At 42.2% G+C, this 263410-nt stretch overlaps 7 protein-coding genes across 16 annotated transcripts in view; 3 read left to right on the forward strand and 4 right to left on the reverse strand.

The window, feature by feature from the left end:
• The window catches only part of LOC105014079 (tight junction protein ZO-2), a 125460-nt gene extending 106012 nt beyond the window's left edge, over nt 1–19448 (reverse strand). Inside the window, exons 1-2 of one of the 2 annotated variants that reach the window (XM_034296708.1) lie at nt 19388–19448; nt 19076–19152 (exon numbers count right to left, since the gene is read on the reverse strand). The gene's annotated coding sequence lies outside the window, so the exon portion shown is untranslated. The remainder of the gene's footprint in view (nt 1–19075; nt 19153–19387) is intronic. The other variant, XM_020052583.3, reaches the window with a different exon arrangement.
• Nucleotides 19449–20838: 1390 nt separating this feature from the next.
• Nucleotides 20839–38512, reverse strand: fxn (frataxin). Of its 2 annotated transcripts, none has more exons than XM_020052586.3 (6): nt 38306–38512; nt 33826–33909; nt 33302–33399; nt 32952–33072; nt 24842–24939; nt 20839–22579 (listed from the first exon to the last, which is right to left on the reverse strand). In XM_020052586.3, exons 1-6 carry the CDS (start codon nt 38420–38422, stop codon nt 22441–22443), a joined length of 657 nt encoding a protein of 218 aa, XP_019908145.2. In that variant the 5' UTR covers nt 38423–38512; the 3' UTR covers nt 20839–22440. The 2 variants fall into 2 exon arrangements, with proteins under 2 accessions (XP_019908145.2, XP_010874383.2); XM_010876081.4 differs by having other exon boundaries at nt 33308–33399; nt 38306–38510.
• A 6192-nt stretch (nt 38513–44704) lies between these two features.
• On the reverse strand, nt 44705–91307 carry LOC105014085 (ornithine decarboxylase). 3 transcript variants are annotated; one of them, XM_034296598.1, is made up of 9 exons: nt 91183–91307; nt 49917–50067; nt 48640–48812; nt 48191–48407; nt 47796–47879; nt 46353–46515; nt 46024–46181; nt 45580–45794; nt 44705–45007 (listed from the first exon to the last, which is right to left on the reverse strand). In XM_034296598.1, the coding sequence occupies exons 2-9, from the start codon at nt 50031–50033 to the stop codon at nt 44959–44961; spliced, it is 1176 nt and encodes a 391-aa protein (XP_034152489.1). In that variant the 5' UTR covers nt 50034–50067; nt 91183–91307; the 3' UTR covers nt 44705–44958. The 3 variants fall into 3 exon arrangements, with proteins under 3 accessions (XP_034152489.1, XP_028980309.2, XP_034152490.1); XM_029124476.2 differs by lacking the exon at nt 91183–91307 and adding an exon at nt 61441–61703; XM_034296599.1 differs by lacking the exon at nt 91183–91307 and adding an exon at nt 55855–55936.
• On the reverse strand, nt 78596–81493 carry LOC114840664 (ornithine decarboxylase 1-like). Of its 3 annotated transcripts, none has more exons than XM_034296327.1 (5): nt 81329–81493; nt 81026–81188; nt 79568–79725; nt 79127–79239; nt 78596–78866 (listed from the first exon to the last, which is right to left on the reverse strand). In XM_034296327.1, the coding sequence occupies exons 1-5, from the start codon at nt 81392–81394 to the stop codon at nt 78818–78820; spliced, it is 549 nt and encodes a 182-aa protein (XP_034152218.1). In that variant the 5' UTR covers nt 81395–81493; the 3' UTR covers nt 78596–78817. The 3 variants fall into 3 exon arrangements, with proteins under 3 accessions (XP_034152218.1, XP_034152216.1, XP_034152217.1); XM_034296325.1 differs by having other exon boundaries at nt 79127–79341; XM_034296326.1 differs by lacking the exon at nt 78596–78866 and adding an exon at nt 78933–78995 and having other exon boundaries at nt 79127–79341.
• A 22988-nt stretch (nt 91308–114295) lies between the features above and the next one.
• Nucleotides 114296–167609, forward strand: LOC105007895 (metal transporter CNNM4). 3 transcript variants are annotated; one of them, XM_010866999.4, is made up of 8 exons: nt 114299–115732; nt 142486–142629; nt 142826–142966; nt 144935–145104; nt 158906–159002; nt 161077–161139; nt 162628–162812; nt 163047–167609. In XM_010866999.4, the coding sequence occupies exons 1-8, from the start codon at nt 114331–114333 to the stop codon at nt 163281–163283; spliced, it is 2439 nt and encodes an 812-aa protein (XP_010865301.1). In that variant the 5' UTR covers nt 114299–114330; the 3' UTR covers nt 163284–167609. The 3 variants fall into 3 exon arrangements, with proteins under 3 accessions (XP_019908413.1, XP_010865301.1, XP_010865302.1); XM_010867000.4 differs by lacking the exon at nt 161077–161139 and having other exon boundaries at nt 114300–115732; XM_020052854.3 differs by lacking the exons at nt 161077–161139; nt 162628–162812; nt 163047–167609 and adding an exon at nt 159923–161070 and having other exon boundaries at nt 114296–115732.
• A 38123-nt stretch (nt 167610–205732) lies between these two features.
• Nucleotides 205733–208932, forward strand: LOC105009489 (interleukin-1 beta). Of its 2 annotated transcripts, none has more exons than XM_010868912.4 (6): nt 205733–206193; nt 206355–206407; nt 206591–206789; nt 207059–207214; nt 207609–207745; nt 208399–208932. In XM_010868912.4, the coding sequence occupies exons 2-6, from the start codon at nt 206375–206377 to the stop codon at nt 208627–208629; spliced, it is 756 nt and encodes a 251-aa protein (XP_010867214.2). In that variant the 5' UTR covers nt 205733–206193; nt 206355–206374; the 3' UTR covers nt 208630–208932. The 2 variants fall into 2 exon arrangements, with proteins under 2 accessions (XP_010867214.2, XP_010867213.2); XM_010868911.4 differs by having other exon boundaries at nt 205985–206193; nt 208396–208924.
• A 43168-nt stretch (nt 208933–252100) lies between these two features.
• On the forward strand, nt 252101–258124 carry LOC106024591 (piggyBac transposable element-derived protein 4-like). The gene is made up of 2 exons (XM_013136595.4): nt 252101–252383; nt 253305–258124. The coding sequence occupies exons 1-2, from the start codon at nt 252154–252156 to the stop codon at nt 255028–255030; spliced, it is 1956 nt and encodes a 651-aa protein (XP_012992049.4). The 5' UTR covers nt 252101–252153; the 3' UTR covers nt 255031–258124.
• The last annotated feature ends 5286 nt before the right edge of the window (nt 258125–263410 follow it).

Genomic DNA, 263410 nt, shown 5'->3' on the forward strand with positions numbered 1-263410 from the left:
TGTGGAGAATCATCTGTTAGCCCACTTATTTAAATGTCTGCTAACATGTCAGAAATATAGTCATGTAAACATGCCCGCGGACACACACACACACACACACACACATTACACACACACGTACAGCAGCTTTTGGTGGGCGCAGATATGGCGAGTATGTGTGGGCATTCAAGGTAGTCCCACAGAGGGAGGTGGCGGTAAGTTAACCGGTCATGACCAGCACAAATCTCTTCACAGAGTTCAGGCTTCCCACTCTTATGGCGGATGTTACAGTATCTCTCTCCAAACGCCAGTGTGTTTCCGTAGCACATTATTTTATTTGGTGTAACAACCAAATTGACCAATAAAACAGTGGCAATCACAGGAATGATCAGAAACACCTGTGTGTCTTAAGACATCCCATATGGATATGTGACCTGCAGTGTTTGACACCCTGATGAGGAAAGCTTGCCTGTCAAAACAGCTGTAAAAAGAATTGACCAAATTGCACTATTTGTTTTCTGTGATTCAGAGATGACCAGGTAGTTGATTGCAGTTATCACAAAATTATTCCATTATTCCACATAGTCCAGAGGTCGACCAGAGAGAGACGTGTATGCGTTATTCAGAGTAGGTGTTTAAAATGACTGAGTTCAGATGCTGACAAGATGTAGCTGGCTTATGGATAGTCACGTTCTGTTCAGATTTTTGTGGTTAGGGTGATGGATTTAATCTTGAGGTGGATAAAGCAGAAAAAGTGAATAATGGGGATTTAGTGTAAAAGTTAGGGTTAGATTTAGTGTAAAAATTAGAATTAGGAATTAGAGATGTTAATGGTTATGATTAGATTTTTCTGGACCAGGTTAGCGTTACAGTTCATTTTGAGGTTCTGGATTGATAAAAATATGAGTACGTGTCACTGTCACATTTTGATGTCCCTATTTAGATCTCAGTTAGAAGTGCATGTTCGCATGTGGGTGAAGCAAATATATCACAATTCTGTATGGAAAATAAATTAAAGGGACTTTATTAAAACATGTTTCTAATTGAAGTGATACATATCCCTTTGGTTTTATTTACATCTTATTTACATCTTAATAATTAATTATGAAGTGTATGTTGTTTCTGAATAAAATGATCTATCAACACTAGTCCTCTAATTCCTCAATCTAAATAACCCATAACACAAAAAAGTTCTCATAAAATATGAACACAGAATTTCAATGGTTATCCAAGAAACATTCAACATCAATACAATGGAAAAATGCATTTGATTCTAGTGTAGACATTTCCCCCTCTCTTTCCCTCAACATACAGAGATACTAGATGTATCCTGCACACACACACACACACCCACACACACACCACTTACTCTGCCGGTTTCCAAAGTTTGCGTGGCGGGGGCATCAGCTCCCGTTTGTTGAGCGGGGCCACTCCGATGGCCGCCTGCATGATTGTGATGAATTTCTTGTACTTCATCTTCAACCCTAGTCCTATCACTACGGCAACACTGGAGCCTCTCCTACTGTCAGCTAATACAGCTTGGCTTCTGACAGCCTGGTAAGAGTTGACTATTCTCCGTCAGTCCTCTCAGTCGCTGTCCTCGCCTTTAACTTCTACTACAGAAGCAGAGCGGAGAATGGCCACAACAACCTTCTGATGGCACAAAAAGCCTGAATCATGTTGTGGAGATTTATTCGGGCATTATTGTTACATAATTTATAGAGAGAGAGTATTGGGATAACAGGAGCACTAAGCCCTGTGTGTTTAGCCGCTCTATTCCCGACCTGCTCAACGTAATCTAGCACTGCATAGAGGCATGCAGCCCCCCCCCCCCCACAACAAACAAACACACACACTCATGCACGCTTGCATTCAGACACTAAATGAATAGCATGGAGGTCAATAATGGTTTTGTCTTCACTTCACATGCAGCTTGCTAATGAAAGTAAAGCAGGCCTTAAGTTTGGCTTTTGATTCGTTTCCACAATAAGGCTGAAGCATTTAATCACATGGAAGGGTCAGGGGCCAGCACTGAGTTTTAGAAATTGAATCATTATTGGAAGGCAGTTTGCAGGTTTCTATTTTAAAAGGCCTTCTTTACCGTAATCGTACCGTGTACTATTAAACAGAACCGTTAATACAAGACTAAAAACCTATTATGACAAAATCCGGTATTGATTACTATGGTAAAAACATTTAAATGATGATAAATCTATTCACTCACACAACTCTCAAACACCTCACAGTGGCACAGATCTATAGTGATGCCATCAAAGAAAGAGATTAATGGAGGGTCTAGCTTGAACACACACATATACAGTTGTGAAAACATGTAAAGGTGTGTGTTGTCTGTGAGAAGAGCAGTCAAATATCACCATTACGTGGATCAGTTTCCCTCTATGTCACATCACAAAACCTACTGTACTGCCAATACAAGAGCAGAAAATACCATAAAGAAAATGTACACCCTTCAAGTCCATTTTAGGTAAATGCCCGCTCTACATTAACGCACTCCTTAACATCTGCTATTCCGATAGTAACATATATAAATCTGGTTACTCGTAAAGCCTATACTACCTTCAGGTTGACACTCATCTCAGTTTGTTGCCACCAAAGACACGAACACTCCATCAAAAATATACTACAAAAGCTGCCATCTGGTTGTTGGACCTGCTGAATTCCCCAAACCTACAGTATCTTTATACGAGTGTCGCCGCTTTAAATTAAATTGAAGATTTATTTGTTTATTATTACAAATAGTGTGTATTTGTAATTAGAATGTGCCCACACCCCACAAATCAACGTTGCACCAACGCCCCAAACAGAAGTAGCTGGTAGAATCCAGAAGATTCTGGAAGGGACCAGCTGGGCCAGCCCCGCCCCAACACACCTGTCTCCAATGGGGACGTCGTCTGGTGAGGTAATGGAGGACTCCCAGGAGGCTATTGCAAACGATGAACCAGAGAATGCTGAAACACGGAGGTGGAGGAAGATGGCCAGGAAGGGGCAGGGGTCATGAACCTCCTCCCAAACCCTCACCAGGTTGCTCCAGGGTTGACGCTGCCTTCCCTGGAAAGGGGTTTCTCCTTTGCTTTTGCTTCCTCCCTCCCCTCTTCCCCTGCACCCTCTGTGTCCGTTCCCTGGGTCTCTCCCCGTTACATGTTCTATGTACATTTCTGTGTACTATTTGGTCTTGTAATTGAATACCAATTTTGGGCAGGTCATTACAGAACAAGACAACTGGTTCTGAATTGACTTACCTGGTTAAATAACAGTTGAATTAATAATAATAATAATAATAATGCTGTCTGGGTCTGATGAAATCAGTAACCCACTTGTAGTCACTGAGAGGCTTACTGTTACACTCAAAACTACACTGGCTACAGTGAAATGCATACAGGGGCTCTCAAAAGTATTCCCCCCACATGGAATCATCCACATGTTTTTGTTTTACAACAAAAAATCATAATGGATTTAGCTGGAAGGATTTTGCCACTGACCAACACAAACAATTCACACAAAAAAAGATGAATCTGCGAAGACGACAATAACCACAAACAGAGCCAAACCCACACTAATAATAGAGAGGTCACAGCCCAGACCTCAGTCCAAATAAGAAATGTGGAAAGAGTTAAAAATTGCTTATCACTAAAGGTCCCAATCCAACTTGAAAAATATTTTTTGCAAGGATGTCCAGATGTGCAAAGCTGGTAAAGACTTATTCAACTAGATCAATGACTGTCCTTGCAGACAGAGGTGCCTTTGTCAAATATTGACTGAAGGGGTGAGTACTTACGCAGTCAATTATTTTATAAATAAACCTTGAACGATTTTATTTTATTTTTCACTTTGACATTACTGACATTTTGTGTTGATCAGCGGCAAAAACTCCAGATTAAATCCGTTTTGATTTCATGTTGTAACACAATAAAAGTACAAAAGTCCAAAGGGAGTGAATACCTTTGAGATCCACAGAATGTGTTTTTAAAGACAGACAAATAACCCTGAATAGGTTTCTTTGGACTGGCCTGGTCCCACTCCCCCCCCTCACATCAAATTAAAGATATTTTTTAAGTAAATTTTACAGTGGGGAGAACAAGTATCTGATACACTGCCAATTTTGCAGGTTTTCCTACAAACAAAGCATGTAGAAGTCTGTATTCTTATCATAGGTAATCTTCAACTGTGAGTGACGGAATCTAAAACAAAAATCCAGAGAATCACATTGTATGATTTTTAATTAATTAATTTGCATTTTATTGCATGACATAAGTATTTCATACATCAGAAAAGCAGAACTTAATATTTGGTACAGAAACCTTTGTTTGCAATTACAGAGATCATACGTTTCCTGTAGTTCTTGACCAGGTTTGCACACACTGCAGCAGGGATTTTGGCCCACTCCTCCATACAGACCTTCTCCAGATCTTCAGGTTTCGGGGCTGTCGCTGGGCAATACGGACTTTCAGCTCCCTCCAAAGATTTTCTATTGGGTTCAGGTCTGGAGACTGGCTGGGCCACTCCAGGACCTTGAGATGCTTCTTACGGAGCCATTCCTTAGTTGCCCTGGCTGTGTGTTTCGGGTCGTTGTCATGCTGGAAGACCCAGCGACGACCCATCTTCAATGCTCTTACTGAGGGAAGGAGGTTGTGGGCCAAGATTTCGCAATACATAGCCCCATCCATGCTTCACGATTGGGATGGTGTTCTTGGGGTTGTCCTCATCCTTCTTCTTCCTCCAAACACAGCGAGTGGAGTTTAGACCAAAAAGCTCTATTTTTGTCTCATCTGACCACATGACCTTCTCCCATTCCTCCTCTGGATCATCCAGATGCTCATTGGCAAACTTCAGATGGGCCTGGACATGCGCTGGCTTGAGCAGGGGTTTTAATTCATGATGGCGTAGTGTGTTACTTATGGTTTCCTTTGAGACTGTGGTCCCAGCTCTCTTCAGGTCATTGACCAGGTCCTGCTGTGTAGTTCTGGGCTGATCCCTCACCTTCCTCATGATCATTGATGCCCCACGAGGTGAGATCTTGCATGGAGCCCCAGACTGAGGGAGATTGACCGTCGTCTTGAACTTCTTTCATTTTCTAATAATTGCGCCAACAGTTGTTGCCTTCTCACCAAGCTGCTTGCCTGTTGTCCTGTAGCCCATCCCAGCCTTGTGCAGGTCTACAATTGTATTCCTGATGTCCTTACACAGCTCTCTGGTCTTGACCATTGTGGAGAGGTTGGAGCCTGTTTGTTTGAGTGTGTGGACAGGTGTCTTTTATACAGGTAACAAGTTCAAACAGGTGCAGTTAATGCAAGTAATGAGTGGAGAACATATATTTTTTTTAAATAAAGCATGACAAATTAACGGTTCTAACACAAACTTCCTAGAAGGAAGGACCCTAAGAAGAAACCTAGAGAAGAACTAGGCTTCCAGGTTTCCCCAGTCCACTTCTAGTTATACTGACAACTATCTGTATATCTATGTACTGCAAGAGCAATTACTCCAACAGTAACCATATATCACACTGTCCATATCGACCCTGCTCTAAATCACGTGCAGGAGTTGCAACTGTGAGAGGACGCCAATAGACTGATGAAGGCAAGGTCACTCCAGAGACCACGGACAGAGAAGTGTGTGTGTGTGTGTGTGTGTGTGTGTGTGTGTGTGTGTGTGTGGAGACGAAGGTCAGAGTGTGTTGGAACTCTTAACATGTTATGACAGCAGTGGCAAAATCCACATTTCCATTTTGGAGAAGGACAGGGAGAGAGGGTTGAGATATCATAGGGTCTTTGGTCGCCTTATAGTTGCGGTCATGTTTTTTGTATGAAATTTATTAAACTGTCTTCCTGGAAAGAGATAGCCTTCTTAAATAGCCATTCTGCATTAAATAAAGGTTGAATCAAATACAGTACTGCAATTATTGTTTTTTTAGAGGTGGCAGGTTACAATCAAGCAATGAAGCACAAAGAGGCGTGGTACATGGCCAACATGAAGCTGTTTCTGGATACAGCCCTAAGATGTGGTAACAGAATCAGTAGACATGATTATACCACCTGGTTGATATCATCATTTTATCCCCTGGAATAGGCAAGTAACTGGTTACATTTCAACTGAATAAAAAGTTCATACGTTAGCATCAATATGCATCAGTGTGAACAAAACAAAACATATATTTTAAAGCATTAATATAATTCAGAGAAAGGCAGAAGGAGCTTCCCTCAATGTCAAGGGGTTTATGTTAGTTAAACCTTAGTGTAAATTACCTTCCTGCACTATCTACGGACATGTATTATGCAGTTAGCTCGTAAGGAATTAGGACTTGTATTAGCATGCCGGGACACTTTCTGTCTCCCCGAGTACACGACTGGAATATTATATCTGAGTCCTAGACCCCTCTGCCCTTAACAGATATTTCAGTCAGAAGTACACTCCCAGAGTACAAAAGAAAAAAAACTTTATTATTCCCAAATGATAAAACTCTTTAACCACGGTATATACTGATGGAAATAGTCAAAGGGCAAGCTCATATCCTGAAACTGTTTGTTGTGGTATATGTTGTTCTCATATACCATGGTTATCAGGCAAAAAGCATCAGGATTCTAAGTGACACATTTTTAAGAGTCTATACCATTATGACATCCCATAACTTCTTACTTCCCTAACTCTGTTGGTCCCTAGTACATAAGAGCAACAAGGCATCTGGGGGTTGTGATGTATTGTTAATATCCCAAGGCTAAGAGCTGTGACAGAGAACAGCTCTTAGTAGTGGTACAGTTGTGCTCAAAAGTTTGCATACCCTTGGAGAATTGGTAATATACAGGTGCTGGTCATAAAATTAGAATATCATCAAAAAGTAAATTGTATCAGTAATTCCATTAAAAAAGTTAAACTTGTATATTATATTCATTTATTACACAGAGACTGATATTTCAAATGTTTAATTCATTTAATTGTGATGATTATAACTGACAACTAATGAAAATCCCAAATTCAGTATCTCTGAAAATGTGAATATTACTAAGGATTTTTAGAAATGTAGGCCAACTGAAAAGTATGAACATGAAAAGTATGAGTATGTACAGCACTCAATACTTAGTTGGGGCTCCTTTTGCCCGAATTACTGCAGCAATGCGGCATGGCATGGAGTCGATCAGTCTGTGGCACTGCTCAGGTGTTATGAGAACCCAGGTTGCTCTGATAGTGGCCTTCAGCTCTTCTGCATCTTCGGCATATCGTATCTTCCTCTTCACAATACCCCATAGATTTTCTATTGAGTTAAGGTCAGGCGAGTTTGCTGGCCAATTAAGAACAGGGATACCATGGTCCTTAAACCACGTACTGGTAGCTTTGGCACTGTGTGCAGGTGCCAAGTCCTGTTGGAAAATGAAATCTGCATCTCCATAAAGTTGGTCAGCAGCAGGAAGCATGAAGTGCTCTAAAACTTCCTGGTAGACGGCTGCGTTGACCTTGGACCTCAGAAAACACAGTGGACCAACACCAGCAGATGACATGGCACCCCAAACCATCACTGACTGTGGAAACTTTACACTGGACTTCAAGCAACGTTGATTCTGTCTCTCCTCTCTTCCTCCAGACTCTGGGACCTTGATTTCCAAAGGAAATGCAAAATTTACTTTCATCAGAGAACATAACTCAGCAGCAGTCCAGTCCTTTTTGTCTTTAGCCCAGGCTTGACACAAGGAATGCGACAGCTGAAACCCATGTCTTGCATATATTTGAGCGTGGTGGTTCTTGAGTCACTGACTCCAGCTGCAGTCCACGCTTTGTGAATCTCCCCCACATTTTTGAATGGGTTTTGTTTCACAATCCTCTCCAGGGTGCAGTTATCCCTATTGCTTGTATACTTTTTTCTACCACATCTTTTCCTTCCCTTCGCCTCTCGATTAATGTGCTTGGACACAGAGCTCTGTGAACAACCAGCCTCTTTAGCAATGACCTTTTGTGTCTTGCCCTCCTTGTGCAAGGTGTCAATGGTCGTCTTTTGGACAGCTGTCAAGTCAGCAGTCTTCCCCATGATTGTGTTGCCTGCAGAACTAGACTGAGAGACTATTTAAAGGCGTTTGCAGGTGTTTTGGGTTAATTAGCGGATTACAGTGTGGCACCAGGTGTCTTCAATATTGAACCTTTTCACAATATTCAAATTTTCTGAGGTACTGAATTTGGGGTTTTCATTAGTTGTCAGTTATAATCATCAAAATTAAAAGAAATAAACACTTGAAATATAACCGGTCTGTGTGGAATGAATGTAAAAATGAATGTAAAAGTTTCACTTTTTGAATGGAATTACTGAAATAAATCAACTTTTTGATGATATTCTAATTTTATGACCAGCACCTGTATGTACCATTTCTAAAGAAAATTTTAGTGAGCAGGCAAAACATGATTTTATGTCTTATGGGATTCACATTCAACTGTAGGTCATAACAGAACGGCACAATTATAAAACAAAACATGGCAACAAAGAAAAAAATGAACTGACCCCTGTTCAAAATTCGCATACCCTCAGTTCATAATACTGTGTATTGCCCCCTTTAGCATCAATGACAGCAGGCAGTCTTTTGTAATAGTTGTCTATGAGGCCCAGAATTCTTGCAGGTGGTATAGCTGCCCATTTGATAATCAGTGGTAAAGTATGGCGAGGCAAGGTAATGTTTTCATTCAAGCTCTTAAGGTCTATCTCCTCCCTTGTAATTTAAATTAATTTAACAAAACCGATGACACTGACTGATAGGGAACAAGCTGAATATTTGAAATATAACCTTTAAGGGTTGCTGCATAAAGAACGAAGTGGGTACATTTCAGCAACAACGAAGAGAGTTCAAGCGAGATGCTCAACTCCGCTATTTTGGTCCTGTAACTACCAAACAATGAAAGCTTGAAGCCAACATTTGCACATCAGCAGCCTCATTAGTACATCTAACTAATCTCAATGCTTGCACCGCAGCCCATGACAGCGCCCAGTTTCTGAGTCGATCTCAAACTGAACTCATTAATCTGTTTAACAACTTAACAAGTGCGTTTTAGTGCCACGTGATATACCGGACTGCCCTTTACAACCAATTACAGCCAAGCGCATCGAACCATTACAGCACTCTGCGTTTACATTCAGTGACAACTACGGCAACCAATTAAAAAGCTATTTTCAAAACCAGCTTCAGTCATTGCTGGTGACCATGTTGTGTATTACGGTAATGACTAGTGTAAAGGTTATGAAGGACGACAGGGCTCCAAGGGATTCATCTTGGGCTGCACTGCAACCAGACCAGCTGGGAGTCCCACAGGACGGTGCCAGTTGGCCTACGGACCAAGGTTTCATTAGAAGAACAAAACCAATAAAAACAATTACGAGTGTACGCAATACGGATGAGTCAATTTCTGACAATTAAGATAACAAAGAAGACAGAAAAAAAAAAGGTATTACAAAAGTACAGACGCCAGTAAAAACAGCCTCCAGCAAGAATGTTCTCTAACACACGTCCATTGTTTATCAAGCAACTGCATTCTTATAGTTTTAGATTTTTCTTCTAGTAACCTAGGTAATTGTCAGTCTGACGTCACTCCGTTCCGGGCACACACTGGGCCTTTATGTACATGCTGATGTAGCTCGTACGGAACCAGTAAACAGGGCCACTGGTCCTGATGAAAGTCATCTTATGGTCATCCTGGTAATATCAGGGGTAACCCGAAAAAGTGCTATAATTGATGGTCACTCCCTATATAACACAGCATGGTTCTATCTAACACCTAGTATAATGACCAAGGGCGGTTCAGGGCACACTTTGACCTGGGAGGAGCCTAGATAACCAATCTGATTAACTGTTCCATTCCTGGGAGGAGCCTAGATAACCAATCTGATTAACTGTTCCATTCCTGGGAGGAGCCTAGATAACCAATCTGATTAACTGTTCCATTCCTGGGAGGAGCCTAGATAACCAATCTGATTAATTGTTCCATTCAAGTCTGCAAACTTCAGGAGGACTGAGTGAAAAGAGAAGGTTCTTAGTATTTCCCTGATCAGAGAATAGCAGATTATGTGACTCACAGCTGAGGCTGCCTGTCATAGTCGTATCCTGTATGCATACTGCTACGGTCTATTAAACCTTTCAAATGGAAGCCTTTTCTTTATCAGAATTTCCCTATCAAAGATCGGAGTATGATTGCTATCCATCTGTATTCCCTGGTCTGATCTGGCTATATTGCAAACAAGCAGTACTTGTCTGTATGTGTGATTTTATGTTGTGTGTGTGTGAGTGTGTGTGTGTGTGTGTGTGTCCGTCCATCTGATTTATTTCTGCTATTGACCAAGAGGTCCAGGGTGATTGAACTGAAGGTCACGACACAAGGAGACTGTTCCCGAATGTCACAGAAAAATGCATCACATAGCGTTGGTCAAACCGCATGATCAGCGGGCTCAGATCCATCAAACAGGCCCAGACATGGCTTTAACATAAACACACACATCAGCACCATACACGCATAGCGGAGTAGACAAGATATGAAAATGTCAGTCAGAAAAGCAGCTACAGCCCCCTAGGAGTTTCATAGCACCTTAAACCACATCTGAGTTCAAGGCTACCTGGTTTTGTGACTCTGTCAGAAGAGCCAAGCTCCTGTTTACACTAAGGACTTCAGGTTCAATTCCTGCCAGGGTCACCCAAATGATTAGATTCCCCAAGTCCTCAATTGAATACTAGGTTGAATTTTGACTTGAGATTTAAACCCCCAAATTGGAGAGGTGTGGAGAGGATGCCTGGGGAGCATTACGGTAACTGTTTTGGTTAAGGAAAGAAGTACTAGGATTCTATCTCACCGTTCTTCAGATGTTCTGGTCAGATGTCATAACTACTAAGTAAACTGCCGCCAAAATGCATGCAATCATTACTGCAAATTGCTTTGATAATTATTTTTTTATCTGTTAAATAGCACATATACCCTATTGAATGTTTCACACAATTATGTACTAAAATGCAGAAGACATTTGTATTAAGCTACATTTGTAAAAGAAACAGAATCACGAGATATAAAAGGAACTGACACTTGCGCTGTTTTGAATTTGTATTATTAACTGCTTTCAAAGATAAATTGGTTTTCATAGCCTCTTCTGTTACCTTGTTACACTGATCGATAGTGTTTGAAGATGCCAATACAACTCTTAGAGAACCTACTTTAAATCGCCATTTGCAATTGCTCATCTTCCAGCCTGGATGATAAAATTTTCACAGTTAATCAGTCCATTTGTATCGAGGTCCTCTGTGCTGCTTCAGAGACCCATTAATACATTCAACTCAACCTACAGTATGTGTCTGTCTGTTTGTGTACACGTGTGCATCCATTCATTAGCCTTGCAGAGTCTCCGCTGCTCAAGTCGAACTTGTATTTGAGGTACTGTGTCACAGAGATGGATTGTGTGTGTGATTGGGTATCATCGTTAACATGAAACAGACACCCACAACCGCCCGCCCACACACACACGCAGACACACGCAGACACACGCAGACACACACTTTCCCAAGTAAAAATGCATGTATTTGTATATCTACATACCACTCCCACAGACATGTTGTACATGTATACTCTGTCTTGCACACAACACGTGAACATCCCACCCACCCAACAGCATTACAGAGAGCGGTATACTGCGGCAGACACCTGCATGCTGGCCTGCTCTGCCAGCTGACGGTCCTGTGTTGGCAGTCCTCCTGTCTTACTCTTGCCAGGCACGTGGAGGAGGACAGGCGGCCCCATTGCATAATGCAGGTGTATCTGACAGCCTGATTGATCTGTTGCACAATGGAGGCAACTTCTCCCTGTCAGAGCAAAATCACCTCTCTCTCTCTCGCTGTCTGTCACTTTTTTTTTTCTTTCACTACCTCCATTCCCCCCCTCTATTCTTCCCTTGTCTCTATCTGTCTCTTCCTCTCTAACGCCCACCCTCACTTTCAGTTTCTCACCTTCTCTCTTCACTACTTCTCGTCTCCCTGTCTGCCTCTCCAGCTTAGAAGTAATGTCTTACACCAGTCTACATCACTTAGATTGGGCTTATCTCGGTCTCCATGTCCTTCTCCCTGTCACGCTGGCAGAGATAACTCGGGACGAGGTGATGGCTCATTCGCGTCCTCTGTATGGTTGGGATAAAGAGACGCCATGTATCTCTCCCTTTTCTTCCTGGACTCCCTCAATCCATCCTTCTCTCACGTTTTCTTCCCTCTCTCTCCCGCTAGCTGTCCCTAAGTACATAACAGATGGGATCTCTCTCTCTCTCACTAGCTCCTCTTTCTCCCTGTTCTCCAGCAGGCTAATGTTTTACTCTACATTCATTTCCGCAGTAATATTAACTGTAATGCTGACTAGTGAATAATCAGTCTGTCTGCTTTGTGCAAGAGGCGGGCATTTGTAAAGTAAATGTATGAGCACCACGCGCATCTTCGAAGATAAAGCTCCACACATCAGCCCACACACACACACACAGGGGAAATGGCGCACACACCACGAACCCTGGACACACAGCCGGTCTCCAGGTCCCATGAATAACTGACCCTACCCTTGTTAATTTCGCTCTCTGCAAACGACAGTGAGCGCGTCTTGTGATGGGTCAGTTCCAGTGAGGCGGTGTAAACGCTGCCTCAGGGTTCACACACCTCCATCAACCAGCGTAAATTACTGCCTGGCCTTGAGACAGCACAGCTGTTTCAGTAGCCGGACCAGGACACACATACACATATGTGCACGTGCAGGAACACACACACACTGCTATGATATATATGATTTCCAAGGCGTCCATACCATCACCTCAGACCCCCAAGTCGTGTACAGACTTCAATAGACGGCTTTCCAGTTGACATCACGCAAAAGAAGGCAGAAACCAATGCAACCAGCCTGGAAATTATTATTATTATTATTATTGTAATAATACCTTTTAATATCAAGCAACTCTTCCAGAAAACGAATAAATGTTGAATAAAAAAATAATCCAGAAAAACTATATGAATGCTTCAAATACAGAATTCACTTTCTCACTCTTACTGAATCTGTGGAATCTGAATAAAAACAAAATATTAGCTCGCATTTTAAATAGTGGCCTTACTGGTTGGCTTTGTATATAGTATACTGTATTGATTTGTTTAAACTATCTTCCATAGTTCTTACATGTTCTCCAATAATTATAAAGTTAACACAGTCTTTTATGCCAGGACACACAGGAGGTAGTCAGTGGTCATAACCAACCATTACACATTCCATTATCCTCCAATAAGAAAGTTTTATCCTACAAAATACCCTTGTATGGTATGTTCCAACCTATGGTCTATGGGCCTATCCATAGAGCCTAGGACAGTCACATGGGCAACTCCAAGCAGGATGTGTGGACAGGATGTATGGATTGATGTGTGGACAGGATGTATGGATAGATGTGTGGACAGGATGTGTGGACAGGATGTGTGGACAGGATGTATGGATAGGATGTGTGGACAGGATGTGTGGACAGGATGTATGGATAGAATGTGTGGACAGGATGTGTGGACAGGATGTGTGGACAGGATGTGTGGACAGAATGTGTGGACAGAATGTGTGGACAGGATGTGTGGACAGGATGTGTGGACAGGATGTGTGGACAGGATGTGTGGACAGGATGTATGGATAGAATGTGTGGATAGGATGTGTGGACAGGATGTATGGACAGGATGTGAGGACAGGATGTGAGGACAGGATGTATGGATTGGATGTGTGGACAGGATGTGTGGACAGGATGTGTGGACAGGATGTGTGGACTGGATGTGTGGACAGGATGTGTGGATAGGATGTGTGGATAGGATGTATGGATAGGATGTGTGGACAGGATGTATGGACAGGATGTATGGATAGGATGTATGGATAGGATGTGTGGATAGGATGTGTGGGGCCCATCAGAAACTGGCATCACATCCTATCAATTGTCCTTTGTTTAGAGTTAGTCAGCACTTATATGTTGTGTTAAGTTTCTCATGCCCAAATTCTATCAGTGGAGAAGGATCACAATCCAACCTTCACCGCACATTCTGAGTATAATGGCAAGGATATTGAGTTTGAGAAAGCCTATTATATTTAGGTTAATATGTTGAATCATGCATTCCTTGCAACAACAGCACCATTTATTTTCTTAAAACGGAAACCCCTTTTTCTCCATTTATTCTTATGTACCATCAGATGACAGATGTGAAAACAACACGATAAATATCCTATCCTTGTCAATATGCTTACGGTTATATTACCTCATACTAGGTTGGGGGTCATCATTTGAACCCTAGGGACATCTGTGATGGGACACCAGGTCCTCCACAGAAGGTCCTTGAAAGCTGTGAACCTTATAGGTCATCTCTATAGGTCATCATTATCAGGCCAAATCAGAAAGATATATTTCTCTAGTATTTATTTCTGTGGTATTTTCAAACACACTGTCTAAAAAAAAATTGAATTATATGTAAAATAAAGCACGACATAACCAATAGAATAATGGTTGTGAGAACCGCCTTTGCCTTCTTCATAGAGCATAAAGCTACATGATGGACTCCATTATGCCTTATTACAAACCAACCCAGGCCTACTAGAATAATACTCCAGACATCTATTTTTAGAGGATTCCATAATGTACTGGGAGTGCAGTAGGCTTCACAAAGCTGCTTTACTTTAGTCCTGTCTCATAACTCAATCTCAGAATCCAAATGCAGAGTGGGATCTTGGGTTCGTAGGGAGGGTTAGCAGTTCCAGCTAGAATCCATAAATCCTCATTCGGGGCACAGTTGCCACGTAAATAGATCAATATATTAATCAGACAATTGATTATAACGATTACAGTGGTCAGCAGAAGTGGCTGAGGGAAGACAGAGGGTTGGGAGAAAGAAAATGAAAGAGAGAGAAAGAAAGGGAGACAGGTAGAAATACCGATAGACTGCCAAACAGGTAGACAGGTAGATAGACAGACAGGAGAAACATCCTACAGGCTAACCAGTGCTAACATGTCTTATTTGATCGTTGTGTTTCATTCTTTCACTTGTACCTTCTACCAAGTTTCGTTCCAGACCTGTTTTACATGTTTGTCCACTCTCTGCATTTGTTTCACCTCTAACTGATGGTGATCTAACTGAGGGGGCTTTTAACTTTCAAAACCAAGGGCAACATGTTTACCAAATAAGAAGTGTAATGTACATGTATCTAGAGTGATCAGCATTCCTTATTGTAGAAGCTTTGATTTTGCTTGGATTACTTAAAATTGGAAAACCACAGTGCAATAATATTCCAGTACAGAACGCCTTGATAAATTATACAATGAATTCACTAAGCAATTTACTGAAGACGAGTGTTAATTACTGAGTAATTCAGATAATTTTCCATATCTGCATAACGAGTCAAAACATCTGGAAACAGTAGAAGAGTGTAAATTGTGGTACAGATCAGAAGGACTGTTACCCTGTCTGATGAAAGCACATAGAGAATACTGTCTGTCCAGCTAGCGACATAAATGACTTAACGTAACGGTAAATGGTGACTGCTTTTCTTCTTAAATGTTCTGGTGCAGCTCAGTGGGCAGAGAACGGCACTTACCACAGGGACCAGCTCGGAAATCTATGCAATCACCACTCTAAGTCGCTCTAGATAAGGGCGTCAGCTAAATGTCTAAAGTGCAAATACAGTATATTAAATTTGCAGCTTCACTATTTAATTATTGAAGTAGGGAACATCTGACCACAGACATCAAATGACAAATACCTAATGAATAATAGGCTAGCCTTGCATTTTATTCTTGGTATTTGTGTTTTTTACTAGTTTACTCTATTCCTCTAGGAGGAAAAAATGGTACGTTTTCCTCGTCAACTGGTGAAGAATTCAATCTAGGGAGATGACAGCAAGGGTTAGCAATGGCACTGGGCTTGAGAGAATTGAGACAAATTGCTTCATTCGCCTGGAATTGAATGGATTAATTTCTCATCGCTGACAGTGACTCTGGTGCATTCTTGTCTTCAAAGGCCTGAGTAAATGTTGATTTTCTCTCTTTCCCTTTCTCTATTATCCATTTAGATGCTATCTGAGAGAGAGATAAAGGGGGAGAAAGCTAGGGGGAAAAGATGGAGAAAGATGAAGGGGTTGGATAGAGAGAGAGGGGGAGAAAGACAGAGAGACGAAAGTATTGTACCGTACTGAAATGCTGTAGCACACCACTGCTTTGGCAATATCCAAAATTGTATTTGATGTCAATTAAGCAATCCGAATTTGAATTTTAGAGCAGTGTCACTCTCTCAGGGTTTGCTTGTTAACTGTATCACACTGCCGAATCAATAGGTTCGCAGTAATCCTGGCCTTGGTCTTACACCTTCACACCAACACATACACACAAACCCATTACAACCCACACCAACACAACGCTCCAAACTGCAGCCAAAACAATCCATAAATAGACGCCAATCACTGTTCCGCAAAACAAGCCATATCTAAATCGCTCCCTGCAGCAAGCTGTTCATCATCATCATCATCATCACTGGCAGGCCAAGGGAAGGGTGCGCCTGCTACAGTGCGCCTGCTACAGTGCGCCTGCTACAGTGCGCCTGCTACAGTGCGCATGCTACAGTGCGCCTGCTACAGTGCGCCTGCTACAGTGCGCCTGCTACAGTGCCAATGGTAGGTTAGGAAGAGGATCAGATGGATGGAAGGAAGAATGGACACAGGGACCGTACTGCAGATTTGCTACTGTAGGGATAGACTGACAGAAGAAGAGATGGAGGAATAGTGGTGGTTTTGCTGCCAAATAAAAAAGTATGAGGTTTGGAGGGATGCCACATTGGACACCAGTTAAGGTTAACTTTGTTTCTCCTCAGGAAAAAAAAGACAGATTTTTAACCTCGCCGTCGTAGAGATTTAATCTGGCAAAAGAAGTTGCCATCTTAGAGATTTGATGAGGCAACTTTTTGGTTACTGATCAGATACATTAACCACTATGCAATCTGTGTAAGGGGGGATGGATATTGGACGAAAGTAGAAGGATGTGTATTCCCCAGACACAAACGGGCTAGCAAGGACACATTAGGGAGGACTCTGGATAAGGGGAAAAAAACATGGGAAAGTGCCACTGAGCCAAACGGGGCTTAAGAGATTATTGATGGTTTAGACTGGGATCAACTTTTCACTGAGGACTGATTTACTAGAGTTTAATGGCAGCTGAGCCTACTGTACAGCTGTGACCAGGCCAAACAAAAACATGATGTCATATAGCCTAATAGGATATGTCTGATAGAGAAAAACCAACAATCTGGAACATAACTTGGATTGTTGCTTCAGTAAACACCTCTCACCTTTCATCCCACGAGATTGAGGGGCTACACTGTTAGCTGGTCGTAATCGCTCACATTCCTGGGAACTGTCATCAACCACAATATCAGCTGGGAGGGCAACAGCACGGTGATCACCAAGAAGGCACACCGGCCCACACACCACTTGCCAGTCCACCTGGACACAGCTTCAAGCAGGAATCGAGTCCATCGTCACCTACTCCAACGCTGTCTGGTCAGTGTCTGCCAGCTGCAGGAGTAAACCGCAACACACTGTACTGTTGACAGAAAGGGTCATCGGCTGCCAACAGCCCTCCACCGAGTACTACGGGACTCCAGGGCCGGGACGCTTGTAGGGAAGATCATTGCTGACCTCTCCCGCCTCGGTCAGCCACTGTTTCAAACATTCTCCTCCGGAGTGGGGAGGGCAGGGAGTCGCCACTGGTAATTCAGCCAACAAAACGCCTGAACAGTTGCCTTCCCCGTGCCGTGGCTCCTCAGCATCTGTCCCAGAAAGACTAACAAGACCATGCTTACCATGATCAAACCACCTCCATACTGTAAACAAAATGGAAGCACTATACTGCACTCAAACTCGGTTAATCTGCCTGCATTTAGATACTGTGTACTGGGATTTCATGAATACATAAAGGAGCACTGCTGAATCCTCAAACGTTTACAAGACTAAATTCAAACAATAAAATGACTTCCTCCCCTTTCCTTACCAAACAAGACCACAATAGTATTAGCTAGTCTTGGGTGGTTTAGGGTTGGGGGGATACTGCCCATAGTGTCCAAAGAGAGTTTGAGGAGACTACATGAGACTTACTGGTCTGAAAAAGTTTAAATACAATATGACCCCTTTTAAGTAATGAAGTACAAGGGGGGTGTAGTATATGGCCAATATACCACAGCTAACTGTTGTTCTTAATGATGACGCATAACAGACTGCCTGGACATTATACCAGAAACCCCTGCCGGGCCTTGCTATTACAAACTGGTTAACAATGCAATTAAAGTACTAAAAATGTATGTCATGCCATACCTGTGGAATACGTAAGCAATAAGGCTCGATGGGGTGTGGTATATGGCCACAGCTATGGTCATACAGGCTCACATACCAAGGCTATCAGCCAATCAGCATTCAAACCACCAGGTTTATAAAATACCTTATAAATCAGGTGGTATGAATTCTGAATGCTGACACCAAATAACTGTGTCCAGGCATCCTGTGTTGTCTTGTGGTACTGTACAATATATAGGCCATTTACCACTCCAGCTCATGCCTTATTGCTTACATATAGCACATTCAACCAATCAACATTCAGGATTCACACCACAGACATATAATACATTTAGTAAATATTACTCAACTTAATATATCAAATTGTTTTATATATGCTTTTAGATATGCTTATCCTATCCTATTCAACATATATTTTTGGAGATGAAATGCTGTGCCCCTATACATTGTGTACCACTAGAAACACATTACACCAAGCACAATTCTGAGTATCTGTAAATGTCATACATACAATTACAGAGCAAATACACGTCTGACAATGGTGGAAAATATGTCCAAATTTACTATTATAACTATGATATTCCGAAGAAAGAACCGCAAAGGCATATAAGCAGCCTGACCTTTAAACAACACTGCACAGAAAAACATCTACTTTGAGATTTATATAGAACACTGAAACAGTTACGTAAAACATAATATAATACTGTACAAATATAGTAAAGCATTTTTGTAAATTTTGAATTTGAAAGTTTGTATTTACCTTATCGACGTCTCTCTAGTAAAAACAATCCTGAGTGGCAGCGAGTTTACGAACTAAACAACAGTAACCAGGATATCCTGTATGTGAGAATAGGTATCCAGTCAACATTCATAAAGGCGTGTCTCGAGCGAACAGGTGAGCGCCGCCCTACTATCCTTCGAATCTGAACTTTGTTAGCTGCAAGCATGGAACCTGCAGGCCTATACTCGATGCCGTCTATTTCTAAATCTTTTGAAAATTTTGAACTTTTTTTCCAAATACGAAAGTGATAACATTCTGAACCACGGGCCTGGGTTAGGTTACGTAACCTACCTTCTTTACCGTGGCGTATCCATTCCAGGAGTGCATTTGTTGTGCAACGTTCCGTTGTCCGCGGTGACGAAGGCCTACTCTCATGTCAGATCCAAACGCTGTCAAACTACAGCTGCTGATTAAGCTGATTTTGTGGGTTGTTGTATAAAGGCGCCGGGGTGATATCTGTGTTTTTCAGACTGATGGAGGAAACATTTGCGGCAAGCAGCTGACAAAAAGTGTTCAATCCAGAGCCACATGGTTCCCATGGAAACTTCCCTCAGTTTCTAGCAGCTATTTATGGGAGTGTGATGTCTACGACACGTTGGTTGTTTCAGGAGAAGAAATTAACATAGCAGGGCCATCTCTGCATCTGGAAATCTAAGCAAATCTGAGTGCTACAGCTGTCTGTTAAAAAATATGGTCAACTGTAGTCTTTCCATTGAGGTCGCATGACCGGCTTGCATGGACACTCTTTATAGGCCCACCTATAGGTAGTGAGAAAAATGTGTTATAATTTTTTTGTCACTGAATAAGAATAGGATCTTATTCTGTATGACATACCTTACAAAGTGGTGATAAAATAGTGATTTTCCATCAGCAAAATACAGATCACAATTTTCACTTTGACATCGAGAACTTTTTGTGTAGATCAGTGCCAGAAACTGCTCATTAAATCTAATGATTTTATGTTGTAACAAAATAAAATGTGTATAAGTCCAAGGGGGTGAATACTTCTAAGTGCCACTGCATATGAGCAAAATGTGTAAAACTAAACTTTCACTGACTTTGCAGAACATTGTCCAGATCAACTCACTTTGTTATACAAAAACAAATGTGTGAAAAGTCCCGGAAGGGGTGAATACTTGCGCAATCCCCTGAAGTCACTTCAAACACTAGGCATGACCTATTCTGTGTCAGTGAACTGTACAAAGTCTCTGTCTATATCATAGATGCTGAGTGAAGGTCATCCAGAGATGGCGGCTTAATCCAATAGCAGTATAACTACGTTAGAACCACGTGTCAACAACAGTCACGGATGAGGCTGCAACCCTCCGATGTGGGCCAAATGGCAGCCTATTTCCCATGTGGTGTAGTGCAATGCTTGAGCAGGGACCCAAGTGCTCTGGTAATACAATAGAGCACTACATAGGAAAAAGAGTTCCGTTAGGGACATACTGAATATAATGCACCAGATGGAGTCTAAGCCAGGCCCAGGTAATGTCTTTATCTAACCACCATGACATAGACATGGAAAAAACACTGATGTTTAGCTTCAAAGATTTTCTCCACGAAAAACCCATAAATGTTGGTATGACAGCTATTATGTTTTGTGATGTCACCAGCGGACCCTCCTGGGAATCTAAAATAAAGCTTATTGACCTCAGTTTTAGACAGTAAGTAGCTCAGAATATACTGCCGTTTTCCTATTTATTTGTAAATATTTAGAGGGAGAAAAAAAAAGTCAGGAATGCATTCAAATACTTTATTTACAGGTATCCATTAATAAAATTGGATGGCAGATTAGGATAAATGCATTTAAACCATACAAATTGAATCTGGCTGTGGATACCGACAATTCCAGGGAGAATTTAACTATCCAAACAATGGAGAATGGAAACTGGCAGTAATAACACACTGGCTTGATATAAAACATTGACTCAGCTCCCAATAGATTTATTCCATCTGAATGGTTTTCCTGACAGTATCTGTCCCACCAGAACAATGTTCTGTTCTAAATAAAGCTCTAACCAACAGACAGTGCAGCGCAGTGCCCATTTCTGTCCTTTTTCCAAAAGTGTATGAGAACAGAGCAGAGCACCATCCCTACAGATTCAGAATTAAAGTACAGAAAAGGACCTTTTGCTCCATACCATCTGTCCAGAACAGTAATCTCTATTTACTCTTCAAACTGAGCAGGCTGTAGCCTACAAGCATCGCATTAAAGAGAGACTAACCACTCAGAGACCTGATTTATTCTACAGGCTCGACTAGACAGTTTGGCTCGACCCTGTAATGTGAATCATTTTGGAAAGAATGGTACAAAGAGATACCCATGACTTGTCTTTTTTCTATAGAACTAGAATGACTGCCCTTCAGACAACAGCAATATGAATGGGTCATGGATGGATACATCTAAAGACAACCTGATACACCGTTTTAAAAAATGAAAATCACAATAGGATCTCTGATAAACACAATTAAAAGGGAAAAGTCTGATTATTTGTCACAGACCATTGACTTAAATGGGAATTCCAGTTCCAGTATTTCTATGGTTTTACCTGTGTTTGGCTCAACTGTTAAAACACAGTAATACAGTTGATCAGTATTCAAATGTAAGTAATCAAAAACAGAGTGTTGTGATGTTTAAATAGGAGGGTGTGACAGGATCTCTGTCTATAGCATAAGGTGTGTAGCATGTTTTACTGGCTTGTTTAATAGAAATACACCACCTGCTCATTTATTATGGTGTTGACCTCAAAAGGTCCCAATAGGTCCGGAATCACAGCTTATAACAGCTCAATCAGACACATTCGGTCATAATAACACAGCACTTGTTCAGACTGCAACAGAGACAAAATATAAAGCCTTAATGATAGAATGTAAGTTCCAAAACAAATGTGACCTATAACGAAAGAAGCAATCTAATCCAACTTTGGGCAGCATTCACTTTCGGGCGATGACACATACTCAATATTATAATGGACAAAAATAAACAATGCTACATCCATATATACACATGCCCTTATCCAATCTTTACAAAAATAAACATTACACTACATTTTGTTCCATCTCTGGGCTGAATCCTAACATGAGCCCATTGCAACCCAAGTCAGACTTCTTGCACAGATCTCCCATTGACATCAATGTATTTATGCAAACAAGATAAGCGCGAATCACAAGTTAAGACTCAGCCTTATGTGACTGACTACATTGTTGGGGATAGAGTCATAAGTAGAACACCTGTCCACTGGATAATCTGAAAAGGCACCCTATTCCTTATGTAGTGCACTTCTTTTGGCTACATGGTATAGGTGTTGCGTACTACATAGGGAACAGGAAGCTGTCCCACATCAGGAGTGTACTAGTGTGGTCAGGTCCAGGTTCATGTTGTATATGGCAGAGAACTCTTTGGAGAGGAGCTCATGGAGGCACATGCCATCATGGGAGTAGACCCACCGCTGTCCTGTCCAATCATAACGCTTTGGGCCACTGGAATAAGTCACAGGAACCAGAAGTAGATTAATACATTTATAAACAGATGCTAATTAACAATATAATATATGTATATATAGATAACTGTGTCAATGCCATTAGTAAAAAATTTTTTTTATTTCTTTCCTTGTAAACACATTACAGTGGGGAGAACAAGTATTTGATACACTGCCGATTTTGCCGATTTTCCTACTTACAAAGCTTGTAGAAGTCAGTAATTTTTATCATAGGTACACTTCAACTGTGAAAGACAGAATCTAAAACAAAAATCCAGAAAATCACATTGTATGATTTTATTAATAATTAATTTGCATTTTATTTCATGACATAAGTATTTGATCACCTACCAACCAGTAAGAATTCCAGCCCTCACAGACCTGTTAGTTTTTCTTTAAGAAGCCCTCCTGTTTTCCACTCATACCCTGAATTAACTGTACCTGTTTGAACTCGTTACCTGTGTAAAAGACACCTGCCCAAACACTTAATCAAACAGACTCCAATCTCTCCACAATGGCCAAGACCAGAGCGCTGTGTAAGGACATCAGGGATAAAATTGTAGACCTGCACAAGGCTGGAATAGGCTACAGGACAATAGGCAAACAGCTTGGTGAGAAGGCAACACTGTTGGCGCAATTATTAGAAAATGGAAGAAGTTCAAGATGACGTCAATCTTCCTCGGTCTGGGGCTCCATGCAAGATCTCATCTAGTGGGGCATCAATGATCATGAAGAAGGTGAGGGATCAGCCCAGAACTACACGGCAGGACCTGCTCAATGACCTGAAGACAGCTGGGACCACAGTCTCAAAGAAAACCATTAGTAACACACTACGCCGTCATGGATTAAAATCCTGCAGCGCATGCAAGGCCCCCCTGCTCAAGCGAGGGCATGTCCAGGCACATCTGAAGCATGACAATGACCATCTGGATCATCCAGAGGAGGAATGGGAGAAGGTCATGTGGTCTGATGAGACAAAAATAGAGCTTTTCGTTCTAAACTCCACTCGCCGTGTTTGGAGGAAGAAGAAGGATGAATACAACCCCAAGAACATCATCCCAAACGTGAAGCATGGAGGTGGAAACATCATTCTTTGGGGATGCTTTTCTGCAAAGGGGCCAGGACGACTGTAACCTATTGAGGGGAGGATGAATGGGGCCATGTATCGCGAGATCTTAGCCAACAACCTCCTTCCCTCAGTAAGAGCACTGAAAATGGGTCGTGGATGGGTATTCCAGCCTGACAACGACCCGAAACACAGCCAGGGCAACTAAGGAGTGGCTCCGTAAGAAGCATCTCAAGGTTCTGGAGTGGCCTAGCCAGTCTCCAGACCTGAACCCAATAGAAAATCTTTGGAGGGAGATAAAAGTCCGTATTGCCCAGCGACAGCCCAGAAACCTGAAGGATCTGGAGAAGGTCTGTATGGAGGAGTGGGCCAAAATCCCTGCTGCAGTGTGTGCAAACCTGGTCAAGAACTACAGGAAACGTATGATCTCTGTAATTGCAAACAAAGGTTTCTGTACCAAATATTGGTAAGTTCTGCTTTTCTGATGTATCAAATACTTATGTCATGCAATAAAATGCAGATTAATTAATTAAAAATCATACAATGTGATTTTCTGGATTTTTGTTTTAGATTCCATCACTCACAGTTGAAGAGTACCTATGATAACAATTACAGACTTCTACATGCTTTGTAAGTGGGAAAACCTGCAAAATCGGCAGTGTATCAAATACTTGTTCTCCCCACTGTATATGCTTCATGCTCGACAGTACCCCAAATTATTGCCCATTTGTAACACTGAAATATATCAGATCTTTATATAAAATGTAATAAGATGAAGAGCACCCAAGTAAACACAAAATTCAAAATGAAATCATCATCTTATTAATCATCTTCTTAATAATAAGTTATCAAACACAAACTTGACTTTTTTTTCCTTCATAGAATAAAATTGTTTTGAACACTGAATTTTGGGTTTACATTGGTTCTCTACAACTTATATTACATTTTGAATAAAGATCTGAAACCATTCAGTCTGACAACTATGCAATAATAGAGGATATCAGGAAGGGGGCAAATACTTTTTTCCCTGTGGACCCAGGAATAGCACTTTAAGTAACAGCAAATGGGGATCTAGCTAAAGTAATGAACATATTGTCCCTATACATAACACACTGATGAAGTGAATCCATGATCACCTAACGGAGTCAAATTGCTAACTGAATTGAATATGAATAAACCATTGAGTATGAGACAGACCTGGTAGGAGATGACAGCCAGATCTGTTTGTTGGGCGTCTGTTTGTTAATGACGTATGTCCCATGGTCTCCGCTAACCTTCACGGTCAAGACACCACTCTGGAAGCGAGAGAGAGGAAAGAAACGGTAACAATTCAAATAATTTGCTTGGGAGACATGCTGTAACTCAGACAAAACTCAGCTTCAGTTTCAGCTTAGAAGGATGTCCTGACATACTCCTTTAGAATTATTGACTAACGAACAGACCACGATGGAAAATCATCAAGGTCTTACAGCGGTAAAGCATTCCCCAACTATCGGAATACCACTGTCATGCTCACCTGTTGGTATGGATGTTCTCTCTGTCAAATGTTTTGCCTGATATAACAGGACCCATGTTATCGGAAAAGTTCAACTTTTCCTAGCTATTTGTCGATAGGAGACTGTCTAGACGCCTAAAACAACCATCCATGTACTTCCATGTGTTTTATAGCAAAATTAACATAACTTCTTAACAACATGGGTCTCCCTGCGCCCAGGCGATTCGCACAGGGTAACATTTTAGCTAATGGTAAGGGAGATTGATATTGATAAACATTTCTTTAGCTTCATTGTCTTTAATGAAGCTCAATACATTTTATGAACAGCGTTATTTTAAATATCCTTGCTTAAGTGGGGGAAAGAAATTTGAGATGAATAAATACATTTTTGAATGGACAAATGTTCTTCATATTATTAGTAATATTTAAATATTCTAATTTCAAGTGCATTCATTTTGATAAGACTGTTGAATTTTAAAAACAACTTTTTTATCTTTTAAACAATGGTTGTACAATGTAATTACAAAACTGAATTTAAATCATAACTGACATGCTACAAAGCTGGTTTCATGAGAACCACCTAACTCCAGGACAACAGTTATCAACCAGACAGAGACAAAAGTCTGTACATTGTTCTAGAAAATGTCTTCTTCGCTTTCCTTTATTCTCTTCTCACCTTGGACAAATGGTTAAATGGTGCAAAACAGCCGTTTCAGTCAACTAAAAACAAGTTTTCTGCATGTTGTTTACGCCGTGAAAATGAATGCGTATAGTTTTTCTAAAAGCGAAATGAGTTGAAACTACATAGCAGTCCTGTTTGTTATTCTGGCCAGCATACACTGCCGGTCCGTGTGTGTGTAGCTAGCAGAGACATCCTGCAAATATATGACGGATCTGACACACGGTAAGCTGGCATACTGCCAGGCGCTCCATATCCAGAAATAATCAAAGGATTTCCTGCAACTGCTCTCACATGCACACCATCAGACCCAGTGATTAAATGAGCTTTTATTTATTTAATTAATGTCAGTGCCGTTTGATGGGATTTGTACGGCTCTCCCTGCGCAGTCCACTCTTTACCTCTCCCTCATCTCTCGTCTCCCTCTCGTCTTCTCTCCTCCAGTCTCTCACTCTGCTATTCTCTCTTCTCTCCTCTGCTCTTCCTCTTATAAAAGTTGTTCTTCCTCTCCTCTACTCATCTGGTGCTTTCCTTACCCACAATCCTCTCTCATTTCCCCTCCTGTCCCCAGGCCAGGGACGACCTCTAGGCAGAAGCGCACCGCTGTGGCCTCGTTAAGAGCCACTAATGAATACATCCCTTTCGCTTGTTAAGGAGATTAAACCGAGTGGTGTGTGTGAGTGCGCGCCTGAGGGTGCCACCGTGACATTCATCATATTTCTATGGGTGAAGCACATTCCATAATGGAGCCTGACTGATTCCGGCTGATTCCAGAATGGGCTGTTCAGGATTCGATTCAGTGACAGGGCAGGAATACTGTCAGCTCCTGGCCATCCAAGCCTTCCTCTGTCAAGGGGAGTTTTTAGAGCATTTGAATGACATTCTATTAAAAAACACAACAATCTGTTTGATTGAATTACAGCACACTACACCCAAAACTGGTAAGAGCTGGGCCAAGTACAGCATTAGTGCATGGCGCACTCGACATAGTAGTTGAGATTCCTAAATCTGACACATTAGTATTCCTTTGCTACTAGGTAGTCTTCATTTAATCCTGGAAGATGCCAAAACCATGGGAATGTGTGGGTGTGGATTGTTTTGCTCATGGTCCATTATGCTTCTCTGGGCAGTTGAAACGAGGGGCAGCTGCCAATTCAGGAACAACGGCCAATCAGTCAACAGCTCTGTCTAGCCAGTGATTTAAAAACATAAAACATTATTAAATACCTCCTCCCAGACAACAGAGCAAAGAGATGTGTTTGTGTGGGTGTGTGACTTAAAACACTGCTATAAACACTGATAAAAAGTTGAAAAGGAAGGTTTTGAGTGAGGAATAGAAGGGTTAAAATAAAAAAACACTGCAAATTGAACGCTTCTGTTCCTCACTCAAAACCTTCCTTTCCGACCTTTTTGGAAAGGAAAGAAAAAAGGTGCAGTGGTCTCTTAAATATTTCCGGAGCTGTAGATCTTTCTGGAGAATTTATCCCAGAGGAAATGAAACAGTGCCAACACACACACACAGTGCAACTGACAGACAGGCAGTCCAGTGTGTGACACTAATCCAGCCAGGGGAGATGGGGTAGAAGATGGGCCGTGAGTGTCAATGACCTGTCAGTCACACACACAAAACATTTCACTATGTGGGGACCATATACATTATCCCCAAAATCCCACCTTGATCCCAATTGTAACTTTTACCCTAAACCTAACAGTATTTTGCACATGGGCTGGCCAAATGTCTCCACAAGGTCACATTTTCTTTGTTTTAATATACTTGCAGGAATATTTGGCTTGGTAAAATACACACACACGATTTAGTTAAATATTGTTAAAATGCAGTATATGTCTTTCCAAACCAGGGAGAGACCAAGTGTGAGACATACAGAGAGAGAGTGAGGGGAAGAGAGAGACCTGCAGGAAGGCATGCAGACAAAGCGATGGGACAGAGACCTGGTGTAGAGGCATGCAGACAGAGCGATGGGACAGAGACCTGGTGTAGAGGCATGCAGACAGAGCGATGGGACAGAGACCTGGTGTAGAGGCATGCAGACAGAGCGATGGGACAGAGACAGGGGGTAGAGGCATGCAGACAGAGCGATGGGACAGAGACCTGGTGTAGAGGCATGCAGACAGAGCGATGGGACAGAGACCTGGTGTAGAGGCATGCAGACAGAGCGATGGGACAGAGACCTGGTGTGGAGGCATGCAGACAGAGCGATGGGACAGAGACCTGGTGTAAAGGCATGCAGACAGAGCGATGGGACAGAGACCTGGTGTAGAGGCATGCAGACAGAGCGATGGGACAGAGACCTGGTGTAGAGGCATGCAGACAGAGCGATGGGACAGAGACCTGGTGTAGAGGCATGCAGACAGAGCGATGGGACAGAGACCTGGTGTAGAGGCATGCAGACAGAGCGATGGGACAGAGACCTGGTGTAGAGGCATGCAGACAGAGCGATGGGACAGAGACAGGGGGTAGAGGCATGCAGACAGAGCGATGGGACAGAGACCTGGTGTAGAGGCATGCAGACAGAGCGATGGGACAGAGACCTGGTGTAGAGGCATGCAGACAGAGCGATGGGACAGAGACCTGGTGTAGAGGCATGCAGACAGAGCGATGGGACAGAGACAGGGGGTAGAGGCATGCAGACAGAGCGATGGGACAGAGACCTGGTGTAGAGGCATGCAGACAGAGCGATGGGACAGAGACAGGGGGTAGAGGCATGCAGACAGAGCGATGGGACAGAGACCTGGTGTAGAGGCATGCAGACAGAGCGATGGGACAGAGACAGGGGGTAGAGGCAGAGAGAAAGACCCAAAGTGAGGGAGATAGAGAGACACACAGACGTGGAGAAAGAGAGTGACGAGAGTGTGGGCGAGTGAGAGAGACTCTGGGATGGTATGTGTCAGTCAGTCAGCCATTTCACTATGTGGGGACCATATACATTATCCCCAAAATCCCACCTTGATCCCAATTGTAACTTTTACCCTAAACCTAACAGTATTTTGCACATGGGCTGGCCAAATGTCTCCACAAGGTCACATTTTCTTTGTTTTAATATACTTGCAGGAATATTTGGCTTGGTAAAATACACACACACGATTTAGTTAAATATTGTTAAAATGCAGTATATGTCTTTCCAAACCAGGGAGAGACCAAGTGTGAGACATACAGAGAGAGAGTGAGGGGAAGAGAGAGACCTGCAGGAAGGCATGCAGACAAAGCGATGGGACAGAGACCTGGTGTAGAGGCATGCAGACAGAGCGATGGGACAGAGACAGGGGGTAGAGGCATGCAGACAGAGCGATGGGACAGAGACAGGGGGTAGAGGCATGCATACAGAGCGATGGGACAGAGACAGGGGGTAGAGGCATGCAGACAGAGCGATGGGACAGAGACCTGGTGTGGAGGCATGCAGACAGAGCGATGGGACAGAGACCTGGTGTAGAGGCATGCAGACAGAGCGATGGGACAGAGACCTGGTGTAGAGGCATGCAGACAGAGCGATGGGACAGAGACCTGGTGTAGAGGCATGCAGACAGAGCGATGGGACAGAGACCTGGTGTAGAGGCATGCAGACAGAGCGATGGGACAGAGACAGGGGGTAGAGGCATGCAGACAGAGCGATGGGACAGAGACCTGGTGTAGAGGCATGCAGACAGAGCGATGGGACAGAGACCTGGTGTGGAGGCATGCAGACAGAGCGATGGGACAGAGACCTGGTGTAGAGGCATGCAGACAGAGCGATGGGACAGAGACCTGGTGTAGAGGCATGCAGACAGAGCGATGGGACAGAGACCTGGGGTAGAGGCATGCAGACAGAGCGATGGGACAGAGACAGGGGGTAGAGGCATGCAGACAGAGCGATGGGACAGAGACCTGGTGTAGAGGCATGCAGACAGAGCGATGGGACAGAGACAGGGGGTAGAGGCATGCAGACAGAGCGATGGGACAGAGACCTGGTGTAGAGGCATGCAGACAGAGCGATGGGACAGAGACAGGGGGTAGAGGCAGAGAGAAAGACCCAAAGTGAGGGAGATAGAGAGACACACAGACGTGGAGAAAGAGAGTGACGAGAGTGTGGGCGAGTGAGAGAGACTCTGGGATGGTATGTGTCAGTCAGTCAGCCATGACATCTTGTCCTGCTCCAAGACAGACTACTGGATCCTTGACCTTTCAGAAGCTGCATGTGACCCCTCACAGCGACAGACAGCTGACCGGGGGGAGTGTCAATAAAGATATGGTGTCACATCTGGAGTCCCCCATCCCCCGCTCCGTCTGTCAAACATAACACACTACCCCTGACGGCACAAACTTCACCATTGCGATTCTAACAAGCCTTCCGTAGGATATTCCATTTACCTTGTTAGCTAGCCTAAAAATGTTTTCCTTCATTTACTCAGTCAGTGAATAACAACAGTGGTTAAGAACAATTGCATTCTTGAAGATGAGATGGTGCACCTCAAGAGATATATTCCCCAAAAAATGTCAAATAAGTAAACAGGAAGAAATTTAAGAATATACAGCCAAGCTATGTCGATTAAGGTCATTTACAGACCATCGACAACGACAAAACCATTTGGGAGTGGACGGGCCTATGAAACAAATAAGAGGGATGCTAGGTCAGTGTCTGGAGAAAGGGAGGTAAATATGAACAATAACATCTGTCATGTTTTTTTAAATACTAAAATAACTGCCATCAAGAAATAATAATTTTATTTAAAAACATGCGTGCCACAATGATTGGCACCCTTGCATTTTGTTTGATGAGGTGGGAGAACACAGGGATTTGAGACCTTTTCTCATGCAGAAACTCTCCAGAGTCCATGGTCGTCACTTTCCTCATCAGCTCTCCTCAAGGGATTTCAATGGGGGGAAATGAGGTCTGTGATGAACATTCCAAAAGCCTGATTCTATGGTGAGTGAACCATGTGTGGAGTTGGAGGTACGCTTCGGATCATTGTCCAGCTGGAAGATTAAACAACAACCCAGTTTTAGCCTCCTGGCAGAGACAGACAGGTTTTGGCCTGAAATCTCCTGGTATGGAATCCATGTTACCTTGTATCCTAACAATATTTCCAGGGCCTTTGGAAATAATACAGCACCACACTACATCAGACCCACCCACAAACTTAACTGTGGAGACTTATTTTCTACATGACCATGGATCTTTCTACACCAAACCCATTTCGGATGTTTGTGGCCAAAAAGCTAAAGTTTAGTCTTATCAGACCATAAAACCTGAGTTCAAATGACATTTAGCCAACCCCAGTCACTAATATTTGTGATTTGGTGAGAGCGGACGCTTCCTAGAAATGGGTATACTGCCGAAGCTAACTCTAGGAATCAGAACATTATACAAAAACAGTTGCTCTGGGATACATCAGGTTGTGTTCAGGTTGCTTTATAAGGAAAATGAAAGAAGTGAGAATTTCCCTCTTCATTCGAAAACATCTTTAACTGTCGATCATTGTCACCATGTTGCACCGTTACTTATTTAAGCTTATGGAGTCGGGTTGGGAATTGCCTGGGATTTAAGCTTATGGAGTAAGGTTGGGAATTGCCTGGGACTTCAAAATACAAGAAAAATCACGATACTGTGTTGGCGATATGACAAGTATTTGGATTTTCACAATTTTATATTAAGAATTTGATGTTTTATGCATTGCTCATCATGTCTGTCACAGATGGACAAGAGAGAGCCATGGACAAGAGAGAGCCATTGTCATGGAAGTAAAAGTGCTGAAAACAAATAGAGCTGCCTACAGTTTCTTTAGCATACAAACTACATAGCATTGCATACTGCTCTGATCACCCCATGAGTTAGCATGAAAGGGGGCCCTCATGAATAGTGTAAGAGCTCTCCGTCACTCTCATCCAGCAAAAACCTACCTGACAAGCAACTGAACCACAATGGGATCTACCAAGTAACGCTGAGTTAATGGACACACTAAAAGGAATTACACAACACAGAGCGAGCACTTGATTACTATAGCCTAGAATTCAACTGTAAGTATGGAAATAAAAACAGTAAAATCTGTGTAATCCAGCCTAGCCTCTGGTCATCAAACTGACAGCAAAGCCATCATCCTGATGGTCATAAAATTCACCTGGAGGTCATCAGTCAGTAGGCCATTTGAATAGCATTATCATCTTGTTTTAAATAATAAATGGCTTTGGGTATGGGTGAAATGTTTTTTGAGGAGCTTCAAGCTACCAACAGCAAAGTCCTAATTGCATCTGCTGAACTGGGCGAGAAATCAATACTGCAATGGGTCCGAACGAACAACACCAGCGTTACACACAAGTGCGCTCACACACACAAAAAATGCTATACGTCTTCTCGGGTTTGTAGCATCTTGGCAGATGAACGATAGTGTATGTTTTCTAGACATTTCTCTTAATTTAATATTTTTCTTAATAACAAATTCCACCGTTTGAAGCAAGACTTCCACTAAAAGAAATACCTAATGAACACGCATGCACATCTATCACTAGTGCCAGAGACAGTGGGTGGATCAGTCACTTCCCCAGGCATCAATACTTCCTCTGAATGTCCAACACAGTTCTAACCCAGGTCAAGAGCCCAACTGACTATTACTATGAAACACATTTTAGCATTAGTACTTCGTGGCAACACATATGCACACGTGCATGCGCACACGCACGTATTGATTTGGTGTTTAGAGCCCTGGGCGTGACAGTGATTAGAGGACACACACTACAATCATTATTACCCCTTGTGACTTTTGACCTCAGAAAGTAATTGGCCATGCACATTACAGTGCCAGCACTAATGACTTAAGGATCCCCCATAGACACACAGGTTTTCTGTGTGCACAACCAATGTCAACATTACTTTCTAGATCAAATTATATGTAATGACAAGAAAAAACTGAATCTCAGCCTTAATAAAAATAAAATAAAACACCATGTGCAACATTGCCCCATCTCACAAAGATGAAATAATATATTGTATACTTGTGCTCTGGGAAAAAGCAACCTCCAAATATAGGAAAGTGTTATCATACAGATGGCATCATCAAACTTCCAATTGAATGATATGGGGGTCAATAGCTACCCCTAGTGGAGGAAATTAAGGTATGCACACCATATCCCGAGAAGTACTTACAGAGAAGAGGACATCAAACTCAGGACCTACAAAAGGTCCATCCATCAGGTCCTCAAAGTAGTCCGCCAAAGCATCCAACGTCTCGTCTGCCAGTTTCTCATAGGCTGCCTCGCTGATCTCACTGGGGAGGAAAAACGCACAGGGTTACAGTCAGAATGGGAAGAAAAAACAAGGCCTATTTGAACTGAGCTGGCATTTGACCGGTCTGAAAGAGATACTTGGGAGATAATGTCCCATACGGTTTTGTATAGTGACTTTACATACCATTAATGTTGCCAGAAATAGTTTCACAAGAGAGAATCATGCATTTGTTTCCCTTTAGGGAAATGTGTCTTGGCTTTCTGCAGTACCTGTATCTTATTGGAACAGCGTTTTCCTCTGCCTGTGTTGATGATGTAAAATGTAGGCCTCTCCTCTGTTCTCCTCGTCCAGGTCTAACACTAAGCCACTGGTAGATACACACATAGTGATGATATAGCGTTGCATTAAGTCGTAATAAATCATTGTACAACGATATCAAAAAGATTTATTCAAAGTGTTGTGATCACTCCTCAAAAACACCAGCATGATATAATTGAATAAAGTGGTGTGATATAGATTAAATAAATCTGTACAATATCATTGAAGGAAGTGGTGTGATAAATCATTAAGTCTTTATGACCGTTAGCCAAGGTGGTTACTAACACTTGTACTGTTTCTACACCAAATATCGCAACACACCAGCTTTAACTAACTAAACAAAGTGTTGATAAATTGTTGTACAACATTTGGGTTGGGTAAAACAAAACTCAACACAACCTGTGGTTCTCCAAGACCGGAGTAGATAACCCCGAGAAATATTATGAAAAAGGTTTGAAATTGACTGTCAAGCTACCTTTGATGAACACAGGAAGACTACAATGTTAGATGTATCCCTTGGTGAAGACAGGGTTCTCAGACAGCGGTAACTTATCTGGGGCTGAAAAAATGGGAGAAAGACAAGCTATAATGAATGCTAGTGCATTGTTAAAGGCTTACAAATCCAATCACATGGCCCAGATTTAAAATGAAAATAAAAAATATTTTTTGACATTTCAAACAGCAAATGGACAAACTTTTTGAAATCTACTTGGAGGGGCCGTGCAGTCCACTCTTTGCTCCACATTTTCCCCTAAAACACTCTTCAAATATCTAATCTGACTGGGCAGTAAATAAGTCTTATGGTTAAGAACAATGTTATTATTCTAATTTAAGAGCAGTAATAAATATTATTATCAGTGATAAATATTATAATAATAGATAAGATGTAATGGGCAAACGTTAATTTACAATATTAAATATCAAATAGACCTTACCATGTGCAATATCATGATTTGACAAAAGCAAAGTGACACCATGATTCAAAGGGGCACTGTGTAGATTCCCACCATAAGATTGAATTTAAACTATTAAAAATAATATATATAACTCCTCCCTCATTGAACAAGACCAGCATGATATTAGTCAGTGGAGGGTAGTTTAGGCTGAGATGGACAGTACTGTTAGTGTCTAAAGCGAGTACAATGAGATAAGTCAATGCTAACTGATAAACACACCGGACAGAAAGATTAAATGGGGAATATCTCAGGCACTCTGAACAATTTTGCAGAAAGCAATATTTGAAACATTAACTGTATATGGCTAATGGTCATTTCTGCTTGTGTTTATGATAGTAGTACAGCATTGACATAAGACCGAGTTTACATCTACATGGTCAGTCTGTGAAATATGAAGATTTGGCAGTAAAGCATCATAGTGAAGATTTGGGATGACATACCATACAATTTCTTCACAGATAGTCCGGTGGGTATACCAGCCTGTAGAAGGCACTGTCAATTATCCAGTACATTTCAATCCATTTATGTCACAACACATTATATTGTTTCATTTATTTGTTAGCAGTGGATTCCTGCTTTAAGGCCCACTTCATAAATGGTTGTTTGATATCGTCCAATTAATACTGTAAAAAAAATCCTGGATAACTTTCAGAAATCTACATTTTCATAACATAGACCCTTTAAAAGCGTTATAGAATTTAGGGGGAAAAGCCTGGGTCAAAAGCCATGTCAAAACCTACTTTTCTCAACCCTATTTTATGAAAAAGGGATTTCAGTCACAGTACAGAATTTCTGTTTTATGCTGCTTAAAGAGTCCGGAGCAATAGAGATGGGTGATACCACTGGTTTTCTTTTCGATACGATATCAAGTAATACCAAGGATAGTATCCTGATACCGATACTTTCAAGTCTTGTGTATATATTTGCAGGTTGTAATGAAAGGAAAGGACAGTCAAATATGCCTCTGTTGACCTGGAAATCCACATTTCTGAGAACAACAATGTCTGCACGTTGTAAAGTTGCCCTTCCTATGTCTTGACAGTCTTTATACAGGTCTGCAATTGTACCCTCCATCAAGCATCTTGCAGCTTGGGATTTTATTGTACCAATCAAGGGACTTTACAAATACCTTAAAACAGGGCTGCCCAACCCTGTTCCTGGAGATCTACTGTCCTGTAGGTTCTCTCCAACTCTAATTTAGCAAACCTGATTGTAATAATTAGCTGGATGAAAAGCTTAACCGGGTTAGTCATAAAATGGGGTGGAAGAGAAAACCTACAGGACAGTAGATCTCCAGGAACAGGGTCGGGCAGCTCTGCTTTAAAACCTCTGTTTTCCCCAATCGAGATTGGCTTGAGGTCCTTCACATTAATCTCTCCCAGGCTTCTTGTAATCTCTGCTACTCTTTGGGAGTCATCTATCGGAAAAAAATATCCTGACACAATTGGATAACAATTTTGTGATAAAATGATAGCTGGTGTAAGAATTGTATTCCCTATAGATCATTGAGATCTTTACTTTGACAAAATTTTGAGATATTTTCTATGCTTTCAAAATCCTGAGCAATGAGTTTTCCCTCAAAATTATCATTAATTGTTTAAAAATATATCCAACTTTGACATACAGTGAGGGAAAAGATTATTGGATCCCCTGTTGATTTTTGTACGTTTGCCACCTGACAAAGAAATGATCAGTCTATAATTTTAATGGTAGGTTTATTTGAACAGTGAGAGACAGAGTAACAACAAATCCAGAAAAATGCATGACAAACATTTTATAAATTGATTTGCATTTTAATGAGTGAAATAAGTATTCAACCCCTCTGCAAAACATTACTTAGTACTTGGTGGCAAAACCCTTGTTGTCAATCACAGAGGTCAGACGTTTCTTGTAGTTGGCCACCAGGTTTGCACACACCTCAGGAGGGATTTTGTCCCACTCCTCTTTGCAGATCTTCTCCAAATCATTAAGGTTTCGAGGCTGACGTTTGGCAACTCGAACCTTCAGCTCCCAGATTTTCTATGGAATTAAGGTCTGGAGACTGGCTAGGCCACTCCAGGACCTTAATGTGCATCTTCTTGAGCCACTCCTTTGTTGCCTTGGCCGTGTGTTTTGGGTCATTGTCATGCTGGAATACCCATCCACGACCCATTTTCAATGCACTGGCTGAGGGAAGGAGGTTCTCATCCAAGATTTAACGGTACATGGGCCCATCCATCATCCCGATCCGCTTGGCAGAAAAACACACCCAAAGCATAATGTTTCCACCTCCATGTTTGACGATGGGGATGGTGTTCTTGGGGTCATAGGCAGCATTCCTCCTCCTCCAAACACAGCGAGTTGAGTTGATGCCAAAGAGCTCGATTTTGATCTCATCTGATCACAACACTTTCACCCAGTTCCCCTCTGAATCATTCAGATGTTCATTGAGCTTTCTTGAGCAGGGGGACCTAGCGGGCCAGCAGGATTTCAGTCCTTCATGGCATAGTGTGTTACCAATTGTTTTCTTGGTGACTATGGTCCCAGCTGCCTTGAGATCATTGACAAGATCCTGTGTAGTTCTGGGCTGATTCCTCACCGTTCTCATGATCATTGCAACTCCACAAGGTGAGATCTTGCATGGAGCCCCAGACCAAGGGAGACTGACAGTTATTTTGTGTTTCTTCCATTTGCAAATAATCGCACCAACTGTTGTCAACCTTTTACCAAGCTATGCCATGGTCTTGCAGCCCATTCCAGCCTTATGTAGGTCTACTATCTTGTCCCTGATATCCTTGGACAGCTCTTTCGTCTTGGCCATGGTGGAGAGTTAAGAATCTGATTGATTGCTTCTGTGTACAGGTGTCTTTTATACAGGTAACAAACTGAGATTAGGAGCACTCCCTTTAAGAGTGTGCTCCTAATCTCAGCTCGTTACCTGTATAAAAGACCCCTGGGAGACAGAAATCTTTCTGATTGAGAGGGGATCAAATACTTATTTCACTCATTAAAATGTAAATCAATAAAAATAAAGTGTTTTTCTGGATTTTTTTGTTGTTATTCTGTCTCTCACTGTTCAAATAAACCTACCATTAAAATTATAGACTGTGTATATACATATGGCTTGTGTCAGACAACTCTGCCTCTCTATGTATTTGCCTGTTTTCTCTCCTCTGATCGCCTCCCAGTGTACTTCATCATGCTATTTTATGTGGTTGATTCTCGTGTGTTTTAACAAGTTTGTGGTATTGACAAAATATCATACAGACTTTTTACAAAGATCACATGTTGCTTCACGTTTGATTATTGGAGTGAAATAACCCCAAACAATGCTTCGTTTCCGTTCTACCATTAACACACTGGTAACCTCGTCAATTCCTAGTTCTTTAAATGTCACTGCTTCACAGCGTGCCTGTTTGTAGGTTATGTTAGGAGCGGAACGGGACAGAAGGACTAGTTCCTATAAACAACTTTTTTCCCACAGCGAAAACACATTAAGTTGATCAAATAAAATACTAATAATAACTGGTTAAATAAAGCACTTATATAGATATTTTTATGTGAAGATCGATTCTCAAAAATAAAAGTGAAAATCGAATCGATACTTTGGTTTCGATCCGCCCATCCCTACAGAGTATCAGTATTCTATCAGATTTACGGTGAAGATAAGATCTAAATTAATGAACAAATCTTGAGAAAACCTAAATAACACAAAGCATTGATAAGAGTAGCATGCATGACAAGTTTTTTTTTCTAGAAACGTTCGAAAATGAAAGTCATGACTCATGGTCCGAATAGGCCAGCAACATCTGCGTTTTTTAGAAAGCATGTTTACCACGCAATGGATAAGTCAGACGTGCGAATCAGACAGGTGTCCTCCACCATAAAAACACGTACATTTGCGACTGATCGACTTAAAACCCGGTACTTCACATGGGTCAATTTCTATGTCAATGCCCAGCAACTAGCTAGTAACCGTACAATCATTGATTAAAACTAACTTGGAAAAAAAGACATTACCTGATTAGACACACATCTGGTTCCGAGGACTCTTGGTATTGCTCTCTTCTGTGTGTTTAAAGTCTGGTCGCGTATTATCTGATAAATACATAGCTTTTGACGTGACAACCTTAACATGTTTGCCTTTCCTGTGCTACTGATCTGTTATTGACTCGATTGATAATGTCTGTTCGTAAATCATTCTGGAATCTTCTACTATCTATGCCTGTTTAACAGCAACCTCCTGGCTCATCATTGCCACCTGCCAGGTTGGAGCGGGATGGCATGCTGGGGTGGTGTGTTTTAAAAGTAAACAGACCTACGTCTACACCCTCTCACCAGTAGACAGTGCGCTGTATTTTTTCGTAGAAAAAAATGCTTTGTTATTAATGTTTTGAATGAAAGATCAAGCGGATAAACAATAAGGATATTTTAGAGCCTAGCTACAGTACCCTTCACTCTTTTCACATTATGTTGTGTTACAGCCTTATTCTTAAATTGATTAAAACGTTTTTTTCCCTCATCAACCTACACATAATAACACCTAACGACCACGCAATAACATTTGACAAAAAAACATTGCATGTTCATATGTATTCAGACCCTTTTACTCAGTACTTTGTTGAAGGCCCTTTGGAATCAATTACAGCCACAAAGTCTTATTGGGTATGATGCTACAAGCTTGGCATAACTACATTTCAGGACTTTCTCCCATTTATCACAATAGATGCTCTCAAACTCTGTCAGGTTGGATGGATAACATCACCGCACAGCCATTTTCAAGTCTCACCAGAGATGTTCAATTGGGTTCAAGTCCAGGCTCTGGCTATGCCACTCAAAGACATTCACAGACTTGCACTCCTGCATTGTCTTGGCTGAATGCTAACAGTCGTTGTCGTGTTGGAGGGTAAACCTTTGCTCCAATCTGAAGTTCTTTGTGCTCTGTAAAACGTTTTCATCAAAGATTTGTCTGTAATTTACTATGTTAATGTTTCCCTTGATTCTGGCTAGTCTCCCAGTCCATGCCGCAGGAAAAACATCCCCAGAGCATTACGCTGCCACCACCATGCTTCACTGTAGAGATGGTATTAGCTATGCCTGGATTCCTCTAGATGTGACTCTAGGCATTCAGGCTAAAGTGTTTAATTTGGGTTATAGCAGACCAAAGAATCTTGTTTCTCATGGTCTGAGAGTCCTTCAGGTGCTTTTTGGCAAACTCCAATTGGGCATCCAACAGGACTAATGCATTACCGCCACCTACTGTGTTGGAAGGTGGGCCAGCTTCAAGGAAGGTCTAAATCCTTCCTGCCAACCCTGTCTCCCCATGAATACTAACACTTTGGGGGTATTTCAGAGAAGCAGATTTAGTGAAAACTTAGAGTTAGTTGGCTCAGATTTGATGGAAAATCTGGGTATACTGTTTCAAAGAGCCAGTTAAGTGTTTCTCTGAGTCAGTTACTATGGCAAAATACTCCGTGAAGCTAACCTGCTTGATAGCATATTTTATTCAACTAACCCTGAGTTTTTCCTACTCTATAACTCAAACCTGCCATCTGAATGTGTCAGACAGGGCATGTCCTTTTCTCGAAGAGCCAGTTGATATTGAAGCACACATACTCCACAGATATCTACATCGGGAGATGGTAATCACACCATGCTTGGATGTTTTATCATTCTTTGATGATTTTCTGTTTGAGCGTTAACATTTTTCTGCACAATCTACATTTATCTCAGGACCGACTCCAGGATGAAATGACTGAGAAGGCATTTTATTTCAGAGGAGAGGCATATCTAATTAATATACAGTTGTGCTCATAAGTTTGCATACCCTGGCAGAAATTGTGAAATGTTGGCATCGATTTTGAAAATATGACTGATCATGCAAATAACTGTCTTTTATTTAAGAATAGTGATCATATGAAGCCATTTATTGAGACAATGAAACACAAAGACAGGGGAAGCAGAGGGAACATATATACTGGGGGGAATGATTAGAATGAGGACCAGATGCGCTAAAAGACAACAGGTGAAATGAATGAATGAGATGGGCGGTGGTGTTGGAAGACCAGAGACGTCGACCGCTGGAGCCTGCCTGCTGCAGAGGGAGGAGAGGCAGCAGAGGGCGCAGTCGTCACAGAAAATGGCAATTAAAGGTGAATTTCCCACACCTGTGGCTTTTTAAATTGCAATTAGTGTCTGTTTATAAATGGTCAGTGAGTTTCTTAGCTCTCACGTGGATGCAGTGAGCAGGCTAGATATTGAGCCATGGGGAGCAGAAAATAACTGTCAAAAGACCTGCGTAACAAGGTAATAGAACTTTGTAAAGATGGAAAAGGATATAAAAAGATATCCAAAGCCTTGCAAATGCCAGTCAGTACTGTTCAATCACTTATTAAGAAGTGGAAAATTCAGGGATCTCTTGATACCAAACCAAGGTCAGGTAGACCAAGGACGATTTCAGCCAAAACTGCCAGAAGAATTGTTCGGGATACAAAGACAAATCCACAGGTAACCTCTGAAAAAAGACAGGCTGCTCTGGATAAAGACGGTGTAGTTTCAAGGAGCACAATACGATGATACTTGAACAAAAATGAGCTGCATGTTCGAGTTGCCAGAAAGAAACCATTACTGCACCAATGCCACAAAAAAGCCTGGTTACAATATGCCCAACAACATATTGACACACCTCACAGCTTCTGGCACACTTTAATTAGGAGTGACGAGACCAAAATAGAGCTCTAAGGTCACAACCATAAGCGCTATGAGGGGTCAACAAGGCCTATATGAACAGAATACCATCCCCACTGTGAAGCATGGGGGTGGCTCACTGATGTTTTGAGGGTGTGTGAGCTCTAAAGGCATGGGGAATCTTGTGAAAATTGATGGCAAGATGAATGCTTCATGTTATCAGAAAATACATGCAGGCAATTTTCAAGCTGTGTGTGGTACCCTCTTAGACATTCCTGCACGACAATGACCCTAAGCCCAAGGCCAAGTTGACCCTCCAGTGGTTAAAGCAGAAAGGTGAAGATTCTGGATTGGCCATCACAGCCTATCATTGAGCAAATCTGGGGAGATCTCAAATGTGTGTGTACAAATAGTACATATATTACCAATTCTCCAAGGGTATGCAAACTTTTGAGCACAACTGCACCATTTGCAGCGTTTAAGGGGAAACAAAACAGAGGGCTACTATGGATCCGGGCCTGATTTATCTGAACAGTATTCTCAGGCCTCTTATCATTCCTATGACACATCATGGACATGCTCTCAGTTCGGAATACATTCTTTGTGTTGCAGTTTCCTGTATAACATCTGTGACGCTGAGCATATTTCCAAGGCAACCGTCTGTCGGGCTGTCAGAGATGTGACTCTTGCACTGAAACGTTTTGCTATACACTTTTGTAGTGTTCCCAAGTCACAGACCCACAAGACTCATCAAAGAAGAATTCCACAGAATTGCAGGTATCAGTCTAAGCAGTAATCAGTTTATTTGGTATGAAGCTTTGAGACTTGAAGCACTAAACAGTTCATATTTTAGGGTTTCCAGGAGTGATTGGCTGCATAGATGACACTCATAATAATATCACAGCTCCTTCAGTAAATGAAGGAGATTATGTGTGCCTGGGTCCTCTCTAGGTTTCTTCCTAAAATTCGACCTTCTTAGGGAGTTTTTCCTAGCCACTGAAATTCAACACTACTGTTGTTTGCTCCTTGGGGTTTAAGGCCGGGTGTCTCTGTAACTGCTGTTGTAAAAAGGGCTTTATAAATACATTTGATTGATTGATGTGAATAGGAAATCTTTCCACAGCATTAATGTACAGGTAGGCAAACAAATAATTGTACCGCTATAAGAAAATCAGTGTGCCAATTGATGTCTAAGACGAATGGGTGGGTGTCACTGAGCTAACACTGGGAAAAGGATGGATGTACATATATTATTAATTTGAATGTCTAATGTCTTATGTAGATCCTTGTGTCCTGGGGGGTGGTTGGGTCTGATGAGATTCCTCTAGAGATGCTTTCAGCAATAGGTCGCCCACTGTTTTGACTGAAGGCATCTCTAGAGCCTTTGTGTATTGATGGAGGACCCCCACCTGTTTTGACTGAGGGCATCTCTATAGCCTCTGTGTGGTGATGGAGGACAATGACCTGTTATGACTGAGAGCATCTCTACAGGCTCTGTTGGACCCCCACCTGTTTTGACTGAGGGCATCTCTATAGCCTCTGTGTGGTGATGGAGGACAATGACCTGTTTTGACTGAGGGCATCTCTATAGCCTCTGTGTGGTGATGGAGGACAATGACCTGTTTTGACTGAGGGCATCTCTATAGCCTCTGTGTGGTGATGGAGGACAATGACCTGTTTTGACTGAGGGCATCTCTACAGGCTCTGTTGGACCCCCACCTGTTTTGACTGAGGGCATCTCAACAGCCTCTTAATTTGCAATAAAATGCAAATTAATTACTTAAAAATCATAAGATGTTATTTTCTGGATTTTTGGAGTACCTATGATAAAAATTACAGACTTCTACATGCTTTGTAAGTGGGAAAACCTGCAAAATTGGCAGTGTATCAAATACTTGTTCTCCCCACTGTATGTACCATTTGTAAAGAAAACATGAGTGAGAAGGGAAAACACATGTCTTTTATTTCTTATGGAATTCACATTCAGTTGTACCTCATAACAGAAAGGCATAAAACAAAACATGGCAACAAAGAAAATAATTAAGTGACCCCTGTTCAAAAGTCTGTATACCCTTAGTTCTTCATACTGTGTATTGCCCTCTTTATCATCAAAGACAACATGTTGTCTTTTGTAATAGTGGTCTACGTTGCCCCCAATTCTTGCAGGTGGTATAGCTGCCCATTCGTCTGGGCAAAATGCCTCCAGGTCATGCAAAGTCTTTGGTCGTCTTGCATGAACCGCATGTTTGAGATCTCCCCAGAGTGGCTTGATGATATTAAGGTCGGATGGCCATTCCAGAACCTTCCCCTTTTTCTGCTGTAACCACTGGAGTGTCAACTTGGCCTTGTGCTTAGGGTCATTGTCGTGCTGGAAAGTCCAAGAGCATCTCATGCTCAGCTTTCGTGCAGAAGAATGCAAATTGTCTGCCAGTATTTTCTGATAACATGCTGTATTCATCTTGCTGTAAATTTTCACAAGATTCCCTGTGACTTTAGAGCTCACACACCCCCAAAACATCAATCAGTCACCACCATGCTTCTCAGTGGGGATGGTATTCTGTTCACAATAAGCCTTGTTGACCCCTCTCCAGACATAGAGCTTATGGTTGTGACCTTAAAGCACTATTTTGGTCTCGTCCCTCCAAATTACAGTGTGCCAGAAGCTGTGAGGCATGTCAAGGTATTGCCAGGCATATTATAACCAACCTTTTTTGTGGCATTGGCACAGTAAAGGCCATATCGTCGTATTATGCTCCTTGAAACAACCACACCATCTTTTTCCAGAGCAGCCTGTATTTCTCCGGAGGTCACCTGTGAGTTTTTCTTTGTATCCCGAACAATTGTTCTGTCAGTTTTGGCTGAAATCATTCTTGGTCTACCTGACCTTGGCTTGGTGTCAAAAGATCCCTGAAATTTCCACATCTTATTAAGTGATTGAACAGTTCTGACTGGCATTTGCAAGGCTTTTGATATCATTTTATATCCTTTTCCATATTTTTAAAATCAATGCCAAAATGTCAGTTTCTGCAAGGGTATGCAAACTTATGAGCACAATTGTATTATGAATCAAACTGTGTGTATGGGTATCTAATAGTATCACTCAATTGAAAATGGTCTGCCTAATTTCCATTTTCTTCCGTTTTTAGCTGTGTGGGTCAATTGGTGCAGAATTGTGTTTGCAAGGCCAGGCGTGTGCATTCAGTGCCCACACTTGGCCAGTATGAAGATATATGTATTTTTCAAACTGGCTGTTTGTGATGCTAATAGGCTAGCATCGCTTGAGGAATTCCTTGATCTCATTAATTTAGGTGGATCAGGTGCCTGCAAACAATAACTGAGCTTGTCAGACAAAAGGATTGGGAGGTCAAAAACGTGAATTCCTGGTAGGGGGAGCAGTTTTATGAAAGCAGAAAGGCATGGCATGGATCTCTAGATGGAAGGTGCTGCGATTTTCCAAATTTTCTAACATGTTTTGGTTGCGGAGAAACGTACCATAGATACAATAATGACAAAAGTAGGGAATGGAAATAAACAAAGTAAAAAGTTACAAGACACTATTAGGTTCAAACAAATGGAGGCTGGAGAAATGCAAGCACTCAAGAATTGAGAGAGCTATGGATGCAAGGACTAACCATTCACTGTCATAATTTGAGGCTGCATTTATTTTTTTCAATTACATTATAACAAATAGTTGAGTAAATAGTTCATATTAATATTCTGATGGTTATAAAAGTTGAACTGACCATACAAAGCATTTATATTTTTCAATATTCAAATGACATACAGTATATCATATTTTTGATCGTAGGGACAACGAAAGTATATTCCAGAAACATGACCTAAGAAATAAAACAATGAAAACACACACAAACAGGATTCACTTTATTGCCATCCAAAAGGGTCAGGTGGCATCACATCACAACATCCAGGTGACATCTGTCAACAGATTGTAGAGGATCTGTCCTTCTGCCTGACATATCTAGGGTTCAGCATGGCTTAATCAGGCTGTGAGTACATGACAGCTGAATCCAGTGCCTAGAGGAACATAAGGAATCAGTGTTACGCATGCAGGTCCCCTTTATTAGTTAGAAGTGAGCGGACCCCCCTCTGTATTTTTGTATTGGTTAGTAGTCAGCTAAGTGGTTCTTGAGGCAGGCAAGTTCAGTTTAGGGGTGTTCAGACTATATTATTTCATTTCTTGGGTCCAGCTCAGCCCCTTTTCCCTATACCCCCCTTTACCATGTGCTTACAATAAACGTTTTATGTTTGATGGTAGCTTTGGTTAGCTGTGTCGTTTGTTTCATTGTTCACATACACTATGCCACTTTCAATGAGTTATATGTTTCGGGTCTCTGTACCATCCACCCTAGACTGCAAGAGCCACAGGGTTCGTATTCAATGAGTCTTTTACTGTAATGGCACAATACACTCAAAATTGAGAGGCAAACAACAACAAAATACTATCAGTACTGGTTTTATTTATATATGTTAAATATATAAATGGAAATCAAAATGTGGAAATCAAAATGTAATTTAATTCAGAACTAAACCTAATCTGTTTGAATAACTGATCATGGGTTAGTCACACTGTAGACAATAACACTCACATTGTATCACGGCTCATAACATAGTAGATGGGTGTTTTTCTGAAGCCATTGAAGGTGGTAGAGATACAGTGTGTGTAGGCACCCATGTTGTCAATCAGGAGCCAGTCTCCCACCTGTAACTCAGGTAGGAAGGTATTCTTCACTACCACATCCACGCTGTCACATGTGGGTCCCCAGATCACACAGGGGTAAACTGGCTCATCAGGCTTGGGTTTCTGTACGGAAATGAAGGTGACATCATGCCACACTATATTTATAATCACTGCTGTTCATAGTGACTCTTTATTAGTACAGTCACTAAATAGCTAATTAATATAATGTGAAAAATATAACTTTTGGGATCCACAGAAATAAACCATTTAAACATTGCTGTTCTTTTCTGAAGTGCACCAACTGCTGAAAGCATCAAGAAATGATTACATCAATAGCTCAGATAATACTTACCCTGTGAGGATAAGGTGAGACAGTCGATTGAGCGGGGTCATGCAAAAGGAAACTGATGGAACCATAAACTCCATCATTCAAGTAGTACATCATGGTTCTGTTAGCAGTTCTACAATTTGTTCTATCACAGGTTCTACTAGTAACAGTCAGCTGATCGCCTGTGGAACAGACAGAATAATGGTACACCATCAAGAAGAAAACAAAAGTTAGTCCCATCCGATGTGTATTCCCCAAAATATGAGCTCTTAATCATGCCAAGCTTAGTTCCCTTTTCTAAAGTACAGATATTTCTGAAGGCAAGTTTGTTGGGTCCCCTGTCCTTTCTTTACCGTTGAATGGAGACAGCTCTTCCATGATCACTTTCTTGGCGATGACATTGGCGGCGAGAGTGACAGCTGATGTCACATAGTAGCGTCCGGGCTCTGCAATCACACTGACTCCACAAGAAGGAGGAAAGAACTCCTCCAGGGCTTTGTTTATATCAGCAGCTATCTGAGGAGGAGTGGATATTAGAGTTAACAACACTTTTAGTGACAGCAATATTCATCTAGCATATAGTACAGTTTCTTGTACACTCTGTTACTCTCAAACAATTAAAGGAACACATAGTCATCACAGTAGAACACCATGTGAATTAAACTTCAGGGAAATCAGTCTGTCCAGTAAGGAAGCATAAGCGATTGTGAATCAATGTCACCTGTTTGGGTGCAAATGAAAGCGACAACAGGTGCACTGGAAAGGCAACAGCAAGACAACCCCCAAAAAGGGAATGTTTTGCAGGTGGTGGCCACAGACAATTGTTCTCTCCTTATCCTTCCTGACTGATTCCAAACTGTCTGAAACAGACTCTATGAGGGAGGCATGAGGGCCCAGCTCTGTGCAGCTCGATTGGCATTCACCAGAGAACATCAGAATTGGCAGGTCCCCCATTGGCACTGTATACTTTTCACAGATGAGAGCAGGTTCACATAGAGCACATAGTGACAGATGTGAAAGAGTCTTGAGACGCTGTGGTGAACATCATGCAGCCTGCAACATCATCCAGCATGACCAGTATGGCGATGGGTCAGTGATGATCTGGGGAGTCATATCCTTGCAGGGTTACACAGACATCCACGTGCTAGCCAATTAATGAAAAAATGAATGAATGAAATCCTCAGACGCTGGTGCAGTGTATCCTGGGTTCCTCCTGGTGCAGGATAATGCCTCGCCTCATGTGGCCAGAATGTCTAGGCATTTATTGGATGATGAAGGCATTGATGCCAATGACAGGCCCTCATGTTCCCTAGACCTGAATCCAATTGAGAACCTCTGGGATGTTATGTATCGGTGCATCTGATGCCGACAAATAGTGCCGTAGATTGTCCAGGAGCTCACTGATGCCCTGATCCAGGTCTGGGAGGAGATCCCCCAGGACACCATCCACCGTCTCATCAGGTGCATGCCCAGATATTGTCGTGAGTGCAAACAGGCACATGGGGCCATACACACTACTGAGTCACATTATGAGTTCCTGTTATGAAATTCACGCACATTGGAACAGCCTGTGATTTCAATAGTTACTTTGATTTTCGGTGTGAGTTTGAATCCAGCCCTCAATTAGTTGGTGACTTTGGTATTCACTGACCGTTACATAATTTTGTTCTCAATGAATAACACTGTTAAGATTTTTATTTATATATTTTGTTCATCGAGACCTGATGTGTCATATAAGTGTTCCCTTAATTGTTTTGAGCAGTGTTTATTCTAAACAACATAAAATATAAGTAAACCTCCTCAAATGTGAGTTTAAAGTCATTTTGCCCAGGGAAGCCGCCACCAATATCCAGTAGAGTCATTTTGAAGCCCAACTCTTCCTGAAATCAAAATAATAAAAAATCATAAAGGACAGATTAATGTCCGTTTAAATATTCAAACACCAGTCATCAAGTTGTAACTGGTTCTTTACCATATATGAATTATAAAAATTCACTGCACATAATCAATATTTTGGATTGATGGGCCTGCAGAAATGGCGTTGTATGTTTTAATCTAAGCAGATGTCTAAAACATGAATTCATCTGAAGTGGGTCCTTAACGTGAATTAATTATTAATAAAGTTATAAATATTTGCTCATTTTTGTTTTATTGTTGGGTGTGGACTACAGAACTGGCATTCCCTACTCACCCCAATGTTAAAGACACAGTGGGCATCTGATATTGCCTGTCGGTAGGCCTTGGAGTCAGTACAACCACAACCCACATGGAAGCTGACCCCTATGACCTCTAGGTCCAGGTTCTGAGCTCTCTGGAGGAGATGTTGACAGCTCCCCAATTTGGCCCCAAATTTCCCACTGAGTCTCAAGAGAGCTTTGGAGTCATCCACACCAAGGCGAAGTACCAGCCTGGACAGAAGATGCAGGCATGGTTAAGCACGTACTAACTTATCAAATCACCTCCAAGTGATATTGAAGCCTATAAAATATGTTTTATATTGATTATTTGGTAGAATATTAAATAGGATTCTAGGTTCTGTAAATTGAAATATATTCAATATGTAGTGCATATGTTTGACATTTTATCCTTACATTTCTGAATTCGGATGAATCTGAAAAGCAAATCATTTGTGAGTCTTACTTGGCACTATCATGACAGCGGGAGATTTTGACGAGCTCCTCTTCGCTGTCAAAGGTCATGATTTGAACTCCATGGGCCTGAGCATACCTAATGTGGGACTCCTGCTTGCATGGATGTGCATAAATGATCTTATTGGGTGTCACTCCAAGAGACAGCACCTGCTCAATCTCCCCCTGCAATGACACCAAGTACAGGAATAATATGGGCAGGATAGATAAAAATATATTGAAGTCAATTTACATCTTTACACTCTAAATGCAAATTGTTCCTGGAGGATACATTGGAGTTTAATAACCTTTTGAAAAACCTATTGGGTTTAACTTCTAAGGGGTAATAACGAAAAACATTAATTTACCGATTTTTGAAAAATCTTTCTTATTAATTACTTAAGATCTTAGTTTATCTTTTGTACCAAACTAAACCCCAAATCTTATTTACTTCATAAAAAGGTTAATGTATACAAAGTCTACAGTCTCAAAACATGGTTTAAGGTAAAATAGCTAATGCCACACAGTAAAGCGGTGTCCTGGTAGTCAGGTGTTCAAACACTGGTCGCGGCAAATCAACAGTATCCTGGAATCATGGATGATACTAGGAACTGACGTGAGCTTTCATAATCATTGATTCAGATTTCTTAAATGTTTATTTCCTAAAAGTATTGTACCTAACCATTAAATGAAGCTGGAACTTATCAAGGAAACCTGATCACCTTCCTCGGTAACAGCCAGCCTTATTTAATTAAATATTACATGTAGTTTGAGAAGCACTTGAATGTTATATAGCATATTTTAATGGGCATTCGAAATAGCCTGTTTTGTTCTGTCATGCTTGAACATGTTTTAACGGGTAATTAAGAAATAACCTGTTTTGTTGTGCTTTGTCATGTGCACGTATGTAATTTTTAGTCAAACGTATTTATTGCGTTGATGATAATGTTTAAAACCGTAAGGCCTCAAGGGGGGTCTCAAGACAATGTAGGTAGGCCTTAACCAAGGCCCGCCACGTGGTACATGACTGTTGTGCTAGCACTAGTGGGTACGTCTGAAACCTAGTGATGAATTAGAATTTGGTACAATCATTTTCTAATCTGGTAAAATAGTCTCATGGTTGTCTTACAAAAGGTTAAAATAGTGTTTTCTTTCTCCTTATATATTGTCTCATTGCTGCTAGCTCAAACGTGGTTGTTGGCTGAGAAATGCTTTCACATCCAACACATGTGTGGAAAACATCCTGGATGAGCTAGCAGTGTGATAAAATCAGGGAGCCTTTTATTTTACCTGGCTGGCACAGTCAAAGCCAGCACCGACAGTTCCCAGCATCTTGATGATAGGTGGACTGTTGTTGCTCTTGACGGCATAGAAAGGACAGACAGATGTGTTTTTTAAGGACAGCATCCAAGTCTGTCACAAGGAAGGCATCTTTACTGTCCTGGCAAGAGAAGGGATGGGTGCACACATATAAACATAAAATCAGCATCAATTGATGGAAGTAATTTTCTCCTCCTGTAGTACATTGACATGTAAAGGTGCCTAATGCAGCCTTTTCCGTTTTAACTAACTGACAATAACCCTTACATATCATCAGTTAATAATAAGAAAATTGTTTCTGATAATATCCTTGCCTAGAAGGCCAGCATCCCATAGGCGCATATTCACTGTTGACATTGAAACTGGTATTTTGCAGGTTCTTTTTAAGAAAGCTGCTAGTTCAGGACCTGTGAGGTGTCTGTTTCTCAAAATAGACACTCAAATGTATTTGTGGTCTTGCTTAGTTGTGCACTGGGGCCTCCCACTCCTCTTCCTATTCTGGTTAGTGTCAGTTTACACTGTTCTGTGAAGGGAGCACAATTTAAATAACAGATCAAACCTAAATCAGTTTTTTGGATAGTAACATCAAGTGCATTTCTATTTATCTGTTCAATGGCATCATTCTAGAGATAGCTTCAATTTCTTGGGAAATTCTCACATGGAAAATCCTTAATTTCTCCGAAAAAAAATTGACTGAAGAAAAAGTTTCAGAAGAAAGTTCTTTGTTTCTGGCCATTTGGAGCCTGTAGTTGAACACTAGTCTAAATGCCAGTTTTAATGCTTCTTTAATCAGACATTTCCACCTTCAATAGTCATTTACAACATCATCAATGTCTCCACTGTTTTTGTGATCAATTTGATGTTATTTTAATGGACAAAAATTAGATTTTCATTGAAATTTTTAAGTGACCCCAAACTTTTGAATGTTACTATATTTGCGCTCCTTGAAATAAAAGGAACAAGAACATTGAATGCTTTTCTCCGTCATCATCAATCCAGCTTTCCTTGTCTTTCTAGCTAACTAGCAAAATGAGATATCAAATGTTACCTTCTCGTCCAGTAAAAACTTTGGCAACTCTGCTGAACTTTAGCTGTCAAATCTAATGAATGCCAAATCCAGATATACACATTATACTCTATGCTTTGTCTGGTGCTCATTATGCTTCTGTATATTTAAGTTTCGGGAGCGCTCAGTGTACATGAACCCAAACAAACCAACCCTGTCACAGCGAAGCTTCTAGAAAGTTTTACATGGGGTGGCAGAAGGGTGGCAAGTTGTATTTCAAGGGCAGCATATCATTCTGTTGTTGGTTATGTCCACTTATACAAATTCAGCTACTGAAAATGGACAGTGTAATGTCTTGCTAATAAATATCATGTTCTACACTTTTATGTTTATGTGTTCAAAGTTTGGTACGAGTATTTTAAGATCTATATGAGTGATCTATATTTTAAAATCTATATAAGTGTTGGGAGTTGAGGGAAAAGCTGCAGTATTTTACTTTACTTTAATATAAACTACACACTGTTTATATTGTTCTGCCAATTTCAGAAGTATAAATCAATGCATCCTGAAAATGAATAACTTATATTGTTTGAAATAATACACAAACACTAAATATAGGCCACTGAGGTTATAGAGTAGCAATTTAATATACTACCTTTTTTTTAAATACAACTGTTCATCACATATGACCACACATCACATGTTGTTGATGTTATGTAGATGTTCAGAGATGTCTAATTTAGAATTTTTGTAGATAAACCTTAACTTTCTCCACAGATTAAATGTAATTATCCATAGCAAGCTACATCAACATTGTTCAATGCCCCTTTGCTAGCTATCAGGACAAGCATTACATGGCAATGATGGCAAGCTACTTCATCAGCAATTTTGCTAGCTTGCGAACTATGCCAATAATATTGACGATTGCATTACATTAGCTATTAGACAAAATAACAGACATATCTAAACTATAATAAATGGCTGCTGCTAATGCATGATTACACTATTACATTTTGTATTGTATATTTAGTAAACATGTGCAGCAGTACCTTCTTTCATTACTGCTAGGCCAGTCTAATGCCATCCTGACTGCTCAGTTGCATAGAGTACCATGGACCGGTGTTTTCACAGGAAGGGAGGGGAGCAGAGCACTGTGACAGGAGCAGGCGGACATCGGGATTTATCAATTTTACAGGGGGACTCAAAGATAATGGAACGGGTTACCATAGAGACTAACAAAGAAAGTAGAAAAAATATAATACTACTCAATAAAATTTTAAATTAATATATTACAGCAGACACTCCTTACAACTGGGGTGGCGAGTTGGGTGGCAAGATATTTTTGTAGGGTGGCAGCTGCCACCGCTGTGGTTTCGCTAGCGGCCTGTCATTGCACTTTACCTCATACACCTTCAAGTACTACATGCCTACGAACGTCCTGAACATCTACTTTCGACTTGCAACCATGGCAGTGGGGACAGTGTCAGTCCTGACTGTGACGGCTGCTCCGGGTGGCATTACGTGCTCCCTCCCTCTCCGGTGCTCCACCTCGCCGGTGTACTAACCTCCCTCTCCAGTGCTCCACCTCGCCGATGTACTAACCTCCGGCTGGAGCAGATAGCAGCAGTGCACCCAACACACCCTCACACCTGTTTTGAGTTAGTTATCATGATGTCTATTTACAGTGCCTTGCGAAAGTATTCGGCCACCTTGAACTTTTCGACCTTTTGCCACATTTCAGGCCTCAAACATAACGATATAAAACTGTAATTTTATGTGAAGAATCAACAACAAGTGGGACACAATTATGAAGTGGAACGAAATTCATTGGATATTTCAAACCTTTTTAACAAATAAAAAACTGAAAAATTGGGCATGCAAAATTATTCAGCCCCTTTACTTTCAGTGCAGCAAACTCTCTCCAGAAATTCAGTGAGGATCTCTGAATGATCCAATGTTGACCTAAATGACTAATGATGATAAATAGAATCCACCTGTGTGTAATCAAGTCTCCGTATAAATGCACCTGCTCTGTGATAGTCTCAGAGGTCCGTTTAAAGCGCAGAGAGCATCATGAAGAAGAGGGAACACACCAGGCAGGTCCGAGATACTGTTGTCAAGAAGTTTGAAGCCGGATTTGGAAAAAGATTTCCCAAACCTTAAACATCCCAAGGAGCACTGTGCAAGCGATAATATTGAAATGGAAGGAGTATCAGACCACTGCAAATCTACGAAGACCTGGCCGTCCCTCTAAACTTTCAGCTCATACAAGGAGAAGACTGATCAGAGATGCAGCCAAGAGGCCCATGATCACTCTGGATGAACTGCACAGATCTACAGCTGAGGTGGGAGACTCTGTCCATAGGACAACAATCAGTCGTATACTGCACAAATCTGGCCTTAATGGAAGAGGGACAAGAAGAAAGCCATTTCTTAAAGATATCCATAAAAAGTGTCGTTTAAAGTTTGCCACAAGCCACCTGGGAGACACACCAAACATGTGGAAGAAGGTGCTCTGGTCAGATGACACCAAAATCAAACTTTTTGGCAACAATGCAAAACGTTATGTTTGGCGTAAAAGCAACACAGCTCATCACCCTGAACACACCATCCCCACTGTCAAACATGGTGGTGGCAGCATCACCATGTCAAACATGGTGGTGACACTCCCCCCACCATGTTTGACTATAGGCAAAACACACTTGTCTTTGTACTCCTCACCTGGTTGCCACCACAAACGATTGACACCAGCTGAACCAAATAAGTTTATCTGGGTCTCATCACACTAAAGGACATGGTTCCAGTAATCCATGTCCTTAGTCTGCTTGTCTTCAGCAAACTGTTTGCTGGCTTTCTTGTGCACCATCTTTAAAAGAGGCTTCCTTCTGGGACGTCAGCCATGCACACCAATTTGATGCAGTGTGTGGCGTGTGGTCTGAACACTGACAGGCTGACCCCCCACCCCTTCAACCTCTGCAGCAATAGTAGCAGCACTCATATGTCTATTTCCCAAAGACAACCTCTGGATATGATGCTGAGCACATGCACTCAACTTCTTTGGTCAACCATGGTGAGACCTGTCCTGAGTGGAATCTGTCCTGTTAAACCACTGTATGGTCTTGGCCTCCGTGCTGGAGCTCAGTGTCAGGGTCTCAGTGTCTTGGCAATCTTCTTAGAGCCTAGACCATCTTCATGTAGAGCAACAATTCTTTTTTTCAGATCCTCAGAGAGTTCTTTGCCACAAGGTACCGTGTTAAATTTGTAAGAGCGATAACACCAAATTTAACACACCTGCTCCCCATTCACACTTGAGACCTTGTAACACTAACGAGTCACATGACACCGGGGAGGGAAAATGGTCAATTGAGTGTACTCACTTTTGTTGCCAGCGGTTTAGACAATAATGGCTGTGTGTTGAATTATTTTGAGGGGACAGTAAATTTACACTGTTATGCAAGCTGTACACTCACTACTTTACATTGTAGCAAAGTCTAATTTCTTCAGTATTGTCACATGAAAAGATCGAATCAAATATTTGCAAAAATGTGAGGGGTGTACTCACTTTTGTTATATACAGTATATACAGAGAATCTGTGGCACTATTTTAAAATTGTTAAATAACATACTTGACAAAAGACTTAAAGCTGCTATTCAAGTGAAAAGTGGTGTGGAATCTGAGCATTAACAATTACAATGTGAATGTACACTCACCTAAAGGATTATTAGGAACACCTGTTCAATTTCTCATGAATGCAATTATCTAATCAACCAATCACATGGCAGTTGCTTCAATGTATTTAGGGGTGTGGTCCTGGTCAAGACAATCTCCTGAACTCCAAACTGAATGTCAGAATGGGAAGCAATTTTGAGTGTGGCATGTTTATTGGTGCCAGACGGGCCGGTCTGAGTATTTCACAATCTGGCACACTTTAGGCCCCTTAGTGCCAATTGGGCATCGTTTAAATGCCACAGCCTACCTGAGCATTGTTTCTGACCATGTCCATCCCTTTATGACCACCATGTACCCATCCTCTGATGGCTACTTCCAGCAGGATAATGCACCATGTCACAAAGCTCAAATAATTTCCAAATGGTTTCTTGAACATGACAATGAGTTCACTGTACTGAAATGGCCCCCACAGTCACCAGATCTCAACCCAATAGAGCATCTTTGGGATGTGGTGGAACGGGAGCTTCGTGCCCTGGATGTGCATCCCACAAATCTCCATCAACTGCAAGATGCTATCCTATCAATATGGGCCAATATTTCTAAAGAATGCTTTCAGCACCTTGTTGAATCAATGCCACGTGAAATTAAGGCAGTTCTGAAGGCGAAAGGGGGTCAAACACAGTATTAGTATGGTGTTCCTAATAATCCTTTAGGTGAGTGTATGTTTCATTGGAAGTACACCCTTCAATGTTTATATCTGCTTGTAACCAACATTACTGTGAGAAGAGATTGAGTGAAATGAGATTGAGGTTGTGTAAAGAAGACCAGGCGCGTATCCTAATGAACAAGGCTTTCTAATGCTGCAATAAATAATTAAATTACTCTCTCCCTTGACAAACGATAATTATTACAACCACTTAATGAAATGGCTGATTTCTAACAGTGGGTACCAAATATAAATTTGTGAGTGTGGAATACTTACGCTTAATTGTTTTTAATATTTTTATAATAAATATTTTTATTACCAATATTTCCCAACATAAAGAAATTTCCCTTACAAGAATTGATTTAGAGTGTCAGTGTTTTAAAATAAAATATCAAAGAGAATGACATTTCATTGTACCTTCTTTAATTCAGTAATGTTAGAGAATTGGTCAAAGGTTTTAATACATGTGTATGGCACTGTATAAAGATAATCAAAATCTTTAGTTTTGTCCTAACTGCATGCTCACCACCAAAGAAAATGTATTAATCCTCTGGTCAATGAAGTCACAGGTCGAGACTCCTTCACCCAAGATGTGAATGTCAGCTTCTACATAGGTAGACTGAGCCATGATCTGGACCAGTTAATGAAGGAAAACCTTAGTAAATAAATAGAAAAGCATTTTAAACAATGAGTAATTCTTCAAATACAGCTAAATTAATAAATAAAATGCCCTAAAACATTTGTTTCTATATTGAAAAACAGTATGAATGCTACCATTTTAACTACCATTTTAAAGGCCAAGTATAAAACATCATGGGTAAAAGTCTGTCTAAACCTGTCTGAATTCCTACAGTGCGCATTATGTCTGAGGCTGACAATTACCCGATATCTCTGTCAAGCAACATTAAGTAGAAAACTACAAACCCGTTTGGGAACTGACAAGACCAATTTGTTTTGAAAGTGAAATGTTTTCCAATTCTTGCTTGATTCAGGATTTCAGCTGCTCAACAGTTCGGGGTCTCCTTTGTAGTATTTTTTGTTTCACAAGGCGCCTGTCACAAGGCGCCTGTGACAGGTCTGGACTTCAGGCTGGCCAGTTTAGCCCCCGGACACTTTACTAAGGAGCCGTGCTGTTGTAATATGTACAGAATGTGGTTTGGCATTGTCTTGCTGAAAAAGAATGTTGTCTGGATGGGAGTGTCGTCGTTAGGCCTGGGCGTCCGGGGCTGTAGCCACGGATCTTTTATGAATAGCCCTGGATCTCAAATTGACCAAATAAAATAATTAATAAAAAAATCTATAATGATCTATTAATCCATCAATCAAATTTATTTAGAAAGCCCTTTTTACAACAGCAGTTGTCACAAAGTGCTTTACAGAGATACCCGGCCTTAAACCCCAAGGAGCAAACAACAGTAGTTTTGGATTTCAGTGGCTAGGAAAAACTCCCTAAGAAGGCCAAATTTTAGGAAGAAACCTAGAGAGGACCCAGACTCAGAGGGGTGACCAGTCCTCTTCTGGTTGTGCCGGGTGAGATATTAAGGGTCCAATTGGAATAATTTATAAATTTCTCTGCCCTGACAAGGTGGACAAGGACAGGAATCTATAATTCCAATCGTGCATTTTGATAATGTTTGTGTATAGGCCGCTAGCATGTGCTTCGAAATTTTCTTCTAGCGTGTACAGTGGGGAGAACAAGTATTTGATACACTGCTGATTTTGCAGGTTTTTTAGCAGTAATTTGTATCATAGGTACTCTTCAACTGTGAGTGACGGAATCTAAAACAAAAATCCAGAAAATCACATTGTATGGATTTTAAGTATTTAATTTGCATTTTATTGCATGACATAAGTATTTGATACATCAGAAAAACAGAAATTAATATGAGGTACAGAAACCTTTGTTTGCAATTACAGAGATCACATGCTTCCTGTAGTTTTTGACCAGGTTTGCACACACTGCAGCAGGGATTGTGGCCCACTCCATACAGACCTTCTCCAGATCCTTCAGGTTTCGGGGCTGTCGCTGGGCAATATGGACTTTCAGCTCCCTCCAAAGCCACGCTAAGCTACTCCAGGACCTTGAGATTCTTCTTACGGGGCCACTCCTTAGTTGCCCTGGCTGTGTGTTTTGGGTCGCTGGAAGACCCAACCATGACCCATCTTCAATGCTCTTACTGAGAGAAGGAGGTTGTTGGCCAAGATCTCGCGATACATGCTCCCCTCAATACGGTGCAGTCGTCCTGTCCCCTTTGCAGAAAAGAATCCCCAAAGATTGATGTTTACACCACCATGCTTCACAGTTGGGATGGTGTTCTTGGGGTTATTCATCCTTCTTCTACCTCCTCGTAACACAGCGAGTGGAGTTTAGACCAAAAAGCTCTATTTTTGTCTCATCAGACCACATGACCTTCTCCCATTCCTCCTCTGGATCATCCAGATGATCATTGGCAAACTTCAGAAGGGCCTGGAGATGCGTTGCTTGAGCGTGGGGACCTTGCGTGTACAGCAGGATTTTAATCCGTGACGGCTTAGTGTGTTACTTATGGTTTTCTTTGAGACTGTGGTCCAAGCTCTCTTCAGGTCATTGACCAGGTCCTGATCCCTCACCTTCCTCATGATCATTGATGCCCCACGAGGTGAGATCTTGCATGGAGCCCCAGACTGATGGAGATTGACCGTCATCTTGAACTTCTTCCATTTTCCAATAATTGTGCCAACAGTAGTTGCTTTCTCACCAAGCTGCTTGCCTATTGTGCTGTAGCCCATCCCAGCCTTGTGCAGATCTACAATTGTATCCCTGATGTCCTTACACAGCTCTCTGGTCTTGGCCATTGTGGAGAGGTTGGAGTCTGTTTGAATGAGTGTGTGGACAGGTGTATTTTCTACAGGTAACGAGTTCAAACAGGTGCAGTTAATACAGGTAATGAGTGGAGAACAGGAGGGCTTCTTAAAGAAAAACTAACAGGTCTGTGAGAGCCGGAATTCTTACTGATTGGTAGTTGATCAAATACTTACATCATGCAATAAAATGCAAATTAATTATTTAAAAATCATACAATGTGATTTTCTGGATATTTGTTTTAGTTTCCATCTCTCACAGTTGAAGTGTACCTATGATAAAAATGACAGACCTCTACATGCTTTGTAGGTAGGAAAACCTGCAAAATCGTCAGTGTAACAAATACTTGTTCTCCCCACTGTACCATGGAACACATTGAAGACAGCCATCATCAAGTGTAGAAAATATGGCACAACAGAGACATTACCAATAACTGGACGTCCCACCAAAATTGATGAAAAGATGAGAAGAAAATGGGTCAGGGATGCTTCCAAGAGGCCTACAGCAACATTAAAGGAACTGCAGGAATTTCTGGCAAGTACTGGCTGTGTGCTACGTGATAACAATTTCCTGTATTCTTCATATGAATGAACTATAGGGTAGGGTGGCAGGACAGAAGCCTTTTCTTACAAAGAAAAACATCCAAGCCCAGCTGAAGTTTGCAAAAACATACATCAAGTCTTCCAGAAGCACGTGGGAAAATGTGTTATGGTCTGATGAAACCAAGGTTGAACTTTTTGGCCATAATTCCAAAAGGTATGTTTGGTGCAAAAACAACACTGCACATGACCCAAAGAACACCATACCCACAGTGAAGCATAGTGGTGGCAGCATCATGCTTTGGGGCTGTTTTCATTTAGCTTGAACCGGGGCCTTAGTCAAGTTGGAGGGAATTATGAACAGTTCCATATACCAGGCAATTTTGGCACAAAACCTTCAGGCATCACTTAGATAGCTGAAGATGAAGAGGAAGTTCACCTTTCAGCATGACAACGACCCAAAGCACACATCCAAATCCACAAAAGCATGGCTACACCAGAAGAAGATAAACATTTTGGAATGGCCCAGTCAGAGCCCAGACCTAAATCCAATTGAACATTTATGGGTTGATCTGAAGAGGGCTGGGCACAGGAGATGTCCTCGCAACCTGACAGATTTGGAGCGCTTTTGCAAAAAAGAGCGGGCAAATATTGCCACATCAAGATGTGCCATGCTAATAGACTCCTACCCAAAAAGACTGAGTGCTGTAATAAAATCAAAAGGTGCTTCAAATAAGTATTAGCATAAGGGTGTGCACACTTATGCAACCAGGTTATTGTGATTTATTTTTATTAATTTTTTTTTTCTCAAAGATTTCAGTTTTTTATTTTTATTTTCATTGTTCATGCTATACGTCACATTAAAGGTGGAAACATTTCTGACATGATTAATCTTTGTCTCATTCTTTTAAATCACAAGAACTTGGCATTTTAACAGGGGTGTGTAGACTTTTTATATCCACTGTATATGCAGTGCTGCCTGAGGGTCTGAAGATCATGGCCATCCAATACTGGTTTTCCGCATTGTCCTTTCTATACAGAGATTTCTCTGGATTCTCTGAATATTTTAATGATTTTATGTACCATAGATTTTGAGATCCCCAAATTCTTTGCAATTTCATGTTAAGAAAATATATTCTTAAATTGTTGCAGTATTTGCCCATGCAGTCTTTCACAGAGTGGTAAACCCCTTCCATCTTTACTTCTGAAAGACTCATCCTCTCTGGGATGCTCTTTTTATACCCAATCATGTTACTGACCTGTTGACAATTAACCTCATTACACACATCTTTACAAAAAATGTTTTGCCCTTTCCCAGTTTTTTAAACAACAGTGATTTTTTATTTAGTCTAAACATTTGATATGTTGTCTTTGTACTATTTGCTATTAAATGTATGGTTTGAAAGATCTTTGCATTCTGTTTTTTTTTCTATTTTACACCGTGTCCCAACTTTTTTGGAAATGGGGTTGTAGAATGGCCACATAATGAGTGTATGCAAAATGAATGTACCCATACATGTTTCTCTGTCATTTTAGCCTAACCGCTCAAGCTTGTTTAATATTTTTTCAGTTGCCACCTCCTCCTTTAACTCAGTGTTTTTTAAAAGCATGTGGGTCATTGAAAGGTGAAAGGAGAGATCTTTCACAGATATCTAAAAAATATATCTTGAATTCCCCTTCTATCTGTGGAATATTTTGAAGTCTTATAGTTATTAAACACATAAGCCAATATTCTACAAAGACCCAGCACAAAAATGGACTATACTGTGGCAGGTAAAAAGACAAAATCCAATGTTTATCTTCAGGTCAAATTTTTAAACAATAACACAGTAAGGTGCCTCAGTAAACATTTTATGCTTGTTTTCCCAACCTGTCCATACATTATTATTGTTGGCTCACAATTGCTTTAGTGATTGTGGCATTCACGTCCTGATCACAGACAAATTAACTAGTCAACCAGTTTAGTCACGTGGCCCATGTAGGTTTCTGTGCATAAAGTCTATGGAACTACAGTATAGACAGTCAAATGACCAAAACTAAAACAACTTTTACTGTAAATTATGGATCTATTGTCAGAAGACATTTCTCTCCTTCAATGCATTTCAATGGGTTCAAGGACAAATTAGAGAGGCAGCAGCCCATAGATACATTTCTGAAATATGAAATTTTGTCTCTTAAATAAAGGCTCAAAAGTAATTTAGAAGGTGTGTTAATTTCATCATTGTTGTATAACCGTTTGTGTGAACATTGCAGTTACTTACTGAAGTTTAAGGAATCACACTCTAACAAAAAGTTGAGGATGGCCAATTTCAAGATATTGGAATTTGCACTTTTTCATATACTACTTACTTCTCTAAAACATCTAAGAATTTTTCCTAAAACTGCCATTCAAACATTATTTCTAATACACATTTCCCACATGTAATGTATAAAGTGTTTAAAATGAATTATAGAAGATAAATAGCTACAAATCAGACAACAATGGATTGGAGACATTTCTTTCCTTTTTATAGCTTTACACAGTAGTCCTGCAGCTACTTAAATCAATCTAATGTTGGTTTATTGAACAAACAACTAACACATTTGCATATTGATGCAATTAATTCAATTCCATCACTGTTCCATTCCCATCCCTAAATTATCTCCAGTTTTTTAAAAGGCAGCTTTCTTAAAATACTCATTTAAACTTATAAATATCCTTCCCATCAGAACATAAGTAAGGAGATCCTACCTTTCCTCTGCTCTGCCCACTGGTAAATGGTCACTAACTTTAAATGACGCAAAATAGGGTTGAATCTTCTTTGAGCAGAATCTGTATGTGAACAAGACAATCTTCCCGGAGTCAATTGCATGCATGAGATATCGAATCTGTTTTCGTTACTTGTTGTTTGGACATATCAGGATTGGGAAAATGCTTCTGGAAGGCGATGCATCAACTGTGGGTGGTGGTTGTTTGATAGCTTAGTTGATTGACCCATGCATCAGTGTAACTGACTGTGAGTAGATTATGAGAACAGTCTACGTAGCCTCCTGCTACGAACCTGAATCTAACAGCTTTTATAACCGGAATAATCTCTCTTTGTGTAGGACCTGACTGACAACATATTTCTAAGTTTTAGGTTGTTGTTTTAGGTTACCTACCTCCAGGCTATTCACTTACACGGAATTCCAACCTAAGAACTATGTTCTGAATCCTAATCAGAATCAGATTTATTTCAAATGTTTCAAGTACATTTTGTTTGTTCCAGAATTGTACTTAGTGAAATGGTAGTGATAGTGGTCCAAAGTCAGAATGTCTGCACTCAGATCATAGTTTTTGGACATTTCAATATCTGTTTTCTGTTCAGAAAATCCCTTTTTGTTGTCTTTCAAGCTGGATATTGGAAAATGAGCACAGTTAATAGAAATGCATAAAAATAAAATGTCTATAATTAGATCAAGTGCACCACAACAGGTGCAAGGGATAAGTAAATTATTAGAGAGCAACGTGGGAAGTTCCAGACTTCCATAAAGATTAGAAACTTGGTCTGGTTTGGCCTTAACCATTATTGATGTGTGGTAACATGTCATGTCAAGATTAGAAGACATATTCTTCCCCTCTCCCGTCCTGCTGCTGAAACCCTAATACATGCATTCATTAACACCCGTCTTGACCACTGAAACTCCCTACTCACCGGCATCAAATCTAAGTCCCTCCATAAGCTCCAAATGGTTCAAAACTCTGCAGCCAGACTATTCACACACACCAAGTCCAGGCTGCATATCAACCCTATCCTCTGTGAGTTACACTGGCTTCCTATCTCCCAACGCATCAACTACAAGATCCTCCTGTTGACATATAAAGCCCTAAACAATATCGCCCCTGCCTACCTCTCTAACCTTCTTCTTCCATATCAACCATCACCGTTCCAGTACTGCAGGACACCTCATAATCCCCAAGTCCAAGCTCAAAGGCTTTGGTGACCGGGCATTCTCAAGGGTTGCTCCTCGTCTCTGGAACTCTCTCCCCAAGCCCATCTGTGACTCTGAGACTATCCCCATCTTTCAGCAATGCCTCAAGACTCATCTGTTCAAAATCGCCTACCCATAGCCTTGCCAAATCCCACACTCTCAATTTTTGTTGTTTTCTCATAGTATTTATTTTGTTTCTGTTTGTTTTCTGTTCCATGTCAATTTTGTAAAGCGTCTTTGGGTCCCTGAAAAGCGCTATGTAAATATAATGTATTATTATTATTATTATATTCAAGACCACGTGAGGAAAGACTGTTGATGCCCCTGAATGGCTTTGTAAAATATGTTTCTAAGCCATTTCCAAGTAATTTTGAGTAATATCTGACAGATCACCAATAAATGGAGAAAATTCCAGACAACTGGCTATCTACATAGGAAAGGTTGTAGCACCAAATTGAGCCCAAATGTGAAAGGACAATTTGTCACAATTTATGTCCACATGCATGTGTCGGCTGTCAGAAATCAACTGCACAAAACTCTCCTAAATGGAGGTCAAGAAAAAAAAAGCCTCTGCTCTCAAAAAATTATATCAAGAAACAACTGAGGTTATCCAACAAAACCTGGGTAAAGACCAGAACTACTGGAACAATGTGCTTTGGACAGATGAGTCAAAGGTGGAGTTGTTTGTCAATGCCAGATGCCATATTTGGTGAAAAGAAAACACTGCCTTTAAACAAAAGTATGTCATCCCACCTATAAAGCATGGAGGCGGTGGCATTATGGTTTGGGCTGCTTTGCTGCCTCAGGGCCTGGCCAACTTGACATAATTGAGTCAATCATGTATTTTAAGTTGTGTACCAGAGAAGTCTTGTAAGGCCATCTGTGAAACAACTGAAGCAAAAACAAATATGGTACTAAGAAGAAATATTGGTTTATGGAATGGTTTAGTCAAAGCCCACATCTCAATTTTATTGAAATGCTGTGGGAGGACTTCAATTGCAATGTTGCCCTCTCAGACTTAATAATGAGAAATGTTTAGGGAAACACATTTTTTGCCCCCTTTCTGATTACCTCTCTTATTGCATATTTGTCACACTGAATGGTGTCTGATCTTCATAGAAAATGTAATACAAGATGAAGAGAAACCTTCTAGTAAACACAAAATTTAATGTTGAAATTATAGTTTTATTTATTTAAGGAAGACAGTTATCCAACACCAATTGGCCCTATGTATAAAATGTATTGCCCCCCTGAACTTAATAACTTATTGCACCACCTTTAGCAGCAACAACTGCAACAAACTGCTTCCTATAATTGGAGTTTACGCTTCTTTTCACATTGCTGTGGATGAATCCATTCACGAAACATTAGAGGTTTTTCAAGCATGAACTGCTCCCTTACGGTCCTGCCACAGCACCTACAATCAATCAATCAAATGTCTTTATAAAGCCCTTTTTACATCGGCAGTTGTCACAAAGTGCTTTTACAAAACACCCAGTGTCACGTAGTTAGATATGGAGACGGAGGCAAGTGCAGAAGTTCGAAGGTTTACCCCTTTTATTGAACCAAAAAATAACGAAGAACTTAAACTGCGTGCCGGGCACTACGATAAGTCCAATGGCGCAGGCGCACACAATGACCCACAAGGACAAGTAGGAAAGGGCTGAACTAAATACACTGAGAAAACGAGGAGAACAGAAACAGGTGGGGGCTAAAACACAGGTGAACTGAATATACCGTTGAACAGAAACAAGAACAGGAAAGACCATACAAGGACAAGACAAGGAAACACAGAAAACATGAAGTGGAATGGCCCCTTCAGGAAGGGACCATCACACCCAGCCTGAAACCCCAAGGAGCAAGCAACAACAATGTTGAAGCATGGTGGCTAGGGAAAACTTCCTAAGAGGGTCCAAAATTAAGGAAGAAACCTAGAGAGGAACCAGTCCTTTTCTGGCTGTGCCGGATAAACATTTTAAGAATACAAGTTGTTATAATAAAAACCGCAACCACCCTGAAATGAGGGCTGAATATTGCCAGCAGGGTTCACCCCCATTGCACAATGGGCACAATGGAGAGACAACAAGAAACCAGTGACTCCACCCCTGAATGACATTGGAGACAACCCAGTGGCAATGAGAGCACACCTGGCAAGACAGCAAGGGTGGACAGTATCAAGCCTTTCCGTTCACCTTCACAACCCTGGGCCAGAATACACTTAATCATAGACCATGCTGAAGAGATGAGTCTTTAGTAGACACTGGCAGAGTATGCATTTCTAACCTTAATTGGCAGATAATTCCACAGTAGTGGAGCTCTATGAGTTAAAGCCCTGCATCCAGCTGTTTGTTTAGAAATTCTAGGTGCAATTAGAAGGCCTGCATCTTGCGATTTTAGGTTACATGTAGGTATGTATGTATGGATCACTTCAACAAGGAAAGTAGGAGCATGTCCATGTATTGCTTTATAGGTTAACACCTTTTTAGTTAGTGATTGCCAAACATGAAACAGGTGAGGTCAAAATCATAGAATTGTTTAAGAAAAATGACAAGGGAGCAACATAAAATCAAACAATAAAGTAGATATAAAAAGTCTACACACCTCTGTAAAAATACTATGTTTTTGTGATGTAAAAGAATGAGACAACGATAAATCATATCAGAACTTTTTCCACTTTTAATGTGACCTATAATCTGAACAATTCAATTGAAAAACAAACTGAAATCTTCAAGGAGGAAAAATGACAAATAAAAACCTTAAAATAACCTGGTTGCATAAGTGTGCACACCCTCTTATAACAGGGGATGTGACTGTGAACAGAATTAACCAATCATATTCAAACTCATGTTAAATAGAAGTCATTACACACTGGCCATCATTTAAAGTGACTCTGATTAATCACAAATAAAGTTCAGCTGTTCTACTAGGATTTTCCTGACATTTTCTTAGTTGCATCTCAGAGCAAAAGCCATGGTCCGCAGAGAGCTTCCAAAACTCAAAGCTCATTGTTGAAATATATCAGTCAGGAGAAGGGTACAACATAATTTTTTGGCCATAAATCCAACAGGTATGTTTGGCGCAAAAACCACACTGCACATCACCCAAAGAACACCATACCCACAGTGAAGCATGGTGGTGGTAGCATCATGCTTTGGGGCTGTTTTTCTTCAGCTGGAACCGGGGCCTTAGTCAGGGTGGAGGGAATTAAGAGCAGTTCCATATACCAGGCAATTTTGGCACAAAACCTTCTGGTGTCCGTTAGAAAGCTGAAGATGAAGTTCACCTTTCAGCAAGACAACAACCCAAAGTACACATCCAAATCCACAAAAGCATGGCTACACCAGAAGAAGATTAATGTTTTGGATTGGCCCAGCCAGAGCCCAGACCTGAATCCAATTGAACATCTGTGGGTTGATCTGAAGAGGGTTGTGCACAGAAGATGTCCTCGCAATCTGACTGCTTTTGCCAAGATGAGTGGGCAAATATTGCCACATCAAGATGTGCCAAGCTAATAGGCTCCTACTCAAAAAGACTTAGTGCTGTAATAACACTGCCGATCTTGCAGGTTTTCCCACTTAAAAAGCATGTAGAAGTCTGTAATTTTTATCATAGGTACTCTTCAACTGAGTGACGGAATCCAAAACAAAAATCCAGAAAATCACATTCTATGATTTCTAAGTAATTAATTTGCTTTTTATTGCATGACATAAGTATTTGATACATCAGAAAAGCATAATTTAATATTTGGTACAGAAACCTTTGTTTGCAATTACAGAGATCACACGTTTCCTGTAGTTCTTGACCAGGTTTGCACTTAATGCAATTTAATTATTTAAAAATCATACAATGTGATTTTCTGGATTTAGTTTCTCTCACAGTTGAAGTGTACCTATGATAAAAATGACAGACCTCCACATGCTTTGTAAGTAGGAAAACCTGCAATGTTGGCAGTGTATCAAATACTTGTTCTCCCCACTGTATCTGTTTCAGGTAAGGGGCAGAGCGATGGATACTTTCGTTACCCAAGTTCTATGAGTGGAGCATCGCCCATAGGGGCTTCGCTCCTATTGGTTTACCCTCTCTGCCAATAGGCAGTCACTGAAAATTTAAATATGCAAATCGCACCTCTCGCACCAAAAGTAACCATCGTTCTATGTTGTGAAGCTTTGCCCATAGGGACTTCGCTCCTATTGGTTTAGGGCAAAGCGAGGCTTTGCCGGAAGACATGGCTTTTGCCGGAAGACATGGGTAAATAGAGCCTCCGCGGTCTGCAGAGCTGTCGGGAGACCGGGGAGGGGAAGGAACCGGCAGGCCTTTGAAAACCGGTCCACAACAACCAGGACCGTGGTATTGCCTAGTGAGGGGGGAAGATCGGTTAAAAAATCAATGGACAGGTGAGACCATGGTCGTTGTGGAACGGGCAAAGGATGTAACTTACCCGTCGGAAGGTGTCTAGGTGCCTTACACTGAGCGGACACCGAACAGGAGGACACGTACGCCCTCACATCCTTAGCCAGGCCAGGCCACCAGTACTTATCGGTAAGGCAGCGCACAGTACGGTCTATGCCCGGGTGACCCGTGGAAGGGGACGAGTGGGCCCAGTAGATGAGACGGTCACGAACATCCAGCGGGACATACTGACAATCCGCAGGACACTGAGGTGGCCCAGGATCGCTGCGCAACGCTCGCTGAACGTCCGCGTCCACGTCCCACACAACCGGCGCCACAATGCACGAGGCGGGCAGAATCGGTGTCATCTACCCGCCTTAAGAGTGAAAATTCTCTTAAGAGTGCGAAATGCCACGTCTGCCTCAGTCGTCCAGGTGATCCGGCTCTGCCCACCTTTCAACAAGGAAGTAATAGGAGCTGCCACCTTGCCAAAGCCCCGTATAAACCTACAGTAGAAATTGGGAAACCCAATAAACCGCTGCACAGCCTTAACCGTGGTGGGAACGGGCCAATTACGCACGGCTGACACACGATCGACCGCCATTTCCACCCCATCGGCGGAAATCCGAAACCCGAGGAAGGAGACAACTTGCTGGAAGAACGCGCACTTCTCTGCTTCAGCGTACAAGCCATGCTCCAACAGTCGCTTCAGCACCCTGCGAACGAGAGACACATGCTCAGCACACGTAGCAGAATACACGAGGATGTCGTCGATGTAAACCACCACTCCGCGCCCCAGCATGTCCCTAAACACATCGTTCACAAAGGACTGAAACACTGCCGGGGCATTCATCAACCCGTACGGCATCACCAGGTATTCGTAGTGACCCATGGTGGTGCTGAATTCCATTTTCCACTCATCTCTCTCTCGGATTCTGACCAAATTGTACGCGCTCCTGAGGTCCAGTTTCATGAAGAAGCGCACCCCATGCATTGACTCAATATATTGGGAAATCAGGCGGATAGGATACGAATACCGGACCGTCAGTTTGTTTAATGCCCTGTAGTCAATGCACGGATGCAAACCCCCATCCTTCTTGCTCACAAAAAAGAAACTTGAGGAGGCGGGCGAGGTGGAACGGCGGATCTGCCCCTGCCGCAGGGATTTGGCCACATAGGTCTCCATTGCTGCTGTTTCTGCCTGCGACAAGGGATACACATGACAATAAGGCGGCACAGCATCTCCCTTTAGGTTTATAGCACAATCGCAGTGTCCCTTCCTCCCACAAAAGGAACATTCCCTAGACCGCACCGTCTCCCTGCGATGCCTCCCACTTCCATGGGTTCAGGTCTGACGACGGGGTGTGCCGGAGGGGGCAGATCATTCCCGGTGCGTCCGGGGGTGGCTAGCAGGTTGTCCAGCCGCATCGCCATGTCGACAAGCTGGTCAAAGGTCAACATGGCGTCCCGGCATACCAGTTCCATTCGGACGTCAGGCTGTAAGTGGCACCGGAAATGATCAATAAGTGCCCTCTCGTTCCAACCCGACCCCGCCGCCAGGGTCCTGAACTCTAGGGCAAAGGCCTGCATGCTCCTCGTCTCCTGCCTGAGGTGCACGAGACGCTCGCCGACCTCCCTGCTGTCGGGCGGATGATCGAAAATGGCCCGAAAGAGGCAGATGAACGCCTCATAACGGGCCAACTCCAGCCCGTTAACGAACCAAACAGAGTTGGTCCAGTCCAACGCCTTGCCCCTCAGGAAGGAGACAAGGGCTGAGACCTTCTCCCTATCCCCCGGGTGAGGGCTGAGGGAGGCGAAATATAGCTCCAACTGCAGCAAAAACCCAGAGCACTGGGCTGCGTCTCCGTTGAATCCCTGGGGAAGGCTCTGTTGAATGGTCCTCCTCTGCGACGGTGGAGATGATGGCAGGGGCACTTCGGCCGGGTTGAGTGTTGGTGGTTGCTGCTCAGGTGGCAGCCTCGCCTCCAACCGTCGCATAGCCTGGAACATCTCGGTCATGGCCTCCCCCAGGGATGCAATCATGTTGCCATGTTGGTGGAGTAGGTCACTCCCCACTGACTCCATTCAGGTGTGGTATTCTGTCACGTTGCAGGTGTAGTGGAGTACGTTGAAAAAAGTGAATCAAATGCAGGGAGGCAATGAACGTTTCTTTGTATTGAAAACGTTTCTTTGCAAAAACAAGCGTGCATCAGTTTTCTCCAGTACAGACGTAGAACATAGAACAATACCACACAAAGACACCCAGAGACACAGGAACTAATATAGGCAACATAATGAGGGAATGGACACCAGGTGTGTGCAATAACAAGACATAACAGTGCCGTGGGAGGAGGAGCGGCGTGGCTAGAAGGCCGGCGATGACGCGCACCAAATATCACGTCGGGGAGGATGGCGCGCGTCCTCGTTACAAAGCCACTCCAGCGGTTGAAGAAGGTGAAGCCATCCTTAGCTATCATAGACTCACCAAAATGCACAAGATTAAACTTTCTCGTGAAGAAAGAAGGGAGGCAGATTGGGGTGTGGCTACCTCTTTAATAGCCATGGGGCAGATGGCCATGAGAGGTGCGATTTGCATATAAAAAAATTTCAGTGACTGCCTATTGGCAGAGTGGGTAAACCAATAGGAGTGAAGCCCCTATGGGCAGAGCTTCACGACATAGAACGTGTTTTGTGTTCTGCTCAGTCTGGAGGCTCTAACACTCTCTGTGTGTGTATGTGTGTTGTTTTTCAGTAGGTTGGCAGATTTTGAGTTCATCTGAAGATAATACACCAAAGTTCGACATAACCTCAGTTTGGATCTATTGATTATCTAAGTACCAGTTTTCTATATTACTGTTATTCAATACGCATATATACATTTCTGTAGACAACATCTGTATTGTACCCCACTCTGTTGTTGATCCCTGGGAAGGACTATTGACATCAAAAATAAAAAAATAATTGTGTAGGTTTGCACCACCTCACCGTTTTGATAACTGAGTAAATATACAGCTCTGGATTTTTTTTTAAAACCACTGCACCTTTTTCTTTCCTTTCCAAAAAAGTTAAAAACTAAAGTTTTGAGTGAGGAACAGAAGGCTTAAAAAGAGACCACTGCAAATGGATTCATTTTCTTGACATTGTAGTGTAGGCGCGGGAAGGGGGGTGCTGAGGGTGCTGCAGCACCCCCTGGCAGCAGGTGGGTGGTGCACAGCACCCCCTACTTCACGAGCATTACATTTGCTCTGGAAAAAATTAAGAGACCACTGCAAAAAAGTTGAAAAGGAAAGTTTTGAGTGAGGAACAGAAGTGTTCAATTTGCAGTGGTCTCTTAATTTTAACCATTCTCTTCCTCACTCAAAACCTTCCTCTTAAATTTCTTTGGAAAGGAAAGAAATAGGTAGGACTCTCCGGGACAGTCCTTGATTGGTACAGAGTTTATCTAGATGGCCAGAGTTACTTTGTCACCATTGGTAATCATTAATCTGTTAGGGTGGCTATGACATGCAGAGTTCCACAGGAATCAGTTCTCGGGCTGCTTCTGTTCAATCTCTATATGCTACCTCTGGGCCAGATCTACAACTATGGTTTCCACTACCAATTCCTTTTTTAGGATGCATTTATTTTATTAAAATGAATATATTAACTAGAATGTTGTATCCTATGCAAATGCTGCCTAATAATATTTCTTCAAAGCTTTTTCGAGTTCTACGTGGCATAATTAGAAAATTCATCTGGAAAAATAAACGTCCAAGAAGGAGTTTGATTAAATTGTAATTTCCAATTGAATAGGATGGCCTCTCATTACCTAATTTTTGTTTTATCATTGGGCCTCATAAATGAGGCGTATAAATGATTGAATTAGAAATTATTTGGATCCATATTTTATTGATCCGTAAGGAATAGGTTGTAAACCAGTTTTTCGTTCTGATTTACCATTTATTTATTATGCAACTTCCTTACCATGCATATAAAAAATTATCATATTGTTCGGGAATATTATATTGTCAGGGAAAATAATATGTAATTTCTATGGTGTACCAAACACTATTTCATGTTTAGCTCCAATTGTAAATAACCCTCATTGTATCCTATCGTACAGATGTTGGCTTTAAGAGATGAAAAGATGCTGGGTTAATTAAGATAAAATATCTCTATGATGGGTCAATATTGAAATTGTTTGAATTGCATGAGGTAGACTATAAATTACATCAATGCCACTTTTTTCATTACTTACAATTAAGAAGCTATCTAAGCTATCTGTCAAGCAGGTTTTCCATACAGTACATTCCAATTGTTTTTACAGATTGTGTTTGTAAATTTTTCCAGAATTGACTAATTGCTCTCAGGTGAATCTTGACTTCCATTAATGAAGGGGAATGTGTGAAACATTAGATCAACCAATGATCAACCAGATCAACCTCTACATAAAATAGCTTAGAAGTGCATCTAATGAACCTTTAATTGGCAAGCATATCTAAACAGAGCACAACACAGTGTTACAATTTCTGAAAATGGAAGGACAACAAGGAAAGGAACTGGGTCAACAGCCAGGAAGAAGAGAACTAAGGATGTGTGGTGGAAGGGCAGGGATGCCAAACAGAGGAGGTGGTAGAAGAGGCAGAGGAGACAGGCGTGTTTCAGATGAAAGAAGGGACACTGTTGTGGACCATGTCCTCAATCATGGCCTTACAATGGCTGAGGTTGGCCGAATGTTGGGAGAACAACTGTCCTCAATCATTCAAATGTTTCGTAGAAAGAACGTGCATTGCACTGTAATACTACATACTTTTGACTACACTGAAATCTTCCTCAGTCTTGTTTTTGGCATCACTGTATTTCCCCACATAGAATTGCAATACTACCTCACAGTGGTGTGAGAGGGCCCCTTTTCACACCTCAACAGCAGGAGGCTATTTGCACAATGGTCAGAGAAAATAATGCCATTAGACTAAGGGAGATTCAGTGCCATCATAGAAGACAACAATGTCTTTGTAAACATCCAATCTGTTAGCATCTCAACCATAGACAGGGGGCTGAAAAGAAACCATATGAGCATGAAACAGCTGTACCATGTACCATTTGAAAGGAATGTGACAGAGTGAAGGAGAACATAATAAGTACAAATTGTAATAATTAATAAATGCATGTGAGCTGAGTCTTAAGTCTATTTAAACATAGTCCAGGTCAGAAGCATGACCAGATGGCCAAGGACAGGGACAACACGGGGGAGGAGGAGGATGTCAGCACAGTGGCATCCGAAATGCTTGATCTGCAACACAACCAGGAGGACTTTAGACAGGAAAAGCAACGGGTCTTTCAAGCCTGGTACTCCTCAGATGTGGGCCAAGACCTCATGTCCTCCTATGTTGAAAACGGCAGGATACCGGGAACATTTCGAAAATGCATTATTTAGATCAACAAAGATTCATAGTAAAGAAGGAGAACTGACCCTACTCCACCAGCACAATAATATAGCAGCGTAAGACCTTGGGGCTGAGACAATGACACTGTAATTTGTTGACAGACCAAAGGTAAAAGCATAAAGGTAAATCTAGTCCAGTCTCTTGCAATCCTAATCTCACATGAAGGAATGTGTGGCTTTGTACTGTTGAAATGTAAAAATTCCATACAGAAAAAGTGCAGCCTTGTGCTTTTTCAATCATTGTCATAAAAAAATTAGCCATAGTGTACATCAGAAAATACCAACAGAGTGCATTTTTATATTGACAACACGGCTAAGCATTTTAACACAACTAAGCATCTTGTTTGTAAACAATGACACAAGGACTTGACATTCTGATGGCACTGATATGTTCACTGACATAAAGATTTACTTTTGAGGAATGGACTAAAGATTTTGAGCAAGTTACAGGTTGCTGTTGCTGTTTGTACTAATTGTTTTGAGAAATCGACTTGGTTTGCAAATGTTAAGTATGATTTGAGATATGTACCAAACCAACTGAGAAAAACTGTAATTTAAGCTACCACAATTAGAAAGTTAGAGAGTTTTATGTATAACAAATTGATTGATGAAGTGAAAATGACAACTTTCAGTAGTAAAAGGTATTGGGAAGTGGATCTAGGACAACATCTAGACAATGACATGTGGAATGATGAATGCTAAAAAGATGACTCATTCTTATGAAACTCATGTAACCCAGTTTAATATTATTCATAAGCTGCACATTACTCCAATTCAAAGATGTAAATATGCAGCTATATGCTCACTTAACTGCTTAAAATGTAAGCTGGTTGCAGGCACATGCTTTCATCTTTTTTGGTCATGTCCATTAATTAAATGGTTTTGGGAAGGTGTACGTGAAACTATAAACAAAATGCTAGGATGCCAAATAAACCAAAATCCTATGTATTTTATTTTGGGCCTAGATAGAAGTGTTTACGGTTATTTTGCTACAATTTCTGGTGGATTTTCAATGTACATATATGCTTCTTCTTCATACATGCATGCTTCTTGAGGTAATTGAGGCTAGATCACATCCTTTGGGCAGTAAGAGTAGGGTTTTCCACGGTTCTCTCGTATTTTCACTTGAATAAAAAGTCAGTTATCGTCACCTATATTAATAGTTATTGTATCCCAAGATCAGTTTTTGCACCTTTCCTGATTTCCTCTGTTATTGATTACTTGTAGCACTGAATAGTTTTAGATCCTTCATTCATCATTCATCTTCTTCCGCTTCATCTGGGGCCGGGTCGCAGGGGCAGCCGTCTAAGCAGAGATGCCCAGACTTCCCTCTCCCCAGACACTTCCTCCAACTCTTCTGGGGGGACACAGAGGCGTTCCCAGGCCAGCCGGGAGACATAGTCCCTCCAGCGTGTCCTAGGTCTTCCCCGGGGTCTCCTCCCGGTGGGACGGGACTGGAACACCTTCCCAGGAAGGCGTTCCGGAGGCATCCAAAACAGATGCCCAAGCCACCTCAGCTGACCCCTCTCGATGTGGAGGAGCAGCGGCTCTACTCCGAGCTCCTCCCGGGTGACCGAGCTTCTCACCCTATCTCTAAAGGATCGCCCAGCCACCCTGCGGAGAAAGCTCATTTCGGCCGCCTGTATCCGGGATCAAAGCTCATGACCATAGGTGAGAGTAGGAACGTAGATTGACCGGTAAATCGAGAGCTTTGCCTTACGGCTCAGCTCTTTCTTCACCACGACAGACCAATACATCGACCGCATTACTGCAGAAGCTGCACCGATCCGTTCCATCCTTCCCTCACTCGTGAACAAGACCCCTAGATACTTAAACTCCTCCACTTGAGGCAAGCACTCTTCACCAACCTGAAGTGGGCAAGCCACCCTTTTCCGACTGAGGACCATGGCCTCGGATTTGGAGGTACTGATTCTCATCCCCACCGCTTCACACTCGGCTGCAAACCGTCCCAGCGCATGCTGAAGGTCCTGGTTTGAAGGGGCCAACACGACAACATCATCCGCAAAGAACAAAGACGAAATCATGTGGTCCCCAAACCTGACACCCTCCGGCCCCTGGCTGCGCCTAGAAATTCTGTCCATAAAAATTATGAACAGAACCAGTGACAAAGGGCAGCCCTGCCGAAGTCCAACAACCTACTGCCGGCAATGCGGACCAAGCTCCTACTTCGGTCGTATAGGGACCTGACAGCCCTTAGCAAAGGACCCAGGACCCCATATTCCCAAAGCACTCTCCACAGGACACCGCGAGGGACACAGTCGAATGCCTTCTCCAAATCCACAAAACACATGTGGACTGGTTGGGCAAACTCCCATGAACCCTCCAACACCCCGTAGAGGGTATAGAGCTGGTCCAGTGTTCCACGGCCCGGACGAAAACCACACTGCTCCTCCTGAATCCGAGGCCGTGGTTTTCGTCCGGGCCGTAGTTTTAGATCTTCATACATAATGTTACATAAGACAAAGAGAACCCAATCACAATCAGCAGTGGAATCTTTTAAAGGATTTGCAAGTGGAGATACCCATGAGGACTTTGATTGGCAGGCCATAGCATTTTCTGACCAATGAACTGAATGCATGGTGAATGAATCACATTTTCACCTTTGAATCAATCTGAGTAGACCCTGGAACATGTATCACTAGTGTTTAGCGGTTTTAACTCACAGTGATGCAGTGCAGGGAAGACATGTCCCAGCATGGACGGCGCTTCCTACCTTAGTTTATGAAATTGCAAAAACAACAGTCGAGCTGCCGACCTACCCAAATTCCTCAAAGGATGCAGCAATGACTCAGCAATGACTCATGAAGTCACCAAAATAGCAAGAGCAACATCTAAGGAACTGCAGGCCTCTCCATTCAAAAGGTCACCATTCACGAGTCACCAAAAAGAAATAGTCCAGGGAAAAATGTAATTCTTTAGAGAATTGTAAAGTGCAAACCATTGGTAACTAAGATAAACATTAGTTCTCCTTCCATATTTGCAAAAAAGCTCATTGATGACCTCCAAGCCATTTGGGATAATGTTTTCTGGACAGACGAGAAAAATGTGGATGTTTAGAAAGACACAGTTCCTGTTATGTTGGGCATAAAGCAAACACAGTATTTCACATTAATTATGGCCCTGAAGTGGAAATGGGCATTTTCATTCAGCCATTTTCTGATTAATGCAGCTCAACATCCTTTTCTTGCACATCATTACTGCATTTTCGGGTCCTTCCCATACTGTGGTGATGGATGACTATGGGAATTTGGCCTGTGTGGCATCTCATACATTTATATTCCAGTGAAACAGAAAGTCATGTTACTTAGGTGTTCTTTATGTAGTGCACTTAAATACGTAATATATGAATGGGAATATACTTCAGTTAGACTTTACTCCAAATAATTTCTAGGGGTACCAACTGTGGCACAAATGCTTTGTGAATAGAGGATAAACAGCAAATAATTGTTTTCCACAGCCTGTTTTTCTCAGATTTACCAAGAGTGCCACTATTAATGGAGGGCAATGTACCTGCGATGGCCGAGTGTTCTATATTGTAATGATGCTACTTAGGGCAGTGTACCTGCGATGGCCGAGTGTTCTATATTGTAATGATGCTACTTAGGGCAGTGTACCTGGGATGACAGAGTGTTCTATATTGTAATGATGCTACTTAGGGCAGTATACCTGGGATGGCAGTGTTCTATATTGTAATGATGCTACTTAGGGCAGTGTACCTGGGATGGCAGAGTGTTCTATATTGTAATGATGCTACTTAGGGCAGTATACCTGGGATGGCAGTGTTCTATATTGTAATGATGCTACTTAGGGCAGTATACCTGGGATGGCAGTGTTCTATATTGTAATGATGCTACTTAGGGCAGTGTACCTGGGATGGCAGAGTGTTCTATATTGTAATGATGCTACTTAGGGCAGTATACCTGGGATGGCAGAGTGTCCTATATTGTAATGATGCTACTTAGGGCAGTGTACCTGGGATGGCAGAGTGTCCTATATTGTAATGATGCTACTTAGGGCAGTGTACCTGGGATGGCAGAGTGTTCTATATTGTAATGATGCTACTTAGGGCAGTATACCTGGGATGGCAGTGTTCTATATTGTAATGATGCTACTTAGGGCAGTATACCTGGGATGGCAGTGTTCTATATTGTAATGATGCTACTTAGGGCAGTGTACCTGGGATGGCAGAGTGTTCTATATTGTAATGATGCTACTTAGGGCAGTATACCTGGGATGGCAGAGTGTCCTATATTGTAATGATGCTACTTAGGGCAGTGTACCTGGGATGGCAGAGTGTCCTATATTGTAATGATGCTACTTAGGGCAGTGTACCTGGGATGGCAGAGTGTCCTATATTGTAATCATTTTACTTAGGGCAGTGAACCTGGAATGGCAGAGCGTTCTACATTGTAATGATGCTACTTACGGCAGTGCGTTTACCAGCTTCTGATTTGTGGACTGGGAATGGTCTCCCACCAAGTTTGGGCCTACCAAAACATAACACTATATCTCAATGAGCACACGGTTAGTCAGGGAGCCCATGTAGGGATTGATTCATCACAGATAGCCTAAGTTGCCTGGTATCTGTACTTATGAGATAGAAGCACCCAGAGATTTATTGTAGTTGTCTTATGTCAAAGGACAATTTTGGCCTTGGTGAGTTGTTTTAAGGACACTTTCAAAACCCTCAGCTGAACAGCACCAGTCTAGGATTGAGTGTTGCCTGTGCTAGTAGTTGACATGTGGCTAGGAAGCTATAATGGTTCTAGTTGGTGTCGTGTTGGTTAAGGAACCAGGCACAGGCAGATATCGCGTTCGTGGGTTTTAATAAACAACAAACAAACCAAACACGAACGGAAAACAATAACTAATCTACTGAATGAAAATAAAGTGTGCGACAACGCGACTTAACAACTAACATTCAAAACAGAGGGCCAGAGGAGGGCACCGGGACGGGGTCCGGGATAGGAGAGGGAGCCGGGGCGGGGTCCGGGACAGGAGAGGGCGCCGGGGTGGCCGGGACAGGAGAGGGCGCCGGGACAGGAGAGGGCGCCGGGACAGGAGAGGGCGCCGGGGCGGCCGGGACAGGAGAGGGCGCAGGGAACTTTACTTCTGGCGGCGAGAACCGGTACGGCTGGTCCTTGAAGCCCCACCAGTCCTCGCTCCGCCCAAAGACCGGGGAGGCCTCCTGACGTAGAGGGGGTGTCCATGCCAAGCTGGCCGGGGACTTTTTTTCAGGCGGCGAGAACCGGTACGGCGGGTCCTTGAAGCCCCGCCAGTCCTCATTCCGCCCAACCACCAGGAAGGCCTCCAGACGCAGAGGGGGTGCCGTCACAACCTTCCTCGGGCACCCCCATAGCCCCCCCCTAACAAATTATTGGGGAGGCCTCGGTCCTGGAGGGACTGCCTGCTGGTTCAGGTTTTGGTGGATCATTGTTGCTGTTGCTGTTGCGTCTGTTTGTATTCTGGTGAGTGTTGTTTGAGCTACTGTTTGAATGTTAGTTGTTAAGTCGCGTTGTCGCGCACTTTATTTTCATTCAGTAGATTAGTTATTGTTTTCCGTTCGTGTTTGGTTTGTTTGTTGTTTATTAAAACCCACGAACGTGATATCTGCCAGCGCCTGGTTCCTTGCAAACACGACACCGACTAGAAGCGTAACAGAAGCCCTATTGGTGTTGCAAATTGGCAGGCATTACTCCAGCAGGAATTCCCTGATCTCATTCATTCAAGCAGATCAGGTGCCTGCAAAAGATAAGTGAACATGTCAGGCAAAGGACCCGGAGGTCACATATATTGACCCATGTGACATCCTGTTTGGGCGAGCTGTGTGAAGAAAGCAGAATGGCTTGGCGTAGATACCTATTTTTGCTGCAATGTTCAACTCTCCTGAATCCATTGGGGAGTTGTTGCAGAAAGGCAGGGCCGTATTGAAACAATAGCAAGAGGAGGCTGGAGAAAAGCAACAACTCTAGAATTCATAGAGAGACCTATGTATGCAAGGCTTCACCATCCAATTTAAACAATGTGTAGTGGCCAAACAGATTTTTCCCTCATTACATTATCAAAAAAAATGGAGTAAATAGTACATATTGACACTCTGAATGATTAAACATTTTACTGACTTTAAGAGGCATTTTAAAGTTATATTCTTATGTTCTTGAGTCCCAGAAACATGTGCCAAGAAATAAAAAAATTAAAACACACAAACAGGATTCACTTCATTGCCATCCAAAAGGGTCAGGTGGCATCACATCACAACATCCAGGTGGCATCTGTCAACGGATTGTAGAGGATCTGTCCTTCTGCCTGACATAACTAGGGTTCAGCATGGCTTAATCAGGCTGTGAGTACATGACAGCTGAATCCAGTGCCTAGAGGAACATAAGGAATCAGTGTTACGCATGCAGGTCCCCTTTAGATTATCTGTCCTTCTACCTGACATAACTAGGGTTCAGCATGACTTAATCAGGCTGTGAGTAAATGACAGCTGAATCCAGTGCCTAGAGGAACATAAGGAATCAGTCTTTTACTGTAATGGCAAAATACAATCAACATTGAGAGGTAAACAAAAAGAAAATACTTATCATTACTAGTTTAATTGATCTAGGTTAACCTCAGTGGATATACTCACATTGTATCACGGCTCATAACATAGTAGATAGGTGTTTTTTTGAAGCCATTGAAGGTGGTAGAGATACAGTGTGTGTAGGCACCCATGTTGTCAATCAGGAGCCAGTCTCCCACCTGTAACTCAGGTAGGAAGGTATTCTTCACTACCACATCCACGCTGTCACATGTGGGTCCCCAGATCACACAGGGGTAAACTGGCTCATCAGGCTTGGGTTTCTGTACGTAAATGAAGGTGACTTCATGCCACACTATATTTATAATCACTGCTGTTCATAGTGACTCTTTATTAGTACAGTCACTAAATAGCTAACTGATTATATGATAACGTGTCCAATATCACTTCTGGGATCAGAGATTAACCACTGCTGTTTGTTTCTGAAGTGGTCAAAAAGAGCTGAAAGCATCAAATACTCAATAAACTAATTGTTAAAAAAATACTTACCCTGTGAGGATAAGGTGATACAATGGATTGAACAGGGTCATTTAAAAGCATACTGATGGAACCATAAACTCCATCATTCAAGTAGTACATCATGGTTCTATTAGCGGTTCCACAATCTGTTCTACAAGAGGTTGTCCTAGTAACAGTCAGCTGATCACCTGTGGAACAGATAAGGGCAAAAGAATGAATTTTGATAACACTTATAACAGAAGGCCATATGCGTAACACATTATACAACATTTTACATGTACTCATAATGCAATATAATATAGTAATAATGCAGTATAAGCATGGTTATAGACACTCGTAAAGATTCATGAATATTTGTGATGTTGTATACAAATATTCATAATGCATTATGTTTAATTATAATAAACTATAATGTACAGAAGCATAGTGCTTCACAATTACAGGGACATCTTTCCTCAAGGATCATACAGCACTGTAACTAACCCACAACATGGGGTCAATGAGCAGCAAATCACTATTAGTACATCATAATCTCTTTCATGGTGTGTTATAGCGTACCTATGAGCCACTATTAACACTTTTTTTTTTTGCTTTAGGTAATGTGTTGACATGTCTAATCCCACAAACTTAATACACCATAAGACATTACTTAAACATTATAAAGTAGTCATTGGCCGCACAACATCGTTATGGTCAGTAAACAGGCCCTTGTACTACCTCAGAAATGTGCCTGTATTAAAAGGATGTTATGTTGTGTCAATATAGAATGTGCAGAATGTTTGACTTTACTGAATGCAGACAATTACCACTTTATAAGTATTATGGTGTATTATGTTTGTGTGATTAGACATTTCATAATTTTACCAAAAGCAATCAAAGATGATTTTATAGTGGCTTATAAATGTGCTATAACACACCATGAAAAAGATTATGAAGCACTAATAGTGCTGCTCATTTGCCCTTCTTTTAGATTAATCACAGTGTTGTATGTTCCTTGAGGAATTATTTCCCTGTAATTGTGAAGCACTATGCTTCTGTACATTATAGTTCATTATAAATAAACATTATGCACTATGTATATTTGTATACAACATCGCAAATCTTCATGAATCTATACGAGTGTCTATTAGTATGTTTATACTACATTATTACTGCATTATATTGCATTATGAGTACATGTATAATGCTGTATAATGTGTTATGCATAAGGCCTTTAAAAAAAGTGTTACCTGAGTTTCATATTTGGGGCACATAAAAAGGTTTTCAAAATATTCTTATTATTCTAGGGGGGTCCAATTTATCTAATTCTGTCATTGGGGGTACATGTCCCCCCTGTCTGCCCCTGCTCCTGTACCCTTGGGAATAGACAGAGAATACTGAGTATACAACATATGAGCCCTTAAACAAGCCATGCTATGATTAGTTCCCTTTTCTAAAGTACAGATATTTCTGAAGGCAAGTTTGTTGGGTCCCCTGTCCCTTCTTTACCGTTGAATGAAGACAGCTCTTCCATGATCACTTTCTTGGCGATGACATTGGCGGCGAGAGTGACAGCTGATGTCACATAGTAGCGGCCGGGCTCTGCAATCACACTGACTCCACAAGAAGGAGGAAAGAACTCCTCCAGGGCTTTGTTTATATCAGCAGCTATCTGAGGAGGAGTGGATATTAGAGTTAACAACAATTTTAGTGACAGCAATATTCATCTAGCATATAGTTTCCAGTAACCCACTTTCCAACAATTTTCTGAACTTTCTGTACTTTTAAAGCATTTAGAATAAATAAGTAAACCTCCTCAAATGTGAGTTTAAAGTCATTTTGTCCAGGGAAGCCGCCACCAATATCCAGGAGGGTCATTTTGAAGTCCAACTCTTTCTGAAATCAAAATAATAAACATAAAGGACAGATCAATGCCTATTTAATCTAACACCAGAGTCATCAGTTTATAACTGGTTATTTGTCATATATGAATGATACAAATTAATAACCATCATCTTCATCATTTTCTTCCGCTTATCCGGGGCCGGGTCGTGGGGGCAGCAGTCTAAGCAGGGATGCCCAGACTTCCCTCTCCCTAGACACTTCCTCCAGCTCTTCCGGGGGGACACCAAGGCGTTCCCAGGCCAGCCGGGAGACATAGTCCCTCCAGCGTGTCCTAGGTCTTCCCCGGGGTCTCCTCCCGGTGGGACGGGACCGGAACACCTTCCCAGGAAGGCGTTCCGGAGGCATCCGAAACAGATGTGGAGGAGCAGCGGCTCTACTTTGAGCTCCACCCGGGTGACCGAGCTTCTCACCCTATCTCTAAGGGATCGCCCAGCCACCCTGCGGAGAAAGCTCATTTCGGCCGCCTGTACGGGATCTTGTCTTTTCGGTCATGACTCAAAGCTCATGACCATAGGTGATAGTAGGAACGTAGATTGATGTGGCTCACATCTTTCTTCACCACGACAGAACGATACATCGACCGCATTACTGCAGAAGCTCCACTGATCCGTCTGTCAATCTCCCATTCCATCCTTCCCTCACTCGTGAACAAGACCCCTAGATACTTAAACTCCTCCACTTGAGGCAGGCACTCTCCACCAACCTGAAGTGGGCAAGCCACCCTTTTCCGACTGAGGACCATGGCCTCGGATTTGGAGGTACTGATTCTCATCCCCACCGCTTCACACTCGGCTGCAAACCGTCCCAGCGCATGCTGAAGGTCCTGTTTTGAACTATAGTCATTTTTGGATTCTACAATGTACGACAAAAGTTATTGCTTATGCGTGCTTCCTCACTATTACTCCTCACTATTACTGCTAAACGCCGCCTTGTGTACAGTAGGCTACTCTTGAGATTGTCCACATGGTATTACAGCCAGCAGTTAATATTGCAATTATTTATACCTTTTATCGGGATGGAGGGGTTATGTAGGTTGTTTTAAATGTGTTGGTGTTGAGTTGTTAGGTGTATACACTTAAATCTACCAGAACATTGCACACTTATGTCATTTTTTTATACTTCAATGTGATAATTCCATTCTTATACTTTTTCACAGTTTTTCAAACAGGATCTGTGACCATGTTGTCCAGTTTAAGTATGATTTGCCACTTTACGTTCAAAGTTTGTCAATTTAAAAGAAAATGGAGATGATGGAGTTCATTCAATTCGATTTTTCTGTTCACAGCAGGGTTGTATGTTGTGGAGCTCCGCCCTATAGAGGGTTTAGCTCCTAGTGGTTTACCCCACTGTGTAGGCGGTCGTCACTGAAAATGAATTATGCACATGGCTCAGCCAAATGGGGCACGCCTGCCCCTATATGTACCGAGCATACACTACACTCACCCTCTCTTTTCCTTCAGTGCTGTGTGAACTTTTCTGGATTTACTGCAAAACTTGAGAATATTTTTTTCACCGCCGGTATTTCTGTATTACCTGCATCTCAAGCTATGAAGAGATTTTTTGCCGGGCAAAAACACCCATACCTCGTGTGTCCTGCTTGGGTCCTGCACATGCGTGTGACAGTCTTACCGACCCCTCGGCATGCCCCTGCTGCGCTGCGCTACCGCTCTTAGTAAATGTTGAAAGATCCAGCTTCTTTGAGGAGGAAGTGAACATTGACCGTGTCCTCAGCTCTTCTTCCGACGATGGTGCATCTGATGGAGGAAGGAGCAACGTCCTTCTAAGGCCCGATTCCTCTGAACCAGGCTGACCCGCCACTTGTGGGGAGGGAGTGTGGGGTTGCTTTACCCATTTGCTCAAAATGTAGCTGCATCTCCCTCCCCCGAAGCCTCGTTTGAGGATGGCGCTGGGTTCCTGGGCTGAGCGCACTAAAGAGGTGGAAAAGCCTCCTCCCGAGGTCCAAGGTCTACGTGACTATGTTGAGGGTTCCTTGTCAGCTCCGCTTTCTGCCAAGGCTCTAGTGAGATACTACTCTGTTTTTACCAAAGTAGTGGGTCGACAACAGGCAATTAGCTCTGCAGTCCCTCCTCTAGAAGCGGCAGCCAGCGCCTCCTACCTGCCAGAAGCGGCAGCCAGCGCCTCCTGCCTGCCAGGAGCGGCAGCCCATGTCACCTACCTGCCAGGAGCGGCAGCCCATGCCTCCTACTTGCCAGAAGTGGCAGCCCGTGCCTCCTACTTGCCAGAAGCGGCAGCCAGCGCCTCCTATTTGCCAGGAGCGGCAGCCCGTGCCTCCTACCTGCCAGGAGCGGTAGCCCATGCCTCCTACTTGCCAGAAGCGGCAGCCAGCGCCTCCTACCTGCCAGGAGCGGCAGCCCGTGCCTCCTACCTGCCAGGAGCGGCAGCCCATGCCTCCTACTTGCCAGAAGTGGCAGCCCATGCCTCCTGAGCCCGAGGAGGACTGGCCTCTACCGCCAGAGCCCGAGGAGGAGTGGCCTCTACCGCCAGAGCCCGAGGAGAAGTGGCCTCTACCGCCAGGGCCCGAGGAGGAGTGGCCTCTACTGCCTGAGCCTTAAGAGGAGTGGTCCGAGCCGCCTGAGCCCGAAGAAGAGTGGCCCCAGCCGCCTGAGCCAGAAGAGGAAAGGCCCCAGCCGCCTGAGCCAGAAGAGGAGAGGCCCCAGCCACCTGAGCTTGCTGGGGTCTGGTCACCGCCGGCGTCCGCCGAGGTCTGGCCGCCGCCACCGCCCTCTCCTGTCCCGGCCGCCCCGGCGCCCTCTCCTGTCCCGGCCGCCCCAGCGCCCTCTCCAGTCCCGGCCGCCCCCCGGCGTCCTCTCCAGTCCCGGTCGCCCCGGCGCCCTCTCCAGTCCCGGCCGCCTCTGGGGGTCTCTCCAGTCCCGGCCGCCCCAGAGCCCTCTCCAGTCCCGGCCTCTCCAGCTCTGCCGGCTACCAACCCTCTGCCGGCTCTCCCAGATCCTGACCCTCCAACGGCTCCGCCTCTCCGGCCTGTCCCAATGGCTCCACCACCCTAGTTGGTCTCGGCTGTTCCGCCCCCTTGGCGGGTTTGTGCCGGTGGGGGCTCTGCACTGCCCCACCCCCCCTCCTTTGGGCTGGGGTTCGTGTTGGTGGGGGGGGGGTACTGTCATGGTACGGTGAGCAGCAGAGCCACCGTTCCATACACCCTCTTTTCCCAACACTTACGAATGCATCCCGGACTTGTATTGTGTCACGTCTTCAATCATCGTTCACACCAGGTCCCTGTTTGCTCATCAGTATGTTTTAATGTTTCCCCTTTGCTCCCCACAGTGTGGATCATTGTTGTTGTCAGTGTTTGCCGTCGTGTGTTGCTGTTAAATGTACGTTTCTTTAGAGCTTCATGTACAATCGTTTTGCTGCTTTAGTCAGCCTTTTGCTTTTGTTGTGTTTTGTTGTGTTCGGTGTTTGTTTGTTTCTTTCATTAAAAAGAACTACACTGACTACCTCTGCCTGCACCTGGTTCCTTGCTCCTGCAACGCCACATTCATTACATGGCTTCATATGATCACCATCCTTATATAAAAGACAGCTTTTTTTTCATGATCAGTCATATTTTCAAAATAAATGCCATAATATCACAATTTCTGCCAGGCAAGGGCGTATGACCCAGGGGGGACGGAGGGGACATGTCCCCCCCAATATTAGAAACAGGTTAAAGTGTCCCCCCCAATAATGTTGTTTTGCATAATACTTTTATTTTGAAAGAAACTTGTCACATCTCCCTCATGGCCGAATCCAACATTCTCATTCATTCTTTCATGACAAGCAGTGTGTGTAGGCTAGCTAAGTGGATTACTGTAGCTATAAGTTTTGTTTTCACAGTACAGCACAAGTACAACATGTATAAATGTCATTATATTTACATAGCTATAGAATGAACAAATGTGATATAATATAAGCTTTCTTCTGGCCTGCTAAAATGATTTGCACAATCTCAATCACTATAGGGTCTACAATTAGCTAAGTAATGGACGTGCCACCACCAGTCAAGAATGGAATATAAGTAGCTATGTTTCTTGATAACAATCTCTGCACAACAATTTTTTTTTCTTCAGTTTAGATGTTTAGAATCATTTAGATGTAGCTAAGGTGTGTTCAATATTTTAAGAATTTGGTTTATGCTATGTATGATCATGGCAGGGAAGTGTTAGACATTAATAAACAGGCACAAACCAACGGGTTAACCATTGATAAGTGCCATGCCAAGACTGACTGTTGATCAGTAATCATGTCAATCAATCAGTCATTGAATAGGATCTCTGATAAAATGACAAAAGCTGAATTTAGGATTGTACTGTATGTGTTTACTTTATGCAGAAGAGAGGCTGAAAAGAGAGGCATAACAATAACACTGGTCAGAAAGGTAGCCAGAGCGTGCATGGGAGAGAGAGAGAGAGAGAGAGGCCACAAACCAAAAGGTAAGATAGTGAGAAGCATAAATTCAAGGCAGTCTGTAGGGAAGATTGGAATACTTAAAGCTGGACTAACATGCCTGACTGAGATGTTCCAAACATCAATGTAGTATTAGTCATTTTAAAAGATGCACTCTGGTTACATTATCATCAATCTGAAATGCCTTTCCAGCTGAAAACCCCGCCATGCAAAAATTCACACACAATATAATTTACCAGTGCTAGTTAGGAAATCGCTATTTTCTTAAAGTCAAACTGGAATTTTCATACTGAACACTTGAGTCCTATCAACACCCGCAAGGCCTCGATACAGAAAGACAACATTATTTGGGGTAACTATTTACTTGCTACACTCTTTCCAGACATAATGAGTATTGCAAGCAAGCGTGCCGCACAAGCCCTGAAAAGTGAAGCCAAAACGTCTCGATCGCCCCCTGGTGAGTGGTCCCAGTATAGGTCATAAACCCCGCCTTCCCCATGTAATTCAATGGGACGCGAGATCAACTAAACAATTAAATTACCCTTCAAATATATTTTTTCCGAAGCTGGTTTCTGTCATTTACTGTAGTTTGTATCACGCTAATGTAAATTCAAGAGTTTGTTTTTAAAATAAGTTTGTTTTTAGTTAGTTATTTAATGCTCTAAAAACGGTGGTGTGACGTCGTGATTCACAGCTGTGATTGACAGCTATCTGAGCCGAGGAGCCACTGAATCTTCGGAGGACTGAGGAGATTGGAACTTTACATTTAATCTCTAAATTTCTATAATTGATATAATTTCACACGGACATAATGGGTTGTTCTGCAGTACATTGTGCTAACCGATCTGGCATTTCCAATCGATCTTTGAATTTTTTTCGGTAAGTTACATTTATAAGCTATTTAATTAGTAAATAAATGTAATGGGCTAGCTAACGTTAGCTAAAAGACAACAAGCCTCGTTAATAGCCATGTTAATAGCTAGCAGGTGATCGTTAGCTAGAAGTTACCAATTATTTTTGTATTAGGCCTATTCTAAATTTAAACATGATGTAAGTTAGGCTATAACATATCGTCTAGGTTTAACAAGCAAAGGTTGTATTGTACTTGGACTTGCGATTGATTACGGTATGCGCATTCTGCGAGGGAGAGTGAGGGCGGGGCACAGGGGTGGCGCCGTTGATTTCGCGGCTTTACGGCTTTACTTCCTTCTCGCTACTGCGCATAACTACTGCGCAGAACTGGTCCCAAGATCGCTATCTGCGCAGACGCATGTCCAAGATGTCAGCGCCGTATCAGGACACTGGTGGCTTCATTTTTCACCAATGGAAAAGAGCGAAAGGGCGTCGTCCATTATATATACAGTCTATGATTGCAAGCCAGTGTTGTTGAAACAATTATCGCCCCCAGTATTTTCAACCAGACTACCACCGAGCAAAACTGTGTCGTCGCATTGGTCTATTCACACTTCGTTGGTCAATAATACCAACGCCTTTTTTAACCAGAGCCATGTCTATATCTAACGTAGTCATGGACAAAGAGAATCGAACTAGAAGTGGATTCTAGAAGTGGAAAAACACATACAACTACATATTAAATAGACATTTTGGTAAATACATTAACCTTCACACTGTAGCCAAATGTGTGTGTCCCAATATCAGAGTCACTCCTACGCCCTTGCTGCCAGGGTATGCAAACTAATGAGCATAACTGTATCATCAAATAACATTGATAATTAAGGAATATACTGGCCTCATTTGCTACAATCATTGACAAAGTGCCAACTGTGTACCCTTTAACTAATCTATGCATCTGAATTCATTTATCTCAAGCATCTTCTCTTTGGTCTTCACTTTTTCTTCAGGAAATTCAACATTTAGCAGGACAATTTTGCCAAACACAAGGCCAAAGCAACATTTGAGTGTCTCAAAAGTCATATTCTATATTCCATTGAGAATATGTGGCTCTGTTAGAACATTTTTAAGTTGCAAGAAGGCATCTTTACTCTCCTGGCAAGAGAAGGGATGGGTACACACACATGAACAAAAAATCAGCATCAGCATAACACTTAGCGCTAGTATTACAGTATTTATTTAATTTTATTTAACCAGGGTGGACACATTGAGACCTGGGTGTCATTCACAAGTGTGCCCTGGGAATACAACCAAATAAATTTTGCACAAACATGTCGGAAGTTTACATACACCTTATCCAAATACATTTAAACTCAGTTGTTCACAATTCCTGACATTTAATCTTTGTAAACATTCCCTGTCTTGGGTCAGTTAGGATCACCACTTTATTTTAAGAATGTAAAATGTCAGAATAATAGTTGAGAAAAATATTTATTTCAGCTTTTATTTCTTTCATCACATTACCTGTGTCAGAAGTTTACAAAGAACTTAAGCAAACAAAGCGTAAGCTTGCTTCAAGTATGTATTGTAATAACTTGGAAGTAGTTTCCTAAGAATATCCTATGTCAAACAGCAAAGTAGCAGTTTTCTAAATAGTAATTACAGTGCAAAAATCTACTCCCTCATACATGTATATTTTCCTACTGTCCTGAAATGTAATTCTAAACATTACTTAACAGCCTACTGTATCATGACACACATTGACAAATATCATTTTTTAACCTGATTTCTGAATATAATTGACAGCATATGAGCCATTATAGTTGTCCGAATGTCTCATATTTTAACTTGTGATTTTCTTGTAAATGTTATCAATTAATTATCATTAGACAACATCCATGCCTGTCTTTTTTTTAACTATCCTATTTTATTATCCTTTTGTCCTATCCATCTGTTCAAATCTGATCTTTCATTCCAGTAAGTAAATTGTTAAAAGCTTATTTAACTAAATATTAGCAGGCATAGGCATTCCTTATTCATTACATTGAGCTTACACATAAGCTCCGTTTTAAGTTTGAAGAATGATCACTCACAAACCAAGCCTAAATCAGCAATAAACGCCTGAGCAGTGCACTGGTCTCTGCAACTTTGTTAATTACAGTGTCATGATTCAAAGTCATAAGCATAAATGCCTCTTTAGCCTGTGCATAAATGCTACTTAACCCGTGCTTAACACATTTTTGTGAGAAATTTCTCTCACATGTGGACAGTGTAAGCATAAACTTGTAGGTCAGTCCAATCGCATGGTAAGCCTCAGTTAACATACAGCTCCAGAAAAAATAAAGAGACCACTGCACCTTTTTCTTTCCTTTCCAAAAAAGTCAAAAAGGAAGGTTAATATTAAGAGACCACTGCAAAATCTGCATTCTGTTCATCACTCAAAACTTTCCTTTTCAACTTTTTTGGAAAGGCAAGAAGAAGATGCAGTGGTGTCTTAATTTTCTAGCTGTATTGTACTGTATAAGGTACACACAAATGGCACAGTTTATGCAGGAGGAACATGTCCTGCCGTTTAGTTGCACTTCCTGCCCACCCACCCAACCCTCCTCACCTTCCTGTGGCATCTCACTGGAGATCCTGACAATGTAATTCTCCGGAGGAATCTTCTTTAGCCTATCCCACTGGGATGCAAGGCTAAAAGGCTCAGCACGTAATGTGCCAACCTGAGCTCTTTCATCAAAACTAATCAGACATCTACTTATTTCTTGGAGAGCTGAGTTGGAGAGCCCATGTTCTTTTGCAAAGTTTCTACTGTTTAGACAGGCAAAATCAGAGCTAAGTTTTGCATTAGCAGAAAATCTGATATTAAGACTCACAGTTTCCAGTATGACATTATGTACTGTATCTACATAAGTTTCCTTCCTCATGATGCCATCTATTTTGTGAAGTGCATCAATCCCTCCTGCAGAAAAGCACTCCCACAACATGATGCTGCCATCATGATGCTGCAATTTTTTCTTCATCAGAGAAGAGAACATTTCTCCAAGAAGTACGATCTTTGTCCCCATGTGCAGTTGCAAACTGTAGTCTGGCTTTTCTGTGGCATTTTTGGAATAGTGTTGTCACGATAGATACCAGTATTGACAATAACCATGATTTAAAAAAATGAAATATTGATATCATGTCAATAATACCCATATGATAATATCATATTCAGTAAATGAAAATGTAACTATATTTTTCCAAAAAAATCGTTTTTTCTATAGCTTATTCATATCACCTATCTATGGGCAAACAATGCATGTGCTTAAATTAATAGACTGAGCCTATGCACTGGCAATAAACTTGTTAGCCCCACCAGAAGTTAAGCCTGGTTGATCTTTTGTTTATCAGTTCAGCTGGTTGTCTTTTCACTATCCATTAACTGTAAATGTTCTTTTGGAAACACTTTTAATTTGTACAGTTATGGTTACATATATTCCACCTACCTATATTTGTCTTTGAGTGTAATTCATTTTCCAAAAACAAGACAAAACACACAAAAAACTGTTAAAGATATTTTTGACGGATAGCATTATTATTTTTTTTACACATTTTCTATAGATTTGTGTATCATTCTAGGATGGAGGCCGGACACAAGCGAAGGGAGAATGGAGGACATTTAATAAATTAACAAAATCAAAAACAGTAAACAGGCTCCTAAAACCATTACATACATTTCTGGAATTGTCCGAGCTGTTTAACGGCACAGTCAACTTAGTGTATGTAAAATTCCCAGTGGAATTGTGATATAGTGAATTAATATTGAAATAATCTGTCTTTAAACAGTTGTTGGGAAAATTACTTTGTGTCATGCACAAAATAGATGTCCTAACCGACTGGCAAAAACTATAGCTTTTTTACATGAAATCTGTGGAGTTGTTGAAAAATGAGCTTTAATAACTTGTGTATGTAAGTATACCCTAAGTGTATGTAAACTTTCAACTTCAACTGTACATATAAAATATACAAAAATATATAGACATACAGAGTAAGTTAAAACAAATGGCTTCTCGATATAAAAATCATTAGCCAGTACAACAAACAGACCCCAGGCATCCAAACAAAGTACCTGGATGCCATTCCAAACATCAGGCGCAAAACATGAAAAAGCAGACCAACCTCAGTATTTACCAAAGGAGTCAGTAATGTTTACCCAAGGTATCAGTGAAAGAACCAAATATTAATTTGTGGGTGTTGAATACTTATGCAAGAAACATATTTGTTATTATTTTTGTTACAAATATTTCCCAACATAAAACCAATGTCACCTTACAATAAATGGTGTAGAGTCAATGTTTTAAAATGAAATATCAAAGAAAATGACATTTCAATGTACCACCGGTAATTCAAAGATATTAGAGAATTGGTCAAAGGTTTTAATACATTTATAAGGCACTATGTAAAGATTATCAGAATCATCAGTAATGTCCAAATGGCATGCTCACCATCAAAGAAAATGTATTAATCCTCTGGTCAATGAAGTCCCAGGTCGAGACTCCTTCACCCAAAATGTGAATGTCAGCTTCTACATAGGTAGACTGAGCCATGGTCTGGACCAGTTAATGAAGGAAAACCTAAATAAAATAAAACAATGAGTAATTCTTCAAATACAGCTAAATTAATTAGAAAAATGCCTAAAACATTGGGTCCTATGTTGAATATGAATGTAGTAACTACCATTTTATAGGGAAAGCATGAAAGACATAATGGAAAAAGTCTGTGTCTAAACCTTTTTTACTTGCTACAGTATGAGTTACTTCTGAGGCTGATAAATATCTGATATCTCTGTCAAACAAACCAAAATGGCCTCAAAACAAGTAGCAAGCCAGAATGGCCACATAACGAGTATATACACAATTAATGTACACATACCTGTTGCTCAGTCATTTTATCAAAACTTTTCAAGATTTTCAATATGTTCAACGCATTTCAATGGACCCGACAACAAATTTATTTTGAAGACATCTTAATTTCTTCATTGTTGTATAATTTTATGTGTGGAAACATTGCAGCTACTTGCTTTCACACTCAAAGACAACGTTTAAGATGGCCAGTTTCAAGATTGGACATCCTAACTGGTTATCCTGACTGGTTTGTAAAATGTGTCTTTGCACTTTTTCATATACTACTACATTTATACATCTAATAAGATGTCCCTAAAACTATAGACTATCTATCATTCCAATAGTTGGAATTAGTTGTGAAATATAAAATCCTAGATGGATTGATATTGTTAAACAGCATCAGACAAAATATTTGGAGATGTACCATTTCTATTTATAGCTTTCAACAGTATTCTTGAAATGTGCCAAAGTAATATAATGTTGGTTTCTCCAACAAACAATTTACACATTTGCATATTGGTGCAAATAATTCACTCCCATTACTGATAACTAATTTGGCTCAAATTCATAAAACATTTCTTAAAATACTTTGACTCATTACATTTTTGTATGTCCTTCCCACCTGAACATAAGGAAAGAGATCCTACCTTTCTTCTGCTGTGCACACTGGTAAATGGTCACTAACCGTAAATGACAAAATATAGACTCTAAACACCTGTGGGCGGAATCTGTATGCAAACCAAAGAATTGTCCAGGAGTCAGTTTGATGCATAGGATAACAAGCAGCAATAGTTCGGTTTTCATCACTGGATTGGGCAAAGGCGGTGCTTCAACTTTGGGAAGTGGTTGTTTTACAGCTTAGATGTCTGCTCCCAAAAAATTGGCATATGTGACAGTGAGTAGATTTTCAATCAGTCTACGTAGCCTTGTGTTGCAAACCTGAGCCTAACAACTGCAATAGTTTGAAGGATGTCTCTGTGAAGGTTGACTGACTGCATAGTTCATCGTTTCAGGTTATTTCCCCTCCATACCTTCAGGCTATTCTCATATCCTGCGTTTCAACCTAAGCACTACATTCTGAATCCCAATCAGAATCATCTATTCGTAATTTTTCAATTACATTTTGGTTGTGATAGAATTTTACTTGAAATGATACTGCTTTTTTTTGGTTCTACTTGTTCATCTCTGTTGTCATTTGTGTACCAGTGTTTTCTTTCTGCCTATACCACACTCCTCCCTGTCTCTGCTAGGCCTACATAGTGTCCTTTCTCACAGCACTGGTACTAGAAGACCAGGGGACTCTGGCTTTACTGATTCCAGCAACTTAAAGTACACACAAACATATATATTTTTTTATAAATGCATGCTATGCTCCTACTGACCCATAACACTGTGAAATATTTAGCAACAACTGGCTGTCAAAGTCTGTGAGTCGGTGAGAAAACTGTCAAAGACTATGAGTCTGTGAGAAAGCTGTCAAAGTCTGTGAGTCTGTGATAAAGCTGTCAATGTCTGTGAGTCTGTGAGAAAGCTGTCAAAGTCTGTGAGTCTGTGATAAAGCTGTCAATGTCTGTGAGTCTGTGAGAAAGCTGTCAAAGTCTGTGAGTCTGTGATAAAGCTGTCAAAGTCTGTGAGTCTGTGATAAAGCTGTCAAAGTCTGTGAGTCTGTGAGAAAGCTGTCAAAGTCTGTGAGTCGGTGAGAAAGCTGTCAAAGTCTGTGAGTCGGTGAGAAAACTGTCAATGTCTGTGAGTCTGTGAGAAAGCTGTCAAAGTCTGTGAGTCTGTGATAAAGCTGTCAAAGTCTGTGAGTCTGTGATAAAGCTGTCAAAGTCTGTGAGTCTGTGAGAAAGCTGTCAAAGTCTGTGAGTCGATGAGAAAACTGTCAAAGTCTATGAGTCTGTGAGAGAGCTGTCAAAGTCTATGAGAAAGCAAAATGCTTTCTCACAGACTGCTCTCAAAACTGGAATACACATGAATACAAAATAGTAACAGCAATGCCTTGGAATACATTGTCTCTTCTGTCTTGGCACTCAAAATATCAGACTTGATTTCATTAAGTATGGACATTTTTAACCCTGTAAAGCCTGACACATCAAATAGTAGCCTGAAAATTCTAATCTTTTTAAATTTAAGTGTTCAAGTGTTTAGGATTTTAGTGAAAGTATTTATCATGTTGACAACGTAGAGGTCTCAGAAACTCATGTATCAAATATGATACAGTTGGCGTTACAGAGTTAATACAATCAACTTGTTCCAACATGAATCTTTTTTCTATGTATTGATATCAAATGATATCGGATTTATGTCCAATAAACATATGTTTTGGGTAACATATGGGTTTTAATCCTTAATTGATTCATCTGTTTTTAATTCCTTGAATACATTTCACAGGGCTGTTGGTCTGAATTTTTAAAGCATCAAATTCATACATTTCCTGATGTTCTATTCATGAGCTTATCCACTAATTTCCTGAAAAGGTAATGTTCAGGAAAAAAAAGATTCTATCAGTATATAACAACTTTAAACTAACTAAAAACATGTTGCATCTCTATCTTTCAAGTGAGTCTATATAAGGAAAGATGAGAACATCAAGCACTTGGAAATCATTTCAAATTGACAATCATTAATTTAACCCATTTAAAAATATTAGAAAGACATTATTGATATTTTTCTTATGGATTCACGATTCATACCATACCATACCATCTTCTTCCGCTTATCCGGGGCCGGGTCGCGGGGGCAGCAGTCTAAGCAGGGATGCCCAGACTTCCCTCTCCCCAGACACTTCCTCCAGCTCTTCCAGGGGGACACCGAGGCGTTCCCAGGCCAGCCGGGAGACATAGTCCCTCCAGCGTGTCCTAGGTCTTCCCCGGGGTCTCCTCCCGGTGGGACGGGACCGGAACACCTTCCCAGGAAGGCGTTCCGGAGGCATCCGAAAAAGATGCCCAAGCCACCTCAGCTGACCCCTCTCGATGTGGAGGAGCAGCGGCTCTACTCTGAGCTCCTCCCGGGTGACCGAGCTTCTCACCCTATCTCTAAGGGATCGCCTGGCCACCCTGCGGAGAAAGCTCATTTTGGCCGCCTGTATACGGGATCTTGTCCTTTCGGTCATGACCCAAAGCTCATGACCATAGGTGAGAGTAGGAACGTAGATTGACTGGTAAATCGAGAGCTTCGCCTTGCGGCTCAGCTCTTTCTTCACCACGACAGACCGATACATCGACTGCATTACTGCAGAAGCTGCACCGATCCGTCTGTCAATCTCCCGTTCCATCCTTCCCTCACTCGTGAACAAGACCCCTAGATACTTAAACTCCTCCACTTGAGGCAGGCACTCTCCACCAACCTGAAGTGGGCAAGCCACCCTTTTCCGACTGAGGACCATGGCCTCGGATTCACGATTCAGTCACTTTAAAAACCCTATGTTTTATATAGATCCATACAGGACACAGATCTTGAAACACATCCTAGGAGGAACTAATAAGCCAATTATTAAAGTAAAACACAAACACATACGCACACTTTTAAACATATGGTAAAAAACACTCACTCCTTCAACCATCCATCCTTGCCCAACCACCCTTTTCTGAGAAATCAATTATCTCCAAAATCCCTAGGCTACATAGACACACAAGCCTTTCCAAATATATACCCAATAAGGATGTTTTAATATCACGGACAACCGGACAACCTATACAGTGCAGGTTTTCCCACTTGTAGAAGTCTATAATTTTCATCATAGGTACTCTTCAACTGTGAGTGAAGGAATCCAAAAAAAATCCAGAAAATCACATTGTATGATTTTTAAGTAATTAATTTGCATTTTATTGCATGATTTGATAAATCAGAAAAGCAGAACCTTTATAATATTTGGTACAGATACCTTTGTTTGCAATTACAGAGATCATACATTTCCTGTAGTTTTTAACCAGGTTTGCACACACTGCAGCAGGGATTTTGGCCCACTCCTCCATACAGACCTTCTCCAGATCCTTCAGGTTTCAGGGCTGTCGCTGGGCAATACGAACTTTCAGCTGCCTCCAAAGATTTTCTGTTGGGTTCAGGTCTGGAGACTGGCTAGGCCAATCCAGGACCTTGAGATGCTTCTTACAAAGCCACTCCTTAGTTGCCCTGGCTGTGTGTTTCAGGTCGTTGTCATGCTGGAAGACCCAGCCACCACCCATCTTTAATGCTCTTACTGAGGGAAGGAGGTTTTTGGCCAAGATCTCACGATACATGGCCCCATCCATCCTCCTCTCAATACGGTGCAGTTGTCCTGTCCCCTTTGCAGAAAAGCATCCCCAAAGAATGATATTTCCACCTCCATGCTTCACGGTTGGGATGGTGTTCTTGGGGTTGTACTCATCCTTCTTCCTCCTCTAAACACGGCGAGTGGAGTTTAGACCAAAAAGCTCTATTTTTGTATCATCAGACCACATGACCTTCTCCCATTCCTCCTCTGGATCATCCAGATGGTCATTGGCAAACTTCAGACGGGCCTGGACATGCGCTGGCTTAAGCAGGGGGACCTTGCGTGCGCTGCAGGATTTTAATCCATGACGCCGTTGTGTGTTACTAATGGTTTTCTTTGAGACTGTGGTCCCATCTCTTCAGGTCATTGACCAGGTCCTGCCATGTAGTTCTGGGCTGATCCCTCACCTTCCTCATGATCATTGATGCCCCACGAGGTGAGATCTTGCATGGAGCCCCAGACCAAGGGAGATTGACCGTCAGCTTGAACTTCTTCCATTTTCTAATAATTGACCCAACAGTTGTTGCCTTCTCACCAAGCTGCTTGCCTATTGTCCTGTAGCCCATCCCAGCCTTGTGCAAGTCTACAGTTTTATCCCTGATTTCCTTCCACAGCTCTCTGGTCTTGGCCATTGTGGAGAGGTTGGAGTCTGTTTGATTGAGTGTGTGGACAGTTGTCTTTTATACAGGTAATGAGTTCAAACAGGTGCAGTTAATGCAGGTAATGAGTGGAGAACAGGAGGGCTTCTTAAAGAAAAACTAACAGGTCTGTGAGAGCCGGAATTTTTACTGGTTTGTAGGTGATCAAATACTTATGTCATGCAATAAAATGCAAATTAATTATTTAAAAATCATACAATGTGATTGTTTTAGATTCCGTCTCTCACAGTTGAAGTGTACCTGTGATAAAATGACAGACCTCTACATGCTTTGTAAGTAGGAAAACCTGCAAAATCGGCAGTGTATCAAATACTTGTTCTCCCCAGTGTATCTTTCACTGTGGGCACGGATGTATCAGTCAGTATTAAAGCCATTATTGTTCTTTTTCTTATGTGTTCACTATTCACTCACTTTAAAAAACGTTTTATACATATTGAAAGTCACAGATCTAACAATAGGAAAAGCCAAAAAAGTTCATTATTAAAAGGTAATCTGCCCCGAAGGCCGCTTTCCAGGGTGAGAGAGGATGGGGGCTGAAAGGGGGTTGATCCTTGTTTATGACGTATGATATTTGAAGGGGTTTTGCCTTTGGCAAACCAATCCTGGTTTCCCCTCCCAAGGAATACCATTTTAATACCATTTTCCCTTAGTCAACGCGCACACACAAACACACACACACACACACCATTCAGGTTTATACACTGTCACCATTGATCCAGAAAACAATATGGCTCACAACCTGCGGAACTATTCATGGTCAACTCCCCTTCTGGGGAAAGAGGGACCGGGCAACTCATGACCACTACCCATAGTCAATGCACAGACACCTTATACACAATGAGTCCATTTTAATACATCATTTCCCCTTAGGCATCTTAGATTCTAAGAAGGTGATTAAGACATAAAACCTAAATTCGTCCGTAGGTCTCTTCCTAATGTGAGAGAGGAAGCCCATATCACCATCCATGGTCAACCCCCATTCCGGGGAAAGAGGGGGCAACTTGTGATCCCTTAGTCAATGTAGACCTTATACACAGGCATCATGAGAAGGTGCTAAAACCTAAATCGGTCTCTTCCTAACATGAGGTTGGAATCCTGCACCCATCCCTGGCCAACTCGTGATCCCTTAGTCAATGTACACCTTATGCACAATAAGGCTATTTTAATACATAAATCCCCCTTAGGAATCCTAAGGTCATAAAACCTAAATAGGTCTCTTCCTAACTAGAGAGAGGAAGCCCTTATGGTCATCCCTGACCAACACCCCTTCTAAAGGCAGTGTTGATCCCTTACTCAATGTAAACATATGCACAATAAGTCAATTTACTTATGCATCCTAAGGTCATAAAACCCTGTTCTAAATATAACCAGGGTCATAAAAATGTATATCTATATTTAAACTTGCCCCTAGGATTCTAAGGTCATCCTACCTCAGTGTCACGATCCCTCACCCGTGATTGTGTGTGTGGATGTCCGTTCCCTTCTGTTTATGTGTCTCTGTCTTGGTCATCCTGGCAACCTATTAGGGGGCGTGGCGTCAACAGGTACACTTCAACTGTTAGAGACTGAATCTAAAACAAAAATCCAAAAAGTTACATTGTATGATTTTTAAGTAATTAATTTGCATTTTATTGCATGATATAAGTATTTGATCACCTACCAACCAGTAAGAATTCCGTCTCTCTTTAAGAAGCCCTCCTGTTCTCCACTCATTACCTGTATTAACTGCACCTGTTTGAACTCGTTACATAAGTGCATTTTATTGATGGCATTTTGAATGCACAGAGATACCGTGACGAGATCCTGAGGCCCATTGTTGTGCCATTCATCCACGACCATCACCTCATGTTGCAGCATAATGCACGGCTCCATGTTGCAAAGATCTGTACATAATTCCTGAAAGCAGAAAACATCCCAGTTCTTGCATGGCCAGCATACTCACCGGACATGTCACCTATTGAGTATGTTTGGGATGCTCTGGATTGGCGTATACGACAGCGTGTTCCAGGTCCTGCCAATATCCAGCTACTTCGCACAGCCATTGAAGAGGCCACAATCAACAACCTGATCAACTCTATGTGAAGGAGATGTGTGGCACTGTGTGAGGCAAATGGTGGTCACACCAGATACTGACTGGTTTTCGGACCCCCCCGGACCCCCCAATACAGTGGAACTGCACATTTTAGAGTGGCCTTTTAATGTGGCCACTAACACAGATTTAGACAGATTTGTGAACAATATTTGAGAGAAATAGGCCTTTTGTGTACATAGAGAAAGTCTTCAGCTCATGATAAATGGGGGCAAAAACAAGTGTTGTGTTTATAATTTTGTTCAGTGTATTTCAATCAGAAAACATTACAAAAAAATCTCTAACCAAACTCGAGAAACTACAACCACAATGGCAATTAGTTTTTATTTGCAATATTTCCTAAACAGCTGCCACTTAACCCTCTTTCCCAGCAAGCTAGACAAAAAGTACAAGTATTTTCTAAATTCTTCTGCTTCCCAACTATTTAAATCAGAAGTCACTCTTACCAAAATCAACATATTGCAACTGCAGTAACCATAGCAATGCATTTTTTAGCATTATGTCCCAAGCAAATGCTCTTTAACTCACTTTCCCAGCAAGATAGAAAAATGTACAAGTAATTTATATATTCTTCTACCTCTCAGTGTCACGATCCCTCACCCGTGATTGTGTGTGTGGATGTCCGTTCCCTTCTGTTTATGTGTCTCTGTCTTGGTCATCCTGGCAACCTATTAGGGGGCGTGGCGTGAACTCCTGGGTGATGCCGGTGCCAGCTGTTTCCCCTTGGCAATCACACACCTGTTCCCGATTCCACCACTTACTGGCAGCACCATCCGCATAACAAACAAACAGCTGAGGGGTCAATGTAATACTCAGAGTCCGTTCAACATAATGCACCAGGGCACGAACAGGGCACAAACGGCGCAGCCTCTCCTCCTTATATCCTGCGTGAGGAGGAGGGAGAAAAGCATGCAGTTCAATCACCCTGGATTGATAAGAGCTCGTAATTACCATAGGCACGAACGACGGGTTCAGACATAACGTGGCACAACGCAGATCCCCTCTGATGGCCAGGCATCCAGGGCACACGGAAAGCTCACGCAGATCGCTCACTCGCTTGGCAGAGCACAAAGCAAGGAGCAAGGCCGTCTTCATAGAAAGCAATTTGAGAGAGCTCTGTTCCAAGGGCTCCAAAGGAGGTGCACAGAGCACTCTGAGCACCTTGGAAAGGTCCCACTGGGGGGCACCGGTCCTGGCCACAGGTCGGATGCGTCCCCAAAAGGAAAAACCTAATCAGCGGGGGGCTGAAAACAGTGTTACCAGCGAACCCCTCGTGACAAGCTGAGATCGCTGAGGCATAACCTGTAATAGTACAGGGCTATCTCTCCATGTCGAATAGGTACTGCAAAAAGGACAGAATCACTTTGACCGGGCAACATAGAGGGTCTAAGAAAGACCGCTCACACCACGTCACAAACATGTCCCACCTCATGGAATACAGTTTGGTGAAGTTAGATGAAGCCCTATCGCCCTGTACTGTGCGTACCACCGCGGTAGACTGTCCCCGTCTGATCAGCCTGTCCCGTTCAGGGGCCAGACCATGAAGGTCCCTAACAGCAAAGGTGGGCGAATGATCGTTCCCCAGGCCTGGGATAGCGCGTCCTGTCTGAGAGGGACAATCACGGGCGGTCCTCCAGCAGTTGAATCATTGTCGGATACCAGACCGCTGTGGTGAGTAAGTTGTATTTTTCCTGGGCTACACAACTGATATGTATTGCCGGGGACACTGCAGTACTGGAGATGAAATACATGCTATAGATTAGGTACATTATGCACAGTAGATGTTTACCCAATTAATAATACGTCCTCACAGATATATTTTGTTGTGTTGTAGTAAGAAATCCAGAGGATGTATTACACAGTTACAAGAAACTTCTGAAAGACTTCAAGAATACGAGGAGCATAAATGCTGCAGGAGGCACAAGTTGGACGAAACTACTGTTGGCCTAACTTCCATTATAGCAGAGGTATTTATAGTTCAGTGGAAAACCATGCATACAGTCTAACTTGAATAATGTAATTGTTTTTGTCTGCTCAAGTTTGCAGCTACACTGCTAAAGAAAATAAGGGAATATGTAATTATCACAGTAGAACACCATGTAAATTAAACTTCAGGGAAATAAATCTGTCCAGTTAGGAAGTATAAGTGATTGTGAAACAATGTTACCTGTTTGGGTGCAAATGAAAGTGACAACAGGTGCACTGGAGAGGCAACAGCAAGACAACCCCCAAAAAGGAAATGGGTTTTGTGGGTAGTGGCCACAGACAATAACCTTCTCCTTATCCTTCTTGGCTGATTCTTCTCTAGTTTTGTGTTTTGCTAGCTTTCTTGACACTAATGGTAGTATGAGGCGGTACCTGAAGCCCATTCAAGTTGCACAGGTAGTCCAGCTCCTCCAGGATGGCACATCCATACATGCCTTAGCGAAGGTTTGCTCTGTCTCCCAGTCCAGTCTCAAGAGCATGGAAGAGATACCAGGACGTTACATGAGGAGAGCTGGGCTGAGCCATAGAAGGGCAACAACCTAGCATCAGGACCGATATCTGTTCCTTTATGCAATGAGGTACAGGAGGACTACTGCCAGAGCCCTACAAATTGACCTACAGCAGGCTGATGGTGTGCATGACCAAACTGTCAGAAAACGACTCCATGAGAGTGGCATGTGGTCCCAACATCCTTTATTGGGACCTGTGCTCACAGCCCACCACCGTGTAACTCCATTGGCGTTGGTCAGAGAATGCCAGAATTGGTTCACACTGAGCACATGTGACAGACGTGAAAGTGTCTGGTGAACATTATGCTGCCTGCAACATCATCCAGCATGACTGGTTTGGTGGGTCAGTGATGGTCTGGGGAGGCAAATCCTTGGAGGGTTGCACAGACCTCCACGTGCTAGCCAATGGTACCCTGACTGCTGTTAGGTACCGGGTGGAAATCCTCAGATCCATCGTCAAACCTCACGCAGGTGCAGTGGGCATCATCCTGGTGCAGGACAATGCCCAGCCTCATGTGGCCAGAGTCTGTAGGCAGTTCCTGGATGAAGAAGGCATTGATTGCATTGACTGGCCTTCACGTGCCCCAGACCTGAATCCAATTGAGAACCTCTGTGATGTCAGTGCATCTGACGCTGCCAAGTGGCACCACAGACTGTCGAGGAGCTCACTGATGCCCTGATCCTGGTCTGGGAGGAGATCCCCCTGGACCCCTTCCACTGTCTCATAAGGAGCATGCCCAGACGTTGTCAGGAGTGCATACAGGCACCTGGGGGCCACACACACTCTTGAGTCACATTATGAGTTGCTGTGATGAAATTCACGCAAATTGAAACAGCCTGTGATTTCAAATGTTTTCTTTCATTTTCGGCGTGAGTTTGAATCCAGCACCTCTGTAAGACCAGCACAACATGTGAAAATGACAGATCTTTCTGTTATGTATTCAACAAGATGCAAAAAGTGTTCTTTAAAACATTTGCACCCACTGGTGTCAACATAATGGGATGTGTAAAATAAGATTTCAGTAAAATTTGAGCAGACAATGATAAATTATAAAAAATGTAACACTAACAGTTGTTTTTCTTATTGTGACAAGTGACAAGTCCAGTAATTGTATACTAAACCATTTTTTTTTTTACTGAACTTCTCTATCCAGGGTGAGATCTCTTCTAAGAGGGAAGACTTTGGGACTCCCCCTCTATGCCAAGCTGGATAGAGGCTGTGGTTAAACAAAATGTCAAATGGCGTACAAGGACAGCACACCGGACCAGCAAAACAACCTTTTGGATATACAAATGACGAATTGCTCACAATTGTAAATGAATATACACTCACCCAAAGGATTATTAGGAACACCTGTTCAATTTCTCATTAATGCAATTATCCAATCAACCAATCACATGGCAGTTGCTTCAATGCATTTAGGGGTGTGGTCCTGGTCAAGACAATCTCCTGAACTCTAAACTGAACGTCAGAATGGTTGTTGGTGCCAGACGGGCCAGTCTGAGTATTTCACAATCTGCTCAGTTACTGGGATTTTCACGCACAACCATTTCTAGGGTTTACAAAGAATGGTGTGAAAAAGGAAAAACATCCAGTATGCAGCAGTCCTGTGGGCAAAAATGCCTTGTTGATGCTAGAGGTAAGAGGAGAATGGCCTGACTGATTCAAGCTGATAGAAGAGCAACTTTGACTGAAATAACCACTCGTTACAACCGAGGTATGCAGCAAAGCATTTGTGAAGCCACAACACGCACAACCTTGAGGCGGATGGGCTACAACAGCAGAAGACCCCACCGGGTACCACTCACCTCCACTACAAATAGGGAAAAGAGGCTACAATTTGCAGGAGCTCACCAAAATTGGACAGTTGAAGACTGGAAGAATGTTGCCTGGTCTGATGAGTCTCGATTTCTGTTGAGACATTCAGATGGTAGAGTCAGAATTTGGCGTAAACAGAATGAGAACATGGATCCATCATGCCTTGTTACCACTGTGCAGGCTGGTGGTGGTGGTGTAATGGTGTGGGGGATGTTTTCTTGGCACACTTTAGGCCCCTTAGTGCCAATTGGGCATCGTTTAAATACCACGGCCTACCTGAGCATTGTTTCTGACCATGTCCATCCCTTTATGACCACCATGTACCCATCCTCTGAAGGCTACTTCCAGTAGGATAATGCACCATGTCACAAAGCTCGAATCATTTCAAATTGGTTTCTTGAACATGACAATGAGTTCACTGTACTGAAATGGCCCCCACAGTCACCAGATCTCAACCCAATAGAGCATCTTTGGGATGTAGTGGAACGGGAGCTTCGTGCCCTGGATGTGCATCCCACAAATCTCCATCAACTGCAAGATGCTATCCTATCAATATGGGCCAACATTTCTAAAGAATGCTTTCAGCACCTTGTTGAATCAATGCCATGTAGAATTAAGGCAGTTCTGAAGGCGAAAGGGGGTCAAACACAGTATTAGTATGGTGTTCCTAATAATCTTTTAGGTGAGTGTATATATATATATATATTTAAAAACAGAAGGTTCAGATAGCATTGATGGTACAGTAGTTGTTTGTAATAGTATTTGATTGTTTGTTTTTATTTGTTTTAATAAAATGTTTATAATCGGCAGTCATTATATCTTTGTCCAAACACTTTAAATTAGAGCCCTCTTTCCTTTTAACTACACTGTAACTATCTGTGCACAGACACTGCTTCAAATTACAGCCCTCTTTCTTTGTAATTACAGTGTTTTTATGTGGGATCAGACACAGCTTCAAATTACAGCCCTCTTTCCTTGTAACTACAGTGTATTTTCATGGGAACAGTCAACACTTCAAATTACAGCCCTCTTTCTTTGTGTCTACACTGTAACTACGTGGGAACAGACACCATTTCAAATTACAGTCCTCTTTCCTTGTAACTACACTGTAACTATGTGGGAACAAACACTGCTTCAAATTACAGCCCTCTTTCCTAGTACTTACACTGTAAGTGTTGTTGGTACAAATAGTTACTATTGGTAAGTAAGGGTGAAGTTCACAAGGTATAGGAAAAAATAAGTTACAACAGGATGATGGTGTGAAGGTATTTTATGGAGTGCTAACTGAAAACAAATGATAATTTACCACATTTATTTTCTTTTTATCCGGTGTTATTATGAAATACACTAGTTTGAATGTGTATTTCCACCACAAGCTAATGGATCTTATTTGTATCTACATTTCTGAGATTTGCATAGTGAGCTAGGCACGTTTGGTCATCCACATTAAAGTATGCCTTGTAATGTTGTTGTATGCCTTCTAATAATGCCTATCCATTTCATTCGTCAGCTTCTTGCTTTCAACGCGACAAAATAAGAGCCTGCATTGGAGCACTTTCGATCCGGCATAGTGGAGAAAGAAACATTAATGTGGGGGTCTATTATGAGGAGAAGCATATGTGGTTGTAGGACACCCAACAGATAAGTGCTTTCTGTGGCTTGATTCGTAACATGCATCTATAATCAATTTATACATTTGTGATTGATGTCTACACAGCTTTTGGTTTGGCAAGAACCAATTGCCCAAAGCGTGTGTTGGCGGTTAAATGTTGCACAAAGCGGAGAAATGCGCATCATCTTTTTTTCTCTCTTATATACTTAATTCTGCATGGAAACTTGCAATAAAATTATTATTAAAGTCACATTTAAATGGTAAAATCATAAGCATGAATAAGAATGACAATTATATAATTTCAAAATGTATTTTCTATCACCTGTCTGTTTACTAAGTTTTGGAGTAGTATAGTTCTTCATTCAAATAAGTGCACGGCACACCTACATTGTTCCTACATAACTACCCATTCTTACCACGTACTTACTTTCTTGTTACTACGTAGTTACTACCCTGTAAGTAACGGACTGTGTGATGGCAATTTCTAAAATCCAAATAATTCTATGAAAATGGTAGGTAAGACAGGAGAAATCAATTGCGCAATAAACGGTTTTAATCTTGCTTGCAAGGAGAAAGTATACAGGTTACAAAGTAACAGTGGATAGTCTCTAAATAAAAACATCATTTCAACAGTATTTATTACATAGGAAAAGGGGTGTGGTAAGACGCTGCCATCTGTTTCATGTCAATCAAACACCTTTCCCTTTGTTCTATCACACAAGTCAAATGCTATCTTCCCCCAACTTATCCTTCCTGCCATAATGTTTACTGTAGTGTTTACCCAAAGGGGCCAACTGACCTTAATCCCCCTGTTGTGTATCTTCTCCTATCCTGTCCTAAAACCCATTGATCTGCACCTGGACAGACAATAGATGCCCCCTATGCAAATACCAGATCCCACACATTCCTGTACCTATCTTAACAGTGTGACTCAGTCCTTTACTCAGTGAGAATACATTGTATAAAGAAATTTCCACAACAACTGTAATTTGAAGGGTTACCATTTATATATATTTCAAAAATCTGACGAGCCCACCCGAAAAAAGATTGTCCGGCCCCTCTGGCATTTGCCAGATGGCCAGTCCGCCCCTGCCTGCTTGGCATTATTGCCCAAGCAGGCAGGGGCATGTGTTCCTGATCTCTTTCCCTATTTAAAATAAGAAGTCTCATCCACTTTCATTTGGAATGTTGTTGGACTCTCAGACTTCATGATAAGAAATGTTCAGGGACTCTTCTATTTTACCACATACATATACAGTATCTCACAAAAGAGAGTACACCCCTCACATTTTTGTAAATATTTGATTACATCTGTTCATGAGACAACACTGAAGAAATGACACTTTGCTACAATGTAAAGTAGTGAGTGTATAGCTTTTATAACCATGTACATTTCAGGTCCCCTCAAAATAACACAACACACAGCCATTAATGTCTAAACCGCTGGCAACAAAAGTGAGTACACCCCTAAGTGATTGGGCCCAATTAGCCATTTTCCCTCCCCGGTGTCATGCGATTAGTTAGTGTTACAAGGTCCCAGGTACACTGCCCTAAGTAGCATCATTACAATATAGAACACTCTGCCATCCCAGGTACACTGCCCTAAGTAGCATCATTACAATGTAGAACACTCTGCCATCCCAGGTACACTACCCTAAGTAGCATCATTACAATGTAGAACACTCTGCCATCCCAGGTACACTGCCCTAAGTAGCATCATTACAATGTAGAACACTCTGCCATCCCAGGTATACTGCCCTAAGTAGCATCATTACAATATAGAACACTCTGCCATCCCAGGTACACTGCCTTAAGTAGCATCATTACAATATAGAACACTCTGCCATCCCAGGTACACTGCCCTAAGTAGCATCATTACAATATAGAACACTCTGCCATCCCAGGTACACTGCCCTAAGTAGCATCATTACAATATAGAACACTCTGCCATCCCAGGTACACTGCCCTAAGTAGCATCATTACAATGTAGAACACTCTGCCATCCCAGGTACACTGCCTTCCACTAATATTGGAACTCTTTGTAAATCTGAGAAAAACAGCCTGTAAAAAATTTTTATTTGCTGTTTATCCTCTTTTCACAAAAATGTTTTTCTCCAAAGCGTGTGTGCCACAAATATTGGCACCCCTAGAAATGATATGGAGTAAAATCTAACTGAAGTATATTCCAATTCATATAATAAGGAACACTTACGATGTGCAACAAAGTCATGACTTCCTGTTTCACTGGAGTATAAATACACGAGATGCCACACAGGCCAAATTCCCGTAGTCATCCATCACTACGCTATGGGAAGGACCAGAGAATACAGTAATGATGTGCAACAAAGGGATGTTGAGATGCATAAATCAGAAAATGGCTGTAAGAAAATAGCGCAATTTCCATAATTAACGTGAAATACTGTGTTTGCTTTATGCCCGACATAACGGAATTGTGTCTTCCAAAAATGTCCAAATTTGTCTCGTCAGTCCACAAAACTTGATCCCAAATGGCTTCGGGGTCATCAATGTGCTGTGCATTCAGGGCCTGAGGGCAGCCTCAACGTTGGCTAGCTATATTAGCTGTTGGGGTATCTTTGCCTGCTGGTGTGAGGACGCTGGGGTTGACCCCCTCTTTTGTGACGTGGGCAGTGTCCTGTCGTTCCTGCAGAGTCTATTTGAGCTGCAAAGGTCCCCTGGCACGCTCAAGGTGTACTCATGTGCGATCTCAGCGTGTCATGAGGGGTTCAATGGAGTGTCTGTGTTTAGTCACCCCTTGGTTAAACGGTTTCTGGCCGGGTCCCGCTGTCAACGGCCGATGGCTCGGCGGACGTTGCCTCATTGGGATTTGGCTTTGGTTCTGGAGGCGCTGTGTGACGCGCCGTTCAAACCGATTGATCAGATACCGTTGAAGATGCTGTCCCTTAAAACGGCGCTTTTGTTGGCTCTGACCTCTGCTAAGAGGGTCAGTGACCTTTGTGCGCTGTTGACGCAGCCTGGTTGTCTCGCCATCAACGACGATGGCAGCAGGGCCAACGTGACTTGTAGGCAAGATCAATCCCCTCACACAACCAGTGAGACAGACGCTGTTTGAAAAACCCCTTCACAACATCCAGCCAAGTGAAGAACACTCTCCAGGAGGTAGGCATATCATTATCCATGTTGACCATAAAGAGAAGGCTTCATGAGAGCAAATACCGAGGGTTCACCACAAGGTGCAAACCATTCATAAGCCTCAAGAATAGAAAGGCCAGATTAGACTTTACCAAAAAACATCTAAAAAAGACAGCCCAGATCTGGAACAGCATTCTTTGGACAGATGAAACTAAGATCAACCTGTACCACAATTATGGGAAGAAAAAAGTATGGACAAGGCTTACCACAAGATGCATACCACATCATCTGTAAAACACAGAGGAGGCAGTGTGATGGCATGGGCATTTATGGTTTCCAATGACACTGGGTCACTAGTGTTTATTGATGATGTGACAAAAGACAGAAGCAGCCAGATTAATTCTGAAGTGTATAGGGATATATTGTCTGCTCAGATTCAGACATATTCAGCAAAGTTGATTTGAAGGCGCTTCACTTTACAAGACAATTACCCAAAACATACTGTGAAAGCAAGGTGTTTTTTAAGGCGTTTGGTGATGTCCATGCATTCCAGGCATCAAACAGTCATTGCCTACAAAGGATCCTCGAAAAATTATTAAAAATGTACATTTCACTGCTTGCACAATTATTAGGCAAGTGAGTATTCTGATCGTATCATTATTTCTATGCACATTTTCCAACTCCAAACCATATACAGTGGGTATAGAAAAGAATCACCCCCCTTTAAAATAATTGTTAGAGTACGTCTGACCCAGAACGCAGAGAAATCACACAGACCACGTAAGGTAGGTTCAAAAAAAAGGTTTTAATGGAGAGCCAGGGTACTCCGAGAAAACTGTGTAGGCAGGTCCGAAGCTGGGGGAGAGCTGACGGCGAAGGCTGGGTGGTGAGGCCAGGAGCTAGTAGGCGCAGCAGAGGAAGCAGCAGGTCTGAGCAGGTAACAGGAGAGAAACACAGGGTAAGTACAAACTCAGGGAACAAAGGCAAAATAGAGCACACGGACGATAATAGCAAGTAATAGAACTGAGAGCCAAGTACCACATGGGTAGTAGATAACGAACTGGCGCCGAAGAGGTGATCAGCCCGGGTTTAAATATTGCTGGAGTGAATCATGTGGATGAGGTGCAGCTGCGAAGAATGGCTCTGCAGTGAAGACTCTGCCACGCCCCTTGCCCTACTGAACACACCCCCAGCACTCCAGGTGAAAAAACAAAACAGGGACCGAACCACCTGACTCAGGGCGGAGGGGAAGCAACCCGTAACAATAATCACATTTTGTTGCTTTACAGCCTGAAATGTAGACAGACACAGTTTTTGTTTCATTCAGCTGTATTTACTCAGTGCAACATATAACATCAAAGTGAAAGATATAACACCAACATGTCAGAATTTTTTTTCTTTTAAGACAATGACCTGAAGCACAAGGCCAGGTTGACCCTCCAGTGGTTACAGCAGAAGAAGGTGAAGGTTCTGGAGTGGCCATCACAGTCTCCTGACCTTAATATCATCGAGCCACTCTGGGGAGATCTCAAACGTGCGGTTCATGCAAGACAAACAAAGACATTGCATGATCTGGAGGCATTTTGCCAAGACAATTGGGCAGCTATTCCACCTGTAACAATTTGGGGCTTCATAGGCAACTATTACAAAAGACTGCACACTGTTATTGATGCTAAAGGGGGCAATACACAGTATTAAGAAATAAGGATATGCAGACTTTTGAAAAGGTTTTTGTTAATGTTTTTTCTTGTTGCCATGTTTTGTTTTATGATTGTTCCATTCTGTCATGGCCTAAAGTTGAATATGAGTCCCATAAGAAATAAAATACATGTGTTTTGTCTGCTCACTCATGTATGGCAGCCATTCCATTCCAGTGTCTGTTAAATTCCAAGATAGGCACACCTCATTTAATTTAATGAGGTACTGAATATGTGAATACCTGAACAAAATCTAATTTAATGAGGAAAAGTATAAAATCCACTGCTGTCCTCTTGCAATAGGACCAGCTGGATGGCAAAAACACTGCAAGTAGTGCCTCAAAGGTAATTTGAATAAAAAAATAACTATTCAGGATGACAAATGAGTTGAAAAGAAAAGCTTTGAGTGAGGAAAAGAAGGGTTCAATTCTGGCTTTACTGGCAGAGGGATACAGTGAGCGTCAGGTTGCTTCCATCCTGAAAATCAAAGACAGCAGTTCATAAGAACAAGGTCAAGCAACAGACATTAGGGACAACAAAGCTACAGACTGGCAGAGGGCGAAAACGACTGTCCACTGACCGAGATGACCGTCAACTCATTCAAATGTCACTCAACAACCGTAGGATGACATCAAGTGGCCTACAAAAAGAATGGCAAACAGCAGCTGGGGTGAAGTGCACGTCGAGGACGGTTTGAAACAGGCTCTTAGGGGCAGGGCTGAAGTCATGCAAAGCTAGAAAAAAGCCCTTCATCAATGAGATGCTAAGAAGAGCCTGGCTGAAGTTTGCAAAAGACCATAAGGATTGGACCGTAGAGGAATGGAGTAAGGTCATCTTCTCTGACAAGTCAAATGTTCAGCTTTGCCCAACACCTTGTCGTCTAATAGTTAGACGGAGACCCGGAGAGGCCTACAAGCAACAGTGTCTCCCACCCACTGTGAAATTTGGTGGAGGATCGGTGATAACCTGGGGATGCTTCTGCAAGACTGGAATCGGGCAGATTTGTCTTTGTGAAGGACGCATGTATCAAGCCAAGTACAAGGTTATCCTGGAAGAACACCTGCTTCCTTCTGCTCTGACAATGTTCCCCAACTCTGAGAATTGGTTTTTCCAGCAGGACAATACTCCATGCCACACAGAAAGGTCAATCAAAGTGTGGAGGGAGGACCACCAGATCAAGACCCTGTCATGGCCCAATCTCCAGACCTGAACCCCATTGAAAACCTCTATTATAATAGAACAATTAATATGAACATAGCAGAAAATATTAAATGGCAGTACATGCTGTTGATATAATACAAATAAAAAGCACAACAAAGAACATATATGCATAATCTCACTCAACACACCCTTCACAACCTGAAGAAGGTTCTTTGATAGTTCCTCAGTATTTGTTGTTTGAGAATGTGTGAGATCCCGACCCTGGAACATATAAACATTAAAGTGATATGATTAGACCCACCACCACTGCCTCCGTACAGTTCCTGTTTCCCCAAAGACCTCCCATGCTCTTCTGAGATAGCAGTCTTTGCTTCATATCAATTTTAGACACAAAGGGATGATTTTGCAGACACAGACTAAGCCTAATCTAGGACAAAAAAATCCAGTTCAAAAGAAAACTCCATTGAGATCGTTTTTTTAGGCCTAGACTAGGATTGATCTGTGTCTGCGAAACTGGCACACAATGTAATAGGCTACATGACAGATTACAAGTGAAAACACATATTGGCCAGTGTTTTTCCCAACCACAGTGTAGACAATATAGTGTGGTCATCACCACCGCATAGAACTTTGCTGTTATAGCTCCAGGAGATGTAGTAGATTGAATTGAAATACATATATATATATATATATATATATATATATATATATATATATATATATATATATATATAATGAATTAAAGTGCACTCTTATGGAGGAATTACATAAAATTTGCCAATACGGGTCTCCAACTTCGACCAACAAAAACTGTGAGGTTATTCAGTATTTTGTACACAAGGGGGCGTAATAACACTGAAGGACAAGCCCCAATAGCACACTGATGGGTTGAAAATAAACAAACTAAACCCTGTTTCACCACTCACCATGTGAGCCACACTGACCTTTAATCTTAACCAGGGTTTGGAACTATTTCTGCGCACTGGTGCCCCACCACATGCACTGGTGCCCCTGCCCCTAAGACAGCCTGAGTCCGCCACTGTTTGGCAGTATAACGATTTTCAGTTAACTTTTCATTTATAATTTAACTTTGTTTCAAATACTGCTTATTTGACTTATTCCATAAGCAAACTCAAAAGATGAAACTAGTTCAGTTTAACGTGTCCAGTCTATGGGCTTTCTGTCGGTAATATTAAGAAAATAACCTCTGTTTAATATCCACATTTAAAATATCCAAATGTTCTTACTTATTAAATAATATAAACTTGCTTGATTTTTTACGAATATATTTTTTTGGGATGTCTCGTGAGCATAGTTGTGTTTTTGTACACCATCAAAATTCAATATCTAATCTTGTTTTACTCCAATGTTTGTAAACAAACAAAACAGTTAAAATGAAAATGTTGCAGTCATTGATGGATTATGATTGCATCTTTAAATTTTGTCAATTAATTTAAGAGTGGGTATACAGGTGCTTCTCATAAAATTAGAATATCATCAAAAAGTTGATTTCTTTCAGTAATTCCATTCAAAAAGAGAAACTTGTATAATGTATACATTCATTCCACACAGACTGATATATTTCAAGTGTTTATTTCTTTAAATTTTTATGATTTTAACTGACAACTAATGAAAACCCCACATTCAGTATCTCAGAAAATTAGAATATTTTGAAAAGGTTCAATATTGAAGACACCTGGTGCAACACTCTAATCAGCTAATTAACCCAAAACACCTGCAAAGCCTTTAAATGGTCTCTCAGTCTAGTTCTGCAGGCAACACAATCATGGGGAAGACTGCTGACTTGACAGCTGTCCAAAAGACGACCATTGACACCTTGCACAAGGAGGGCAAGACACAAAAGGTCATAGCTAAAGAGGCTGGCTGTTCACAGAGCTCTGTGTCCAAGCACATTAATAGAGAGGTGAAGGGAAGGAAAAGATGTGGTAGAAAAAGGTGTACAAGCAATAGGGATAACCGCACCCTGGAGAGGATTGTGAAACAAAACCCATTCAAAAATGTGGGGGAGATTCACAAAGAGTGGACTGCAGCTGGAGTCAGTGCTTCAAGAACCACCACGCACAGACTTATGCAAGACATGGGTTTCAGCTGTCACATTCCTTGTGTCAAACCACTCTTGAACCAGACACAACGTCAGAAGCGTCTCACCTGGGCTAAAGACAAAAAGAACTGGACTGCTGCTGAGTTATGTTCTCTTATTAAAGTACATTTTGCATTTCCTTTGGAAATCAAGGTCCCAGAGTCTGGAGGAAGAGAGGAGAGGCACAGAATCCATGTTGCTTGAAGTCCAGTGTTAAGTTTCCACAGTCAGTGATGGTTTGGGGTGCCATGTCATCTGATGGTGTTGGTCCACTGTGTTTTCTGAGGTCCAAGGTCAACGCAGCCGTCTACCAGGAAGTGTTAGAGCACTTCATGCTTCCTGCTGCTGACCAACTTTATGGAGATGCAGATTTAATTTTCCAACAGGACTTGGCACCTGCACACTGTGCCAAAGCTACCAGTACCTGGTTTATGGACCATGGTATCTCTGTTCTTAATTGGCCAGCAAACTCGCCTGACCTTAACCCTATAGAAAATCTATGGGATATTGTGAAGAGCAAGATGCGATACGCCAGACCCAACAATGCAGAAGAGCTGAAGGCCACAATCAGAGCAACCTGGGCTCTCATAACACCTGAGCAGTGCCACAGACTGATCGACTCCATGCCGGGCCGCATTGCTGCAGTAATTCAGGCAAAAGGAGCCCCAACTAAGTATTGAGTGCTGTACATGCTCATACTTTTCATGTTCATACTTTTCAGTTGGCCTACATGTCTAAAAATATTTTTTTGTATTGGTCTTAAGTAATATTCTAATTTTCTGAGATACTGAATTTGGGATTTTCATTAGTTGTCAGTTATAATCATAAAAATGTAAAGAAATAAACACTTGAAATACATCAGTCTGTGTGTAATGAATGAATATAATATACAAGTTTCAATTTTGAATGGAATTACTGAAATAAATCAACTTTTTGATGATATTCTAATTTTATGACCAGCACCTGTATTTCTCAAGCACAGCTTGTTTAGAAAATGGAGGGGAGGACGAGTTAATGGTGCAGTTTTATTTAAACACCAGTTTTTGAACCCCCTCCATTACGTCATCGGGTGAAAGCGGATCCTTTCTCTTGAATTGAGCACTAGACAATTTGGATGCATAATTGCAGCTTTGATCATGGAGAGTGAAATAGCAGTCTTGCTACTTCAGAGAAGATGAGGACTGATTACTTCTTGGATCACTCTGATGAAATACATAGTTATGAAACAAATATAAATACACCCAGTACCCTCAAAATTTTAAATAGCCTGGTCATAACATACATTCAGCTTCACAACTCAATGTTCGAATCGTTTAACAACCACCGAAATGTCTTCCTAAAGATAAAACATAAGTCTATGCATTATTTGCCTAGAGTAAACTCATTTCATTCCCTTAATAGTTTATAAACAAGCCTTGCACGTGCTCACAACAATAATTGTTCTGTGTAGTGCATTCTTCACTGATGTCTCAAATCCGGCCATTTGGCCCATCCTCCCGGGCCGCCCTTCTTAAAAATCGAATGCAAACAAATATATCCCGCATTAGCCGGGATATGCCCGGGGCATTAATAGAATCACCCCGTTTATTCTACTTCTGATTGCAGCTTTTGAAAAACAAGCTGAGGGGCTCGTTCAATCTCATTACGTGACGTCTCGAATGCGGATTGGATACATGGCAGCATTATGTTAATAATGGGCGGAGTGTGCTAAATGATTATGTGACGTCAGCTTCCAGTTTGCTGAGAAACAAACATGGCGACAGACTGGATGGGTTGGCAGGGATATACGCGAACTTTCATAGTTTTTCTATGTTGTACGGTAGGCACAGGAGCAGAGACAGGGGTCCCGGAGACCGGTAGACTCACCCGGATTTTTGGCATGCGGTTAGAAAGGAGCGACAAGCCTGCAAAAACCACTGACGACGGTGTGATTGAGGTAACAGAAGAGAGCAACATCTTCATGAGGTTCTATGGGCTGCAGATTCTTCCTGACACCTCGAAGCAGATCAGATTTACGGAACACGAGCACAAGGAAGGTGATCTTACCAGAAACTATTCCCCTTTTAACAGGACATGTGTCGACTTTAGCAAAGATATCGTTATAACGGGTGGCATGAACATCAGCCACCTTGGAACTTCAGGGGTGTTGAGTTTAAATATTAAACCGCTCAGAAAGAGTGAGTCCCAGAAGGAATATGGACTATGCGTCCGGGACAGCCAGGACGGCAGTTGGTACCTGTTGGGCGAAGATGACGGGAGACTGCGTGTGGTGGAGGAAAAGAAGTTAATACTTCCTATGTGGTTGCAGTGCGTTCTCATATGCTGCCTGCTGATACTATCAGGCATGTTCAGTGGGCTTAACCTGGGACTCATGGCACTGGATCCGATGGAGCTCCGGATTGTCCAGAACTGCGGTACCGAGAAGGAGAAAAGGTACGCGAGCAAAATCGAACCCATTCGACGGAAAGGAAACTATCTATTATGCTCCTTGCTCCTGGGTAACGTGCTTGTCAACACAACTCTCACTATCCTTTTGGACGACTTGATAGGCTCAGGTATGGGTGCTGTGGTGGCCTCCACTATAGGAATTGTCATATTCGGGGAGATTGTGCCCCAGGCTCTGTGTTCTCGTCACGGCCTGGCTGTAGGAGCTAACACCATCTTGGTGACCAAGTTCTTCATGCTGGTCACCTTCCCCCTGTCATGGCCCATCAGTAAACTTCTTGACTGTGTGCTGGGCCAGGAGATTGGCACCGTGTACAACCGAGAGAAGCTTGTTGAGATGCTGAGAGTAACGGAACCGTACAACGACCTGGTCAAAGAGGAGCTGAACATGATCCAAGGCGCGCTCGAGCTCCGGACGAAAACCGTTGAAGACGTAATGACGCCAATCACTAACTCATTTATGATTCATAGCGACGCGGTGCTGGATTTTAACACAATGTCAGAGATAATGGAGAGCGGATACACACGCATTCCGGTGTTCGAGGACGAGCGGTCCAACATCGTGGACATCTTGTATGTGAAAGACCTGGCTTTCGTTGACCCGGATGACTGTACGACGCTTAAGACCATCACCAAGTTCTACAACCACCCGGTGCATTTCGTGTTTCATGACACCAAGCTGGATGCCATGTTGGAGGAGTTCAAAAAAGGTTCGTTCGCGAGGTCATTTAGTACAGAGTTTTTGTTTACACTGATGTTTGTTTACCTTGACAGTAAAATAGGTTTATTTCACATGTTTATTACCTTTTGGCTATCTGGTTTGTTTACATCATCAGTGACAGCAGTGGCTGATTCTACTTGTGTTTGTGTGTGTTGGGAGGTCATGTAATAGGGAAGTCAATTAATAGGGTCTGGCCTAATAGGATCGAACTCCCCTCTCTCTGCTTGTCTGTGTGAGACACTTGTTGCAGCTACCAGTGATCTGCATAAATCACACACTAATGAGACAAACAATCTTTTGTGGGCTGTTTCTATATCATCCCATTGCATCTTTCACACTGTAAACTACTCAGCTAGCTTGCTGCTCCTAAATGCTTTCTCTCGCCAGACACAAAAACCCTCTCCTGAGGACAACACTGGCACTCCCGCAGGGGGAGGGTGTTTTCTCACTCTGCCGGGGATTCGTCTCAAGGTCAGACACTAACCATAGACAGATTGAAGATAGCTTCTTCGGCTCCTATTCGCTGACAGACGGACACAAGTTGTGTTGTTTGTGCTACTCTCTACAGTAGAATATAGAGGGTGCGGACAATTTGATTCACCAGTGTTTTTGGATTTTCTCCTCCCCATTCGTTATCTGTCGGTAGACTGGAATCCTATTGTCTGTCTACAGTATGTTCATTCATTAAGAATTAGAAACTGCCCCCCCCCCCCATAACCTTGTCTCTTCCACCAGCTCTGGCTTGGCGATACTTTGCTGATGAAATGCTGGCCTGCCGCAACGTTTCATCCTATTGGTAACATTCTAATTTTGAATGTATGTCTCCCTACTGTATGCGATGAACTAGCCAAGCTTAATGAGGTTGAATATATTTTAGTTAATGTCATTATGAATTTATCGTTGTAGTAAGCCCGTTCTTTGGCACGTCGTCAACTGCGGTTGGCATGTGTGTGTGTGGCCAGGGGACGATGGCCCAGGACAGAGTGGCTTTGAAACTCAATGCCTAATCTCTACAGCTGCTTGGCTCTGCTTCATGACACCATGGCGGGGGTGGATAGGGAAATACAGGAGAAGTGTTTGCAAATTCACAACATGATCCCCCAAGTGCATATACACACCACACACGCAGAAAGTTATCTTTTGCTAAATACTTGGCATGATGAGCTGCTCTGCATGTTGAGCATTCGCAGCACCACACACACAGTTACTTGATCATTGTACTTAGAAGAACTTTACCAGCACGCCCCTCTAATAACAACCCCCACGCCCAACACGCATTCATCTTCTCAGTCTCATCAATGTCCCTTAATTAACTCCAGTGGCATAGTGTGGTCTGGCTCTCTGATTCGTATCCATGGTAATTGGCATGGTGTGTTAGACAGGGGTCTCAGCGAATGCGTGGCACGGTGAGTTCAAAAGTTCCACTCTCGGCCAGTTAGCGTCGGTTGCCACAGCACCCAACATTGTCAGCCATAGTTCTGACGCCTGCAACACCCACCCCCCTTGTTAGTGTCTCAGACTGAAATAAATAGGCTCTAATGTGTTGTCATGGAGAAAGGGGATTGTCACCTTGTCATGCCTTATCCCAGTTATACATAAGGCTCCTCCATGTTAAAATAAACTTTATTCTTTTGGGACTATGAGAGAATAAGTAAGTGAAAAAAGAGAGACAAATGTACCCTCTAGCAAGCAAGCAAGTTTATTTATATGGCACAATTCATACATGGAAGCAATTCAATGTGCTTTACAGTGAAAATAAAAATACAAAATGCAATGGAATTAAAGCAGCCAGATTGTTACAATTCTCTACCTCAGCTGTCTTCATGGGGACTGCATGAACTCCAACACCCCGGTATCCCAATCCTCGCATTCCAATGCTAGGATGAACCTGTCAGTCCCTAAGTGAGAGAATCATTGCATCAATGTCTTACTTGGCTCTATCCAGTTTCTTTGATCCACCACTGTAATTATCAACTTGAACCATGTCTTTTGTTGTCAGTCAGTAGCCTTTGCCATACAGTACTATTCGCACTGCAATGCTCTGATTGTTGCATCCTCAGAATGGGAGATTTTCTTCTTATTATTATTGTTATTACAGAAGAGACAATTGACTTGAATTGTCTCTAATTCCACAAGTCATTCCAAATGGCGAAAACAAGGTTTTAATGAGCATTCTTGGGAGTAGGGTGACATCAGAGTGATAGCGTCAGAGCTATGTAAGGGACTTATCCTGTAAGCCAGCTGGATTTCTTTTTCACATGAAAATGAACAGCAGTCACCTACAATTTCCCGGGCATCAATTGTTCACTGATTAAAGGGGTACAATTAGATAGTGGGGGAAGGGAGTGGCAGAAGTGGAATTGGCTTTATGCTTCCAATTTAAATAAGGCTGCTATAGGTTATACAGCAGCGTGTCTATGTTTGAGGCCCTGGGTGAAATGCATTACCAAGCTCCTTTTACAGAATCTATGAAAACACCTGGTTATTCACAGGTCTGTGGTGAAGTCCCAGCTATTGTTTGTGTCTGCAGTATGACTCAGTAGAATCAAATAACAGAATCAGTATGATTCAACATTATCAATGAAAACATGTTGTCATGGAGCAGGGGTGAATTTATAGCAAGGCTGTTGGCCATATCACATTAGGGGCTGCTGGGTGGTGTAGCTTTCTAAGGCCTGAGTGTCAAACTCATTCCATGAAGTGCTGAGCATCTGTGGGTTTTCACTCCTGGCTTGTAGTTGATTGACTGAGATCACAATTAAAGTAATTATTTACAACCTTTCCAGTAGGGATGGGCATGGATAGTCGAGTATTCGAGTTTTGTCCTAGAAGTTCTTTATTTATATATATATTTTTTTTAACGTATACAGTGGATATAAACAGTCTACACACCCTGGTTTCTGTGATGTAAAAGAAGGAAACAAAGATAAATCATGTCAGAACTTTTTCCACTTTTAACGTGACCTATAATGTGAACAGTTCAATTGAAAAACAAACTGAAAACTTTGAGGGGGGAAAATGAAAAATAAAAACCTTACAATAACCTGGTTGCATAAGTGTGCATACCCTCTTGTAACTGGGGATGTGGCTGTGTTCAGAATTAACCAATCACATTCAAACTTAATAGAAGTTATTACACACCTGCCATAATTTAAAGTGACTCTGATTAATCACAAATTAGGTTCAGCTGTTCTAGTAGGATTTCCCTAACATTTTCTTAGTTGCATCTCAGAGCAAAAAGCTTCCAAGGCATCAGAGGGATCTAATTGTTGAAAGATATCAGTCAGGGAAAAGTTACAAAAGAATTTCCAAAAGCATTAGATATGCCACAGTGAAGACAGTCATCATCAAGTGGAGAAAATATGGCACAACAGAGATATTACCAAGAACTGGACGTCCCTCCAAAATGTATGAAAAGACAAGAAGAAAACTGGTCAGGGAGGCTTCTAAGAGGCCTACAGCAATGTTAAAGGAACTGCAGGAATTTCTGGCAAGTACTGGCTGTGTGCTACGTGATAACAATTTCCTGTATTCTTCATATGAATGAACTATAGGGTAAGGTGGCAAGACTGAAGCCTTTTCTTACAAAGAAAAACAACCAAGTCCGGCTGAACATCAAGTCTCCCAGAAGCACGTGGGAAAATGTGTTATGGTCTGATGAAACCAAGGTTGAACTTTTTGGCCATATTTCCAAAAGAAATGTTTGGCACATAAACAACACTACACATCACCCAACGAACACCATAACTGCAGTGAAGCATGGTGGTGGCAGCATCATGCTTTGGGGCTGTTTTTTTTCACTGGGGCCTTAGTCAGGGTGGAGGGAATTAGGAGCAGTTCCAAATACCTGGCAATTTTGGCACAAAACCTTCAGGCATCCGTTAGAAAGATGAAGAGGAAGTTCACCTTTCAGCACAACAACGACCCAAAGCTCACAAATCCAATCCACAAAAGCAAAATGTTCTGACATGATTTATCTTTGTCTCATTCTTTTATATCACAAGAACCTGGCATTTTAACAGGGGTGTGTAGACCTTTTATATCACCTGTATTTTGGATTGAAATAAACAGACCTTGGATATAGTTTTTTCGAAATACTATTAACATTCAAATCTTAAATGTTTACAGATGACAATATACCAAAAGTATGTTTTTAAATCGTTTTCGTAACATGCGCTTCTTCACACATTTGTTGTTTTCAATCGTCAGTCGAAGTGGTAATTGTAGGGTGGGGTTCAGTCAGACAGAATTACGCAATATATACTGCATAGCCTACTGTTAGCAAGTGGATGAAAGGTAACTAATTCAAAGACTACAGTGGAATATTTACAACTGAATTAGGGTAGAGAGCAATGTACGCACTTTGATTTTATCGAAAATCTAACTTTTCCAAATGGCGCAAAACACTATCGAATGTCTGTTTAGTAATTTAGGGATTTATCTTCAAAGTTTAATACCGCTTATTCAATGTGACTAAAAAAATCTATTTTATTTTGTGTCAGCCTAATTATAGCTGCCCCTGTAAATGAAAATTATAGGTACAGACTCTTTGAGTTATTAAACACTAATTTTCTACATATATTTTGGTTGTTAGACCTTATATAGTTAATTTTTTTATAGAGTCTTATAGAGGTGACATATACACGTTCAAACACTTGTATGTTGGTCACTGACCTTTAGATTTGCACTTCTACATTTCAGTGATTAAATCAGAATTGATCCTTCTATACAATTAATTTGTAATAGCTCAATATCCCCAAACAAGTGTGGTCTGTTCCTGTACCTCTCTTCTGAAAAGTATACCTCTTTTATCAATATTCATTATCTGTATTTCATTTTATAAATGCATGCATTATTACAACTCTAACTAATTCACATGAACAATTTTTTATAGCTTATAATATAGATGACAAGGACCTCTAAAACAACTTGCATTTTGTTCACTGACCTTCCTTGTCAAGGGTACACCCCTTAGATTTGCCATTTCAGATTTAAGTTAATTTGCAGGAATGTATCTTTTGAAAATATTCATTTTTAATAGCTCACCATCCATATGAGAGATCCAAAAACAAGTGTGTTACGTTCCATTACCTCTCTTCTGAAAGGTACACATCTTCTTTTCTCCAAACTCATTACCTTGATTTTATTTTAAAATGACATGCATTATTACAACTCTTACTGAATTCACATTAACTATTTTTAATTTGACATTTCAAATTTTGGGTAATTTAGTGGAATGTATCTTTCGAAACCACTCTTTTTTTAATTGCTCACTATCCATATGAGTTAGAGATCCAAGAACAAGTGTGTTGTGTTCCTTTTTTTTGTGTAAATTGTTTTCAATCTTTAGTGCAGAGGTGTCAAACCGCTTTCACGGAGGGCCGATTGTCTGCAGGTTTTTACTCTCACTTTGTACTTGATTAATTAGGTTACTAATTGGTTAGTTTCTACCCCCACCTGGTTGTTTAGATCCAAACTGGGAACCAATTTATGGGGAAAACCAAAAACCTGCAAACACTCTGCCCTCCATGGAACGTCTCTTGCGGGGCGGTGCCTCTGACATGGCCATGCATATAAGGTAATGTGAGTGAGCGTTTCCCCCAAAGTGTTGGCTCACATTGGCTCCCTTCATGGTTGAGGAAGGGGGTGTAAAGAAGCAGCCCGGGTCAGACAGGTTTTGGAGACAGCCTGTGGTGACTACTACTCTCCTGACTCTGCTGAGACTGTTGTAGTGGTGGCACATGGTTGTACAGTGGGGTTGGGAGAAAAAGGGGGTAAAATATAAAAATGTTAAAGAAAATAATTTGTGAAACTCAGAACATCATTCTTATTAGCATATTGTTTATTCTGATATTTGTCCTGTACAAAATGTACTGCCTTGCAGTAAAAGTGGGTGACAAGTGTGGGAATGTTCAGTAATGATATTTATTGTCTGATTTCTAGCCAAAGATTTATACAGAAGCCTTGATGGATGGAAGGTGGAATCTGAGGTGGGCAGTCACAGACCCCATCCAGATGTTTATGGTGGAAAATGAGAATGGACTCTGTGATTAATGTATAATCGGAATTGACTGTGAGGTTTTTAATAGCTCACTATCCAACTTTGTTTTCAGATGCCACAACTCTTGCAATTTTGTCCTCTCACTTGAGATTATGGGAGATGATGAACTTTGTCTAATTTAGCTGTAAGAAATGACCCATCAATTTGAAGAGGAGAAGTTGGGAAATTTTCTCATGTCAATATCTACCTCTGATATTTGGTCTGTGTTTAAAAGTTATTTTGACTGCAGTAGGTATGCATAACTAATTCTCCAATTGCTTTTCTGTTCAATCAATATTGACACTACAGCAACCTTTGGTGGATTCTATTGTTATGTTGCCTGGACATTAACATAAAAAAAAAAAAAAAGGAGGAGCAGAAGTATAGCAGGGTAAAATCCTTTTAATTGTTACAACAAAACAAAACAAAAGGAGAGGCAAACAAATGCACAACACAACTGGCACAAACAATGATCCACAACAGGAAGAGCAAAAAGGCTAACTTAAATAGCGTCCCAAATTAGAGTCAACGTGAGTTCCTAGAGGCACCTCTGCAGTCCGACTCTGACTGTGGTCCCCAGGCCTTTCATCTTTTTATGTGAAATAGAACAAGACCAAACATTGAAATAAAGAACAACATTACAGTTAATCAAGAAAAGTGGTCTCAGTTCTAAATAAAAAATGTAGTTGTGTTATGTAAACATTGCACGAATATTGGAATATAAAGTAAAAGTTGTACCATTGAGAGTAGAGGGAAAAGAACACACAACACTTGTTTGTAGATCTCTAGCTCATATGGATAGTGAGCTGTTAAATAGTTTTTAAGAAAGATACATTTCTGTAAAAATATTGAGATTGAAAATGGAAAATATAAGGCATGTATTGGACTGGAAGCTATTCAAAGTAGTGTTAATGTGAAATAATAAGAGTTGTATTGATACATATATTTTAATATAAAATACAGAGAATTTACTTTTCAATATTGGTGTACCTTTCAGAAGAGGTAAAGGAACACAACACACTTGTTTGTAGATCTCTAACTCATATGGATAGTGAGCTATTAAAAAAGAGTCATTTAGAAACATTCATTCCTGTAAATTCACTGCAATTGAAAATGAAAAACCTAAGGGGCGTCATCTTGACAAGGAAGGTCAGTAAACAAAATGCAAGTGGTTTTAGAGGTCCATATCATCTGGATTGGAAGCTATTATATATATTTTTTTGTTATTTGGGTAATAGAGTTGTAACAATGCATGTATTTTTCAAATAATATCAAAATAATGAATTTGGAAAAAATAATAGGTGTACCATTCAGATCAGAGGTCATGGAACACACCACGCTTGTTTTTAGATCTCAAAGTCATATGGATAGTGAGTTATTAAAAAAGTCTTTAGAAAGATCAAGTCCTGTAAATTCACCAAAATCGAAACAATCTCAACTAAGAGGTGTACTCATGACACGTAGGCTCAGTGAACAAAATGCAAGTTGTTTTAGAAGTCCGTGTCATCTGGATTGGAAGCAATTAAAAATAGTTCATGTAAATTAGGTAAATGAGTTGTAATGACAAAATTGTAGTTAGTATATTTTATACAGAGAATTGTATAATAGAGGAAAGGTAAAGGAACACACCACATGTGTTTGTAGATTTGTAGCTCATATGGATAGTGAGCTATTAAAAATCGCAGTAGAGAAGGACAAAAGCCACTAAAATTAACGAAATTGGAAATGGTAAATCCACAGACTACTCTGGAGAAGGAAGGTCAGTGACCAATATAAATGTGGTTTCAGATGTCTTGATAGGAAAAAGGTTATTAAAATTAATCTATATTTGGTAATAGAGTTGTATTGATACACATATTTTACTTTTGTATTTACTTTTGAATATTAGTGTACCTTTGAGAGGATAAGTACAGGAACACACACTTGTTTGTAGATGAGTGGTGTACCTTTGTCAGGACAGGTAAAAAATACATAACAAACCTTTCTGTACATCTCAAGCTGATGATATGTGTTTTGAGCTGTTAGAAAAATGCAGTTTAGAATGAGAAATTAAAGCAGAAGGAAAAACAGCTATTTTTAAGGGGGGAATTGTGACAAGGAAGGTCAGTGATCAAAACAAATTTATTTAGAGCTAATATGTCTCTTGGATAATATTATCATCTGTATGATGATTTAGATTATTTATGTTTATATGCTTTTAGTACAAACAATTAATAACACTGTTTTATTAATTAGAAATGTGGAGAGAAAAATGGAAGTAGGCACAAGAAAGAAAATGTTGAAATAATGATTTCTGCCGAATGCACTTTTAAGACGGTCCATTGGCCTTATCCGCGTAATATCCCTCCGTTGAAAGTAACATACTTTTTTTTTTTTTTTAAATGGAACGAAACCGACAAACCAAAGGGTGTACCTTGCGCTCTACCTTCACCTGATTCTACATATATCGCTGTTGTCTTTGTAGGACGTTTTTGGGGTGCGCTTTAGCACGCAAACTCTGAATATCTGCGTAAGCGGAGCCGGCTAAGATGAGCAAATGTGACTGACTGACTGACTGACTCACTCCCCCTTGTTAAATAGTGTAGTGGTTAGAGAAACGGACTTGTGAACTATAGGTCCCGAGTTCTATAGTGGAGGCAGAGCTGGAGGCTGATGGGGAAGCATCGTCAATCTCCATGGCAGAAGTCACTGAGGTAGTCAAACAACTCCACAGTGGCAAAGCTCTGGGGATTGACGAGATCCGTCCCGAAATGTTGAAAGCTTTGGGTGTGGAGGGAATGTCTTGGATGACACGCCTCTTCAACATTACATAGGAGTCAGGGAAAGTGCCTATGGAGTGGCGGACCGGGGTGGTGGTTCCCCTGTTCAAAAAGGGGGACCTGAGGGTGTGTGCCAATTACAGGGGTATCACACTTCTCAGCCTCCCTGGGAAAGTCTACTCAAAGGTACTGGAAAGGAGGGTTCGGCAGATAGTCGAACCTCAGATTGAAGAGGAACAATGCGGATTCCGTCCTGGTCGCGGAACAACCGACCAGCTCTTTACTCTTGCAAGGATCCTGGAGGGGGCCTGGGAATATGCCCATCCTGTCTACATGTGTTTTGTGGATCTGGAGAAGGCATATGACCGGGTCCTCCTGGAGATACTGTGGGAGGTGCTGCGGGAGTATGGGGTGAGGAGGTCCCTTCTGAGGGCTATCCTGTACGTCCAAAGTGAGAGCTGTGTTCGGGTTCCCTGTAGTAAGTCGGACTCGTTCCAGGTGGGGGTTGGCCTCCGCCAGGGCCTGCCCTTTGTCACCAATCCTGTTTGTAACTTTTATGGATAGGATATCGAGGCGTAGCCGGGTTGGGGAGGGGTTGCAATTCGGTGGGGTGGGGATCTCATTGCTGCTTTTTGCGGATGATATGGTCCTGATGGCATCAACGGTTTGTGACCTTCAGCACTCACTGGACCGGTTTGCAGCCGAGTGTGAAGCGGTTGGGATGAGGATTAGCACCTCTAAATCTGAGGCAAACCGATGGAGTGCTTCCTCCAGGTAGGGAATGAGGCGTTACCCCAAGCAAAGGAGTTCAAGTATCTCAGGGTCTTGTTCGCGAGTGAGGGGACAATGGAGCGAGAGATTGGCCGGAGAATTGGAGCAGCGGGGGCGGTATTGCATTCGCTTTACCACACCGTTGTGACGAAAAGAGAGCTGAGCCGGAAGGCAAAGCTCTTGATATACTGGTCAATTTACCCTCACCTATGGTCATGAAGGCTGAGTCATGACCAAAAGAACAAGATCGCGAGTACAAGCGGCTGAAATGGGTTTTCTCAGAAGGGTGGCTGGCTTCTCCCTTAGGGATAGGGTGAGAAGCTCAGCCATCCGTGAGGAACTCTGAGTAGAGCCGCTGCTCCTTTGCATCAAAAGGAGTCAGCTGAGGTGGTTCGGGCATCTGGTAAGGATGCCCCCAGGACATCTACCTAGGGAAGTGTTCCAGGCACGTCCAGCTGGGAGGAGACCTCGGGGTAGGCCCAGGACTAGGTGGAGAGATTATATTTCGACACTGACCTGGGAACGCCTCGGGATCCCCCAGTCAGAGCTGGCAAATGTGGCTCGGGAAAGGGAAGTTTGGGGTCCCCTGCTGGAGCTGCTGCCCCCGCGACCCAATATCGGATAAGCGGATGAAGATGAAAATGAGGTCCTGCTCAGTGGCGGAGCTTAGCTTCCTCTCCCATTGGTGCGAACTTTAGCAACGGATGTTGTCGTTGTCGTCCCCCCACCCCCGCACACCCCTCCGCCACTAAAATCTCACTATTATTACCTGATTTCCCAACTACAAGATAGAAGCAGATAATACAGTATTAATGTTTAATACAATTCTCCCACAAAATAAATACATTTCATCTAACATGATGCACAGAAGCTTTTTTATAAGCTGCAACAAAACATACCTGCAGTTACAAAACTTCACTGCTAGCTGCTGGATCCCCTCTTCTTTTGAAGCTGCGATGGAGCTTCTATCGTTGTAACATCAGATAGTATTAACATCTATCCATTTCCTGCTTCTGCTGCTCAACAGCTTTACTAAAGAAGTTTCTCAAGGGTACATATTATATTTTTATAATATATTGTTTTTCTTTCCTCTGAGTACCAGACCATTTTTAAGTTTTATTACTTAAGCCAGCTATATTCCACAGTTCAAAGCCTTAGCAAATGAGCTGACAAGATCCAACATTACATCCAGGGTTGCCATATTTCACTGAGAATATCCTGGACAATCATCTTGCGGGCTCCACATAAAAACAGCACAAATGTTATTTCTTCTATAAAATAATCTGGAAACCTCCGCAACACTGGTTACAAAGTTTTGCCAACCTCCTCCCAATGTAGTGGTTTTTCCTGTTTGTACGGTGTCTATTGATTGTCATTGTGTTCCTGGCCTTTATCTGTGATACACAACACTGCACTGTTTATGCAATATCCTATTTCTCGAGATAAACAGTTAGGTCTGGAAATAATTGGACACTGACACAAGTTTTGTTATTTTGTTATTACATATTCAAGTTACAGTTAAATAATGAATATAGGCTAAAAGTGCAGTTTTTCAACTTTAATTTGAGGGTTTTCACATTAGGGATGGGCACGGAAGTTGAGTATTTGAATAACCGAAATTAAGTTAGTATTCAAGTACTTGTGTATATTCCTTTTTGCCCTTTAACATATTTTTGTTGTTGATGAAATTAATAGTTTTGTACAGGATTTTTCTGAAAACTATTAATTCAAATAATGGCATCCAATGGCACTGGGTACACTATTGGTGATGTGACAGAAGACAGAAGCAGCCAGATTAATCAAATTTTTAACTACATTTACCCAACCCCCAGGCGTCTACATTTGTGGTTTGGTAACAGCTGAGTCAGGCTACCCTTCCAAATAACTTGCTGGCATGGAGTTGGCATATAATTGTAGTTTTGGAGACTTGGTGACCCCAAGAAACCTAAGATTTTCAGGGAGTGTCAGTAATGTTGGCATGCATATTTTGATAAAAAATCATTATAACCTTTTTTCTTTAAACATATTTCAGGTTAGATTCCTATACTTTTTCACATCTTCGATATGAAAGTATTGACAAAGCTAACTTTGGAAATGTTATTCCCTTGTCTAATATAATTGCTATGTTTACTGCCAAGCAGTTGTCAGGTTTCTATAGATTGTCATTGTGCTCTGGGCTTCTATCTGTGCTGGCAGATGCACAACACTGCGTTGGGCAGTTCTTCAAGACCTCGCTGTGTGCGTATGTGCGTGCGTGTGTGCGTATGTGCGTGTGTGCGTATGTGCGTGCGTGCGTGCGTATGTGCGTGCGTGCGTATGTGCGTGCGTGTGTCTGTGCGTGCGTGTGTCTGTGCGTGCGTGTGTCTGTGCGTGTGTGTGTGTGTTAGCTACAATTCAATGACTTGGCATTATCATAGCTCAGTGTAATGGTTTAAATTGTCTGTGATATTTATGTCCTGTGTTAACTTGTTAAGAAATTCTGTCTGGTTTGTTACTCTGCCTTCACATTGCTGGAAGGCTGTTTAGGTTGTTGAGAAGAAATCTGTAGTCAATTAAATTTAATCTGTAGTTACGGCTTGCGCATTTAATGGAATTATTGTTCAAATGGCAACATTGACATGCAGTGTGTGTGTATTGCATTTTAATAGATATTGCATCAGTATTTTCCGATGCCACTTAGCTGCGTAAAATAATCTAGACGCATTTTTCCACATGTGGCGACTCTCACCAGTTCACGCAAGTGTTTTAATAATTTATACCGCAAGTCAAATCGCAATTGAAATAATTGGTAATGACATTACAGTAAATTTGTTAGCTCCTATTGTGTAGCCCTGTCTTTTATGTTAAAAGTTGTCTGACTCTTTCTGAAGGCCTTGTACTTTCTTCTTTATCATCTCTCACACTCATGCCAGCAACAAACAGTATGGGGAGACATCTGTCTCTGCAAAGAGTATTCAGTATTTGCGTGACTCTACTACTAAAAATGTATTACGACGATGTCAAGTCAATGATTTGTCAATGTTCAAATAGCTAATAGACTCTGTGCACCAGCGTAGTGACGAACTTCCGCTTTTGTCTAGAAGTCTGCATTGAAGTTTCCGGTTTACTTACTAATACTCATCCGCATTAGTAAACACCTAAACTCACAACAAGATGAGTGATGCTGTTGTACGAAAAAAAAAAGAAATATAATGTACGTGACTCATTTAAGGTTTAAGGTACAATTGGGGCATCATTTTAATCAGGAGAATGTCCTCTTTTTAATAAAATATGGCTTGCGCCCTTTTAATGACTTTAAATGCTAGACTAGAAATAGTCAGAAAAGGCTTTTTTTTTATATACTTCCACGTAACGCAGATTTAAGCGCAATAAATACCATATAGGACCGGATGTTTACTTCCTATGCCAGTTGTTATTTTTCAGTTTTGTTGTGAAATGAGGTTAAAGTAGTAAAATAAAAGAGGAGACCTGTTTTGGTGCTTTTTTAAGGCAAATTTTAAGCTTCATTCAGGTTAGAAGAGGCGTTTCAATTCACTTGCTATGGGGACGCGCTAGCGTTCCAGCACAGCCAGCGTTCTTTTGCAGTTTTTGAGGCTAGGGTGAATTTTTATGCGTTCTATTGTCCTGCCTAATACTACACTAAAAAGGAACACGTCGCTAACTAGCTTAGCCGATAGCCGGCCGGCACACCACAGTAAACTACTTACCCTTGTAGTTGTGCAGATAACTCGATACGTAGAGTTTGAATCCCTTGTTCCGCTTGCTTGTTGGAGCAGGGGACCAGGCATCAACAATTCGATGGACATCACTAATGCTTATTTTAGGCAGGTCTTGGAGACATCTACTAAAAGTGACATTTTGGGCGACGCGGTTGATCTCCTTAAGTAAACCGGAAAAAGCAGTTCTATATCGTGAAGCTTTGCCACACCCCAATCTGCCTCCCTTTCTTCACAAGAAAGTTTCTTTTATGCTTTTCGGTGATTCTCTACTAAAGTCAAGGATGACTTCACCATCTACCATGCTCCGCTTCAGGAGGACGCCTTGTTTGGTCCAACAGTCGCCGAGGTCCTGGTGCGCCAGAAGAGGGAGAGGAGCGTCTCCGTATGGGGCCCCTCTTGCCCGTCCCCTCCTCATCGGCGGCATCCTCTGCTCCATCTGAGGCTTCACGGAAGCCATGGGGTCGCCTACGCCGCCGGGCTCAGCATCGCCGTGCCAAGGCAGCGGGGTCAGCTGAACAGGACGCGTCCTGCACAACGGGAGGGGAGGGAACCTCGCCCCCAGAGGGCGTCCCCTCCTCCTCCTCCACGCCGACAAGCCGATGGGGGTCGAAAGGCTCCGACGTTCAAGAAACGGCGTGCATGACTCTTTGAGGGGGAGTGTCCCTCGGACGCTTCCCCACCCTGTGTGCGTTTGGTGGGGTGCTCCTCTTCTTGTGTAAATAAAGCTGTGTGTTCACCTTATTTACCTTTTGAGTGAGCCTTCATTGCAGACGGCCGCTGTAGGCCTGGGTATGGTTAGTGAGCGGGCTCCCCGCCCTCAGTCTCTGTCTGAGGTCGGGGATGTCCGGCTCCATAAGTCTGTGACCTCCCTCCCTGAAGGGGCGGGCCGGGATGGGGGTCCGGGCAGTTTTCCATTGGACAGGGCAGACTATGCAGCTATGCTCGGTTGCGCCGCCTGCTGGAGCCTCTGTCTCCTTGGTTACGGCTGTAACCGGTGGAGAGACGGACGGCTCGACTCATGTGACGCGTGCGTCGTCCTCTCCCTTTCGGGGTGGCCCCGCCTTGGGCGGGTTGGCTGTTTATGGACAGCCCTCCCGCGGCGGTCGGGGCAGAGGACGCGTACAATCAGTGGCTGACCACGGCCCCTCAGCTGCGTGCTCGCCTGCTCTCTCTGTTCTTCTCAGAGTGGCGTCGGCTATGCACTCTACCAGGGTGGATAGACGTGACGCTGAGGAAGGGGTACGCACTGCAGTTTCACTGTCAGCCTCCCCCGTTCTCGGGGGTCGTGGAGACCGTCATGACGTCTCCTGTGAAGGTCACGGCCCTGCAGGGGGAAACTGCGGACCTTTTGGAAAAGGGGGTGGTGTCCCTAGTCCCGTTGGGGCAGAGGGAGAAGGGGCTCTACTCCCCTTACTTCCTGGTCCCCAAAAAGGGCATGCAACCGGTTCTGGCGCACTCGGCGGAGCAGGCCAGGGTCCACACGTTCCGGCTGGTGACTCCGCTCACTCGCCTGGGCTATGCGGTGAACTGGAAGAAGAGTGCTCCTCAGCCCAACCGACTGGTAGTGTTTCTGGGGCTCCAGTTATCTACAGTCTCTAGGAGGGCTCGGGTGTCCGAGGCGCGGAGAGAGGCCACTGCGGGCCTTGGCACATGTCCAGCCGTCACGCATGGTGTCGGTGTACGCCATCATATCTCTCCTGGGTTTGATGTCGTCGGCCCACGCGGTGGTCCCACTGGGTTTGCTACGTATCAGAGGCCTTCAACGCTGGTTTGCACGCCTCCGTTTGGACCCAGTGCGTCACCTGCGTCGTTTGGTCAAGGTCCCGGACTCTCTGGGGCGGGACCTGGCATTTTGGAGGGACCCGCGCACTTGGGGGGTTCCCATGGGCGGTTCGGGTGTCGGTTTTTACGGATGCATTCTTGGCGGGCTGTCAGTTCCGACGCATGTTGCTACACTTCGCACCGGCCCTACGGGGAAGGGACATGCTAGTGTGGTCGGACAACCCCATGGCGGTCGCTTACGTGAACAGGCAGGGTGGGGTCAGATCTCTACCCCTCCACCTGTTGGCATTGCGGATTTGGGAATGGGCTCACGTGCACCTCAGGTCTTTGAGAGCTCTTCACATTCCCGAAGAACTCAATGTGGGCGCAGACCTGTTGTCCCGGGGGGGTCCCCGGGACGACGAGTGGCGTCTTCACCCCGACATTGTGGCCGAGCTCTGGAGGCGCTTCGGGAGGGCGCAGGTGGATTTGTTCGCGTCCCTGTGGTACTCTCTTCGAGCGCAGGACAGGCCGTGGCCAAGAGTACTGTTGTACGCGTTCCCCCGTCTGCAATGCGTTCCCCTGTCTGCAATGCATTCTCCCCGTCTGCAATGCATTCTCCCCGTCTGCAATGCATTATCCCCGTCTGCAATGCATTCTCCCCGTCATGTCTCGGGTGCGGTCAGAGGGGTTGTCGCCCGGGTGCCCTGTGGTTTGCGTAGGCAGCGTTGTCGCAGGCGAACGGATCGATCGGGGCGTTCCCTGTGCTGGGTCAGCTGCTGCGGGCTTGGCTCCTGAGAGGGCCAGGCTGCTGCGCCGGGGTCTGATGGCGGATATGGTCGCAACCATTCAGGGCACAAGGGCGGCCTCGACGTCGGCTAGTTACTCACCCGCTGGTGTGAGGGCGAGGGGGTTGACCCCCCCTGCTGTGACGTGGGTGAGTCTCTTTGAGCAGCAAAGGTCCCCTGGCACGCTGAAGGTGTACGCATGTGCCATTTCAGCGTGTCATGAGGGTTTCAATGGCGTGTCTGTCTTTAGTCACCCCTTGGTTAAACGTTTCTTGCCGGGTCCTGCCGTCTCCGGCCAGTGGCCCGGCGAACGTTGCCTCAGTGGGATTTGGATCTGTGTGACGCGCCGTTCAAACCCATTGACCAGATACTGTTGAGAATGTTGTCCCTTAAGACAACGCCTTTGTTGGCTCTGACCTCTGCTAAGAGGGTCAGTGACCTTTGTGCTGTCGACGCAGCCTGGCTGTCTCACCATTAATGGTGATGGCAGAAGGGCCGTGTTGCTTCCTAACCCGGCTTTTCTGCCCAAGGTGATCAAGGCGTCTTTTCACTCCATGAGGATGGTGTTGTGGGCGTTCTCTCCCCCTCCCCATACGGGTGCGGGGGAGGAGTGGTTGCATCGTCTGTGTCCGGTCCGCGCGTTGGCACAGTATGTGCAGCGCACACCCGCGGTGCGGACCGCGCCCCAACTATTTGTATGTCACGGTGGGCCAGCCGTTGTCAAAGCAGCGTCTGTCTCATTGGTTGTGTAAGGCGATTGATCTGGCCTACAAGTCACGTGGTGTCCCTACGCCTGGTGGATTTGGGGCCCACTTGCGTGTGGAGTGGCGGCCTCGGCAGCGCTGTTTAGGGGCATGGGGGACATTTGTGTTGCCGCGTCCTGGGGGACGCAGTCGCCGTTTGTCCGATTTTACTTGCGTGACATGGCCGCGGGCACGTTGGCCCACTCTGTGCTCGGCGTGGCTGAGTCTGGGGTGTGAGTTTGGTCTGTTGAGCTACTAGAGCGGCCGTTCGCTGCTCCGGGGTGCCTGTGCTCTTTTGTGAGGGACGCTCGCTTTTTGTGTGCTTGAGTGTCCGTTTGTGTGCCGAGTCCGGGTCTCGGCGTGCTCTCTGGGCTGGCCTCGGACGCTCCGATTCAGTCGAGACTGATTGAGGAGATACCGGTTGGGTTGGTGTTGTGTGTGCATTCGTTTGGGGGCTGTGATTAGCGCACAACGGTATGGGCTTAGTGTAAGTGGGATGGAAGCAGCTCAGTGTTGTGGTGTCCACGCCTGGGCTGTCCTGTTTGACACTTATCTCTTAGTGAGGTGGGTGACAGGCAGGGGGTACATCTTGGGCTCGCTCGCTTTGCCCTAAACCAAAAGGTTTCATAACCCCAGTTCTATGAGTGGAGCGTTGCCCATAGGGATTATGCCCTGACCTGTCACTGACTGCTTTTCTCGTGAAGAATGGAATGTCGGGAGGCAGATTGGGGTGTGAGCACTGCTTTTATAGCCATGGGGCAGATGGCCTAGAGCGGTACTATTTGCATATTAAAATTTTCAGTGACTGCCGATTGGCAGAGAGGGTAAACCAATAGGAGCGAAGCCCCTATGGGCGACGCTCCACTCATAGAACTGGGGTTACGAAAGTAACCATGGAAGTTCGTCCATACGCTTGTGCACAGAGCCTATTACTTCGTTTTAACTTATGCATTTAACTTATGCATTTACACTTGATACCATCAATCTCTGAAAACTTCCATGCATACATTTTTTTTAATTATGTCTCTGCATCATAAATAATGGGGACACCAGGCACCGCAATTATAATTTTCTCTCATCAATTTATTTTAGCTAGTACGTGAGTTTTGAGCTAGCGGGTAGAAAAGAGAAGGGACTTCAAGATGCAGAGAACTGCCTGCCATTGGTAACATCTGTCCTGCCATTGGTAGTCGCCTAACTCCGTCACTGCCCGCTCGCTGGAAATTGTTCAATTTATCTCAACTGTCACTGGGAGATTTTGTCTCTGAGAATAGCTCCACCCGCTGTCACTGTGTCTAAATGAATGAGAGAGTGCGTCTTCGTAGCTCTAGCAAGTGGACACGTACGAGTGTGCACGCACCATTACTCTCAATTTCTATCCTGTCTTTTCTCTATTTCCCCCTTTCTCTAGTTTAATACTGTTGACTCATTATTTGATCCTGTTTATTCTATACTGTCAGCCATTGACATCTGACCCTTGTACCCAGCAACATGCCCCACCTGAACACTCCCTCTCCTAAGGGAACTCCTCTGGGGAGGAAGACTGGATGTTGCCCTTTGACAGATATCTACAAGCAAGAGGAAACCAAAGATCATTGTCTAATATGCAACTTTTACCTAGTTCAGAAACACGTGCATGCTCATTTCCTAATCCATGTGCAGACAGAGGACAAAGTGAGGCCTAAATCACTCTCTTTTCTCGGCACTATGGCTGCTGAATCACTAAAAATGTGATTCCTGTTTGCATACACTTATTTGAATTACTCTGTAAGGAACTATCTGGCAAGTAACCTGTCATTCTGTTCTGTTTTGTAGTCGTATTACTACACTGTATATTTTTAGAGTGCAGGAAATACTCATGAACATGGAAGTAGACTTGCGCTCCAAGAAATGTACTTATCCATTTATCAGCCAACAAAGTATTTTTACATGGGTAAATCCCTCCATTATTGTGTAAATTGATACAACCGAATGAAGTTCAATACATGCATACCATTTGTTTACTAAAACATTAGCGTATTGTTTTTAAACATATGCAGGATGTTTTGTCTGGCACATCAAAAGCATATTGATTTCCAACCTAGGACTCATAGTATGCATAGCGGAAAATAAATGAAATAATTTTTCAAAATATGCATGACGATATTATTGGCACTCCCAGAATCCTAAATTCTTGAAGAAAATCTATATACACATGTGACAACGTCTTGTCAGTAAACATAGCAATTATATTAGAAAAGGGAACAACATTTCCAAAGTTAGCTTTGTAAATAATTTCATATTAAAGATTAATGATGAAGAATGTTGGCAAGGTCAGTCGAATGAGAACATAAATTATATCTTGGGTTTCTTGGGGTCACCAAGTCTCCAAAACTACAATTATATGCCACCTCCATGCCAGCAAGTTATTTGGAAGGGTTGCCAGACTCTCCTCTTACCAAACTGCAAATGTAGGCGCCTGGGGGTTGGGTAAATGTAATAAAAAAAAAATATCCAACTAAAATATTAAATGTGTGCTTTTTGGCCACAAACACCAGAGGTGGGTTAAGTATAAGAGCCATGGTCATACAAAAAATAACCTTCACACTTTCTTCTTGCTGTTTGTTGATTTAAGTCAGACTATTTACTTCTTAAAGTCAGACCAATACTGCTTGTGGATTAGAACAGAAGATCCACAGAAGGCGGTGCAATTGGCCAACGCTATCTGTGACAGGGGGATTAGTAATTTAATTTTGTTGCTTTGCCACGTTACTCTAACTTGCACTATCACTGTGAGTTAAATAAAGGTAAAAAGACAGATCTGTTTCCTCCAGTGCATAAGGACTAAAGAATAAATGTCTTTGTTTAGCTAGCAGCTTCATAAGAACCAGAATAGCTTCAGCTCTGCATTAGAGGGCACAAATCTTGACGTCGACTATCCAGAGTCCATTGGGAGTTGCTGCAGTGAGGCAGTTCAAGTACTTCTGTGTCCACATCTGGGTAATAATCCACCAGTTCAGAACCACAATACCTAATATCAGTGGATGATTTGTTTCAACAACAATCTTTTTATATATGAACAAATGTATGACTCTGGGATCAGAGAGACTAGGAATATAGTCAGGTGTGTAAAGATGCTATTAACCAGTGAGTGATAATGGGACAGGTTTTTCCACTTACAAAGCATGTAGAAGTCTGTAATTTTTATCGTAGGTACTCTTCAACTGTGAGTGACGGAATCTAAAACAAAAATCCAGAAAATCACATTGTATGATTTTTAAGTAAGTAATTTGCATTTTATTGCATGACATAAGTATTTGATAAATTAGAAAAGCAGAACTTAATATTTGGTACAGACACCTTTGTTTTTTTTAATTACAGAGATCATACGTTTCCTGTAGTTCTTGACCAGGTTTGCACACACTGCAGCAGGGATTTTGGCCCACTCCTCCATAGAGACCTTCTCCAGATCCTTCAGGTTTCGGGGCTGTCACTGGGCAATACAGACTTTCAGCTCCCTCCAAAGATTTTCTATTGGGTTCAGGTCGGGAGACTGGCTAAGCCACGCTAAGCCACTCCAGGACTTTGAGATTCTTCTTACGGAGCCACTCCTTAGTTGCCCTGGCTGTGTGTTTCGGGTCGTTGTCATGCTGGAAGATCTCGGCCAAGATCTTGCAATACATGTCCCCATCCATCCTCCCTTCAATACGGTCCAGTCGTCCTGTCCCCTTTGCAGAAAAGCATCCCCAAAGAATGATGTTTCCACCTCCATGCTTCACGGTTGGGATGGTGTTCTTGGGGTTGTACTCATCCTTCTACTTCCTCCAAACACAGTGAGTGGAGTTTAGACCAAAAAGCTCTATTTTTGTCTCATCAGACCACATGACATTCCCCCATTCCTCCTCTGGATCATCCAGATGGTCATTGGCAAACTTCAGACAGGCCTGGACATGCGCTGGCTTGAGCAGGGCGACCTTGCGTGCGCTGCAGGATTTTAATCCATGACGGCGTAGTGTGTTACTAATGGTTTTCTTTGAGACCAGCTCTCTTCAGGTCATTGACCAGGTCCTGCCATGTAGTTCTGGGCTGATCCCTCACCTTCCTCATGATCATTGATGCCCCACGAGGTGAGATCTTGCATGGAGCACCAGACTGAGGGAGATTGACCGTCAACTTGAACTTCTTCCATTTTCTAATAATTGCGCCAACAGTTGTTGCCTTTTCACCAAGCTGCTTGCCTATTGTCCTGTAGCCCATCCCAGCCTTGTGCAGGTCTACAATTTTATCCCTGATTTTCTTACACAGCTCTCTGGTCTTGGCCATTGTGGAGAGGTTGGAGTCTGTTTGATTGAGTGTGTGGGCAGGTGTCTTTTATACAAGTAATGAGTTCAAACATCTGCAGTTAATACAAGTAATGAGTGGAGAACAGGAGGGCTTCTTAACAGGCCTGTGAGAGCCGGAATTCTTACTGGTTGGTAGGTGATCAAATACTTATGTCATGCAATAAAATGCAAATTAATTATTTAAAAATCATACAAAGTGATTTTCTGGATTTTTAGATTCCGTCTTTCACAGTTGAAGTGTACCTATGATAAAAATTACAGACCTCTACATGCTTTGTAAGTAGGAAAACCTGCCAAATAGGCATTTTATCAAATATTTGTTCTCCCCACTGTATCTCTTGCCATATGGATTTCATATAATCTGTATTGTAATTAAAATTTTCTTCAGTCCAGGAACTAAGAATGTAGGATACACAAGTATCCTTGACGTGTGTTTGCTCTTTACGAGTGGAGGTCTCTGTTCCAGTAGCCCAGGTTAAAATAACATCCCGTTAAAATAATTAGCCTAAATGCAAAGAATAATTTTATAAACCTCAAAGCAAGGAAGCCCTCCCATTAATATTTACTGCCTCAATTTTGGTATGCCTAGCAACAAAGAACTCTTCACAATTAACTTAGGTTTTCACTGAGAGGCTGTATAATGAATGTTTACTGGATGTAAAAATCTCTCGTTGTGTCCTTAGGCTATCAGACCCCAGCTAAAGTGTCCGTCTCCATCTCACTATCTCTTCCTGTCAGTCTCTCGCTGCTGGTGCCGCCACAAACCACTTACACTGCTGTGTGTCTGCATGCAATTGTGTTGCCGGCATTTTCGATGTTATAGTCTAGTCTGATTATTATTCGGCATCAAAAAAACGCATTGTCGATTTCACAGTTATCATTTCTTCCCAGCTTCAAATTAAATAGAACAGACATACTACGCTTTGAGTAAACAGATTAGACCGCCGATTCCTACATCTGTCATAAAGTCTTTGAATGGATTTCAGGTTTGGACAATTCTACTCCATTCAGGCCTTGGTAGGCTGATTGTGTGGAACAGCTGGTTAGTGGGACAGTTGAACTGCCTGCCCCCCTATCTTAGTTTGGATAAGAACCGGCCTCTAATTAAGATAATAATGTACTAACCCAATGTTGATATTGCCCCAATCATATGACCAAAATGTGTTTGTTTGTGTGTGGTTGTGTGTTACGAGAGAGACTATATTTTAACCTGTCTTGTATTCTGCCTTGTGTGTGTTCCTGTGGTAACTCAGATACTCCCACTCACTGTCAGTAATGATGCTTGTAAACAGTCATTATCTATTTTAGAGAAGTCTCAAAGTGGCTGGTGAGCTAACGATGACTGTATTTGTTGATGTTTTGTGGAAAATACTTCACTTGTTAGTCACTCGTATCCTAATCGCACTCTGTATCCCGAGACGTCCCCTCATCCTCCCAGCGCCGACCCAAGCAGTTGCGATGCTGGCTGGCTGGCTGTTTTGCCATTGGCCTATCTCTGCTTTCTTTTCTCATGTAGCATAGATTTTTGTAGTTAAACAAAGAGTGCCCCCACCATAGTGTCAGTTTCATAGTGTCAGTTTACATAAAATACAGACCAAGAAAAACTACAATTTGGTCAATTTGTTTGAATCTTAAATAAAATTAATCAATAAAATGGACTTTTAAAGGCAACCTGGTCATAGTTTTGACACACAGAATTTTAAATGGTCAAAATGTCCTGAATATGCCACCATGATCAAGTATTGATTTATATACAAATCTGAAAATCCTGTAAACAGTTGACCATTCTGTGGTTCGAATAGCATCACCAGATTATCACTGTGATCTAAGCCACTGCCTCCCAGTACAGCTGTGCCATTGCAGCCAGTTGTTTGAACAGGTGGATTTGGGACATGGATGCCTTGTCTCCTGGGGCTCTGGCAACTACTGGTAGTTTGAGCGCCTCCAAAGTCTTGGTGACTGTCAACAAGGGAATGCGGTCATCTCCAGCATGCGTGTGCCAGAGACTACTTGGTACCTGGTTAAGCAAGCGGTGTGATAAGAAGCAGAAAGGAGGGCATGTCTCTATCTTCGTCTTTCCCAATCTTTGACTTGTTGTGACAAAGCAAGTCCATTGCGAATTAAACATCGCAAAATTGTGAAGGAAGGAAAGTTGGGTAGGATAAACAGTGAGAGACAGAATAAAAACAAATAAATCCAGAAAAACACGTCAAAAATGTTTTAAGTGTATATGCATTTTAATGAGTCAAATAAGTATTAGTACTTGGTGTCAAAACCCTTGTTGGCAATCACAGAGGTCAGACGTTTCTTGTAGTTGGCCACCAGGTTTGCACACATTTTTTCTTTGTAGATCTTCTCCAAGTCATTAGCAACTCAAACCTTCAGCTCCCTCCACAGATTTTCTATGGGATTAAGGTCTGGAGACTGGCTAGGCCACTCCAGGACCTTAATGTGCATCTTCTTGACCCACTCCTTTATTGCCTTGGCCTTGTGTTTTGGGTCATTGTCATGCTGGAAGACTCATCCACAATCAATTTTCAATGCCCTGGCTGAGGGAAGGAGGTTCTCACCTAAGATTTGACGGTACATGGCCCTGTCCATTGTCCCTTTGATGCAGTGAAGTCCTTAGCAGAAAAACACACCCAAAGCATAATGTTTCCACCTCCATGTTTGATGGTGGGGATGGTGTTCTTAGTCATAGGCAGCATTCCCCCTCCTCCAAACACGGCAAGTTGAGTTGATCCCAAAGAACTCAATTTTGGTCTCATCTGACCACAACACTTTCACCTAGTTCTCCTCTGACTTATTCAGATGTTCACTGGAAAACTTCAGACAGCCTGTACGTGTGATTTCTTGAGCAGGGGGACCTTGCGGGCGCTGCAGGATTCCAGTCCTTCACGGTGTAGTGTGTTTCCAATTATTTTCCTGGTGACTATGGTCCCAGCTGCCTTGAGATCATTGACAAGATCCTCCCGTGTAGTTCTGGGCTGATTCCACACCGTTTTCATGATCATTGCAACTCCACAAGTTAAGATCTTGCATGGAGCCCCAGACCGAGGGAGATTGACAGTTCTTTTGTGTTTCTTCCATTTGCAAATAATCGCACCAACTGTTGTCACCTTCTCGCCAAGCTGCTTGGCGATGGTCTTGTAGCCCATTCCAGCCTTGTGTAGGTCTACAATGTTGTCCCTGACATCCTTGGACAGCTCTTTGGTCTTGGCCATGGTGGAAAGTTTGGAATCTGATTGATTGATTGCTTCTGTGGACAGGTGTCTTTTATACAGGTAACAAACTGAGATTAGGAGCATTCCCTTTAAGACTGTGCTCCTAATCTCAGCTTGTTACCTGTATAAAAGATACCTGGGACCCAGAAATCTTTCTAATTGAGAGGGGAACAAATACTTATTTCACTCATTTAAATACAGATCTATTTAAAACATTTTTGACATGAGTTTTTCTAGATTTTTGTTGTTGTTATTCTGTCTCTCACTGTTCAAATAAACCTACCATTAAAAATTATAGACTGATAATTTCTTTGTCAGTGGACAAACGTACAAAATCAGCAGGGGATCAAATACTTTTTTCCCTCACTGTATGTTTATGAGTTTGTTGAGGAATCACTCTGTAATCATATTGACAAACATAACAATATGTTTTTTATATTCAAGAAACAACTTTTATCAGTTTGGGCAACTTGATTAAGCCCCTGGGCTTATTTCTGCTAGCGTGGCACTATTTGGCCTTTGGTAGCTTAACCAAAAATAGTTTTTGTGTCCTGTCCACTTCAAGAACATTTCCCACCTGTCATAAGCTGATACTGAGCATTGATTACCCATTTGCTATGTCATTCTTACAACATAGTTATGCATTTCTTTTTCCATGGTCTTACACTAGTAGAACTGCTGACTGTATTTGTCGAGATTTCTCTTTCTGTTCTCCTTTTTTTGACTCTTGATTTTGATGTTGTTGAGTTTTCAGTTCTCAATCAGGTTGGGATGGTTCTTGCCCTCCCCCATGGTTTCCTTTGATTAAGTATGAAGGAAGCAAGGATTGTGTAAGGTTGTCTTCTGCAATCTCAGCAGTGACTTTTCTGCTGCCTCATTAAACGTGTGTGTGTGTGTGTGTGTGTGTGTGTGTGTGTGTGTGTGTGTGTGTGTGTGTGTGTGTGTGTGTGTGTGTGTGTGTGTGTGTGTGTGTGTGTGTGTGTGTGTGTGTGTGTGTGTGTGTGTCTCCACCCACCTATATGCAGGCTAGTGTTTGTGCAGTGTGCTAATGCTGTGCACACATTGTGTTGTTTGAGAACTTGACACTTTACTGTTGTACCCAAAACATGAAGCTCACTGAAGCTAACTGAGAGAATTAGGGATATTAAGAAGGCCAATATATAGCCTATCTATCTAAGCCTCTTCACACTACATAGTTTTTTGCCCTGGGCTAAGTAACAGTGTGAACAAACCCAGACAATATAGAGTTTCCAACATATTTTAGCCCTGTTAAAGGCTGTTAACGAATCACATCTTGAGGTAGAATGTATTTTAAGGACCAGTCAAATAGACCTGTAGAATATTTTGTGTGAAGGCTGACAAGATGACTTTGCGTTTTGTGTGCGCGCTAGTGTGCAAGGAATACAACAGCAGGCATGAGGAAGTCAGACCACAGGTATCCACCCGCACAGACACACACACACACACACACACACACACACACAATCTAAACTTCTATTGTTGAATAACCATTAATGAGTACCAGCTAAATGTCCTTGCTTCATCTGATTTGCCTTGGGTTACTATATTGCTGGGATGTCTGGGTGTCACAAGTGTAGTAATGCGCACACACACACACACACACACACACACAGGGTGGGCTAAATAAAGGAAGACTATACAAACCTGGTCTCCTTTCTATTTGTGTATTGACTTCAATGAGCTTGGAGGAGAATTTATGGTAACACTTTATGCTATTTTTGTCCAGGCTGAGAACAGAGGCATGTGTCTAAAATGTCAGATACATGGATGGAAATCTTCCAAGACACTACTCTACAGCTGCCGTTCCAAACGTCACTCCTTCACCACAGGGCCCTGGACAAAATAGGGCGCTATCTAGGCAACGATACGCCGTTTGCCACGCAGTCGGGGAACAAATATTCAATTTCTCCCAGCTCATCACCCCCCTCCAACTTTCCATCTTTTTCTCCTCACTTTGTTCTTCTCACAGCCTTGTCTCACCTTGAGGTGTGTGTGTGCACGCGTGTGTGTAAGCACTCGCACGCGACTGTTTCAGTCAGAATCCACTGTACACCTTTAACACGCTCAAGTCGTCATCACTCCGTCTCTGCTTTCTAGCTCATTGGGATCGACACTTAGTGACCTGTGCGTGTCCATCTGTTCCCTAGTTCTGGCCATATGTGGACGTGTGCGTTTGTGCGTATGTCTGTGTTTATGTGTGTTAGGATGTGTCCGTTTGTTGTAAAATAATAGTGAGTGTAGCCAAAACAGTGCCGCGCACTTACTTTAGGACTTTGATAGATGCACATAAACATGCTGTTAGTGATCCAAGCAGGGTTACCACAGGAATGTATTATTGAAACAGGGACTGGGAGAACAGAGCTATTAATTCCATTATGCCATTCCATTATGCAGGCTCATGAGCAAGACCTTTTGTAGGCCACTAATACGATTTTAGGATATCCGAGGGTAGGCGTCTTTCTTGAAGCCAAAGCAAATATCATGTACGACTTTGTCATTCCATTGGACATTGACTTTGGCCTAGAGTATTCATGAATTGATTAACTTGTAACCTCTCTGTACCTCTGTGTCTTTCTCCCTCTCTGTCCCTCTAGGTAAGTCCCACCTGGCCATTGTTCAGAAGGTGAATAACGAGGGGGAGGGTGATCCATTCTACGAAGTGCTTGGATTGGTCACATTGGAAGACGTCATTGAGGAGATCATCAAATCAGAGATCCTGGATGAGTCTGACTTATACAGTGAGTTTATAATTTTTTATAACACTTAATACATCTTTTCATTTGTTTTATTACTTCCATTGAGTAAATGGAGGCTCAACCATTTTCCCAGTATAGGTTAGTTTGTGTGAAATGGGAGATAGAAAGGGCTGTTATCGGTCTGTATGTAAAACACAGAGATGCACCTCTGATTTTGTGATATCACGCTCTCTCCCAGCTGACAATAGCAGAAACAGGAAGAAGGTGGCGCCCAACAAAAACAAGAGGGACTTCTCTGCCTTCAAACAGAGCGAAAGCGAATGCAAAGTCAAAATCTCCCCTCAGCTTCTATTGGCCGCTCACCGCTTCCTGGCAACAGGTTAGTACATGTGACCCCCTTTCTGATAGAGCAACGATGCATTGGGGATGTCAACATCCGAACCTGGCCCAAAACCCCCAAAAGATTGTGGGTTAATTTCCGAATGCGATTGCATGTAGTAAAAATGTATGTAGGAAAAAAGAACTGTGAAGTATACAAATATGTGTGCACTGACCGCTGTACATCTCTCTGGATGTGTAGATGCTTAGTTCTTGTAGTTATCTGTTGTGCTGTAGTGCCTGCGCCATTAGTCATACGGTCTGCTGTAAGGAGTAAAACAACGTCAGAATATAAAAACCAAACAGAGAGGGCACTGTGAACGCATGACTGCCTGTCTGCTTCTACATGTCTCTTTGCCACTGCACTCACTGTCACAGTATTGCACTGATGTAATCGAGTTGCTGAGCCCCGAGGTCAAGTCCCAAGTCTCCAGTGTTCAAGTCCCATGGTAATGTCAAAGTAGCTGTCCAAACCAGGTTTCAGTACAACTTTATTAGTGTTGTCCATTTCTATTGCTAAATATAGTAGATCATGCAGATAGTCCCTTGGTAGTGCTAAAAGTAGTTTTGCAAAACATAGATTATGCTACAATACCATTCAGATGTTATGGAGTCACTTAGAAATGTCCTTGTTTTTGGAAAAAAAAAAAGCACATTTTGTGTCCATTAAAATAACATCAAATTCATCAGAAATACTGTGTAGACATTCTTAATGTTGTAATTGACTATTGTAACTGGAAACAGCTGATTTTTTTAATGGAATATCTACAGTTAGTTCCGGAAATAATTGGACACAAGATTTGTTATTTTGTCTGTCTACCAAAATATATTGAAGTTACAGTTAAATAATCAATATGGGTTTAAAGTGCAGTCTCTCAGCTTTAATTTGAGGGTATACATATCCGAACTAGAGAAGGGTTTAGGAATTACAGCTATTTAATATATAATATATATATTTCTTCGTTATTTCTTCATCAATTAAGCAAAAAAATGTTCAATTCCTAAACATTTCGTACAATATTTTTGTTCAACCCCTTGAATTAAAGCGGAGTCTGCACTTCAATTGCATCTTGGTTGTTTCATTTCAAATCCATTGTGGTGGCGTACAGAGACAAAATTAGAGCGACAGCAATTGTGGGTTTGATTACAGGCTCAAAATGTCCAGAAACAAAGAACTTACTTCCAAAACTCATCAGTCTATTCTCAGAACAAGAATGGACTGATGAGTTTCAGAAGAAATGTTGCCAAGAAACTGAAGATCTTGTACAGCATTGTGTACTACACCCTTAACAGAACAGCACAAACTGGCTCTAACCAGATTTTTTTTTTCCTCTGTCCAGTGTCTGTGTTATTTTTCCCATCTCAATCTTTTCTTTTTATTGGCTAGTCTGAGATATGGCCTTTTCTTCGCAACTCTACCTAGAAGGCCAGCATCCCGGAGTCAGTTTGTAGCTGTACTAACATAATTGCAAAAGGGTTTTCTATTGATCATAATGCCTTTTATAATCTTGGATTAGCAAACACAATGTCCCATTGGAACACAGGACTGATGGTTGCTGATAATGGACCTCTGTACGCCTATGTAGGTTTTCCATAAAAAATCTGCCATTTCCAGCTACAGTAGTCGTTTACAGTTAACAATATCTCCACTGTATTTCAATCACTTTGATATTATTTTAATGGACATAAAATGTTCTTCTTTTTCGACAACAAGAAGTGACCTTAAAACATGGCCCGGTAGTGTACATTTCATCACACAGTTGCATAGTATTAAGGCAAAAGGTATTATAGCTCTTTTTTCCATCTGTCCATTTATTCTCTTTGTCTCTCTTTGCCTTTCTAAATGTTCAGTGGATTGTAAGTCTACACACTCCTTGCACAGTATTCAACCTTCCCGGCCTTTAAAACCAACATTTACAAGGGATTACTACAACAGATCTCGAAAAAACTATATTTCCCTGTCTTACAGAAGTGACATTGTTCAGCCCGCCCCAAATCTCCGACAAGGTTCTGTTGCGGATTCTGAGACACACGGACGTCATTCAGGAGATCAAGTTCAACGATAGTGACAAACGCAGTCCTCAACACTACATCTACCAGAAAGGGAAGCCTGTCGACTACTTCATACTCATCTTACAGGTAAGGCCTATCAGTGTAAACATAGCTAGTTCACTGGCTCCTCAAACTGGTCTGTAGGATATTGCTTTTCCCCCATCTGCAGTGTTTCTCTTCCTGTTATGTTATTTTTCCAGCCTGGAAAAATATAAAAACAACTAACCGATTAATTCTGGTTGAAAATGATGGTATTGCGCTGACTGCTGTCCTCTTCATCTGGGGGCAAATTGACGACTCAACATGGCGACACCCTTGCTAGCCGTTGTACCTGATACCTCAGATGTCTGTGTGGGACCCCCCCTTGAGGTCCTCAGGGCTTCCCCCGTTTACAGGGGCCTGTTTACTTTCCCACTGAAAAAGGTGATCATGTTTTAGGTCACTCCTGCTAAACGGATTACGTTTCCCTGCCACGTCTAGAATGGTTTTAAAAGCGTATTTAAATTTTTTTTACAGATTTTAGTGTTTTTGTTTAGAGTCAATAATTTAAAAAATGCTCTTTCAACTCCCGCAGGCAACAAGGCAACAAACCTTTTGTTGTGGCCTTAACCTTAATTTCTCCTCTAAGTAGATCTGTATAAAAGGGTCTACTAACTGACTTGAATCTTATGTCAGAAGATTGATGTATCATAAAAATTCCAAATCCTCTAGCTTATTTTACATTGTAGTTGTATTTGGGATCTTCCTGATATGTTTTCAGTGCATTTACACAACATTAGTTGTTGAAAAACAATAACATATGCACAACAATTAAAATAAGTTCATTTCAGTTTCCTGCTGGAATCTGACAGCCCTGAGTCCACTGGGTTGATAAAGCTAAATCAACCCCACAGCCCAAAGACCCATCCTGTCAACGGCGGTCGAGAAATCTAGCTTTGGGATCCCACCTACACCTTAATTCTCCCTACAACGTAGTCCCCCAGTTGTCGAACTGTCAGCGTATCAATACACTAACCCCAGCGTATGAGCTAACCTCAACCCAACTCTGTACACACATTCTCCCCACAGTTTTCCCATAAGTCACTCAGTTACGGCATTAAGGTCCCCAAACAGTCATTAACCAGTGCCAGTAATACAGGGATTGTTGGGATCTGCCTGTTAGTCGTCCCCAGCATTCATCATAATGGTACATAGGAGACCCCACAAGTGGAATAATCCTTGGAGCCGAGACCGTCAACAATAGAATTGAAATGGAAGTTGTTTGCCAAAGCGAACAGTCCTTTGGAAAACGTTTTACCACCCCCCACCCCAACCACCCGTAAAAGGATAGAAAGGACAGAAGACTGAACAAACAAATTGGGTCGATTTCTTGGAACCGTTTCTTTAGACGCATTGACCACGCGCCAACCTGTGCCTGTGGTCTTATTATGTTGTGTGGCGTCACGGGCGAGTGACTTGGTTGTCATCGGCTTCGGGCTGCTTGGGTGCGCTTGTATGCGTGTGGATGTGTGCGTGTGGGGGGGCTGTGTTTGTCAGACTGCCGGTTGAGAGGCTGGGGAGTCACATACGGTCATAACATGGGTAAATGGGTAATCAGTCAATTTGACTGTCCCTCCACCCCGTTCCACCGCGGTCGGGTCTGCACGTGTGCCCTTCCTGGCACCGACCATAACCTAGGCCCTATTTTTGGTTTGTTTGTTTGTCAGTCGGTGACGCAGCTCGCTCTCTCAGACAGTCAGTAATGCGCTTCCCGGATGTTGTCATCGCACAAATATTTATCCCTCGGTGTGACTGCGGGGGAGGGGGTGGAAGGAGGCCGAAGGAGAGGAGGATGCGTATGAGTGGAAAGTTTGTTTTTTTGTATGTACCCTATTATAATCCCTACAAATAATCCCACACATTTGCTTTCCTGCACATTTTCTGTTCTACAAATAATAAGTAAATACTGTGCCATCAGTGAGCCATTGGGAAAGTGAGGATACAAACATTTGGATTGGTACTCAAGTGTTTACTATGAGGTTAAAGTGTATATTCTCAGCTAGCAATTTGTTTACATGTTGGTTTCACCATGTAGAAATTACAATACTGTTTAATACACAGTTCCCCCTTTCAGTGCACCAAAGGTTATGGAGGAATTGGCTTGTCCGGTTCCTGGTTAGTCAGTTGTGGTCCATCACAACGTAGGAGAACTGTCAATGTTTAGTCTTGCAGGCTTTGTGTTTGGCTTTGTGTTTGTCTACGTTTGCTGTCTGTCAACATGAGGACCAAATAGTTGTCAAAAAAACTAAAATTAGCTAAATCCTTAATAAGATGGAAAGGACTAGAAGAACTCTGGAGTGGGTGAATGCTCACCATAATTGAGAAAAAAACAACTGTTGTCTGACAATTATGAGCACACTCCATGAAGTAGGCGTGGATGTGTCTGCCACTGTCATCTACGCCATCAGTGTGGATGACACTAATGGTGTCATCATCATCAGGCGAGAAAGCCTTGAAGATCCCTAGATGTTGTTAAGGGGGACTTTGTGACTTGCTGGATTATTATACCCCTTGATCTTAGAGATATTAGCAGGATGGCCACTCCTGGGAAGATTCACTACTGTCCCAGGCTGTCTCGATTTGGATATTATGGCTCTGGCTGTTGTTTCGTTGAGCCCCAGAGTCTTAGAAATGGCTGTGTAACTGTAGACATGGCTTTATTCAGACATGTATTTTGGTTGTGTTAGGGAATTTTCTGTAAACTGCATATATAATCACACACTTTATGAATATATCAATATGCATGCATAATCACTCGCTTTAAGAAAAATAGTAATGTGCAATCCAGACACACAGACAATGAGTTCTGGAATGATGTAATCCACCCACACACACAGACAATGAGCTCTCAGAGGGTGTATGATCATCATGATGTGTGTATCCTGTCCTGAGAGCCATCATGAGTGGGCTCCTCAATAGAGCATCATCCTGTGTCCAGACATTTATGACCCTGTAATTTATGGCCTTTTTGAGTTCATTGGAAGTGTGACCCAAATATGAACCATAAGGTTATTATGAGTTAGTGGTTTTAATTAAAGACACTCAGGAAGAGACAGAGAACAAGAGGTGAGCCCCGCCCTAGGGGATTCCCAAAAAGGATGGTCAGATGGCGTGATGTGTAAAGGTTTTGTATAAAAAGCCATAGTCCTGTCTTAGAAGTTTGGGGGTGTATCTGCAGAAGGACCTGGCTTTGATGACTGTCATTTTTTTATGATTTTCATTAAAGTCTATAGGATTCACAAGTTCCTGAGTTGAAGTGCATTTGTTTTAGTCGTTGTGGACTTGATTTTCCATGACAATTGTAGCATTGATGTGGCTTTGGAACTTATGTGCTGACATCTTGAAGCTGATGACAAGGTCAGTTAGTACATTTTATTTTGGGCAGGGCTGCCTCACATCAGGACTGAATTTTCACCAAGGAATTCAGTCTGACCCTAATCGCTTTCATTGAGTTAAATATTTTTTTAACACCTGAAGATTTGACTTGATAACGTTACAGCACACCAATGGAATTCAACAAACACCTAGCTTTGTTATTTTATCTCGGTGACTACCTATTACTACAACCCACAGAAATACCTGACCAGGTAGAATCTGAAAAATACAAAACCACAGACGGGGCAAATAGTTTTCACGGCAGTTTGGCTTCTAGTTATAAAGCAACGGATTGGTGACGATGACATATTGAGGTCTAACATATATTGTGCTTGATCTGAATGGAAGCATCATTCTCAGATTTTGACCTCAACATTGAAGTACATACAGATTCTAACCTAAATGCCAGCTAGTTTCCCTGGAGGTCAGTTATGGACATTTGTAGTATTAGCCAAATGATCTTTCCCACACACGTTTCCATTACATTTTTATTGTTTGGAATGCCAACATTTAAGGAATGCTGTGTGAGAACTGTATGTATTGTTGTCTTACCAAAATGCTGCTATTCGGATCCCAAAACGTTGAGTAATGCACCTAATGTTTCCAAGGAATTGTATTTTGGTGAGGCCGGAGAAAAGGGTGTGTGCGCGCTACTCACATTACTTGCAGCCGTATTTGAAGGACAGCCTCACTGAGTAATAAATAATCTATTATTTCATACAGCCCTCTGATTTCATCATACAGTCACATGTGCACGAGAACAACGCTTTGACATGGAATATGCAATTTTGAAAAGATTATTGGTGTTGGAACAGTGATAACAGAGGGTTTCCAGGAACGGCTGAACAAATACTTGCATGTGTGCTGACCCCTAGGAAAAGGGGTCATAAGTTATTAACAAACGGAGAGCTCCGACACCTATGGTGGCTCTGAGGGCTTAGCGCGCACACCTTGACACTGGGGGTGATGCAGGTGAGTCCTGCCACTCAGGCACAGGATGCACAAACAGAAGCGTGAATCGACCCTGTTCATGGAGAGCTACAGGCTGTGTAGGCTTCTGTTGCAGCCCCGCACAAACTCTTAAATATTCACGGAATCATGGTCCCATGATCTTTATCTCCTGGCTTCGTTTCACATTGCTTGCAAGCAGGAAGCAGCAAATTGACAGTGTCTGATGAATACCTTTTATCTCCCAAAACAGAAACTATTTTGGGAAATGGGGAAAAACATTGCCATATTTTCCCATCAACTAACTTTCAACTATGAGACTTAAAAAGCTATTTTGAATACATTTTCTCAGTCTTGAAGTCATGAAGTGTTCAGAATATGTGAAGGGTAGTAACTGCTTTCCATAAAAATTTACATTTAATGAAAGTCGCAAAAATCATTTGTACTAGGTTTTCATCCAATAGGGACGAAAAGCCAGACATGGACAGGGTCATCTGGTTGTCTTACTGTTGAGGAGTCGTTTGTAAGGAGGGGCAGTAGATTTTTTTGATTTTAAAACAAAGAGGGGGGTATCTGATTTGGTAAGAACTTGCCGAGCATCTGCAATGAATTGAGTAAACATTACCTGTATTTCTATAAAAACTGTATTTCTACTGTAACATTACCTGTACATTACAGTATTTAAAAAAAAAACTGTTTCTACTGTAACATTACATTTACATTACAGTATTTCTATAAAAATGTGTGATGTCTGGGAGTAGGCTGGTTTAATTCTGAAGTACTCTACAGAGCTGCAGAGCTGTTATTCCTGTTTATATCCATTGCGATTGCAAATAATACATCTTTCCAATTCCTTTTCAACAGTCTTATATAAGCCTAACCACCACGCCTTCTATTGAAATAGTTTCCAGTCATAAAGTTTCAGTGAAATTGTTATAAAATTGGGTCTGGCTAACAATTGGCTATCCAGAGCTTAATGCCATGGAGCAATAACCTGAGCTCAAATCAGACAAGGCTGACATGCAGTGTTGAGAGATTGTTAAATAACCTGTACTGGACCAACTGCAAAGCGTCGAAAATGTGAATTATATTTTGTTATAATCACGATATTGTCTTATTTTAGATTGGTGTTTCACACAGTATCAAATCAACCTGAGACCCGGGGCCCCGTGCATAAAACGACTCGGGATCCAATGGTCAACTACGTATTGTTGTACCCCAGTAGGATACCAGATCAGATCTCTCATCAGATTCAGATAAATCAGCGGAGATTTGTAGTTTGAATTCCAGAACCAAAATGCTGGAAACATCTGTGGTTCCCTTATTCAGGACACTGAAGCTGTGTCACTCCTGTTAGCTGCTGTGGATAAGAGTGTATTTACACTAGGTTAATTAATCATACAAACGTAAACACCCTGATCCAACTGCACCCATAGGCTTGCATGAACCATGTTTTCATGACACCCCATTCAAAAACCTATTTTCCCTAGCCGTAACCTGAATTTACTTAGCTGTATGCCTAACCTTAACTCGTAATCCCAACACCAAATTCAAAACCTTAGCAATGAGGCCACCAAAGCATTTTGAGTAGATAAAGTCATGTTATTTCAGGATATTGTAAGTGAATTTTGTTCCTGAAAAAACACACACACAAGGCTAGCACAGACTTCCGTTCTCTGATTAATAGGTCAAATTCTGAACTTGGATGCCTCCCTGTGCGACACGCGTAACTCAGTCTTATATTCATATGTGAACTGAATGTACTTCGATGAACCCTGTCAATATAGATGTATCACTGTTAGTTATCAACAACCTGGCTGTCATCTAGTCCAGCATTTCTCAAATGCTTTTTCTGCCTGGGAATGACAAAGCATGGCCTTATTCCTTTGAAGACTGCCGGCCTAAGAAAAATATTGGCCAATGCTTTTTTTTTTTAATGTCAATGTCATCAGTGGCCATTTTTCATGAGGGATATGCCCCAACCAGCAAGCATTCCTGCACAGACTAATTACTAATAATAGTGAGTGTGTACATTTTCATACTTTTCTTACAGGCCCATTTTGTATAATATTTTATTGTAGGGGTTTTCAGACTTTGGTCAGCGGCAATCAAGACCGGGTCCACACATTATTTAATTATTCAAACATTGGTTTAATATATTATTTCATAGAAGTCATAATATTTAGACATTTTTCTCCCATAACAATTTTGCAATGTCCAGTTCTCAATGGTGGCCTTTGCTCGCTCCAGCAACTCAACGTCCGGTTTAAGTGAGTGGAAGATTTCAAAACGTGTCCTCTGAAGCACATCTCACAAGCTATTCTGTTTCTCTGCATACTGCTGCTTATGGATCCAGTGGCATGTTTCTGTTCAGACAGAGAGACCTGCAGGAGGCAATAATCAGTAGTTCACATGAACATTCTGTATATATGCATCCCTGGAAAGAATGTATACAATTCCACATTTTTCTTTAATCAGTATCTCTACATGTATGGCAGCCATTCCATTCCAGTGTCTGTTAAATTCCAAAACAGGCACACCTCATTTTACTTAATGAGGTACTTTATTAGGTGATTACCTAAACCAAATCTAATATAACGAGGAAAGTAATAAAGACCACTGCTGTGGTCATCAATATCATTTTTGCAATAGGACCAGCTGGATGTCAAAAACATTGCAAGAAGTACCTCAAAGGTAATTTGAATTAAAAAAATAACTATTCAACATGACAAAAGAGTTGAAAAGAAAATCTTTGAGTGCGGATAAGAAGGGTTCAGTTCTGGCTTTACTGGCAGAAGGATACAGTGAGCGTCAGGTTGCTTCCATCCTGAAAATTTCAAAGACAGCAGTTCATAAGAACAAGGTCAAGCAACAGACATTGGGGACAACAAAGCTACAGACTGGCAGAGGGTAAAAACGACAGTCCACTGACCGAGATGACCGTCAACTCATTCGAATGTCACTCAACAACCATAGGATGACATCGAGTGACCTACAAAAAAATGGCAAACAGCAGCTGGGGTGAAGTGCACGGCGAGGATGGTTCAAAACAGGCTCCTATAGGCAGGGCTGAAGTTGTGCAAAAGGCCCTTCATCAATGAGAAGCAAAGAAGAGCCAACAGCAAGACAATGCTCCATGCCACACAGACAAGTTTTATCAAGGTGTGGATGGTGGACCACCAGATCAAGACCCTGTCATGGCCATCCCAATCTCAAGACCTGAACCCTATTTAAAACCTCTGGAATTTGATCAAGAGGAAGATGGATGGTCACAAGCCAACAAACAAAGCCAAGTTTAATTGAAATGTTGTGCCAGGAGTGGCATAAAGTCACCCAACTGCAATGTGACAGACTGGTGGAGAGCATGCCAAGACGCATGAAAGCTGTGATGAATAACCGGGGTTATTGCACCAAATATTGATTTCTGATCTCTTCCTAAGTAAAACATTAGTATTTTGTTGTTGAAAAATTAATATGAATTTATTTTCTTAGCATTATTTGAGGTCTGAAAACAGCATATTTTTTTGGTTATTTTGACTAGTTGTTTTCTACAAATAAATACTCTAAATTACAATATTTCTGTTTGTCAGTAGTTTATAGAATCAAACAAAAATGTTCATTTTACTCAAACACATAACTAATAGTAAAACCAGAGAAACTGATAATTTTGCAGTGGTCTCTTAATTTTTTCCTGAGCTATATTTAAATTTAGACACACGGCACAAACATTTTCTTTGTCAGAGCATTTTTGTGACTAATTTGACAGAGTGGTTGCATATTGAGACCCAGGGTGGTCCTGCACTTTGCCCAGTACACGTACTATCGCAGCATAGGCTTCAATCTGGCCTACTGTTAGCAAAAATTATCCAGTTCTTTCCACTGTCTCGGTCCATTCAAACATATATGAAATGAAAATATATTTCCTGTGTTTAGGGTCAGTAGGCTTTTTTATGATTTTTCTCTTATTTTAGAAAGGTAATTTATTGTCTGAAATGCAAGTTTTTGACCATTTACAGTGGATGTAAAAAGTTTACACACCCCTGTTAAAATGCCAGGTTCCTGTGATGTAAAAGAATGAGACAAAGATAAATCATGTCAGAACTTTTTCCACCTTTAATGTGACCTATAATGTGAACAATTCAATTGAAAACAAACTGAAATCTTTGAGGCGGGAAAATAAAATAAGTAAAAACTCACAATAACCTGGTTGCATAAGTGTGCACACCCTTAAACTAATACTTTGTTGAAGTACCTTTTGATTTTATTACAGCACACAGTCTTTTTGGGTAGGAGTCCAATAGCATGGCACATCTTGACGTGGCAATATTTGCCCACTTTTCTTTACAAAAGCGCTCCAAATCTGTCAGATTGCAAGGACATCTCCTATGCACAGCCCTCTTCAGATCACCCCACAGATGTTTAATTGGATTCAGGTCTGGGCCATTCCAAAACGTTAATCTTCTTCTGGTGAAGCCATGCTTTTGTGGATTTGGATGTGTGCTTTGCGTCGTTGTCATGCTGAAAGTGAACCTCCTCTTCATTTTCATCTTTCAAACGGACGCCTGAAGGTTTTGTGTCAAAATTGCCTGGTATTTGGAACTGTTCATAATTCAATCCACCCTGACTAAGGCCCCGGTTCCATCTGAAGAAAAACAGCCCCAAAGCATGATGCTGCCCTTACCATGCTTCACTGTGTGTATGGTGTTCTTTGGGTGATGTGCAGTGTTGTTTTTGCGCCAAACATACCTTTTGGAATTATGGCCAGAAGTTCAACCTTGGTTTCATCAGGCCATAACACATTTTCCAAGCCCGGCTAATTAATTAATAACCCCAGGTTTTCTCTTCTGTTTTATTTCCATTCTTCTTTCAGAAGTTCAACCTTGGTTTCATCAGGCCATAACACAATTTCCAATGTGCTTTTGGGGGACTTGATGTTTGTTTTTGCAAACTTCAGCTGGGCTTGGATGTATTTCTTTGTAAGAAAAGGCTTCCGTCTTGCCATCCTACCCCATAGCCCATTCATATGAAGAATACGGGAGATTGTTGTCACATGTAGCACACAGCCAGTAATTGCCATACATTCCTGCAGTTCCTTTAATGTTGATGTGGGCCTCTTGGTGACCAGTTTTCTTCTTGTCTTTTCATCAATTTTGGAGGGATGTCCAGTTTTTTGTGATGTCTCTGTGCCATATTTCTTCCACTTGATGATGACTGTCTTCACTGTGTTCCATGGTATATCTAATGCTTTGGAAATTTTGTACCCTTCTCCTGACTGATATCTTTCTCTCTGCGGACTATGGCTTTTGCTCTGAGATGCAACTAAGAAAATGTCAGGAAAATCCTACTAGAACACTGAACTTTATTTGTGATTAACCAGAGTCACTTTAAATGATGGGACGTATGTAATAACTTCTATTTAACATGAGTTTGAATGTGATTGGTTAATTCTGAACACAGCCACATCCCCAGTTATGAGGGTGTGCACACTTATGCAACCAGGTTATTGTAAGGTTTTCATTTTTCCCCCTCAAAGATTTCAGTTTGTTTTTCAATTGAATTGTTCACATTATAGGTCACATTAAAAGTGGAAAAGTTTCTGACATGATTTATCTTTGTCACATTCTTTTACATCTCAAAAACCTGGCATTTTAACAGGGGTGTGTAGACGTTTTATATTCACTATCTACTCAAAAGGTATATACAGCTCCGGAAATAATTAGGAGACCATTGCACCTTTTTCTTTACTTTCCAAAAAAGTCGAAAAGGAAGGTTTTGAGTGAGGAACAGGAGGATTAAAATGAAGAGACCACTGCAAATTGAACGCTTCTGTTCCTCACTCAAAACCTTCCTTTTCAACTTTTTAGGAAAGGTAAGAAAAAGGTGCTCATAATTTTTACCAGGGCTGTATATCCATTTATGTAGCAGGCTATAGCAGATGCCTTGCTATTAATCTACCCATATACAGTGTATTCGGAAAGTGTTTTACTTTTTCCACATTTTGTTACTTTACAGCTGGATTTTAAAATGGATAACATTTATTTTTTCCTAATCCTTCTGCACACAATACCCAATTAATCACCAAGCAAAAATTTGTAAAATATAGGAAATACTTAAATTACTTAAGTTTTCATCACATTTTTGCAGCAATTACAGCCTTGAGTCTTCTTGGGTATGATGCTACAATCTTGGCACACCTATATTTAGGCAGTTTCTCTTATTTTTCTCTGCAGATCTTCTCAATCTCTGTCAGGTTGGATGGGGAACGCTGTTGCAAAGCCATTTTCAGGTCTCCAGACGTGTTCAGTCTCTGGCTTGGCCACTCCTGCTATTCCTGCGTTGTTTGTTTTCTATATTTTAGTAAAAGGGCAAAAAAGTAAAAAAAACTAGTTTTGAATGACACTGCCAAACCTTGATTTACACCGCCGGGCCTTGATTTACACCACCAAACCTTGATTTACACCGCCGGGCCTTGATTTACACCACCAAACCTTGATTTACACTGCCGGGCCTCAATTTACAACGCCGGGCCTCGATTTACACCACCAAACCTTAATTAACATTGCCGGGTCTCGATTTACACCATCGGGCCTTGATTCACACCACCAAGCCTTGATTCACACCACCGGACTATGTTTTGCAACCATTTGCGAATCGTGTAAACTGATTGCCTGCACACAGTAAGCTTGCTTGACACTTCTACGATTAGTCAGACACTTCACTAACCGACACACCTTAAACACCACAGACAAACACTTTCAAAAATACTTTGTACAACACAGCAATAGAGTGACTGATCCGACTTGGCTTCAGACTTGCTCTGCTGCTCTAGATTGACAGGCTGGGAAACGTTGTGCTCTACCAAGGCAGCCACTGTGGTTGGAAGGACTACTCAGTCAACTCCTAGTCTGGAAGGGACACTTATGTAATCTTCCTCGCCGTTAATAACACTGCTGCCAGTGACAGCAAAAATGACTGAAAACTTGTAGATTGGAATTCGAATCACTGCTGTATAGCGGATGCTTTCAAGTTGTCTTTAAGCATTTAGTGGTCTGATTAGGTTTAGTGTGCCACAGGTGAACCTGGTCGACACAAGGATGGGTCTGTGGATGGGAGTTAAACCAACTGGGCATAGCGCCATGGGCCGGTCACTCTGAAACCCGCTTATGTGCGAACAGACACCCTGATTGGAAGACACTCCAGTTTCACAGTGGCACAACGATGAAATTCCCTGACAGCCACCAAAAAATTGTTAGGTTTGACATGCAGTAATGGAGAGGACCACACACACTCAAAACCAAATGTCCGCTCTTAAGTAATTAACAAAACAATTGTTTTCTAATTAATAACCCCAGGTTTTCTCTTCTGTTTTATTTCCATTCTTTTTTCCGCGCCCCCTTGGTCCCGTTAGATTCAGGGTCAGCGTTGTGTAGTGTGGAAGGCGGGTGAGGGTTTGGGCGATCGGGGTGTTGTGGATTAACTAGCCTGCGTTGTTGCTGCAGTTCACACATTCCTCTCCTGCTGCACCCCCTTGTACTGACCTCCACCAGCTCTGTCACAACAACACCACAAAGGACTCTGTCTGTCTCGTCTGTTTACCCTTACTCTCTGTTTGTCCTGAGTGTTTACTTTTACTGTCTGTCTGTTCCGTCTGTTTACTTTAACTGTCTGTCTGTCTGTCTGTCCCATCTGTTTACTTTTACTGTCTGTCTGTCTGTCCTGTCTGTTTACCCTTACTGACTCTCTATCCCGTCTGTTTACTTTTACTGTCTGTCTGTCCTGTCTGTTTACTTTTACTGTCTGTCTGCCTGTCCCGTCTGTTTACCCTTACTGTCTGTCTGTGTCTCTGTCTGTCCGGTCTGTTTACCCTTACTGTCTGTCTGTCTGTCTGCCTGTCCCGTCGCTCTGTCTGTCCCATCTGTTTACCCTTACTGTCTGCCTGTCCTGTCTGTCTGCCTGTCCCATCTGTTTATCCTTCCTGTCCTTCTGTCTGTCTGCCTGTCCTGTCTCTGTCTGTCCCATCTGTTTATCCTTACTGTCTGTCTGTCTGTTCCGTCTGTTTACTTTTACTGTCTGTCTGTCCCGTCTGTTTACCCTTACTGTCTGTCTGTCCCGTCTGTTTACCCTTACTGTCTGTCTGTCCCGTCTGTTTACCCTTACTGTCTGTCTGTCCTGTCTGTTTACCCTTACTGTCTGTCTCTCTGTCTGCCTGTCCCGTCTCTCTGCCTGTCTGTTTATCCTTACTGTCTGTCTGTCCCGTCTGTTTACCCTTGTCTGTCTGTTTATCTGCCTGTCCTGTCTCTCTCTGTCCCATCTGTTTATCCTTACTGTCTGTCTGTCCCGTCTGTTTGTTTGTCTGTTCCGTCTGTTTACTTTTACTGTCTGTCTGCCTGTCCCGTCTGTTTATCCTTACTGTTTGCCTGTCCCGTCTCTCTGCCTGTCCCATCTGTTTATCCTTACTATCTGTCTGTCCCGTCTCTCTGCCTGTCCCATCTGTTTATCCTTACTGTCTGCCTGTCCCATCTGTTTACCCTTACTATCTGTCTGTCCCGTCTCTCTGCCTGTCCCATCTGTTTATCCTTACTGTCTGCCTGTCCCATCTGTTTACCCTTACTGCCTGTCTGTCTGTGTCCCTTTCCCATCTGTCTGTCTGTCCCGTCTGTTTATCCTTACTTTCTGTCCGTCCCATCTGTTTACCCTTACTGTCTTGTCTGTCTGCCTGTCCCGTCTGTTTACCATTGCTGTCTGTTTGTCCGCCTGTCCGTTTGCCCTTACTGTCTTCCTGTCCCGTCTGTCTGCCTTTCCCATCTGTTTACCCTTCCTGTCTGTCTGTCTGTCTGTCTGTCTGCCTGTCTCGTCTGTTTCCTTTAACTGTCTGCCTGTCTCGTCTGTTTCCTTTAACTGTCTGCCTGTCCCATCTCTTTACCTTTACTGTTTGTCTACCTGTCTGTCTCTGTCCTAATGGGCTGTCTTTGGCCATTTGTCTGCTTTTCTGTTTCCCACATTACCTGTGCTCCCACATTAGGTGAGGCTCTCTACTATGCCCTCTAGTCATCTGTCTGTCTGCCTGCCTGCCTCTAGACATCTGTCTGTTTGCCTGCCTCTAGACATCAATCTGTGTGGCTGTCTGTCCATTCAAGCTGCCAATAATCAAATAGGTGCCAATAATCAAACAGCAATTCATAAATTTTTTTGGGGGGAGGGAGATTGCAATAGTCGGTTGATTGTATTTGATCTAACAGAGCAGCATGCAAAGTCATAGTGAATCCAACAGCGATAAGGAACTGCACAGCTTGAGTGACCGGGGCTTGATCCTGCAGGAAGCGGCTGTCAAATGGTACACGGAAAAGTCGAATGACACGCCGCGGACATGTGACTCGAAATCTTATGCGCCCTCATGATAGGAGCATTGCACGTGTCATCGTTGACATTTAGAGGTCAGTCCAACCCTGTCCATGTCTCTGGACAAAACGGGCGCTTCTTGGTGATTGTCCTTTATCTGTTGTCTTTGTCTTCCCACGTGTCTCAGGGTCGAGTGGAGGTGGAGGCCGGCAACGAGAACATGAAGTTTGAGACTGGTCCCTTCTCCTTCTACGGTGTCATGGCCCTTAGTGCTCCCACATTAGGTGAGTTCTCTACTACACTGTACTCTTTACATCTCTCCCTCTACCTCCCTTTTCCTCTGGTTCTCTATTCATTAATGGTCTTACATTACAGTGAAGATCTAGCTGATTTGCTGTGACACCATTTTATATCCCAGCAGGGTTATGTCCTTTGGAATGAGCAGATTTTTTGTGTCTGTGAATGTTCCTTCAGCTGTGATGGCAGTTGTTGTAGCTACATTCCCGTTCCTTTATACCAGCCTGCCCAACATCATAGGATAGTCTAGTGGCTACGTTCAGACAACTCACTGCTGACATCTCGTGGCCATAAATTAGAAAGACTGTGCTCTGCCGGTCAGAGAAGTTGCCGTACTGCTAGTCAGTACAGAGCATACACTTACTGTATAATAAACCACAACTGTACACGTCCAAGGTCACCATCATGTCTAGCTTTTCCCTGCGGAAAAGGAATTTCTACTTCAGTTTGGTTCAGAAAATTGTGCTTTGGCACAGGGTGGTCTTGATTCCTCAGAAAGTCTACTCACATGATCCTCATAAGGTTTTAGACCCAACTCCCCAAATCCCCTCCAGCTCCAACCTCATGAACTGGCCCCTCAAGATCCGAGAGGATTGGATGGGTGTCTTTCACAGTGACGGGATGTAATCTTCCGCTGGCCCGGTGAACTGTCAGCATTGGTTACAGAGAAAATACACTTTAATCCTATGCTTCACAATACCTGAAATGTCAGTTAAGGGCTTGGGTAGGGAAGGACAATAGAGGTCACTGTTGTGTATGCACTGCAATGTGTCTGAAAAGCCTTTTCTTCTAAAGGAATCTAAACTCTATTTCTGTCTCTTATTCTCATTTTCTGTCTGTCTGCTTCTCTTGCTCTCTCTGTCTGTGTCTCGGTTTTGTCTGCTACTGGCCTGTCTTACCATGTTAGCTGTATACTATAGGATAAACTGTAAACCTGTCTAGTTTGATCTGTATGTCGCTGTTCACTGTTTTTTTATTCTGCCTCTTCCTCCTCTTCTTTCTAAAACCTAGAAGATAGAGATATAGGCGGGTGACATATTCAAGCAAAAACACCATTCTTCCCAAAGATATTCCCTCATTGGTGTTTTGATGATGGTGGTACAATGCGCTATCTAACATGTCATTCCGAAATCTCACACGTTTGGCTGCAATACAGGCAACATGCTGCAGGGACTTAGGCGCATGTTTTTGGTAGTTGTTCGTTCTCTTGAAAAATGACCCTGCCTTACCGGCCTGATGGGCAGTACATGTGTCTGTGTCTCTTGCCATTATTGTTTTCGTCCCGTGGAAACTTTTATTCCACAAAAACAAAAATGATCATGTTTCGCTTTGCCTCATACGATGCCATGCTTGGGTCCTGCTCTAGAATGCACTATAAACTGTGATTGGTCACAACAGACGAGCCATCCAATATTATTGGTCAAAAAGACTGGGACTGTACCACCAAAGGGGGAGAAGAAGCGTTGCAGATTCATTTTAGTGCGAAAACTGAAGCGGGAAGAATGACAAAGATGACAAGCAAACATTTTAATATGAATCTATGAATTTAAATAGCTAACCTTTGTCTACTGCTCTGACGTTAGGTCTTACTGGCCCCGGGCAAGCGGGCCATCTTTAATGTTGAACCCTGAGTAAGACAGGGAGTGAAAGAGAGACAGAAAGAGACTGTCAGAAAGCTAGCCTCTAATAATTCATTAGAAAGGCATTTGTCATTCCTTTCCTTTTCATCTCCAGCTGTCTTCAAATTCTCCTTCTCTCCGGACTTGTTTTGATCTGTGAATAAACCGGGCACACACCTTCAACTCCAGTCAGACAGGTCCCTTTTTCTCTGACACGTCAGTGTTACATGTTAACTGTCAATGTCTCTCAAATGTACTTTTCCTGCGTTGTTGACTCAAAACCAGACCTCTCTGACTCTCTCCTGTCTTGCTACCTCTCTCTCGCTCTCTTGTGCCCCTGTTTTCTCATGCTCCTCTCGTCTGTCTACATTTGTTTCTACCCGTTCCCCTCCTCTGCCATTTCTCTGGCTTTCCTGTCCTCCTTTGTCCAACTCTCTCTCAGTGGTGTCGTCTCGTCCTCGACACCTCTCTCTAAAGAGGTTCTCTCTGTTCTCCAGGTTGCCAGGTAATGTCCGGCATGTCTGGGCCCGGGGGGGGGGGGGGTTCAATGTAACACCAGGAGGTCGGAGAACAACATGACCCTAACACCCCCCACTTTATCATACTGTATGGAATGGTAGTGACCAGTGATTAGTGTACAGGATCATTAGCATCAGTGGCACAAACAACCCCATCGCCAATCACCTATCATAGATGCTAACACGCGCTAACAGTTCCAGGAAGCTTGCTGTCCTTAATTTCCTCTGTAACTAGCCTTTGCCTGAATTATAAACCAGTCTCATGCTAACTGCTGACTCTCAATAGCTTTGTTGAAGATCATAGAGAGATGGTAGATAGTAGTGACTATGGCGTGCAAAGGCTCCAGTAAGCTTGGATGGCATCCTTTAGGACTTTTACCATTTTGAAGTAGTCAACTGGGTGGGACTTCTAACTTAAGTCCCACCCAGTTGACCATGCAATTCCAATCCAGGTCAGTAGAGGGAATCAATCAGGGAATCATACGTGTGCCTTGATACTGGTCCAAAAGTGGCAGTAATCATAGTTTTTAAACCAACTGATTGATTTAGCATAATGGGATTACTTCAAAATGGAGTTTGCCTTAATGGTGCTGCCCATGCTTGAATTGAGGGCATAATGGGATAGATAACATGTTGGGATGTCTAAATGTATGGTAGGACTCTGTAGCACCGGAAGAGAAAATATGCCCCCTTCTGGTAATACAAGGTAATGCATCTGCCTGGCCTGCACTGTGCTGTTACCAGTAGTTTGTTAGAATGGTGGGTGATAACTTGCCTCCAGGCGAACTGCAGGTGGAGTTGGCGACTTTGCATCGCCATACCCACGGCTAAGACTGGTGCTGCCCCTTCTCCGTTCCGCCGAAACGGGCCAGGCTAATTGATGCTGGAACCTGAAGCTGGTTGTCTGTCTGCTGATAGCTCACCGAGTGGATTAAAAGTTCAGTGGTTCAGCTCTGCTAAGCCATGACTCTCCTTCAACACTACACTGGCAAACAGCAAATGAAATGCCTACACATATAGTCTGTTATTTGATGGGAACCTAACATTGCGGATGTCAACAGATCTATTTATCTTTCTAGTAACTAGCCTCTCATTTTAACATGCGAGTTGATATCTTTTTAACATGAATTTGATGTGCGTGCATTTGTTTGTTCCTTCCGCAGGTCACTCAGCATATAATGTCTCATCTCATTCTGTCAATTATATTGGCATGCCCTCCACTGCGTTAACTGTTCATTCATCTCATATAATGTACACAATGCGCCTTTGGCTGGTTTGACCATACAGTTTGATTAAATGATTACGAAACTTACCCATTTCATTGCAGTTGTATCTGTTTTTTTTATTTTTATGTGTGCCACTGCTTTGTATTTGTGTGCGTTGTGTATGTATGTCTGTGCCCCCCCCCCCCCCCCCCGCCCGTTTCTCACTCTAACGCACTCTAACGGTCCTTTCTATGCACACATGTGTTCCAGAGTTCCGCTCGCCGTCCCGCATCAGTGGGTTGAACCGGACAGCATCTCTGAGCGCTGCGGATCGCGCCGAGTCGCTCTCGGCCAGCGGCAGCAGCAGCCAGCTCAACGCTCAGTTCTCCGCCCCCTCGCCAACGTACACTCCCGACTTTTGCGTGCGAGCTCTGACAGACCTGCAGTTCGTCAAGGTAAGGAGGGCCGTCCAGCAACTGCAAATTGTGTAAGATGGGGTTAACACACTCATGCAACCTCTTTCTACCACATGCCTGCATTCATGCATGTATGCGCACGCACGCGCACACCACAATGATCCGCTCACTGACGTAGAAGTGAAAGCGGTGCTTACAAAAGGATTTATTTTCCTTCCTTTTTCTCTCTTCTTTTTTCACTTCCCTTTCATCCTCTGGCTTCCACCCTCCCAGATCACGCGGGCCCAGTACCAAAACGGCCTGATGGCGTCTCGTGTGGACTCCTCGCCCCAGTCGCCTGACTGCAGCCATCCTCACCTGGACGGTAGCGCTGCCCAGGACTGCCTTTCCTCGTCCGACAACCCGACCCCAGAGACCGCCCCACTTCTGGTGGACGAGACCACCTCACTCCTCAATGAGCGCAACTGCCTGACACAGAACCATCGCAACCAGGAAGACAACAGCATATGACACACGCAACTACGCTCATTATGTGTGTGTATATATATATATATATATATACACACGTACGCAAGGACTTTGGAGCCTGTGCATGTGTGTGGACCATGACCAACTTCCAATCATCATTTCCATGTACTTCTGTGCAATGTGGCTCTGTCAATCTGCGTTTGTATGCGATTGTGTGGGTCAGTGTGTGTTTGTGCACGCAGTATGTGTGTCTGTTGGATATTTTAGACCGAGACCAAAACACACGTTTTGCTTTAATATCGTAGAACAGTGTCTAACGAGGAGAGAGGGTTGAAGGGGTTAACGAAGGAGTTTCCCTCCCCCGTATCCTGTATATTATCTCCTCATATTTGTCCCTGCACTCCACCATTGGTTTTATCAACAACACAAGTGGTTTTTATATTGATCAATAGATTATTTTTCTCCTTTTTATATCAAAAGGGCCATCAGGGTCAGAAGCTGAGTTCATGGTTGAAGGTACCCATGTTTGTTAGAGAGAATGTGTTCAGCACACTAATGAAACGTTGATACGTTTTGGTCTGGACTAGTTTCATCAGGCGTGCGTGTGCGTGTGTGGGCGGGCGTTCGTGGGTGTGTGGGCGTGCCCGTCTGGGTGTTTTGTCCTTCCCCTTACGGCTGCCTCTGCTCTTGTTCTGTCGCCAGTGTAAAGCCACGTAACTCAGGAAAACTCATGCAGACAGACAGAATCACCGCTGACTGCTATAGACGCATGTGTAGCAACCCATTTCCCTTAACCCAGTGTTAACCATACAGCTTAAGTCAAAGACCAATCACAGCCAAGCATGTCAAAGACAAAACAAAGTCATGTTACAAATATGTAGTGCTATACTGAATGAGAATAATGCTATTTATTAATTCAATGTATGCTAAGAGATTTTTTTTTTGTATCTGTGGATATTAATTCTAACGTGTAGATTATTCACCATTATGACTTGCCCTTGGAGGTTTGTGGTGATGTCCACAACCGAAGACAACCAGTCGTTTAGAAAGAGGCCTTTTTTCCCCACAGGTGACAACTGATTCATTGTTGATGGATTGTGTTTAAGACAATCAATATGATTATAAACGTGGGAGATGTGCAGGGTACGTTATTGTAAAAATGTGGATAAAGACTTCCTACTTTTTATGAGAAGAGGTGGATTAGGTTTTTGGGCCCTTAAAAGCTTTAGGGTTTGTCTTTGCCTGTTTGGTAAATGACGATCACATTTGGAACGGTTACCAAAATCCAGTACTGACAGTAAAAGACATTGATATCAATAAATGACTGTATTTATTTTCTGTATGATTGAAGTTGTATAGGCCTATGTTTTGAGTGTATTTCTTTGCTCATTGATGTAAATACTTTTGCCTGTGTTTTATAATATAGCATTTTCATTGAAAATACAGTCTTTTATTAAGATATTTCTTCTAAACGGAGCAGCTGAATGTGGTGGTATTCAAATAAATGTTGGTAGCCTACTCTAGTCCCTTGCCCATCGCCTGAAGATGTACATGTTTGACATTTAAAAATGATTTCCAGACCTGTCAAAGAAATTTGCCTAGGGATTTATCGATTGAGTAACAAGGTGACATATAATTTTACCAGATCGGTAGTATTGACCCCAATAATCACATATGTCTATGTATTTCCTAGTCAAATGTTTTGTAGATCAAAAATAGATAAACATTTTGATAGATCATTTGTCTGAAGTAATGTTGTTGCGCTGGGCCAGTAGGCCTACCCACACTTCCTTTACATTAACATGTTTAAATTAACAGAACCAAAACTGGACTGGTTTTCCTGACGGGAAATTATCAAGCACTTTGTCTACAACGTATTTTTTTTCGTTTTTAATTGGGATATGGAGTAACGATGAATCCAGAGGATGTTGATGAATTGAATCATTTCCCTTTTTTTTTTTTTTTTATAAATGGGTTTGTTTTGGAGTTAATACGGTATGTTGAACTATTTCACTTGTTTAAAGGAAGGTTGAGGCCTGAATGTCTACAGATATGTTGGGAACTGTACAAACAACACAAAGATCCATAGAAGTGTCCCCATACAATCTCTAACACTTTCAGGAGAATGGTGGGGAATCTTAATGTGGCCTAGGGGACAATCAGCAAATTATTAATTTGAATTTAGTATATGGTACAACAATGATCAGTATTTAATGAAATACGAGGATGGCTGGTGACTCACCCAACTGGGTTCTATGACACCGGATTATAATAATTAGCTTACTGATCAGCTCAATCAGGTTAGTGACGATCGGAGTTTGAGCAGAAACCAACAGAACCCTTCCCCAACTGAGTAATCATTGTGTTGAATCTATTTGATCCCTGCAAGGCAGAAAGTTTTTAAACCAAATGACTCCACATTCCAATGCACACAAATCCTGTTAAGTGGCATTGGTGCTGTCTATTTAAAGGGTAAATCTGTGATTGTTGTTTTATGAACTGCTGATTGCCATTACAGTGAATATATTGTGGGATGTATCACAGAACACTATGCCTTCATTCCTTGTCAATAGGTATTCTAAGAACTCTGAGTTCTGTCCATTCTTTGCTATACCATCTGCAATGACCCACCTACAGTTCTGGGGGGCCCAACCTATGTATTAAGTGCAGCTAGGCATTATTACTTCCAGTATACATTTTAGCATGACATGTACAGTAACATTCATGCTTAATACCTTGGAGGACACTGTCTATTACACTAGTTTTGATATAAAAACTGATGTTGGACTGTTGAAAACAAAAGCACTTTAGAATTGAAGTATTCCTGGTCGGTTCACCAAGTTGCCAAAGTTGCCACTTTCATAATTTCCTTTGTCTGGTCTGGTATCAACTGTGACTTCTATCTATTCAGTGAACCATTTATTCAATATCTTAGATAACAGATACATGGGGTGAGTTCTATTTCCTACTTATCCCCTTTTCACCTATGTATTCCAGGAAATTTGTTGATCAGTTGTGAAATTGGCACCCCCCCCCTCCCACACACACACACACACACACACACACGTCATCAAAATCACTAACTTTCAAACTTGGCATTTCATGGCTTAATGAAATAGTATAGTAATTCTACTTATGCAGACATAACACAGGAAGTTGCTTGTAATAGTCCTAGACTGCCTCTGGACTCTTTCTAGTCAAACTGGACCTTGGCTGAATGTTTGCCTCACTTGAGCATGTTTTTAAGTCATGGTGAAATTGGGCAGTTAAGCTTTATATGGCAATATTAAACACTGGCTGTGGATCCATATGGTCTCTGACCTTTAGAGAATAAGCATATACTATGTTAAAGACCCAGAAACCTCTGTGCCTGTACTGATCACAGTTTGCACATTGATTCAGTCTTTGTGCTTTGTGTGGAGTGGGCTAGTTGGAACATTTTGATCTTCATCCACAGAAATCTCTTCATATTTCCCACACATTGCGCTGACTTGATTGACCAGATAATGTAGCCTACTTCCAGACCAAAATCCTGTGGCCATTTCAACAATAATTTCACATAACTTACATGTCCAAAGATTCAAAGTAAGTGTTTCTTAAATCAAGCAAGGATGTGACATAGCATTAAGTAGTCTGTGCAGTAGAGTTAATTTTATGTTTGCTTAATTTAGCATACATGCAGAATAAACAAGCTCAAGTTAAAACACTTCTAGAACTTTTAGCAAAAAGGTGACTTGTGGCCTGATGTAAGACCCATAAGGACTTGTCAGATTAAGGAATTTACGGTTTTAGGTGAAACTTTTCCAATTACAAAAAACACTTCTCAAATGATTTCTTTATTCTACAAGTTGTAACTTTCCCAAGACAATTTCTCAATTTATTATCGTCCTCTTTTCAGTGACTCTTTACACTACTGCCTTTGCAATATCTCCAGTAGTATTATTTTCAGAATTACACAAGCTTTTTCATTGCAGCCATAAATAATGCTCTCCTTCCACCTGTTGTGTCTGGTAAAATACTTTGTTTTCCTCACTCATTATTATCACTCTATTATTATTATTATTATTATTATTATTATTATTAATGACTTTACTTTGTTTGGGAGAATAGCCCATGGTGTAACCTATTTTTAAATTGGGTGAACATGTTGTCTAGTTCCAGAAATGTTGGTGTCATCATGTCAATTTCTTGTCAGGTCAGACAAAATCTGGGGCCAGGTTACAAAAAATGTACAAGTTGTCTATTCCCGCTGGCTGCTTTTACCTTAAATAATAATGATATGTACATACTGCTTTATAAGTACTGTCTTAACATGTTTTGAAAATGAAGAAAGTTACTCTATTAATAAACCTGAGATATATTTGTTTATTGAATCTCCTTGTGTTTTTGCTCCTGCTTTCTGTTTAGTTGTCTATCCTGAAATGTATATAGATGTTCTTGCTTACTTTGAGTGAGCAGAAACCTCACTTTTAATCTAATTTAAGCAAATACAATCCCGTCAAATTAAACTTTTTTTCATAAAAAATAGATAATATTACAATTCCCATAAACTATTTTACTCATGACTATTTTACTCATAAATGTGGTGTCATCGTTTCACAATCAATGGTGGTGTTTTACTTTCAGTGATTAAAGTCGGCTAACCAATACAATGGGTGTGAAGCAAGAAGTTCAAAATGTAAAGGCTCAAACCTTACACGGCCTGGGGCTTAATCTGTCGTTTTAGCCACTATTACACAAATATTACTATAGAATTTCCTGTCAAATAAAGCATAAAAATGGCTGAAGGAATAGATGTCCTTGTTTTTTGAAAAGAAAAGCAAATTCTATGTCCAATAAAAGCACATAAAATTGGTCAGAAATAGTGTCTCCATTGTGAATGTTGTAAATGATTTGTAGCTGGAAATGGCTGATTTTTTATTGAATATCTATATAGATGTGCACAGGCCCATTATCAGCAACCAAAAGTCCTATTGTTTGCTAATCCAAGTACATCCTTTTAAAAGGCAAATTGATCATTAGAAAACCCTTTCGCGATTGTTTGCTCTGCAGAAAATTGTTGATTAAAGAAGCAATAAAACCTATCTTCTTTAGACTAGTTCAGTATCTTCAGAATCAGCATTTGTGGGTTCGATTCAAGGCCCAAAATGGCCAGAAACAAAGAACTTTCTTCTGAAACTCGTCAGTCTATTCTTGTTCTGAGTAAAGAAGGCACTTGCCAAGAAACTGAAGATTGCATACAAGGATGTGTACAACTACCTACACAGAACAGTGCAAACTGTCTCTAACCAGAATAGAAAGAGGAGTGGGAGGCCCATATGCACAACTGAGCAAGTGGACAAAATACAATAAATAGTACCCACAAAACACCAGTCTCAATGTCAACAGTGAAGAGGCGACTCTGGGATTCTGGCCTTATAGGCAGAGTTGCATAAAAAAAGCCATATCTCAGACTGGCAAATAAAAAGGAAAGATTAAGATGGGCAAAAGTAAACAGACACTGGACAAAGGAACAACTGCCTAGAAGACCAGCCTCCCGGAGTCGCCTCTTCACTGTTGATGTTGAGACTGATGTTTTGTGGGTACTATTTAATGAAGCTGCCAATTGAGGATGTGAGGCATCTCAGAATAAATGCAACACAGAGTTATTGTAAAAGACACATGTCAACATCAACTGTTCAGAGGAGACTGTATACACTAGGCTTTTGGGGTAAAATTGCTGCCAAGAAACCACGACTGAAGAACGCCAATAAGAATAAGAGACTTGCATGGGCCATTAGAAGAGGAGACAAGCTTGGACCAACTTGCTTGGTTCCATCTGTTGTGTCTTTGTGAGACGCAGAGTGGATGAACAGATGATCTCTGCGTGTTTGGTTCTCACGTGAATCATGAATGAGGTTTGATGGTGTCATGTCAATTTCGTGTCAGGTCAAACAAAATCTTTATTCTACAAGTTGTAACTTTCCCAAGACAATTTCTCAATTTATTGTCTTCCTCTTTTCAGTTACTCTTTACACTACTGCCTTTGCATTGGCTCCAGTAGTATTATTTTCAGAATTACACAAGCTTTTTCAAGTTCTCTATTCCTGCTGGCTGCTTTTACCTTAAATAATAATGATATGTACATACTGCTTTATAGAGTGGGGCAAAAAAGTATTTAATCAGCCACCAACTGTGCAAGTTCTCCCACTTAAAAAGAGGAGAGAGGCCTGTAAACTTTCAACTATGAGAGACAAAATGAGGAAAGAAAATCCAGAAAATCACATTGTAGGATTTTTTATGAATTTATTGGTAAAGATTTCTGGCTCTCACAAACCTGTAACTTCTTCTTTAAGAGGCTCCTCTGTCCTCCACTCGTTACCTGTATTAATGGCACCTGTTGGAACTTGTTATCAGTATAAAAGACACCTGTCCACAACTTCAAACAGTCACACTCCAAGACCAAAGAGCTGTCAAAGGACACCAGAAACAAAATTGTAGATCTGCACCAGGCTGGGAAGACTGAATCTGCAATAGGTTAGCTGCTTGGTGTGAAGAAATCAAAAAAATTTAAATGTTCTTTGTCTAAAATAAATCACTGCACAAAAATAAATCACTGTCTGCATGATTCGACTCACACAGCCTCAGTCACTTACCTCACCTCGGCTCGTCCACTGTGTGTGTGCTTCTCTGTGATAAACCTCTAGCTGGCTAGCTCATGATTGAGATGACAACCATAACACAACAAACACACATACACACATATATCTCACATACATAAAAATCACTCACACAAAATCACTGATCATGTCACAGTCTAAACTGTACAGTCAAAAATACAGAAAGGAGTGGGAATCAAACCCTGAATTCAAAGGCTGGTTGAAACCATTTATTGGTGACGATACGCATGCATATTGCCTGTATTGTAAGGCTGATTTCTACGCTAAACTCAGAGATGTTAAAAAACAGGATAACTCAAAACCATACTGAAAAGGCAAAGCCTTATAACAGTTCCACCCAGAACAAGCTGCCATGTATGTTAACTAAAATTGACTCTGCAAAAAATGCTGAGGCCACCATTGCATTAGCTATGGCTGAACACTGTTCCATGCTGGCATGTGATCATATTGAAGAAGTATGTAAAGCTGCTTTTTCAGACTCTGCTGCTGCTACCCACTTCAAAATGCACTGGAAAAAGTGCACAGAAATGATTATAGGTGTTCTAGCACCATACTTCCTGAAAAGGTTAGTCGCTGATGTGGGTGACCAGCGTTTCAGCCTCCTCCTTGATGAGTCCACGGATGTAAGTGTTTCTAAGTATCTGGGGGTGGTGATAAAGTACTTTAGTGACACCAAGCAGACTATTGTATCCACATTTCTGGGACTTGTTGAGTTAGAAGGAGGAGATGCCAGATCTATAGCCCGTGCTGTTGTGGCTTTCCTTGAGAAATGTACTCTTAAAAAAGAGAAACTCCTGGGGATAGGGACTGACAATGCCTCTGTTATGACGGGGATTAACAGTGGGGTCCATAAAGGGCTGAAGGAGGAGTATGGGATCAAAGATCTGGTTCTTATTCGCTGTGCGTGCCACTTTCTGCAGCTTGCTGTAACTCATGCTTCCAATGACACCATTCCCCGTAGTGTGGAGTACTTGGTACGAGAGACATATAACTGACTCCAAAGCGCAGGGAAGCCTACAAGGCCATATATGAGACCATTAACTGTGGGGAGAAACCTTTACTAATAACCAAGGTTTGTGCCACACGTTGGCTCTCCATTGAACCTGCGGTTTCACGCATTTTGGACCAGTGGGAGGAGCTTAGGCTGCATGAAGTCACCTAGTCACCAAGTCCAGTGAACACTGCTACATGGCTGAGGTTTTACAGTCCATGTATAGTGATCTTCAAAATGTTTTGTATCTCACTTTTTTGAGGTCAGTGCTGGGTGAGGTACAGTTGGCTATCAAGGCTTTTGAGGGGGAGCAGGTGGATCCTCTTAACCTACTTGACAGCTTGGTTAGCATGATCAAGTCTGTGAGCAGCAGGGTGCTGAATCCACTGGCAAAGGTTGATGTAGTCAAAGGGCCAATAGATGGATACATCAGTCCCAAACCCTACCGTGGTTACCTTTTTGAGTCCAAGGCAGCAGAACTCCACCTTGTGCCTGAGGATGAAAGATATGTCCGAAAGCAGTGTGTAGCTTTCACCATCTCCCTCACTAACGAGTTGAGAGTGAGACTGCCAGACAACATTGAAGCATTGCGTTACATGTCGATTTTCAATGAGGAGTAAACTCTAAAACACAATAAGAGCCCAGGAGACATTGAAAAAATAGCCAAGCTCCTTGGCTACACCCCTGCAGCGATAGACAAGATAGTCCAGCAATGGCGTGCCATCCATCTTAGTAAATGGAATGAGACAAAAATCACACTGGGCTTCTGGAGTGAGATTTGGACGTTCAGGGATGCAGCTGGTATCAACCCGTTTCAAGAACTTGCCATGGCTGCTGTGTCTGTGTTGTCCTTGCCACACTTAAATGCTGAAGTAGAGAGAGTATTCAGCCAGATGAGAGTGGTAAAAAGCAAATTGAGAAATCAGATGTCCTTGCAGACCCTTAACTCCATCCTGTACATCCGATATGGACTGAAGCGGTCTGGTGAGGCTTGCTATGAGCACCAGCTGCCTGATGATGTTTTGCCGCTTTTTGGGACATCAGCTGCTTACTCATTTAAATCAGCTTCATCAGTTACTGAACCTGCCACAGAGAGCCTTGACCAAATTGATGACGATCCATCTTTTCTGTAAGCCAGCACAGCCTGTGTGTGTGTGGAGGGGGGTCTGGAAAATAAACAAATAATAAACTTGAATTAGAGCCAGACTACCATTTATACACATTGCCATTGACAATTGTCTCTGTCTCTTTTTGATCCATTTAGGTTGTTGTATAGTTTAGGAGAAAACGTTAAATGTTATTGTTTAAATTGTTCATGTTTTATTTTACTTAATAAAACTAAACTAATAAGGTGATTGTTCATGTCAACCGTCTGAACGGCTCTCAGTGCACGTAACTAACGTGGGGTTAATTCAGTCAGTTTTTATGTTGGTAGGGTTTACACACAATAGCTCAATTGGCAGATTTAGTAGCATGCCGATGGCGCAAACTAAAACAGTATTACAGCACTACTTTTGTTGTCCCCATCAGGAATAGCTCTTGAGAAAAAAGCTCTACCTAAACTTCAAATATTTCACTGATCGTATTTGTCCATAAATGCAAGAATCGGAATTCATAATTTGTCATAAACTTTTGAGAGTTTCTGATTAATAACGTAAATAAATGATCCACATACCACCTATTGACTGTTAGTTAGTATGTTTTATTGATTAGTTAGTTCCTATTGATTTAAGTGATGCGTGCAGTATCTTTCGCGCCGCAATCTTTAGAAAAAGGACAGCATTTTTAAGATTGGTCAATAATTATTCAATTTACATTTTTAACAGTTACTACCGGTACAGGTTTACTAATATAATTGAAATAAAACATTAGATGCATAACTAGTAAGCAGCGTGGTGCTATTGGGAAGCTGCGGATTAAATGTATTGTGACGTCATAATCAAATTCTGGAACTCTGAGTGAGTACTGAAATCACACGCAAAAAACTCACGCTGGGGGGCTGTTAAGGGCGATTTGAAACTCATGAAAACGAGCTTGGCGGTGGAGTTTTCGGATCTTGTTTATGTATTGTTTCTTCTTTGCATGAATTTTAACATGCATTTGTTGATGCAGCGACGTGGTTTTCAGAAGTGTTCCAGAGCCGATGCAGTGATTTTCTCTACAGAATCGTGTCTGTTTTTAATGCAGTGCCACCCGAGAGCTCAAAGATCACATCCATCCAATATTAGTTTTCGGCCTTGTCCCATGCGTACAGAGATTTCTCAGAGTTCTCAGAATGTTGTAATGATATTATGTGCTGTCGATTATGAGATTTCCATACTTTTTAAAATTTTACATTGACAAATGTTATTCTTAAATTGTTACACTATTTGTCTGAGCAGTCTGTCACAAAGTGGTGAACCCCTCCCTATCTTTACTTCTGAACGACTCATCTCCTCTGGGAAGCCTTTTTGTCGGACCACATAAACGGAGCCGGACTAGAAGAGCGAATTTCTATTACTGAGTGAGTGAGTGCCTGACTGACTGAATATCCTTTGTTAAATAGTGTAGTGGTTAGGGACGCGGGCTCCGAAACAACAGGTCCCGCGTTCACCTCCCATAACAGTCAAAACGCATTATGGCGGATGTTCAAGACAGACAAAAACTTTGCTGGCTACAACCCTACGTAGCTATGTAATAGAACACCTGAAATAAAACGGTTCTGGTCTGTAATAGGATTTGTTCAGGATAGACAAACACATTGCTGGCTTCACGATTCTCTCATCTTTTCACTTGACAAAAAAGTCAGTTGTCGTTAGTGATGGCCATTCGAGGCTTTTTTACCGTTCTTCTAGCAGCAGGATAATATGCTAGCAGTGCTAACTCAGGTTTTCTTTTTCTAAATAAAAGCCATCATTGAACTATATAAGTTAATATAGTTACCAATCAAGTCTGTACATTTTATGTTCAATGTCCGTTATTCTTGTCTGTTCTTTTTCACAGACTAGATTGTTAGCTATATCACCTTATACATTTCAATGATAGCTTTAATTGTGATAAAGAAAATCTGAGTGTTAAAACAGCCAGTGGCAAAAGCCATAAAGTTCATAGATACTATTTGTGGTGGAGGTAAACTTAATAAGAAACGTTACTCAGTTTAACACAATACTTAAATGCGTAGCTGTCACGGCTGGGTGTAGTGGAGTGTGTCGAAAGAACTTGGAGCCAAACGCAGGGAGGCGATAAACAAAACTGTATTCTCAAAAATAACAATCAAACAACAAGGGCACGCTATCACACGGCGATTAAAACGCTCAAACGAACGTGCCTCTCTCCACAATATAAAGACATAGAACAATACCACACAAAGACACCCAGAAACACAGGAACTAATATAGGCAACCTAATGAGGGAATGGACACCAGGTGTGTGCAATAACAAGACATGACAGTGCTGTGGGAGGAGGAGCGGCGTGGCTAGAAGACCGGCGACGACGACGCGCCCCGAGGCCGACCCGGAGGACGCCGCGCAGGACGATCAGGGCGCCGACGATGGAAGTCAGTGAGGAGCTCAGGATCAAGAATGTCCACCGCCGGCACCCAGCAACGCTCCTCCGGGCCGTACCCCTCCCACTCCACCAGGTACTGCAGGCCCCTCCCCCGGCGCCTCGAGTCGCGGATGGAACGGACAGAGTACGCCGGGCCCCCCTCGATGTCCAGAGGGGGCGGAGGGACCTCCCGCACCTCAGACTGCTGGAGGGGACCAGCCACCACCGGCCTGAGGAGAGACACATGGAACGAGGCATTAATCCTGTAATCAGGGGGAAGTTGCAATTTATAGGTTACCTCGTTCACTCTCCCCAGGACTTTGAACGGCCCTACAAACCACGGGCCCAGCTTCCGGCAGGGCAGGCGGAGAGGGAGGTTCCGGGTCGAGAGCCAGACCCGGTCGCCCACAGCGTAGACCGGGGTGTCGTTACGCCGGCGGTCAGCAGCGGACTTCTGGCGAACCCCGGCGCGCCGGATGTGTCGATGGGCCACGGACCAGGTGTCCTCGGCGCGCCGGAACCAGTCGTCCACCGCCGGAACCCCAGACTCGGGCTGGCTCTGCCAGGGTACCAAGACCGGCTGGTACCCCAGGACACACTGAAAGGGAGTCAAGGACGTGGAGGAGTGGCGGAGTGAATTCTGAGCATACTCTGCCCAGGGCAGGAACTCCGCCCACTCCCCCGGCCGGTCCTGGCAATAGGACCGCAGGAACCTCCCCAGGTCTTGGTTCACACGATCCACCTGCCCATTAGCTTCGGGGTGGAAGCCGGAGGTGAGGCTGAACGAGATCCCCAATCGGCCCATAAAGGCCTTCCAGACCCGAGACGTGAACTGAGGGCCCCGGTCAGATACAATGTCCTCCGGCACCCCGTAGTGCCGGAAGACATGGGTGAATAGAGCCTCTGCAGGTCTGCAGGGCCGTCGGGAGACCGGGGAGAGGAAGGAACCGGCAGGCCTTTGAAAACCGATCCACAACAACCAGGACCGTGGTATTGCCTAGTGAGGGGGGAAGATCGGTTAAAAAATCAATGGACAAGTGAGACCATGGTCGTTGTGGAACGGGCAAAGGATGTAACTTACCCGCCGGAAGGTGTCTAGGTGCCTTACACTGAGCGCACACCGAACAGGAGGACACGTACGCCCTCACATCCTTAGCCAGGCCAGGCCACCAGTACTTATCGGTAAGGCAGCGCACAGTACGGTCTATGCCCGGGTGACCCGTGGAAGGGGACGTGTGGGCCCAGTAGATGAGACGGTCATGGACATCCAGCGGGACGTACTGACGATCCCCAGGACACTGAAGTGGCCCAGAATCGCTGCGCAACGCCCGCTCAATGTCCGCGTCCACGTCCCACACAACCGGCGCCACAATGCACGAGACGGGCAGAATCGGTGTATCATCTACCCGCCTTTCAACCGCGTCGCACAACCGAGACAGCGCGTCTGCCTTGGCGTTTTTTGTACCCGGAACTTATGAAAGCGTGAAATCGAACCGGGCAAAAAACAACGCCCACCTGGCCTGGCGAGGGTTCAGTCTCCTTGCCGCCCGGATGTACTCCAGGATACGGTGGTCGGTCCAGACTACAAACGGGTGTCTCGCTCCCTCGAGCCAATGTCTCCAAACAGTCAAGGCGTTAAACACAGCCAACAGCTCCCTGTCACCGACGCCATAGTTGCGCTCTGCCTCACTGAGCTTTCGTGAGTAAAAAGCACAGGGGCGACGCTTAGGAGGGGTACCCGACAGTTGGGACAATACAGCACCTATCCCCACCTCCGAGGCATCCACCTCCACTATGAACGGCAGTGACGGATCGGGGTGAGCCAGAACCAGGGCAGAGGTGCACATTCTCTTAAGGGTGCGAAATGCGACGTCTGCCTCGGTTGTCCAGGTGATCCGGCTCGGACACGCGATCGACCTCCATTTCCACCCCACCGGCGGAAATCCAAAACCCGAGGAAAGAGACGGCTCGCTGGAAGAACGCGCACTTCTCTGCTTTAGCGTACCGGCCATGCTCCAACAGCCGCTTCAGCACCCTGCGAACGAGAGACACATGCTCAGCACGCGTAGTGGAATAAACGAGGATGTCGTCAATGTAAACCACAACTCCGCGCCCCAGCATGTCCCTAAACACGTCGTTCACAAAGGACTGAAACACTGCCGGGGCATTCATCAACCCATACGGCATCACCAGGTATTCGTAGTGACCCGTGGTGGTGCTGAAGGCGGTTTTCCACTCGTCTCCCTCTCGGATTCTCACCAAATTGTACGCACTCCGGAGGTCCAGTTTCGTGAAGAAGCGCGCCCCATGCATTGACTCGATATATTGGGAAATCAGGGGGATAGGATATGAGTACCGGATCGTCAGTTTGTTTAACGCCCTATAGTCAATGCACGGGCGCAAACCCCCATCCTTCTTCCTCACAAAAAAGAAACTTGAGGAGGCGGGCGAGGTGGAACGGCGGATCTGCCCCTGCCGCAGGGATTCGGCCACATAGGTCTCCATCGCTGCGGTTTCTGCCTGCGACAGGGGATACACATGACAATAAGGCGGCACAGCATCTCCCTTTAGGTTTATAGCACAATCCCCAGACCGATGTGGTGGCAAACGACTAGCCATGGTCTTCGAAAAGACCAGCGCTAAATCGGCATATTCCGGGGGAATGTGCACTGCGGAGACACTGTCTGGACTTTCCACCGAGGTCGCACCAACGGAAACACCTAGACACCTCTCCTGACACCCCTGAGACCACCCTGTCAACACTCTCTGCGACCAGGAAATAGTTGGGTTGTGTCCCGACAACCATGGAAGACCCAGCACCACAGGGAAAGCAGGAGAGTGAATAACATGAAACTCAATCTGTTCGGTATGGGCGTGATGTACGGTCATCGTGATAGGGACTGTGACGTGCTCAACGAGACCAGTGCCTAGTGGTTTGCTGTCTAAGCCCGTAATGGACCTAGGTTGAGACAATGGCACCAGCGGAATGCGCAGTTTCTGTGCGTAACCGCTGTCCATAAAATTCCCAGCTGCGCCTGAGTCTACGAGCGCCTTACACTGAGAGTTAGTAGGAAAATCAGGGAAGGCCACCAAAAGTGTCATGTGCTTCGCAGAGAGCCCTGACAGTGTGTGTGGTCTACTCACCTGACTCTGTGTAGTGGTGTCAGGCTTCCTCCGCTCGACCCTCTCTCACTGGAAACAGTGGGAGGCAGTGTCCCTTCCTCCCACAAAAGGAACACTCCCTAGACCGCACCGTCTCCCTTCGTGCGGCTCCTCCCACTTCCATGGGTTCAGGTCCGGCGACGGGGTGTACCGGAGGGGGCTGATCATTCCCGGTGCGTCCGCGGGTGGCTAGCAGATTGTCCAGCCGGATCGCCATGTCGACGAGCTGGTCGAAGGTCAACATGGCGTCCCGGCATGCCAGCTCCCTACGGACGTCGGACCGTAAGTGGCACCGGAAATTATCGATAAGTGCCCTGTCGTTCCAGCCCGACCCCGCCCCCAGGGTCCTGAACTCCAGGGCGAAGGCCTGTACGCTCCTTGTCCCTTGCCTCAGGTGCACGAGACGCTCGCCGACCTCCCTGCCGTCGGGCGGGTGATCGAACACAGCCCGGAAGAGGCCGACGAACGCCCCGTAATGGGCCAACTCCGGCCCGTTAGTGGACCAAACGGAGTTGGCCCAGTCTAACGCCTTGCCCCTCAGGCAGGAGACAAGGGCCGAGACCCTCTCCCTATCCCCCGGGTGAGGGCTGAGGGAGGCGAAATATAGCTCCAACTGGAGCAAAAACCCAGAGCACTGGGCTGCGTCTCCGCTGAATCCCTGAGGAAGGCTCAGCTGAATGGTCCTCCTCTGCGACGGTGGAGACGATGGCAGGGGCACTTCGGCCGGGTTGAGTATGGGTGGTTGCTGCTCAGGTGGCAGCCTCGCCTCCAACCGCCGCATAGCCTGGACCATCTCGGTCATGGCCTCCCCCAGGGACGCAATCATGCTGCCATGGTGGTGGAGCAGGTCACTCCCCGCTGACTCCATGGTGGTGTGGTATTCTGTCACGGCTGGGTGTAGTGGAGTGTGTCGAAAGAACTTGGAGCCAAACGCAAGGAGGCGATAAACAAAACTGTATTCTCAAAAATAACAATCAAACAACAAGGGCACGCTATCACACGGCGATTAAAACGCTCAAACGAACGTGCCTCTCTCCACAATATAAAGACATAGAACAATACCACACAAAGACACCCAGAAACACAGGAACTAATATAGGCAACCTAATGAGGGAATGGACACCAGGTGTGTGCAATAACAAGACATGACAGTGCCGTGGGAGGAGGAGCGGCGTGGCTAGAAGACCGGCGACGACGCGCGCCGAATACCACGTCGGGGGGGATGGCGCGCGTCCTCCACGCGCGTCCTCGTTACAGTAGCAACATATTACTTGCTAATAAGCTTTTAAAATGGCCAGTGACAAAAGTCATACAGTTAGATACAATTTGTGGTGGAGGTTAAGAAACGTTACTCAGCTTAACCCTAGTCAATGGTGTCTAATTGTGTCCGGGTTCAATTAACAAATGAGTTAATGGTGTCCGGGTTTGATTCTCGAGAGGGTGGCCACGATCAACACATCCTATTGCGCACCGGCTGAACTAGGCTTGTCTGGTTTCTTTTTACTGATTTGTTGCCAATTCACGTAATTAATTGTGAGATGTGTTTTCTTGCATTTCACAACTTACCAAGTGATTTGTTGCCTCTTCCCAGCTTCTTTAAACGTGTTGCTGGCATCAAATTCAGTGGCCATATATTTTCCAAGAAACAATAAAATGTCTCAGTTTCAACATTTTATATGTTGTCTTTATACAATTCTCTATTGAATATAGGGTTTAAATGATTTGCACATCATTGCATTGTTTTTCTTTACATTTTACACAGCATCCCAACTTTTTTGGAAACAGGGTTATATATCAAAATATCAGGGTCAGATTTAAAGTTTGTAGATAGGATGCCTATTAAACAGAATGTGTTCAGCACATTATAATGAACTTTTCTTAGATTTTGGTCTGGACTAGTTTCATCAGATGTGGGTCAGTGAGTGAGTGTCTCTGGGTGTTTTGTCCTTCCCCTTGCAGCCACCACTGAGCCTGGTCTGTCACCAGTGTAAAGCCACGTAACTCAGAAAAACGGAAGCAGACAAACAGAAGAACAGCCATCCACTACAACCGCATGTGTTGTGCATGTGTAACCGTACACCTTAAGCCAAAGACCAATCACAACCAAGCAAGTTTTGTACTTGCAGATATTCATTCACCATAATGAATTCCCCTTTGAGATTTGTCGTGACGCTCGTTCTGAGGGTTTTCCTCTTCCCCAAATTTGAACAGGGATTTGTCTGTCATGGACTGTAGTTAAAAGAATGAACACAATTATGAATATGGAAGATGTGCAGGGTTCATATTTATTAAAACAGGGACAAAGAGCCTTTTCCTCCTTTTTAAGAGGGAGGCGTTTTGTGGCTGCAAAAGCTTTTGGGTTTGTCTTTGCCTGGTAGTTGTCAGGGGTTGACAGGAGAGTACTTTCCCATATGGGACACCAGATTCCAATTTAGGGAGGAAGGTGGCATTGTCCAATATGCTTGAGAGGGAAGGTGCCAGTTATAAAGAGAGGGTGGGGCGAGAAAGACGGAGCAAATATGGGTTTTGTCACTACCTGGGGAGCTATATGGAGGCAATAATGGTTGTATATCCTGTCTGCCGTGATGGATGTGTTTCTGAGTTGTTGACTCACCGTAAGTGTCAGCAGTTGGGGACAGAACAAGAGTGAACCCACAGCTTCCTGTCAGAGTATGGAGAAGTGACCAGCCCAAACATTAGCCAATGGGGAGATACATTAATGCACCACACCGAGACTTCCTTGTTTGTGTAGTTGTGTGATAAAATGGGTGGAGTTATTGTCGTCTATGGGCCTATGTGACTTAAAGCCACGCTGGTGTGTGTTGTGTTTTTCCAGCTCCGATTTAGCCGGGACGAGACCATTGTAATTGATAACTCTTTCAGACCATCAGTGACATCTTCATTGTTATTTTTGTGGGTTTTTTTTGGATACAGATCTCTTCCTTCAGGGTCACAATCTCATTTATTCCTATTTGTTGACTGCGTGTTTATGTTCCATTTTGACTGTGGCAACAGTACAGCAGGTCTTATTATAAATTGTCAACTATTTTTAATGGTATTGGTTGTGACTACCTCACCCTCTTTTTTATTTTTGAACACATTTGTATTAAGTTCACCCAGAGTAGTATAGCACACTAGTCTAGGTTGACAGTGCTTATGAGGTAAGGGGAGGGAGGCTACAGTGGAGGGCAGGCCAGGGGCTGTAGACACTATATCTTTATCGATAATGGTGATAGCAAATAAACCATCCATCCATCATTGTCCTGAGGTTCTACGTGGGGTGAGAATCAAACTGAGTGAAGACTTGTGCAGAAGGAAATGTTATTGGGGCTATAAAATGTTATCCCTGCTGCTATGATAGTTTATGTTCTCACCTTTGTTACTCCCGACCTGTACAGAGAATTATGGAGCCAAGCTCAAGTAATGGTAGCTATGAGGGTGTTCCTCCCCGAGTGGGATCCCTAAGGGAGTGGCTCAAGTTTTTGGGAATGGCAGGCTCGGATACAGGTCCAAGAGCTCACAGAGGAGCAGAAGACATACTTCATCTTGGGGCTCTAGAAAGTGAGAAGATGGAAGCTCACTTGTTGTGTCCAGCCCAGCAGGGTACCTCTACTGCCCTGTGGGAAGAACTGCAATCTCTGTTTGGCAGTGGAACTTCCAAATCCACACTTAGAGCTAGATTTAACCTTTGTGGACAGCATGATGAGGAGAGTTATGAGGTTAACTTTCATATCTGAGAGCTGTATTCCAGGTGACGGGCCAGATGACCTCCTACGTGATAAATTGCTCCTTGGCCTGAATGTGGGTACTGTATGAGAGGAGCTCCAGAACATGGCAAAAACCCAGAAATTACATTCACATCCTTGCTGTGCCAGTGTTGTCCCCCCTATTGCCCCTCCCTCAGGGCATCCATGACTCAACTCCAGTATGGCACAGTGGTTCCCAACCTTTTTTGGTTACTGTACCAAAAATAGATTTTTTGTTTTACCTTATATTAATTTTTTTCCAGTGAGCCTATGATCTCATGAATCTTCTAAAGTACTTCCTGTTGATAGACCTAGTACCCCTGGTTGGGAACCATTGATCAATAAAAATCAAAGGAGACCCTCCTTGCCGAGTGGAGACAGGACATGGCGGAATAAACGGAGACACTACAGAAAATATGATAGTCGAGAAAATGCGGTGGCCAAGGGTGCCTTCCTCTTCTATGATTGGTCCATCTAGCCAGGGGGGCTGAAAGCTTGAGGAGAACAATCCAGTCGGATGCCCTGGAGCGAACTATCTGTACAGTCTGTGGACAGGTCGGCCACATTCAGTGGTTCGGCAAGAGGAGTAAAGTCAGACAGCTGGGAAAAAATTCCTCAATGGGATCTTTCAGGGGTCAATGCTTTCTATTCCACTCAAACAGGCTATGCTCAAAAGGCGTGTCAAAAAACGTTCACCATCTACCAGTGGGTTGCTGCCACCATAAAGTCGTCTGGCTTGCCACACCCGGCACGGCTGAGCCGACGAGACCACAACTACAGTCTGAGCCTGAGCAGCTGGTGGGAAGTGGCAGATTTTACTTTCGGCATTGGCAGTCAAGACTGTATGAAATATCATACCGCAGTGGGCCAACTGGGTGCTGCTAGGATAGAGGCTTCGCTTAAGCATGGTTTCTTCTGGGCTCAGATAGGGGAGGATTTACCAAGGTGGATGGCTAGCTATGAGAAATACATTCGGGAGCCAAAAAACAGCCATCGCCACCGCATACCACCTGGAAGTGTTTGCGATTGACTATGCTGAGGAAGACCTGGCAACACATATCCTTTCATGTTAGTAATGACTGATCTGTTTTCCAGGTGTGGCTAAGCAGTGCCTACAAAGGATCAGACTGCAGCAGCAACAGTTAAGGCCTTGTGGTCTGCAGTAGATCAGTACTGGAGAAGCTGCCTGTCCCCCCAACGCCCTAGGTGGCTCCCCAGTCAACTCTGTGGAGTCCTTTTGCTTTCTGGGCGCTTCCACAATGCCATCATAGAGTCCATCCTGACCTCCTCCATCACCGTCTGGTACACTGCAGCCACTGCCAAGGACAATGGCAGGCTGCAGTCATCCGCTCTGCAGAGTGGGTGATTGGCAGCAATCTGCCGTCTCTACCAGAGACATACCTCCAGGACATGGAGGCAAGCAGCAAAGATTGGGGCTGATCCCGCTCACCCTGGAAATTGACTATTCAGAACTCTCCTCACTGGTAGAAGGTTGAGATCTATCAGGACCAAAACCTCCTGCCACAACAGTTTCTTTCCTACAGCAGTAGGCCTCATGAACATGCCCCGTAGCCCACTCCCAACATACACACACAACCCTCAACTAGACAAATCTATAACCCCTCCCCACATACACAACTCTCAGCTGGACAATTCTTGCGCATCGCATCATCTTCCGCTTAATCCGGGGCCGGGTCGCGGGGGCAGCAGTCTAAGCAGGGATGCCCAGACTTCCCTCTCCCCAGACACTTCCTCCAGCTCTTCCGGGGGGACACCGAGGCGTTCCCAGGCCAGCCGGGAGACATAGTCCCTCCAGCGTGTCCTAGGTCTTCCCCGGGGTCTCTTCCCGGTGGGACGGGACCGGAACACCTTCCCAGGAAGGCGTTCCGGAGGCCTCCGAAACAGATGCCCAAGCCACCTCAGCTGACCCCTCTCGATGTGGAGGAGCAGCGGCTCTACTCTGAGCTCCTCCCGGGTGACCGAGCTTCTCACCCTATCTCTAAGGGATCGCCCAGCCACCCTGCGGAGAAAGCTCATTTCGGCCGCCTGTATCCGGGATCTTGTCCTTTCGGTCATGACCCAAAGCTCATGACCATAGGTGAGAGTAGGAACGTAGATTGACCGGTAAATCGAGAGCTTCGCCTTGCGGCTCAGCTCTTTCTTCACCACGACAGACCGATACATCGACCGCATTACTGCAGAAGCTGCACCGATCCGTCTGTCAATCTCCCGTTCCATCCTTCCCTCACTCGTGAACAGGACCCCTAGATACTTAAACTCCTCCACTTGAGGCAGGCACTCTCCACCAACCTGAAGTGGGCAAGCCACCCTTTTCCGACTGAGGACCATGGCCTCGGATTTGGAGGTACTGATTTTCATCCCCACCGCTTCACACTCGGCTGCAAACCGTCCAAGTGCATGCTGAAGGTCCTGGCTTGAAGGGGCCAACACGACAACATCATCCGCAAAGAGCAGAGACGAAATCGTGTGGTCCCCAAACCTGACACCCTCCGGCCCCTGGCTGCGCCTAGAAATTCTGTCCATAAAAATTACGAACAGAACCGGTGACAAAGGGCAGCCCTGCCGGAGTCCAACATGCACAGGGAACAAGTCTGACTTACTGCCGGCAATGCGGACCAAGCTCCTGCTTCGGTCGTACAGGGACCTGACAGCCCTTAGCAAAGGACCCAGGACCCCATATTCCCGAAGCACCCTCCACAGGATGCCACGAGGGACACAGTCGAATGCCTTCTCCAAATCCACAAAACACATGTGGACTGGTTGGGCAAACTCCCATGAACCCTCCATCACCCTGTAGAGGGTATAGAGCTGGTCCAGTGTTCCGCGGCCTGGACGAAAACCACACTGTTCCTCCTGAATCCGAGGTTCTACTATCGGCCGTATTCTCCTCTCCAGAACCCTGGCATAGACTTTCCCGGGGAGGCTGAGAAGTGTGATCCCCCTATAGTTGGAACACACCCTCCGGTCCCCCTTCTTATAAAGAGGGACCACCACCCCGGTCTGTCATCCCAGAGGCACTGTCCCCGACTGCCACGCGATGTTGCACAGGCGTGTCAGCCAAGACAGCCCCACAACATCCAGAGACTTGAGGTACTCAGGGCGGATCTCATCCACCCCCGGTGCCTTGCCACCGAGGAGTTTCTTAACCACCTCGGTGACTTCAGCCCGGGTGATGGACGAGTCCACCTCTGAGCCCTCATCCTCTGCTTCCTCAATGGAAGACGTGACGGCGGGATTGAGGAGATCCTCGAAGTATTCCTTCCACCGCCCGACGACATCCTCAGTTGAGGTCAACAGCTGCCCACCTCTACTGTAAACAGCGTTGGTAGGGCACTGTTTCCCTCTCCTGAGGCGCCGGATGGTTTGCCAGAATCTCTTCGAGGCCAGCCGATAGTCCTTCTCCATGGCCTCACCGAACTCCTCCCAGGCCCGAGTTTTTGCCTCCACAACCACCCGGGCTGCAGCCCGCTTGGCCTGTCGGTACCCGTCAGCTGCGTCAGGAGTCCCACAAGCCAACCAGGCCTGATAGGACTCCTTCTTCAGCTTGACGGCATCCCTTACTTCCGGTGTCCACCACCGGGTTCGGGGATTGCCGCCTCGACAGGCACCGGAGACCTTACGGCCACAGCTCCGAGCGGCCGCTTCGACAATGGCGGTGGAGAACATGGTCCACTCGGACTCAATATCTCCAACCTCCCTCGGGATCCAGTCGAAGCTCTGCCGGAGGTGGGAGTTAAAGATCTCTCTGACAGGAGACTCGGCCAGACGTTCCCAGCAGACCCTTACAGTACGCTTGGGCCTGCCGAGTCTGTCCAGCTTTCTCCCCCGCCATCGGATCCAACTCACCACCAGGTGGTGATCAGTTGACAGCTCCGCCCCTCTCTTCACCCGAGTGTCCAAGACATACGGCCGCAGGTCAGATGAGACGACAACAAAGTCGATCATCGACCTGCGGCCTAGGGTGTCCTGGTGCCACGTGCACTGATGGACACCCTTATGCTTGAACATGGTGTTCGTTATGGACAAACTGTGACTAGCACAGAAGTCCAATAACTGAACACCACTCGGGTTCAGATCAGGGGGGCCGTTCCTCCCAATCACGCCCCTCCAGGTGTCACTGTCGTTGCCCACGTGGGCGTTGAAGTCCCCCAGTAGAACAATAGAGTCCCCAGTCGGAGCACTTTCCAGCACCCCTCCCAGAGACTCCAAGAAGGTCGGGTACTCTGCACTGCCGTTCGGCCCGTAGGCACAAACAACAGTGAGAGACCTATCCCCGACCCGTAGGCGCAGGGAAACGACCCTCTCGTTCACCGGGGTAAACTCCAACACATGGCGGCAGAGCTGGGGAGCTATAAGCAAACCCACACCAGCCCGCCGCCTCTCACCATGGGCAACTCCAGAGTGGTGAAGAGTCCATCCTCTCTCAAGGAGTGTGGTTCCAGAGCCCAAGCCGTGCGTAGAGGTGATCCCGACTACCTCTAATCGGAACCTCTCAACCTCACGCACTAGCTCAGGCTCCTTCCCCGCCAGCGAGGTGACATTCCACGTCCCTAGAGCTAGTTTCCGTGTCCAGAGATCGGGTTGTCTAGGCCCCTGCCTTCGACTGCCGCCCGATCCTCTTCGCACCGGCCCCTTATGGTCCCTCCTGTGGGTGGTGAGCCCACGGGAGGCAATTCTTGCGCCTTTTAGTTTATTAATGCTCAGTCTATTGTTTTTATGCTCAGTCCACTATTCTTATTTGTTTGTATTTCTTTTGTACAAAATTGCTGCACCAACGGATCAGAACAAATTCCTAAAAACTCTTTCAGATTCTGAGATGCCTGGAATGGCTGCTATCAGACCGAGGGGCAGCATTCTTATCCACACTGGTGGCCTAGTTCTGACAGCTCTATGGGTGTGAGAAGATTCAAACATCCACCTATCATCCACAGTGTAACAGGGCCTGCAAAAGGTTTAACCAGACATTGTTCTCCCTTCTTGGGTCACTAGGAGAAGAGGAGCAGACCAGATGTTTTTGACTGAAGGGATGAGGAGCAGGCCAGATGTTTTTGACTGAAGGGATGAGGAGCAGGCCTGATGTTTTTGACTGAAGGGATGAGGAGCAGGCCTGATGTTTTTGACTGAAGGGATGAGGAGCAGGCCTGATGTTTTTGACTGAAGGGATGTTGTATAGTTATCCAAAGGATGTTAATAGATTAATTTCCCCTTTTTTTATAAGTGGGTTTGTTTCTGAATTACTACAGAATCTTGAACTGTAACACATTGTTTAAAGGAAAGGTGACGTCTGGGTGTCTACACGTACTAGGAACTGTACAAACAAAGCCACATTCTGTTGAAGTGCTCACGTACTAACACTAACCCTTTTGAGAAAAGGATGGGGAATCCTAGCATGGCCTACGTCAGAATGAGCAAATCACTAAACTGTCCTTTGGATTTGGTCTATGACATAAACAATCACTCAAATGTTTGTGAAGCTAATGACTCATTTCCAGTCCTCATTCTACTAGAAAAACCTAAGAATAGGCCTAGATGGAATGGATTCTTTACATGGAAATGTATTTTTTATGCAGGTCCAGTTCTGCCAGCTCTATGGGTGCGAGAAGATTCAAACATCCACCTATCATCCACAGTGTAACAGGGCCTGCAAAAGGTTTAACCAGACATTGTTCTCCCTTCTTGGGTCACTAGGAGAAGAGCAGCAGGCCAGATGTTTTTGACTGAAGGGATGAGGAGCAGGCCAGATGTTTCTGACTGAAGGGATGAGGAGCAGGCCAGATGTTTCTGACTGAAGGGATGAGGAGCAGGCCTGATGTTTTTGACTGAAGGGATGAGGAGCAGGCCTGATGTTTTTGACTGAAGGGATGTTGTATAGTTATCCAAAGGATGTTAATAGATTTTTTAATTTCCCCTTTTTTTATAAGTAGGTTTGTTTCTGAATTACTACAGAATCTTGAACTGTAACACATTGTTTAAAGGAAAGGTGACGTCTGGGTGTCTACACGTACTGGGAACTGTACAAACAAAGCGACATTCTGTTGAAGTGCTCACGTACTAACACTAACCCTTTTGGGAAAAGGATGGGGAATCCTAGCATGGCCTACGTCACAATGAGCAAATCACAAAACTGTCCTTTGGATTTGGTCTATGACATAAACAATCACTCAAATGTTTGTGAAGCTAATGACTCATTTCCAGTCCTCATTCTACTAGAAAAACCTAAGAATAGGCCTAGATGGAATGGATTCTTTACATGGAAATTTATTTTTTATGCAGGTCCAGTTCTGCCAGCTCTATGGGTGTGAGAAGATTCGAGCAACCACCTATCATCCACGGTGTAACAGGGCCTGCAAAAGGTTTAACCAGACATTGTTCTCCCTTCTTAGGTCACTAAGGGAAGAGGAGCAGGTCAGATGGCCAGAATGCCTGCTGGCCCTCCTACAGAGCCATAATAACACAGTGCACAGCACCACTGGGTTGGCCCCATGTTTTTAGATATGTGGCAGACATGCTAGGCTTCCTGTGGATGTAATTACCGGGGTGGAACCGCCAAGGCACTCTGGGATTTTGACTGTGTGCAGCACCACAACTACACTCTATTAAGTGCCTATCATCAGGTGGAATCAGGACAGCCACACCAGAGAGAGAAGCAGCGATGGGATCGGTAGGGCCATGGAACTCCCTATTTGCTGTTGAGAAATATCCGGAGGAGGGAATTAAGTTAGTTGACACTTCATTAGCAGTCTACCCTTTCTCTTGTTTTGGTCCCACTTTGGCCAGGACTCCTGGTGTGCCAGATTTGATTAGAAGTAGGAGGGGTAGAGAAGACCACCCACCGCAACCACCTGTGTCCCTGCCCTTAACAAACTAGGGGAGACTCTTAGCCCAAAACCCAGCTTTGCCCTACCAATTCCCAAGATGGTATCCAATCCAGTTCCAAGTAGTGCCCACCTTGCAGATGGGTCCGTTTGTCCCCCCTGTAGAGAATGAGGGTTTAGGCAGGTCTCAGCAGGAAAACAGAAATCCTACCCCAAGCAGGTACCACAAGTAAAAGTATACTTTTGGGCTGGTGGCAGGGACGACAATAAAAAAAAAATTGTAAAAGGCAACTGGACCAATAGGACATATAATTTGTCTAAAGTAATATCTCAATGTCTACAACGTGTACACATTCACAGAACCAAAACTGCACTCCTGTTTTCCTGAAAGGGAATGATCAAGCAGTTTTTTCTAGAACTTAATTTTTTGTTTTTGACTGAAATGATGTGGTTCAGAGATGAAACCAAAGGATACTAATGAATTTTGTTGTTTCTCCTTTCTTTGTTAGTGGGTTTGTTTTGTAAATACTAGGGTATCTTGAACTGTAACAGATGTTTAAAGGAAGTGTGAGGCATGGACGCTTACACATACTGGGAACTGTACAAACAAAGCAACATTCTGGAGAGGTGCCCACATACTAAGCCTAACCCTAATGAAAAGGGTGGGGAATCCTATTGTGGCCTACGTCACAATCTGTTGTTTGGATTTGGTCCAACATAAACAATCACTGAAATGTGTGGGAAGCTGGTGACTCAGTTGGAGTCCTCATTCTAGATTAACCTAATGTAGGAACCAAGGTGGATTCTTAGTTGTTACTTAGAAGGAAAAGGAATGTTAGTTTGATATATGTATGATTTAACTGTCACTATTCCTAGGGGCTTGGTGTCCTGTGCGTCCACTGTAATTACAGGTTATTTTGTCAACTGCAGAGAAACCTGCACCATTTCTGGTATCATTCTAGTCATCATCAGTTTCTGTCATTCCACTGTCTTACCACAACGTTTCTGAAGCGGTATTCAAACTCCACGAAGGTATGGAGTTAGATGTGTCTCAATATTCGTAAATATATATAGAAAATGTTCATCACAACTCACAAATAAAAACATTATCTGTAAATATGTAATGATGATTCACAAATATAAATAAAACGTGTGAATATGTAAAAACATATTTCACAAAAAAAACACAAAACATGTAAAACATTTACAACTGTTGATTTACATTTACAAATCTTGTGTTTATTTACGAATCTGAATTTTATATTTACAAATTTTTGATTGACAAGTTCTCGAGTGCGTGGTTTAAGTCAGAGGGCTTACTTGGTGGGACTCATGGAATATCCAGACTGGAGTTTAGTAGATTGGAGTCTATGTAGCTAGGACATGTTTTTCCTGCAATGTAAGTATAACATTTATTTGTATAACAATATTTGACTGCATCACCAATGGGTAATATAACGCCGAGCGTGTTTTGAACTTCAGGCAACTAACTTAAACACAGTAATGTCAGCCTACATCTGGTTGGCCAGCTAGTAAGCTACTGTAGCTTAACTAAAGTAATTAAGGTATAACCTAGGGTTGCCACCCGTCCCGTATGATACGGTATCGTATTAATTAACGTTGGGAATGTATACTAGCTCTCTTGCCTTCATCTGCAAATGCGATCAAAGATGTGCTTGAATTGATGTGATCACTAAGCTACAAAGAATTTGTAACTACTGCAGTTACTAAAACTTTAAAATTTGATTGGCAGCTGTGTATTTTGCTAGTATATAGCCTCAGCAAGCCATGCATGCAAAGATTATTTGCTTTCCGTCCGTCGTGCTTTACTTTTACTATGTTGATAAGTAGGACAACTGTGCCCGTCCATAGCAATCAAAAGCCCGCCCAAAATGTTTGTTCTAGTGCCTGCACATATACCTGTTTTTGATGTTACCGTGCCTCTGAGTCATAGACTGTAAAAAAAATGGACGTCGCCCTTTCGCTCTTTTCCATTGGGGAAAACTGAAGCCGCCAGTGTCCCGATACGGCGCTGACATCTTGGACTTGCGTCTGCGCAGATAGCGATCTTGGGACCAGTTCTGCGCAGTAGCTGTGTCAATCACAGCTGTGAATCACGACGTCACACCACCGTTTTTAGAGCATTAAACAACTAACTAAAAACCAACTTATTTTAAAAACAAACTCTTGAATTTACATTAGCGTGATACAAACTACAGTAAATGACAGAAACCAGCTTCGGAAAAAAGATATTTGAAGGGTAATTTAATTGTTTAGTTGGTCTCGCGTCCCATTGAATAACATGGGGAGGGCGGGTTTTATGACCTATACTGGGACCACTCACCAGGAGGCGATCGAGACGTTTTGGCTTCACTTTTCAGGGCTTGTGCGGCACGCTTGCTCTGAGTGTCCATAACCAGGGCAACAATGACGTTCAGTGACAAACAACTCGTCTGTCGTTCTGATTAAATACTTCTCCGCTATGGTTTTATAATTTTTCGTGTCAATTCAATCGCGTCCCGTATTTATTCTGTAAGGGACAGTGCATTTTATTGTGGCCAGCCTAAGGCACACCTGTGCAATAATCATGCTGTCTAATCAGCATCTTGATATATGCGACACCTGTGAGGTGAATGGATTATCTCGGCAAAGGAGAAGTGCTCACTAACACAGATTTAGACAGATTTGTGAACAATATTAGAGAGAAATAGGCCTTTTGTCTACTTAGAGAAAGTATTAGATCTTTGAGTTAAGCTCATGATAAAAAAACAAAAGTGTTGCATTTATAATTTTGTTCAGTTTATTTTTGGGGGGCAAAGAATCCTTGCTGGGAGGCAATGCCCATGTCACCGGGTCTGTATACATGATTAAAGGAATAATACACAAAAGGCAACAATACATAATATAATACAATAGCACATATAATACATAGAGGGCAAGACTACAATGGAAAACATTTAAGACAACTTAACCCTCCTATTATGCTAAAAAAAATTACATCCATTATGTTATGGGTCAAATTGACCCGCACAGTTTAAACACGCTCAAGACAGTCAAATAATTAAGTACATACAGCAACAACTTTATTTTGTCTTATCAGAAATTTCAGAAAGTAGAAATACAAGACATTTAATTAAAAAAAAAATATTTAAGAACTATTTGTTAAACATATTTCCTTTCTCACAAACAAGATTTTTCAGTTTCCCCAAGTAGGCTTTTTCCCCCCTATTGGTCAATATTATCCCTTCAGTCTTTCTCTCCACATGTTGAACACAATATGTGTGTGTGTGCTTTCTGCAGATGTATTTATTGCATTCTACCCAAGTGGTGCTTGTTTTACTGTCTTGTCGAGGGGGGCAGAGCTGGCATCTTTTCCGTTTCTTGCCACTGCCTGTATCCACTGGATCCATTTCTGGTTGATTGGAGGCATGTCTTGATGGTCCAGCTAGAACTTTCTGGATGGCAGATGCAGCTGCTGTTGACCGAGGAGGCCGGACTCTCCTCTGGATCTTGGGAGTGATGAGAGCTTTGCCAAGCTCCTCTAGGAAAAGCCGTCGTCAGTACAATTTGCCACCATTTCATTGCTGGTTGATTTCAGTCCACAGGACATAGGCATTGTAAGCAGACACATCCACAATGTTGTAGAAAATCACCAAAGACCAGCAGGCAGTCATGCGCTGACAACTATATGTTGCTGTGACTTTTGTCAACTCCTCTGGTGGAATTGTAGTCCAGTATGATTTGTGGCTTGATGTCCTCTCTTGCGCTCAGCGATGCATCTTTGTGCATTGTGCTCATTACAAGAACATTCTTGTTCTTCGTTGGGCAGTATGAAACAACAGTTGCGTTTTCAGAGAAAGCTAATTTAGAGGAATGATCCGATCCAGTGGCTTCCAGTTCTATTGAAACACACGACTCCCCTCCAAGTTGGTCATGTCCAGTACAATCTTCTCTATTGCTAGGGGTAAAAAGAGCTCAAAAGCTGATTGTATGTAATCGACTCAAGTGACAGCAAATCGTGTAGGTCCTGGAACCATATTTATTACATTGGAAGCTGAGTCTACCTTGACTTCGTTGTGGTGACGGTGACCATTCAATATGACCATCTTTAGACTTCCATATCTTCTCTTCTCTTGATGATGGTTGTTGCATGCTCTCTCTCTCATCTGATGGAGGGGATGGTACGGCAGACTCCTCCTCTGAATCCTCTTCACTGAAGACAAAATCTGGATCATCAACAGCATTGTCATTTATTTCTGAAATGTTCTGTCTCTGAAACCTCTTATTTTTCACTGTCAAAGTCCAGAATATGTGATAAGACTTCATTGATTGAAAATCTTTTGGAGGTCATTTTTGAGTGTCTGTGTCAGTGACCTGGTACTCTCACATTGAGGAGAAGCTTGGGAACACCCAAACACAATTCTATAAGTGCAACCAGGACCAGTCAAAACAAAATAAATCAAAGACAATTTTTTTATTTTGCACCTGTGCAAATATATATACACATGAAAGCCTCCGGGTCAAAATGACCCACAACATCATGTTTGTATACAAAATCTACACAGACATTCCACAACACATCAGTGTGTCCACATTTTGCAGTTATGTTCATGACCCTAAATGAGGAAAAGTCATGTAATTTCATGGCAAAAAATTGTGGTTAACTAGTATTTTAGACAACGCAAAAGTGGAAATGGGTCAAATTGACCCGCAACATAATAGGAGGGTTAAGACAACTAAAATTATGTAAAATCAAATCAAAGTAATTTGTTTTGCCGTGTTTGTTTTTTGCTGCGTTTGATGTTGGGTAAGCGTTGTGGTAAGTTTTTGGCGACAGTGTTTATGTTTATGGTACATGGACATGTGAACAAATGTTTCTTTGAGTGTTATTAGGTTTTTCCGGCGACTGGCATTTTCGTTCAGTGATGGATCCACGGCCTGCCGGGCTGATTGGAGGTAGATGGACGTGGTAACGTATGGATGTTGCAGGAGGCGTGATGTGAAGTTGTTTGGAAGGCGTAGGTTACGGTGTGTAGACAGTGTTGACTGATGGAAGCTTTGGGAAAGTTGTGTGGGGTGTATTGATCTGTTTTGTACCCTGCAATCGTAGCCAACCCCGCCGGAGGCCGACCTGGCCACTGTTTGGTTTTCGCTCTATGGACCTTTTCGGTGTTTGAGTCAAGAAAAAGTTCCAAAAGAGGGGAGTTGTACACACCAGGTGTACATCCGTAATCTCCGGTGTTTGCAGCAATTAAGGACAAAGACTACAGACCCGGGGTTGAGGAAGAGACTTTGCTAACCGCTACGTTTAAAGTTATGAAGCTGCACTAGACATTTGAATTGACATTGGATTTGGGAAGATGCCTGTGCGAATCAAGACAACGGCTGTACATGCTTATGGTTCCCGCAAGAATAGAGACAGTTTCAGCTTCTCTTTGGCCTCGCCATGAGCGATCCAACGGGAACACGCAGGAACGCTGAACCGCCTGAGGGAGGGGGGTGTGGACGGTCAGACAAGAGACGGACCAGAGGGAGTATCGACCGGTGAGATCATTCCTTAATACAGCTTTCATATGCTTTAGTAAACTATGTGGTAGATTTTTGTATGTCAGATTTGATGAGTTTGTGGAAGTTGATAGATGGATTTGAGAAAGTATGTTAAATGGAAGTTATTTTTGAGGTGTTTTGGTTATAGCGCCTAGAGTTAACCTATTGCTGGGTGATTCGTGCAGGATTTTAAACAGCTCTTTGTTGGTGGAATTGGTTTCTGTGCAACTGTCTCGTTTGTTTTTTGACAGTAGGGGAATTGTGCCCCTATGTCTCCCCGTGCGACTTGTATTATAGGTAGGAGAGACTCGGTCCTATGGGCTAGAGGTGAGCAGGCCTCGGGTTGATTTCCAACCACGTAGGCACGGCACTGATGGCTGTGTTGCACGTCTCTGCCTACTGCTGTGCTCGGAGGACCTTGCATATTTTGTCAAAGCTCTATGTCCACCAATTTCAGAGACTGTAGGAAGGAGTGGGGTTTGCTCCTGTAAATTGCCAAAATTGTTGGCCAGTTTATGGCTTGAATCAGTTGTTGTGATACTGAATTTGTATGTGTGCGCGCGCCACTTTGTTCTGTATGTGATTATGGCCCGAGTCACAGGCATTTGTCAATATCTGTTTGTGGTTGACATCTAGTAAATGCATTTGTCCATTTTGATGATCCCTGTGCACGGGGGTTCCGATTGGCTGCATTGTATGTTTCTTGGTGGGTTTGTGTGTATTGTTACCGTGGAAGTTTTGAAATCGCAAGGTTTTGCGTTGTTTGGTGTCCACTGGGGTGTATGCGAAAATAATGTCCTAAATTTAATTAGAGGGATAGATTGGAAATTGGTATAATGATGCTTCTCTGATTTGGTTACATATGGTCTCGTTGTTTTGTAATGAGGGGTTAAAATAGTGTTTTCTCTCTCCTTGTATGGAGTAGATTGGCCACAGTCTTTAATTTTAAGTTAACATGCTGTTTTCCATAAAGACTGGATTCGCAGCCAGTATAGTCGTAGCCTGCTACAGAAGGCAAAATAGCCAAAGCCCGTTTATTCCCTGAATAAGTAAGTCCGTAAAATTAGATGTCCTATTTAAAATGTTCAATTGGGTTTGGTTAATTAATGTAGTTTCACTTTGTTTGTCTTGGGATGGTCAGACATTTAGTGAAAGCTAAATGCATTTTCCTCACAATAGCCTTAGTGTTGACATTTAAGACTTTGGGACAAATTGTTGTAAGGGTGGAGACCTTAAGTCATCTAACATTGTTAATTGGTTGAACAATCTTGATGTCTTTGCATGACATGCATGGAGCTGGCGATTTTTGACTGATCACCGCTATTTTGAATAACATAGACATTCATCTGAAGTTGAGAAAATTCCCTAGACTTTAGGAGGTAAATTGAGTCATGATGCTTGTTTTGTTTCACCTTGGTTTGGCGGTTGCCTGTGGAAAGACTAATTTTGATATGCTAATTTGGGAGTTGTTTCAATATGCCTCCTTCACACGAGCGACCATGTGGTACAATAGTTATTTTGATTTTCTTTGTGGATGTTTCTATCGTTTTCACATTTTTAAGATTTTAAGATGTTCGGTTTGCGACTTTTATTGACTGACTGTTAGATTCCTCCCACCTGTCGATTTTCTTTTCATGTCCGTCCTGTAATGGTTCTGCATTCAAGCTTGGAGTCATTTTCCGTTGACTCTGTCGTAGCGGGGGGATTGTATGAAATGATTATCTATGATGAAAAAGAGTTGAACTTAGAGTGCAAAGCGAATTAAATAGGTATTTAAAGAGTTACGTGAAGAATTTAGTTTTTCTGTTTACAAAAGTTATAGGAAGAAAATTGGAATCTGTTAAAATCAACATCCCTTTACAGTGTTTGTGTAATTGGGTTTTTTGAAACGTTTGTTTTAAACAAAATCTAACATGGTTATGGTTGAGTGGAATACATCTTACCATTTTGAAATGGTTTAGCTAAGCAATAATTAATTTGATGGGAGTGTTACTGTTCAGTTAGTTTAATATTTGATTAGAAGTAATCATATTAATCTCATGCATTATGGAATTAGTGGTTAAAAACGTGCAGGGAGCACATTTTGTAATTCCTTACATGTTTGAACTCTTTTAGAAGAGAAACAAACTTACTGGGGACATTATCAAAATTGGGTATTTTAATTCTAATTTAATTTCTGTCCTAGTAGGCAATCATTGGAATGTTAATGGTTAACGGTTGTTTCTGTGAGGTGAATGATGAGACTATTGTCTGGCCTCAAGATAACACTACAATGTCCTATGAGATTGGACTTATCCTTATGTTAGTAGACCACCCCCCACTCCAGGGAGAGCTCTGGAGACATGGGGGGGTCTCTCTGGGGGGAGATGGGGGGTCTCTCTGGGCCCCCCCAACTTGTGTATTCAAATACATGTTGCCTGTCTTGTAGGACAGACTACTCTGCACGTGCTAGCTGTGTATGTTTGAGAGAAATGTATATTGTTTTCTCCACAACACACAGTTAAAGAAATCTGGCAATTCTGGTTATATCCCACTTGGTGGAAAGTCAAGTCAATGTAGCACATTTAAAAACAACAGGGTTTGACCCAAAGTGACAGTCAAGGCAGGTGGATTAACATCTGTCTCAAGACAGGTAGGCTATACAAGCAGGCGCTAGAACAAATGTTTTGGGACGGGCTTTTGATTTCCATGGGCGGGCACATGTACCCTACTTACCAACATAGAATTGTAACTTCAGCACCAGGGATGCAAAGTAAATAATTTTTTTATGCATGGCTTGCTGAAGCTATATACAGTGGGGAGAACAAGTATTTGATACACTGCCGATTTTGCAGGTTTTCCCACTAACAAAGCATGTAGAAGTCTGTCATTTTTTATCATAGGTACACTTCAACTGTGAGAGACAGAATCTAAAACAAAAATCCTGAAAATCACAGGATTTTTGGCAGAGGCCATTGTTCGAAGCTGGGAATGACTAAAATTTGCTTGCATTGAGAGGTATTTGTTTTTTATTAATATTTCTATGGATGTTTTGATGATGAATATTTGTATTAATAAAGCTGAACTTTTAGAATGTTTTGTGTTTTTTGTTTTGTTTTACAGTGATTGGAGGAGCTATTGCTGCTTTCACTGTATGTTTTCCCTCACACACATTTAGTTGATTTCAGTTATTTTTCTCGCCCAGTTGATTGTGTGGTATATTCAGGCAAAAGATTTGGAGTTGCCTTGGTGGGTGGACTAGTTTATTTTCTTTTATGTTAAATGTTGGTTAGTTTTTTGTTTCTTTCATCACCACTTCCTTGATTGTAAATAAACCTTGGCCCTTGTGAAATTTTGCTTGATGTAATTTGTCTGGTATACCTGTGTCCCTTGTCCCGAGGATCTCCCCTTGAGTATAAAAAAGGTGGAATTGTACAGTTTACAAGTGCAACAATTCAAGAACAACATTTCTCAACATAAATTTCAAATAGTTTGGCAATCTCGTCATCTATGGTACATAATAGCATTAAAAGATTCAGAGAATCCAGAGAGAACTGTATGCAAGGGACAAGGCTGAAAACCAATATTGGATGGCTGTGATCTTCGAGCCATCAGGTGGCACTGCATTAAAAACAGGAACAATTCTGTAGTGGACATCACTGCATGGGCTCAGGAAAACTTCCGAATACCATTTTTTGTGAACACAGTACATCGCTGCATCCACAAATTCTAAAAGTTAAACTCTACCATGCAAAGAAGAAACCATATGTAAACAAGATCCAGAAATGCTGCTGCCTTCTCTGTCCTGTGGTCTGACAAATCAAAATGTGAAATTATTTTTGAGAATCAATGACGCCGCATCCTCCAGACTAAAGAGGACAGGGACCATCTGGCTTCTTATCAGCGCAGAGATTTTTTTTTTATCTGTGTAGTCCAACTGAAGGCCCCTTTGTTCTCGCACCAGCAGGCTCAGGAACAGTTTCTTTCCATCTACTGTAACAATGCTGAACTATGTGACCTATCATTAACCATTCCCACCTGCCCACTGTTAAGGTCTGCTTCTCAGGGACCTTGTTGCACTACTTCCTCATACTCTTGGACACTGCCTTGCAAAGTTTTACAAGTAAATTATCAATTGTTATATGTTCGTGTCTACCACGGGTACCTAATTGCTGCTACAGTGGGGAGAACAAGTATTTGATACACTGCAGATTTTGCAGGTTTTCTTAATTACAAAGCATGTAGAGGTCTGTCATCTTTATCATATGTACACTTCAACTGTGAGAGACAGAATCAAAAAAATCACATTGTATTCCTGTTAGTTTTTCTTTAAGAAGCCCTCTTGTTCTCCACTCATTACCTGTATTAACTGCACCTGTTTGAACTCGTTACCTGTAGAAAATACACCTGTCCACACACTTAATCAAACAGACTCCAACCTCTCCACAATGGCCAAGACCAGAGAGCTGTGTAAGGACATCAAGCATAAAATTGTAGACGTGCACAAGGCTGGGATGGGCTACAGGACAATAGGCAAGCAGCTTGGTGAAAAGGCAACAACTGTTGGCGCAATTATTAGAATATGGAAGAAGTTCAAGATGACCGTCAATCTCCCTCGGTCTGGGGTTCCATGCAAAATCTCACCTCGTGGAGCATCAATGATCATGAGGAAGGTGCGGGATCGCTGCTCAAGCCAGCGTATGTCCAGGCCCGTCTGAAGTTTGCCAGTGACCATCTGGATGATCCAGAGGTCAAGGTCATGTGGTCTGATGAGACATAAATAGAGCTTTTTGGTCTAAACTCCACTCGCCATGTATGGAGGAAGAACAAGGATGAGTACAACCCCAAGAACACCATCCCAACCGTGAAGCATTGAAGGTGGAAACATCATTCTTTGGGTATGCTTTTTTGCAAAGGGGACAGGACAACTGCACCGTTTAAGGGGAGGATGGATGGGGCCATGTGTTGCGAGATCTTGGCCAACAACCTCCTTCCCTCAGTAAGAGCATTGAAGGTGGGTTGTGGCTGGGTCTTCCAGCATGACAACGACCCGAAACACACAGCCAGGGCAACTAAAGAGTGGCTCCGTCAGAAGCATCTCAAAGTCCTGGAGTGGCCTAGCCAGTCTCCAGACCTGAACCCAAAAGAAAATCTTTGGAGCGAGCTGAAAGTCTGTATTGCCCAGCGACAGCCCCGAAACCTGAAGGATCTGGAGAAGGTCTATATAGACAATATATAAAACACCCACACGCCACCTTTAAAACCGTAGCGTACATAGCAAAGTAGTGGAACATGCATCCAGAGTGGAACATGCATTCAGCCACCTGGTTCCACCCGTATTTTATACTCTGGGAAACCTACACCAACCAACCACTAGGTCCCTCTGGCTACACACTATTTGCCCACACAATCTTTCAGAGTGATGAACCCCTCCCCATCAAACTTTTCTACGACGGTAGTGCAACCATGCACTGCTGTCGTAGAATAGCGCATTTTTATTTTCTGGGGGGAAACCCCACCGACCCCTGGTTGATTTGGTCCCCACCAATGTTGACCACATGGCTACAGCCTTGTTCCAACAGGTTTAGTTTGAGCATTTCACAAATGTTCCAGTCTTTGGTTGCCTCTGTCCCAACTTTTTTATTTTAGTAGATTTTTGTTGCATATTCAAAGTGGGCATATATTTTTCAAGAAACAATAAAATGTCTCAGTTTCAACATTTGATATGTTGTCTTGGTATTATTTTCTACTGAATATAGGGTTTAAATGATTTGCACATCATTGCATTCTGTTTGTATTTACATTTTAGGAAACGTCCCAACTTTTTTGGAAACAGGGTTGTATTATTTCAATTAAATTTCATAATTTCCAATCTTGTCAATCAATCAAATGTATTTATAAAGCCCTTTTTACAACAGCAGTTGTCACAAAGTACTTTTACAGAGACACCCAGCCTTAATCCCCAAGGAGCAAACAACAGTAGTGTTGAATTTCAGTGGGTAGGAAAAACTCCCTAAGAAAGCCGAATTTTAGGAAGAAACCTAGAGAGGACCCAGGCTCAGAGGGGTGACCAGTCCTCTTCTGGCTATGCTGGGTGAGATATTAAGATTGGAATAATTAATACATTTTTGTAATAATCCACCCACATTGCCAGGCATCAACCAAAGGGACACCCACCAACCGCAACCACCCTGAATGAGGGCCGAGTATTGCCAGCAGAGTACAGCCCAATTGCACAAGTGCGCAACAGAGAGATGACAACAAGCCAGTGACTCTTCCCCTGAAAGGCATCGGAGGGAGGGCATCCCTGTGGCGACGAAAGCCCACCTGGCAAGACAGCAAGGGTGGACAGTATCAAGCCTACTGGTCACCTTCATGCCCCCGGGCCGGGCTAAAACTAATTATAAACTGTGCTGTAGAGATGAGTTTTTAGTAAACACTTGAAAGTTTGCACTGAGTTTGCATTTCTAACCTTAATTGGCAGAGGATATGCCATCCACACTAACAAACTGATATCTTTCAGATAAATAAGATTTAAACCAGGCTAGAACATGTCCACGTAGCCCAATATGGGTTTCCAGTCTCTCTAAGAGAAGGGAGTGATCAATAGTGTCAAAAGCAGCACTAAGATTAAGAAGCAAAAAGATGGATGCGGAACCTTTGTCTGAGGCCATTAGAAGGTAATTTGTTACCTTCAGGAGTGCAGTCTCAGTACTATGATGGGATCTGAAACCAGACTGGAGCATTTCATAAATGTTATTTGTCTTCAGGAAGGCATTCAGTTGTTAGGAAACACATTTTCTAAGATTGTTGAGAGGAACGAGAAGTTCGATATTGGCCTATAATTGTTCAATATGTCGGGATCCAGATTAGATTTTTTTAGAAGAGGCTTAATTTCCGCTATTATCCAGAGGAAAGGGAGCAATTTATTATGTTCAGCATTGGCTGACCTAGCACAGGAAATAGCTCTTTTTAGTGAATGTGTCGAGCGATACGGTATCAAAAAATTCAAGTGTCCCCATTGACACCTGGTCAGGGAGGTTCAGGACATTTTTAGGACAACTGAGATTTTGAGGACCATTTCTATTTAAGGAGGAATCAGTTATTTGTTTTCTAATGGTGATGATCTTTTCATCAAAGTAGTTCATGTATTCATTACAACTTAAGTGAAGACCCACTTCACTTGTTGAGTTTTGCTTTTTTGTTAACTTTGCAACTGTATCAAAGAGACATTTTGGATTGTTTTTGTTCACCTCAATCAGGTTGGAGAAATAAGCTGAGCAAGCAGAGGTGAGTGATTTTTGGTATGGTAGTGTACAGTCTATCCAGGCTAGTCTGAATACTTCCAACTTGGTGGTGCGCCACTTTCACTCCAATTTTCTGGAGGCTTGCTTAAGTGCTCTAGTATTGTCTGTGTACCAGGGAGCAAGTTTCTTGTTGCATATTTATTTTGTTTTTATTGGTGCAACTGTGTCTAATATATTTCGCAGTGTTGAGTTTAGATCCTCGATTTGATCGTTTACAGATTTATTTACTCTGTCTTTAATGAGCGAACTTGTAATAATATCAAGGAATTTATTTGTAGTCCGAGAATTTATAGTACAGCTTTTGAAACTCATTGTTTGTGGAGCAAGTGGATTTCTTGTTTTAACGGTAAATGTAATAAGACTGTGATCCGATAATCCAGGATTTGGGGAGGAAATTATTAGATCTTCAATATCTATTTCTCGTGACAGGACTAAATCTAAGGTGTGATTTTGGCAATGTGTTGGACCTGAGACATGTTGGGTAAAACACATTGAGTCAATTATGGCTTCAAAGGCTTTTTGAAGAGGATCATTGGACTTTTTCATATGAATATTGAAATCGCCAAAAATTAGAATACTATCTGCCATGACTACAAGGTTAGACAAGAATTCTGGAAACTCACCTACCATTGTGTATGGCCCGGGGGGCCTATAAATAGTAGCAATGTAAAACGATTTATCGGCCTGGTTAACTTTCATGAGTAAAACTTCAAAAGAATGAAAATCAGTGATATGTTTGAGAGTACATTTATATTTACTGTCATAAATATTAGCAACACCCCCTCCTTTTCGGGATGCACGAGGGATATGATCACTAGTATAGCCGGAGGAGAGGCCTCATTTAAGGCAATGAATTCATCAGGCTTTAGCCACGTTTCACATAAACCAATAACATCTAGTTTATGATCAGAGATTAATTAATTTACTGCAACTGCCTTTGGAGCAAGGGATCTAAGAGGAAGGCTTTATCTTAATAAGGTTGTTTTTGTTAGCACTACCTTGTTTAACTTTTCTCAGCCTGGAACGAGTCACAGTGGCAATAGGTAAAGCTGTACTAACTACTCTGGCTATGCTATTGACAGACTCCACTATGCTAGCAGGCTGGCTAACAGCCTGCAGCCTGACCTGCACCCTATCTCATGTTAAAGCTATAGGAGTGAGACTCCTGTCAATGTTCCTAGACAAAAGAAGAGCACCACTCCAGCTAGGATGGAGTCCGTCGCTCCTCAGCAGATCAGGCCTGGCCCTATTTCTGGGAGAGTCCCAAAAAGAAGGCCAGTTATCTACAAACTCTACCTCCTGCGACGGGCAGAACTCCGTTTTCAGCCAGCGATTGAGTTGCGCAAGTCTGCTGTAGAGCTCGTCACCACCCCTAGCTGGGAGGGGGCCAGAGACAATTACTCGATGCCGACACATCTTTCTAGCTGGTTTACACACTGATGCTATGTTCTGCTTTGTAACCGCTGACTGTTTCATCCTAATATATATAACAATATATCTGTACTCTCTATACTTGCCAGTTTTAGACTTCGCTAGCACCAGCCCCAGATTTGCGGCTATGTCGGTGGCTCTGCCCCCGGTAAACAGTGTACGATCGACGGCTGATTACTAAAGTTTTTAGTTTTTCAAGGCCACCGGTAGAACATGCATGCTGATCATTCCCCTCCGAAGACGGCTTGGGCCTTGACCCCGACTCCAGTGGGGAAGACCTGTTGAAAGTGTCAGTTGGATTTAGCAACGATTCAGATCACGCGTGAGTTTCAAATATGCCTTAACCGCCCCCCAGAGTGAGTTTTTTTCACGTGAGTTCAGTACTCACTCAGAGTTCCAGAATTTGATTGTGACGTCACAATACATTTAATCTGCAGCTTCCCAAAAACACCACGCTGTTTACTAGTTATGCATCTAATTTTTTATTTTAATTATATTAACAAACTTCTACCGGTAGTAACTGTTAAAAATGTATATTGAATAATTATGAACCAATCTTAAAAATGCTGTCCTATTTCTAAAGATTGCGGCGAGAAAGATACTGAAACGCTTCACTTGTATCAATAAAACATACGCAATCTATCAGGCAATAGTTGGTGTGTAAATTGTTTTACGTAATTATTCAGAAGCTCTCAAAAAATTATAGATTACGATTCTTGCATTTAGTAATGGACAAATGCGATCAGTGAAAAGGTAGATTTTTGAAGATAACGTTGAGCTTTTTTCTCAACAAAAGTAGTGCTGTAATACTGTTTTAGTTTGCGCCATCGGTTCGCTACTAGATCTGCCAATTGAGGTTGTGTGTGAACCAAAACAAACTGACTGGATTAACCCCACGTTAGCTACGTGCATTGAGTGGCGTTCAGACGGTTGACATGAACAGTCACTTTGCCAGGTAAGGAACACTAAATACATTGCATTGCAAGCTTCTCTTTTTGACTCAAATTCAAAGAGCTGCAAAAGCTGGTTTATGTGTAATTGTAGCTAGCTAGCAAACGTCAGCTAACCATTATCAAACGTCAGCTAACCGCTAGCTAACAAAGTGTGACCTGTAATGCAGTGCAGCTAAAATGAAGATCATATTTTTCCCAGGATGGCAAATCTGTCCGAAAGACTGGCAAATGTTAATGACCATCAGGTCTTAGAGTTACTCACCTTTCTTTATCTTTGGTTGATAAAAAGCATAGCAGCACCCTCAACAGGTAATGTAACTTAAAAGTTTTTACACAATGATTTTGACAGGTTGTCAGCTCTTTCAGGAAATGCTTAGATGCTCTATAGTAGAAGCTAATATAATTCGTTTTTGCATATTATGTTTATTGTAGAAAATCTAACTGCTAGTGTTGGCTGCCTGTAGGTACATAAGTAACACTTTTTATGCTTGCTACCTGGTTAATATCATAGTGTGGTCTTGAAACAATTACAATCAGGAAATAAAGTTATAAACGCTGTTTGAGCTAAATGTGAGTAAATAACAGCACGGTCTGACCAGCCATTGTTACGTCACTCGTACCTAGGCATTCTAATGATGCGTTCTAAACAATACGTTCTAATCACACCGGTGTGATCGTACGCTTCAGGGACCACTCTAGACTGATCACACCGGTGTGATCGTACGCGTCAAAGGGTTAACTGGTCGACGGCATTTCTTCCCAGTGACCAAGACAAGTTCTTGCCCGTCTGCAGGAGCTGTGCCGAGGGGGTAACAAGACTATCGTTTCTTCCTGGTGGCATTGTTGCTACAACAATTACAGTGATAAGGCATTTTAATGATACTTAGCGGTGTTCAAGGGTTAGAGGTTCCGTTAAATATGTCCAAAAAGAGTCCCGGTGTAGTAAAGTTGGGTAAGAGGTCAACAGATAAAAAATATTCTTAAAGTAGAATTTTGACCAATTAGTTTATATAGAGTAAATTCGAAAAGGTTTGGCAGGTAGCCAGCTAGGTAACAGCAGGCAGCGTACAACACGTTAATAATCCTACAATGATTATATGTCCTATTCATTTTGCTAAATGTCATATTCAAACTAATTTCAAGGATATTTTCATAGAAAACAAGGACATTTCTAGGTGACCCTGAACATTTGAATGATAAATTACCAAAAAATAACTACAGCTTTCCTAATGTGCTACATCGCTGGAATTTCCTTTGATTAACCATAATATACCTGATATTTTTGTGGTGGGATATTTCCTCATGACTCAATATTTAAGCAGTTAGACGCAGACTGTAATAGCAATTATCTGAACTGACAGGATCTTTCATGCGGTTCTAACCTGCTGTAAGAGAATTGCGTAGTCGTCGTCATCCTAGAATAACAAAGGAAGTGTTGATATAGCGGATGTCCCATGTTACGTCACAATTACATGGGTCCGGATTAAAGAGTTGTATCACATCTGAAATTCCAACAAAAAAATAGATTTTTGATAGATACAGAAAGAACAATATTAGGAAATGACAAAAAAATTAAATCATTGTAAGTTGGAATACCAACGTTTATGAGTATGTGTGTGTGAATAGTTTATTTGGGGGTCCTGTGAAGCTCACTTAGTAAGAGCATGATACTTTCAACGTCAGTGTTGTGGGTTAGATTCCCACTGGGGGCCAATGCAAAAATCTAGGCCCTTCTATGTCACCCTTAATAAGAGTGTAGGCTAAATGTAAACTGACTCAGAACTGAAAATTGACCATTAAGGAAAACTATTGTAGCATCTGGTATATGGCTTGTCATAACATCTTGTTATGACAAGCCATAACAGGATGCTGGCACCACAATATTTTAAGACACAAAATCAGCAACATTATATTCACTCCTGCTATTGGTGGTTTGTAATCAAATATTGTTGCCTGTTTTGACATGCTCCCGCGTGTTCTAGTGGTGGTTTGTAATCAAATATTGTTGCCTGTTTCGACATGCTCCCGGGTGTTCTAGTGGTGCTTGGAGCCTCCATGAGCTCAATGACTGTAGAAAGCACATAAGGATTACTGTATGGACTTCATAGTAGAGCAGGCAGCGTGATAAATAGAAGAGCATTGGATGTGCTTTGGAAGACACGTATCTTAACATTGACTTTCAATTTGTCTGCTGGGAACTGCTTAAACAGAAATTGGATATCACAAGTTAGGGAGCAGTTTAAAAAATATATATGAAAATTCACTCTAAACAATATATTCTGATTTATTAATGTAATATTGCAATTCATCACAAAAAATACCTCAACTTATTAGTCTGATTTTTCAAGTACTGCAATGGCAGCCTCTGTATTTTCAGGAATTGCAGTGGCAGAATAATTTCATGGTTGTCATCTACAGGGACTGGGGAGTTTGTTAGGATTTAAAAATATATGAAAGGAGAAACTCCCCAGTCTTCTGAAAACCTTAGTTAGATCAATGTTTATGTCATCAGGATGGCTTTCCAACCCTTTCTTACAATACATTTGACTTTCCCAAAAAATAAAGGGCCTCATTCACCAATATATTTTCCAAGTAGTAATACTAGTATTAAAATGTGAATTTGTATTAAGTGTTGCACAAGACAGTAATTTCATTTTTGGATTTTCCAACTAGCTGACTCTGGTTACCTCCCACTTCCTCCCTGTTATATAAGCCATTCAGGTCAGAAAACAACTTCAGACTAGAAGACTGGATAACAGACCCTGCTGCTTGCCAACATACTACAAAACAACCAACTTGAAAACTACATCTCTAGGTAAATCACCTTTATATTCTGTCTTCAATAATAACACACTGAAGTGTTTAGGTAAACCAAACTGCATCCGTTGTGGGGTTTACATCAGACATGAGTGCCCTTCAAAAGCTTTAACATCTTTAAGTAACAGAGTTTTTTTAAAGTGCCCTTTTCTTTTTCAGCACGTAACTACAAAGACATCATGGAATTTGAGTCAACCTGCCTTTTCATTCAGGTAAATCCTTGGCTTGCATAACACCTAGATATATTCACAACATTTCAACGTAAATTAAACTGGTATGATAAAGTATGTTAAACAGGAAAACCCCAGAACAACCACATATCTACCAAAACAACATACAATGTTGTTTGAATGTGGAATCAGCATTTCATCCTCCACTGTGTGTGTCCTCCGCAGAACTCCTCCAGCATTGTACCATGGAGCCCAAGGATTTCAGAGGGAATACATCTGGAGGTAACCAAACATCCTTTCACCATGCGTCGCATGGCCAACCTGATCATCGCCACAGAGAGGTTCAAAGGCTCACAGAAGTGTTCCATTGGGACCGAGTTCAGGGACCAGGATCTGCTCAATGTATTGCTGGAGGCTTTGGACGGTAGGTCATAGGTCACTGGAAGGATTTGGAGGAGCCCTGGGGAGCTATCCTGGAGCTAAATCTGTTTTGGCCTATGGTCTATGACCTGTGACCATAACTGTAGAAGGCACCATACACAGTTGTGGAACCAAGATAGCCCCCAGAGTCACAATGCCTGTAAAGCACTGTGTGACATGTATAGTGAATATCTTAACAGAGCCTAGTTGCATTATTGTTCTCTAAACACCTTTTCTAACATCCTTTCCTCGTCCTCTTCCTGTGCTCATCAGAACAAATAGTGTTGGAGGTAGAGGCCCCTCCCCCATCATTCATCCAAACATCTAATTCCGAGTGTGACGTCACTGACACTGACAACAAGAGCTTAGTCTTGGAGGCTATGGAGCTGCATGCCATTTTGTTGCAAGCAGGCAACAACTCCCGGAAAGGTATGTTATGGAAGGAAACTGAGAGGCCCAGTTGCTTTGTTCCCTACATGGTGCACAACTTTTGTCCAGATTAAAGCATTTGTTTGATTATATTTCCTAGAAGTTGACATGTTCCTCGGAACACAGCTAATTAGAGAAGTAGCTTGGGATTCAGGGAGAGGTTTTATTTAAACAAACTTCCACAAGTGTAGCAGTCAATTTGAATTTATGCTCCTCAATTCAGAGGGGAATCGTAAATTACAATTTAATAGTTGAAAAAAAATGCATCTAATTTTTGGGCAGGGACTTGTTTGTCCTAACTTCAAGGGGGAGCTGGTTCCACCATTGGGATGCTTGGACGTAGAAGAGCACTTACGCTGACATACTCTCTTCTCACCTCCTCTGTCCATCACAGTTCAACTGAACCTGTCGGCGTATGTGGCTACTGTCCCCAGTGTGGTTGCAGGCAGACCTGTAGCCTTGAACATTAAGGGCTCCAACCTCTACCTGTCCTGTTCTAAATCAGGAGACAAACCCATCCTGCAACTAGAGGTAAATAACTACTACTGAATAAATACTGCTTAGTACTAAATACTACTACTGAAACAACTATTTTAAAAATAGGAATTAGTTATATCTCTCAATCATATTCAAGCATTTATTGTCAATTGTTGCTAAAGATATGCATTCTTTCATCAAATGAATATTATAACATGAGAAAGACACATACATCATCAAGGGACATGACTGTATGCAAAGAAATTGGCACAAATATACAGTCCAATGTGACAAAACCAAAAGAAATGCAACACCTTTTCTTTGCAGCCGCTAAATCATGATTGAAATTAGACATAAGCTGCAAATAATGGGATATTACTATTTCAGCAAACAATTCCATACATTGCACATTCGTCTTTTATGATAAAAAAACATGTCAATATCTTACAAGCAAACAGTTTTAATACAGTGGGTTTACAATAAGCAATCCAGTTACAAAGGTAAAAAAAAGATTAGTTTAATGCTGTTGTTCTGCTATAGGTACATTTAACAACAGTATCTATTACTTTTGATAAACAGAACTACATACTGAGAAAAAGTGCCAACCGTAGACCTGCTTTTGTTCCAACAGTTGCATTGCTCAAACCAGCCAGAAGAACAATTTACCATCAATTTAACTCCTGACTCTCTCTCTTTCTCCCCAGCAGGTGGCAAACAAGGAACAGCTAAATTCCATCAGCTCTCAGAGCGAAATGGTGCGATTCCTGTTCTACAGACGTGACACAGGGACTGACATCAGTACACTGGAGTCTGCTCGGTTCAAGGACTGGTTCATAAGCACAGACAAGGAGGACAACGCAGTGGTGAACATGTGCAATGGGCCACCCTCAAACCGCATTATCACCTTCAACCTCCAGACACCAAGTAAAACCAGTTAGGGCCTCCCATAGAGATCATACAAAATTCAATAGGGATTTGTGATTCTGTGGTGAGATTATAAAATCACTCTTGGCTTTCTGTTATCAGGAATGCCACAAAAGATGAAAAGTGTGATTTATTTATGTATTTATTTTTGTATTTATTTTTGTATTTATTTGTTTTATTTTAAAAACAATAGCAGAAATCAAAATGCTTTAACTATTTATTGCAATTTGAGTACTTTATTGAAATTTATTTATCAATGTATTTATTTGACTATTGTGCATTGTACAAGTGATGTGTTCATTCAATGTTTCATGGGCTGGAATAAAAGATCTCTGAAACATAAAAGCACAAAAAGCTTATTTTATCTCAAATATTTGCTCAAATGTATTTACATCTCCTATGCCAAAATTATTAAACAGCAAATGGTCCTTTCTCTTGGGGACAATAAAAGTCCAATCTAAAATGTGCGGTTTTCTTACAGAACACAATGCTACAGATCTCTTAAGCTTTGAGTAAGCATGCAATTGTCATGCTTACTGCTGGAATGTCCACCAGAGCTTATTTCAGATAATTGAATACTAATTTCTCTACCAAAAGCTACCAACAATGTAATTTTAGGGAATCTGGTTGAAAGTCCAACTGACCTCAGAACCACAAACCATACATATCCATGCCAGTTCAGGACATCCACATCCTCTTTTTTATCTAGTCTGAGAACAGCCACCCAGACAGCTGATAAAACTAAGTCTCAGGGCAGCTTGCTCAATGTGTTCATTAGATCTTGACCTGACTGCAGTTGGTGTTGTTTTGTTTCTGATTACATTAGATTCACCTTTATTGTCACTGATGTACATGTGCATCTCAAAGTATTATAATAGTGTACTGTAAATAAGTTCATTTTTTTCCATATTTCTAATCAAAAAGTGAAACCTCCATATATTCTAGATTCATTACACATAAAGTGAAACATTTCAAGCCTTCTGTAACGAGGACGCGCGTGGAGGTCGCCGGCACTGTCATGTCTTGTTATTGCACACACCTGGTGTCAATTCCCTCATTATGTTGCCTATATTAGTTCCTGTGTTTCTGGGTGTCTTTGTGGGGGTATTGTTATATGTCTTTCAATTGTGGAGAGAGGCATGTTCGTTTGAGCGCCGTGTTATAGCATGCCTTTGAGTTTGATTATTCAAGAATACAGTTTCGTTATCACCTCCCTGCGTTTGGCTCGAAGTTTTTTCTACAAACTCCACTACACCTGCATCATGACAGAATACCCCACCAGAATGGAGTCAGCAGGGAGTGACCTACTCCACCAACACGGCAACATGATCGCATCCCTGGGGGAGGCCGTGACCGAGATGTTCCAGGCTATGCGGCGGTTGGAGGCGAGGCTGCCACCTGAGCAGCAACCACCAACACTCAACCCGGCCGAAGTGCCCCTGCCATCGTCTCCACCGTCGCAGAAGAGGACCATTCAACTGAGCCTTCCTCAGGGATTCAACGGGGACGCAGCCCAGTGCTCTGGGTTTTTGCTCCAGTTGGAGCTATATTTCGCCTCCCTCAGCCCTCACCCGGGGGATAGGGAGAAGGTCTCGGGCCTTGTCTCCTGCCTGAGGGGCAAGGCGTTGGACTGGGCCAACTCCCTTTGGTCCGCTAACGGGCCGGAGTTGGCCCATTATGGGGCGTTCGTCTGCCTCTTTCGGGCCGTTTTCGATCATCCGCCCGATGGCAGGGAGGTCGGCGAGCGTCACGTGTACCTCAGGCAGGGGACGAGGAGCGTGCAGGCCTTCGCCTTGGAGCTCAGGACCCTGGGGGCGGGGGCGGGCTGGAATGAGAGGGCACTTATAGATAATTTCCGGTGCCACTTACAGCCTGACGTCCGTAGGGAGCTAGCATGCCGGCTGGACAACCTGCTAGCCACCCGCGGATGCACCGGGAATGATCTGCCCCCTCCGGCACACCCCGTCGTCAGACATGAACCCATGGAAGTGGGAGGCGCCGCACAAAGGGAGACGGTGCGGTCTAGGGTGTGTTCCTTTTGTGGGAGGAAGGGACACTCTGCCTCCTACTGTTTCCAGCAGAAAAGGGTTGAGCGGAGGAAGCCTGACACCCCTACACAGAGTCTGGTGAGTAGACCACACACACTGTCAGGTCTCTCTGCGAATCACATGAAACTTTTGGTGGCCTTCCCTAATTTTCCTGCTAACTCTCAGTGTAAGGCGCTCGTAGACTCAGGTGCAGCTGGGAATTTTATGGACAGCGGTTACGCACAGAGACTGCGCATTCCGCTGGTGCCGTTGTCTAGACCTAGGTCCATTACGGGCTTAGACAGCAAACCACTAGGTACTGGTCTAGTTGAGAACGTCACGGTGCCCCTCACTATGACTGTACAGCATGCCCATACTGAATTAATTGAATTCCATGTTATCCACTCACCTGCTTTCCCTGTGGTGCTGGGTCTTCCCTGGTTGTCGGGACACAACCCGACTATTTCCTGGTCGCAGAGAGTATTGACAGAGTGGTCTCAGGGGTGTCAGGAGAGGTGTCTAGGTGTTTCCGTTGGTGCGACCTCGGTGGAAAGTCCAGACAATGTCTCCGCAGTGCACATTCCCCCGGAATGTGCCACGGGGCACTACAAATACCTGGTGATGCCATATGGGTCAATGAATGCCCCGGCAGTGTTTCAGTCCTTTGTGAACGATGTGTTTAGGGACATGCTGGGGCGTGGAGTTGTGGATTACATTGACGACATCCTCGTGTATTCCACTATGCGTTCTGAGCATGTGTCTCTCATTCGCATGTTGCTGAAGCGGCTGTACGCTAAAGCAGAGAAGTGCGCGTTCTTCCAGTGAGCCGTCTCTTTCCTCGGGTTTCGGATTTCCGCCGGTGGGGTGTAAATGGAGGTCGATCGTGTGTCAGCCATGCGTAATTGGCCCGTTATACGGGGCTTCGGCAAGTTGGCAGCTCCTATTACTTCCTTGTTGAAGGGTGGGCCGAGCCGGATCACCTGGACGACCGAGGCAGACGTTGCATTTCGCACCCTTAAGAGAATGTATTTTGTCCGTTCCATCCTCGACTCGAGGTGCCGGGGGGGGGTGGGGGGCCTGCAGTACCTGGTGGAGTGGGAGGGGTACGGCCCGGAGGAGCGTTGCTGGGTGCCGGCGGTGGACATTCTTCCTGAGCTCCTCGTCGACTTCCATCGTCGTCGCCCTGATCGTCCAGCACGGCGTCCTCCAGGTCGGCCTCGGGGCCGGCGGGGGCGCGCTGCCGGAGCCACGTGTCAAGGGGGGGGGGGGGGGGGGTACTGTAACGAGGACGCGCGTGGAGTTTGATTATTCAAGAATACAGTTTCGTTATCACCTCCCTGCGTTTGGCTCGAAGTTTTTTCTACAAACTCCACTACACCTGCATCGTGACACCTTCTTTGTTTCAATCTTGATGATTACGGCTTACAGCTCATGTTCCGGGTACGTTTGGTGGAAAACTTGGCGTTAGTAGTTTACAGTCCCATTGCCTGCTAAGAACCATCTAAAAAAAATCAGCAGGGGATCAAAACAATTAATCCCTCACTGTAGAGGCAATTGGCCCATTTGGGTACACACGACAGGAGGCTGTAAGGGATAAAGGAACGAATGTTGTCATTATAACACTAATATGCAGATTTATACCCCCACTCCTTCGGTGCATCAGTGTTGATGATTCTCTAGTTACCTGAGAGATCCCACTGACTTTGTATCTGTGTGTGTCTCTCTATTTGCAAATATTATATAATAAACTGTGTTTTTGATCTCTGCCTTGCCTATAATTAGTTCTGATTGGTGAATTTCCACCATATACCCCTCTGGTGTCTGGACAGGTGGTCCGTTTGTGACTTGAATGTCATCTACGGCAATTCCACATCTGTGGCAGGTCTTAAAAAGTGACATGAGTAGACTCATTCACCATCTACTTCCTCTCATCTGTCGTGGAAATTACTAAATGGGAAAGGCACAGAGACTGTAGATTCCTTTCACAAGTAAAGCTTTGTTTAAGATTTGCAAACCTGGAGCAGTTAAAAACACTCAACAGAGGCAACCATCCCATCCTCGTTGCCAAATTGTCGTGGAAATTACTAAATGGGAAAGGCACAGAGACAGTAGATTATTTTCACAAGTAAAGCTTTAATCAAGATTTGGAAACCTGGAGCAGTTAACAACACTCAACAGAGTCAGGTCAAAAGCTTTCTGTTGAAGGTTGAGCTCAGGCCTGTATACATTCAGTAGAGCCCAATGTGTCCCCCTCCTTTGTTAGTCTTCATGTCTTTGGCTTAGAAAGATAAGATGTTTACAGCCCTTGAGAAGTTTAACCAAAACTATAGCTATCTGTTGTAGGCACATCCTGTAAAAGTCGAAACACACAATGGCCTTACTAAATGACTGGATTATACTTAGAAGTACTACTAGGAATAAAGCTTATGTCCTTTAGATCAAGAGCAGCTTCATACAGAGAACCCATGCTAGGGTCCCACCTCTGTGACTGGTTTGGTGTGGAAAAAGATAAATGAACCCACCTTGTCATTTACAAATGACAAAATAATGAATATACATATTATACCAGAACATTCATTCATTCATCATCTTCCGCTTTATCCGGGGCCGGGTCGCGGGGGCAGCAGTCTAAGCAGGGATGCCCAGACTTCCCTCTCCCCAGACACTTCCTCCAGCTCTTCCGGGGGGACACCGAGGCGTTCCCAGGCCAGCCGGGAGACATAGTCCCTCCAGCGTGTCCGAGGTCTTCCACGGGGTCTCCTCCCCAGTGTTCCACAGCCCGGACAAAAACCACACTGTTCCTCCTGAATCCGAGGTTCTACTATCGGCCATATTCTCCTCTCCAGCACCCTGGCATAGACTTTCCTGGGGAGGCTGAGAAGTGTGATCCCCCTATAGTTGGAACACACCCTTCGGTCCCCCTTCTTAAAAAGAGGGACCACCACCCCGGTCTGCCATCCCAGAGGCACTGTCCCCGATCGCCACGTGATGTTGCACAGGCGTGTCAACCAAGACAGCCCCACAACATCCAGAGACTTGAGGTACTCAGGGCGGATCTCATCCACGCCTTGCCACCGAGGAGTTTCTTGACCACCTCTGTGACTTCAGCCCGGGTGATGGACGAGTCCACCTCTGAGCCCTCATCCTCTGCTTCCTCAATGGAAGACGTGAAGGCGGGATTGAGGAGATCCTCAAAGTACTCCTTCCACCGCCCCGGCGACATCCCCAGTTGAGGTCAACAGCTGCCCACCTCTACTGTAAACAGCGTTGGTAGGGCACTGTTTCCCTCTCCTGAGGCGCCGGACGGTTTGCCAGAATCTCTTCGAGGCCAGCCGATAGTCCTTCTCCATGGCCTCACCAAACTCCTCCCAGGCCCGAGTTTTTGCCTCCACAACCACCCGGGCTGCAGTCCGCTTGGCCTGTCGGTACCCGTCAGCTGCCTCAGGAGTCCCACAAGCCAACCAGGCCTGATAGGACTCCTTCTTCAGCTTGACGGCATCCCTTACTTCCGGTGTCCACCACCGGTTTCGGGGATTGCCGCCTCGACAGGCACCGGAGACCTTTTGGCCACAGCTCTGAGCAGCCGCTTCGACAATGGCGGTGGAGAACATGGTCCACTCGGACTCAATATCTCCAGCCTCCCTCGGGATCCAATCAAAGCTCTGCCGGAGGTGGGAGTTAAAGATCTCTCTGACAGGAGACTCGGCCAGAAGTTCCCAGCAGACCCTTACAGTACGCTTGGGCTGTCCAGCTTCATCCCCCGCCATCGGATCCAACTCACCACCAGGTGGTGATCAGTTGACAGCTCCGCCCCTCTCTTCACCCGAGTGTCCAAGACGTATGGTCGCAGGTCAGATGAAACGACAACAAAGTCGATCATCGACCTGCGGCCTAGGGTGTCCTGGTGCCACGTGCACTGATGGACACCCTTATGCTTGAACATGGTGTTCGTTATGGACAAACTGTGACTAGCACAGAAGTCCAATAACTGAACACCACTCGGGTTTAGTCACGGGTGCCGTTCGTCCCAATCACGCCCCTCCAGGTGTCACTGTCGTTGCCCACGTGGGCATTGAAGTCCCCCAGTAGAACAATAGAGTCCCCAGTCGGAGCACTTTCCAGCACCCCTCCCAGAGACTCCAAGAAGGTTGGGTACTTTGCTCTGCCGTTCGGCCCGTAGGCACAAACAACAGTGAGAGACCTATCCCCGACCCGTAGGCGCAGGGAAACAACCCTCTCGTTCACCGGGGTAAACTCCAACACATGGCGGCAGAGCTGGGGAGCTATAAGCAAACCCACACCAGCCCGCCGCCTCTCACCATGGGCAACTTCAGAGTGGTGAAGAGTCCATCCTCTCTCAAGGAGTGTGGTTCCAGAGCCCAAGCCGTGCGTAGAGGTGATCCCGACTACCTCTAGTCGGAACCTCTCAACCTCACGCACAATCTCAGGCTCCTTCTCCGCCAGCGAGGTGACATTCCATGTCCCTAGAGCTAGTTTCCGTGTCCAGGGATCGGGTTGTCTAGGCCCCCGCCTTCGACTGCCGCCCGATCCTCTCCGCACCGGCCCCTTATGGTCCCTCCTGTGGGTGGTGAGCCCACAGAACTCATAATGTTACTCTTCATTAAGGGGGTTTTGAACCACTCTTAGTCTGACCCGTCGCCTAGGACCTGTTTGCCTTGGGAGACCCTACCAGGGGCATATAGTCCCAGACAACATAGCTCCTAGGGTCACTCGGGTACTCAAACCCCTCCACCACGTTAAGGTGGCAGTTCATGGAGGGGTATACCAGAACACCAATTGCAATATCACTGGGACAAACATTTTTTCAAACTTACTTGTAATGTGACTCTGTTAGTCAACTGTGACATATTTTTATCTACTGTCAGGAATAGGAAGCACTTGCCTGAGAGCATACAAAAACCACAAATCTACAGATTTAGAGTGTTATAGATGTTAATCTTGTTAAAATACAACCACTTCCTCTCAGTATGACCATTTACAATCACACGTCTATTTGTCAATTTATTCGGCTAAGGGGGGCTTTATATACTCTTCACCAAAAGGTTGATTCTATGTTACAAAGTGTACAAAGTGAAGAGTAGTGTCATAACTCTGTCATAACCATGTCATAATGTGTCATGTCGGCTGTCATATCCTGTCATAACATGGTCACAACACTATAATGACACATATTATGAAATATTATGACATATATTGCATTTCTTACGACTGGTTATGACACATATGCAAGTCCGTCAAAACATAACAAACCATTCTGTAACACCAGCCTTCTTCTAAACATTATTTGTATATTAAATGTCATTATAAATGTATATATATACACATATATATATATATATATATATACACACATATATATATACACATATATATACATATATACACATATGTGTGTATATATATATATATATATATATGAATATGAGAGAGAGAGAGAGAGAGAGAGAGAGTTATATACATACACTCACCTAAAGGATTATTAGGAACACCATACTAATACTGTTTTTGACCCCCTTTCGCTTTCAGAACTGCCTTAATTCTACCTGGCATTGATTCAACAAGGTGCTGAAAGCATTCTTTAGAAATGTTGGCCTATATTGATAGGATAGCATCTTGCAGTTGATGGAGATTTGTGGGATGCACATCCAGGGCACGAAGCTCCCATTCCACACCAGCCTGCACAGTGGTAACAAGGCATGATGGATCCATGTTCTCATTCTGTTTACGCCAAATTCTGACTCTACCATCTGAATGTCTCAACTGAAATTGAGACTCATCAGTCCCAGGCAACACTCTTCCAGTCTTCAACTGTCCAATTTTGGTGAGATCGTGCAAATTGTAGCCTCTTTTTCCTATTTGTAGTGGAGATGAGTGGTACCCGGTGGGGTCTTCTGCTGTTGTAGCCCATCCGCTTCAAGGTTGTGCGTGTTGTGGCATCACAAATGCTTTGCTGCATACCACGGTTGTAATGAGTGGCTATTTCAGTCAAAGTTGTTCTTCTATCAGCTTGAATCAGTTGGCCCATTCTCCTCTGACCTCTAGCATCAACAAGGCATTTTCGCCCACAGGACTGCCGCATACTGGATGTTTTTCCCTTTTCACACCATTCTTTGTAAACCCTAGAAATGGTTGTGCGTGAAAATCCCAGTAACTGAGCAGATTGTGAAATACTCAGACCGGCCCGTCTGGCACCAACAACCATGCCACGCTCAAAATTGCTTAAATCACCTTTCTTTCCCATTCTGACATTCAGTTTGGAGTTCAGGAGATTGTCTTGACCAGGATTACAAACTAAATGCATTGAAGCAACTGCATTAATGAGAAATTGAACAGGTGTTCCTAATAATCTTTTAGGTGAGTATATATATATATATATATATATATATATATATATATATATATATATATATATATATAATAATTATGCTTGAAGTGATGTCAGATATTTACTTTCCCCAACGCAACGTTTCTCATGACTAGGGTGCCGTCAGTAGATTTCAAGAGCAGGACATGACATCCTCTTCATGACTAAAAATCTATATAAGTTAGGTGATAGGCCTATCTGGTTAATGCAGAAGTTAATTTAGATTATAAAATGGTTATTGGTAGAACCCTTTACATAGTGTTCTAGTTAGAACCATATACAGGGTTGTTTTTTTGAAGAAGCCATATGGAATTCTCTGCAAAGAGTTATTTAAACAATATTCCATTTAGAGGACAAATTGAGGAACCCTATGGTTTTACTAACTAGGATCACAATACATTCGGGGCATAGCCCACCCCCTTTCCCCACCCTGGACAGAAAGTACTGGGTTTTGAATGTGCAAGCGGAAATTGTAATGCCTGGTTCGTATGCCGTGTTATTCTTGCCTTTCCAACTAGCATTTTTCAACTATGCATCCGTTCTAATGTTTTGTATTAATAAGGCAAGTGTGTCATAAGATACACAAAATAAAACAAATTATTATACAGTACAATACAGTACAATTTTGTTGATTTGAGTTAAGGTATGTCCCCTCTATGTGTCCACCGCAAAAAGAGCAATTTTACTGTAGCATTTTGGAGAAACAGAACAGTATATTGTATCTCTATGGAGACGTTAAAGCCACATTACAGCCTCAATTCCCATAATTGGTTAACCATTCCACTTGATTTGAGTTAAACGCCCCGTAATTCTCTACCAAACCACCCAATGACAACACTTTAAAACACGTTCCATAGTTGCTACTATATTAGTTCATTAAGAAAATGTTGAATCAACTGAGAAGTTAATTCCATGAAAATGAACACAAATATTCAAAAAGTTTTATGTAATAATATCACAGTTAAAATTGGTTTTGTCAACTCACTTAAATACTGCTATCAAGACTAAATTCCTTTCATTGGTATGGATAACACTGTTAGAATGATTTTGACACCTATTCTTCACCTATATTCTTAGTTTGGTGTAAAATAAGACTTGTTGGTAGGATGACCAGACTTCCAGCTGGGTAGAACTGCTTAGCAAAGCAACAATTCTCATCAAAGCCCCCCTGCTTCACCAACCTCCAGTACGCACTATGACCAACATGCGGTAAACATAAGGGTAACAGTTTGGTAGTTTGAAAATATGGTAAATACGATAGGAAGGGGCGTTTTACCCCAATGTTGAGGTCTTTAAGAGCTAGGCCACTAAATACCGATGGCTTTTAGTTTGTGTTTCACACTTTGGTTGCCAGTGTGTGATTGATTCCATTGTGTGTGTGTGTGCGTTTTACACTTCAGTATGAGGGGCCGTCAGGGACATTATTCAGAATTACCTCTCAAAAACGCTCTCATACATACAAGTGAAACGCTCTTATATACACTACTGAAAAGCTCTCATACATACAAGTGAAACACTCTCACACATACAAGTGAAACGCTTCTATATACATTAAGATGATTTGTAGTGCGAGTATGCAAAAGCTGCATGCTGCCTGTTATGTTACCCTTGAGTTTTTTTGTTTTTTTTTTACTTTTATTCTCTTGTTTGTTCTTATTTTTTCACTGTTACTCTCTGAAGTCCTGCCCTCTTTTTGTGTTTTATTTCCGGGGACACTAAGGTGGCCAGTTCCTTCACATCAAAAAGGAGGACACTTTGAATACACAGGGACACGCAAACAGAAATTTGTTTGGTATGATCCCGTTAAAAATGTTATTATGTTAAAATTGTTGGCATCAATAATAATAATACATTAATATATATAATATTTATATATAATAACAATGTGCAATAATTACTGTGCAATACCATTCCGTATTCACTGTGCAATCTATTGCCCATGTGCAACTGCTGGTGCTGCTACTATTTGTGTTACCTGTGGTTTGTGGATTCTTACTGTTCTAATTTTTTATATATTATTTTCCTACTCTTACTGTTTGTTTTACGTTTTTTTTCTCTATCCACTTTGCTGTAACATTGGAATTTTCCCATTGTGGGACAAATAAAGGAATATCTTATCTTTTCCACCAAATTACATAAAGGTGATTACACACACCACTTAGCTAATAATAAATATACAAGATACAGCTCATGAAAAAGTGCCCTTCCAATTCAGAATACATAGGTCTAATAAACATCATACAGAAATTGTCCTTAATGTTTTTATCGCAAAAGATAAAGGGCAAAAAATGCAGCACCTTCTGTTTCAGATGTACAGTGGGACAAAAAAGTATTTAGTCAGCCACCAATTGTGCAAGTTCTCCCACTTAAAAATATGAGAGAGGCCTGTTATTTTCATCATAGGTAAACTTCAACTATGAGAGACAAAATGAGGAAGAAAAATCCAGAAAATCACATTGTAGGATTCTTTATGAATTTATTGGTAAATTATGGTGGAAAATAAGTATTTGGTCAATAACAAAAGTTAATCTCAATACTTTGTTGTATACCCTTTGTTGGCAATGACAGAGGTCAAACGTTTTCTGTAAGTCTTCACAAGGTTTTCACACTGTTGCTGGTATTTTGGCCCATTCCTCCATGCAGATCTCCTCCAGTGATGTTTTGGGGCTATCGCTGGGCAACACAGACTTTCAACTCCCTCCAGAGATTTTCTATGGGGTTGAGATCTGGTGACTGGCTAGGCCACTCCAGGACCTTGAAATGCTTCTTACGAAGCCACTCCTTCGTTGCCCGGGCGGTGTGTTTGGGATATTGTCATGCTGAAAGACCCAGCCACGTTTCATCTTCAATGCCCTTGCTAAGGTTTTCACTCAAAATCATACATGGCCCCATTCATTCTTTCCTTTACACGGATCAGTCGTCCTGGTCTCTTTGCAGAAAAACAGCCCCAAAGCATGATGTTTCCACCCCCATGCTTCACAGTAGTGTTCTTTGGATGCAACTCAGCATTCTTTCTCCTCCAAACACGACGAGTTGAGTTTTTACCAAAAAGTTATATTTTGGTTTCATCTGACCATATGACATCCTCCCAATCCACTTCTGGATCATCCAAATGCTCTCTAGCAAACCTCAGACAGGCCTGGACATGTACTGGCTTAAGCAGGGGGACACATCTGGCACTGCAGGATTTGAGTCCCTGGCGGCGTAGTGTGTTACTGATGGTAGCCTTTGTTACTTTGGTCCCAGCTCTCTGCAGGTCATTCATTAGGTCCCCCTGTGTGGTTCTGGGATTTTTGCTCACCGTTCTTGTGATCATTTTGACCCCACGGGGTGAGATCTTGCGTGGAGCCAGAAATATTGCATTGTTTGTTCTTATTGGCTATAGCATTTGTTAGCAATGTTTATGCTCTAGAAGGTTCAGTGTGTATGCTGCCGCTGAAGAGTGAGCACTGATGTAAAGTATCTGAAAGTTGTTAATAAAACCTCATGGTCTAAGTTAGTCTGCGTGCACCCAGTGCCTCCTTGAATATTTCTAAATTTTAACGAAACACCCGTGGTTCCACATTCGCGAACTCAAGTATCTGGAATTTTTTTTCAAGAAGTCAGAAATTCTAAAAACGCGCTAATTTCAGCCATCCAAGCGTCGATCCGGTTAATTGCATGAAGTCTTTCTATAAAAAAACATAAAATCAGGAGGAGAAAGTTCGTCTTCAGTTAAAGATAGCAGTGTTAGAGGCTCGGCTTCTGACGCAAATGTCAGGCAAGGATTATGCTAGTGTAGAAATAGAAAAAACTGCGTCAGTGCCACCAGGTAGAAACAATAGTTTTGTTAGCCCCACGGCACAGCTCCTGCAGCCGGGCAATAACTACTGGTGGCCTTGAAAAACTAAAAACTTTACTCATCAGCGATTCCATTACACGCAGTATTAGACTAAAGAATCAGCCGACGATCGTACATTGTTTACCGGGGAGCAGAGCCACCGACGTAGCCGCAAATCTGGGGTTGGTGCTAGCGAAGTCTAAAACTGGCAAGTATAGAGAGTACAGAGATATTGTTATTCACGTTGGCACCAATGACGTTAGGATGAAACAGTCAGAGGTTACGAAGCAGAACATAGCATCAGCGTGTAAACTTGCTAGAAAGATGTGTCGGCATCGAGTAAATGTCTCTGGCCCCCTCCCAGCTAGGGGTGGTGACGAGCTCTACAGCAGACTTGCGCAACTCAATCGCTGGCTGAAAGCGGAGTTCTGCCCGTCGCAGGAGGTAGAGTTTGTAGATAACTGGCCTTCTTTTTGGGACTCTCCCAGAAATAGGGCCAGGCCTGATGTGCTGAGGAGCGACGGACTCCGTCCTAGCTGGAGTGGTGCTCTTCTTTTATCTAGAAACATTGACAGGAGTCTCACTCCTATAGCATTAACATGAGATAGGGTGCAGGTCAGGCTGCAGGCTGTTAGTCAGCCTGCTAGCATAGTGGAGTCTGTCAATAGCATAGCCAGAGTAGTTAGTACAGCTTTACCTATTGCCACTGTGACTCGTTCCAGGCTGAGAAAAGTTAAACAAGGTAGTGCTAACAAAAACAACCTTATTAAAGCCTTCCTCCACCTCGGTCACAAATAAAAAATAAAAATTATTGTATCACTTCGCATCTCAAAATGGGACTCCTAAATGTTAGATCCCTTGCTCCAAAGGCAGTTGCAGTAAATTAATTAATCTCTGATCATAAACTAGATGTTATTGGTTTATGTGAAACGTGGCTAAAGCCTAATGAATGAATTGCCTTAAATGAGGCCTCTCCTCCTGTTTATACTAGTGATCATATCCCTCGTGCGTCCCGAAAAGGAGGGGGTGTTGTTAATATTTATGACAGTAAATATAAATTTACTCTCTAACATATCAGTGAGTTTCATTCTTTTGAAGTTTTACTCATGAAAGTTAACCAGGCCGATAAATCGTTCTACATAGCTACTATTTATGGGTGCCCCAGGCCATACACAATTTTCCTCAATGAGTTTCCAGAATTCTTGTCTAACCTTGTAGTCATGGCAGATAGTATTCATAATTTTTGGCGATTTCAATATTCATATGGAAAAGTCCAATGATCCTCTTCAAAAAGCCTTTGAAGCCATAATTGACTCAATGGGTTTCATCCAACATGTCTCAGGTCCAACACATTGCCAAAATCACACCTTAGATTTAGTCCTGTCACGAGAAATAGATAATGTAGATCTAATAATTTACCCCCAAAATCTTGGATTATCGGATCACTGTCTTATTACATTTACTGTTAAAACAAGAAATCCACTTGCCCCCCAAACAATGAGTTTCAAAAGCTGTACTATAAATTCTCGGACTACAAATAAATTCCTTGATATTCTTACAAGTTCGCTCATTAACGACAGAGTAAATAAATCTGTAAACGATCAAATCGAGGATCTAAATTCAATTCTGCGAAATACATTAGACACAGTTGCACCACTAAAACCAAAGAAATACGCAACAAGAAACTTGCTCCCTGGTACACAGACAATACTAGAGCACTTAAGCAAGCCTCCAGAAAATTGGAGCGAAAGTGGCGCTCCACCAAGTTGGAAGTATTTAGACTATTCTGGATAGACAGTACACTACAATACCGAAAATCACTCAATGTCTGCTCGATCAGCATATTTCTCCAACCTGATTGAGGCGAACAAAAACAATCCAAAATTTCTCTGTGATACATTTGCAAAGTTAACAAAAAAGCAAAGCTTAGCAAGTGAAGTGGGTCTTCATTTTAGTTGTTATGAATACATAAACTACTTTGATGAAAAGATCGTCACCATTAGAAAATGGTCCTCAAAAGCTCAGTTGTCCAAAAAATTTCCTGAACCTCCCTGACCAGGTGTCAATGGGGACACTTGGTGTCAATCGCTCGACACATTTACAAAATTTGTAATCAGTTCTATACCCACAAACTCTCAGCTAGACCCGATTCCAACAAAATTACTTAAGGAGCTATTTCCTGTGCTAGGTCAGCCAATGCTGAACATAATAAATTGCTCCCTTTCCTCCGGATGCATACCAAACTCACTAAAAATAGCGGAAATTAAGCCTCTTCTAAAAAAATCTAATCTGGATCCCCACATATTAAACAATTATAGGCCAATATCAAACCTCCCGTTCCTCTCAAAAATCTTAGAAAAATGTGTTTCCCAACAACTGAATGCCTTCCTAAAGACAAATAACATTTATGAAATACTCCAGTCCGGTTTCAGATCCCATCATATTACTGAGACTGCGCTTGTGAACGTAACAAATGGCCTTCTAATGGCCTCAGACAAAGGTTCCGCATCCGTCCTGTTGCTTCTTGATCGTAGTGCTGCTTTTGACACTATTGATCACTCCCTTCTCTTAGAGAGACTGGAAACCCATATTGGGCTACGTTCTAGCCTGGTTTAAATCTTATTTATCTGAAAGATATCAGTTTGTTTGTGTGGATTGCATATGCTCTGACAAGTCAAAGGTATGCTTTGGTGTTCCTCAAGGCTCGGTTCTGGGCCCATTATTGTTCTCACTATATATGCTCCCTCTGAGCGATGTAATCCGAAATCACAATATTAACTTTCACTGTTATGCTGATGACACACAGTTATATATTTCAATGAAGCATGGAGAAGACCCTAAATTAGCTACTTTGGAAGCATGCGTTTCAGATATTAGGAAGTGGATGACAGAGAATTTCTTCTCTGAAATGCTCGTTTTAGGACCCAAAAAACAAAGAGCGTTGTTAGCAGATCTCACTGTGAACCTCGACGGCTGCATGGTCGTATCCCAAAAAACTGTAAAAAACCTTGGCGTTACCCTTGACCCTGACCTCTCATTTGAAGAACATATAAAATATGTCTCAAGAGTTGCTTATTTTCATCTTCGAAACATTCTAACTTTCTATCAAAAACTGATGCAGAAAAATTTATCCATGCTTTCGTTACTTCTAGATTACTGCAATGCTCTTCTCTCTGGTTATCCAGACAAATTAATAAATAAACTTCAATTAGTGCTGCACACGGCTGCTTGAATCCTAACTAGAACAAACAAATTTGAACACATTACTCCTGTCCTGGTGTCCTTACACTGGCTGCCTGTTAGGGTTAGGGCAGATTTTAAGGTTTTACTCTTAACCTATAAATCAATACATTGACTTGCTCCTACTTACCTTGCTGAAATGATCCAGCCATACATACCTACACGTAACCTTAGATTGCAAGATGCAGGCCTTTTAATTGTACCTAGAATTTCTAAACAAACAGCTGGCGGCAGGGCCTTTTCTCATAGAGCTCCACTCCTGTGGAATGATCTGCCAATTAAGGTTAGAAATGCAAACTCAGGGCAAACTTTCATGTGTCTACTAAAAACTAATCTCTACAGCACGGTTTATAATTAGGTGTAGCCTGGCCCGGGGACGTGAAGGTGACCAGTAGGCTTGATACTGTCCACCCTTGCTGTCTTGCCAGGTGGGCTCTCGTCGCCACTGGGATGCCCTCCCTCCAATGCCTTTCGGGGGAAGAGTCACTGGCTTGTTGTTGACTCTCTGTTGCGCACTTGTGCAATTGGGCTGTACGCTGCTGGCAATACTCGGCCCTCATTCAGGGGGGTTGCGGTTAGTGGGTGTCCCTTTGGTTGATGCCTGGCAATGTGGGTGGATTGATTTCCTGCCTGTTGGGCCCTGTCCGGGGCCTCCCCCGGGTAGGGCCACAGTGTCACCGGACCCCCCCGTCTCAGTTCCAAGGTGTTACGCTGCTATATTATTATGCTGGGGGGTATGAGGAATGCACTACTAAAATGTTTTCAGTCTCCTCCAGTTTTAAATTTTAGGAAGAGATGAGGTCCTGGTCCACACTTGCGGATTACCTGGTTTGGGGGGCCCGTTGCTGTCCCTGTCCTTGTCCACCTGGTCATGCTTCTCACCTAGTCTAAAATCTAAATCAAATGTATTTATTATTCCAATTGGACTCTTAATATCTCACCCGGCATAGCCAAAAGAGGACTGGTCACCCCTCTGAGCCTGGGTCCTCTCCAGGTTTCTTCCTAAAATTCGACCTTCTTAGGGAGTTTTTCCTAGCCACTGAAATTCAACACTACTGTTGTTTGCTCCTTGGGGTTTAAGGCCGGGTGTCTCTGTAAAGCACTTTGTGATAACTGCTGTTGTAAAAAGGGCTTTATAAATACATTTGATTGATTGATTGATAAAGAAACAGCGATCTCAGTTGCCAATCACAATGTTTTTACAATATTATCCTGCAACAAGACCATGGAAAGGGTAATGGGGCATGTTGTGTAGGGTAACTGGGGTAATGGGGCATATGGTGCAGGGTAACTGGGGTAATGGGGCGTGTTGTGTAGGGTAACTGGGGTAATGGGGCATGTTGTGTAGGGTAACTGGGGTAATGGGGCATGTTGTGTAGGGTAACTGGGGTAATGGGGCATGTTGTGTAGGGTAACTGGGGTAATGGGGCATGTTGTGTAGGGTAACTGGGGTAATGGGGCATGTTGTGTAGGGTAACTGGGCTAATGGGGCATGTTGTGTAGGGTAACTGGGGTAATGGAGCATGTTAGGTATGGTAACTGGGGTAATGGGGCATGTTGTGTAGGGTAACTGGGGTAATGGGGCATGTTGTGTAGGGTAACTGGGGTAAGGGGCATGTTGTGTAGGGTAACTGGGGTAATGGGGCATGTTGTGTAGGGTAACTGGGGTAATGGGGCATGTTTTGTAGGGTAACTGGGGTAATGGGGCATGTTGTGTAGGGTAACTGGGGTAATGGGGCATGTTGTATAGGGTAACTGGGGTAAGGGGCATGTTGTGTAGGGTAACTGGGGTAATGGGGCATGTTGTGCAGGGTAACTGGGGTAATGGGGCATGTTGGGTAGGGTAACTGGGGTAATGGGGCATGTTGTGTAGGGTAACTGGGGTAATGGGGCATGTTGTGTAGGGTAACTGGGGTATGGGGCATGTTGTGTAGGGTAACTGGGGTAATGGGGCATGTTTTGTAGGGTAACTGGGGTAATGGGGCATGTTGTGTAGGGTAACTGGGGTAATGGGGCATGTTGTGTAGGGTAACTGGGGTAATGGGGCATGTTAGGTAGGGTAACTGGGGTAATGGGGCATGTTGGGTAACTGGGTGTTAGGGAGGGATTTTTAAGGGTGTGTCACTCATCCGTGAGGGTTGGCAGAACCGATCCCTCATGGATACGGGGGATGTACTGTATGTGTATATATATATATAATATTTAACTATAATGTGTGAAAGGATTTCACTATAGTGTGTGAGAGGTGTTTCAGTAAAACCAGAAGGGCTTCCATTCAACAAAAATGCACAATTCACAGCGCGATTCACATGTTGATCGTCAGTCATGTTGTTCACAACACTAATGTCTGTCCAACAGCCTGCAAGCAGCCTAACCGAGGCAGCAGCGTTACTTCACACTGTGCTGGCGTCAGCGGAGACCATCAGAACCTTGTCAAATGCGACAACAGTCGGGCAGCTGTTCAGTAGTGTATATAAGAGCGTTTCACTTGTATGTATGAGAGCTTTTCAGTAGTGTATATAAGAGCGTTTCACTTGTATGTAGGAGAGCTTTTCAGTAGTGTATATAAGAGCGTTTCACTTGTATGTATGAGAGCTTTTCAGTAGTGTATATAAGAGCGTTTCACTTGTATGTATGAGAGCTTTTCAGTAGTGTATATAAGAGCGTTTCACTTGTATGTATGAGAGCTTTTCAGTAGTGTATATAAGAGCGTTTCACTTGTATGTATGACAGCTTTTCAGTAGTGTATATAAGAGCGTTTCACTTGTATGTATGAGAGCTTTTCAGTAGTGTATATAAGAGCGTTTCACTTGTATGTATGACAGCTTTTCAGTAGTGTATATAAGAGCGTTTCACTTGTATGTATGACAGCTTTTCAGTAGTGTATATAAGAGCGTTTCACTTGTATGTATGACAGCTTTTCAGTAGTGTATATGTTACACTTTTAAGAATGAAGCGATGTCACTTCCTTGGGCAACACATTTATTTCTGTAGAAAACAGATAGAAAATACAGGTCAAACAAAGAGCACTTTCTCTGCACGTTCACCGCGATTCATCTCGTACTGAATACTACTTTTACTCTACTATTGTATGATACCTTACCAGATTATCATAGACAATCACATGTCTGATAGTGCAAAAGTCTAAGCAGGGTACATAACACTAGACACATTACTCTTAATATTATTCTCAGTTCTCAAGAAATGCATGCTCTAAATATATAACCATCACAAAATGATTGATAAAAGCATTTTACCACTGAATCTAACTGGAGTTCTTATTAACAGTACTGAATGCGCTTTTACATGTAATGGCTGACAATGTAATGCTAAATGAGGGTAACAGGCACATGCGCCCACTGAACTCAAACGGCCCAGCCTCGTCACTACACACGACTTAATCAATGTTTGTGCACATCTATTTGGTTAATTATCCCTCGTTTCACACTCACATCTCCAGTATATATCTTTTTAGGCCTTTATTCCTCAGTTTTGCTTAAGTTATTAACACTCTCGTCAGCCATTTCACGCACGCCACTCTTAATCACAGTTAACATTCAACTTTTCTCAACGTCTCAGACACGAAATACGGCTCTATAAAAATGTAATACTGTTAGGCATTACTAGTATAAAGATTAATATCAGCTTACCTGTAGAAAACAGATAGAAAATACAGGTCAAACAAAGAGCATTTTCTCTGCACGTTCACAGCGATTCATCTCGTACTGAATACTACTTTTACTCTACTAGTCAGCTACTGATGCGCAGTGTAACTCTCGGGTGCCCCCTGCTGACGACTCACAGTTTTACCAAATTGAACGCAGTGTAATCAAGTAATGCAAGTAACTAACAATAACTTTTTCACATTCGAAATGTAAAGGGAGGTGCAATGTTATTTGTCCCTTTTTACATCCTCAGTGCTACATATATAAGAGCGTTTCACTTGTATGTGTGAGAGCGTTTCACTTGTATGTATGAGAGCTTTTCAGTAGTGTATATTAGAGCGTTTCAGTAGTGTGTGCGAGCGAATAATCTTCCAATCCTCCGTCCTTGAGGAGGATGGGAAACCAGAACCCCTCTGCTTTAGACCAAAATGACACAATAGCCCACAGTTGGTTAAGGATGCAACATACAGGCCACTACAACTGTTCCAGCTTTTCTTCACTACAGTAGCGTCGTTAGGCCTGGGCATCTGGGACTATAGCCCCGGATCTCAAATTGACCAAAAAATATAATAATAAAACAAGAAACCAGGCAAGCCTAGTTCAGTCGTCCCCCAATAGAAAATGTTGCCCCCTCGGGATTCAAACCCAGATCATTAACACAAAGGGCTGTGTTATTAACCACAACACCAGAGAGCTGTACATTTGACAGGTGTCAGTATAGACTCATGTGTCTATCCTGAACGCCTGAACCCTCTCTTGCCACTGGACCTTTTAACAGTTAATTAGCCATTCATGAATGACATTGATACAGTTAAACTGACTGACGTTTCTTACTAAGTTTACCTCCACCACAAATAGCATCTATGCACTGTATGGTGTTTGCCACTGGCCGTTTTAACAGCGTATTAGCCAGTAATAAGCTTTACCACTATCTACTAACTTACTGGAATAATCATAAGAATTGAGCAATTGCTAGCGAGTCTGCCAAAGCTATTTCATTTCATGGAATAAGAACTTATTTTTTTCTTTCATGGCAAAACAACATACTTTTTTCTTTAATTTGTGATTGACATATACAGTTAAGGCTTCCTATAATGTAACTACTGTATGTTGTAGCCAGCAAATGTGGTTATCTATCCTGACCCAAAACGCATGCACATATGCATACTTCGAAAATCCACCAGAAACAGTCGCAATCAGGCATAAATATCCCTTGATCTATTCATCTATAATTCCGATAGCACATTATGACAGTGTAGACATGTAGGTCACTAGCATGTACATTGACATTTTCCTCATGTACATTCAAAATCCTTATCTTTCTGTCCTGGGGGGCCAGGGGGGTGGGGCTAAGCCTTGAATGTATTGTGATCCTAGCAACGCCTCTGCTTCTACACAAACAAGTATGGTGACAAAAGGCAGCAAGAGGGAAGGAAGATGCACTGGAAACATGTCACCATGGGTGAAATGCTGAACTACACTCACCTAAAGGATTATTAGGAACACCTGTTCAATTTCTCATTAATGCAATTATCTAATCAACCAATCACATGGCAGTTGATTCAATTCATTTAAGGGTGTGGTCCTGGTCAAGACAATCTCCTGAACTCCAAACTGAATGTCAGAATGGGAAAGAAAGGTGATTTAAGCCATTTTGAGCGTGGCATGGTTGTTGGTGCCAGACGGGCCGGTCTGAGTATTTCACAATCTGCTCAGTTACTGGGATTTTCACGCACAACCATTTCTAGGGTTTCTTGAACATGACAATGAGTTCACTGTACTGAAATGGCCCCCACAGTCACCAGATCTCAACCCAATAGAGCATCTTTGGGATGTGGTGGAACGGGAGCTTCGTGCCCTGGATGTGCATCCTACAAATCTCCATCAACTGCAAGATGCTATCCTATCAATATGGGCCAACATTTTTAAAGAATGCTTTCAGCACCTTGTTGAATCAATGCCATGTAGAATTAAGGCAGTTCTGAAGGCGAAAGGGGGTCAAACACAGTATTAGTATGGTGTTCCTAATAATCCTTTAGGTGAGTGTATGTTGCCATAGTGATTTACGTGGGACTGATCAAGGTTTCCAAATTAGTGTACTACTGTAGCAAGTCCTGTGTTAGCAATTTTCTTATTCCATAGTGCAATGAAATCATATCGCTTATTCTAAGTATAATCCAGTCATTTAGTAAGGCCATTGTGTTTTTTGGCTCTGCTCACTTGTACAGGATGTGCCTACAACAGATAGCTATAGTTTTGGCTAAACTTCTTAAGGGCTGTAAAAATCTTATCTTTCTAAGCCAAAGACATGTAAACTAACCATGCAAAGGAGGGGGACACAGTGGGCTGTACTAAATGTATATAGACCTCAGCTTAACCTTCAACAGAGATCTCTTGAACTGACTCTGCTTGTTAACTGCTCCAGGTTTACAAATTTTGAATAAAGCTTTACTTATGAAAATAATCTACAGTCTCTGTGCCTTTCCCATTAGTGATTTCCACGACAGTCCCCACTCTTTCATTTTGAGTTTCCTGCTTGAACCGATTTCTGGCCATCAACCGTACTCTTCACATGAGTGACCCGCAACTGGATCAAGAGAATGATCAGAAGAAGGGGACTCCAGGGTATGATCGTCTGGCGAGAATCAAACCCATCTATCTTGACATTGTGGAGGCATGCAAGATTTATTTCCAGCCTGCTCAAAATATTTCCATTGATGAGCGAATGGTTGCCTCAAAGGCTCGAATTGGCATTAAACAATATATGAAAAATAAACCGACGAAATGGGGCTACAAGCTTTTTGTGTTAGCCGATTCAGCCACTGCTTACACATGGAACTTTTTTGTGTATGAAGGCAAGACAATCACACCTTCTGGGAAGGGCCTAAGTTATGACCAAGCGTGCCGCACAAGCCCTGAAAAGTGAAGCCAAAACGTCTCGATCGCCCCCTGGTGAGTGGTCCCAGTATAGGTCATAAACCCCACCCTCCCCATGTTATTCAATGGGACGCGAGACCAACTAAACAATTAAATTACCCTTCAAATATATTTTTTCCGAAGCTGGTTTCTGTCATTTACTGTAGTTTGTATCACGCTAATGTTTGTTTTTAAAATAAGTTTGTTTTTAGTTAGTTATTTAATGCTCTAAAAACGGTGGTGTGACGTCGTGATTCACAGCTGTGATTGACAGCTGTGATTGACAGCTATCTGAGCCGAGGAGCCACTGAATCTTCGGAGGACTGAGGAGATTGGAATTTTACATTTAATCTCTAAATTTCTATAATTGATATAATTTCACACGGACATAATGGGTTGTTCTGCAGTACATTGTGCTAACCGTTCTGGCATTTCCAATCGATCTTTGAATTTTTTTCGGTAAGTTAAATTTATAAGCTATTTAATTAGTAAATAAATGTAATGGGCTAGCTAACGTTAGCTAAAAGACAACAAGCCTCGTTAATAGCCATGTTAATAGCTAGCAGGTGATCGTTAGCTAGAAGTTACCAATTATTTTTGTATTAGGCCTATTCTAAATTAAGGTTAAACATGATGTAAGTTAGGCTATAACATATCGTCTAGGTTTAACAAGCAAATGTTGTACTGTACTTGGACTTGCGATTGATTACGGTATGCGCATTCTGCGAGGGAGAGTGAGGGCGGGGCACAGGGGTGGGGCCGTTGATTTCGCGGCTTTACGGCTTTACTTCCTTCTCGCTACTGCGCATAACTACTGCGCAGAACTGGTCCCAAGATCGCTATCTGCGCAGACGCAAGTCCAAGATGTCAGCGCCGTATCAGGACACTGGTGGCTTCATTTTTCACCAATGGAAAAGAGCGAAAGGGCGTCGTCCATTATTTTTATAGTCTATGGTTATGACACTGTCATGCAGCTGATGGACTTCAAATTGCTTGGAACTGGGTACAATCTCTTTGTTGACAATTTTTACACAAGTCCCATGCTTTTTGTAGATCTATTGAAAGAAAAAATAACACAATCGGTTTCCCCAAGACCAAGGTAAACGACATGCCGAAGACAGCGAAGAGGGGGACCATACGTTGGATCCGGGACGACAAGTTGCTTTTCGTCAAATGGAAGGACACTAGAGAAGTAACGATGCTCACCACACTACACAAGGCATTCAATAATGACTGTGCTTCAAGAAGGGTCAAAGATTCCACTGGGGCATGGATTAGGAAGGATGTCCCCATTCCTGTTTGTGTGAAGGACTCCGGTTATATGAGTGGAGCAGAGCACCCTAGAGGGTTTATCCCTGCCGCGAAAGCGGCCGTCACTGAAAATATATTATGCACCGCAGGGTCGGGCGACCCTCCAGCAGTTGAATCATCCCATCCCCCAGAACCTCTTTCTGTTACAGAGGGCACTTAAGCATTTCCCTCCCAGTCCAAGCAAACAAATTTGCAACATAAAGGCAGTTTGTTTCAACAGATGGCCATGTAATATTTGGTGGAATCGATGACTTCTCAAGAAAGGTAACTAATTGACCTACCAAGATATTGGTACTTGCTCATGTTTGTCCAGCACCCCAGCTGTTGTATATCCTTTTTGTTCAGAGATTCAGATCATTCCTTAAACTATACAATGACTTTAATAATTTATATCCTATAGGTCATGTACCTCAATGCAGCAACCAACAACAAAGCATCAACTGCTCTTTTTTCTGGAGTCTGTAGAGAAGCATGGGTTTCCATTAAGGTAAGGGCATTGGTCCCTCAGTTAGAACAGAAGTGTATTTGTGTAGAATTAGACCCATACCAAATCTGCATAAGGCCATGTTTGTTAATACAGATATGCGTTGACCCAACCTTTTAACACCACATTAGTAACATGTAATTATAATGAAAAGTTTGTTCTAAGGAAGGAAACAGTAGTGTGTCTCTGTGTTTCTGTCTACATTTAGGGTGAGAGGTGACCAAGGCGTCGAGAATGTAGACAGTCATTTTCGTGGTTGTGGCAGGGGAAGCTTCATCTCTGGTAAAAGTGTTCACAATGAACAGTAATACATATTCCTACTAATTTCTTATTTTGCTATGTACCTACATCATACATTTGAGGCCGCAGACCAGTCAGGGTGTCCATGCTGACCCCTGTAACACTGCCAAAAGCGCCTACAATGGGCATGTGAGAATCAGAACTGGACCACGGCGCAATGGAAGGTGGCCTGGTTTGATGAATTACGTTTTCTTTTACATCATATGGATGGCCGGGTGCGTGTGCATTGCTTACCTGGAGAACACATGGTACCAGAATGCACTATGGGAAGAAGGCAAACCAGCAGTGTGATGGTTTGGGCAATATTCTCCTGGGACCACTTACCTGAGCATTGTTGCAGACCATGTGCACCCTTTCATGGCAACGGTATGGATAATGCGCCCTGCCACAAAGCAAAAATAGTTCAGGAATGCTTTGAGGAACACAACAAGGAGTTCAAGGTACTGACTTGTCCTCCAAATTCCCCAGATCTCAATCCAATCAAGCATCTGTGGGACATGCTGGACAAACAAGTCCGATCCATGGAAGTACCACCTCGCAACTTACAGCAAGGATCTGCTGCTAATGTCTTGGTGCCAGATACCACAGCACACCCTCAGAGGTCTAGTGGGGCCATGCCTTGACCGGTCAGGGCTGTTTTGGTGGCAAAAGTGGGGACCTACACAATATTAGGCTGATCGGTGTATATCAAAGCACAAGTCCCATGCTCAAAAATAAAAGTAACCTTTAGTTTGCTGAACGGGGAAGCCTTATTTTGTCTCTGCCACTGTGTGAGCCCCCTTTCTAGAAGGTTGGCACGTGTAACACATGTGGAATTAATTTTGTCCGTCTACTTGATCAGCAAGCAGCTGCAGCACATCATCTTCACTGTGGCAGGCACATGAGGGTGAGATGTTTCACATTCATATATGACAAAGGTGATTATGTATTGTTGCCAGAAATTAAAAACAGAATATTACCATAAAATGTCTTCATAAAATGCTTTGCCGTCGCGAGAATAGAGTTGCAACTGGGGTTGCCAAATGAGCTGATCTTTGTGGATAGCTTTGAGCTGTAGGTTGAAAATATTATACATTTATAAAAACTTTTTAGGGAACCCATAGTGTGCAAATTCTGTCATATGCAAATTAACTCTGATTTAAACCAATGAAGAATTAGCTTTTTCCTTTCTCCACATTGGCTTGCATGCAATGGATGTTCTGTCACAGGAAACTTGACAAGGCAAATTGGGCATGGCAAATCACACTTTAAAAAAGAGACAAGAGTTCATATGACAGGATTTTCTTTTTTCAAGCTAACTTTCACAAAAATTGCTGGTTTTAGTTATCTCATTAGCATACGTTTCTGGTTCCATCTCTAACTTGCTTTATTTCAGAGATGAATTGAACTTCAGTCTGTTCCTGGAAAACAAATCCACAATTCAAAACCCAAACAGCAGCAGAATAAAATCTTTGGTCTGTAGATTTAATTAAAGCAGAAAAAAGTATCTGCTACCCTTATGTAAAATGAATTGCTCTATCAGTTTTCCTCTCACATAATTTTCTACTTGTGCTTTTATCAAACAAGCTGATGAAAACAACATAAATGCAGCCTTGACAATGGTGATCAGATGATACATTCCACAACCTACAACCCATATTCACCCCATCCAACCAAATTGTTGTGTTGTGTGCATCAAGATTTGTAACCGTTATATATCACTTACATGCATACATATTCATTCACTACAAATACATTATAATGCATACCTTTTCATCCTGAGATACATCCTCAGATACATCCTCTAAAACATCCTCTGATACATCTTCAGATACATCCTCAGATACATCCTTAGATACATCCCCAGATACATCCCCAGATACATCCCCAGACACATCCCCAGACACATCCTCAGACACATCCTCAGACACATCCTCAGACACATCCCCAGATACATCCTCAGATTCATCCCCAGATATATCCTCAGATACATCCTCAGATACATCCCCAGATACATCCTCAGATACATCCTCAGACACATCCCCAGACAAATCCTCAGATACATCCTCAGATAAATCCTCAGACACATCCTCAGACACATCCTCAGATACATCCTCAGATACATCCCCAGACACATCCCCAGACACATCCTCAGACACATCCTCAGACACATCCTCAGACAAATCCTCAGATACATCCCCAGATACATCCCCAGATATATCCTCAGATACATCCTCAGATTCATCCCCAGATATATCCTCAGATACATCCTCAGATACATCCCCAGATACATCTTCAGATACATCCTCAGACACATCCTCAGATACATCCCCAGATACATCCCCAGACACATCCCCAGACACATCCTCAGACACATCCTCAGACAAATCCTCAGATACATCCCCAGATATATCCTCAGATACATCTCCAGATACATCCTCAGATACATCCTCAGATACATCCTCAGATACATCCCCAGACATATCCTCAGATACATCTCCAGATATATCCTCAGATACATCCTCAGATACATCCCCAGACACATCCCCAGATACAATAACCACACAAGTATAATTTTGAAATGCAGATTATACATATTTAGAATATCCTATCAATAAACGTATTTGTGTTTTTGAAATAGTCATTAATTTAGAATGCATGGTTAAATTGCATAATTATTCAAATTAGATTCAATCTCCCATATCTCTATAAAATCATTAATCAATCTGTAAATGTCAATGTTAATGTTTTTTCAATGACAAATAAATTGCAAATGTGAATTATTTCACATACAAGGACTTGAGTATTTTGAATGATTTATGTTTTGTTTTATTTAGACCTCAGAGACCGTTAGACAGCGGTTGATAAATAAATGTCCACATTCAGTGATGGGTGGTGGAGTTTGGGAGCTCTGGTTACATACAGGAAAAGTTTTCAATGGAGAAGCAAGCAAGATAGCGTAGAAATACACTTTTCAGGGTGCCAGTAAAATTCTAAATGTGAAAAACAACCTCAAGCTATGTTTGCTCTGTTTATAAGGTACATCAGTACTCACCCTGTAAAGTAAAAAGACTGGATAGACAAATCCAGTTGCTTATCAGTCTTGATAGAAGAGCGGGGTCCAGTTCCACCACCTCTCACTAGATATTCTGGCAAAGCTGAGAGAGTCGTGAGACAGGTTAGTTTTACCCTACTGATGATGTGCTGTTGCAATAGTAATCCTGCTCAGTATGTGCTTGGCTGAGAAGCCAATGGGGCGAAGCTATCATCGGTGGGATTATGACTGAACGCCACTAAATCCGAATCCCCCCTAGACGGAATGAAACCATAGCACTGCAGGGCTTCGATTGGCCTGGGATAGCATGTAGAGCCTTTCGGAACTTGTTTGGTGTGTGGCCGGATAAATAGAGCCACCTCTCCTGAATCACACCACTGTGGAACCAGTTTTACTCCCCTGCCCTAACCCATAGACCAGGAGTGTCAAACCGGTTCCATGGAGTGCAGAGTGTCTGCAGGTTTTTGTTTTTTCCTATCAATTGGTTCCCAGTTCAGGCCTAAACAACCAGGTGAGTGTAGAAACTAACCAATTAGTGACATAATTAATCAATTAAGTACAAGGTGAGAGTGAAAACTTGCAGATACTCTGGCCTCCATGAAACCGGTCTGACTTTAATGCGTCTATCGAACTTTTGAAAAGTTTCAATAGACACATTAAAGAAAATACAACCTGTTAGTAATCAGCCATTTCGTATAGTGTTTGAAATAATTATCGCATACCCGGTTGTCAAGGGAGAGAGTAATTCAATTATTTATTGCAGCATTAGATAGTCTTGTTCATGAGGTTACAGAGCCGGTCTTCCTTACACAACCTCAGTCTCATCTAGCTCAATCTCTTCTCACTGTAATGTTGGTTAACTGTAATATACATTGAAGGACGTGTTTACCTAGCAAAGATCAGGTTTCCAAGATAGTAACCCCCATGCCAAATGGTCAATGTAAACATTTCTGTGGTTATCAGAGCGCAACCTACAGAGAGATAATCTAAACAGAGATGTTTCTGTTGTTCTTATTATCTAGGCACATTCACTTCCAATTAAATGTATTGTAATTATTAATGCTCAGATTCCACAAACCGCAACGGAAAAAAAACAGAGAGGAAATCTGCATGCTACAAGGAAAAATCGGGGACATTCAGAGAGAAAAGCTTGTGCAGAGCAAACCCGGTATAAAAGAAGGTGGAATCTGAGGATGATTGGTCTCCCCAAAAAGGATGGAAGAGGACACGAGAAATACTTATAAGAGTTGTCCCAATGTCTGTGGAGGGGCTGCAAGACACAATAGACACTTCACTCGCTGGGAAGAAAAGGTGACACCCCTACCTCAAATAACACACAGAGAGCGATCATCATTCAGTTTGGAATGAGAACGGTGCGGGATGAGGTTTGGAAGAAGTCGACGGATGCGAGAGTGTGTAAAGACATGCACATTCGCTTCAACGAAGAGTTCTCAAAAGAACAGGAGGCACGTACAAGGCTATGGCCATTGGTTCAAGAAGCCAGAAAGAGAGGTAAAAATAACATTCTTAAAGGAGGGTTACGCTCTGATCGATTACCGAAGAGTGGACCCTGAGTGAACACTTATTTTTCTAACATTTGTATAACTGTCAGATGTCCAGCATACATTCACCTTTGACTGGGACAGTTTATTTTTCTACTGTTCGGTTGGCATATAAGCTCCCATATGTAAGTATTGTCAGCACTGTCAGCACTGTCAGCACTGTTAATGACTATATTGAATGTTCTAGGTTAAATAACCCAATGTTACGATTGGAGCATATGGATAATGATAGGCTGCGTTGATACAGCCAATATTTTTTTTTTGCTCCCACGTTTGGCAGAGACTGAATGTTTGCTTTGATTAGCTGTCACCACCAAGATTCATATTTATAGATTTAGTTTTTTCCCCCCTTCTTACAGCTTGCTGTTTTTTCATAACTGGTCATTTCTAGATGTTTATTGACATGGTAGTCTACTAACAGTAGATCTATAGTTGTGTAATAAGGAAAATTCAACAACAAAAATAACAAAATAATAGGCCCTTCTGGATATCATATTAAAATAGACCTGCTGCAATGGCTGTCTAATTGTGGTTTTGTTTCAGTTTTTCCCTCTATGGTGTTTTGAGGGTTATTTGCACCAAACACTAGGTTAAGTAAGTTACTCATTCCTGCGCATTGTACTCATTCCGCACTCTTTTGGTGCTTTGGTTAAAGGTTATCTACTTATTATATGAATGTTGTCCTATATATCTTTAAATACTAGGGGGTTGAAAGATAATGTAAAGCGTAAGGCTATTTTTCTTTTTCTGTAAGGATCAAAGGGCTAATTGTGTGTTTTTGCAAGAAACGTATTCAGCCGAGGCAGACACAACATTTTTAAAGTTGCAAAGAGGAGACTATCTTTTTCAGCCATGGAACATTAAATTCGGCTGGGGTTAAGGTTTTATTAAATAGATTCCCTGGGAGAGTTGTTGACTACAAAAGTGATTCCAATGGTTACTAGCTAATGGTCGCAGCAGAAATGAATGGGATAAACCACATTTTATTATGTGTGTATGGTAACAACAGAAAAGTACAGAACAAAAAAACAAAGTGCTTAGAGGAATGGAAATTGCTATATTCAACAGATAAAGTAATAATTGGGGGGATTTTAACTTGGTACCTGATCTTTGGTTAGACCGCATGCCATCAAGGAGACAGTGCCATACAATTGACAAAACAGTTGAACTGACCACAAAGGCCAATCTGATTGATTATTGGAGAATGAATAACCCAACTAGAAAACAATTTACTTGGTTTAATGTATCTAATAATGGCCAGCGCTCAAGATTAGATTAGATTTGGTTAATGAAGTAAATAGATGCGAAATATCAGCATCACCCCTGACTGATCATTGTGTAATATCTCTGACCCTTTCTCGGGGTGGGAATGAGACTAACAAAAATCCCATATGGATATTTAACAATGCCCTTTTGGACAATGGAAGAGCAAACTGAATTGAACAACCTCTAGTCCCAACTTGACAATATATATCTAGAAAAAGCCAAGGGAGCATTTATTTGTTGGATTAAAAGAAGGGGGAAAAATCTATTTGTATTTCTTTAGTTTGGAAAAACAAAGACAGACAAAGAATAGAATTTGGACGCTAAATTTCAATGACATTATTGTTGAAAATCAAGACGAAATAAACGCAACAATCAAAGCTTTTTATGGAAGTTAATATAAATAATTTTTTTCTAAGGAAGATTGCTGTATTTTCTTAGACAGGATCCAGGGTTTCAAAAAGACAATGGATGTTTAATTTTAAACTTAAGGAACTTATGGAAGAGGAGCTAAGAATTGTGGACTAAAACATAGCAGATCATCAGATGTCTACTGGAAAGTCACCTGGTAAAGATGGGATAACCGCTGAATTTCTCTCTTTCTTCTGGAATGATATCGGGGACTTGCACTGCAATGCCTTTTTAGACTGTATCTCAAATGGAAATCTTTCTCCCACTATGAAACATATTATCATCACTCTAATCCCCAAACCTAACAAAGATAATCTTTTGTTGTATAACTGGAGACCAATCACTTTGTTATGCACTGATTATAAACTGCTGGCGCCTTTCATAAGGAGTAGAAATATACATAATCACATGACTATCGAGACCTTATTGATACTGATGCTTTTGTTTTGTTTATTTATTTTTATAAGACATTCTACCGTTGAACACGCCTTTCTGTTTGAAGTGTTAGAATTTGTAAGGTTTTGGAAGCAACTTTTGTAAAATAATTAAGATGTTTTGTAGTGATATTTATAGTTCTGCGTCCCTGAATCCTGGTATAACTCCTAGATTTGAGGTAATGTGGTGTATTAGACAAGGGTGCCCAATTTCTCCTAAGTTATTTATTTTAGCCACCCAATCACTATCATGCTGGTAAATAACAACCCCGCTTTGCATGGCATTCCAATCCTTGAAAAGGAATAAAAAATGTGTCACAGCAATCTTTTTAATGAATTAATCTATGGTAGACGCCCTTAATACCGTTACGTTATTTTCTAAAGCATCAGGATTATTCCAAATGTGTCAATTTGCGGAAAATCACTTAGTCGCTTGCTAACCAGAAACCTAACTATCTTTAGTAGAGTCACTTCTTCTAAAACAGAAGGCATTTCCAAAGTAATATATCCATGTCACTCCCTATATATCTCTTCTTATAATGTTTAAATGAGGGAGTTCGAGAAGGGCATTTTGTTTGTGAATGATGACAATGGGAAGTTTTTGGACCATATAGCTTTCTTGTACAAATTTTATCTAAAATGCAGTCATAGAGAATATAATAATTGTAAAGCAGTACCATTACCATTATTACAGCTAACTCAAAACACATTGTTGCATGAGAGAATAAGACCTTTACCAACTTTACCAAATGTAGTCATTAATGGTTGTAATCTATGTGACCGTAAATGTAATAACAAATCTATTGGGGATGTTTTGAAATCTAAAGTTTTTTTTGATTATAACAGAGCAATGTGTGTGCAAGTTCCAAATATGGGTACTTTGTTCATAGATTAACAACATTTCAAATTCATTAAATGGCCCATTTCCCCTAAAGTCAAAGAGACTCACTTAAAAGTAATTTATAAAATGTACCCGGTTGCTGACTTTCTTAGAAAAACTTCAAATTTGAAATAAATTCCTGTGTATTTTGTGAGGCAGATGAGGAGACTCTGGAACACCTTCTTTTTATGCCCTGTGTCCAAAGGCTTCTGGTCTGATCTGCATAATTGGCTGTCACTCAAGATTGATGATATTCTGACGTTTGACTTATCACATCCTCTTTTATATGGACACCGTAGATTAATCTATATCTGATTTGGTCAACATGATTGTTCTCATGGGTAAATATAACATCCATTGTAGTTAGTGGAGAGATTGTAAGCCTTCCATTGTATGGTTTATGAATTACTTTAAGTTGTTTTTTTTCCTGATTTTTGCCAGACCGCATAAGCAGAGCTGACTAAGAAGAGCGAATGTCTCTTTTTGAGTGACTGACTGACAGAGTTCCCTTTGTTAAATACCATACTTGTTAGAGAAGTAGACTTGGGAACTATATGTCCCAAGTTCGTATCTCCTCACAGGCGAAGCGAAGTATACCTTGTGAATTATTCCGTATAGACAAAAACTTTGCTGGCTGAAACTGTATACGGTTATTTTGCGACTGTTTCTGGCATGGAATAGGTCATCTTCAGTCTTGCTAGTAATTGCTCAATTCTTATGATTATTCCTAGATACTAGTAAGCCTATTACTGGCTAATAAGCTGTTAAAACGGCCAGTGGCAGAAACAATACAGTTCATAGACGCTATTTGTGGTGGAGGTAAACTTATTAAGAAACATAAGTCAGTTTAACACAATCCTCAATGGAGTCGAACTGAAACATGTAATGCCGTGGTGTAGTGGTTAAAGACAGTGCCTGTCATGTGGAAGACCTAAGTTCAAATCTTTTGAGAGCAATGATATTTATTAATCATTGCTGGTAGATTCCACGATTCTCTTGTCTTTTCACTTGATGAAAAAGTTAGTCATTGTCGCCTTTAATGATAGTTATTGTATAAATGTCATTCATGAATGAAAGAAAAAAGTTAATTGTTTTGCCTTGAAAGAAAAAAAATTGTTCTTATGCCATTACATGAAATAGCTTTGGCAGACTCGCTAGAAATTGCTCAATTCTTATGACTATTCCGGTGAGTTAGTAGATACCGGTAATGCTTATTACTGGCTAATACGCTGCAGGAACGGCCAGTGGCAAATGCAATACATAGCCACTATTTGTGGTGGAGGTGAACTTAGTAAGAAACCTTAGTCAGTTTAACTGTATAAGTGTCATTCATGAATATCTAATTAACTATTAAAACGGCCGGTGGCAAAAGAGGATTTGTTCAGGATAGAGACAAGAGGCTATACTGACACCCAGCCGGTGTACAGCTCTGTGGTGTAGTGGTTAAAGACACAGCCTTCCTTCTTGTGGGACCCGGGTTCGAGGTGGTAACTCTTTCCATTGCGGGCTGGCTGAACTAGGCTTGCCTGGTTTCTTGTTAATTAATACTTCCTTATTTTTGTTTATTTTCTGTTGTTCTCTTAGTTTATGTGACTCTTTTTCTTTCATTCAAACTGACAACATTTGTTTTGTACTGATGTATGTTTTCCTCTATGAGAGTTTTGTATATTATTTTGTCAATAATAATAAAAACAATCTGTTCACATAACCAGAAGTTACCAAATCACAGCAAAAAATCAAATTAGTGGTAGGACATATCCCCCATCCCTGCAAACAAGTTTCATTAAAAAATAAGATAAAGTGAATAATATTACACTACTGTAATTTTCTGTTTATATAGCCTACTATAACGTGGTTACAATTACAGTGGATATAAAAAGCCTACAGACCCTTGTTAAAATGCCAGGTTTTTGTGATGTAAATGAATGAGACAAAGATAAATCATGTCAGAACTTTTTCCACTTTTAATGTGACCTATAATGTGAACAATTTAATTGGAAAACACTAAGATTTTCACAGAACAAAAATGAAAAATAAATACCTTACAACACAACACAATTCACATTTTGGTTCAAATAACAATGTTTTTATAACATTAAATAATAAACTCAAACATAAAACGTGTCATAATTATTTAGCACAAATATTATTTTTCAATTGATGTAATCAAAAGTATTCATAAATGTTTTCTAAAGTTTCTGCAATCCGATAACAATATTTTTGTTGGTAACATAACTGATTATAGTTACTGTTTTTTTGTAATAGATTACTTGTACTTACATGTAACCGATTACTTGTAATCCGTTACTCCCCAACTCTGATTACATCTTCCATTATTAAATAATGTTCCCATCTTGTTATGTTTCTTGTGATAATAAAAGTGATGGTTATACTGACTTAATCATTTATTAAATAATGTTCCTGTCTAAAAAGTATATTGTTATAATATTGCTGGTAATAATTCTTGGTAATTACTTTGTTTTCGTTTCATCTGACCTGCGGCTGTATGTCTTGGACACTCGGGTAAAGAGAGGGGCGTAGCTGTAAACTGATCACCACCTGGTGGTGAGTTGGATCCGATGGCGGGGGAGGAAGCTGGACAGACTGCAGACCCAAGCATACTGTAAGTGTACTGTAAGGGTCTGCTGGGAACGTCTGGCCAAGTCTCCTGTCAGAGAGATCTTTAACTCCCACCTCAGGCAGAGCTTCGACTGGATCCCGAGGGAGGCTGGAGATATTGAGTCCGAGTGGACCATGTTCTCCACCTTCATTGTCGAAGCGGCCGCTCTGAGTTGTGGCCGTAAGGTCTCTGGTGCCTGTCGAGGCGGCAATCCCCGAACCCGGTGGTGGACACCGGAAGTAAGGGATGCCTTCAAGCTGAAGAAGGAGTCCTATCAGGCCAAGCGGACTGCAGCCCAGGTGGTTGTGGAGGCAAAAACTCGGGCCTGGGAGGAGTTCAGTAAGGCCATGGAGAAGGACTATCGGCTGGCCTCGAAGAGATTCTGGCAAACCGTCCGGCGCCTCAGGAGAGGGAAACAGTGCGCTACCAACGCTGTTTACAGTAGAGGTGGGCAGCTGTTGACCTCAACTGGGGATGTCGTCGGGCGGTGGAAGGAGTACTTCAAGGATCTTCTCAATCCCGCCGTCACGTCTTCCATTGAGGAAGCAGAGGCTGAGGGCTCAGAGGTGGACTTGTCCATCACCCGGGCTGAAGTCACTGAGGTAGTCAAGAAACTCCTCGGTGGCAAGGCACCGGGGGTGGATGAGATCCGCCCTGAGTACCTCAAGTCTCTGGATGTTGTGGAGCTGTCTTGGTTGACACGCCTCTGCAGCATCGCGTGGCGGTCGGGGACAGTACCTCTGGGATGGCAGACCGGGGTGGTGGTCCCTCTTTTTAAGAAGGGGGATCGGAAGGTGTGTTCCAACTACAGGGGGATCACACTTCTCAGCCTCCCCGGCAAAGTCTATGCCAGGGTACTGGAGAGGAGAATACGGTCGATAGTAGAACCTCGGATTCAGGAGGAACAGTGTGGTTTTCGTCCGGGCCGTGGAACACTGGACCAGCTCTATACCCTCTACAGGGTGATGGAGGATTCATGGGAGTTTGCCCAACCAATCCACATGTGTTTTGTGGATTTGGAGAAGGCATTCGACTGTGTCCCTCGCGGCATCCTGTGGAGGGTGCTTCGGGAGTATGGGGTCCTGGGTCCTTTGCTAAGGGCTGTCAGGTCCCTGTACGACCAAAGCAGGAGCTTGGTTCGCATTGCCGGCAGTAAGTCAGACATGTTCCCAGTGCATGTTGGACTCCGGCAGAGGGGTCAGCTGAGGTGGCTTGGGCATCTGTTCCTGAGGGACTATGTCTCCCGGCTGGCCTGGGAACACCTCGGCGTCCCCCCGGAAGAGCTAGAGGAAGTGTCTAGGGAGAGGGAAGTCTGGGCATCTCTGCTTAGACTGCTGCCCCCGCGACCCGGCCCCGGATAAGCGGAAGAAGATGAATGAATGAATTCTTGGTAATTTCTTGAATAATATTCCCATTTTATTCTAGAAAGTAGGCTCTCTTTAAATATTGATGATAGAATGTAATGGTTCTTTTTAAAATAAGGTTATTTTATGGGTGTTTATTTTATATTGTCAGATTATAATTTAATTGATATTGAACTTGCTTTTTATTATTCTCGGTTACCTTCTCCAAAATGTATCTATTTTCTCTGTAAAAGTTGTATAAATAAGCTCGGCTGGAAGACTTTTTATACAAACCAAAATGAGAGACACAAAGTTTTCTTGATCGCTATGATGGAAGGCAGCTGCAATAATCGCCGTCTGCAGAGATCTGGGTCGTGTAGCGGAGCAGGATTGCATCCATAATTCGGCAGGCCAGGTGAGTCACAATCATCAGTTTATACGACAAGTCAGGTGACATTATGGAAGCACACAATTTGGCAGACGACACGTCACGATACGTTATGGAAACACACTTTGTCAGACGACACATCACGTTACAGAAATATGGAAACAAGCTTTGGCAGACGACTTGTCAAGTGACGTTATCGAAGCACACACGTTTGAATGGGCCATCTACATATTTGTAAAAATATATACTAATTTCATTGAATTTTCTCAATTTATTTCCCACAAACAAACTTGTACAATTGAATCACAGATGAATTCAGTTTTGAGCTACTGACTGATCGTATATAGCAGATTGTTATTGTATTACATTGTAAAATATATCAATATTATTGTTCTCTGAAACTCAAAAAGAATTAAATGATCCAGTTTCCCATAATTATTTTATCCATAATTACTGGTATTATTGGGTTGAAATGATTACACAATGTGGAAACACGTTTGAATATGAGAAAGTCAATTCATTCCGACAAAATAATAATATATAATAATGATAGCTATTCAAACCAGTATCAACCGAAAAGAGCAGAGGGAGTGGTACTATACACTTTGACAATAGTCATATTTTGTTCTGTTAAATAACACTGATTAGAGTATCACAGTGATGCAAGAGGAGGTTGTTAAGATGAAAAATCTAAAGCTTCCCATCAATTTGTTTATGTGGCTTAAATATTTTTAAGGTACGGGCATGTATGTCTCTCGCTGGAATTCACTAGTCTTTATTGATTATGTACCTCAATCAACACTTTGTCTGCCCAAATACTGTAATGAATGCAGACAGACTGGTTGGATGGAGGGATGGATCCAAGCGTTATGGGTAGGCTCTGTTTAACCTGTCCCAGCCTGTTTTCCTCTTCCCCTTTTCCTTGTGTGTGCTGTCTGTGTTTGTCTCCAACTGCTGGGCAAGGATCGCGCTCACAGAGGATCCTGGCCAAGGGGCGTGGCCACTCTCTCCTGCTCTGTTTCCAGCCAGCTGTAGCACATTTCCAGTAATCAACCAGCAAATATCAACCTGGGCCGTTCACCTATTCGGCGCCAGTTCGTTACAACATTACCCGTGGTAACTTGGCTCTGCAAACCTTCAGACATCCCGCTCCTAGTCCTAGTTTATTTCAGTGTGCCCTTATTAACCTGTATCTCCTTTATCCAGATCCTGCTCTGACATTGCTGCCTGCTCACCTGGCCACTCAGCTTCCATTGCTGCCTGCTCGCCTGCTGCCCGCTCTCCTTGCCATCCAGCTTCCATCGCTGCCTACTCACCTGTTGCCTGTTGACTTCGCCACTCGAATCCCCTCGCCGCTCGGCTCCTGGAGCCACTCAACCCTGTACAATCCCTCAGTTTGATTTCGGTCGTGTGAATAAATACCTCAACTGCCTCCCCTAGTCCGTGTGTCTCCCTCAGCATCTGAGTCACAAGCCAGAGCATAACACGCAGAGCGCAGGACCCTTTATTAGAGGGAAAACTTCAGAGCAAAAGGGACAGGCTGTAGCAAAGTCAATGGGCAGGCAAATGGTCGGTAACTGGCAGAGCACTTAGATAGGAGGCTGAAGTACAAATGGGGAAATCCAGAGAGGCAGTCAGTAGACATTTTGCTTTTCACAACTGTATTCAGCTTTAAGAACTCAACAGGATTTCCAATAATAAAAATAACGTACAGTTCCCTGAAAAACAATGTGCATAGTGTGATGTATTGCAGCTAATGTTAAAAGCTGCATAATTAACAAATCTTCCACTTACATCCTGTCTAAATGAAAACCCATGTGTCACTGCATAAAGCTGAACTATTAAGCAAATTATAATCTAAATTACGATATTGAGCGTGATTTTCAGCTCCAAAACGTAAACGAGAACACCATACATCCGCAAGTTTTACGACACAAACATGGCAAACACTATTGCATTAAATGAGTAGTTAAACTTTTTATTTTTTTATTCAGTATAATAGCACACTATGTTTGAATATCTCAAATCAACCGTAATTGCAAATATTTCTCAATGAAATTGCGATTCAATATTTATTTTACACAATTAAAGACAGTACATGTAAAACCTACATCTAAATTATAACAATATCATTTAGAATATATTAGCATAGCTATTACTAGTATTACTCAAATCACTAACAATGTCTATAGAATCACTTGACTAGGAATATTACGTTTACATTACTAGTATTAGCTTACCAACAGTATCTCTCGAAAACTTGTTTAAGCTAGACACCAAAACAACATTGTTTCACATGTTTATACCATCCAAACTCAAAACTCTTAAAAGACCATACCAATTTTTAGTTGTACATCGACTATGATTATATTATTTGCATAGATTTGCCAAATTTTCCCAAGCATTCAAGCTCAACACCAAATCAAGCTCTAAAATGTTTTAATGTGCATTAACAAGAGATTTTCTCAATGAGACAACTTGTACAAATATGATAAAAAGCCTAAAACACAGTCCATTATCCTGCCATAAAATTGACATTCTGGGCACTGTCCAGGAAATCAGGGGTCTGTAAAATATACCTGGAGAACCCCCCTCGCATCTTGTTACTGGAGTATCCCACAGAGTCTCCACTCTCTGCAAATTAAAGTCTCAAATGGGACACTTTTTCCCTTACAGCCCGGGGCATCTTGTTGAGGTTCACTACACCTAAATCAAGAACAGAGGGAAATTGATTAGAATGAGCATGCTTATATTTACAATACTACCCAACACAACATAATACATGAAACAGGTGAAACACTACCAGCAGACAGACTACTGTCATATTTCAATCAACTGTGATCTAACATTATAATGCTGTAGCTCTTCCACCCTGAACACAAGTTTGATAAGGGAATATTTCTACATTTAAATTGTAAGAAAACATACTTTACAGTATAGTCATATGTGTTGATTGGTACCTGGAAACTTTGTTTTCTAACAGAAAATACTCTCCAGCCAGCCAAAGTGGGCCAGAGTTGTCCATGAAGACACTTTAAATAGGTTAATATATTCTAAAAACACATGACACTGACAGTTTAATTCACAAACATCCTGATTTTCTTTTCAGAATAAGGCCATTAATAGTTCACTAGGAACAATCCCATGATTAATAGTATTGTGTATATGGAGTAATTCTTGGATAATCAATGCTGTCCGGTTGTTTTAAGTGTGAAATCGCTTCTGCAATAATTTTGCTCAAAGCTAACCTAAACCTGTAACTACCTACATAATTACGTTATAAACAAGGTGTAGCTACATTACTATAGCTAGCTACTGTATATAGCTACTGTACAGTAGCAATCTTTGTGGCCAGGTTTACAAGTAGGGTTACCACCTTGAATGTGGAAAAATAAGGGACACCTTTGCCAGCGGCCACAAGCCTGGGGGACACAAAAGTCAGGGGGTCTGGTGGTCCTCCCAGATGAGATTTTGAGTGTCAGAAATGTCATTTCCTGCATGTACCAATTGTGGTTTTTATGCATCAATTTCAGTCTTCTGCTACTCTCAACATGAATGTAATGGAAATGGTCAATAAGAGACAAGAACAGTTGCAACAATTATATTAGGAATAAAAACATCAGATCATGGCCATGGGCAGGAAGTTTGATCTTTCTAAATAAACTAATTGGTATATTTGGAAGAAACAAGAACCCATCCTCCGGGAAGGATGAGTTAGCCTCGTTTTGTTTGTTGCTGCTCCTATGCTCTGGAATAGTCTCCCATCCCACATTAAGTCCCAGTCCACCATTGACAATTTTTTAATCAAATTTAAAGACCCTCCTTTTTTTTCTCTTGCTTTGAGTTCAGTCTGAGGCTGTCCCTTGGTTTTTGTCAAGTCCACTCTTTACTTATGTAACGACCTCTTACTGTGTTTTAATCTGTTGTTGGTTTTATTCAATTTCTCTTAACTTCTTATTGTATTACTTTGATCTGGATTGTATCATTTTAGTTGTCTTAAATGTTTTCCATTTTAGTCCTGTCCTCTATGTATAGTATGTACTGTATTATTGCATTACATTGTCTTGTTGCATTTTATGTATTATTTCTTCAATCATGTATACAGACCTGGGCACATGGGGGCATTGCCTCCCAGCAAGAATGTTTTGCACCCCAAAAATAGTTTGGGGAAGATGCTTCCTAATACTGTACTTCACTAATAACTGTTGGGAATGTAGACTAGCTCTCTTGCCTTCATCTGCAAATGCAATCGAAGATGTGCTTTACATCATTAAGCTACAAAGAATGTGTAACTACTGTAGTTAATAAAAGCTTTCGAATTTGATTGACAGCTGTGTATTTTGCTAGTACAGTGGGGAGAACAAGTATTTGATGAATGAATTTCCTGACCTGTCAGTGACAGGTCTAGGTTTTTGCCAGACCGCCTGAGCGGATGTCTCTTAATGACTGAATGAGTGAGTCCCCCTTATTAAATAGCATAGTGGTTAGAGAAACGGACATCTAAACTATAGGTCCTGCGTTTGTATCTCCTCACAGGCAAAGCGAAGTAGGTATTATGAAAGATTCTTATTATGAAGTTTCTGGTGGATTTATGATACGTGCATGCATTTTGGGTCAGGATAGACAAACACATTTGCTGGCTACAACATACAGTAGTTACGTTATAGTAAGCTTTAACTGTATACAGTTATATTGCAACTGTTTCTGACACGGAAAATTAATCTTCAGTCTCACTAGAAATTTTTCAATACTTGTTATAGGAACTTCAAACCTGATGTATATTATTCTGAAGATAGGTGGCCTGCTTGTTCAAGATTTGTTTGCTTAACAATGCTGTTTTGACCAAAAGTAATACATTATTGACATATATAGATTATTATTGACAATTATCTCTCATCCACTCTGTAGGGCAAGAACCTGCATGACATATAAATCAGGCAGTCAGTCTATTAAGTGCCTTGGCTGCAAAGAAAGTTAAAAATATTAGATAAAAAGTCCCAAACCCACAATATTGTGCAACATTCAGCGTCGTCAAGGTAACATGATAAAGTCGCTAAGTGCTGTCTCATTACTATTTATAGCATGTTAAGCCCTTGCAGTCTCTTGCACCAGGTGATGTAAGTTTAGTCTGCGAGGGTCCAGGGCTTAGGGTTTATTGGGGACTTTGGGATTGGGCCTTGACCTGCCACAATCCTAAACAACGTATGCCATAATTACATATGTTACAATGTGAACCGGGCGTGACGCCCTACCTTCTGCGCTAAGGAGTATGCTGCCAGTGTCAGATGACTAGTATCATTTGGCACCTGCTGCCGTTGATACATATAGCTATCCGTCACGTATTTGCGTCATTTATTTGGGTGGGTGTAAACAGCCGATTGAGCTACCGCAAATTAAGATGTGTTGTGATGCTTACTCTCAATAATAAGAATTGCTAACGCGTTCCTGAGTATTGCCATTGGTTATGGTCTGCAAATCTGCCTGAGATTTCCCTTCATTTGTATATTTTCTGACTTATATGGTCTATGCCATTACTGCAGTTAGGCACAGGCCTAGATGCTGTATGGTAGTAGGGGAGACCGGGGATTTTTGTAACACGGGTTCGTTTTAACACTTCCAATTTCTCCCTTCCACTTCCAAGTTACGAATCATCTGATTCACTTTGAACATGCTCAATTTAATCCTTATTTCACATGTGAATAGGTAGCACCCTGTGGCAGACACAACCATTTTTAAAAGGAAAAAACTAATTTTCAGATAAGAAAGTTTTTTGTTTGTTTATTATTTTTGTGATAGTACTGCCAGCTATGCAATTAAATTAATCAAACTTAAATCACGTGTATTGTGTGTCTTTCTAGAAATCTTTCATGCAAGTTGTTGTGATAAAGTTTTACCTTTAAGCTAAACTAGTTCACAACTATAGGAGTCTGGGTTAGTTGTAACAACAATTAAAATGTTATAACCTACTATATGCAACATTTTCCTTGTAGGCCTCTATATGTTTTCTTTGAATTTCAGTATGCCTAGACTGACAGTAACAAACAAGCACAAACACACAAACTGATATTCAGTAATGCTCAGTAATAATCTTTTAAAAATAATATTACAACTCACCCCAGGGTATATCATAATGTTACATTTCACCCCAGGGTATGTTACAAGTGAACCAGGCTATGGAGTGAATTGCAACATTTCACCCCTAAACCACAAAAGTTTTCTATTGTGTTACAGATATAACAGCTACACCATCTAATAGCAGACACATGTAACTAGTTAGTATTCATTTTTGAATGCAAGTCTTGAAAGAGCTTCAAGATACAGACAGAAATGTCCAAAATGTTACCGTTATCCCCGGTCTCCCCTACACATATATACCTACCTTGGCATGTTGACAGTCTTTGGTTCTGGTGTTGTGTGGTTCTATGTTTGAGCCGAAATTGTGGTCTTCTGTTGTAGTTTGTCTTGCAGCCAGTTTTGCACTATGATGCTTTGTTTGTGTTCCTTGACTACAAAGGTTTTTGTGTGGTTCGTGCCCCATGTGCTGGTGTAATGGATTTAATTTATCATCATCTACAAACCGCCGACATTACGTTAAACTAGCAAGATATTTTAACGCCTAGATTTCACCTGGGAGCTTCTGCGGCGAGTTCCGGCTCCAACGCGGCCGCCGGACCTGATCGCGGCCACTCTAGTCAATGCTTGTGATTCCACCAGAGGAGCTTCGCTAAACATAGGCGCCTTATCTAGGCAAAAAGGCAAAAGTATGCCGTGTCCAAGCTGCACAGTTCAAATACAAAAAGTGAATACTATAAGTGAGTAACCTAATGGGGGAAGAAGCAACCTAACAGATGCTTTTCAGGTAGGCCTAGTTCATGTCATTTAAAAAAAAAAATATATATATGCTATATTTGCCTATATGTTTTACAATTCTGGAACTATAGAATAACTTAATGATAGAACCCCAAAAAGGAATACATACAAAAACAAAAGGAAATCAACGTCGGACATGCGAAGTAGGTTATTGTTGTTTGTTGATCTCGTGATCTCACCAATACAACTGCCTCGCAGCGCTCCGCGTCTGAAATGCTCCGGGTGGGGTATTGACACTGCATGGAGGACAGAACAAAACCTCATTGGACCCGGAACGCTCCGCTGAAGCGCCCAGTGGTGCAATTTTTTTGTAATTTTTTTACAATTATTATTATTATTTATTTTTACATTTGGCAATGCTAAACGTGCAAAAACTGAGCAGAATTACAGAACGTGCAACATTTTACAAACGGCTCCCCATTTGCCACAGTTAATAGACTCAGGAACTACCGTGACCGGCCTCACACTCCGGTACAGTAGGTGGCAGTGTGGACTTCATTTGGCTGCGATCCGCCAACAAATTACAAGAAGAAGGAGAAGAAGACACGAGGTTACTCGTGCTGTTGTCCTTTTCTTACACGAAACATGGCTTCTCCAAGAAAAACGATGATTGAAAAAGGTGGGAATATTGTGGAGGATCCTACAAATACGGCAACAAAATCTAAGGATTTCGCCTGGGAGGATTCGGATGTGATAATGTCGTCGGACTCCGAAGGGAGCGATTTCGACTCCGAAGGGAGCGATTTCGACTTCGAAGATTTTGACTCCGGTGAAGAAGATTTATTTTTCGAAGGATTGGATCCACGAATAGATCGGTTAGTAAATTGTTTCCCCACATTATACTGAGGTAATGTATTATAGGTTATGTAGGGTGGTTTTAGGTGAAACTCCCCCCGTTGTTCCCCCGGGATTGTCCTGGTTTAATACTGGGTGTCCCGGGTCCGATAAAATATCTGTGAAACACATACATTTCCCGTTTTTCCCCAATAATAATAATAATACTGTAATGTTTCCACATAAGTGTTGGAGCCAAACGACTGCGTAGAACTGCTTAGACTTGTTGCTCTGTGCCATTGTCTTCAGTAAGCAGCTCCTCTCTAAACGGTTCATCATGCGTATTACACAGGTTGTGCAAAATGCAGTATGCCAACACCATCGGCTTGAGGAGAGACAAATCATGGTAATTCCACTTCAAAAGGCATTGCCATTGCATTTGTAGAACACTCCATTTAAAAGATAGGCATATGCAAAAAGAAATGTCATTCTGCCTAATTATTTTTTCTCTAAATATATTTTTCTGACTTTGGTCAATTTGTACATCTATAACTGACCAAACATAGCTTTTTTTGTCAGAAAATTCAGATTTCCCTTAATGGGGGTGTTTTCCTCCAAGTCTTCCTATTTATTTTTTTATCATTTGGCTGTTTTATATACTTTTAGTTGTAAACCCAAATAATAACTTAGTAGTTATTCTCTATTTTATATTGGTTCACTATTTGCTGTTCTAAGTTGTAAGACTTATATCTTTAAGAGGCCACCTAATTCCCGCTGGCTGTAGTTTTTGTGTTGCACACTTTGGTCTGTGTGTGCGCTTCACATTTCTGGGTCACTGGGCAGACAGTTTATTCTTGTTCTTTTTATAAATATATAAATATCTATATTATAAAATCTCTTTATCAACTGTAATAATGTGCATCTTACAACAACAATATGTCCCTTTATTTTATTAACCACAGAGAGGAATATGTGGAAGATGAGGAAGATTTGGAGGATGATGTTTGGGAGACACCCCTCCCCAGCAAGCGTTCCTGCCCACCATTCTCTGTCATTTCCTCTGGAGGTGTGGGGACTGGGAAATCTAAGTCTCTACATAAAAGTGGGACAGGCAGTGGAACCAGACCAACTGAGAACAGATGGCATACAATCCTTGAGGAGGATGATGGGGAACCACAACCCCTCAGGTTTAGACCAAAACGCCCGAATGGCCCACAACTGGTTAATGATGCAACATACAGCCCACTACAACTATTCCAGCTTTTCTTCACCACATCTATGCTGGGGACACTTGTTGCTAACACAAACAAGTATGGTGACCTGAAGCAGCAGGAGGGGAGGAAGATGCACTGGAAACATGTCACCATGGGTGAAATGCTGATCTATGTTTCCCTAGTGATTTACATGGGACTGATCAAGGTTTCCAGACAAGTGGACTACTGGAGCAAGTCCCCACTCTTTCGTTTGGAATTTCCTGTTTCCGTCATGACAGAGAACCGATTTCTGGCCATCAACCGTACTCTTCACATGAGTGACCCGCAGCTGGATCGAGAGAATGATCAGAAGAAGGGGACTCCAGGGTATGATCGTCTGGCGAGAATCAAACCCATGTATCTTGACATTGTGGAGGCATGCAAGAATTATTTCCAGCCTGCTCAAAATATTTCTATTGATGAGCGAATGGTTGCCTCAAAGGCTCGAATTGGCATTAAACAATATATGAAAAATAAACCGACGAAATGGGGCTACAAGCTTTTTGTGTTAGCCGATTCAGCCACTGCTTACACATGGAACTTTTTTGTGTATGAAGGCAAGACAATCACACCTTCTGGGAAGGGCCTAAGTTATGACTCTGTCATGCAGCTGATGGACTTCAAATTGCTTGGAACTGGGTATAAGCTCTTTGTTGACAATTTTTACACAAGTCCCATGCTTTTTGTAGATCTATTGAAGGAAAAAATAGGGGCTTGTGGCACCATTCGATCGAACACAATCGGTTTCCCCAAGACCAAGGTAAACGAAATGCCGAAGACAGCAAAGAGGGGGACCATACGTTGGATCCGGAACGACAAGTTGCTTTTCGTCAAATGGAAGGACACTAGAGAAGTAACGATGCTCACCACACTACACAAGGCATTCAATAATGACTGTGCTTCAAGAAGGGTCAAAGATTCCACTGGGGCATGGATTAGGAAGGATGTCCCCATTCCTGTTTGTGTGAAGGACTACAATGCTAACATGGGGGGTGTTGACTTATCAGATGCTCTGATAGGTTACTACCAGGTCCTACACAAGTCCATGAAGTGGTACAAGACTTTCTTTTACCACTTTCTGGACATTGCTATTGTCAATTCTTTTATTCTGCATAAAGAAATGGCCAAATTGAAGGGTCAAACCCCTCTCTCCCAGTTGGACTTCCGAAAGAAGCTGGTGTTGGAAATAGCTGAATTGGGGGCCCATATGAACGGTACGACCATCTCAACCCCCCCCCCTCGAGGTAAACGCCATTATCCTGTACACTTGCCGAAAGACAAAAGGATGAACTGCAAGTATTGCACAACATTCAGGCAGAAACCAAAGATTAAATGCCGGATGTTCTGTCCGAAATGCAAGTTCGCTTTTTGTTTCCTTGGAGAAAGGGAGTGCTTCAAGGAGTACCACGACATGCACAACCTATGGGGAGAGTGAAAGATACTCTTACACACTGGATGTAAATTGAACACTAATACCATGTTTTTAACAATCAGTAATTGAGTTGTAGCTTGTCCATGAACGATTATTATTCAGAACTCCTGTCTATATTCTGATTATTTCCTCATCAACACCCAGGTGTCTTTTTTCTAATGCTACCAGAATTTAGCATGTCCTGGCAACATAATTGCACATAGCAGTTACATTTTGGTATGTATGTTTAGGCAGAATTCTACTAATATGTACTTTCACATTCAAGAGGTTAATAATTTGAAAAGACACTTTACGAATTTGGTTAGTGACACTTTCTTATTAAATGAAAACCCATGTGTCACTCCAAGAGCATCCAGTTGCAGCCCCGCAGATTAGGCTGAATTAGTCATACCTCTGCTTCATCATTTCCCAACTCACTCCTTAAACTTTTGTCTCTTGAGTAACCTTAGTAACATTTCAATGAAAATTTCAGTTTTTCTTACATTTCATAATTTCCCTTACATCTACCTCTTGTAAAAACCATTATACCTTATGCACAAAGCTGAACTATTAAGCAAATTATAATCTAAATTACGATATTGAGCATGATTTTCAGCTCCAAAACGTAAACGAGAACACCATACATCCGCAAGTTTCAAGACACAAACATGGCAAACACTATTGCATTAAATGAGTAGTTAAACGTTTTATAAACTTTTTCAGTATAATAGCACACTATGTAGCCTATTTGCTTTTTTTAAAGTGAGATTATCTATGCTATTTACACCCATGTTTGAATATCTCAAATCAACCGTAATTGCAAACATTTCTCAATGAAATTGCGATTCAATATTTATTTTATCGTGCAGCCCCACTTACACAATTAAAGACAGTACATGTAAAACCTACATCTAAATTATAACAATATAATTTGGAATATATTAGCATAGCTATTACTAGTATTACTCAAATCACTAACAATGTCTATAGAATCACTTGACTAGGAATATTACGTTTACATTACTAGTATTAGCTTACCAACAGTATCTCTCGAACACTTGTTTAAGCTAGACACCAAAACAACATTGTTTCACATGTTTATACCATCCAAACTCAAAACTCTTAAAATACAATACCAATTTTTAGTTGTACATCGACAATGATTATATTATTTGCATAGATTTGCCAAATTTTCCCAAGCATTCAAGCTCAACACCAAATCAAGCTCTAAAATGTTTTAATGTGCATTAACAAGAGATTTTCTCAATGAGACAACTTGTACAAATATGATAAAAAAGCCTAAAACACAGTCCATTATCCTGCCATAAAATTGACATTCTGGGCACTGTCCAGGAAATCAGGGGTCTGTAAAATATACCTGGAGAACCCCCCTCGCATCTTGTTACTGGAGTATCCCACAGAGTCTCCACTCTCTGCAAATTAAAGTCTCAAATGGGACACTTTTTCCCTTACAGCCCGGGGCATCTTGTTGAGGTTCACCACACCTAAATCAAGAACAGAGGGAAATTGATTAGAATGAGCATGCTTATATTTACAATACTACCCAACACAACATAATACATGAAACAGGTGAAACACTACCAGCAGACAGACTACTGTCATATTTCAATCAACTGTGATCTAACATTATAATGCTGTAGCTCTTCCACCCTGAACACAAGTTTGATAAGGGAATATTTCTACATTTAAATTGTAAGAAAACATACTTTACAGTATAGTCATATGTGTTGATTGGTACCTGGAAACTTTGTTTTCTAACAGAAAATACTCTCCAGCCAGCCAAAGTGGGCCAGAGTTGTCCATGAAGACACTTTAAATAGGTTAATATATTCTAAAAACACATGACACTGACAGTTTAATTCACAAACATCCTGATTTTCTTTTCAGAATAAGGCCATTAATAGTTCACTAGGAACAATCCCATGATTAATAGTATTGTGTATATGGAGTAATTCTTGGATAATCAATGCTGTCCGGTTGTTTTAAGTGTGAAATCGCTTCTGCAATAATTTTGCTCAAAGCTAACCTAAACCTGTAACTACCTACATAACTTACGTTATAAACAAGGTGTAGCTACATTACTATAGCTTGCTACTGTATATAGCTACTGTACAGTAGCAATCTTTGTGGCCAGGTTTACAAGTAGGGTTACCACCTTGAATGTGGAAAAATAAGGGACACCATTGCCAGCGGCCACAAGCCTGGGGGACACAAAAGTCAGGGGGTCTGGTGGTCCTCCCAGATGAGATTTTGAGTGTCAGAAATGTCATTTCCTGCATGTACCAATTGTGGTTTTTATGCATCAATTTCAGTCTTCTGCTACTCTCAACATGAATGTAATGGAAATGGTCAATAAGAGACAAGAACAGTTGCAACAATTATATTAGGAATAAAAACATCAGATCATGGCCATGGGCAGGAAGTTTGATCTTTCTAAATAAACTAATTGGTATATTTGGAAGAAACAAGAACCCATCCTCCGGGAAGGATGAGTTAGCCTCGTTTTGTTTGTTGCTGCTCCTATGCTCTGGAATAGTCTCCCATCCCACATTAAGTCCCAGTCCACCATTGACAATTTTTTTATCAAATTTAAAGACCCACCTTTTTTTTCTCTTGCTTTGAGTTCAGTCTGAGGCTGTCCCTTGGTTTTTGTCAAGTCCACTCTTTACTTATGTAACGACCACTTACTGTGTTTTAATCTGTTGTTGGTTTTATTCAATTTCTCTTAACTTCTTATTGTATTACTTTGATCTGGATTGTATCATTTTAGTTGTCTTAAATGTTTTCCATTTTAGTCCTGTCCTCTATGTATAGTATGTACTGTATTATTGCATTACATTGTCTTGTTGCATTTTATGTATTATTTCTTCAATCATGTATACAGACCTGGGCATTGCCTCCCAGCAAGAATGTTTTGCACCCCAAAAATAGTTTGGGGAAGATGTTTCCTAATACTGTACTTCACTAATAACTGTTGGGAATGTAGACTAGTTCTCTTGCCTTCATCTGCAAATGCAATCGAAGATGTGCTTTACATCATTAAGCTACAAAGAATGTGTAACTACTGTAGTTAATAAAAGCTTTCGAATTTGATTGACAGCTGTGTATTTTGCTAGTACAGTGGGGAGAACAAGTATTTGATGAATGAATTTCCTGACCTGTCAGTGACAGGTCTAGGTTTTTGCCAGACCGCCTGAGCGGATGTCTCTTAATGACTGAATGAGTGAGTCCCCCTTATTAAATAGCATAGTGGTTAGAGAAACGGACATCTAAACTATAGGTCCTGCGTTTGTATCTCCTCACAGGCAAAGCGAAGTAGGTATTATGAAAGATTCTTATTATGAAGTTTCTGGTGGATTTATGATACGTGCATGCATTTTGGGTCAGGATAGACAAACACATTTGCTGGCTACAACATACAGTAGTTACGTTATAGTAAGCTTTAACTGTATACAGTTATATTGCGACTGTTTCTGGCACGGAAAATTAATCTCCAGTCTCGCTAGAAATTGCTAAATTTTTAGGATTATTCCTAGGATGTTAATCGATACTAGTAAGCTTATTACTGGCTAATAAGCTGTTAAAATGGCCAGTGGCAAAAGCCATACAGTTCATATACGCTATGGTAGAGGTAAACTTAATAAGAAACGTTAGTCAGTTTAACACAATGCTCAATAGAGTCTAGCGACTGCTGAGACGTAATGCCGTGGTGTAGTGGTTAAATACTTCTTTAACGTGGAAGATCGAAGTTGGAATCTATTGAGAGTGTTAAGAATTTTACGTGTATCAGAGTTTCTGAAGAAGGACGAGGCTCCGTTCCAAATTGAAATTTAGCACAAACATTTATTAATAAGAATTGATAAGTCAAAATACATGAAATACACTGCAGCGGTCAAATATTTGCTCAACCCTCGAGCTTCCACAAAATATTCGCGCCGAATAAAGATCGAACATTGGTTTTAATACTCCCGCCACAGGGGCGGTTACTTTTCACTCTCGTGAGTAAAACCCATCCGTGTTGGCTCTTCGTTGGCATGGTGACATGTTGGACGAATCTCTTGGTTTTCGCCATCTAATGAGGAAGGACGTGCTCTCACTCTCGGTCATTGATCAACAGGTTATTTGCATACAGGTGTGAAATCTTAACCAGGTTACAGTAATTTACATTCTATTGTCCTAACCTAGACTAGAACCTCAGGGGGCTGGAGACAGAAGGTCTCTTTGTGCTGTATAGGAGGCAGTTTCATTTGTATGTTAATTGTGGGGTTTTAATCCTGTTTCTCTATCTGAGCCAGGTGTAAAGTCTGAGTGACTGTGGCTGAGTGTAATGTAAACTTTTTATGGTTATTGTATTCAATCATATTTCCCTAACCTGGCTGCAGCATACAATTTAATAAAACAAAAACATAAGAATACATGGTTATTAAATCAGCATTATTTAAACTACATTTATCTCAACAAGAGCAACAACATTTTATTTGTGGGCTGCAATAAAACTGTTTACGTTTATACAGTATTGAGACTTTTTATATTCCACAATTCTCTCGTCTTTTCACTTGATTAAAACGTTAGTTAACAATAAAAGTTAGTCACCATTATTGATAGGTGTTATATCAATGTCATTCACGAATGAAAGAAAAAAGTATGTTGTTATGCCATGAATGAAAAAAATACGTTCTTATGCCATGAAATGAAATAGCTTTGGCAGACTCACTAGCAATTGCTCAATTCTTATGACTATTCCAGTAAGTTAGTAGATACCGGTAATGCTTATTACTGGCTATAACGCTGTAGGAACGGCCAGTGGCAAATGCAATATATAGCCACTATTTGTGGTCGAGATGAACTTAGTAAGAAACGTTAGTCAGTTTAAATGTATAAGTGTAATTCATGAATGGCTAATTTAACTATTAAAACGGCCAGTTGCAAAAGAAGATTTGTTCAGGGTAGACCCAAGAGGCTATACTGACACCCGGCAAATGTACAGCTCTGTGGTGTAGTGGTTAATGATGCAGCCTTTCATGTGTGTCCCAGGTTTGAATCTCAAGAGGGCAACACTTTCGATTGCGGGTTGGCTGGACTAGGCTTGCCTGGTTTCATGTTAACCGAAATGACCAATATTCTTTAGAAGGCACTGGTAGGAAGTGTAAAGAGTCGGAATGCATAATTACACAGGAAACAATAAAAGCATTGATTTATTGTAAAACATAAATATCTTTGTCTTTCAGTGTGTTTCCACAGGATATAATTATTTCAACCCAATAGAACCAGTGATTATGGATAAAAAAATTATGGGAGACCGGATTATTTCATTCTTTTTGAGTTTCGGAGAACATGAAATACATAACAATCTGCTTTATACGATCCGTAAGTATCTTAAAATTGAATTCACTGTTGTCCGTGATTCAAATGTACAAGTTTGTTTGTGGGAAATAGATTGAGAAGATTAATTTAAATTTGTATATATATTTTTTAAATATCTAGATTCAAGCATGTGTGCTTCGATAACGTCACCTGAGTCGTCTACCAAAGCTTGTTTCCATATTTCCGTAATGTCACATGTCGTCTGACAAAATGTGTTTCCATAACGAGACCTGATGACCCGAGGTGAAATCAGTTTTATATTCGAGATTCAACAGACATTCACATTCGTTCCTCCGTTCAGGCTCTCTTCCACATTTAGGGTCCGAGGTAAAAGAGAAAAACCAGGTAATCACCCAAATGTCTAAAAACTAATATAGTATTATTATGGACCAGGGCCGGATTGGGACTCATTTTCAGCCCTGGAGTTTCATGCCTTAGACCGGCCCACTTTAGTTCACTACTGACTATATTAAAATAATGTAATTAAAACCTCAGAATATAAGTCTGCAATAGGCGCACTGTTCTCTACAGCCTTGTAATTCATTGTATTTTTGAAAAATATTTCCAATTCAGTGCAAAAACAGTAGCCTAAGTTTTGCTTCACAGTGAAGATTTATTAGGACAGTAAATAACAGGACAGTATCAGAATCTATTTTCTTTAAGAATTAGTATTCATAAATATCCAAACATTGAAATGAATAAAAAATCTAACAAAAACAAATATATAAAACAAAATAAAAAATAAAGATTAAAATAAAATGTATTGCACTAATGACAGTATCATCTCTTTTTCAAGGAAACTGTTGCTTTACAACTTCAAATATTTTTCACAAATATGAGAACATTAGTTAAAGATTTAAACAAGTATTGTACTGTTATCTGACTTTTTTTCACAGTATAACTTTCTAATGATTGTTTCATCTCTTTTTCCTCTGCATAAGTTTAGCTTCAAGGAAACATGGACAACCCTAAAACATTAATAAACGGCTGAGCAGAGCACTTGTCTCTGCAACTTTATCTATCACAGTGTCATTGTCCAAAGACAAGACTTAATTTCTTATGCCATTTCACTTGTCTAGTAAACGTACCTTGAATTACGAATATTTAGATATTTGAACTGGAAACAAGTAAGATACTAAGTAAGAAAAGCATTTTTTCAGTGATATTTGCTTATTCACACACTATGGTACAACAGCAGCTTACCTGTGTCTTTCACAGTGAGAGCAGTAGTCTCTTTACAACTGGGTCCTGGCTCGGTTTCTGACACTAAATTAATTTTTTTACATTTATTTCTCACAACAAATATCCCGTTTTTACAAAGCTTTCAAATCAAGTCAAGTCAGTTTCATTAATGTATTGCTGAATCATCAGGTATCATTAATTATCTCAGGGCATTTTTCATTGAGCAGGGCTCTTCATTACTATTCTTCTGAATGACAATCCTACCTGTACCTGCCCATTCTGGTGTGTCATCATTAACCTGCAGGCTGCACTCTGCGAAAAAATATTAAATAAAAAAGAGAGGGGCTGCGGTAAAATAATAAATAAAAAGAGTGGGGCTGCTGTAAAATAATAAATAAAAAGAGTGGGGCTGCTGTAAAATATATTCAACCCATATATTTCAACCCAGTGACATGACAACAACAGCCCTCACGGCCAAAAAAAAACAGACCGGCCCACCGGGAATTTTCCCAGTGCTCCCGATTAGCCAATCCGGGCCTGTTATGGACTCTCTTCAACATCAATCCACATGCTTAACACTATACCACACTTCATATTGTCAAAAAGATCTTTATTGATTTATCACTAATCAATAAATCAATTGAAGCATGTTAAATTCTGTATTTCTTCAATATCTTTTTCAATACTTGTCATAGGAACTTCAAACATGATGTATATTATTCTGAAGATAGGTGGCCTGCTTGTTCAAGATTTGTTTGCTTAACAATGCTGTTTTGACCAAAAAGAATACATTATTGACAAATATAGATTATTATTGACAATTATCCCTCATCCACTCTGTAGGGCAAGAACCTGCATGACATATGAATCAGGCAGTCAGTCTACTAAGTGCCTTGGCTGCAAAGAAAGTTAAAAATATTAGATAAAAAGTCCCAAACCCACAATATTGTGCAACATTCAGCGTCGTCAAGGTAACATGATAAAGTCGCTAAGTGCTGTCTCATTACTATTTATAGCATGTTAAGCCCTTGCAGTCTCTTGCACCAGGTGATGTAAGTTTAGTCTGCGAGGGTCCAGGGCTTAGGGTTTATTGGGGACTTTGGGATTGGGCCTTGACCTGCCACAATCCTAAACAACGTATGCCATAATTACATATGTTACAATGTGAACCGGGCGTGACGCCCTACCTTCTGCGCTAAGGAGTATGCTGCCAGTGTCAGATGACTAGTATCATTTGGCACCTGCTGCCGTTGATACATATAGCTATCCGTCACGTATTTGCGTCATTTATTTGGGTGGGTGTAAACAGCCGATTGAGCTACCGCAAATTAAGATGTGTTGTGATGCTTACTCTCAATAATAAGAATTGCTAACGCGTTCCTGAGTATTGCCATTGGTTATGGTCTGCAAATCTGCCTGAGATTTCCCTTCATTTGTATATTTTCTGACTTATATGGTCTATGCCATTACTGCAGTTAGGCACAGGCCTAGATGCTGTATGGTAGTAGGGGAGACCGGGGATTTTTGTAACACGGGTTCGTTTTAACACTTCCAATTTCTCCCTTCCACTTCCAAGTTACGAATCATCTGATTCACTTTGAACATGCTCAATTTAATCCTTATTTCACATGTGAATAGGTAGCACCCTGTGGCAGACACAACAATTTTACAACCTACTATATGCAACATTTTCGTTGTAGGCCTCTATTTGTTTTCTTTGAATTTCAGTAAGAAATTAGACTGAGCACAAACACACAAACAGATATTCAGTAATGCTCATTTTGTTCAAATGTATAATGTTCAAATGTCTCACCACTATGACTGACAGTAGTAATCA

Source organism: Esox lucius, chromosome 13, assembly GCF_011004845.1.
Source record: "Esox lucius isolate fEsoLuc1 chromosome 13, fEsoLuc1.pri, whole genome shotgun sequence".
Classification (NCBI taxonomy): domain Eukaryota; kingdom Metazoa; phylum Chordata; class Actinopteri; order Esociformes; family Esocidae; genus Esox; species Esox lucius.

Bases quoted from the DNA above. Each gene is read 5' to 3' on its own strand.
- LOC105009489 (XM_010868911.4), top strand. From the start codon at position 206,375: ATGGAATTTGAGTCAACCTGCCTTTTCATTCAG. The intron at 207,215-207,608 runs GTATGTTATGGA...TGTCCATCACAG, and splicing joins AGGCAACAACTCCCGGAAAG to TTCAACTGAACCTGTCGGCG. The intron at 207,746-208,395 runs GTAAATAACTAC...CTTTCTCCCCAG, and splicing joins AACCCATCCTGCAACTAGAG to CAGGTGGCAAACAAGGAACA.
- LOC105014085 (XM_034296598.1), bottom strand. From the start codon at position 50,033: ATGCTGTCCTTAAAAAACACATCTGTCTGTCCTTTCTATGCCGTCAAG. The intron at 48,813-49,916 runs GTAAAATAAAAG...GTGTCATTGCAG, and splicing joins GCTTTGACTGTGCCAGCCAG to GGGGAGATTGAGCAGGTGCT. The intron at 46,182-46,352 runs GTAAAGAAAGGA...TCTGTTCCACAG, and splicing joins AGAGCTGTCTCCATTCAACG to GCGATCAGCTGACTGTTACT.
- LOC114840664 (XM_034296325.1), bottom strand. From the start codon at position 81,394: ATGACCCTCCTGGATATTGGTGGCGGCTTCCCTGGACAAAATGACTTT. The intron at 79,726-81,025 runs GTAAAGAAGGGA...TCTGTTCCACAG, and splicing joins AGAGCTGTCTTCATTCAACG to GTGATCAGCTGACTGTTACT. The intron at 78,867-79,126 runs GTGAGTATATCC...ATGTTCCTCTAG, and splicing joins GTTATGAGCCGTGATACAAT to GCACTGGATTCAGCTGTCAT.
- fxn (XM_020052586.3), bottom strand. From the start codon at position 38,422: ATGTTAAGGTTGTCACGTCAAAAGCTATGTATTTATCAGATAATACGC. The intron at 33,073-33,301 runs GTACTGCAGAAA...TTTCCTCCCCAG, and splicing joins GCTGTTCCAATAAGATACAG to TGAGATCAGCGAGGCAGCCT. The intron at 24,940-32,951 runs GTAAGTACTTCT...TCTCGCTTCCAG, and splicing joins AGTTTGATGTCCTCTTCTCT to AGTGGTGTCTTGACCGTGAA.
- LOC105007895 (XM_010866999.4), top strand. From the start codon at position 114,331: ATGGCGACAGACTGGATGGGTTGGCAGGGATATACGCGAACTTTCATA. The intron at 142,967-144,934 runs GTTAGTACATGT...CCTGTCTTACAG, and splicing joins TCACCGCTTCCTGGCAACAG to AAGTGACATTGTTCAGCCCG. The intron at 161,140-162,627 runs GTAATGTCCGGC...CATGTGTTCCAG, and splicing joins TCTGTTCTCCAGGTTGCCAG to AGTTCCGCTCGCCGTCCCGC.
- LOC106024591 (XM_013136595.4), top strand. From the start codon at position 252,154: ATGGCTTCTCCAAGAAAAACGATGATTGAAAAAGGTGGGAATATTGTG. The intron at 252,384-253,304 runs GTTAGTAAATTG...TATTAACCACAG, and splicing joins TTGGATCCACGAATAGATCG to AGAGGAATATGTGGAAGATG.